We start from the raw sequence: 275,350 nt of genomic DNA, 5'->3' as shown, positions 1-275,350 counted from the left end.
TTTCATAACCCGTAAGCTCCGGCCTCCCAGCAGCTCCTTTCGGGAAGCCTTCAGCCTGCGGGACACGCTCCGCCGCAACAGCGGGCTCCCAGGGTCTCGCAGCCTCGGTGCGCCCCAAGCAGCCTCACGGCAAACACCAGCCTTCGCACCGGCCGGGTGCCGGCCAGCGACCGGGCGGCTCGCTGAGGAAGAGGTGGCGGGTCCGGGCTTTGACACCACGGGACAGGGAAGGTCCCAGGTTGCGGCATTTGGTGCCGAGGGCGCTTGCTGCTGCTGCAGGTGGGAGCAAATCACTGCTGCCCACTCCTGGGGCCAGCGCCTCTCCAGGGGCTCTGCAAACCTACACGGCTTCTCCTCCGCAGCGGGAAAGCTTCGGGGCGCTCGGAGGCGAGCTTTGCCCTCCCTCCCGCCCTGGCATGCGCATCCCGCTGAGCTTTTCCAGATGGGTGAGACAGTTTTCTCGAGGTGGGAATGGACCCCAGAAACCTCAGTTCCTTAAATGCCCGAGGGAGAGGAGGGAGCAACCGCCAGCCCCTTCCGTGCCGGATGGGCCACATTATCCGGGCATCGCTTGCCGTCAACTCGATCATCTCTGGATATTTGGGGACCCCTGTGCGGTGGGGAACGGGTTAGGGCTGCTGCGTTGCCCCGCGCCGGCCGCGGGGGCTCAGCCCCGGCCACGGGGGTTTGCTCCTCTCCTCTCTGGCCCCGGTGCGAGCCCTCGCTGGGGACAGCTGCCCGTTGCAGCCGAATGCAACGCGGAGCAGGGCTAGAGCCGGCAAACTCGCACCAAAGCGACCTCAACGGTCGCAACCAAACAGCAACAACAGCTTCGCGCAGCTCAGCCCTGCCGCTGCTTTTGCTCACAGCGCCAGCAAGAGTCCTGGTGGGCTCCGAGCTGGAGCCCCAGAGATTCGGGAGGGAGCCCCAGCCGGCAGGCAGCTCCTTGAGCACTCGGCCGCCAGGATAGCACGTATCACGGCCGCTCCACCGAAAAGCCCCGTGCTATCACTCGACGCATGCTGCCATGGTGCATGCCTCATCCCCAGCACGGAAAACCCCGGCGCAGCATCCGTGCAAGGAGATTTATAGCAGAGAGCTCTCTCCCAAAGCAACGCACCGGCGCCCGGACTCCCTGGCTGCTCTGCAAGCGCAGTGCTGCAAGCCAGGCGCTTTCCCTTAGCCCTGAAGCCCTAAGGACAGGACTTACCGGTCAGGAAGGTCCAGGACTACCATGTCCCCTGGTGCAAGGAGCAGGAACCACCGCAACTAGCCCAGGGGCCGGCAGCTTTGCCACTGCTGCCTGGGCATCGTTAGCTGAGCACCCGCAGCTGCGCCGGCCCCATCCCGGCGTGGGAGCAATCACACCTGCAGCGAGCCCAGCTGCGTCCGACCTCGCCGAGCACCTGGGGAGGTTCAGCCATGCCGGTGACCCCTCTTTCCCCAAGAAGCTGGGGAGCTTTAGGCCCCTCGCTGCTGCCACTTGCTGCTTTCCAGCGTGGCTCTGTAAAATAAAACCTTTTCTCCCTCCGTCTCCCTTTTCGGGCTGGTTTTGGTCTCTGGGCCAAACGCAGCGAGCCCGGACACAGGCAGCATGACCAAAAAAATCCCCATTTCTGCTGCCTCGTGGAAGTCACCCTCCACCCAGACATCTCAGCCCTACTGTGGTGGTGTTTTTTGGGTGGAAGCTCCCTCCTTTTCATATAAATCTCTTGCTGCGGAAGGCAGCGCCCAGGCTGGGCAGGGTTGGGGCCGGGCCCCTGGGGGATCGCGGCTGAGGGTTTAATCTATAGCTGAGACCTTGCTGCAACCAAGTGCAAACTGCCCTCGCCCAGAGCTGGTTCCTGAGCAGGACAAGGAAGAAAAGTGCAGTTATATGGGGAAAAAAAAAAAAAAAAGACTCTTGAAACGGTGGCCCCCACGTAAGGGCTGGTGACTCGCATTGTTCATCGCACTGAGCTGGTGCCTAAATAATTCTGAGATTGAGTCGCTATATAACAGCTTAGCTGTGGCCAAGCGTGACGCCCGGTTAGACCCCAGGGCAGCGCGGCAAAGAAACCCAGCTCGGCGCTGAAAGCCATTTGCACGGTCCGGCAAAGGGGGTTGCCGACATCTGAGCTGTTTTGTGGCAAGCCTCTCCCTCCCCAAAGGCTCCCGTCCTGTTGAAGGCTCCGGCTGTACCTGCCCTGGGCAATAGAGCGTGCAGCAGATATTGTTCCTATTTGGAAGACGAGCTCGAAATTCAAAGGAAAAAGGGGGGAAAAAAAATCAAAAATGAAATGAAACATGCCAAGTTGCCAAAGGGAAGAAATGTTGTGGAAAACACTGACTTTTCTCAAATCAGTGCAGAGCACTTCTGCTTCTTGTGGACTTTTTAATCTGAGTTTCCCCAGCGATGGTGCCAAGTGCTGTTATTAATGAGGGGCGAGCTGTGGGCTGCCGAAAGCCAGGCAAGCAGCACAAACGACTCCAACGCTGTCCCGGCCTCCGTGCCCTGGCTGCTGTCTCACGGCTTTTCCTGAACTGCTGCTCGCGCGTGATGGTCTTGCCCCACGCCAACATCTACCAGCGCTGGAGAGGCTCCCACCCCTGCACGGGGCAACATCTGCGATAGGGCTGCTGGGAAGAGTTGGGCTAAGATATGTTTTTGCTGGAATATGCTGTTTCGAAGCCAAAATGTTCTGCAGGGATGTTTTGGCCCCCCCCAAAAAAGATGTTGTCCCCAAGGTTTCCAAGGTCTGGGATTTGGTGCTTGCTTCAGACTGGGGAGTGAGGAGAAATGGGAAGCAAAAGCGCTGCTTCAAGCAGAGACCGGCCATGCAACCCCGGTGCTGCACCACCACCGGCTTTGGCAGGGAAAGAGCAGAAACGCAGCGTAACCTGCAGTGCCACAGTTTGAAGCCTCCCAAGCCGGTCGGTGCAGAGCAAACGGATGGGATTTGCTTTAAAAAGGGAGAGTGTTTTGGCGAGCGAACGGGTCAAACTCTGAGGCCGCGGCTCCAGCAAAGCTCTGGCAGGTTCGGCGGGAGGAAGCCCTGCCGAAGGGCAGCATCCAGCCCACGAGGAGCCAGCACCGTCGTTCATTTAGAAGCTAAATTTAAAGGTTCAATTATTTAAACGTGCCCCTGCTGTATCGTATTTGGCACATCATAAGCTTTTTTAGGAGCACTCTGGGATACAGTAAGTCCTGTGCTCCCACAACACCGCTGTGATAAAAGGGGAGAGCGCTCCTCTCTGTTTTAAGATGTTTCTCATTTGGCAGCACGTCGAAGCGCAACCCAAGCCTAGGGCCATGAGATGTTCTTGGGAGTCCCATGGGGCATCTACCCCACCCGTCACGTCCCCGCGAAGGGCTCCCATGGGCCTCACTGCGGTGGCGAGATGCTCTTCACCCTGGGAAACTGAGGCGCAGAGGGTTGACGGGGGCCACCCTGTGTTGTGACCCAGGTTCTGGGGTGCTTCAGCCACCGGGGACATCGCAGGGACACTTCAGCGGGGAACGGGGCTGAGCTGGTGGTCGTGGGTGTGCAAAGGACTGAAGCGGTGGACAGAGTGCACGAAGGCAGGACTAAGAGGGACTTTGGCAACATGGCTGTTACCCGAGAGCGAGGACTTGGGAAAGGCACAAATTGTCCCTCTGCTGTGCATTGCACAGCTGCGAGCCTGGTTCTCCTCCCTCCTTCCTCCGGGGTAAATAAGGACAGGGCCAAAGCTCTGTGAAAGGATTTGGAAAGAAACCAGAGCAAAATTTCTTGTTTGCAAAAAAAAAAAAAAAAAAATCAGGCAGCAGACGCTTCCCCTCTCTCGGCTGCTTGGCATGGAGCTGTTGCTGGAGATCGGACCCCAGCTCACTCCTGGAGTGCGCCGCAGCCTCGGCACCTCCTCCCCGGCTGGCGCGGTGGGTGTGAACGTCATCCAGGCACCAACCTCGGGCTGGGGCCTCCCTCATCTCGGCCATCGGCTGGCAATGAATCAGCCCATGATGCTCATCGCCATGATGCCCAAGTGCCTCATGCTCTCCAAAGCATCTTCACACAACACACCCTGAGCATCCCAGGGGACCACCTTCTCCCAGGCACCTTGCTGGAGGATACCAAGAGACGTGTCCTGCTCCGGGTTCTTCTGTAATGACCCACGGGGACACTGGCCCTCACAAGCCAGTGGTGGCCACGTTGTTCAGCCTAAGCCCGAAGGATGCTGTGGGGAAGAGCAGGAATGAAACCTGAGTCCCTTCCGCTCCAGTGGGTCCATGGCCACAGCAATCCTCCTGCCTCTGCCGATCGATAGGATGAATCGGATGTGAGTCCCATCATCCCCACAGAGACGGGGGATCCCCGCGCAGCTCTGCTCCTTTGCTCTCGGTTGCTTTCCAAGATCACAGCCCTGAGCTCTCGGCACCATCCTCTGAACTCAGCTCGCCTTTGAAAGCCAAACTCCGACGTGACTCTTGAAAATGCTCCCTGCATTTGCAAAAGGCAAATCCAAGCCCGGGAGCTGTGCCTGCCGTCTCCCTGCCTGGGGAGTGCCTGGCACCTTCACCCACCAGCGGGAACTTCTCTCTTTTTCATTTTCTTCACATTTTTCCTACTACAGAGGCATCCGTGGGCATGTCTCTCTCCATGGGTTGCTTTTCCTGAGAGCAGAGGTGCCAGACAGGAGACGGGGAGAGAATAAAGCAGGCGAGCAGCAGCAGCGGTGGCAGGGACAACGTCCATGCGCAGACCTGGGACACGCTTGTGCGGGGAGGAAGCCTGGTTATTTAGGCTGGCTGTGAAGTTTTTAACTAGTTAAAGTAAAGGAGGGTTTTGATATGGTGCTATTTTAGCTCCAGGGACCACCTCAGCCCTGAAACGAAGCCTGGGAGAGACTGTTCTGTGCAAATCTCAGGGCAGGCATCTGCAAGCGCAGCCTTGTCCTGAGCATCTCCAGCTCCGTGGCCAAAGGAACCAGTTAATGAGAGGGCACTTAACGGGGCACAGGCAAAACCAGCACCCGCCGACACTCAGCCCCTTCCCCGCTGCCCATCGCACCCTTCCTCCACCTATTTGTGTCCTTCATCCTAGCAGCAAATAGCACAAATAAATATTGAGCCACAAAGGTGCTCGACCCTGAGAGGAAAGGCCAGCTGGAGACTGGCCAGGCCACGGCATCACCCATGAAAGTTTAGCAGACACATGGGAAAGAGAATGGAAGTGAAAAGCTGGGGCTGGACTTCAGGGCCAGGTGCAGGTCTTCACCCCATCTCCTGGGGTGTCGGGAGACCCGCTGCACCCCAGACACCCACCGCTGCTGGCTGAACATTGCATCCACCTGGAGAACGCAACGGTGGGCGGCAGCACGTGTCTCAGTGACAGGCTACCTGGAGCTCCCCGGCCAGCTGCGGAGCAGGACAGGTGCCAAGGCCACATGCCCACCTGTGTCTCCACAGCAAGAACAAGCCTTGAGCTTCTCGTCTGCTCTTGCAAGTGTGCGGAGTGCGGTTATATAGTGCTCTTACACATTGCCTAATCTTCACAAGCAGCTCTAGCTCTCTCCGGAAAGAGCTGAGACCTCTAGGTTATCTTCCCAACCTGAGCCTGGAAGGAGGCAGCCAGGCCTTGGAGAGCTACAAAAACTAGGGATCTGGTTCAGGTTCTGCTTAGCTGAACTGCTGGGAAGAGGATGAAAAGGGAAAGGGTGAAGGCTGCGGAGCGTGTGAACCAAGCCGACGGCCAGCGAGCAGGGTAAAACCAGCTGCGCCCACGTGTTACCAGCCTGGTGCTGGTGGGAGCAGCTGTAGTTGGATCTCTCCTTAAATAATGAAGCTTTAAGAACAAATGATGTGTCCTGCTGAACGTCACCATCCCAGGCACCACCAGTCTCTGTCCTTCCCTGGGGAACAGGCGCTAGAAGATGGCAAGTGTCACTTTACCTATGGAAAACACTCACACCCCAAACTGTGCTCTCAAAAAAAGTCTGTTTTTTTTTTTGGAAATGTCATCCACACTGACCCTCTTGCTTTCTGTATTGCTGCCCATGCAAGAGAGACTTTTCTAGGCACAGCAGCTTTGTAAACTAGTGGTAAGACAGGTTTGAAGCTGGGTTTGAGGCCAATATAGACATTTCAAGGAGAAGAGAGATTTTCAAAGGTTGGAAATTGGTCATAATTAAATCATGGCTTTTCTCCAGGAAAAATTCTCCCCATCCATCTTTCAGGCACGCATTTCCATGTGCCTCTGGGCTAAATTCAGAGCCGGCATTCACTGGGTGACGCTCCAGCGAGTCAATGCAAGCAGAGACATTGCGCTGGCGTCCTTGCGTCACACTGGGCTTGGGGAACGTGTCTGACCACAGTGAACGGAGACCTCGCTGGTTTCCCACTGACCCTGTTCCTGGGTTCCCACCACTCTGACAATGGCAGCAAATTGACCACCAGAAAAGTGACTTTCTGGTGGCAACATGTATGGAAAGCAGTCGCTCTTCGCAGAGCCACAGTCCCCACCCCAAGCATCCTTAAGGCAAGACTACGAGTCGAGTCGGTACCTCACGGCATCGAGATAAGATTTAATAGCCCCATCAGGCTTACGTGCTCTCGTCAAGCAAATTTCCCAGTGGGCTGGGCGAGAGGGCCCACCCCAAACCTCCCCACCACCCACCCTGGCCCCGCTGAAATAAAGTGCCATGGGGGCTGCCAGGGCATCCCTCGCCCTGAGTCCCCATCTCAGCTTGGGTTCAGGTTCAAGTGAGGCTTCCTCCGCAAAAGCCACCGGGAGAAGGGCTTGTAAGGCAAGGCCAAGGGCATCCACTGGGAACCCGGTCGAGGAACGGGGAGCAGCTGCCCCTGGGGAGAAGAGGACGTCCCCCCTCGCATGGAGTCTTGCCCAAGGAGCAGCAGGTCGGGGCCTCGTTCGCTGGCAAAGGGACCTCCCTCCAGCACTGCGGCGTCCACTTGAACGAAGAGCAATCCAAAACCCATGCCCGGCAGCCCCCAAAGGGACACGGTGAAGAGACCAAGAGGGCTGGGAGAGGCGGGGCGGGAGGAGAACAGCATCGGTGCTTGGCCGGAGTCAGACCTGCGAGCCCTGCTCGACCCTCACCTCCCACGAGCTGGGCCTGGCCTCGTCCCTGCTCTGCTGCTCTGTTTGGTCCAGCAGCCGATCGGAGGACTCGCCCGTGCTTTCCAGTTTGGCATAACCTACCAGGCTGAGGTGGTCGAGCCGAGGCCAGCTCCGGTTTTTGCGGTCTTTGATGGGAGCCACCAGCAGCACCCCGGGTCTGCCCAGGTCCAGGGACTTGGAGTGTCCTGGGTTGTGGAGCTGCAAGTCCAAGCTGAGCTCCTTCTCAGCGTGCTCGGAGGGCAGGGGCGTCTCCGCAGTGGGGGTGACTAGGCAGCCGCCGTCTACATTGATGACAACGTGGCTGCCCTGGTGGTCCTGTCCTCTTGGGGAGATGCCACTGCTGTGGGACAGAAGAGCCCGAGAAGGTCTCCGCATTTCCTCGGTGGGCTCGGCAGGGCTCCCCTCCGCCTTCTCGCCAGCCCCCGTGGACACAACCGTGGTGTCCAGCAGGCAGTTGTTCAGCTTGATCACGGGAAGCGCCAGGGCGTTGAAGGCAGAAGAAATGAGGGATTCGGCTCCAGGGTTGAAGGAAAGGTTGAGGTTTCCCTCTGCGGAGTTGCCAGAGCCCGAGTGGACACTGAGGAGGGAAACGGAGGGGGACACCCCTTTGTGGTGGAGGAGCTGGGCTGTGGTCTGCAGCCGGTTGGGTCCGTAGCAGTCAGCCCACTTGTTCCCGGGGCTGGGGCACAACTGGAAGACACCGGAGGTGAGATCCACCTCATAGCAGCCCTCCACGCACTCAGCATTGGCCTTCAGCGTGGGCCGGCTGGCCTTCCTCTGGCAGTACTTGTCCTCAGCGCCAGCCTCCTCGGGGAGGCCCGCGGTCATGGCGTAGAGGCCCTTCTGCATCAGCAGGCGGGTCTCCATGTCCCTGTTCTCGTAGAGCATGGTGTTGGCGCAGATGAAGATGAAGAGCCCGATGCCCATGATGACGGGGCCGATGAGCTTGAGCTTCTCACTGTGAGGGAAGTGGCGAGCGTGAGCCACCTCCTTCCTCACGTCCCCCGGGCTGCTGACGTTCCCAGCCCCAGCCCCAGCCCCAGCCCCGGCCCGGTGAGGCCAGTAGCCCACCACGGCGATGGTCATGCCCACCAAGATGACGGAGATGCCCACCATGACGAAGACCCCCGACGGCGAGCGCATGCGGAGCTGCCCTTTCACGGCCACCTCCGGCGGTGGCTTGCGCCTCCGCCGGCGTCCACGGCGCCGTGATGGGGCGGCTGGAGCCGGCGGCTTTTTCTCCGCGGTGTCCTGGCTCCTCATGGGGCCGTTGGCTTCAGTGCTCTTGGCAGTCATCGCCTCCGTTTCACCGGCTCTTCCTGCAGCGTGGGGAGGAGGGAGAAGGGGGAGGAGAGAAAGATGAAGAAGAGGCATCACTAGCAGGTCTGGAGGTCCATGTCCTGGGACAGTGCTGGTGTCAGGGGAGCAAACCAAAGGGACCAACATGACAAAATGGGTCACCAAGACTTAGGACACATGCAGAAGGGCTGGCCAGGATCTGACCATGCAAAGACCCTAAGCTCACCCCGCGTGTGTCCCAGCTCGAGGAGCCCCAAATGCCGGCCAGCTTGGCGGGACACCCCTAGGGAAGGTGCTGTTTATTATCCCACCTCATTTACACCTGGGAAACTGAGGCACGGAGACAGGCAGCCACAGAGTGACGGTGATCATCACGCCCACCAAGACAACGGAGATGCCCACCACGACGAAGGCCCCCGACGGCGAGTGCATACCAACAGCAAAGCGAGCGAGCTGAAAAACGCTGGGAACAACATCACCCACCGCGTCACGGAGTGGAAAACACCGTAAAAACATAATATCCCAACCGCAGCCTCCCAGGGCTGCAACGGGGGTCGTTATTTCACAGCCTGGGCAGGAAAGACCTGCCCACCTGGACTGGTCCCAAGCCCCGCACGGGGTGATGGTCAGACGGGAGAACTGCAGCGTGGACACGGGCCAAAGCAGGCTACGTGAGGGGCATCACGGTACCGCTAAATCGCAAACGGTGAAGCAAGCGCGTTTTGTGAAAGCAGCCCACCGGCGCCGCGATTCACTGATTAAAAGCTAGAAAACCAGATCTGATTAGAAACCAAACGGCGTGCAAGGCAGACGAGGAAGGGGGCCAGTGACCAGTCTAATTTCACGCCCCAAGATGAATGAAGAGCCAAGAGCCAGCAAACAGCATCACCAATGGGAGGAAAATGAGATACCAAGTTTTTTTTCCCCCCAGTCTTAATCATCTTAAGGTGTTATTAGCATCACAGGGAAGGAATTAAAGATATGAGTTTCAGGATGACAGCGTGTTCCTGGCACAAGGCTGTCAAGCTGTGACAATCTGAATGAGGGAGATGATTAAAAAAAAAAAAAACACCAACCAACCCCCAAACAAAAAACCCGAACCCACAGCACACCGCTGGGTGCGGTTGCAAACGTTTCTTCGGAAGAAGGCGATAATCCTGCACTGCAAGGGGAGGCCGCAAGAAACACCGCTATGGAAGCTACCTCACGCGATGGTCACCCTTGAGTTAAAAACTGAGTTTTGTTTTGTTTTGCAAAACATTTTGCTACTAAGGGAAACAACCGGGCGATCTAACGCTTCCCAAAGGCTGTATTTCTTTCCCCTCCAAATACCCTTATTTAGATGATGTTCCCAGCTTTCCTTAATTACCATCTTAGATTCAACCTAGATGTTATATTAAACCCTTTCAATGCCACGCTGGCAACTTAGGTACTAAAAAATAATAAGAATCCCTAAACCCCAGGAGCTTTGCAAAGGCTCTTTGATGCCAACTGAGGCTGCCAGGGGGGCGAAGGTATAAACCCCTCCGGGGCGCCCGGCCCCTTCCCCAAAGCTGTTATGAACGCACGCAACGCACAGGTCCTATTTTTGGCGACAAGCCTCGATGGTGCCTCTTTAAACCTAATTCCATGCCTATCTATCTCGTTTAGCCTCCCCTAAGCCCCCTCCACTCCCCCCGCGGAGCCGGCACGGCCGGCCAGCTGCTTTCCGAAGCAATTGCCTCTAGTAACGTGGAGCGTCACTGCCGCTCGCGCCCCCGCAGGGCTGCCCGTCGGGTCCGGCCCGCCGGTCACCTGGCTCGTGCCATGCCTGGCCGTTATTCCCACGCTCCGTGGGAATATGTGGTTTTCCATGAGGTCAAGAGCGCTGCTTTGGGAAACGGGGGTTATTAAAAAACCCGCCGTGGCAGAAGGGAAGGAGGGAGCGCGCTGCGGATGCAGCGGATGCTGCAGATGCTGAGGATGCTGCGCACGGATGCTGCCCATTCCCTGACCTCCCAACCCGGACCATGTGCTGGCACACGTGGTCCAGACTCCGCAGGCTGAGCCCAAAACAACCTCATTTCCCCCCTCCGGGCAGCGGGATCCTCTTTCCCCTGGCCATTTGCCAGCACGGGTTGGGAAGGGAGGCTGAGGATGAGGAAGGGCAGGCAGAGGACAGCTAATCCCCCCCAAAGGCTGGCTGAGCCTTCGGCCTCGCCAGCCTCGGGGATGCCCGTTCAGAAACCCTTCGTGCAAGCAGGGAATCCCCTTCAGCCTCTCCTGCCGCCCCCAAACCCCGGGGACAAGCCCGCTGCGCCTCCCAGCCCTCTGCCGCTGCTCCTGCCCCCAGCGCCTCTCCCCTTATCTCCGGCAGCCTGAGAGCTGCGCGCTTGCAGAAGTTGGAGCGTTTAATTGCTCATCGCTGGAGACGGTTGTTCCCAGAGTTCAAAACCATTATTTTTATTAATAGAATCCCCAAGGTTATATAAGCGCTTTAAAAAAAAAAAAAAAGAAGAAAGAAAATCCAACGTCGCTGTCAAACTCTCAAACTCGCCGACACCGACGCTCACGCGAATTGATTGACGCGATATTTTTCGCGGCATCACTAAACGGGGAGGCAGGGCCCGGGGTCCCGCCGGGGCAGGAGCGCCCCGCCGCCGCCGCCACCGCCAGCCCGCGACCCCGGCGGCGTCCCTGCTCCCCCCGCGCGTCACCGCGACCCAACGCCTCCGGCTCGCCCGGCGCGCGGGGAGAAGCGGCAGCACAGCGATGCAAATGTCATTAGCATCAGCGAGCGATGACGGCTCAGCTGCCAGCCTGCCAGTTTCGACGTTAAGCTTCCAATCCCCGCAATAAGCCTGTCATTAAAATCAACGCAGATATTCCCCTAATCCCCCCTCCTCTTCACGAAGGCGTATTGCTGGCCCCATCCTCTCCCGCCTCCCTCCGCGGGCAGACTTGCCTAAAACGTGACGCTGAACCCCAAAGCACCTGACGCAGCCGGATCTGGGGCGCGACGGCCTCGGGGAAGGGTCCCCCCCGCTGGGTCCCCGCAGCGCCGGCACGTCCGGGCTCCGCGCTGGCTGCTCCGGTTTGCAAAGCGGCCGCGGTCTGAGCGGCGGTGCGTTCGCCCCGATGACCTTCCCGGGGCCGAACACCGGCTCCGCAGCCCGGATGCACGCGGGGCGCTTTGCCGCTGGTTTTTGCAGAAATCCCACCCCGCAGAGGCACCGGAGAAGACGTGGGAAAACGCCTTGCAAAGGGGCAAGCGCTTGCAAGGTCAGGGCCGTTCCCTTCCTCTTCGTCCACCTCGCGAGCCGGCGGTGCCTGCGATGGGCTGATAAAACGGCTTTCGGGAGCGAGGGAAACGCCTTTGGTAGGGTGAAGGGCTCCGGCACACCAGCAGCGATTAAAACGGAGGCTCCGGGCAGGGGGATCCCATATGTTGCTCCGCTCCGGAGGTCACGGGGGAGATGCTGAGTTACGCTGTGCTCAGGGCACCATCCCAGCGCTCCCCGGTCGGGATGTATCCCCCCTCCCTTTGCAACAACTGCAAAGGGAAAGGCGCGATCTACAGGTTTGCAGGAAATCCCAGACGACCTGCTGGTCCTTTTCCGGGGCGCTTTCGGAGATGCCCCTTCCGCGCCTCCCGTCACGCTCCTGCAGCGGCAGAGCCGGAACCCAAAGGGCGCCCGTATTTGCTGACTCCCTTCACTGCCGTGGCGAGATCCGGCCCTCGCTTGCATCCGTACCACTGGCCTGCTCTGCCCGGAGCAGCAGGGAAGCTCTCCATCCCCAGGCCACCTGCCCGAGCTGGAAGAAAGGCTTGGGAAGAGAATGGGGAAAGCAGCCTGTAGCACACCCAACCCAACCACACGCTGGAAAAATCCAGGATTTTAGGTCACTTTTAAACTCTCGCCATCCCAGCGCCCACCCGCAGCTGAGTCCCAAAACCTTCACTCGGCAGGAAGAGGGACCGAACATCCCGGGTGCCCTCGGGCGCGAGGATGCACCATGCCGAGCTGCGCTGCGACAACCCTCGCTGGCTCCACCACCCACCGGCGGAGCTAGAGGGAACGGCACTGACAGTCCGCTGGCTAAAAATACCTCCCTTGCGGCGTCACCTCCAACGCCGCCCCCGGCACAGGGGCACAGAGGGAATCTCCGGGAGCGGGAACGGCGCCGGCACGCAGGATCGCTGCTCCCTCCACCGCCAGGCCAGGGGAGGTCCGCGCGGTTCCCGCGGTCCCTGCGAATCCGCCACGGCCCCGCCGGGATGCGGAGCGAGCGGTGCCGTGCGGCGCGGCACGACGGGCTTTGCGCCCTGGCACGTCTCGCCGTCCCCTCCCTTCTCCTTCCTTATTATTCTAGTCCACTGCAAAATTTCCCCCGCTGGCTACGGATTAAAGGTGTCCGGACAGGAGGAAAAAAGAGGAAGCAGACGGGCATCTTCTTTCAGGGTGTCTCTGAGCAAAAGAAAAACTTGTTTAACTGCTCAGCACCCATCGGCAGCTCTCAGCCCCTAGAGGCAAAGCCCCGTCCGGGCTCGGTCCCTGCACACAAACCTGCGCCACGACCACGGTGATATCAGCACGTTCCCTGACGCACTGACAAAATCCGTCTTTCTGGCGTCGGCTTTTGCCGAGGACACCCGTTAATCGATCATGATTAATTTGGTGGCCTCACGCAAACGCGGTACGTCAGCAGTTAGCACAGCTCAGGAAGGATCATCCCCCTCGACAGCGGGAACCATCAGCACCTCGTGGTCCCAGGCTGAGGGTCTTGCGCCAGCTCCTCCCAACCGAGGTTTGAAAATGTTTTTACCCCAGGTTTTGCTGCAGAACGAGTGACTCGGGGTGCGCCCGCTTCTTCTCTGCCAGTGGCCAAGCAGCGATGGCTCATCAGTTTGAAACATCCCTAGTTTCTCTCCCTTCTTCTCTAGGGCTTGCAGCAGCTGAGACCTCAGTTTCTCCCAGAGAAGAGGACGGGATGATGAGACATTTATACCCGGGCTAATCTGTTGTGACAGTGTAACAGCACATGGGGCTCCGGAGACAACCATCCCTTCCACCTCCACGGCCACCAGCTGTCGCTGACTGAGACTTCGCTCCATGCCAAGCCAAACCGTGGAGAAGCCACTTGCTGGCTGTACCTATTTAGATCACACGTCCCAGCCAGCGGCCAGGAGCCACCAGGCCCACCACTGTGGCTTGGAAATGTAGTAAGGGCCAGCAGCCTACAGGAGAAATGTGATGATTTCGGGGCGAGATACAGGTCTACTGCTTGGGGCAAGCCCTTTGCTTTCTGCCCAGCTCTCCTGTTGATCCACGCAGGGCCTGGAGGAGAGTTGGGCTCCCCCAGCAATGACCTCTCAGCTAGGATGAGGCCTGCAGGCAGGGCAAAACTAGAGCAAACATGGAGCGATGGGCAGGTTAGACCCAGCTGGCAGAGCGACCTAGAGGAGCAGAGCAGAAGGTCCTGGTGGGCAAAGCGGCTTCCCACGCCAGCAACGCGCTTGGCTGAGGGCGAGCCAGCAGTCCCGAGAGCAACCTCATCCCCGCTGCTGCGAGACGGCTCCCTGCACCCCGTTCACCTTGACTTCTCCAAAGTCTTCTCCAAATCGGGGCCACCCGCTAAATTCCTTTCTACCCCGCAGGCAAAGAAAGCGTGTGGAAACATCCAACTGATTACTAATTACAGAGCTTGCCTTACCCAGATTTGCTCTGCTAATTAGACTAATCTCTACGGCTGGGAAATGAGCTCCGGTCACCCATAGCTAGGAGATCAAGCAAGTTAGATGGTCACTTAACTCATGTCAGGCCCCTTAAAAGCGGTTTGCATTTCCTCATCGCTTGTGATGGTCCATTGTTTGAGGAGACAATAGAAACGCAGGCTAATTTTATGTTTCTCCTCCAAGCTGATTCTGAAACCAGGACATCTGCATTGCTCAACTTTTTGATATGAACCAGATGCAAATAATTAATAAATCCAAATTCGAGATAACGCAGGCATCTAAATTTAAACCGAGAATGGATTTCTAATGCCAGCTTCGTTCCTTCCTTGAAGGGGAAGGAAGAGTGGGGAGCACAGAGGGGTTTCCTAGGAAAATTCCTACCCCTGGGAAGCTGCGCAGGGCAACAGAGGTACCCGGGGATGCAGGCTGCACCCCAGCACCTAACTAGCAAATCACCATGGCTAAGAAAGAGTTAAAAAAAAACAAAACGCAGGATGGGTTTTCCAGGGAATTAGGACAAAACTCTTTCTGAATTTGGCATCTTCCCGTCTGCTCCTTGGAAAATCCCTGCCAGGGTGAAGGAAGGGAGCCGACTCCAGGGGGCTGCCAAGTGCTCAGTGCTCCCAGGCATGGACCAACTTAGCTGGCGGGTACAAATATGTGCGATCCACCTCCTCCCGCCGAGGGATTTACACCCGGCTCCGCACGGCACGGCTAGGGGAGAGGGGTTCCCTGACGTACCCCCAGCCAGGCTTCCTCCTGCCTCCGGCATTTTAAGCCGCCCATCTCCCATACTCTTCGACCTTGCTTTACCCCCGGCGGCCGCGCACACAGAGCCCCGGCTCTGTCACGTCCCCAAGCCTTGGCGTCGGGCCCGGCGCTGACCCTCACCCTGGGACCCATCGGGTGCTGGCAGAATCCTGGACCTGAGCAGCCACCAAGCACCTCCGGGTGCCGGCATGCACCCACTGGCCCCCGCATGCCCGCCGTTTCATAGGGAGCCCTCCGAGTTTCGGGAAAAGGATGCAAAGCAACCGAACCCACCTCGAAGGCGCCCCGCCGGCACCGTGGCTCTCGCCGCAGTCCAGCTCCCCCCCGGCAAGGCACAACCGGCAGCGGCGAGCCATGTCGGCACTCGTGCGCGGCGAAAGGCCCTCCCGCTCCCAAACTCCCGGAGCTCCCGGGGTAATTCCCACCCCCTTCTGCTCCTCGCGTACCCCAACCAAACCCCGCGCCGGGATTAGTGGCCCTCGCCGAAACCCTCTGCGAGGAGGCGCCGGGAAGGGCAAAAAGTGCTGGAAGCCATCGTGGCAGTGACACACGCTCTGCCGGCTCCCGGGGTCCGGCGTGCGAGTGTGTGCGGCTGTGTGCCTGTGCGTGAGTGTGTGCGCGCGTGCCTGTGCACGTGAGCGAGTGTGTGCGTGTGTGCTTGTGTCGGCTGGCTCTCGTTCTGCGCGCCCGCGGCCGCTCGTGCGTGTGTAGCCACGTCCGTAGTGTCCGTGTGTCTGCGTGTGTGTCCGGTGTCCATATGTCTCTGTGTGTGTGCTCAGTGCCCGTGTGCCCAGGTTGTGTGTGTGTGTGTGTGTGTGTGTGTGTGCACGCCCGGGGCTGTGCTGCGTGCCCGGGGTTGGGGAGCGTGTGTGCACCCCCAGTGCCGTGTGCCCGCGCTCGCCGTGCGTGTGTGCTCCGTGCCTGCGTGCCCGGTGCGTGTGCCCGAGCTCCGCGCGTGTGCGTGTGAGTGTGCGCGCCCCCCTCCCGCCCCAGCCCCGCTTACCGGCGGCCGCCGAGCCGTGCGCCTCCCGCCGGGGCCGGGACCGGGACCGGGACCGGGGCCGGGGCCGGGACCGGAGCGGCGCCGCCTCCGCCGGGGCCGGCGGGCGCTGGGGGCCGCCGCCGCCGCGCGGGCCATGGAGAGCGGCGGCTCCGAGCGGCGGCTCCGAGCGCCCGGGACAGCGCGCGGGGCGGGCGGGAGGCGGCGGCGGGGCCGCCCCGGTCCGGCCCTTCCCTTCCCTTCGCTTCCCTCCGCTTCCCTTCCCCGCCCCGCCGCCCCCCGCCGGGCAGCGGCGAGAGGAGCCGGCGGCGCTCGGAAGCGCCGGGGGGGGGGGGGGTCGCGCCGCGGTGCTGCCGGCTCCTTGCTCCCCCCCCGCGCCCCACCGGGAGGCAAAGGGGGAGAGAAGGGAGCAGCGCGGCCGCGGGCGAGGAGCCGCTTCCCCCCCCCCTCCCCCCCGTGGGAAAGTTGCCATCGCTTCCTGCAATATCGATTTTATTATTGCCGCTTCCCCGGGGCATTTCCCTGCCTCTGGCTGCGCTGAAACCCGGCCCGGCCCCGGGGACCGGCAGCGAGAAGGGCTGCGGGTTAATGCACCGAGCGAGGCTTTCGCTCCCCGCTCTGCCCTTTGCGACAGGGACCCCCCGCTTCCAGGAGCAGGACGAGACCTGCCACTAAAGCAAATGCAGGGAGGCTGGTGAAGGGTGAGCGCTCGGGGGACGGGGACGGGACCCCTTCTTCCCATCCCGGGAGGAGGGAGCCGCTTGCGAGAGCTCCCAGCCGCACGGCCTACGATGGGCCGTCGGATGCATTTCTTGCAGCCAGGGCAGCCTGCACAGGGACTGCGACCGTACTAGCGACACCCTTTACTTTCCCTCTTCCAGCTCCGAAGTTTCAGGAGAGTTTAGCACTTGGAATAAACGCGCGATACCAAAGTTAACTTTTGCAGCCAAGCCGTTTGCTAGCCGTCGCCTGCAGGCAGCGTTTAAAGCAGGTTGCAAAGGCGCTTTCCCCTCCGGTCGGGTACAAAGAAAAGAGCTTCTGAGCAAAGAGGGCTTTGACCGTGCTGGTTTATCAGGCCTTTAGTTAAAGAGGTCCTAGGCTTGGATTCCTCCTCTTAACCATAGTTGTGGTGGATCTAAAAGCATCAAACCAGATCCCTGCTCTCCTAGGAGAGCCGCCAGCCCCAACTCTCAGTGCTGCCGGACTGGAGAGGTGCCCGGCTCATCGCAGTGATCCAGGAGAGCTAGAACAAGACTTTGCAGGGAGGAATTATATTTGACTTTGGCCTTTTACGCTATTCAGCAACACATTCAGGTCTCCCTTTGCTACTGCTGGAGACCATCTGGGCTCTCCACAATCCAGGAGAAATTAATGCTTTGGAGAAAGATCTGATTTCTATTCAGGGGCTGTACCTGTGCCAGATGTAGCCAGCCAACGATCCAGAGATGGAAGTGGCAAGAGCTCAGCGCCACCAGCCGCGGGAGGGAGCATTTGTCAGCCTGCGTCCCCGCAGCAGGACAGGGGAGGGATTCTCGCGGTCCAAACGCAGCCGGCCAAAGGGCTGTTGCACTGGCACCATCACTGCTTATTCACTCCAGAGGAACGTGCTCAAGAGCAGGTCACCAATTCTGAGTCACCGGGAGCCAGAGTTGGGCAGGACACCCCGAGGGCGTCAGTCTACCCATGGGTCTACCATTAACACGATAAAGAGTCGGGGACATGGGAACTGGAGTCTGCCTGGAGGCAGGCATGGAGGAGAGGACCCTCTGCTATTCGTTGCCTACAAGGTCCTGCAGAGGAGGAGGAGCTCCACATGGTTCTTCCACCGTTCCTGCAATACCCAGACCACCAAGGGGGGAAGAGGATGTCGCAATTGCCCCCTTGCCTCCTGCTTTTACTCTTTGCACAATGTAGGATAAGCCCAGGATACAGAGAGGATAAAATAACCCCCTGGGGGCAGAAGTGCTGCAGGGAGGAAGAAGCAGGGATGAAGAAGGACAAGGGCAGAGAGGAGGCTCTGGAGTTCGTTGCAGGACAGGAGATGCGTAGGACCATGGGCTCAGGTCACTTCCCAGTGCTTCGGGAGAGGGCGGGCAGTGTTCACTCTGGTACAGACACATCCCGGAGAGGGAGGAACAGCAAAAGACAGCGTGGAATAAAAAAAAATCCACGTCACTGGCTCTCTTTTTAAAGAGAGAAACAAAAACCCTCCTGGTCCTGGTCACCTCCCTCTTGATTTGGGGGAGGGAGAGGAATCCGAACGGGCCTTTTCTAAGCTCTTGCGGCTGGCGATCCTGGCAAAGCCTTCTCCGCTCTCTGCTGCCTCTTTTGGGGCTTGAGCCTGGATAGCAGGAACCCTGCGGAACGAGGCGGGAGAAGGAGACAGCGGCTGACGGCAGCCAGGATCTTGGATCGCAGAGCAGGAATGTTGTTGTGGAGCGGCTGAACGCTCGGCGCGGGGATGACTCACGCCGGAGAACATACAGCTGCCGGAGCTCGGACTTGGCAGCGGCTTGCTGAAGCTGCAGAAACCTTCTCCGTTAGCAGAGGCGGGAGAGAGGAGCCGCCGCGCGCCGGGGCCGGGCCCGGGGAGGTGTTTGGGGTAGCGGGAGGGCAAAGCAACGCGTCCCCCTGCCCAGCTTCCCGCGTGTGTTAAGACCGAGGCGTCGTGCTAGCAGGGTCCCTCTCGGAGCAGGGACTCGCACCCCTAGTTTTAGGGCTCTTCTGCTCCCAGCGAGGCTCAGCTGCGTCCTATTGCCCCAGCTCCGGTGCGTCTCCCACGGCGGAGACCCAGGCTAGAGCCCCGGAACGGAGGGCTGGGCACGAAGTGGCACAAGGTACGAAGCGGACATGCAAGGATCTTCCCTAGTGCCGGGGAAACTGAGGCACGGAGCGGAGACATGACTTGCCCCCGGCCACCCCGCCAGTGAGCTGCAGGGGTAAAAGGAGGCTCCCACTGGCCTTTGCCCGCCCACGCTCCACGGTCCGGGGAAGGCGCAGGAGCGTTTGGTGGCTGGAAGCAAGCTCGGGATGGGTCGGACCGCTGCACGTCTCCCGGGAGTTGATGTCTGTAGGGTGCAAGTGCTTTAATCTCTTTTTTTGTCCATGGACCCCTAGGAGAACAGAGATGGGAAGGGTGACGGCCATTATCCGGGCGGTGTTCCTAGCGGTGGGGATAGGAGAAGGCGGGAAGCGAGCCGAGCAGCCTCCCTCTCTGCAGGGACCGGAAAGGACGGATGCTGCACTAGGCCAGTGTCTTCCCAAAGTCCCTCGCAGCCGCATTTTCCGGTGCCGTGCGTGGCCGGAGCCACAGCATGCCCGTCTCCTCCTGCAGCTGGCCCGTCCCGCTTCCGAGGTGGCTCCGTTTCGGTGGCGAGCTCTGTAAAGGCTTATGCAGCCGAAGGGCCGGGTTAGGACGAAATCCGCATCGGAGCTGGTTTTAATCTCGCTCTTTAAAGCGGAGCGTGTCCAGTCTGGTATGGACGGGAGAGGAAGCTGGAATAGGGAAGGGCCGGAGCTCGGCCCCGTCGAGTAGGTACCCACCTCCTTTGGGGCTGGCTCCGCGTGGGGATTCGTGTCCGACTTCTAAGCAGCCGGCGGTGTTCAACGGAGGGGTTTGTGCACGGGAATAGATACGTCCGGCTGCACGGACCTGCCTGTTACCTACAAGAGTCGATGAAGAGCGGGCGATACTCTAGAAAGAATCAGCCTAAAATACGCCCGAATGGATGTCCTCCTAGCACTTTTTCCAGATTTCGTGCAGGCTCTTGCCGTGTTCAGCATGACTCCGGATGCACGAACGCACGGGCAGACGCCCCGGCTTTCTCAAAAAAACTCCGAGAAGAGCAACCGTAGGGTTTCTCAAAGGCACCGTCAAACTTTTCAGCACAAACTCATCCAAATGTTCAGGTTACGTTCAAAATTACTAAGCATTAGTACGCGCTGGTGTTAAAGGAACCAAAATAAAAGCCGAAGCGAAGCACCTCAGTGGAAGCTGGGGTGGGATCTTGCGTGGAGGTGCAATATTCGGCGATTGCCTTTTCATTTAGAAATGAGCCATAACATTTCCGACTCCACCTGTGCCTTGTAGGAGGGAAATTCTTCTTTTCGATTCTTCTTTTCAACCGTTTCTCTCAGACCAAGCAGCCAGAGCAGCAGGGCGAAACGCCGGACGGGCTCCGTTCTCGCCGGAGGCAGAGAGCTGCCGCCGAGCTCTGCAAAATCGCGGCGGTGCGGGCGAGAGATCGGGCAACGCGTCTTCGTTACGGCTCATCGTACAGGAGAAACCCGGGGGGAAACGCTCAGGCACCAAGTTTAACGCACGCAGAGGAAAAACAACGCGTTTGCGGACCGCGCTTAATTAAATCGCGGACCCCGCCGCCGTCGGAGATCACAGCGAGCCCGGCAGGCTCGAAAGGCGATCGCTCGCGTTGCCGGAGAATTGCTTCAGCGGCAGCTAGTGAACGCGACAAGTCAGACGAAGCCCAGCGAAGCCTTTAAAGCACCGATCGAACGGGCAGAGCGCACTGGAAAGGGATCGCCCTCTCCGTTCCCGATTCCCGCACCCTCTCCGACGTGCCTGCAGCCCCAGTCCCCGACTGAGAGCATCCTGGATTCACCCCCAGGGCACGTTTGCATCCACGGAAAGCCGGAGCAGAGCTTTTGGGGGTTTTTTTTGGCTTCTTTGGGGCCATATGGCACGGCCCGACAGTGTCGCAGCCGGGAGGAAGTCAAACCAGTTCTTAAAAATTTCATCTTTGCAATTTCTTCTGTTGAGGGAGGAGATCGAAAGGAAGACGACACTAGCGAGGGGAGGCTCGCTGGCATCATTTTCCTTCCCTGTTTGAAAGGCCGGACAGGAAGGATGGGACTCCGGCATTCCGATAATTTCCAGGAAATTATTATTCGGGCTACAGCATCTCACTTTGCTTGACCTGACAAGCAACGGCCGGGAAGGGACAGGAGCGCGCTCTCTAGAAAGACGGAGGAGAGCAAGGAGAAGCTATTAAAGCTAATGGGCGGGAAGTGGCCATGAATAAATCAGAAGCGACTCTCCAGCCATCAAAGCGGCATGATCCCGAAACCCTCCAGCTGGGAGCAGCAGGGCCTGGAAGCGGAGGGGATTTCAAGACGATGCACGTTCATTTTATGATAGGGCCAATTTGCTGCCTTTACCTACAAGCGCAGAAGTCGGGTCCCCGGGGACCCCTGTGCTCTGCAGCAGCAGCGGCCGTTTGCTGGCTGTTTGCTGGCTCAGGAGAGAGCGAACAGCGAGCAGGACTAATCCTCGTTAGCACTGCTGGATTAATTAAGCCAAAGGGGCAGGTTGGCAGGGCTGGGTGCTCTTTTCCGCACCGGCTTTGGCGCCGCGCGGCCGCCCTGTGCCTCCGCCGCTGCAGGAACGAAGGGCAGGAGCCGCCGCGGCTCGGCTCGGCTCTGCCCGGAGCAGGGAGACGAGACGCGGGGCAGGACGGCCGCTTACAACCTCCCTTCCAGAAAATAAATTGGTCTGCCACAAACCGTCCAGGCTGGCCTCCGTAATCCCAAATCCTTCGGCATTAGGCATTTAATCTCGCATTTTATCAAGCACCCTCTTGCCAGGGGTCTTAAATTAAAAGGGAAGGAGGGAAGGCGGAAGAGTCGAGCCGCTGCATTTCGAATCAGTTCTGGCGGGTAAAAAGTCTCTTTCCCGCTCCAAAACGCAGCCCCGACGTGGCTTTGCTCCGCTTGCATTTACGGCAGCCCCGGGCCCGCGGTCCGTGCCGTGTCCCGTGGTCCTGCGCCACCGGGGAGCCCTGGGGGCACCGGCACCGCGGCCGGCCCTTGGCCTGTGAACCTGCATCCCTCTCCCCATCCGAGTGTTTCCAGGGGAGCTGTAATAAATTCGGGGAGAGGGGAAGAGCTACCGCATCCGGGGAGGGAGGGGAAAAGCACCCAGGCCCGGCCGGAGGAGAGCTCTGCGTTGTTTCTCGGGCGCGAGCGACGGCCGAGCGGCTCGGTGGCGCCGTGCCAGGGACCTTGGCCGGAGGCTCGCGACCGTTTTTTCCATGATGCAGCCGGGGTGGGGGAGAGAGGCCGAGCCGGGACAAGGGGGCAGCCGGGAGGGCGCACCGGGAAACGCTACCCCCGGATTCTGCAAAATCTCGCTACTGCCAGCTCTCCAAATCCGCTACCGACCTGATATCTTAGTGAAAGCCCGACGGATTCACTGCTGAAGCACGCGGCTCCCCTGCCGGCTGCATCAGGATTTGCCCCAGACCGTGCTTTGGGAATCAGTGACCCGCAGGAAGCGGATTGACTTTGACGCTTGTCTCCCTCTCTCGACGCCCTAGTTAGCGATGGACATCCCGTGGGACAACCCGCGCTGGCACCCGATGGCCAACAAGGTGAGGACACAGCAGGTACTGCCAAGCCAAAGAACCACAAGCCAGAAGGAGCCGTTCCCTCCGGAAAGGGGATTTATGGGACGGAGCTGCAGGTGGGGGAAGGAACAGCTCCAAGGATGAAGAGTTGCCTGGAGAGAGTTAGGAGCAGCCATCGGATACCCACCTGCATGCCAGGGTTATCCCGACCGCCGGGAGCACCTGCCCCCTTTGCTCCCTCACCAGCTGCCTTTCTGGCCAGCGCAGCCAGCGGGAACTCGCTCTGCTATGTGTCATCCCGAAGAGGATGAATTTTGGAAGAACCTCATGCACTTAAAAATAATGCAACCCGCCAGCCACTTAACGTAGGCCAGATAAATGAAGCCGACAGTTGGAGCTCACCCAGGTGAAACTGCCGGAGCAAGGTGGCTCCAGGGACAGGTGATTAGCTTATGAATAAAGTAGGACAGTTTAGGACCTGCAAGGTCTTTCCCTGTGCAGGCAGGGAAGGTTTTGCTCAGGAGCGTGGGCAAGACAGGCAGGTCGGACGTCTCTTTTCACAGCCCGCTGTGCTAATGCCCTTGTGAGCCGCTTGCATTTGTGCAACCACCTTCTCCCACCTTCTGCCTGCCTTGCTGCCATTCAAGAGAGCAATCGCAAGGATAAGTGGATGATAAATGATCCAGAAATATGCAATTTCAGGCCACCGGAGTGGCAAATCATTCCCCTGGCAGTGAGCCTGCTACCCTGGAGTACCTCCTCGCTAAAGACTGCAATTAAGATTAAAGTCAGGATTTTTACGGTGAACAATTTTTCTCCTTAAAAATAAGAAAGAAAGAAAGAAAGGAAGGAAAAGGAGCGTGATGGATTAACCCAGCTCTTTCTCCTTTTTCCTAGCGAGCTCCCTCAGCCTTGCATCTCCTCTCGTGCCAACCCCAGCATCTCCTATAGTCTCTAAGTCAGGAGCTGGTGCCTCTCCAGACACTTCTTTCAGGGCAGTTAATAAATATCCTCCCCATGGCAGAGCTCAAACCGAAGCAGATTGCTCAGAAATGAAAGGAATGAGAGCGGCTGGTGCCGGGGGGGTAACGAAAACCAGCACGCGTACGAGGGAGGGGAGTCCGGAGCACGGCCCTGCCCTGCGCTGGTGCGGCCCCACCGGCCGCGGGCTTCCCGCGCGGGCGCCCAGCTGCCTCGCCGGTGCGATTTAGACGAGGGCTGTGCCTCACCCTGGGTTTGCCACCGGCGGGTGGACAAAACTCCCTTCCCCTCCTCCTGGAGATGGGGTTGGACATCCCCGAAGCGGCAGCTCTGCATGTGTTCCCGGGCCCACACGCGGGAATATTTTATGGCTCAAACCCATCGCGAGGATTAGGCTCTGCCCGTTCCCGGCAAGCCAAGTCTTCCGCAGACGTACTGCTCCATATGGCAGTCATTACTGCTTGCGGCAACCGGAATAGTTTGCACCGCGCACGCACACGCACGCTCTTTCTCCACCCCTGCCAGCCTCCTGCCCTTCTTTGTGCATAACGAACTACATATGCAGAAGCTAACGAGCAGGCTGGCGAGGCAAACCTGCCTCCTCCTGCAGCGAGCGTTTGCACGGAGCTCTTCCTAACCCAACACAAACACGGCCTCAGCATTTCCCTCAAAAAGAGCTGCAAAAAACACAGGAATAAATGACACGACAAATGCCGGAGGTGAGGCACTCTTCCAGCCGGCAGCCTGCCGTAAGTCATCGCTGCTCCCAGGGAGCAGCTGTGCTGGAGCCCGCGGGACCTGGGTCTGCGCCCAGCCCGGCGCGCGGCCCCGAGAGCATCCCGCGAGGGCACCCGCTCGGGGGCAGCAGCACCCTGCAGCGAGTGGTGGGGAACCGGAGCAGGAGGTCTCAGCTCGGTCCCTGGAGGGTTTGCTGCACAGCTCCCGTTCCCCAAAGCAGCAGAACGCACTGGGTACTTTGGTTCTCCACCACGGCAAAGGGATAACGGCCAAAACTCCTTCTCCGGCTGCGGAGAGCAGTCGCTGTGAGCTCCTGGGTGCTTGGGATGGGTTTGAACGCTCTGCTGGCGGAGCTGGACGGAGAGCCCATGCAATCGTGGCAGCGCAGGGTTCAGTTTTGCAAGCAGTGGAGATGTGAGCAAAGCCAGTAACGCTGTTTGCAATTAAAATTGTCCGACCCTTTCAACTACAACTTCTTGTCACTGGACTTCGGTAAGCTTCAAAGTCCTTGGCTGAAGTTTCTTGGCTTCAGGCAAGTTTTTCCCCCTCTTCACCGACAGCCTCACTAGAAGTGACTTGGCTACTCAGGCCAACGAGACAAGAGCAGAGGTGAAGAAAGCATACGCAAATGCACACACACGCGGAAAATCAGGAGGCGAAATAACCCAAGTTACTGTGTTTTGCTGAGAAGTTTTAGCTTCTTTGCATAGGGCCTCCCCCCTCCATAAGCTTCCCAAATTCTGGCATGGGAGCAGGGGTGGGGTGGGAACCTTGGCGTGGGGTGGAAACCTCAGTGTGTGCAGGACCTGCAGGTCCTCCTTGGACGGACCTGTCTCTTCTTGTGGGGAGAATGCCCACTCCAGCCCTGGCTATGGCACTGGAAAACCCAGCAGGGAGCTTGAACCACATCCCATGGCCCAGGAGCAGCTGGTTGAGGCTGCATGGGAGCCCCCAACAGCGGCATCACCACTTGCAAGGTGCTCACACGCACGGACTCTTACACTTGTTCAGTGAGCATCAGGTGACTCCTTTCCCACCGCTTCCCATAGGTATTAGACCAAACAACTTGAATTTTGCACATCAGCTCTTTCTGCTCTACAGGCCAGAGGACACTGAGCAAAGCCCATCGCAATCCTGGCGTGAACGGGCAATCTATGAGCATGGAAGATCCTTGCACACGTGGCACCACCACCTGACTCATTCGCTGCGAACACCGCCAGGGAGGCTCGCAGCCCAATGGCCTTCAGCTTCTTCAGCGTGAAGGCAATGACAACCATGAAAAATGCTGGCAATAACCCCCCCGGAGAGGATTAAGCTGAGCTGATTTCAGAAATGAAGATGTTTTATGGTTATCTAACAGCTGAGCAGTGGAGAAAACAACACCAAAGAAACCCAGGATCGGTGGACCTACTGATTAGAAACAGTAAGAAACTACATGGGCAGGATGACAGCACCGGGGCGCTTCGGGCTGGCAGGGGGAAAAGGCTGCCTAAAGAAAGGCCTTGAAAAGAAAAAACAAAGCATCCAGCAGAAAGCATTTCCCAGATCTTCCTGGACAGTTTCGTTGAGGCAACCTGACACTGTTCTCCCCAGCAAGTTTTCAATTATATAATGGCTAATGGAAAATCCTGTAATAATTATGTCAGCGTTGTAGTGTTATGGAAAAAATACTGTAATGAGATTAGCTATGCGTTGCATTCCTCTGGAAAAGAGCCTAACAAAGTGCACACGCTGCCCGCAGGTCGCCGGCTCCTCCTCCTGCCTCTCCTGCTCTTGGGGAAGTGGTTGGGGCTTAGGAGCCCTCACGCCGTCTGAAACACTGTCAGGTTTTGGGTAAGCGCTTTGGGTTCCTCCCACCTTAAGCATGGACTGGAGGGAATTAAATCAAGGCCCTAGTCACCCTAGACTCCTTCCATGGTCGATGGAGAGGGACAGGCTCCTTGGGGCTCCGTTACCTGCTGGACTTTGCTTCCCTACTCTCTCCCACTGAGCAGCCTTGTCCGCCCAACTCCAGCCTTCCCAGAATCCCGCACCACAGCTGTCCTCACGCTGTCCGTGATGGCATGACTCTTGTATCTCTTTTCCTTTTTCCTCTTTTAAAGTTTGCCTCCTGTCACCAACAGACAGAAGCCCTCAAACAAGCCCTCAGTTCTCCTCACTTTTCCGTATGGCTCTTTGGTGTCCCCAGCCCCTCGATCCTCTCTAAACACTCAGTACCTCAAGTCCCTGCTCATGGAGGAGGTTCTCTGAACTCTCATCATTTTCAGCTTCATAATCTCCATCAGTGATTTTTCCGGGAGATATTTATGGCTCATCCCTTGTTGATTTCCATGTCCCACTGAATATTGCATGTGCTAGTGCTCCCTGAGGACCGATAGTCTGAAGAAAGCTGATTCTTTGCAGGCTTTTCTAGAGCTGCTAAATGGCACCTCTTCTCTTCCCTGGCGTTATTACGTCTGTGCATTTACCACTGATTATGTTTGCAGGCAGAGCGGAGCGCGATTATTAGCTGAAGCCTGTCAAGGAGTCAATCGCAGTTGTAAGTGCATCTCTGGGAGCTGCAATTGGAAACACAAAAGCAGCATCTTTCCTTCCTACTGTGGCACACGTTGGAGCCCAGCAGAGCTGAATGGTCACAGCTCAGAGATGATCCACTCCAGGAGACGCCTGACCCACAGGAACCATTTGTTCCTGCTCCCTTGGAAGGGCAGTTGTCCGGAGAGCAAGACCTGGACGCAGATAGCTGGGCCTAGGAGATACAGCCAAGCTAGGACTAGATGCCAAAACCAGAGAAGAAACAGAGGACAGGAGACAATGTACAATGAGATGAGGGCAGAGACAGAGGCAAGGACCACAGGGCAGGCAGGGTCAGGCTTCTGGGAAGGTCGCTGAGCGAGGGAGGGGATTTCCTAACAAACCTACCAGATGCGGTTGCCAGCTCAGCTCCCAGGGCAAACCTTAGTCTTCTTGGACCATGCAGGAGCTCGAAGGCCTAGCTTTGAAGGTCTGCTTGGCTGTGGCATAATTTGCATTGCGAGGGGGCCATGGAGCAGCCGAGATCTTTATCATTAATTCATGTAAATCCAGATTTGCACTCCAGCAGTGAGGAAGAAGGACTCAGGAACTAATTAAGTAGCAACTGAAGAGCAGCTCCAGCAGCCTGGGCCTCAGCTCTAGCCCTGAGCAAGTAAGTACAAAGATCTGGATCACAGATGGACAAATTTCCTGGACTGAAACATGCTTTAAGGAAGCTAATGAGGGTAGCAATTCCTAGGAAGAAATGATCCAGTACTGAGAGGGAACTCCAGCTGTCAGAGTGTTACTTTCTTCAATGTGCTGTTTAGACTTTCTAGAGATAATTTGAAATTTGTGATGATTTTCTGGATAAGAAATAAATGAAGAGACTTACAGACACTGGAGTTCTACCAAGGCAACTGTGCAAACTCTTTTGGCGTTGGAATGGTATAAAATGGGTTCCTTCTCACTCCTGAACAGTCCAGGGTAAAGGGACCATCTGATTAGCAATGAGCTTTGACACCACATTAAATAGAAAACTTGGATCAGATCTCCAAATGACCGTATCTAGATGAAAAACAGGGAAGGGAGGAGGTGCCATTTGGGAGAACAATTCACTAACCCTGCTAACAGATGTTAGAGCAATTACGCATGCAGTTCTAATAGGCCTGAAAATAATTAACACTGCCAAGGGCTCACGTAGTCGCTTTATGAGTTCTGCTGAACCTAAGCTCCCATAGGGGTGTCAGTGGTTTTTCTTTCTTTCTTTCGGGACTCTTTCTTGATCTCACATGCAACTATTGATTTTTTCCATCTAGTGGTTCATGCTAAGCTGATCTGAGCAGCAGAGAACTAGATGGCCCTGAAAGGCAACTGTCCCCAACGCGCAGAACAGGACGGGACGCACCTCACCTGCCCGGGACATCCTGAGTCTCATGGCTGCATCTCCCCCTAAAATTAATCACCACTTGCTGAACCCTGGAAGAGCCTTTCTAGGTTAATTACACTCCGATATCCTGTGCAGCCAGCCAGAAGGAAAAGGGAGAGTGGAGAAAAATCCTGCCATGTGATTATAAGAACACATGCAATAATATTGAAAGCAGCCCATACATCCATCTCCTCTCCTGAGGGAACTCATTGCATCTGACCTCAGTCACCTGAAAGTCAGATGTCTAAACCATCCTCTGGGCTCTCCCTAGAGTTAACGGGAAAGTCAGTGGCTCCGTGCACCCTATCCTGAGACAGCTGGGTACAAGAACAGGATTAATTAATTCCTGCAGATGCTGGGCTCTCTTCCATTGACCAGCGCAGGAGCCGGGATGACTCAGATGAGACGTTTAACTTTTAGAGGGCTGATGCTAGCTGCAATGAATGCATTTACTTTTGACACCGGCCTGTACATCTCTGGACCACACTAGATCACAGAAAATCTGTCCTATCGCACCTCCCTCTGTCCTTCATGGTTCAGGGTGAAGGGATGACAGCAGACAGCACACGCGTTCAGTCAAAACGTGCTCAACATGGAGCTCTTGTCCTTATTTGCCCTTGAACGGGGCAGTTGATACTCTGGCGTTACAGCTACCAGCAGACAGGTCTCCACCTCAATGAACCTGGATGATGAAGATCTCCCGTACCACTCCCATCTTAATGGAGCACTAACACAACGGCGTCACCTCTCTGCTTCGCTACCCTGCTGAATCCTGACCCTGACTCTCTCCCCGCAGACGCAAGGTGACCAGATCAGTGTGTCCGACACTGCCGCACTGTCATCTGAATTGTTGTTCTACCTCTTGAAACTGGGGAAAAGCAGTACAAGATGGTCCTTTGCAGGCCAAAGCCAAAGTTTGGCTGTTGCCTGAGAGAACAACAGCGTGAAGAGGGTAACGGGAGGTAAAATCATCCATTATATCTGGAGGTAGGTTTGGAGAACATCCCTGTCATTGCAGGTTTTATATTGCAGGATCAATGGAAGACTGTTTTTTTTATCCCCTCCAGTAATTCATCTATTTTATTGCTAAACAACGGTGCCTCTTTGAAGGGGAAGTCTCCTGTTTTAAATTCTGTTTCAGAGCAAAGGGTAGATGATCTTAACCAGACGTGTCTTCTTAAAGGGATGCAGATGCTACTGCTCTGGCTGAAAACTCTGAAAGATGAAAGGGTGCTCTGGGAACTTGCTTCACTACATCTTGTTCCTCTGAGAAGACACTGTTAGCTGATTTACGCAGACCATACATATATCCAGCTTTTCCCCCTGACAAAGCATATAGAGAAACGTAACGTCCACCTCACCTGTGGACTAAGAAGCTCTGAAGAAGGATGCGGGCAGTAGCAAATACCAGAAGCTCCATCTTCTCACCATGAAAGCAGTGATTCCCCCATCTCTTGGTGTCAGTTAAGCACATGCGGGATAAAGGGCAAGGCTTGGCGCTGGCTGCTTCTGCCATGCTGAGAGCCTCCAGCCAAGGCGGATATTTGTCACTTAGGGTATCGGCATGTTATACTCCTCCAAGCTACTGGTATAAGCTCTTTGCAGACTCAGGTGGACAAGACCACTTTAGATGCCTTCTGTGCTCATGTCCAAGACTTTCTTTACAATTATAAGGGCAAAACTGTGCTTTTATCCCATCTGGAAGAGAGTCCTTGGCTTCATGAGCAGGCAGCTCCAGGTCCAAGTTTATAAAGGTTTTCTGTTCGACTGTGGCAGCCGTGCAGTACGCTGGCTGTACCGAGATGGAAATATGGCAGTAACATGAAACAGTGCTATCCATCGCATCTCTTTGGGTGTTTAATGTAATTTGATTGTAAATAGACATAAACAAGCACTGGCTTCAGGGCAAGAGAAAAGCTTCAGTGACTCTGTCTGGGAGATAACCCTGTGCAACGTCAAAAAATAGTTTGCTTCCTGCTTCCTGTCCTGGTTACATAATGTCCTCATGCACATTTTATAAGAGACATTGCCTGGGTATAAAAAAAATGACTCACCATGAAACTGATAACATTGAACTTAACTCTGTTTTGATCCAAAGCCAAAATGTTTTATTTATTTGAAGTGTAAATTATTCCTTTATCTATTGCTCGGTTCACAAGGAGTTTAGGGCAGTTTGCTTCTAAATGAGTCTCTAATCACAGGGTTTTGCAAAATGCTGTGGAATTTGAGAAAGTGGCTTGGAAGAACTTGAAACCCCTCCTGGTCGATTTATGGAGGCGATGTTTTGAAACCAGCCTCCCCGTCCCTCCAGCGCCGTCGTCCCTGGAGAGTTATTGCTAAGGCTGCTGCAACGGTTAGAGCCGAGGAATGCAGCCCGCGCCACGGCTGCCAAGATTTCTCTCCTGCTAGCACCAACTGCAGCTCCAGCAAGCATTTCTCCTTCTGGCCTAGCCTGCAGTCTCTAATTGGGGGTCACTGTAGGTGCACAAACATCCCAAGTGTCAGGAGATGAGTCCTTGCCTTTGAGCGACGGGGAACCAGCACTCGTTTTGGCACTGCCCTGGCTTGGCATTGCTCCTGCCCGCAGCGGCCGGGCGCCTAGGTCTTGCTCATGCCAGCAGCCTGGTCTCTTCTCAGGCTGGAGAGACTTGTTTGCTCCTATTTATTCTTTGCTTTCTGTGCTGCAGCAACCTGCCAGAGCTGGAAGATGGGCAGCTGCTGGTGCTGGAAGTGCTGCTGTCTGAGAGCATCCTCATCCTGTTTTGCAAAGGGATTTGGAGGAGGCGGTGGGGAAGCCACCAGGTGTCGGATGCTCCCTTTCACTACAGTCCAACTCCGTGCAATGCTTTCTCTTCCCTTTTTTCTTGCAAGTCCTCTACCTGCTGCGGCCCTCTAAGCACAGGCCGGCTATTGCTCGGATGATGGGGAAAGGAGGGATGGGTATAAAGAGAAGGGGAAGCCAATGGGTTCATGCATGTGTGCGCAGCTTCCACAAATGGGGAGGGAAGAAAATTGATTTTTGGAGAGCAGCAGAATTAACTGATCACATGAAGAACTGATTGGCGGGGAAACAAGTTTCCCAGGGAAGCTGAGCTGAACTTTGGTGGCAAGAAAATGGGGAGCAGGCAGGAAAAAAAAACAAAACACAGAGGAGGAAGGAGACCAAGGGAGAAGAAAAATAACCCAGACAGAAAGGGGAGAAAAATGGAGAAGATTCACACAGGAGACTCCCAGGAGAGAGGCAGGAAAATAATCCCTCGGGCTCAGAGAGCAAAGATGCAAAACAACTACTGCAGTGGATCACGGTAGAGTTGGTCTAGTCCCAGGGTCACAAAGCTGTTCAAAAGGGTTGAAAAGCAACGGAGAAGGCCTGGTCATTCGAAGAAAGCAGGAGATGCTGCCAAGTCACTTGAGGAGTATCTTGGTTCCCGCAGGAGTGGGGACAAGGAAGCGGCTGCAGTTAGGGGATGCAAGCACTGTGCCAGCCGGGGAAGAGCTAAGCACCTTTCGCTGCCGGCACCCAGCTGCTCCCACGCTGGCATTTCTGCCGGCTGCTGGCGCCGCAGCCTTCCCCAGCCCCAACAAACTGAGCCGGCCACCGACCAGCATCCAGCATGCTGGATCTCAGCCAAGCCTGGGTTTAAACCAGGACAGATAGAATGAAACAGCACCAGGACTGATGAGCCAAAGGGGAATTATATTTTGAAAAACCTGAAGAGCGGGTCTGGTCCATGGGCCAGTCTTCTGGTCTTTTTCAATTCCACCCATAAGAGAGACAAGTTCAAGATGGTTGCAAAAAACCATCTAGACAGACTCATTGAATAGTTGTGTGGTCCTCCTTATTAACACGGAGACATACCACGGCTTCCCAGCACTTGCCTTCTGCCAGAGATAACAAAACCCAGAGCTACATGCCACAAGTACCTGGAGACCAAAGCGGAAAAGCTTTACTCGAGTTTTTGGCCGGTGCTTGAACGGAGGGCATCTGGCAGCCCCAATCCTTAGGGCTGGAGGGTCCCAGCTCTGCACCGCAGGTCGTTGCCTGTGCGACTGTCACAACACAACCACAGCTCACACCATGAGCTGAGCCACGCAAACGATCCGAGTTTGAAACAACTTTTTTTTGGTTGGGAGAAGCATTTTTTATAATTTGGGTAACTTGAGTCAACTCACAAACACTTGGACAACTGAAAAGGAGAGTGAATAGAAGTATACAACAAATACTTGGGGGAACTGCTTAAATCATATTTGCTGGAAAAGCTGCTTTTAGGTCCCCAAAGTGCCCACCACGGAGCATTCATGGGAATACCACTCACCACTGACCCTGCCGAAACACAAAGTGGCTCTTGAGAACAAACTGTACTCACAACTCAACGCTTGAGTGATTGAGGACACCAGTGAATCACTCTTAGATAGGATTTGGTCAGTCTTCACAGAAATAAGTTTGTCAGAGGAATTTCAAAGCTCCCCATGCCAGGATCTCTCATGGCTGTGGAATTAATACACTGTTTGCAGAACTCTTCAATGTGTTTCTCTGAGAAATGGCTGGAAATATTCCAGTAGTAAATGTATCCGTCTCCGAAAGGGGGAAAAAAAATATCTTGCTTACATTAACAGTGCCTGCATGGTGAAGAACGCAGAGACAAGAAAGCATCACGGGGCAATTAATAAACCAAGGCTGCGCTTGGTGGCAAGGATGTAAGGAAATATTAGGGAATGTGACATGCAAGACCAATAAATAGCGGAGCGAGGGCATTATTTGGGGAAGGGACCTGCAGTGCTGCTGATGACGGGGGGGCAACGAACACAGCTGGAATTTGTGCATCGGCTCACACGACGGGCCAACGGGTTGGTGCATGGAGAGGACACGTTTCCCCCTTCCCTCCCCGCATCCTTTCTCCCACCTGGGCTCGGACTATGAGGTTACTGCCGTGACGTTCACTTTTACGGCTCCCGCTCCTGGCGAAGCTGCTGGGGCTTGAACGTTTAAAGAGGCCAGATGAGATCTCTGCGTGGGAATCAACCCCAGAGATGGTGCCGGGGCCACGGGAGTCCCCAGAGGGGTCGAGCCCTGCGCGCACATAGGAGCAGTTAAGAGCTCGCACATCCCTGTGCACAGCCCCTTTTATGCCTATCAGTAATAGCGGGTTAAGTGAGCACTGATAAAATACTAATTAAGAGCTGAGCATTGCTGCTAAGTCACAGTGAAAACCAGTGTTTTTAAAAGCACGCAGAAGGCGAACGGCGTTGACTTCTTTTTCACTTAACGAGAGACGCTCAGCAACTTTCCCGCACCCGCGCTAAGGCTTGCGGACGTGAGGACACCAGACACTCGCCGCAGCCCCCAGCCTTTCCCCCTCGAGCCCTTTGCTCCAGCAGTAACGGCCACATCAGGCCCTTCGAGCACAGTCCTGACCAAACCGCGCGCAACTTTGCTTCGGGTTCCCCAAGTTCGGTGCAATCGCTCCCGAGCGGCGGCGGCAGCCCGCTCACAGCGGCGCAACCCAGCGGCTGCAGAGCTCGGACCAGCGAGCTCAGAGCTCCGCGCGAGCAAGGACATCACGCGGTTCCCCCCTGCGCGAGGCCGGCTCGCGAGAAAATGGCATGTTTCCAGCAAAAAAAAAAAGGCACCAGGCAGATGTTTCGGCCCATAACTCACCACGAAGCTCTGCACCGCCGTCCTCCTGGTAGAGCCGCTGCGAGGGAGGGAGATGGCTCCGGGAGACGCCGGCCGAGAGGGTTAGGTACCTGCTCAGCCACCTGGGAAGCGGACTGCGTGAAAACGCAAGGCATTAACTCACAGCAGACGAAGCTCAGCGTAATTACAGTGGTTTGACGAGCGTTTGGGACAGAATTCAGCATTTTTGTTCCAGCTAGGCTGGGCTTAACCGATGAATGATACGACCAAGATTAGTGGTTTGCATTCCTGCAGCAACCGGCACTGAGCTCAAAAAGGGAGCGATGTTAGGCAAAAGGATGATGAAAAATGCCGTGACACATCCCTTACACCACTCCTTTGTGCTCAGCTTAAAACCAACAGAGCCCCCAAAACCTGGGGTTCAAACTCTGCCAGAACAGCGTGCAAAGGCCTCAGCAAAAATGAAAAATTGCTCCCCAGTAGCTGGTCGGAGCTGAGCAGGGGGTAACTTGAGCATTTAGCAGGCAAAAAATAAATGACAGGTCTTGCCTGCCTAAGGAGCAGTATGGAGCAAGAAGTCCCGCATCTCCTTGAACGGAATAATCTGCAAATATAAGCAGCCAGTTTGGTATTTAATGTACCCCTCTGCATTAAAACCTCGCTGTCAAAATCTTGGTTTAAAAAAAAGAAAAAGAAAAAAAAAAAGGCTTTCAGCATCTATAGAGAAATCCAGATATTAAAAGAGCGACGAGGCAGGCAAGCACACATCCCAACAAACCCCCAAGGGAACCAACAGAGAAAGCAGAAGCAAAACTCGACGTTTCTAAGCAGGCAACAAGCATCCAAGCGAACCAGACCGGGACTCGGATCGCTGTAACGAAAGCAAACAAGCCGGGGTTTAAATAGAAGCAAAAACCTTGGGAGGGAAAAACCAACGCAAGCGACTGTTTACCCTGATGATGGGATAGTTTAGAAATTATGGCCGGACGCCAACTCTCCAATATTTTTAGTTTCAGAAGGTCTAATCTCAAGTTAAAAAGTAAGTGCATCTGTATCTGCAGCCCCTTCTGGCTTTACATAGGGTGATGCATTACCGGTTCGGCATTTGGGCTGTATCAGAAACACCTGTTTAAAGGACAAAAGCTTCAGCCACCTGATTTTGGGGGGAAACCAATTGACAGCATATTGCACAGCGTTTTGCAATTTATCAGATAAATGCCATCTGAACAGAAACAAAAGCCCAGGTCATTTAATTAGAATGATTATACGAGGCACATGTTCAGCAGGGAGCAAGCCCAAAAGGAGAGCACAAATACACAGCTTTGCTCTGCCTGATAAAGAGCTAAAAGATAAAAAACGCTCCCTGCATTTTGCTAATCGGGTTTACGGGGGGGAAAATGAGGGAGAACCCCCCCCAGGGACCTCTGCAAGGACCAACTCACCCCGATCCCGTCAGGGCAACGAGCCGCAGCAGCTTCCTTGCAAACGCGTGCCGGCGTCGCACCGAAACGCGGAAAGAAATGAGTCAGGTTCAAACTTATATTAATTTTATTCACATTTCCAGAAGCAAGCATTGGTGGAGCGCAACATTGTGGCTAGCATCAAAAAGCTCAAGTCTTCGTTTGGTTTCAACCAGGCAAACATTTCAAACCCTGAAACAAGCCAGCGGATGCACGCTCCTTGCCCCTGCACACGTTTCCAGTTCAAGTAATAGGAATTTCAAGAATAAGTGAGTCCATCACATGATGGGGAGACCGTCAAAACCTTTAAAGCTCTCTGTGGTATAAGTCCCTAAGCAGGGCATGAAAATAGCAGGCAGGAAATCTTCTACAGCTGAACTAGCTTATCCCCTGGCTGATTTTTTTTAAATTTTTTCTCTCTTTGGTTGTAAAATGTGGCTATTGGTGCTGCCAAATGCTTCCGCCCAGCTCTAATGCGATTCGTTACCCAGAGCAGAAATTTGCTGCTGCAGGATGACGAGGCTGATCATTCGTGCTGGCACGGGAAAATTTTAGCAGGACTGTCTACTAAGGAGGAAAGAGAAAAGGAGGAAAAAAAAAATGACCATTTTGGATTTGAGGGACGCATACAGGAATAAGACACATTTTAATGTGGAACTGAGACTTCTCAATTGCACTGATTGGCCACGGGAAGTTTTCACAATTCTGCCTTGCTTTTAAGTGATATATTTGTTTTCTAAGCGATTGTTGGGTTCAGCTGAGCCCACAGCTGGCGTATGCTGATATTTAGGCAATTACGAAAACCTCCTAACCCAAGTGGCATTAACCAGTTTCGGCTTTGTACAATACGCAGCCACAACTTCGGGCTTTCTGCTTCGAAGCGTGTGCTTCGAATCAGACAACAAGGCATTAAACAAACAAAGGCATCTGCAGACCCCTTGCTCAGATACAGCCCTTGATCAGGGCTGGAAAAAAAGGCAAATTTTGGTAAAGTCTGGAGAGAAGAAAGTCACCGAGCCACACGTGAAAGCGGGGCTCGCCGGTGCAAGCAAAACAGCACCAGCACCCAGTGAATTCCTAAGTCATGGGGCAAAGTTGGGGCTAAAACATGAGTTTTTTTTTTTTTCTTGGAAACATTAGGAAATTTTAAACCTGTCCAGTTTTTTGCCCTTGCATTACTTTAAAGTTGCTTCATTTTATTAAAATATAGCTATATTTGGCAGAAGAGTTGCTAATAGATCTGTGCCCACTCTTGCTCGCTCTGGGAAGACAATCGTCAGATTAGCAGAAAGGCACAAGAAGCAGAGTCTTGCTTCTTCCGTCCCTAAGAGGTTTCCTCCCTTCCTCCTTGCCACTGCTGTAACTGAATAAACTCCAAGTACACATTTTCTTCTTTGATCCAGCTGGCTTGGAAGCCCCTAGGATTAAAGATCTCTCTGCTGTTTGAATAATTTCAGTGACTGGAATTTCACTGCTTGTTTCACCAATTCTCTTCATCCTCTGTCTATATATAGTAAAAAAAAAAGAAAGACGAAATAATATTATATTTTGTTTTTTTTCCCCGCTGGAGGCAACCTGCTGTCCCCACCTCAGTCTCCCAAAGGAAGGAGGTAAAATAGAAAATTCAGCAGGACCTGCCAGCTGGAAACAAGAACAAAGTGAAATTGCACTTGAACGTCAGCCGCCAGCTGCCGAAGACCTCAAAGCCCCTGCACCGGGCGGGGGGTCGCAGATGGGGAAACTGGAGCAAAGAAGGGCCGGGGGTTATTTAGCAAGTGAGCGGAGAGCCCCCAACGGAGCGGTGCGGCTACCGATCCTCTGCTCCAGCTGTCAAGACCTGCTCCTGCTTTGCCTAGAAGGTGAACTGTCTCAGCTCCCAGGTCGTGCCGCTTGCAATTCATCTTTACACAGACTTGGGACCCTCTGAGCAGGATAAAGGAATGTGACTCTTTGGCAAATATCCTTGTTATCACACTAGAAATATATTTTAATAAATTAAATTCATCTCTTGTCTAGCCTGCATTTAATTGCTAAACTCTCCTGCAGCTATGCGGTGAGCTGTCTGTTATTTAATATTTTGGATATTAAATATCCCACCATCCTTACGTCTTCTCCGTGGAAGGCTTAAACTCCTTAACTTCTCATACAAAAATAGAAAGCATGGAGACAAATTGCTCCGTATGTTAATCCAGGACTGAATGGATTCAGCAGCTCGGATTCTGCTCTATTGACAACTTTAAGGAACTTATTACTTTAAGAAGGTCACAAGGACCTTCTCAGAAGCTGAAAGGTTGGGCAAAGGACATGGAGCGATGAAGGAAGGAAGACGAAGCGTGTTCCTTGCGTCATCCCACCATCGTGTAGAGTGTGTTCATTCTCAGTTCGCTACAACTGCTGCAGTAGCTGCAGGACTGGGACTAAGGCAACAATGTCAGGGATAAAGATGTCACGGACAGGAGGGAGTCTGAGGCATCTGTGGATGGATGGATGACACCTGAATCATGCAACACCCTGAGAAATTCACACAACCTGGGCTGGATTCGGACAGCACACCCGTCTTCGGCAATGCTGCAGAAGCAAGCCCACGGCACGCAGAAGGGTTCACTCGTTCACGCGCAGAGGTTTCGCCTCGGCAGCTTTGCACAAAGCGGTGGAAAGGCATACCTAGCTAAGATGACTCCAGCTGAACCCCAGAACAGCCAAATATCTAACAAGGAGAAGGGCCAGAGACAGAGTCGCAGCCTCGCGTGCTGCCAGGCACAAAAGGAAACATTAAACAGAGCTCCTAAAGTGCTAAGCACTTCCCCCAGTGCTTCCAGGGCAGGAGGACGACTCTGGGAGCAATGGGGGAGAAGTCCCTCACCCGGGACAGCCTAGTCCTAGATGCATGCTCATAAAACCATGCTCTGACTTCCAGAGGAGCAGGAAATACTAGTGCTCTCCTACTGCCAGCAAAGCGCACAGATTGCTACCTACACGCAGGGCAGAGCCACAAGCTTTGCTTCCTCCTGGGTACAGACAGATTCGCTCTCTCGTTTAAGAATCATTTGTACCTCATTTTGCTGTCTGTTCAAACCCTGATCCCCCTCTGGTCAGCCTTTCTTTCATGTTCTGCCTGACTCGCCACTAGAGACGCGGAGGACCTGGTGCTCTGCTGTTAAAGCACGCGGTCTCATCAGCAGAACAGACCAGAGTCCACCTGGAGGCCATAAAGGCCGAAGCACTAACTGTTCATAGGTTTCAAATAGTAGGAAATCAAAGCAAATTGTTTGGGACATCTGTTTGCATCTGTACGCACATGCTGGCCATGGCCGAGTTTTCAACTTGGACTGTTCCTAGCAACTGGCTGATGGGTGAGGAGAGTCTGGATGAACCCAGCAAATTCCCAAGTGCGCCTGATCGTCTCATTTTGCCGTAAGGTGTTGATGGTCTAAACAGCAATGGCCCCAAAGCACTGATGGGAGAGCTAGAGCTAGGAATGTTTTTCTTTGCCTCTTTGCGGGAGATACATTTATGAGATCTCTCTGCCTACCCCAAGCCCATCCAAGGACAGGGCTCTCTCCTCCAACCGTCTGGTGGCATGAATGAGAAAGTCTTACTTGTTACCAGAAATAATGTAAGCCATCACTGATGAAACGCTTTGCCCGTGGTACCCTTCTGTTGTGGTGCAAGCAGTCCATTAGCCAAGATCAGTAAGGAGAAAGTAAGTAGTAAGATCAGCAGGAGAAACTGGAATTTAAAAATCAGTCTTGAAAATGTCAGCGCAGGTCACAGCTCTGAAGGATACAGGTGAGTTGCTCTGAAGTGCATATTTTTCCTATTTTCTCACTTTCCTTTCTCAGAGTTTTTATATATACATATGTACATACACATATATTAAACATGCTGGTGATAATTCAGTCTCTCTTTCAGGCACTGTCATGGGACACAGCAGTCATTTTACTCATAGCTTTTTCTCGCTGTTTCAGCTCCACCAATGTTACCCTGGATTTCCCCTTATAACTGGAGGTTTCTTCTAGATCTCAAAAAGAGATGGATGTATCAAAACCAAATGCAATTACAAAATATAATAATCTCTTCTTCTTGGAAGTGAAGCTGCCCCATATTCCAGATTGTGGCAGGATTTTTATGTCCTCAAAATAGTTTTAACAAGTTCTACTTAAAATATGTCCGAGCCCCAATCTGCCTGTTCGGCACGTTGTAACGCTGAAGATGTTCCCTGTAAATCCTTCTTGGGCTCTGGCAAAGGACTCTTCTCAGTGCTCTTCTGCGGACTTGAGCATGAGGATGGCATTGTAGATTTTCAGGGCAGGACCCAGCTTGATATTGAGTATTTTAACTAAGTCGGTCTGGTTCAGGAGTAGAAAGGCCTCTCCATCTATTTGCTAGAGGTTGGAAACACAACAGAAGATAAGAGATTATTATCTAGAAATGGACAGGTTTCTTCTCACTTCTAGTCTTTCCAATTAAACAATGTACTTAGAGCTGAGGAACAAAAGCACAAACACAGCCTTGAAGACTGCAACCTTATATTTCTCCCTAGTTCCCACACTGGTATCGGCGCGAGCTCCCAGGCATGCTGCCCCTTTCAGAGGTCTCGGGCCTCATCTAGAAGCTGGCTTTCTCCAAACAGAGAAGCCAGAGCATGGTCAAGGCTTATGGAGAAATCACGAGGAGGACGCCTGATCATTAATTAGACTTTATGTTCAGTATAAGGATAACTACTCTGAAATCCAACAACTGTCAAAAATCCTAGAGCTTATTCACAATCTGCGGCCAGAATTTTGATGAGGAAATATGGAACACAAGTCTTCAGCAGGCAGCTATCCCAGAAGTAATATATTACGCTGATCTACAACGATCAGCAATACAGAATCACCATTTCCTACTGTGTTCGTTACACGCTGTCACTGGAGATTTCTGGGCTCCTGTTAAGCTGTTCAGGGTAAAACTTAAAGCTGAATGCCCTCTGTGCTGACGTTTTGGTCAGCTTTGCTAAAAACCTTCCAGATGAGAAAAATTCCTGAGATGTGAACATCTGGCTGTTCTCAAATCTAATAAGCCCACAAACGACAAGTCTCCATTTAAAGGAGAAACAGAAGGCTATTGCAAAACCATTTTCAATGGCAGCAAATGGGCTTGTTTAGCCCAAGGTAAAAGAGACGATGCCCTGTATAAAACAAGGCCTAGTAAAGAGACATAAGCTGTCTGGACTTGCACATACACTCTCATAATACAACAGCAAGGAGACATCCTATGAGACTCCAAGTAAGCAATCTAAAAACTATGCTACTTTGTGAAAATATAGGACGTTCTAGGTACCAGTGAGTGAAATCATAATTTTTTTTATTTTTTATTTTTAAAAAAAGAAGATTAGAGATTTACTTGAGTTCACAAGAACATCTGCAGTTACCCAGAGATGACAAAGATATAATTAATACAAATTCCAAATGCTTCAGGGAAGAAGCCAAGGATTAATGGACAGAGACAGGGAATGTGCATCTCCCCAAGATACATTACTCCATTAACATCCATTTACAGCGACCAACAGCATCTCATCCTCTTCTTTGATGATCACCAGTTACAGTGGATGACATGGGACATTCATCTGATCCAGAGCAGCAACTCTCCTACCCTTGTAGCTCTCCCAACTAGAACTTCCTTGCATTTCAACAACCGGTAGAAGCGGCTACATTTAATTAACTCGGACAAACATATAATTAAAGCAAAGAGCTGGGAGCCAGGAGATTTGATTTCCCCTTTTCTGCTCTAACCACATGGGAGACCGTTGGCAAGTTACTTAACCTGCAGGTAGCTACACTGGAAACGACAGCAGTGCTCCCAGTCCACAGCTCGCTTCACCGATTCGCGTTTGCAAGCTGCCTAGAGTCTGCATTGCTGCAGCGAACATGCTAAAAATACCTTGAAATAAACGGATCACTGCTTCACTTAGAGTCAAGAGTAGACTAAACTGCTGGAAAACAGTCCTAGGTTTCAAAATGCTTTTGAGTCTAATATTACTATGCTTCGCTTTCACTGTGTTGCCTCTAAGATGCCTTATTTTAAACAGACCTGCCCTGGACACAAACACAATACACTGCCTGTGGTTTACTATGTGTTTCTTTGCTCCATCTTATTTGAGTGGTTTTTAAAATTCTGCGCACAATTTGTTCTCTTTGTTCCTAATGTAAGCAGCAGCTCAGGCCTCTTCCCCCCGCCAACAGAAGTCTGCAAGGGATTTATTTATCCTAAACAGAGAGCACTCGAAGGCCTGATTACCGCTAATGGACAATTCTGGTGGAGTTCAGCAGCGCTGCCACTCACACATGAATTCTGGCCAAAGCCAAACTGCTAAGAGGGTTTTAATTTCAAACTGGCGATTTAGTTTGAGCATAAACCTGAAAAAAAAAACCCAAGCCCCTCTCGCTTGACAAAGGGAACGATACTCTGAGGCTGCAGAAAGTAAGATACTAAAACAGAGCAGGGCTACACCTCTCTCTAAAATAGAAAACAGCCACTGGAACTGTGGTTAGGACCACTGAACTTACGACTGCAAGAAAATAATAAATTGTGAATGGTCAGATTAGAAGACTGGCTAGCTACACCTCACTTACCAAGCCCTAATCGCTGAATACGTCTTCCCTAGGATTTAGGATGCATCTTTTACGCTCAGCTATACTGACAGACTGGTTCATTTGGATAAATTCCATTATTCCCACCATGTTCAAATAAGCAGTATCCTCCTGTATTGTTGCTTTGCAAATAGCTCAGGAAGAGGCAGACAGAACTACCGGACAGCGCGTGCGGGAGATGCTCCGGTTCCCCAAACAACTGCTCGTTCGAGGAACGGTTCCTCCATTGCGCTCATCTCAGGCCACGGGAGCGGCCAGCGATTCCTAAGAAACTCCGCTTTTGCCAGCCTCGCCAAGAGGAGCAGGCATATGTTCCCATTGGAGGGAGCAGATGAGCTCCTCATTGCACCATTCCAACAGGACATCTTTATAACGGTGCCAAAACCACTACACAATAGTCCAAGACAGGATGTTAAGCATAAGCTAAGTGACTGGAATTGCAGGGGAAATTTAAAGCAGCAGAATGCAATTAACCGTGCTGCAATTCAGCTCGATGCTGAAGCTGCCTCCTAAATGCCAGAGGCTCTTTAATGACAACTCTGAGCATGTCTAAGCCATCAGCACCGTAACTCCGGAATAACACGGGCACAAAAGCGCCTAGCTGCCGTCGGACCCTCCAGTGTCTCAGCACAGGATCTGGGCAGATTTTACTTACCTCTTCCTTGAACACAGCTGCTTGTTCTTTGCAGCCGGGCAAACGCTGGATAAAGCTTGCCACCTGTGATTAAATGTGGGAAAAGAGAAACACGGACAATTAAAATGGGACATCATCAACTAAAAAGATCTTATTCCTGTATGCGAGTTTTATATGCAAAAATTTTTTCATACTTTAATACTTTTAGCTCTCCCATTAATGAAGGAAACCCAAGAAAAACAGCACTGGGGTGTTCCAACACAGCCCTGCAAAGTGTCTTCTGGTTACCAGTAATGCTCTCTGCATTGTCACTTAACTGATTCTGCAAGCGTCCAGTTTCTCTGTTGCTCAAGAGGGTCCTTATAAAATACCATCATTATTTTTACAAATTAAAATCTGTATATGGCTACACTATTCTAAACTCACCTACAAGGTTCATTTTCTGTGTGGTTTTGTCAGAAAGCGAAATCAAAAAGAAAAAGGATTTAGACAACTTCACATGACAACATCTCTTTGAGAGACAAGATTGAAAACTGGACTCCAATATACGGATGACAATAAGCGCTATGAAGGAAAGGAGTTTTGCTTTTCTTTAATCTGTGGTGGTTTGATGGTCGGGATCCATGGAATCAATAGGATTAAAAGAATATAAGTGAACTTGACATTTAATATTAGGGAAAACATTTCTAAGGGGGAATCTGTTAACATTTGGAATAATCGCCCCAGAGATGCAAGCAAGCAACCCATGGATTATATCGTATAAATGATGTACGGAGCATTCCTGAACTCAGTGGAGGATGACTTAATATGTATTGTCTTTTCCATCTGCAGCTCCACCGGTTCGCGAAAGATTTGTATCGGAGGCACAACAAGAACAAACATCTCACGCTAATTGGATGGGCCCTTGCAGGAACAGCTCTATTTCGTGAGGCATATTCATTTGAGTTATTACAGATGTGACATTGCTCCCACGAATACGAACAGACAAACGGTCGAGAAGGGTCGCTGTCGCATACTAGCTTCCCTTTAACTCCCGATTGTCAGTCTCTCCTAAATCATTTCAGCGCGTCTGCGGCTGATCCCTTCCTCCACTCCAGACTATGCAGGAACGCGACTATCAAAGCGCCCTCTGGGTTCGCGCTATCCTGGCAGAAGCTGATTTTTGGTGAAGAGCTCCGACTCCCGTGGTTTCTGTTATGTAATCTGAAAAGTCAAGCATCTCTCCCACTGGGTACGATGCTTTGCTATTATTTGGTGCTAGCAGGGAGGGCTCCGTTTTTAGGGGAACCCCCTAAAAATCAAGAGCTTCATCATTCAATGACTCCAGATTTCGTAATGCAGATGTGCAAACTCCTACTATGAGCAAATAACAAAATGCTGCTTTCTCTGTATTTCCTTTTGAAACCTCCCCCATAGAATTAAAACGCAAACCTGTCTGCTGGGTCAGTCTGACCTTTGAGCAGTCTGACCTTTGAGGGGAGGTGATAAAACCCTTAAGGGTCGATGGTATTTAGAGGCTGGTAGATGTCTCAGGGGAATAGCATACGCTTGCACTGCACCTCTGTCCTTCCCGGACAACTGCAGCTGGCCACTGTCACAGACACTGGGAGCAACGGGCCTTCGATCTGTCCCCAAAGAGCCACCTGGCTCCCTGGTTGAGGGACAAGGGAGGCTTAGGGGCACAAGGCCAAGACACAGGAGCACCAAGGGGTAGAGGAAACTCGTCTGCCCCACGACGATGGCCGTGGGACCTTTAACCAAGGGGAAGGGCGAGGCTGGGAGGGATTCAAGTGGGGAGAGAGAGAGGTGTTGGACCCAGGAGGGAGCTGGAGGTCTGTGGGATGGTCAGGAGTGCAGGAAAACTTGTTCGGGGATCTTCTGGTTCCTTGACACCATCAGGAGACGGCAGAGCTACCTGTGCACCTCAGGGCTTTTGCTCCGAGAAGGTGAACTCCTGCCCACCCTTCTGGCTGGCAATGACTTGTAAGGCAATGCTAACGGAGCTCTCTGGTGGAAGTGTCTTCCACTATGACTTCTCATATTGAGAGGGCAGGGAGAGGGAGGAAAAGAGGTGAGATTTACTTGCAGAGTTTTACGTGATTTTGAGAGCACCTTAAAATTCCTTGCAACCCACAAGGAAGGCGCTCATGAGATCCCAAATGTGTGCGGCATATTGAAAGCAGTACAAAATCGCTGTATGCGTTTGGTAAACTTTGAAGGTAGCCTGACACAGCACCCCTTTAATATCGAGCTATAGCAGGACTGACAGTGCCTGGTGAAAACATGCAGATAGGAGCTGGCATTAACTTGGATTTAGTAATCCACAAGCAATTAGCACAAGGACGCTTCCCCCCGCAACGTAGTAGCATCTCATGCAGGATTAACTAATGAGCAATTCAACTGTGTGACCTATCAGTGTTCTTCTGCGATTCAATATCCTTCACTGACTGTGCTTTGAAAACATGTAAGGAAGCTTTCAATAAATAACAAGGCTGCATTAAAATAACTACTCCTGTTGATTGTTCAGCGTTACTGAGAGTCTCTTAGTTTGAGGGACTTTAAATACTGCTGCTGCTCTGCCAGTTCAGCTTTTCTCAACCAACAGAGAATTAAAGAAAGACTTTTTTTTTCCCCCTTAATGTGGGTTTTATAAAATGAAAACAGTTCTTCATCTGAAACCAAAGGAGAATTTTACGCTCCCTTTGCTCATGTTTCAGACCAGCAGAATGGTCTCCTTTGTGCCAGAGTTCAAAGCGCAACTCATAAGCAAATCTTTGCCCTGTAGGAAGATTTTAGGAACCCAAGCGCCAGCAGATCAGATCTACTTTGGACTCACTAAAACCCAGAAAGTCCTGCTTGCTCTCCTCTTCACAGACCTGCGGCTACATTTAATTGCACATGCTGATCTTGCAAGCGCTCGTACAGAGGCCAAATTGATTCCTATGGGAATTTGCGATGAGCATAATTTGCAAAATCAGATCCATTTTATTGAAATTCGAGACAAAACCTGCAATGATTTTAGCTGGTCCGCTGCGATGCTGCAACTCATCTTGTTAATGCGCCATTCACTCTCGCTGGTGGCCACTTCACCTGTTTTTTCAGACTGCAGCACAGTTCAGAGTATTCTGGGTTTTGAACCACCATGTCCAAAGCGCCTTCATTCATTCACTGCTTACGCTCATCTGTTACCTAACTAATACCCCAGTTAAATTTACCCTGCAGTTGCTTTAAAGGTCAACTGCAAAGGAAAAATTTTATTTGGCTTGTGTCCTGACTCTGCTTTTCCATGAAACGACCTCCATGTTTTATCCAAAAGAAAGGTATTCTGCTTGTTTTTATGTCAGAGGATTAACTGCTCCTGCCCTCATTGATTTACTATAAGACCTTTTGGAAAAATCCGTGCAAGCTTTGAGAAAGGATATGAACAGCAAATCTCTCACAGAGAGATTTTTTTTCCTCCATATGTTTGCTACAAATTCAATTCAAGCACATTTTCATTAAAACCCAAAACAAAACAAAACAGGACCGAGTTTTAAACAGTCACACTAATTGCTCTAGCCCCGTCCCAACTGCTCTGGTTCCCGTCTCCTGCGATACTGCAATCCAGTACCAGACTCAAAGTAGTCCTGCAGCATGAAGAGCAAAGTCAAGACTGGATTTATCTGATGTAAGAGGCACTTAAGGAAAACGCGCTTTCTAAAAGTCTCTGAAGACCCTCGATGCTTCGTAAAAAAACGGCACCTTTTCCCTGCTTTGCGGATTAGCTACTTCCTTGCAAACGTGACATTACACCGTGTTTCTCCTGATTTAAATGGCCTATGATTAAGCGCCAGGATCCAAATTGCCACCGCCTCCCGAGCGGAGGTACAAATATTATTTATGCCCAAGGCACCGAGGCAAAAACATCTACTCAGCACACAAAAGATACTAGCTTTGTTACAGGCCACCTAATTACAGGAGACATCTCAAGAGCTAGGGCTGCTGAGACACATCCCCGGGCTGCACAGCTACCTCGGCCAGAAACCAGGTCAGGCTGTGGGCAGTCTCGTTGCAGGGGAAGCAGGCGGGGAGACGGAGGAGGAGGGGGCAGGCACAGTGCGGTCTGGAAGTATCTGCAGTGTAAAAGTGAATCAGCAGCCAAAGGCCGGGAGAAGGGGAGGGAGATCAGAGAGAAGCAAAATCCGCTGTCGGAATCATGTTTCGGGCCTGAGGACTCCAAGATCAAGGAGTAAATAAACAAATGCAAAAAAGAATCCTATTCAGGGAAATACCCCATGGAGAGCAGAGGGTTAATAAGGATCCTTCCCCTCCCTTTTAAGGGGACTTGGGTCTAACTTCTGAGTCAGTAATTTATTGCATATGCCATAGCTGTAAAGCAAACCGAAAGGCATTGCCTGGGAAGGGAAAGGGAATAAAGACGTCTCCCGAGGAGCTCTAGGAGCGCCTGGCTTCCCCTCAGGCCCCGAGGGCACGGAGCGGGGGACTCACCTCTTCCACGGTCCATTTGGCCACGTGCTTGGCTGTGAGGCCCGAGACCTCGGGCAAGAGCTTGCAGTGCTGCTCCCAGCAGAGGTGGAGGCGGTGGCTCGGGTTAGAGGCCAGGGAAGGCATGAAGATGGACTGGTGGAGGGCCTGCTGGAGATCGAAGTCAGAGTCTGGAAAAGGAAAGGAGACAAGTCAGAGCGAGTTTCGAGAGCAATTACAACAAAGCAGGGTCACACTCTGGAGGGCGAAGCGGAGCAGGGCACGCGAACACAGCCATGCGCTGCCGGTACATGGCACGCGGCGATTCGGGGCCTTCTCCCCAGCCTCCCGAGACAGGGAAAGAAAAAGGCAGACAAGATTGCCAGGGCGGAGGCTTTATCGTTAGCTTCTTCTCAGCCAAACGATGTCACGCTGCTCACACGGAAGATGTTTGCAGCGTTTTATTGACAAGGTGGAGGAGTTCTGGTAACAGCATCTTCAGCTGGAAACGAATGGCATCGTTCCAGCTCACAGCTGTAGCCAGCCTGCTAAGAGCCCTACACACGCCAGCCGATGGCCCGGGCTCGCTGCCTCCCCAGGAGAACCCCAGGCCAGCAGCGCTGCAGGTTACCTCCAGACATCAATGCCATCCTCACACGTCAAACGATGGAGGCTTTTAAAAAAAAAAAAAGGGAAGAAAAAGAAAAAAAAAACATCACCCCTCCCCAATGAGATCACTTGGGTAGTGCAGAGTCATGGTCCTACAAGGATTTGGCCGCTTATCCAACAGGAAGCGGAGCAGAGGCTGGAAACAACGTGCACCGCGTTCCTGCGGTTCGCAGCGGTCGCGGGCCCTGTCCCCTCGCCTCCCCCCGCACCGCTGCCCAGCCTCGCACCGCTTCGCCCGCGCTGCGCCAGCTTCCAGGCGCCATCGCGCGGCACCGGCACGAAACACCCGGTTTCCGACTGTATTAACAGTCATCCACAGCACCGAGAGTGCCGGGTCTAGCACAAGGTTACTGCCCTGCTCCCAGGGGTGCCACCTGACCTCATCTCCGTTCCCTAAAAGATCTGGGACAGCATCAAATACAGGTCTCTGTTTTTAATAAGGAGACCAAAGGAGGAAGATTAACCTGATTAAGAACCGCTCGTCACGTAAGACTGCACTTTAAGCAGGCAGCAACCTGAAATGGGGATGATGTACGAAGGTGCATCTGGGGTTAGGGAGCATCCTCTCAAAGCGGGGCACATACAAGGGATTAGGTCTTTAGCAGGTCAACAGAGCCTGAGGGAGCACAGGCTGGTCCAGCCGGTGGCCTACAGGCTCCATCAGCTCTGCGTATACTCCCGCTTCTTCAGAGAGATGGCCTTAGCCCCACCGCTCCGGGGCTGGAGCTCCTGCCTGCGCCCAGCGCCGCTGCGTAAGCATCGCTTCCATCAGCAATCAGCTCCCCATCACTTTACACCCTCCTCATCCTCATGTCTTCTGCCCACATTCTTCTATTCCCACCCTGATCATCACCATTAATCCTTCCAAACTTCGGTCATACTGATAGACCTGCAGGTAACAACGAACAAAAAGCATGTCTGCTCCAAAGCGGGCACGCGAAGGGTGACAGGCACCTGGAGGGACAGGGAGGCTCACGGTACTACTAACTGCAGTACCTTTTTCTTCACTGAACCCAAATCCTGGCGGGGAAACGTCCAAACTACCATCTGAAGAAATTATTTTCTTTTTGAGAAGGAAGCAGGGTTCAGATAGTTTAAATATAGGTGGGCTGAAAGCTTTGGGCAATTGAGAGATTACAGGTCAGTGGATTATTGGAGAGTTTCCCTCCCCTGATTTGTGCCGTTCCGTTTAAGGTGAATGTGAAGGGAAAGGAGACAGCTTTGCCTGCCAACCGCAAGCGCAGCTCAGAGCTGGCAGACTTCTCTAGCTCTGACTGCAGAAGTCAGCACTAGCTAAAAATGAAGAGAAGAAAAGCTAGGCACCTGTCCCAGTTTGTGCCTGCTTAGCTATTTTTTGATTGGAGACTTATTATCATGTTAAATCCTCCTAAAAGCCTGGTCAGCTTGGTTCTCTGATACGGCTTTTTATAGCAAATCTGAAAGTTAAAACATATGGTTTGCTAAAGTGACAGCAGAAAGCTTCTCTTAAAACTTAACCTGTCACATACCAGAAAAAAAATGATATTGTTTTTCCATTTGATTTTTTTAATTTCTGTTTCATTCTCAGGAGAATTTTAAAAGAGTCACTGCCCAAAATATCTGAACATGTTTCTGAGAGTCCAAGGGGCTCCACAGAGAGAAGTCAACGAAACTTGGTCAAAGCCTGGCAGACAGATGTTAAATTTAACTTGTCACCTCTCAGCAGAACTGTCTGCAAACGTTTCCGGGTGACTTCGTAGCTACATTCTTCAGCAGCTCAATAAATACTGTGCCTGGCACAGACTGCCTGGGGAATGAAACAGAAGAGTACGCAGTGGTACAAAAATTGAGGCAAGCTTGTCTTCTCGATTAATAAATAGGAGGCTTCACCCTACAAAGTATTCAATCTTATATCACTAAGGGATTTTACCCTTCCTCCTCTTTTTAAAGGAAGCAAGGGGGAAGAGAGTTAAGACTACTGTGACAGCATCCCCTCGCACGTGCATTTTCTCTTGGCTGTGGAATCAAAGACAAAAAAAACGTAAAGCTTTAAGCGGTCCTTGTGGTTTTTGTATTTAACACATACACGCGCGCACACAAAAAAAAAATCAACCAACCTTTTCCGTCGTCTTCCTCTTTCACCAGCTGTAACTTTATATAGGCATGTGAGCAGCCACGCCTGAAAGCATCAATCACAAAACATTTCAGAAGATGCACAAATTGAGATAACTACTCCTTTTTACAAAGATCAATGGGACTTTTAGAAACTAAGACCTTTTCCCTCTTAAAATTGGCAGTTGCGCCACACTGCCCCAATCTCTCTCTCTGTCTCCACGAGAAGGACTGTGCTATTAAATTCATGGCCAGAACTCAGACACAAGTTTACAGCAGGAAAAAGAGCCCGCAAAATAATGGGAGGAAGGGAGGGGATTTAAAGTTAACATGTCATTCTAAAACCCTATGCTACAAATCTCTGATCAAAGTGGGCTGTTCGAAGCCAGTGATTTACACCTGTATTTCAGATAGAGCAGCACCATCAAGAAACACAACTGTTAATACATGAAAACACATTGCAAAAATCTTATTTACTTTTTCGGTTTGGTTTGGATGGCTGCAGAGGATTCCTCTTCTACACAGTCTCTCTCTTGACTGTTTTCAGACTGTTCCGACAGACTGGGAAGGCTGCTTTGGCATGATTTTTCACTGCCTTGTGCAGATTTTCTGTAGAAACAGATAATTGACACTAGCTAGGCCAGCACGCTCTGTTCCCCCTTTTCCCAGGGGAGAGCAAAGCTGGCTGTTTCTTGCAAGTGGAAGCACCAACCACCATCTAGTGGTGGAAGCCTCCCTCTCTCCCAGGATAATTACTGGTGCAGCACAAAGTGCTTTTTTACTCTTTAGCACCAATTCAGAGAGATTATGGGAAATACATTTTCCCCTGTGGACCGGGGATCTGATCCCAGCAGCTACAAGAAATCCATGGAAACATGCATTCTGGTGAAATCAAGAGATTTAAGATTTTTGAATCTTGATAGCTCTGGAAAACATTTAAGAGAGTTTCCATGACTGAGTTTGATGCATAAATGGAGCTACACAGTTGTCCAAGGAAGGGACAAGCAGTAGGGTGTTATAAGATTTGCATAGTGAATTCAAACCTCCCACTATCAGGAAATGAAATATTTAGAATAGAAATATATTACAGTTTTAAAATGCCTTTCTCCTGGGAGGATCCTGAAGCTCTGAGAAAACTTTATGGCAACAGTGCTATTGAAATGCAGTCAATTCTGGGGTTGAAGCTAGCAAATGGAGAGCCCTGCATGCTACTGGGATGAGGGAAGGGAAACTTTGGCCATGTATACCTAGGGGGAGAGAAGTATTCCTTTTGTTTTACCAAATACAGCTTGAAAATGTTAAAAATCTAAGGCACACAGACTTTAAAACATGTGAGAGTCCTCATCTTCTACAAAGACCAAAAGTATCGCTGGAGATCGTCCCAGTGAGACTGGATTCCTACAGGCTAAGGGTGACAACAGTTAAAGCCTTCATGTCCAAGTCTGTCCAGTGACACATTTTAACTGCCTCCTGCTGTCAAAAAACTAATACACAGATAATACGTACATTATTTCACAATACTCAAGTTTAAGATTTTCATATAAGACAATAAAATATCTGAAGGAGCTCAACTTGATTGCCAAGTGATACACATACAGTCATTACACCAACCAGCGTAATGTAGCCGGCTCTGGGGTGGAATGCAGTTACAGTTTAATAGTGCAAAATAATCTTGCTTGACAGTTTTAGGACAGGAAATGAAAGAAAAGAATATATATTAAATTGAAACAGCAAGGAAAAATTTACGGAGAAAGAATGCAATTTCCTTTGTTGGAATGTGACCAGAGCAGCAGGATTAAGGACTCAAGAAACCTATTAAAGCATGTGAGGGTACAGAAGTGCACTGTTCTGTGTTAAGGCTGTCTGGGGCATGGGTCAATATTACAGACAGATTAACTCAATGCTTTACTGCTTCTCTGTCGATTCCTGTGTTTTTCAGCCCTGTAAAACAGTTTTGCTCCCTGGTTATCTGCAAAGGAAAAGGGCTGAGCTCACCTGGAGTGTGGAGAGTCCTCCTGAGAAGGCTCTCCTGCTCCCCCCAGAAATGGAGCAGCCATATCTGGCATCTTGTTTTTCTGAATGCTCTGGCTAGGGAAGAGTCTCTCCCCGCTCAGACGGTCCTGTAACAAGTTCTCTCTGTTGAGATTTACATCAGAATATGGGCAGCCAACTAACCTGCGTTACCAAAAAAAGAGAGAGAAAGAGAGATTATGATGCATGTTTTTAGGTCATCTAGTCACACCAGCCTCAGGCAGACACATTCATCAACAAACACAGGAAAACAACAATTCTGGGGATGCTGCATAAATCTTTAGTGGAGCAGACTGTAGGCTTAATAGCTACAGGTGGTCCTGGGTGGCACAGAGCAAGAGAGTAGCAGTGGGCCAGGAAAGCAGATGGAGATGTTGCTTCATGCTGTGCTGGCAACTTAAATGGATGAGCATCAATATAAGCAAGAGAAAAATTAATCCTAGGGTCCAGAGCAGAGGATGGTAGGGAGAGAAGGAGAATAGCAAGCTGAAAGAGTTTTAAGGCGGGGGGTTGTCAGAAAAAGGAGCACAATGCTGCAAAGTTAATGGCATGAAGATGTTTCAAACACACAAGACAGGTTCTTTTGAGAGAATGAATGGGAGCATTAGGGGGAGCTGATCTGACATCGAAACTGAAATGACATTATCAAAACACAGGCAGGTGAACTTCTTCAAAAGCAGTGTTTCATGTATTCTACCACAGCGCATGACTCCACTACTGCTCAGAAGGACACAGCCTTACAGAAACAAAAGAACTGAGGCCAAAAACACTTCTGAAAAAGAGATGCTATTACCAAGTTTTGGGCATGGGAAACCAGAGGACTGCATGCAGAATTAGAAACCAAAGGCACCTAATTCATGTTTTTAAAGTCAGCCTAGTCAGAGAACAACAGCGCTCTTCCTCTCTAGCCTGTTTGTTTGAGCAATATTTCATGAAACAAAAATCAGTCCTGCAAATTTCACTCTGAAAACTTCAAAGCCCTTACCACGTTATGTGATACTGGATTTTCAAAACTCCTCCTATCTGAGAATGTTTTTGTACTCTGTAAGATGATTTAACCAAGAAAAATCCTCCTTTTCCAAGAACACATAAGAAATTGGAGGCAGAGCACAAAACAAGAGCTAGCTCTCCCCACACCTATGCTATAATAATTTATCCACACTTTCTCTCCTTTTAACCACCTGCTGGCATGCTGCTCTTGGATATGTTATTTTACAAAAAAGAAATTCCTTCGCTGATTCTGGGAAGTAGAAACTGAACTGAATTAACCTGTACTATTGCAGTTGCAATGATTCTACTGGTGTAAACTGAACTGACAGTGGAATAACACATTTAGACACAAGAGGGAGCTACAGTTACAGTTATAACTATCTCCGGAATAACCACCCTGTGATAATTTCAGTGTAGTGCAGGAGCTTGCTGCTGCATTATTCCTACGGACAGCAACCAGAATCGGAGAGGCAGAGCACATATAAGAAGACCTCACACACGTACGTATAATGTGTTCCATATCGTGGTCCTTTGACATGACCGATACCGAGACAGCCTGGAGTAGGACATGTTTGTCCTGCTGTTCCCACTGGACCAACAGCACCTGATAATGAAAAGAAAGTTAAACAGATTTGTAAAAGCTTCCCGCATTTGAAGAGCAAGTTGCACTTAAGAAAATGTACAACATGACAATATGATGCCATCTACTTTACCTAGTGGCACTTGCAAAGCATGTCCAGTTTTTGCACACCAGCCAACTGGGTGAATGTCAGGGCTGTCCACATCGATCCAGAAATCGTAATTATAGTCCCAACCATCAAAATGTATCTAAAAGAAGCACATAGCACACGGCCTCAGTGAGGGATACAGTTAAGTATACGACTGAGCTTTTATTTTAACTTCTCCCTTTGTTTCACCTTGCCCAACTTGGGCTGACTCATTTGATTCTTTAAGTCGTGCACAATCATCCTTTTTATGCTCAGTGTAACTATTTGTTTTCCTGACCCCTGCAGTTATGTTTTACAGAACAAAGAGGTTCTGGTGACACGGTCAAATCACAGGGCTACAAGAAAGCAGAGTATGGGTTTCCCCATCAAAATCTATACTTCTGACTAAATATCTGCAAAAAGAATTGCAGATTTTTTTTTTTCTTCTGAGAATCCAAAAAACACCATAAAAGCCAATGAGTTTGGCCAGTTTTGCAGTGAACAGATTAGAATTTTCTACCGGATGAAGGGACTAGTAACAAGATTTGAAACACTTCGCATTGTTGGTTCAGCTCCAGGTCAGGCTGACAGAGACTAAAGATCACTGCTGTTTAAAGGCTGCTGGGTTGTTTATGTTGTAGCGTTGCAGCCAAATGTGTGGCCGCACTGCAAATCATGCTACTATATTTGGCAAAACTTGACTTTTTCCTTGCAATCACAGTGATAAGACTGAGAATCAAATGGCCAGTGGGGAGTAGACTCCACTCCTGCCCATGTGTCATCCTTCAGGAAGGAGGTCTGTTGCCGAAGAGCCTCCATCAACACAGCCTTCATTTTCTAAGTTGTACCTTGATACGACGGTCGTCTTTGTCAACTATTGTTGCCACTCTTATCAAGACGGGATTTCTTCTGTCCACAGCCTCTAGCTTCATACTAACTTGGAATCCATGAGCAGGACGCTGGAAAAGAGAATTGTGAGTAGAATGTAAAATGCAGGTGAGGTTAGGAGAGCCCAGAACACCCCACTGTTGAGCATCGCTCTTCACTACCTATTACGTGATGTGGAAGATCTTGTTTCGGTCACTGTGGACATTGTTCATGCCCCACAAGCCCCCACTTTAATGGTTAGCAAATGGTTAAGGGCACTGTAAGCTCCTGAGCACATGTGAAGAGTTTAGTGGTACAGGAACCGCATCATCTCTTAATAGGAAAAGGACTTCAAGTTAGGGGCTGAATTACATCGAGGCACCTCCTGAGCAGCCTGTCTTGCCGCCACTTGTCCTCTTTTCTTTGCAGGGAAAAGCACAGCGAGCCATCATCTGATGATCTCAATCCCACCAATTCTACCAGCTTGAAAATCACTTAACCATCTGAAGATATCTGAGTAATGTATCCTTCTTGGCATCAGATGCAGCAATCTCTGCCTAAGTCTTTGGATACTACTGGGAGTCACATTCTCCTCAGCCTGCATTTGGCAGGTGGGCTGGAAAATGCAATTGGTTTCGCTTCACTGCAGTGCGAAGTTTTTCTCTTGTACAAACATTTTGTCATACCTGTAACTTCACACTGAGGACACCCCCTTTCCTTCCCAGCATGAGAAGAACTCATAGTGGGAAAAATCCCTGTTACCAAGACAACTAGAGGTATTTCAGATCTTTGCTTTGAGCCTGGGCTTAGACCTGCTTCAGGAAGAGCTCTCCAGAACAGTATCCAAAGCTAAAGAATATCAAGCTAAATACAGGTTTAAAAAGTGCTATTCAACTCAACTTACTTGCAGCAGAGCACTGACATCAAATGTAGGGAATGCAAGGATATTCTTCCCTTTCAAAGTACTTAGTGGACAAGCAATAGGTGGAGGGTGAAAAAAAGGCTATACAGCACTGGGGGAAGGGCAGAAAAGTCAGTCCTAGGAAACTAGGAATTACATTAAGGAACTCGTTGGCATCGCAGGCACCAAGCTATGGAGCTGATCTGAGCTCAGTAGACAACGTAACCAAGGGGACACACTCCAATCGGAAGTGTGGCTGGTGAGGGACGACAGCGGAGGGCCAGGGACTGAGCCGAGAGGTCAGGATGGAAACTAGCATCTAGTCTAATAACTAGCATCTACTTGTTGCCAACTGCTGAAATGACAGCGCTGGGGAACAGCGCTGGGAATCCTGAGCGGTTCCAACTGGAGGAGTCTCACATCTGCAGTTGTCAACTTACCCTTTCCCAAACCACTTCCCTCAAACTCTAGTGTCTTTAAACTATTTTGTAAAAACACCAGAATGTCCTTTGATCTGACACATCCCTTTGCAACACCCACAGATGTAAACCTCCAAATAACAGGCAGCATTTACGATTTTTTCCATTTATCTTTAAATTCCTCCTCTGAACTCCTTAGCTGGGGGTTATGGAGCACCGGATACTCGTTCAAGATGTGTCCTCCTTCACTTGTGCACGCAAAGGTCAGGATTTTAGGCAGAGATGACAGTTATTTCTAACTCATGTGTCTGAACAAGACCAGAAGGTTAATGAAAAGATGATTATAATCACTCTTTTCCTCAATCTTCCTCACCTTTTTTACTGTCAGCAGCTAGGGGGAGGGAAGGAAGTCCACTTCCGAGATAAGGGGATTACAGACTCCAAATCTAAAGTTCCTCTCTGTTTTTTTCACATGGATGCAGACATTTATCCATAGGCTTCCAGCCACGTGACACACCAGAACCTGGACAACCTAAACCCCTTTTAGTTTTAAGAGCGTCTGGCTGACCTTGTCTGTCTGTCTTGGGGAAGAAGTCTGAGTGTTAGAGAACAAAGTTCTGCCCAGATGATGAGCAAGGCTACCTGTTTAAGCATTGCTGGCATTTTGGGCATTGGCTTCTGAATACTTCTGAATTTACAGCCCATGACAATGGACTGAAACAGTGACAGAAGTACTGACAATGAAGCTGTCTCCTCCTGTGTTTTGGGTGGTGAAGTCCAGATATAGGATCTGCTATTTGTGCTGATGATCAGCTTCTCCAGACTACATATGATAGCTCTCGAAAACTGTTAAAAATTAATTCAGTGAGAAATGCCAGTTCTGGCTCTCAACCCATATTTTTATGTACTGATTTGCTGTAATTGCTAGCTGTAATAATAATAATAATAATAATAAAATCAATAACTGTGCCATGTATTTGCACTGGAGACCAACCAGGCCAGAAACGAAATGAAATTTGATCTTGGAAGAGTTCTATTAACCGTTAATGAATCAAATGCCATTTTTTCTGTCTCATTTTTTGAAACAGAGTCTTGAATACTAATTTATAGTCTGGAGTTTCATGAGAGCCATAATCAGCCCTCCCTACTGCTCTCTCAAAGCTAGATTTTTGAAGGAGCAAAGCAACGGCTGCAGAGATAATGGTAATACGGGCTAAAAATTCAGACAAGGCAGGTGCATCCCCCTTGGAAAGACACTGCATTTTAGAAGAATACAAAACGGGGAGTAGCCAGTACTGAACAGGCTCCCTGTCCCGAGGGAAGCGCTCGTATCTTTGGGTGTCATTTCTCATCGTGTTTTCAGAAAGTTCTCTTTCATATTCTGAAAATTTGAGGGAACAGCATCGCAGTGATAGATTACTGAGGATTTAAGACTGGGAATTTTAAACGGGTCGTATTTCACCGTTTCTCGTTGTGTCTTAAAGAATTTTATCACCCTTCCAGAATATTTTGTATTTATAAAAAATTAGTCCTATCGTTCCTGCGTAGAGCAATTACTGCATTTTTTCCTCTCTTGATATATGGAAGGTTCCCATTTTCCAGCACGGCTGGGATTTTATCAGCACGGCTCAGAAAAAGGCTGAGCCTACACCAGGGGCAACAGATGAGTCCTGCTGACAAGCTTCATTGATTATCCAGTGCCCCAGCTCTGAGGTGGTTCATGTGCTGCACTTATGATTGAAGACGTCGTCTGTGGAAAACCTTAATCCAAAGGATGCTTTGGAATTTCACTTTCCTGCAGAAGACTCCAGCTAGGGCCTTCCCATTCTAGAGAGGCAAGATCGGCCTCTTCCTACTCTGCAATACCCCCTTGCAGCCTACGAATGGACACCTGCTGAAATCTAGCAATTATCAGTCTTGTCTGGCCAGATTTTTACCTTCCTTATCTGAAGCCTCCCTGATTGCTTTTCCCTCCTCACTCCCAAAGAGCTTACCAACAAAATATACTGGAGGGCAGCAGGTATTAACCTGCAAGTCTAACTTCATCGAGCGCAACCCAGACAGGTGTCGCAATTGCACAGTTTTCATACATACTGCCAAGTTTAGTGAGGTGAGCCATCAGCCTGGAAGAAGCCTGGAAAAATCAGCATTAAAGTATGGGGGTTTTAAACCAAAAAAGCCTTGAAAGTAACTTGTTTTTGCTCACAGCGAGCTTCCATCCAAATAAATGCACTGAACTCCTCTACAAGAAACTGAAGCCCACGTTCCCAAGGTTGAAAGAACTATCTTCAGATTCAGTCTGAAGGATGGTCTCGCACCATCTAGGAGTCTGGCAGAAATGCTCTATCATCTGGTATGCTTATTACTGTGGAGGGCACAATGGGCTTCTCCTCAGAAGAATTTCAATCTATTTGATAAGTAAGCCCTTGACAGGAAATTTTCACTCTATCGTATTTCAGCCTCACCAACCAGGGGAAGAAGGATCTGCACAATTTGCAAGGTGAAAGTATTTTAGAAGAGTTTCTTGAAAAGACAATTTCAGGCAGTAACATACACCAGTTCCTGATCGACCCCAGGGGGAAGTGGACCAGATCACCCTACCCACAATACCAAAAGAGAAGCAGGCAGGCACAGATCCTTTCTTAAGCTCCTCAAGGAAACTACAGCCGGTTTCGACTTCCTTTGGGATCACCAGAAGGCAGGCAGACACTGACAAGGTCCATTTCCCAAAGAGGATCTGAGTGTCAGCTACTAAATTCAAGGTGGAGAAAGACCATACAGAACCACTGGGTACCATGGAGACTGTGGGACCCAGCAGCTACAGCATAGCAGATATGCAGGATGTGAGAAGGAAAAGATGCTTTGTTGTCTCCTCATTTATTTCAGGGCAGACTTTCCCTATAGCTTATCTGGCAACTAGAATTACATCCCCCAAGTTACTACAGAGAGATTTTCTCTTCCCCCAGAGTTAGGCAGCTCCACTGAAGTGTTCTTGCTTGTTCAGCAAACTGCAGAAAGAAGGTATTGCATCAAGACCCCATCCCTTTCCATTTCTCTGAAGTGCCTCCAGTCCCCGTTCCCCAGTACTGCCCCACGCCTGCAAACTACTCGCTGGGCGAGACGCAGCACACGTGTCACCTAGCCAAGCTCAGCTGACACCTCCGTGCTTGCAGTGCTGCCTTTCCCTCTCTATCATCTCTCACGCATGCATCAATATTCAGAAGATCTGTCAGGAAACATCTTTGAGCCCACTAATTCCCACCAATTACAGGCATATTTGAGGAACAGGTTATCTAGGGGAGAGGGGGGACATCTGACGGAGGAATTATAAATATCTTGTTCTCCCCCAAACACCCACCCACACACCTCCTCCTCCCCATCCCTGAAAAATGTCCCCAGTTCCAGGCCAGTGACATCCTCTTCTGATCCCAGTGGAGAGAGAATCTGGAAAGTCTGCTCAACCAGTGTGAGCCCTGCTCAGATGTCACCTGGGAGGTCCCCTTTGCCCACCCAGTTGGAACATGAGCAGAACACCAGCTCTTTCTCCTCTCCGTGCCTTCTCTGAAGTGTGGCACTGTCCCTCACGCATTCCTCCAAAAGCTACAATTATCTGTATGCATTGGAGGTTTTTCCCTTAAATCTGCTAATGGAGGAACTGAAGACATTTAGTCAAAAATCCTTTTAAAGACAGCTTTTCGCTGTGTTTTTTTTAAAGTCTCATAGACTGCTCTTGTGCTTTCTTTTAGCAGCAGAGAGGGATGATCTTAAACTCAGGCTCAAAGCAAAAAAAACACAGTTTTACCCATTTGGCACAGACATGGTGAACCACTGTCACATAAAAGATCTAGCAAGAAAGGGTAAAGAGCAGCACAGTTTCCTCTACTCTCCTGACTTAAGAAAATCAAAGAGATTCACCAACCAGTTTGAATGCTCTTGCTGGGGCTGCCTGAGAATTAGTTTCTTCCAAATACTTCTCCCATGAGAAGGCTTTGGAATCCTTGTATCCTGGAGGAGGGGGGGGGAAAAAAAAAAAGGAAAGATTAACATTTAAGAAAAATCTGCAGTTATTTGTTACAAACAACAGAGAGGAAGCTATGTAGCACATGGCTATTACGTTAATTTAGCACTTATAAAGGACGGCACTGGAAAGCGGTCCGTTTATTCAGACACACCACGTACAGCACGCACAAGAGCGCTGCAGATTTCCACAGCTTCTACACAGGGCTTTAACCCTGACGGGAAGAACTTGAACAGTTTATTTCTGCACAACTTAATCAATTCTTGTTCTCTAGAGAAAGCTGCCAATTAAAAGCTAGTCAGAGGATTTTGTGATGTGGAATGGCACCACCAAATTAATTTCTTGTTTTATTAACTATTCTGTGTGAGTGGCTGTCAGATTGTAGAAACTTCTCATCACCTCCTACCTACTCACCCATAGCTGGGTAAAATTAGCAGCCTGGAGATAAAAGACTCCATCACCATTACCATAATTTCAGGGACCTACATGGTTTGCTGCTGTAACAACCATGGAACGTTTCTCTCTGGCAGCAACTCCTAAGCTACATTTAAGAAACGTTTCTGCTTTATTTTCCTTGTTATTTCAGTATTTTTGTAGCTTCCGTGTTCTCTTTTGGCAGGAGGGCCCATCACAAAATGCATAGGACAGCGTGCAAATTACTCTGCGTATGAATCTCTCAGCAGAGAAACCAGAATTGGCTGCAGATCCTGCTAGGGGCATAGGCAATTCTGATTTTAGCCGAGGAGCTGCTCGCCATAGCCTTGTCGCATGCTGCAGGAGAGGGAACGGATGGGGTGCTGCTGAAGAGTACGAGTTTATAACCCCTTTAGCATCTGCAGCAAAGTCACAAAGGCTAATCCTTCACTCTTGAGGGAGCTTGTATTGCCACCCACTCTACTAAATTTGATAATCGGTAATTACAGAACTTCTTGCTCCAGGGCTGTCAATCTAGCAAACAGCAGACTTTTTATTTTTTATTTTTTAAGGTGAATGAGAGCTCTCAAGGCCTGAAAACAACATTGATTATCCTGTAGGCTCTGTCCTTTCTCATTCGCCACCATTCCTTTTCATTTACTGAATGCTAGTGCAGCAGCAAAAAAATGTGGCTTCAGTTAATCCTTCATTTCCAAAAATTCCATCTTACCATCGACAAAATCGTGATACCGATTCCTTTTTCTTCCAGCTCACCTTAGAGGAAATATTGAAAATACTTCAAAACTCTCTTTCCCTTCCGAAATCAAATTCAACTGCAAATTACCAAACCTCATTCTACTGCTTGAAAGAGCTATAAAACAAAATAAGCTACAGCAGCAACAAGTACGAACAATAACATTGTTCAGTCAGTAGAGAAAAAGAGAACTGAATGGAACCTGTAACTTGCAAATACATAGTTAAATGGAAGATGGAGCTTGCAGGTTTTTTAAGGTTTTGAGGCAGGAAATAAGTCTCACTTTCAACATACCAGGTGGTGTTGTCAGTGGGGTTCCAGTTTCTTGGCAAAAACCAACAGGACGAATATACGGGCTGCTAGCTTCGCACCTGAATCAAAGAGAAAAAAATTGGCACCAGCCAATTTCAAAGCAAGAAGAAACACAGCAATTCAAATGCTGCCTGCTATGCCTTTGCTGGGGTAACAGATGCTTTCAGTGGGTGTGATCACAGTGTAAAAGACAAGCATTACCTTCTAAGAATTGATAAAGTTAAATTTTCAAGGCATTCAAGCTGCCCCAAAAGATAGGCAAACACAAAGAAGCCTTAGAATATGTTTGGTGCTTAAAAAAAAAAAAGTGAAAGCTGCATGTTTTTTAATAAAACATGGACCATACAGACCACCATTCAGCCTGGACACAGATTGTCAAAGTTAAAACAAATATGAACCAAAACACTCACCCCCAACAGAAATACTATTAATTTGGCAGAAGGGGCAATGACTTTTAAGGCCTTAGCTTAGAAATGCATGTTAGCCATTAATTATAGTTGAAGACTAGTGGTATTTGTCTTGGCTCCTAATTTTATTGCATGTTTTGATCTTCTGAGTCCCTGAAGAAGATGGGCCAATTTGAAATAGCTCCTTTAGTCGCATCTGCTCTGAGGAAGCGACCACAGCAGTCTTTCAGATCTGGGAAAAGCCTGTGTGGTGTCAGCCAAACTATACTTTGAAGCTTTGTTTGCTTGTATTTTGCATTGCAGTTTTCAAATTCAAAGCAAAACATGGCATGGAAACAAAGCTTCACAGACCAAAATAGTCAAGGAATGAGATCTAAAGTCCTGTAAATTCAAACACCGGTATTACAAAGCTCTGGGTGATGTATCTAAGGCAAAGAAAGAAAAGATCAACTAGCCACCAAGCAGGTGCCTATTCTGAGGAGCGAGCAATACAGGGCACCCCCTTTTGTTTTTTATAGACAAATTCAAAGAAAATGTCTCATTTCCTGTGGGCTGGAAAACATGGACCATAGAGGGAAAACATTTCCTTTATTAATACTCCACCTGGCCCCAGAACGAGGGCAGGAGATCAAGATTCTCAGGTGTGAAACAACTGAAGTGCAGGTCAGGACTTAAAAGCCTAAATGTTGGCAACCATTTTTACTTCAAAGGTACCTTTTCTAAACTCCACTGAAACAAATGGAAAGATTTTTATTGACTCCAGTACTGCCTGCTTCCAAATACAACCTGCAGAGAGGCATGCCATCACCTGCTGCTAGTTCTGGAGGAGAGGATGCCACCACTTCCAGGTGTCTGTCACTATTGAGCAGAGCTTACCCTTCCTTCAGCTCTGCCAGAGCAACAGATAATGTGAATGCTCCTTAATTTTCTTATATATATATTTGAGCGCTGATTCAAGATCCCAACTTTAGTGACTACGTTTAAAATATTAGCTAATACCACTAGCGAAAAGGTGAAATAAACCACAGTCTATTTGCAGATATATTTTAAAAATACATTTCTTTTACCAGTAGTCAAAACTCTCATCCCAGTTATCAAAGTGAATCAGCAGGCGGTTATCCAATATGTCAGTGATGGTTGCGACGCACATCAGCAACGGATTCTTCTTGTCCACTGCCTCTAGTTTCATTCCCAGACGAAAACCAGATGGCGTGACAGGCTAAGGAACAGGACACCAGGAAAGGGAACATCAGCCACGCTGTAGATTAGGCCGTTTAAATCACTGTTATAAATGCATTTGTTGCAGGTTTTAACTCCGAAATGCACAGATCAAAATACACTACAGTTACTAGTCTGACGGTGCATCTGGCAAGGGAGCTACAGACAAGATTTCCATGTGTTCTGACAATAATTGTTACCATTTCTAATAAAGGCCTGAACAACCGGATCTCCAGGTACACAACAACACTGCAGACTCCAAGGAGGAGATGAACGCAGTCTTCTGGTGATGAGGGTCAGTGGGAGCATTGCAGGCCCTGCCTTATTAGTGGAGAAGTTAAAGAATCTTCAAGGTAAAAAGGTGAATCGGTCAGAAGCAGAGCTACGTGGTCAGGCCCTGATCCTACCGAAGCCAACGCTCAATCCACCTGCAGCGTCAATCCACTGTGTTGTGGATTTTGTGTCATGTGAGTGACATAAAACGGGAATGAGTGCTATACAAGAACTGAAGCCAACAGCTAAGAGAAGAACAGTGCTGCGTGAAGGATGAAAAATGATCAAGCTCCGTAACCTGATGATGGATCCCATGGTGCACATGAGCATGCTGCTGGAAAGCAGAAATTATTTTGAAAATTATTAAAATAGAGGAAAATAACACAAATATTTTGACTGTGGGGACACAGCAAAACAGATTGTTGTAATATATTTAACAAATGGCCATGTAAATCTTTTCCTCCAGTATTAAGGAGAAGGGGAAACAAATTCTCCGTCTGGAAAGCCAGTGACTGAGGGAAGGAAGAAAAATAGCACTAGTTTCCCGTCTTACAAATAAATCACAGCAGGAAATAGCTTGCATCTGATTGCACGCCACAGTTGTACCTCTGGCATGAATGTATTAGAAAACCATGTAAATATTCCGGTCAAAACTTGCTTCACATCAGACCTATTTGAAAACATATTGTATTCAATACCACCACTTACTGCGCTGAGGGTCTTGAAAAGGCTTTTTGGAGCAGCTTGAGCTTTGCAATTCTTCAAATATGAAGTCCAATTAAATTCTCCTTCCTTGAAACCTAGAAAGAGAGGTAAAAGATTGTTTTACATAGCCCCATTACATTCAGATTGGTTTTTCAGAAATGGAAATTACCTGGGAAGAATTTGAACTTAGCATAACTGCCCTTGCACAATCTCCAAGGGTTATGCATTTTTGTTAAAACACTTCTCTCTTTTTCACTGCACTTTTCAATGCCTAATCATTAATCTGAAACTGCACAAGTTTCTAGGAAATGGAAGGCAGGAAAGAAGGAAGAGCTGTGTACCCCAAAGAGATTCCCTGATTTACACACTCATCCAATAAATAGTTTCTAATTTGACTAACAACCTCAATCTTCAGGAATACTGAAAGGAAGCTGTTTTGCTCTTCTGTGATTCACTGCCTTAATTACGCCTCTGCCCTCTAAACAACTCAGATTGAGCTCGTCAACAAAATCTTATTAAAAATGAAACATGGATAGCCAGGACAACTAGTTCTTAGCAGAAGTTATGGCTTCTTGTATACCACTATTGTTTGCATACCTTTAGGAGGGAGCAGCTTACGACTTGTTTTTTCACACCAGCCGACAGGACGGATGTCTGAGGAATCAGCATTAACCCAGAAGTCATAGCACTCCTGATAGCCATCAAAATGCAGTCGCATTCTATACCCTTGTACCTATAAGCAGGGGAGCTCTTATTATCACAGAAATTCACAAAGAAGTTAAATAAAAATATTAACGAAACCCTCCTTCCACATTTGGATTTATAAGTAAAAGTAAATTTAAGATCCGATTTATTTTTTTAAAGCCTAATTTTATTTTTCCTCATTTACATCTCCTAGTTTCCATGCTCCTCTTTCCTCTTTTCAAACAGTAGAAAAGAAAATTGGCCAGTGTAACTTCCTTGGCCTCATATTCCACATTCCTGCGCTGTAACATCTGGAGTACAAACACAGCAGGAGAACATTTATGTCTATACCAAATCAATGCAGATTTCACAGAACTGAAGCAGCTTAAAAGCTTTTCAACTTGTTTTATATTTACTAAGTCTTAGAGTCTAATTTCATCATTCTTCTTCATATTCATTCACTGCATGGAATAAATAGGTGCATTTTTTCTGAATTACAATTGCAAAAAATTTGACAGTAGGTTTTCAAGTATAGATCCTTAACCACATAACACTATTCCTTTAACGTCACCTTGAACTTCTCCTAATCATTTAATTTATTCGAATGTTATTCTTTTTGTGTTTCTAATTTTTTTATAAGACAAAAAAACCCCCCAAAACAAAAACATAAACTTAAATGAAATCTTTGGAATCAGAGACAGGAAGAACAACTACCTCAGCCACAGTAAGGACACAAAATCGAGATGGGTGTTCAGGATCCAGCCCTTCTAATTTCATTCCGACTTTAAATCCATTTCGGCCTTGTGGGAACGATTGATACTGCGAGACAAGGGGAAAAAAGGGGGGAGGATGGGAGGAAAAATTTGTTTTTAATTCCTGAAGACAAAAGACTATTGTAGAGCAGCCATCAAGTATACTTAAAGCTTTAGATTTTCAATTCACAGAAGAAAAACCTATCACTAAACGACTGCTACTTTAATAGACAAGCACAGGTAGAGAGATCGATAAAGGCACAATCACCGTATTTCAGATTTACTTGATGTAACATTCTAAACACTCTACGAAAAAAGTTGGTTTCAAAGAATTCCCTGGGAGGTGAACTTTTACTTTGGGCTGATGCAGTGAAGTGCTGAAGCAGCTTCACCAAACCTAAATTCGTTCTCTCTCAACTTAAAGGTATTAGACCACGAATGAACGCGACTTCCACCCTCCCCTGTAACAACTGCTTCTCGTTGAGATAGTCCATAACAACCCAGCATTCAAAGAGCAAACTGACTGTCAGTTTTCGACATAGGAAGGCTGGAAGGGGCATCGTACAACCCCAAAACAAGTACAGGACATAAAAGAGACATTAAAATGTCCCCCTCTATGTTACTTAGTGATTGGCTTACAGCTGATTTATTCAGAGCTACCCAAAGCAGACTGAAACAGTCTTTGTTTATTTGTGAGGGACGTTTGATTGGCTTTTTTGCGGGGCTTTCACTGCCTGCTTACGCCAAAACAACTAGTAAAGATAACTGCCGGTCTGATGGCAGTCTCCAGTTCTACTTCCGTGAAATTCTGTAATTCTGTGATGTTGCCCGAGAAAAACGTAGGGAAAGAGTTCAAAAAGCTGCCAACCTCTCTGAACAGTTTTAGGGGAGCAGCTGGCATCCGTTCCTCTTCTAAGTAGGAAACCCAGTTCCACACCTTCTTTTTCGCAGGAAGAGCTAAGTAAGCAAAAACGGAAGGAAGAATGAATGTTTCTCTCGGACACCTCCCGTTCTGCCCTCTCTTCTCTTTCGCCTCCCATTTCTGCAAACTATTTATAGTAACACCCAGATCCAAACACAGGCACTGCTCTCTCCGATCAGGTAGAAGGATATTTATAGAGCAAGGAGCAAGAGCAGTAGAGGACCTCAGAGTTCACCTCGCAGGCCACATACGCGCCACGGCTGTTATTCCCTTGTACCCCCCAAAGCAGGCAGCGGTAACCAGCTTTTGAGGAAAAATATGAAGTCCAGCAGTAGGACAACTGTGTTCCTTTCGCATTAAAAAAAAATTTATTACATCATAGGTCAAACAAATCGCGGCACCCAGACCATTGGCAAGCTGCCGACGGAAAGCTGCCACTGCAAAGTTTGGACATGATATAGGAATTCTGGAAAACAACTCCTTCTCCTGATATTTCACAGAGGAGTAAGGGGTTAGACATGAACTAAAAGACAGCACAGAGAGGCATACAATTGCAGCTGAAATAAACCTAAAACAAAACAAATGAAAAACCAAGTGAATTTTTGGTCAGTTCACAAGATTACGTATATATTTATAACCTGCTAATACCATGATGTATCTACCAGAAAGGCAGCTACCAGTACAGAGATGAAGACAACAACTTGGCAGGTGTTTGGATTCAGTCTAGCAGGACCACACTCATACACACAGTAAATTCTATTTTAAACGCATGTTAAAAATCTCTCCCCAATTTACATAAACCAACTCCCTGAAGGTATATAGTAAATCTAACTCAAAGTCTATAAGCAATCACATGTTGTTTACAGCTCATTTTCTATTTAGAATTTGCAGTCTGTGGCTTTGAAGCTCTCTAAAGTCAACGGACAAGAGATTCGTACCGGCTCCAGGGAGCTTTGGACCAGGCTGTCTCCTTCCACATCCTCTGTGCCGTGCCCATCATGCAGGCAAGTCTAGCATATTCTAGCTAGCACATTTCAGAAGACTGACTGCGGTAAGAGGGTTATGTACCTAATAAGTCATAAGCTATTCTGAATGTGAAATGAGCTCCACTGTCCTTTCCTCTTCTGTTTACTACTGCTCATTTTATAATAGCTACTTAAAAAATCTATAAACATTAAAGAAAAGAGACCATGAGCTTAGCTCACCTTGTTTTATTGGTTTAGTGTTTCTGCGGCCTTTCTTATTATTTGATTTATTCTTCTCCTAGACACAGATATGTTAAAAAAAAGTTTAGCAATGTTGTTGTTTCCTCCCTCTTTGATCATCTCACAATGCAGGTACAATAAGGACGTAACATGTAACTAAAATAAATATTAGCTATCATTATTTCTTTCTAAGCAACCCTGCAAGAGCTTTAGTAGACTATGTTACATATATAATTTTCACCCTGCAGCATCCCACAGTGCTTTACAAGTTATTCAATGTAAGTTACTAAAGTTCATTTAAACTTGGCCACTGAAGAGCAGCACAGGACCAGAATCTCCGTTATGATACACAGGATTTGCTCTCTGCACTGCAGGATTTACGGCTCGCATAAGCAACCTTACTGCAATGCTCCATTTTCCCTTCAGATTTTCTTATGTTCATCTATGCCAGAGAACTGATAGAGAGAAAAATTATTTACGAAGCCCTGAAGGAAGCAGAAGCTTCAAGTAACTACTGTCATAGAAGAACACCCCAGAAAATTTGGTCTCCCTATGTCACACATGGTGTCAGATTGCTATTCACATTTCTTCCGTGTGGTTTTCATACTCATGTTAATTCACCCAGGGCTGTCATTTCTCAAAGCAGACCAAGAAGGGCAAAATCTGAAATGCAAAGCTGCCTGCCAAAACACGTCCCAAGAGAGACAGTGGGGCAGTTTCAGATGAGGAGTAGAAGTGGGAGGAGACGGAAGGGAAGCGTGTCTGAAGTCACACGTACTTCAAAACATCTTACACCCATCACGGAGAAAAGCTGAGCAACAAGATGAGTTGAACTGTTCATGACATCAGAAATTTCAGCTTGCATAGCCAACAAGCAGCTATGCCAGCAGCTCGGAGCCCAGGTGAGGCCTGGGATGCTACGCGCACAGCGGCGGAGTGCAGACTTGCAAGAAGAAGGGTCCTACATGGACTAAGATGCCTGATTAAAGTTAAGAAAAGACCTAGTGTCTGGACTGAGGTACTTCTCTTCAGTCGTCATTAATATGGGTTTCTAGCAGCGTACGTGCAAGTACAGGTACTAACAAAGCAGTCAAATTCTGCTGTCTGCCACTCATCTTCAGCTCCACATAGCAGTTCGTGACTGTAGTTAGACATGGTATTTTTGGGGACACGAACCTCACTGAATGTATTTTTATGACTGTGAAACATACTCGGGGCACAGGCCTGTAACTTATATCTATACTAAGTTGTAGTCTGAATTCTGACTTTGACTCCATGTGAGCTATTCACCAATGTCTCCTCCTTACTGATGTGAATCAGGATCAGACCCAGACCCTTCCCTCCTGGGCACAGAACAACCTCTATCGGCTCCGTTTTCTTTGCATAGTGAAATTTCAGCCACAGAATTGATTTTGCTCTTTACACTTCTCTTTAAAGAAAATGCATGCAACCTCATTTACCTCATCCTCATCTGCATTTTCCTGCTCCTCCTCAGATGCCAGAAGCAGTCTTCTCTTCCTTCGGAGACGTTTGACAGGTCTGCCAGCCTCATTCACCTGACAGCCATTGCTGACATTAAGATTTCTACTATTTCCCCTGTTTCTGCAATCATCTGGAATGTCTCTGGTATCACTAAACACCCAAAATTGAGAACAAAATCAAATTAAAAGCCCAACAATACTCTTGCAGTTTCCCCAGTATCTCTGTACCTCTTTGGCAGAATGAGGATGGTTGGGCTGAGAACCTACCAAGTGAATCCTATTTGCAGGATTTTTCCATTTATTTATGTATTTATTTTAAAGCACCCCAAAGCACCTGTATAGCTCTCACTACCACAGCAGCTCAAGCGGGTTTTTAATGTTGCTTTTTTACAACTTTACGGAAAGTAAGACATCATCCTTATCTGTAGAGATGGGGAGCGGACGCATCAAGCACACAACTGGAGTTTATGCAGACTGGGAAGAGAAGTTAGGATTGAGCTCAGAGAGAGGATGCTTTCCTCTGTCTGGCACGGGAAGCACCGAGAGTAGGAGGAAGGTCATCAGCAGAGCTTTGCAGGCGGCTCTGCTTCTGCCGTGCCATTTTAACACTTGCTCTGCAGTTTTCGTTACTGTCACAGCAAAACTTTTCTCGAACGCTACACTCTCCTTGAACATTTTTAAATACAGAAGAAGAAGAATCTGGGGTTTACTTACCTGCCCCTGTACTGCTGAGAGCATGTTTGAGCACCAAACCTTCCATGCTCAAAGCCATCCATTTGCCCACAGGCTTGGAAATCAGAACGGGGCACTGCAGAAGCAAAGAAAAAGAAAAGTATTAAATTTAAATATTAAAACTTTGTACTTTTTAACACCCTTCATGCAAGGAGTTCTGTCAAAGCCCCTTACAAACTTTAAGTGAATCTCACTACCCCATTGTGAGGCAAGTAATTATCTGTGCTTTGGCATATAAAAATATGTACCATCTCATTAAAGAAAACCACATATAACTGTAATATTTTAATTTCAGAGAAACCTTGCCCTCTGCAAAAATGTTAAAGAAGGATATAATCTCAAGGCTGTAACCAGGATACAATTAGAAACCTTTTTATTTTTTTATTCCTAGCAACCCTCTAACTTGAAAGACAAATATCAAACAAGTCCACCTTTTTTGCATGCTTATAATACAAAGTCGGTTAAGTTTTAAAACTTCAGCCTTTTCATACACTTTGGACTTTCATATGCAGCCTCTAAAAATATCAACATTAACAGGAAAATAAAAAAAAATAATAAAAAAAAATTATCCTTATGTTTAGCAAGAGAAACATCTGAATGAAAACACAGTGATGTAAGGAATAACCCCAATGTACCACTTAGGTTTACTTTCTGAAACGGTCTGAGTTCTTCCTAACGCAAATTAAACTCTGTATGTTAAATATGTTATGTTTCCACGTTATCAGGAAACCGCACTAGCTTGATGCATGCTTCATTTAGGTAATCTTATGCACAAATTATGCACGTGGGCTCCTATGCATACATCATCATTCCTCTTCTGGATTTAGTGGCACAGTTTGCATGCACTGGTTTGATCAACCCAGTTTTGAATGCACCCTTTAACAGTTTTAAAAAGCACAATCCAAAACACTGAGATATCAGTTAGTTTGCTTTTGTTTAAAACCATTTTCCTAGTATTCTTACCAGTATTTGTACTTACTCTGTTAACATGACTGAAATTTTTCATTTAGATTTGATTGTTCCCAATAGCCCAATGCGGATGTCAGATGGTCCTGGCTGGAACTGGGCTGACAAACTGCTTACAAATAGAGTGCATGCATGCCTGGTTCTGCTACAACTTAAAACCTCTCCATATGTCACTGGGGACCAATGATTCCGGTCATGGAGAAGATAAAACAGGGAAAACTTGCAAGACCAATGGTGCCTGAAGAGCTTTGCTCAATTAAAAGTCACGCTGATATATGGAACAACCTTGGATTAAAAGGGAGAGGAAAAACTCTCTGTGCTGTGGTGACCATCTAAGAACTAACTCTTTGCCTGATGGATTGATATTTCCGCAACTGTCTCACACGAGGAGGAGAGCTATCCTCAATCAGTGCAAGTATAAGCCAACGCCTGGAAGCATAAGTGAATCTGTAGAGCTTACAGTGAATCCTGAGATGAGAAAAGCCAGCAGGGAGACAGGTACAAAGCTTTCCTACCAGAAGCAGAACTTTCCTTCAAAATCCCAGGGAAAGCCAACTGGCAGATGCTTGTCCAGGCAAGCAACAAGAGGAGAGAGGTTGTTCTCTTCCCAAACCAGAAATTCCCTCCTCAGGCATGTATGATGTGAGTGACGCAGTCCTGCCTTGACTAGCAATCCAGCATTGCTAACAGAAACCTTATATAAAGAGTTAACGTCCTTTCAGTTACCGTACCAGGATACATTGGTGGTGCCTAGGAGAACAAGACACTGAAGATGGGCTCCAGCTGTGGTCTTGTGGTGCACCTGTGTGCCAAGCTAATTCTTATGCCTCATCACATCCCAGTAGAACAAGATTCATTTCCTTACAAGGAGGCAGGCAAACACGTCCAGGGCTCCCTATGCCCTGATTCATCCTGAACCAGGAATCCCAGCACTATGCTATCCATTCATGCTCCGCACACATAAGGCATGCGACCAGAGAAAGAAATACACTGGAAGCATCCATCGCTCCCAGGAGCGATCCACTAAGGCACATCGAGCAGTGCCAGGTCCTGCAACTCAACTATGTGCATCTTTAGCACAGCCCATGGGCCACTCCTGGCCTAGGCCACCTAGCGCTATCCCAAACAATTCCCGAGCACAGTTCAGGATTCAGCAGGGACAAAGAACTCTTCCCGGTGGATGTGACCATTCTTTTTTGGAGGCTGAGAGAGTTTAATATGGTATATAAGGTCACACTGTCCTGGTCTCAAGGCCCAAAAACAGACCTTGGCACAGTTTAAGTTAACACAGATGTGGCCCCAGTGGCTACTGTGACAAATAAATCAATCATCTTAAGGAGAAACAACAATGTCATTCCTGATGCACTACTCTGGAAAGAACAGGCTCCAACTTCCCCGTGTCACCAGTTAAGGAGACTCTCAGTATGCAAGTTAAAACACTTGACGTGAGAGGGGTGTTCAACTAAACCCAAAAATCTAACCCAAAGAGTTTACATAATCCCACTTACCTTCCGGAAAGCAGAGCACAATACCTGAGCCAGGTACTGTTATGACTCTGCGATAATGAAGTTCTCCCTAAATACTTCTAAAATATTCAAAATAGACAGTGACTCACCACAGAGTCTGTGCCAGGGAGCACTGTGCTACTGAAAGCAACATTTTGGTCAGACCTGCTTCTGGAAGCTTTTCCATAAAACAGTATATTCTGTTGCGCAGCAAAAAGCTCACCTGTCAGACCAGTGCTAGAGGTAGCGGGAGCGTTGACAGCAGCAGAACTTCTGGCAAGGCTGGCACTTGCTTTTAAGGCTGAAAGAGTTTTTATGGCTTCTACTTCGGCTTCAGGAATGATTTCTAGCACCCCAAACTCATTGACGTAGAACTGCAGGCAACAGGAAAAAAGGCAGGCAAATAAGCAACAGTAAACTGGCTAGAAAGGGGGGCAGGAGGGAAGAGGATTCCTTGAGAAACAAGTAGGTACGAGACATACAAAAGCTGTACATACAAAAGCATTAAAAAAAAAAAAAACACACATCCCCAACACAGCTCTCCCTCAAAATGCCAGAAATGGGCCTAAAAAACCCAAGATGCATTTTGTTGCCAAAGAAGGAAAATGATGCTTATTCCACCTGTTTGGACGTGTTCCCCTTACACATCCCAGCCCTCCGACTGTGCAGAAGCATAGCAGAACGTGCACCCTCGCAACAGAGCTTTGCTTAAATTGCTTTTCTGAGGGTCATCCACACTCATCCACCAAAACACAATCACATTGATTGCAATTATCAGATACAGCAACTTCCCTAGAGTCTTAGGGCAAGCAGAAATCACTCAGCTGTTGACACACAGGCCACGTTACAGTAACTAGCTTTTTGGAAACTTTGACCGTTAAGTCCTCCCGGCTGGTGCTGGCTGAGCTTTAAAGACCTCGAAGCACAGCGACAGCTGGGAGCGCACAAACACCGCGTGCGTCTGGAGCTGGAGTTTAAGAGGCCAAGCAGTTCCCAACCTTCCTGCAAGTCCCCTTGCCAGCCCTTTGGGAATGAACTCCCCAGGAGGGCAGAGGAATGGGGGAAGACGCAGAGGCAAAACTGCTGCAGAGCTGTAGATGCCGAGCAATAACTAGCCTTATTTTTGCTCCCTGCACAATATCACTTACAGTTTGGTTACTCAAGTCCATATCTACAGCTCAGAATGACCTAGAAATAGCCCTAAAGTTACAGTGAAGATGCCGCGGGCAGCGCAGGCAAGCTGTGCCCAGGAGTCACAATGCCCGAGAGAAGCAGCAGCTCCCAGTCCCGCCGCCCCGAGTTTTGACTTGTTGCTGACCCTCTGCCTTGCACACAGGTAGGAAACCATCCGTCAGCCGATGGGGTGACCCTGCCCTACCCGAGGCAGGATTGTGCACGGAGATTTTGTTAGCACACAGCTTCTCTGCCCCGACGCAGCGCCTGCTTACCAGTCCTGCACACGCACCATCTACCCTACTGCAGCCCAAGCGTAAACTTGGATGCAGAGCAAGAAAACCCCTCTAGACACACAGCAAAGCAGTCGCACTGCGGGGTAATTATGGAAAACGAATGATATGCGGCAACCTTCAGAGACTCTTAGCACTTCAGCTTAAAAAAAAATTCTTGCCTTGTGAGGGAACACTTCATTGGTCCCCATGAAATATTATTAAAGTGTGCCAAATAGTATAAATGTGCATCTCTTAGTAGTGCCCATGTGCAAAGGCAACTGCACACCAAAAGTCACCATTCTGATGAGCAAAGAGCTCTAAGGATTCGTCGCTTCCTTGATCTTTTTTACTGGCTGCAATACAGAGCTACCGACTCCAGAATGAAAGACACAAGTCAACAGCGGCTCGCGTTTGCAAGCCTCGCTCCAAAGCTTTTATTCACAGCAGTTTATTAGTTTGAGATCTTTTCTCAGCCATACGCTCTTTGCTCAAACCTGGTAAACCCAGTTTAAAAGCATCTGCTGCACCTCTGAGACCAGCACGTCACCGCGTTGAGAGAAGCACTCTTCTGCATGCTTCCTGCTCTCGGCTCCATATCAAAGCCTTACCCCAAATGTTCTCCCCCCCTCCCTCTCTTTTTGATCTGAAGCCTGTACTTAAGGCTTCAAAGATGCTGGACTTGTGTCTAAAAAGCTCACTTCTTCCTTTGGAGCTCAAAAGTAACAGAGCATCATTTTTATTTCAGCGAGAGCAGAAATAATGCATTTGAAAGAAATGCCAATTCTACGCGGGATCAAGCTTCCTCTAGGAGATGGACTAGTTTAGAGAAGAAACCTCTCGCTTTCCCGAGAGGGCAGTGCAGCAGGCTGGGATCTCAGGAGCTCCTTGCCATCAGAAATGGGGACAGCTCCCCACCAGGGACACGAGGCCAGCACAGCTAGGTATTACGTTCCACCTAAACACTTTTACCACACTCACCAACTGTGGTATTCAATGCTCTTAATACCTGATAATCTAATATAAAATAATATAGTGTTATTTGGTGTCTTTCAGTCTAATAACACGGTGCTTTGTTGCCTCTACTGTTATGAGGAATTGATAGATGTGACGCTGTGTCTGTAAAGGAACATTATTGCTGTTTAAGAAGAAACCTGGGGTGAATCACTGTCAGGCTTCTTTTAGGAAGCAAGGTATAATGGCTTCAATTATAGGTACAGGGCAGAAGTCAGGCCACTGCAAAATATACATCCAAACGACCTCCTAGAAAGTCGGTGGACCCAATTCTGAGCCAGTTTTATGAGAGTGTAAACCACCGATTTCCAAATACTCCAAGCATACAAATTATCCATGTTCTCTCGATGTTTATGGACAAGCATTTTCCCCATAGGCTAAGCCAGGTTTGACAGCCCCCAGAAGCAGACTTTTCTAGAGAGGGGAGGAATAAGGGGGGAAGATGGTCGATATTTTCAGAAAATGGGAGGGGATCCTAATTTTGAATGCCTGACGCGATACCAACAATCTGATTTTTCAGTGCTCTCATGTCCCTTCAGCTCCAATTTATTTCATTTGAAATTGATTTTTCTTTTCCCCTTAAAGATTCAGGACTCGCACAGTCTCGAGGACAACGTGATGTATTCACTCTCAACCATCAGAAGCGCAATCAAACTGAAACAGCAGTGGAAGGGAACTGGGGAAACAGTCGACCAACACTCTGCCTCCTCCACCACAGTACACCGCACTCACGGCCATTGTATCGTGGTTCCCACTTACTTACGAGTTGTCTTCGAGTCCCTATCATGAACACGTAAGCTAGATACAGACAGCCCTCAAAAGCTGCAAAAATAACAACTGGCGTGAAAAGAACCTGAAGGCCCAACCCTACAAATATTCACTCACGAGCAAACGTCTCTCTCATGCTGGGCTGAACTTAATGGGATCTCCTGCCTGAGAAAGCTGTATTGACACGGCTGAGAGCTGGGAAGATCAGGCCCTAAACGTCTCTTCTGCCATATAGATTTTTTTAAAGAATAACTGCCTACCTTTAGAAATTCTAAATCAGTTGAGGGAAAAAATAAGGGGGGGGGGGGGAGAAGAAGACTATCACCAGGCTTTCAGAAACATTACTAAAATGTCACCACTTGCCTGGGAACTCCAACCCAGATGTTTAAATCAAAGTTTTTTCCATACACCTAGAGAATATTTGCAAGTGTAGTGTGCTGCCAGCGGCACGGTGGCCACTCATTTTTTGTGTTCCTTGGTTTCTTACATTTATGTTGCTACCAGGCAAGGTACCAATGCCGTCTTTCCACTCTAAGGCACTCATTACATCGAAGCCTGTTGTCAGGGCGATGGTGAGTCTCTCCAGGATGTTCTGATCCATCTTTCCGCCTAGACTTTAGGCTCTTTATTTAATTTTAAGAAAGAAAATTAGTGTTTGAAAACAAAACAAAACAAACAGAGGCACAGAGTAAAATATTGCTTACATTTCATGAAGGGTTTTTAGAGTGATACTAGTTTCAGGAGATGGGAGAAAAATCATCACACTTGCATTTTGCCCAAGACACTTAATAAAAAGTTAAGAGTGTTAAGCATATATGCAGTTTGAGCAGAAAAAGGTAAATAAGATGCAACAGTTGCTTGGTACTTATGACGTTAACGCCCGTTTCAGTTCACAGGCAAAATCCTGGGTTCTCTGTATTCAACAGGACCTTTGCTCTGGATCTTACTAGTATCAATTTATAATTACAGACTCACACAGAGGCAGGTGCATGCACAAACTTAAATACACTGTAACAAGTTTGAACAACTTGGATACTGAAGAGCAGCAGCACCTAAGAACTGTTGCCAGACCGCTCCATACTGCGATAACGCTTAAGCTCTTAAAACACCTAAGCTCTACCCACGGCTGCGTTGTCACAGCAGATGAACTAACGGCCTCCATTAGAGCAATCGACTAAAAGCCATACCGCTGTATGGACCCCCCCGTACCCAGTTACTCAGCTATTATTGTGGTAGACACCAAAAAACTACTGACTATAAGTTAACTGTATGTTATTGTCCTTCAAATGTAACCTGAACATTTTCAGCTTATGAATGTAGCTGCTTGTTAAAAATATATATATATATATAATAATATTCACAACCTTCCCTTGAACTGGCAGCTCTATTAATTTTTCCAGTGCCTTCTCACTCACTTGGTTGCCCAAGTTAGGCTTTGGGCTCTACGCAATGGCAAGACCTGGCATCATCCAAGATGACAACCTGTGAGAGGCAGGTCAGGTAAATTCTTCTTCGACATCAGAAAGTGCCTTGCCGTGAGGTGGCCAGAGGTAAGTTTTTAAATGCTGGGTGCTTAGAATAGGGCAGGGGAAATGGTTGACATGTTAAATCATCTACAGGTTGAGAGTGCAAGTTAACTGCAGTCAAAGGCAAAACCACAGATCCGTGGTAGGACAATTCATGGTGTCTGAGCACCCCTGCAGCTCTAATTCAAGCATCACAAGCTCGTTATGGTTATCTTAATTAGGTCAGTAGCAAGACAGGCATCTGGAGGCTGCACTGGCAAGTATCTGGGTATCACAGCCTAGTCCCTGGAGGAAGCCTTCTCCCTTCTCCTCTTTTTTCCCTCCCCAAGTGTAAAAATCCAACTACTTACAATCCCGCACAATTGCGGAGACCAGCCGCATACAGGACAAGTCAAAATAAGGTCGAAAACAGGAATCGGCTAACCGGAGCAGCGATCAAACTGCGGGCACCAGTTCAGCTCATGCTGAACTAACAGAAATTCTGAAGGCTGGAGCTCGGAACCCGGTGTCCGCAGTTACGTACGCAAAGGGAGATCCGTGGCAACCGCGAGATCACAACCGATGTTTGCGGTTCGAACTGGAGTTTTTGTTTGAATCAGACTAAATAAGCCAGTTTTAAAGTGAGAAAGGCTCACCATGCAGGAGCGTATTTATAGCCTGTATTTTGATGGCAGTTCCCACAAAGACAAGCAAATATCACTTTTGAGTTGTTATTCTTTGAATTTGGGCTTTAAAAACAAAGAAGTTCGAGCACCAAAACTACTTGTAGAGCTCCCTCTAGAGAAAGGGGTTTTGAAGATACTCGGACAGGACTCTGAAGTAGTTAAGCTAGGGAATTTATTTAAAACTGGACCAGGAAAACCATCAAAAAAGCACAGTGTATAAAAATAATATTGTACTAACCAGAAAAGACCCGATAAAATAGTGGGTCTTTTTCATCTCCATTTTACAAATCTATTAAAAACCCCTAGAAAAATGTAATAAAGAAATTACTACTTTTATAATGCTCCCTATCAGTACAATGTACAATAAAACCAAGATAGCCCAATAAAGGGAAGCGAACTATGCTATTAAAAAGACAGCAAAACCTAACTTGAAAACTTTTAAAAAGCCATAGTCACGCACAAATGTTTCCCATTTGTCCCCCTTTGTGATTGCTTTTCATCTTTAAGATTTTAAGACTCAGAAACATTAATATAAAAGAAGATAGAGCAAAACTCAGATGAGACACTGGGCCCCAAGTTGCAGATTCTGATTTGTAAAATGATAAGCGACCACCACGTCTGCAGTGATAACGGTTCGTAGTTAATACGCTACCAGCCAGACCTCTGTGCTTTATCTCTAGAAGCAGGGAATAGTCCCTAGAAAGAAGAAATCAGAAATACTCAGGTTTTGACCTTGTTGCTGCCACTGAACCACTGTGCGGCCTCGGAAAACTATTTTGTGATTACTGTAGGAAACCCAGTTTGGCTTTTAACATCCATTTTGCCTTAGCTGAAAAAAAGGCAAAAGTTCATGCAAGCAAATAAAAGCATTAAAGGCTAAATGGGTTGATTGGGCTCACTGTATCTCTCTATAAGCTAATCAGACCTAATGGGAAGAAAATCATTTCAACAGAAATTCCATTTTGCAGGCTACCAACTTGATTTCCAATGACACGAGGATTTCAGGTCTTTATACCAGCGTAAGAGTTGAGAAATGCAATGGCAAAATAAACCCCAAAATTTTAAATCAAGCAGCAACAATGTGAAGTTATCAGCCCTTCTGGCTAAGCCTCTACGTAACAGGCAGCAAAATTCCATTCAAGAAACTACTGGCACTGTGAAAACCATCCGATACTGTGCTGTTCTGGGAATAGCTGATGTATAAGTCTCCTTTCTTCCCCAAAACAGAATGGGAAACTAGGAAAGCTGGTCATTTCATTTAGAGTAATACACATGCATGAAGAAAAAGTCGAAATTCAGAGCTGCCTCCATCCTCAAGCTTCTTGTAATGTTTGGTTAAGGTATCTAACAAACATGTTAAACTAAACGCCTGCCAGGCACTCTTATAAAGCCAGTGGAGAACTGAGCTGCAATTTAAACAGAAGCAAAAAACTTCTAAGACTTCTAGCAGGGCACAATTACTCTGGTCTCAAAAAACTGCCGGGAAGGTTGAAAAAATCCACAATATTTTTTTTCACCTAAAATTACAGAATCCCAGCCTCCATCTGTTGCATTTCCCTCTATTTTGGGGTTCTCAAGAAAGGAGAGAAAAATTATCACTAGAAAAGAATGGAAACATTAGTCTGGAAGACTAGGGGAAAAGGATGGTCTAGGATAGGAGAGAGATGCCCCAGGCTTACAGCACTAGGCAAGAGCTGAGAAGAAACATGTGTTTTGTCTTAGCTCTGCCATAGGAACTCTTATGATAAACTGCTTTGGTTTTCCCCCGTTTGCAATGTTCATTTGTACAATACGGACCTTCCATGGTCCTTGCAAGTACCCATTAATGGATGGATGATGCTCATGCGTTATGGCACCGGGAGACAGATAAACAGGTACCAGGGCTATGTGATTTTAACCAATTTATAAGATCAGACAGTAATACTGTGAGTTCACTCTAAACCTAAAAGTTGATCCTAGTGCTAAGTCCAAACCAGCACAGTAGCTATCTCTTGGTTTCTTGACATGGTTGCATCAAAAAATTCATACACACACACACACACACGTCTGCTCAAGCTTTGGTTAAGCTTCCTCCACGTACAATCATACTCATTTTGCTACCTTTAAGTTCATGTGACAACTGGAAGCGAGCAGGAAAGCAGCCTTTTCCCTGTCCTTTTTGTCGCCGAAGCTGAACGAGGCATTCGGTGCCACGCTGAAGATGATTTCAGTCTATTCCCACCAGAAGGGGAGGGAAACAAAAGAAGTCGCAAAACATACTTTCACATCCACAGAACTCATGCTTTCCTCTTCGTTTATTGAAAGTGAGGAACAGAAGCACAGTCTTAACTTCGTTTTTATGGCTTTCATTAAAATCATTCACTGTTGAGCCTCATTTCCCTAGCTCTTCATCTCCTCTCTGCTTCACTCTCGTGCCCTAATTTAAGGGCTCTGTTGATACTTTATTGCTCTTGGAAAAACCAGCAGTCCTGGGGAAGGAAGTCACCTGCTCAGCCACAGCCATAGCACAGTGCAAACAGTAATACTCCAAACTTGTTCTGCCAGGAGACCTAGAGAGGTGTCCGTGACCACATACATCCTAATGGATTGCACTCAATGCCACATAGGAAATACACACCTGAATATGTGTCAAGTTCATAAGAACTTCTGAAAAAGTGACCTAAAATAGTCCTTATTGAGAGGCGATAGCTTTGGACATTTCTACATCTGACCTTATTTCTACAACGGCAGATGCAAGGGACAAATACTTTCCATCATCCTTAAGCAGAAATGTTTTCACTCAAAAGTTAATAACCTGTAAGTAAGCTGTAAGATTTGTGATTTAAAATAAAGTCAGTTTGGTGACATAAAAATTGTAGTGCTGGGGGGGAAAAGCGATTCTTTAAATGGACAGCTAAAAACGTAGTCACATCACTTAAGTTTAACTACGATACAAAGAAGGAGTTTTGCAATGAGACATGCTCTTAAAGTAGTTAATGAAAACAACTAAGAGGATCGTGCCACCACCCATAACACTCTGGTGTTCTTAAACATTTTTGATGTCCAAAACTATCACATATTGGATGTAGACTCCCAAACAGAAATTTCAAAGGGATGCCAAAGCTCTGTGCTAGTTCTTCTGTTTGCTTCTGTTCTGAAGCTGCCTTATCACATTGCACTTTTCTCAATATTTATCTCATGCTTCTTTGGGGAAATATATAATTAAGGTTGGCTACCTAAACTCCAAATGACTGATGTTAAGGAGAGTGATAGTTCTAGAGGTTAGCAGTAATAACTACTCCAAAACAGTTCTTAAATGTATTATACAGACTTCAGTAGCAATTGCTCCAGACTGAATAATTCACATTTAGGTCAAGTATTCCAAAAGAAAAAAAAAACACCACAGAATTGACATAGTAAGCTTAAGAAATATATATATACAAACAAGTGGAGGCTTGTGATTCAGATGCATTTGATGTTGAAGTCAGTAGGCAGCACCAGCCAGAGTGTCCATACCACCCTATGTACATAGTTGTGCAACAAAAATTGCAAAACAGAATTTTTTTTCTGGTACTTGTTTTCTAAATGGCTTGGAACTAGTATGCAACAGAAGCGTTATTTGCAGATTTAGCATTACTAAAGAATGAAGGAATTAAAGTAAAACCTGGCACAGATGGCCATATAAAAATATCCCAAGCGTCCTTCAATTAGCTGTATGTATGGGAAAAAAAAAAAGAAAAGAAATGAACAACAAGAAAAAAAACAGCAGCAATTAAGCATCACATGCCTTGCCTGTGCTAAATGCAATGGAGAGTTACAAAAAACGATTGTCCCTGTTGCAAAAAAAGGTTAGATCAGACGTGAATCTTCTAAGAAAGTCATGTAAATCTGAGAAGTGAAGTGTTCAGTCAAGGAACTAATTAAACAAACCTAGAAAAGTACTTTTTCAGATAATATGAAATAATACAGTTTATACACCTACACGCATAAACCATTTTCCATCCCACCTTTCCCATCAGAAGTATAGAAATTTGTATATTATTGTGTATTTAGTATAGTGTTAATATTATAGTTATGAAGGGTAGGCAGAAGAAAAATATTTGCAAATTTAATCAGCAATATTGCTATTATCTAAGGCCCATTCCAACAGTGCACTTAAGTATATGCTTAGACCTATTTGATATCGTAGAGGATTCTCTGTATGCTTAAAGCCATACGTGTGCTTCACCGACAGCATCTACTCAAGTGTCCGGAAGGTCATGCTTTCTTTACAGACTGCACAACCTAACTTTCTGATTAAAAAGGTGTAATGCAAATTCCCAGAAAATTCTTAAAAACAAAGTCTCACACCCACACAGAAGCACCAGCATTTTCCAGATGTGATTTATAAACTTTGTGATTTATAAAACAAGGAGAAACAAAAGATACTTTGGGTCCCGAGATCCCTCCTTCAGCTTGAGTATAACAAGAGTTATAAGTCAGAGTTATGATGATGTTTTCCTCAAAAAACCCAATACTCTGCCCCCGATCTTGCCAGTTCTGCTCTCTCAGCTGAGCGAGCAGGGGCAGCAGTAGGCTCTCTCTTTTAATGCAACTGCATGACACCGGGGGAAGGACAGCTGACCAGGCAAGGGCCTCTTGCTCTTCAAAAGATAACGGAGTACATCTAATGGGATTGGCCCGTTTCCTACGTATTTGCTTTTTGGTTTTTTTAAAACCACTTCAGTGTTCCAGTCCTACATTACCTCAGTTGAAAAGTCACATTACGCTGAACTTAAATATCTTCTCTCCTGGGAGCTCCAGCACCGATGGGGAAAAGGGAGCCGAGCCTCCTGCCCTTCATCCCATCATGCCCATGAGCTTCCCGGACTCTTGTTCTCCGCAAACCCCGTTGCAAAGGGGCAAATGAGTCGCACGACATTTAACGGCAGGGACCAGCTGTTTCTGTACCTGGGATCATCTCCTCTGCCAACAGGACCTCAGCTCCGCACTTCCCTGCTACCGGCCGAACGTGCAGAAGAGCTTGGATCTCACTCACACTGTTCACGAATGAACTCTGCTGCCGATTTAAGCGAGACACCTGGACATAAGCAAGTACTTTGTTTTGTTTAAAAGCTAAAGCATAAATAGCCTTATCGAATCCTGTACACTTCATGAATACAGCTTCTGCCTCCATTTGCTTAGATATACCTTGCTTTTATTCCACCATTTACTCTGCTTCAATCAAAAATGAATAAAAAACACACAAGACGAGCCAAAAGATGCTAAACCTAGAAATAAAGCATGCATTCTAAGGAGGTAAAGTATTTTGCCGATAAATTGAACTCTCCTCTGGAAAGTAATCTGCCAAATTTAGAAACTACACTGCAAGAGAGAAGGAATTAAACTTGAAAGACAAATCTAACCATCATGATGGCAGGACAACTTCTGCAATAACGAACATACAGTCTGGCCAGAAGATACAACAGATCTGCCAAAAACGCAACCATCACGTCCTTTCCACCCAAAAGGATGCTCAACCCAGGGATTTACCAGTCTCCCCATCAAACCGTTCCCAGTATCTTTCTGTAAGAAGAGAGAGGTATATCTGCAATATCCCTCACCCACAGGGCAGTTAGTGCCACTAGTTAGGAAAGACGGGGTTTGGTAGGATTTCTCTTCGTTTCTACTGCTGATCGGTTCCAAGCATCAATGTTTTGTTTTCAGTAGCCATCGTTCATTGGTGAGTACACATTTGGTCATTTTTTCCCCCCAGTCTCTGATCTCATTCTTCAGTCCCCGACGCTACCTTCTTCCATCTCCTCCACCTCAGGACGGCAGCCAGCACCAAGACACATTGCTGGAGGGTCTAAAATAATGGATGTTATGCTTCAGCTTGGTTTTGACCCAATTTAACTATGTTCTCTTGATATTCAAATCTTTCAATTCTAGTAAGGGAACTTAGTTCCCCCCAAACCCTTTCCATCGCCCTCCTGCACGGGGGCTAGGCATGGTCTCACGCAGGAGTGGACACAAACGCGCTGAGAACACCCTACGTGGAGCCGCTGTGTCCATCACTGCCCGGCGAGAATCTGCTGTTATTACCTATCTCCAAGGGTCAGACTTGCAGCCTGCTGCGCTTTGCACCTCTCCAAGAACATCGCTGCCCATACGGACGGGGAGAAGGGGATTACACCGAGGCTTTCACCCCAAATTCATTCGCTATTCCCATCACACCTAAAGCGTTTAGGCTTAGAGCTCTGCACGAAGACGTAAGAGAGGCACGAGGGAGAGCTAGCCCTTCTCCTGCAGGAGGAGCAACACTTCAAGCCAAGCACCGAAAGTAAAATCATAGATGCTGTCGTAAATAAATTCTAGGTGCTAACTTTAAATAATCTGCCTAAAGACTAACTCTCCCACCATCACCCTAAATTCCCAGGATATAAAGCAGCGGCATTAAAAGGTACCGACAAGCAAGGCCTGACAAACGGCACGGTTGAGGCAAGGAAAATACAGCCGCAGGTCACGAGAAGCCGGTCGGTCAGGGATCAACCGCAGAGCGCATCCGCTCGCAGCCACTCATCCCATCGCAGCTCATGTACTACGGCCACAAAAACGCCACGAGCAAGATAAATTAACCCGGGCCGCGACAAGTTGCTCCGCACAACCTGCCTGATTTTTGTACTGGGCTTCTATCAGGCGACTCGAATGTGGAGCTCAGTTTTCGCATCCACGCTCAGGGTGAATTACTAGTTGTTTCACCCACGTTCGAGCTTAATGGGATTACGTGCAGAGCAACGTGCAATCAATTTTAGGCCAAAACTGGACCACAGAGGACACAAGCATCCTCTGTTTTAATTGCATCAGTGATTACTTTATAAGACTACAATCCAGCAAATCACCTTGGGGACTATATATTAATTATTATTACAACGTATCTTACAACTCCAACCACAAACGCTCGCCAAGATCACTTAGGAAAAGACTGTCCCACCCTAAAAAGATTGTTTTATCTAGATAAAACAAGGAAAAGCGGAGCAGCAAAACAGTGACATTCATGAGAACTTGCAAGTGCTCCAAGTAGTTCATGTAAGAAGAGTTTGCAGCATCGAGCACCAGTTTTCTCTCTTTTATACTTCTGTCTCATTACATAAAGACACGTTCCAGAGATGCTTTACACAGTTTGGCATGAAAGATCGGAGCTCCTTATCCCTTAATCCCAAGTACAGACCAATGCGCATGAGTTTTTTTTAAAAAAACATATCTAGTCAGTATTTGAATAAATTACAGTAAATGTTTTCATATTAAAAAAAAAAGAATCTAATTCAATTCCTTTCAGCACCAAACGCCAATAAAACCGCCCTAATCCCCTTCTCCAGGGCACCAGACATCATTAACGCTGTCCCACGCTAATCCTCACCCGGGGCACGGATCGATATTTTTGAAGTATTAAAGTTCTCCGGCACCGGCCTTCTCCCCGCTCTTGTCATCTCGGTATTATCAGCTCCGGTCTTTTCTCCCGGAGAATTTGTTTCAGGAAAGCTCGGTATTTCCCCCCCCCCTCCCCGGCCCGTGTGAAGTGTCCCCCGTCCCCCCGCGCTGTCACCCGCCGCCCCGCCGCGTTCCCCTCTCGCTCCGGCGACTTTCTGCGCTCAAGTTTTCACACCCGCGGGAAGTTTCGCCGGCAGCTCTGCCCGGGCCCGGCGAACCCCCGCTCCGCCGGGAACAACCCCGCTTTTCTCTCAGAACAACCCCGCTTTTCTGGAATTACCTCCCGCCGCGGCGGCAGCGGTGGCGGCCGCCAGGGCCGAGCGGCGCGGTGCCGGCAGCGCGGCCCGGCCCGCCAAGGGCCCCGCGGCACCGGCGACCGGGAGGTGCCGCGGCGGCCCGCGAGGGCAGCGCCGAGCGGGACCGGCCGCGGCTACCCGGCGCCTCGGGGGCTGCCGCCGCCCCCGCCTCGGCGCGGCCCGGCGCGGCCGCCGCTCCGCTCTGCCCCGCAGCCCCCCACAAGATGGCGGCGCGCGGCCCCCCGCGGTGGGGCGGAGCGGCTCCGCGCTGCTGCCGCTCCGCCGCCGTCCCGCGCCGCCACTCACCGCCGCCGCCCCGCGCCGCCGCCGCCCGCCGCTCGGGCGCTTTTCTCCTCGACTCCGGCAACAATTTGCTCCCCCAGCGGCCCCGCGGGCGGCCAGGGCGCATGCGCGGCCGCCCCGGCCCCGGCCCCGCTCCCGGCCCCGGCCCCGGCCCCGGCTCCGGCTCCGCTGGGGGCAAGGCGGGGCCGCGCCGCGCCGGGCCCGGGTGAGGCAGGGCCGCGCCGGGCAGGGCCGGGGTGGGGAGCCGGGGTGGGGCCGGGCCGGGGAACCGGCGCTGGGAGCCGAGGCCTCGGCACTAGGATGGGGCTGGAGTGCCGGGGCCTGGGGTGAGGAACTGGGATGGGAACGGGGTACTGGGATGGGGAACTGGGATGGGGATGAGGTACTGGCGTGGGAAACTGGGGTGGGGATGGGGTACTACGATGGGGAACTGGGATGGGGAACTGGCACCGGGATGTGTCTGGGTCTGGGCACTGGGGTGGAATGGGATGGAGTACTGGGATGGGAATGGAACTGGGCCTGGGCACTGGGATGGGTTGGGTTGGGTGCCAGGCCTGGACACAGGCTGGTCTGGCACCCACGATTGACGGCGCCTCGGTCCGGGGCAGCGGGACCCCACAGCGGGGGCGCGAGCGGCGGCAGACCTGGCGCCAGGCCGGGCGCTGAGGCGGGGACGGGTCTGGTGCCAGGCAGGGGACCGAGGGCGGGTTGCGGAGCCGAGGACGCGGCCCAGAGGAGCGGGAGCGAGGACGGAGGGGGCAGGATGCGGGGAGCGGGGGTCCGGGAGGGAACAGGACCTGCGGTCCCCAAAGGTAGCGAGAGGGCGCCACAGAAAACGGGCAAGATCCAGCCCTTCTGCGGGAACGGGATCTGGGATAGGGGCACGGGGGGCCGCACGGCTGAGGAGGGCATCAGAGAGGCGAGGATGAGTCTGTCTTTTTGAGGAATCCTCTTCTTCTGGCCACTTGAGAAGAGGAAACAGCAGGCGGATTCTGGAGACGTTGATTTATTTGCAAGGAAAGCAGCCCTCGCACGCCCTTTCTGCTAAGCTAAACACTTCTCCTTTGCAGTTAAAGTGCGTCGTAGGGGGAGCAAGGTTGGGGATTTACTTAGGATATTAAGGCACATTAATGTCTGAAATGGAGATTTAGGGAATAGCGATTTAAGTAGATGTTGCCGCCAGGATCCAACAGATTGTGACTGAGACAGACTGCTGTATTTTGCCGACTCCCCCATCGATTATTAACGTAAAATATTTTACCCTGTTCTCTGCATCTGTTAAACTTGTTTTTCTTCTTATCTGCAAATGTTATTTTCATTTGTATTTGAATTTTGAAACAATAAAAGAAGTGGTGGTGTTTTTTTAATGGCACTTCTTTCTCTTTGGTAAGGCAGAAAAAAAAGCATGAGCAGGCCTCAAGCTGTGACAACTTAAATGGAATGAGATTTCAGAAAAAATAATAAATGAGATTTGAAATGGCTCATTTGAAATACACATCACAATATTCTTCATCCCTAGAGTGAGGCACATAAAAAAACCCACCACCCTGTCTTTAAAATTCGTCAGAAAACCAATGCATTTCTCACCTCATCTGCATCAGCAATTGCTGTCTAAAACCCTAATTCTGCAAACACTCCTGGCCAGTGTTAAATCATGGGCACGGCCCAGATTTATAGGGACATTCAGGAATATAAATCTTATTAGAGCCACGAGGGCTAACAACCCTGCAGTCCGGAAATGAGAGGTAGACACTGAAATACCTTTGGGAACCTGGGTTGCAAGTGGTGGGTTGCTTCGGAGATTGGGTGAAGCCATTGCTCATCCCCAGGCTGTGGGACGAGCAGGGTCCAGGCCCAGAGGCTCCGAGCACCGTTTGCAGCAGGGAGTCCCGGCAATCCGCCTCCTCCAGGAGTTAGGGCCTCTCTGCTTTAAATTGCCTTAAAAAGAAAGACATCGAGCTCGAAATTATTCTCATACTGTCTTTAAATGAGTCCATTGATTTACACTTATCATCAGTCAGGAACAGTTAGTTAAAACACACGTTCTTGGAGACTAGGAACCTGTTAGGGCCTTTATAATTCTCATCCAGCATCCAGCACAACCCATGGCTGACTGCAGATGTTATTTTAACATTGATGCGTAGGTGTATCAACAGACCTTTGATCCTTACCGGTTTGTCAGTATTAATCTAACAATACAGTAAATAATAATAAGAATTTTGACTGTAATATAGCTTTTGGTCAAAACAAAGTAACTCAAGAGTTTACAAATAACTGTGATTCATGTTTATTCAGACTCTTATTTTTGTTTAATTCCAGTAAGGACACTTTTGGTTGAGAAGTCCCCATCTCCAGCAAACAGACCTTGTGAAAAACGGCTCTGGAGAAGAAGTCGAGACCTTGACAGACAAAAGTTCTTCTGAGTATAATAGTGACAAGAAAGGAAATTTGCTTTTCTAGGAAATCCACCCTGGCTCACGCAATGTGGGCATGGTGGTGACGCTCAGCAGAAGGACTGGGACCATCAGCCTTCAGGATTGCTGGCTCGGTCCTGGTCAGCAACACCAGCTTCACCGTACTCCCCACCAAATCCATCCTGAAACAATTTCAGATCTCTCACTTCTAGCTCACCATTTGGACTGGTCATTTTAAGAGAGAAGCTGCCCCCTGCCTGCGATACTAATTCACGCTTTCCATACTCAGGACTGTCCTGTAGTTTGCACTTCCCGGCAAGACAGGTCTCCCAGCCCTAATGCAGGGCGTTGGGCTCTTTTTCCATGCATCCGCGTAGACATCTCCATCCTAAAGCTGGCTGCTCTCTTGTTCCGGATTGGTTTTTAATTCCTCAGGAAGACACGTTATTTCGGGAGCCGATATTCCCCTGATTCTTCCTCTCCAGCCAGGCCCACGTTATTTTTGTTATTGCACTTTGTCGTTGCCGGTCCTTAAGTCCCTGCAATTGTACAAGGCCGTTGTGCGGCGCCGTGGTCGCAGCAGGGGAAACTCCAGGCTGAGAAACGCCGAGTGCCAGCACCAGTGAGCCGCCGCAAGCCAGGGGGGCGAACGCAGGAGCTACGCTTTCATGCAGCATTAGGCGTGGGGGGGACTCGCTCAGTGACATCCAGACAGCCATGCAACGCAATTGCACGTTAAATTACACTGTAAAGACTGGGCTAAGGTACCTGGCCGTCATTAAGCCATTGCATGGATGCAGAGGTGAGCAGTCTTCACGTGTCAGCAGCTGGCAGGGAGGGAGCCCTCGTTGCTCTGGTGGCAAAGCCCTGCCGAGCCTGGTGGCCCTGGCAGCTTTGGCGCAGGGAACGGGTGAAATCACCGCCACGCTCTGGTTTGCAGGCATGGCGCTCTAGGCCAGTTATGGGGAAGAGCATGTCCCCAAATCTCCTTACCTTGCAAATTCCCAGGCTACGCGTCCAGTGCGGGAAGGGTAACCGAACTGAAAATCGCGGCGTTTGCTGAGGAAGTTTCCACCGGGGAGGATCAGCACACTAAGGTGGCGGTTGCACCTCCCTGAGCCTTTCTTGCGTGATCTAACTAGGCTTCACGCAGCTCCTGCGGGGTGGGACGGCTTCGGTGGGGTAAGCGATGAAGCCCTTCGAGGAGATGGACCGGCTGCACTATCTCCATCCTACAAGTCGAGAAACGGAGGCACGCTGCGCCTAGGCGGCTGGCTCAAGACTGCCAGAGAAAAGACCTCTAAGGCCCAATCCTTACAACACCGTGGTCTGAACTTTCAAGATTTACCTTTTTGCCATCTCTGAACGCGGCTGTTTCTATTCCTGGAACCTGCACGTTTCACATCACGCAGCCAGGGGACTGCTGGGACTTCACTTCGTCCCTGTCCCTCTAAGTCACCCCGGATCAGGCTGCAAAAAGAGCAGGCGAGGTGAAAATGTCCACGTTCTTGTTTTTATTGCTTTCCAGTTATGCTTCAAATAGTTTCCCTTTTCTCTTGGACAAAACATTGAGCAAGAGTGGAAATAGGAAGGAAAAAAAGAGAGCAAGGCAGAGACCCCCTACGCGCTCTAATCCAGCACTGTCCTACCAGATGCCACCTTCCAAGGCTGCTGAATTCAGATAAGAATTTAGCAGAAAGCACCCAAAATGATTGGCAAAGTGGCTCCTCTCACCTCAATTACAGCAGCACGTTTGCTTCCTGCAGAGGCCAGCTCGGCGTGAACCACAGCGTCGCGGGGAAAACCCCGGCTTTAAAACAGCTCTGCTGTTTTGCCATTTTTAAATGCTGATTTCCGCGGCGGTGGAAATGCCAACAGGTCGGTGTCACGTTTGCAACCAAACGCTTTGCGCCTGGCCAGACATCATCGCGGGAGGTGAATCAGTTCGCGCTGATTTTTTTTCCCCTCCCTCTGCGTTTCAGAACTACGCCGAGCTCTTGCGGAAATATTTGCTTTCGTGCTCCATCGGAGCAGCACTTCTGAGCTTTTCTAGCCAAGCAGGCACGTCTACTCTCCAGCAATGTTTTCAAACAGGGATTTTGAACCCGAGAGATAAGGCATCTTCTCGAGAGCTTTCCTCATTAGCTAAATGCTTATTGCAGACCCCGCGCAGCCTGGGGCTTTGGAGACTACGAGCGGAGCGTGCCAGCCCCCAGGCTCGAGGGGAGCAGCCGGTCGCTCCGGATGCACGAGCTGGCTTCACGTCCGTGAGGGCTTCTGCAACCCAAAGAGGTTCTCCCAGGCGGGGAAGGGGGCAAACGTGCAGGGTGGGATGCTGGTGAATGGCACAGTGCTGCGCTCGCCGGGAGCTTTGCCGCTGCGTGCCAGCCCGGCCCCCAGGGAGACAGCCCTGGTGCTGCATGGCACAGCCGCCCGGGAGCCTCCCATCCAAGGTGTCCTCTTCTGGGGGCTTCAGGTTCCAGCACCGGCTCCGCATCCACATGAAGCTTTGGTTCCCAGAGCAGAAATAGTGGTTTTGTGCCATTTGGCCTCAAAGCTCAGTCCTGTGATGAATCCTAGCCTAAGCCATCCAGCTCCTGGACCAGTTCTGAAGCATCGGCTTTATCTGACCTTCATTGGTCTTCCAGGAGAGAAAGCCTCGGAGCAGAGGAGCAGCCAGGCACGGTGGAGCAGCAGCTGCCTTGAATGCAGGCCCAACTGGCTGCGTCTTCCCCTTGCCAGGGCTGATAAGGGAGCAGGGTGAGATGGTCAAGGGTGGTTGTGGCAGCTTCCTTCTGGCGACGGCTGCATGACACCAGCCCTGCTCCAAACTTGTCCATGGAAGGGTCTCTTGCACAGAGGCAGGAGACAGAAAATAATGCCTTTTTTTTGTTGTTTTCTTTCTTTTAAGTCACAAACTTCTGTAGCTTCTGTAAACAGTGGAAAACAACCCCTTTTGTGTGTGAAATGCTGCTTTAGAGATTGCATTGCTAAAGCCTTCCTCTGCTGTGAGCCTTCACGGAGGAGGAAGAAAGCAGCCAACTGACAGGCACAGAGGGAACAGGGTGCGGGAAGCTTTGAAACCACTTCGTTCGGCACTTCAGAGCATCTCAAAGAGCTCTTGCCTCCCCCGCCACATCCTGTGGTCCTGCGCTTGGCCCTGCTTGTGGTCGCTGGTAGCAACTACAGTGTAAAGGTTTCATTTTCACCTTTCCTTTGGTGAAGCTGATCAAATCTGCTCTTCAGGAAGATGCTCTCCCCCTTGGATCAGCCTTGCTGCCCTTCCTTCTCTCCTTGCCAGCTCCACCACATCCTTTCCAGGCTGGTGCCATCAGGGTCACACAACATGAAGCACAGAAATGTCACGTGTTCATGGCAGCGCAATCACATCTCTGCTCACATGAAGTCACAAACTAAACTAGCCAGAGAGATGGCAACCTCAAACCATCCAAACAGGGGCTAAACAGGCTGAAAACCAGCTTACACCCAGGATCCAGGCGATGCTGCTGTTCATGTCCCTCCACCACCACCTCTGCATGTGGCCCTCAGGTCCTGTGTGTGTTTATGGGTAAACCAAAGCACAGGAGGATGCAGGCCCTAATCACAGCAAGCATGAGAAGACTCCCAGTCATCCCATGGGTTTACTCATGTGTTTAAAATGAGTCAAACTGGATTAAAGCCTCAGAGTAAGGCTTAAGGTAGCGGGAGCCTGAAGCACAGCTAAGCAACCCAGGGCTTGGCAGAAGACCTTCTTCTTGATAGGTGGCCAAACACTTCTTGAAATCCAGGAGTGCTTCCAAATAGCTCCGAGGTGCATCTTCAGACACTCAAGTGATTTTTAAGAGCTGCCTCCATAAGGAGGAGCCAGAGGGCCCTGCAGACACAAAGGCATACGGAGACCTTGGGGCAACCAAGTGCAGATCCAGGTCGCCCAGCTCTCTAGCACCTCTTTAATAAAAGCTGCCTTTTTTTACCCATTGATTGTCTGTCTATGACCATCCGTCACCTGATTTGAAAATGGAAGGAGCTAAGGCAGGGAACTCACAGCAACGAATTACATCCAACCCTACAAACTATAGCATATATAGAAACTCTTAAGGGCACTCTTAAATGCTGAGTGGGCACAGGCTCTCTATCCACCTTCAGCATTACCCTCGGTGCTCGCATATGCAACCTTAAAGTTTTTGTTTTTTGTTTTTTGTTTTTTTTTGGCCTTTCCTAGTGTAGCAAACATTTCTTACCAGATACAACCAAAATTTACATCATAGCTGGAAATTTTCCACGTACCTCCATCTTCAAACACATGTCTCGAGGTATCTGGGGAAGAAATGTTTCTCCCAAAGTGCTAAGCATCTTCACTAAAAACGTATGTACTTCATTAGGAGCAGCCTTGGCAGTGAGGCAGCCAAAGCCAGAGTCACTTTTTAAAGTCTTGGCCTAGCCTTTGTCATTTGTGATTTTGTTAAAGATATTTTTAAGCTAATTATCTCCTATTAGCAAACATCTTCCATAGTCTGGCTTGTTTCTGTGCATAGACTATGAAGGAGAAGGGATTGGAGATCTTATGATAGCCCAAGCTGTTAAAGCACTAAGTATATAGCTGAGAAAGCCTCTCCTTACTTCTAAAGAAATTAAATATCACTTCCCCAGAGCTTTCTCATGTTGCTGTAGTAATGTAATATTTGATAAAGCCTGAGAAACTCCACAAGCCCTGACCCCACTTAAACTCTATGGAAATATTTTGTGTTGAAAGATATTCTTATCATTTAGCACCCTTTCATGTTTTAAATAGGGTGATACAAATTTCAAATGATCAAATTATACAAACTTACTTACTGCTATGAAGTGGGCATCTAGTTGTAAAAACCACCATCATAAATGCTGTTAGTGATTTGAAAACAGCAACAGGAAAGTATTTGATAAAGCAATACCCAACCTTTCTTTCCGGACTAAAATAAGAACTAAACGAAGGCAAGGCATATACTGTTTGCAGCATTGCTGCTGGGTAAAACAGGGTACTGAGAAGGTCACAAGATCTTCCACCTAAGCCAAACCACTGGTGAAACATAGGGGCTTGTGGAAGGCTCAGTTTCAGCAACTTGCTGATGATCCAAGTGTGGGATTGGAATATTATTCAGGAACATCTAGAAAGCTTTCTAGAGGCTGCTCTCCTTTCCCTCAAGTCTAGAGGGATTTTAGGGATACGTCAGGAGAACAGCCTGTCCATCAAATTCCCAGCGTTTCAAAGTCCACTGCTCTTCAGAAGCATATCCTGCACTTTTTTCTTTTATTTTTAAAAAAAGCCCAGCATTACACAAGCCCCAGCACGAGGAACAGACACACTTTAGACGGGAAGACTGCTGCAGCCATTTGAAACACTGACAACTCTATGCGACAACCAGAGACAGCTCAGCTCAACTGCAAGTGGGAGATGCTGCAGTGGTTGACACCCCCGCTCCAGCCCAGCGACCCAAACAACCCCATATAACCCCTGCAAGCAGCCAGAATCTCCCTCTCAAGCACAGATGCTTTATTAGGAGGAGGAACTCCACCACGTCTTCTCTCAGCATGTTTTCCTGAAGCTCTAACCTCAACTCCGGGTTGCTCTGTGTGTAACTAAGCAAGACGGATTCAGCTATTCTGGGAAATTAAGTGCTGGAGAGCTTCAGTTAGATCACAGAGGCTCTTTTGGCCACTGCTAATTCAGCACGGACAGAATTTCTATTCAGCAGCCCATTGCAGGAAAATCCTGTGTACTAACTGACCTTTCAATAAACGATCAGAAGTCTCCAAGCTACAACTCTCCCCTCATTTTGGGGGGCTAGAAGGCAAAAGGGCTGAAACTGGCTGCTGTGCAGTGCCCAAAACACACGGTACTTCACATCATGAAAGTCCATAATGTGCTCGTCCCACCTGGTTCAGACTAACACCTTCTCATTTATAAAGTCATGGACCACAATAGAAAGCCCACTCACCATCAGGGATCATGAAATCAAAGAACAACTAGAAGTAAACAGCTGGAACAGCTTTGTGCGCTCCTGCTGAGTGTGTTAAGACTAGGAAAACAACTGTGAAAGTATCATGTTTTCCTCCTTCATTTCTCAAAGCCTTCATAGGAAGAGCCAACTGTGCAAAAGAAGAAATAATTGAACCGATGATCTACAAAATAAAGCAAAAAGTAGAAGAGATGCTTTCCACGTCAACCTGACTTACCTTCAGTGTTACCCGTATCAAGAATAAAATGTTTTTGGACAAACAATGATTTCACAGTTGACTTGAGTCTAGTGAGTTGAGCGAGTGAAACATTTTCTTCCTTGTATTATGGAAGCTGAAGCTCAGTACATTTAATTTATATAGACAATGGAAAATAGGTTTCTCACCTTCATTATTGTTTCTGGTTCATTCTCCTTTAGTCTCTTCCCTATTGCAGTGTTAGAACTCCAAACACAGAAAGCATTTCTAGATAAACACTTTTTTTAAAACTGGATTGTCTTTGAGCGTCACGATCACATTTAAGATCAAGTCATTTTCTAAATGAAGAACCCATTCTTTGTGACTAACTGTTCTTTATATTCAACTTTACAGCAATAAAAATAAAACAGTGACAGTCACAACACAACTTCATGTAACCACCACCAAATGTCGTCAAGCAAAAATAGTCTTTATTCAAATTTCATGGAAACAGGTATCACTGTACTTTGCAAGACGGGGAAAAATAAAATAAAAAAATTTAATATAAAACAAGGATATTGTCACAATACCAGAATATGGAACTCTACTTCTTTGTCCCTATGGATTACTGCAAGTATCTATTTCTTTTTCTTTTGACAGTGCTATTCACAACTCTGTAAGTCCAAAAATATGAAACAAAAGTAGTATGAAACTTAAGACTTTGCACTTCCACTAAATGGCATACATCAAAGGGCATCAATTCAAGGGCAAAGATCATCGAAGCCATCATACCTACCTATCAGTCATCATTCCAATCTTCTAAACCCAAAGTGCAGTGCTCGCTCTCTGTAAGGCTGCTCTTGGAAAACAGGACAATTTCAGTGCTCTAGGAAGAATTATATTTAAAGAGAACCTTTCTATAAGATAGCAAAGGAGCTGAATAGCCTTGCACCAGAGAGCATCACAGGGAGCGAGCGCTGCAGTTAACAGTGGTAGACACGCCATCAGGGTTGTTAAAAATATACAGCATTGACATGTGTTCTACTTCAATCACTTGTGCTACAACTACCAAACATGTACAAAAGACTCTTCAGATAGTTCCAAGTGTGGTTGCAGCAAGGTTAGGATTTGGAGCGAGACCTTGACTGTGATCGGGAGCGGGATCTAGAGGCAGACCTAGATCTAGACTTAGACCGGGACCTAGGTTTTGAAACCGATTTTGACCTGGAACGAGAATCCGATTTGACATTTGGTTTTGACTTGGAATTTGATCTAGATCTGGAGCGAGACACCTGATGCACATCTGTATCCTCACCCTCAGCTTTTGCCTCCTTCTTGTCAGGCTCTGATTTTAGATGCTCCTTTTCTTTGGAGACTGACCTGGACCGCTCATGACTGTCCTTCCTTTTCTTCTTGCTACTTGGTTTGCTGTCTCGCTTGCTGCGCCTCTTGTTTTTCTCACTCTTGCTTCGGCTGCGGCTCCTGCTTCTACTTCTGCTGTCATCCCTACTTCTCTTCCTACTTTTCCTTTTGTCTTTACTGTGGCTCCTGCTCCTACTCTCATCCCTGCTCTTGCTCCTGCTTCTAGCCTTACTAATGCTCTTCTCCCTGTCTTTGCTTCTACTCTTCTCCTTGCTCCTACTCCTCATGCTCTCCCTCTCCTCTCCCCTGTCTTTACTCCCACTTCTGCTCCTGCTCTTACTCTTTTCCTTGCTGCGGCTCCTGCTCTTTGCTTTCTCATCACTGTTATGGAGAGCGCCCTCAGATTTGTCTTTACTTTTGTTCCGTGATTTTTCTGCACTCCTGCTGCGGCTCCTACTTTTATCCTCTTTACTTGGAGTCCTGCTTTTCTCTTTTTGGCCTCTGCTATGGCTCTTGCTTCGACTACGGCTCTTGCTTCTGGAACGGGACACAGACCTGAGAGCGCAAAAACAAAAAGAATGATTCCACTGTAGCACAGCTTAGATTTGACTAGCACTTAAACACTGTACGTGAGGTAGGGAAAAGAAAAACAGTTTTCCTATCGCAAATCTAGGATGATGCCTCTCATTTAAGTGGGTAACCCCCATTGCTTCCGCCACAAAGACATACCTGGATCTTGATCTACTCTTGGAGCGACTGCTACTGGCACTGCGGCTCCTGCTCTTATGAGAATGTCTGCTTCGAGAGCGAGACCTGAAACAACAGCTCCATGTTAGGATGTGCCTACACACAGCTTGCGATCTCCTGGTCCCACATGAATAAGAAGTTATAGCATCAAAGCACCTTTCAAGTAGCAGAGTTGCAGAGTACTTTACACAACACAGTTACAGATTCAGAGTACCCTTCTCCACAGTGCTCATCCCCTGCTGCTACGCCTGGAAGCGAGCAGGGCTGCCAGTCTGAAATAATACACAGCCTTATTATTTAAGATAAGGAAGTGAGAATCGCTTTCCAAACAAAGTCAAAGTTTTGAATACAGTGAACTGTTCAGATAAAGCAGTGTCAGAACAAGGTGTTCTCTGCTGTTCAAGCTGTTGGTTGAGGCCCAGAGGTGCTGGGTCTAATGGAGCTTCCACTTTCAGCCCCTCAGAAGAACAACCTGTCTGTCCATGACCTTCCAAGAAACTCCAGGTATTACTTGCAAGTTAAAGGATACTGTTTTCTTACCTGGCTCTATAACTGGGAGAGATGCAATGAGGCTGTCAGTCCCATAAAATCTTCCCACCCTGTTAACTTTCAAGCACGTAGGCCATTTTCAATGATATTTCACAAAGGTCTCAAACATATGAAGTCTCTAGAACTTTTGAGAAAAACCTGGAATCCCCAGAAAAGAGGGACAACACACCAACGTTCCCCTAGCTAATGGCTGGGATAAGTCCACTTCACCTGGCAGCTTATACTGGGGGGGCCTCCAGATCACTTATTGTTATGAATCAGCAACAGAGCTGTTATCTCCTAACCAGCACACTGCCCAGGGGAGGGGAGGAGTAGAAGTAGTAGAAGCTTGCCTGAATTTTCTTAATACAAAAAGAGCGGATCCAAGACATCCAAGAGTGGATGGGGAAAATATTTGTGTGTTATTGTGTGCTGAAGCATTTTCCTTTGTCCTACCAAGAAGGCTGCAAATCTCTAAGAAATAGGAAATGGGTGGGGTCTCCAAGCTGAGAAGTAACTGTTGGTCCCGGTGCTTACAGCAGAACACAATGTTCAGAATTGAAGTGTTACACAGGTACCTTCTGTTTCCTTTTGGATGCACAGCTCCACCTACCATGCAGTGCTCTGCTGCAAAATAGCAAGGACTATGGATTTGATATAGCTGCGGAAGAACAGTAGCATACAGTGATGTTCAGGCATCAGATGCGCATGTTCAGTATGGACAACAACTGAGAGGAGGCTTTGTTTTTCCTTGGTTACTTGCAAATAACTAATAAATTCTCAAAAGCTAAATTGAGAACTCAGAGCACTTCCAAGGCATTTTGGAATCTGCTACATATTCATGTTACTGCAGTTAGATTCAACTCTAGCTACATATGAAGAGACATACCTTGAATGGCTTCGGCTTCTGGAATAAGAGCGGCGCCGTCTTGATCCAGGTCTGTCTTCCACTAATCTAATCTTTCTGCCATTTACTTCTGTCCCGTCCAGCTTTTCAAGGGCTCTTTTCATGTCAGAATAGGATTTGAACTCAATCACACCTTCATTTTTCCTTCCTTTGTGTGCATCTGCATATGTCACTTCCCCTGCCTGACGCATATAATCCTAGAGGAAGAGGACAGAATGACCATCGCCTCAAATCCAGAGTCAGGCTTTCAAGCTGATTCTGCTCATTTCTGCAGTGATGCTCACTTAGCCTTTTCTATGTACACCGATGTCAGCAAGGGTTTTAACCAAACAGCATTTGCAGAACTAAAGCCAAGGTTTCTGAGCAAGCCAAATAACGCACTACAATTTCAGAGATGCTGTGTGATTAGAGCTAAGGCTGTGTTGACAGTTTTGATCTAAACCATAATTTAAGGTCTCACATCTGAAGTCTAACATCAAATATGCTCTGGACTGTGATAAGTTTCAACTGACAGAAGCGATCAAAGGAAAAATGCTTGATCTCTACATCACGTGTTCAAAGGTAGCTTAGGAAAGGTGAAAAACTGAAAGATCTAATATGAAAAAAGGCCTCAAACAGGTAACAGGAGTGCAGGCTTCCCTTCGTCCTACACCTAGGTAACATACCTCATGTTCTGCTGGAAGAAATCCCACAGCAATAAAAGCTAAGTTCAGTTTCCCACTTCATGCTACCTGGCTGCTGTTTCATTCACTAAACACATCTGTTTATCAGGAACTGACATTCCGCCCTGCTTCAAGCAAGCTGCCAGACAGGGCTGTCTTTCGGCTGCTGTGGACTTAGGCTGCACAGAATTTTGGTTCAGTCTATTCTCGACCCACCTACTCCCATTTTACGTACACTGAAATTAAAGCTGTTCAAAAAAGCAACGCATCCAGTAGAGGATTAATCATGCCATGCTCTACTTACAATTTTTAATACCAGAAGCAAAGACAAGCTACTGATGGTGTGAAGCATTAACAACAAAAGACATTTGAAGAATCTCAGTACGTACCTGAACTAGAGTTACATATTCAATTACAGACCAGTTTCTAATACGTCAAAGTTTGTTTAGAACAAATTTTACACATCCTTAAAAGAGAGCCATAAAAGAAAGCGTTCCTGTAAGAACAAGTGTTTTTAACCATTTCTGCTATTTTTGATAAGGAAACACTACCTTTTACAACTACTATTGGAACTCTGCTCCCTGTCCTGTCCCCTCCAACCCATGATGCAGATAAATATGAATCAACATTTCACCTACACATGTACTGCAGTCTGCGCAGTGTGCTAGCCAGTGTTTCTGCTGCCGAGAACCACTCCATTCCTTCAGACTTGGACAAAGTCTTAGCTTTTAGCAGAGATTTTGCACGATTGCTTGTAGTCTGGAAGCACCCTTTTCCTGAAACTGTCTCTAAAACAGTTTCTTGGTGTGGAAATTCTTAACAGAGGTTGTACAAGAATGATGCCATCTTTTCAAATAGCTCTAGCACCTTAGAAGTTGATGAGTAAAATCCAAAGTGACAAGGACAAACTTCTGTGACTCTAGTGAGTCCTACCACTGGCCTGATTAGAGTCTGATTTGACAGGGCTTAAAGACAAGACTGAAAATATCTGTACGTGATGTCGGTTTATTTTGAGCAAAAAAGGTATTCTCCTACTGTCCAATAACATGCAAATCCGTGCAGATGTAACTCCCAATGTAGTATGTAACAAATAATGACTGCATATATTCAAACATACTTCAATTTTGACTTAATGTATTACTTAAAACCACCCTCCTCGTATGCATACGAGCACACAGACTTATTTTAACAAATTGGAGTGAGGAATACAGGTCTGTACAAGTTTTTCTTGATGAAACTGAAGCTAACTTGTTTACCCTTTGTGCTCTTTAACAGAGAGAGGGTAAAGAAAGGGGCCCCATACCTTAAGATCCTGCCAACTGCAGCGGCTTGACAAATTTTCCACAATCAATCTGTATTCTGTACGGGTAGGAGGACCGTACTTATCTCTTCCGCTTCTTCTATAACCATATCCACCTTTAGGAGGTGACAAGCAGACAGCAGTACTTCAACTAGGGAAATGGCGTGCTCGCTCTACACCCCGGCCAAAAGCTATTCTGCCCCGCACGTTTGCAAATACATTAAGACTTCTCCCACCCTCTAGTCTAAATTAGATCCCCATTGTATAAAATGTTAAAAAGATGCAAAGCATTAAAAAAGTCATTACTGCAATACCGACACATAATTAAAACAATGCACATCATTATAATTACAGTTAAAATTAACATGCAATTAAATTTAAGTTATTTTTAAAAATTTGAAAGAAGAAACCAAGTCATTTAAGGCAGTTTACTAGTGTTACTTACATTGCTTAAAGGTTTTCTGAATATCTGATAGGAATAAAGATTTTCAGGCACCTATTTCAGATTAATCTCATCTGTCTCTAACCCTTGGGGTCCTCACCACCCAGGTCTAATAGGAAAAGGTTGCGGTCGTCACATGGCTTCCTTTTTTGGTCAGCCAAGGGCCACAAAGGTCAAAGAGCCACTCATGGAAAGGTAACCCAAGGTCAGCAAATGGAACAGGCAGTCATCTTAGCCTCAAAGGACTCTTTCAATTAAAACATTGAGGTCTTTGTTAAATCTATGTTAAACAATCACATTACAAATAAACCATTAAAATAGTTAAATAAAATGATAATAATAAAAATGGTACAAGAAGTTGTGTTTATTAATTTATCAATTAAAATAGTTTAATACAATAAACAAGTTAATAAATATTCAGATTGACAGTTACATTTACAGTTACAGAACACTATTCACAATTTCATATCATTTCCTTTTAAAGTTATTTTTAAAAAAATGAGTAAAAAATATTTTATTTAAAATAAGCCACTGATACAAATGCATTTTGGTGCTTACTGCGTCCAGAACCGTAACTGCTGTCACGCCGTGGACCTCTGGCATGCTCGACGATCACTCTCTCCCCACAGAGATCTTTACCGTTTAGCTCATAAACGGCATCATCCGCATCTCGCAGATCATCAAACTCCACAAAGCCATACCTGGAGAGAGAGAGACAGAGAAGACAACTGCTCAGAAAGAACCGCCACCGAGGTATCTAGAGTCAAGAACAACCCACATCCCAGAGCAGGTTTCTGCAGCTCTCCAAGGAGGAACCTCTGTGCTGTCCTTTCGGCGAACATCAGCTGTGACCTCCTGAAGGTTGGCTAAGGGTTCGAGCCCACTGAGCACCATACCCTACTCACTAACCTGCTAAAGATGGTGCTGTGCTGCTTTGTTCACTAAGTTTGCTTCACTGCGGTGAGGCTGAAGTAGCATTTGACAGATATTACAGCATATATGCTCACGGGATTAGGATTTATCCTGATTTTTGAAAAGCCCTGCTTTCCATTCTCAGTTGTGTTAAGACTACTTAAGTTAGGAAGCCACCTTAGTTCCTACACTTTAAATGGAATATGCATATGCAAGTGCCCTGCACGCCCTGCTTGGAAGGTCTCGCAGAGAAAATATTCAGACAGGTCAGGAAAGGGCTTTTGTTTGTTTTAATCAGAGACTCATTTTATTCTTGACTGTAGACAGCATTGATGATTTGGATAAGAAAAGCAGCTACATTCAGCAAGACAGATCTTATCTTGAGATATCTGCTGCTTCCCATACACTGCTGAGAGAGCTTTATGTCCACTAGACTCCTAAAATCTCAGCATTTCAGAGACCGTGGCAAGTCCAAACCTTCATTTACTGGACACAAGAAAATCCAGCAGCCATAACCAGGAACAAGTTCCCAGGGTAAATGAATAGTCCATCCAAGGCCGAGAGGCCTTGCCTGGAAGCACAGGTCCAAAGAAGATCAGGCGAAGCCTTTGCCTGCATTTTAAAACTAAGTTGCACTAGCCTTGCTTCAAGACTTTGGAAACATAGGCAGATGAAGAGCAAGATGAAGGACACATTCAAAAAATATAAAGCTTATTTTTAACATTCAAATGGATGTTTTGGAATCAGTTTCCTACTACCAAATGAAGAAAAGAGACATACACAAGCTTGCAGACCACTGCTTGCCCGAAAAGTTAAAGCCAGCATTTCTCACTTAATCATCAGAGGTGTCACAGACATCAGGGAAGGGGTCAGGCTGCTGCAAGGACCTAACCTCTGCAGACTAGAGAGCTCAAAAGACCGAACACAGGTTTTTAAGTAATGTCTTACAACTGGTGCTCAGGGACGAACTGGTGACTTGCCTACAGTTGCCGAGCAAATCTACAGTGGCGCTGAAACAAAACTCAAGCCTGCCAATTTCTGAACTGCCAGAGTGAAATACCTGTTTTAAAAATAAAGTTGTGTAAATGCCCATTATCCAAATAGGCCACTGAAAAGGAGGACAGAGAACATCAAAGTGCTGCTAATCGGAGTTCAGACTGAGTTTATCTGTAGTTGACATCCATTTGTCCTTCACTCACCTGCCAAGACCCAAATTCAGGCTTCAGAGTCTCCCATGCAATAACTGCTGATATCGCAGCCCTGGACAGTATTGGGAGCCTCTTTTCATCTGACTGCAACATCTCCGGTTGTGCAAACACAATCCTGGACTCAGGTCTTCACAAGCAAGTAGGGGAGGAACAATTTTGTGAGTATTGGTGTTTTAAGTGATCCATAAAAGCAAATGCATTATACAAGAATGCTTACCTCTGTTTTTAGGACACTTCTTTTTTAAGCATTTTCACTACCTCAGCAATCACTTGCTCTGTAATTTATTAACTAAGAACAGATCCAAACACTACAAATAAGGTAGCTGCTTTCTCATGCAAGTGCTGTAGTTTCGTGAAAGAAACAAGCTGACTGACTAATAACAACTGAAACTATCACGGTCATTATAAAACTGTTCAATAGGAATTTTTCCTCCTCCCTTCACTCCCCAAAACAGAGCAAACATCCTCTTACATTAAACGGGATCTCACCGTGGAGGTAATTACTTACAAGGTGAAGCATCTGGTATTGCACCAGCCACCCATTTGCAAGAAAATAAAGTGTATTACAGACGAAGAGGTGAAGCCAGCCTAACAGAGGAGTATCTAAATTTGACCAGAGCACAGCATTAAACTCTGTTTGTATTATACACCAGAGAAAACAGGGCACCTGCAGCAGCACATCACTGACCAAGCGGTAGGTTAGGTACTGCTCCAGAGCTGTCTCGAAGCAAAACACCCATATATTCATGCATCTGGCCTCTGATAGGAGTTTTCCATGAAACTCTCCCAAGAGGCCCTAGACAGACTGGATTTAGTCTGATTAAACCTTGATGGATGGTGTTAGCTTTGTCTTCTTCTCTCCACTTGCTCCAAAAGGGAATACTTAACATTTATCCTACACTGTTAATCCCTTTCATTCGGGAATACACAGAACACAAGTTCTAGAATAAGATATCACTCTGACAGAAAAGGAAAAAGGAAAAGTTACAAGAAACTTCAGGTGTTTGTCAAAATACCCCTAACAAGCTTATACAAACCTTGAAGGAAGAGTATGTGCTTTTAAATAATAAAAAAACCCCCAAACATACCCTACACAGCCCAGAAATGAATGCAATAGTGACCTACCTCTGTTAAATACATATAATATTGCACCACATGATCTAGAAACAGGAATCAAGAATGTTTAGAAGCATAGTTTGACACCACAGAAAGCCACAGTTGCTGACACAGCCTTAACTACAGCAATCTGAACCTGCTGTTATGGTAGCGCAAGTAAATCTTCTTTTAAAAGTCTACTATTACTACTTCATATGTGGCATAAAATTACTTACTAAAATGTCAATGCAATTGGAGATAATGTGAAGCTGCAACATTTTCTGTTCACGTATCGAGAAAGTGATAAAAAACCCACAAGAGCATACACCCTTATTCTAAGCAATTCTAGTAGATCAAACCTCCTGAAAGGTGTTTTTCTTTTTAAAATCAGAAATGAAGGGAAAAATGTAATTTTCTAAAATTGCATGATGTCCCAAATGAAAGGAAAAAAGTCATTTTTCCCCTCCTTTTAGCTGCTCCCCCACGTACAAAGGTTTAAGGCCGCAGGGTTCTTCCTCGCTGGCTCTGCACACTCCTCTCCGCGCCGGCGTGCCAAGAGCAGCACAAAGTCCTTTTCCATGGCATTCACGAGGTGCCAAAGTTTTTCCAATACTTATGAATGGCTGGTGCTGGAGAACTGGTGGAGTCCTAAAGCATGAAGCCCATGCACTCAAAACCATCATCCCTTCACCAACATATGCTAAATATCCATGAAATCCAGAGGAGCGGTGGCAGTTCACAGCCTGGCTGAGCCAGGCCAGCGACTTAACTGTTATTTTGCACGTTCTTAGAATAAGAGATCTGTCTAAAGTATTGACCCGCTTTCTTCTCAAGAAAGCGCAAGCTTGACAGCTCTCTCAGTTCTGTTTTACAGAACTGCTTGATATGGAGAGATGCTACGAAAATGAACTCAGCTCTCCGCGCCTCCTCCTCCCTCCAGCACCTCTGGAGGGAGGGAGATCAGGTGGCAGCACCCACCAACACAAGCAGCCACCGAAGAGCAAACACGTGCAGGCTTGATTGCTGGCTTCAGTCTCTTTTGGAATAGGGAATGCAATGCTTCCAGCCCTACAAGTGCTCCGAAGGTAAACAGTGAACTCCTCGCGAGGCGTTCGGTCCGAGGAAGGCTGCCCCTCGAGCTGTCCTCGCCTGCGCTGTAATCGGAAAGGTGAGCTTATCGAGGAAAAGCATCTTCAGGACGCTTGAAACTTAACGCTCGTTTAAACGCATTGCTGAAGTTACCACTTCAGAATATATTTAAGATGCGGTCATGATTTTTTCGGTAGTAATATTTAAGTTTCCGTAGTGACAACAAACACCTGAGAATCTCTTTGGTCTTCTAGCAAAACCGAATGCTCTGTTTAAGGCAAAACAGATGAAAATTTCACCTTATTCACTGTAATATTAGTAAAGCAAGAAAATCCACAAATCCACTGGAATTACTAAAGAAAAAAATCATTGGAAAGCCACCTTACTCTCATTTAGGTATACTGGGTATCACTACGTTATAACTCCAGTTTGATTTTCAAAGGCACTTAATACCAACCGCTCTCAGTGAAGTTAATGGGAGTAAATATCTGGGGGGTAAGGAGGGGAAAATATATATATATATATATATATATATATCAAACTACTTCCCCTTAAGCAACAAGCACAGATTTTGAACCTAACTAGAGGAAAGAATTGAAGTTTGAAGCTTTTAGTTTTGATCCTTGTTCCTCAGTCTGATGGAGAAGGTACATCCCTCCATCTTGCAAAGGTTTTATGAGGATGAAGCTGCAAATTCTTGAGAGTCGGTTAGAGCGATGGAGGGCAGATAAATACACAGGTAAAAATATTTTTTTAAGCTGCTGAGACTGCAAATTGGTTTCACCATAAACAAAAGCTTCCAGCTCTTAGAATTATTACTCTCAGCTTCTAGAATGTTTTTAGAAGATAAAAAAAGTAGGCTGAAGTGTCCAATTCTGTGGTCACCTAATACATATATCACTGCCACACATGGCTCCAGCTGTCAATACAGTTCCGAGCAGGAACAAGCAAAATTTGAAAAACTAAGAGCACGCAACTAGAAGTTGCAATTGAAATGGAGAATATGACAAAAACTGGATTTTTATTTTCCCATCCTTTTCTCAGGTAAACTTTGCTTTAAGACTTTGAATTGCAAGCTGTAATTATAATTACCAGCAATCGAGACCCAAGCTAGGCTTTTAGGACTCTGACGTATCACATTCCACTTTCATTCTCCTCAAGCTCAAGCTTTTCAGCTTAACATCACCAGCTGCTAAAATACTGAACGGCTAATCTCCTTCAGGCTGAACATTTAAGATAACCCACACTTTCTAGAAGAAACTGAAAGAATCTCTGAAGTCACGCACTGTGCAGTAATTTTTAATCATTTGCTAAGCACTGCTAAAAATAAGTCGTGGAGAAAGGATCAGAGAGCAAACAAAGCAAACTGTAAAGCATCCCGACAAAAGCGCAGTGCAAGATTATCCCAAGCAGAGAGACATAAAATCTGATAGGTTAAGTAGATTTTTGTCAAACTGGAACTTTAAATACAAACCAACAATAGCTCGTTGAGAGCATTTTAGAATATACAACTCAAAAGGCACTAAATTTTTGAGTTAATCCAAGAAATGTACATTAAGCTCCATCTAACCCACAGCCGAGGCAATTCACTATAAAAGCAGCAAACAGCAAGGTGAATGACAACTCAATGCTATAACTCTAAGTTTCCTATGTTCCTGTGGTTATCTATAACTTCTGAACTCTGTCTCCCCCAAGTGAGGTTATGCTTTGTTTCAGAGCTGAAGTCATTTCCACCTCAGGTTCAGAGCACTCGGGTTTTAGATACAGGTGATCTGCGTCCTCCTCCTCCGCTCCAACACGTCTCAGGTGCAATTCATACTTAAGATCCTAGGAGTCCGATGCTCCAAGTTTGGGCCAGTCTCAAGCACACGCACAAGCTGCCTCCTGCATCCACAACACATCCCCATGAACAACGACTTTAAATGCTGAGCTTGGAGTGTAGGGCTGGTCAATAATAGATAATTTTCAATAAAGCAGGAAAACAAGTCCATTAACTGCATTGGTCACGTCATTTAGCTGTTCTACAGCTGCTAATAAAGTTTGTTTTTTAAACAACTGTCTGTGAAGTATTTCTCTTCCATTTGGCATTTTCATACCACAAGTATAAAAAAACCTGCCTGCACAGAACACCCTCACAGGCTCAGACCAGGACTGGAAAACAGAACCCTCAATATTTCACTTAGAGGCAATCTTCAACCCTACCTGAAGCTCTGTTGGTTAAAACACTGACACGTGCACATCTGTTTGTTTTAAGAATGACTTTTATTCACCTTATAAACTTGATATACATCAACCTACCAGTAAAAACAGTGTTAAAACAAAAGGAGCCCTTTTCTGCACTAAAGAACTAACTCTTGTAAGAGATTCCTCTTCTCCACTTCTAAAGCGAAAGTAGTAATTGGCTGTTCTGGCTAGTAATAAAATCCGTATTCCACTCAGTCTCCCTAAAGCAAGACTTCAAGTTGGGTTTCTGGCAAAGTAAAAAATGCCAACACTTGTTAGGCTGGTGGTTTAAGTGTTGGAAAAAAAAAAATCACAATTTGTTTTCTCTTGAAAATGCATACTTGAATGTCTTGGGCAAGTCCTGGTGGAGCAGGATCCAAAACCATCTAGGTACAGCAAGACATCAGTCACTAGAACGGCACACACGTATAAGCACACGTTATATTAAGACTTCAGCATGACTTTGGGGGAAGTTCACCCACACCCGTTGCTACGGACCCATCCCACATGCCCCACTCCCACTTACAGACACCCTCGAGGGCTGCTACTCTCCGAACTCAACACTAACGAGCACCTGCTAACAAAGCTAGGCAGGTACTTGTGCACAGGCCTCCATGAGTGCAACAACACCTGCAAATGACCCTGCAAGCATGTGTCTCAGCACCTACAGCTGGGCTCACCCCTGGGTGCCCACTCCTGGGTGCAGAGCAAGGAGGGGCTGGGCTGGGGTGCAGGGCAGGACAGCAGGGGAACCACCACAGGAGACACCATCTCCCTCAAAAATCAGGTGGGGACCCAGGCATTCTGCCCATCCTTCCCCAAACGCAGCTAAAGACCCTGGGGACCTGACTTCCCCCCTGCCCCCCCCAGAGGACCCCAGCACCCTGTCCCCCTGCCCCCAGCGAGGTGGGGACCCAAGTATCCTGCCCCCCTCAACCCCAAGGGGACCCAGACATCCTGTCCCCCCCCCACACACATTCCCATGGAGAGCGAGGCATTCTGCACCCCCCCCCATCGCCAAGGGGGCCCAGGCATCCTGTCGTCCCCTCCAACCCCAAGGGGACCCAGGCGTCCTGTCATCCCCCCCCAAACATTCCCATGGAGACCTAGACGTTCGCCCCCCCCCCCGGGACCCAGGTGTCCTGCCCCCCTCAACCCCAAGGGGACCTAGGCGTCCTGTCGTCCCCCCCAACCCCCATAGGACCCAGGTGTCCTGCCCCCCTCAACCCCAAGGGGACCCAGGCGTCCTGTCCCCCCCCCCCAACACTCCCATGAAGACCTAGCCGTTCTGTCCCCCCTCCCCCATCGCCAAGGGGGGCCCAGACATCCTGCCCCCCGCCCGAACACTGAAGCAGGGGCTCAGGCGCCCTGCCTCCTCCCCCCCAAACACCGCCACGGAGACCCAGACGTCCCCCCCACCAAGGGGACCCAGGCGTCCTGTCCCCCTCCGTTCCCCCCCCCCACAAGGGGACCCAGGCGTCCTCCCCCCCCCCACCCCCCCGCCCGCTCCCGTCAGCGGCCGGCGCCTGCGCAGCGGGGCCGGGCCGCGCTCCGCCGGGAGGCGGGCGGGCGGGCCGGGGGCGGTGGGCGGGCGGGCCGCGCTCACCCGTTCTTGAGGTCCACCTCGAGGATCTTGCCGTAGCCCTTGAAGAAGCGCTCCACGTCGCGCTCGCGCGCCTGGTAGCTGAGGCGGCCGATGTAGACCCGCGGCATGGCGCCCGGCGGCGGGCGGGCGCGCGGGGGCGGGGCGGGGCTGCGCCGCGCCGGGGGGGCGGGGCGCCGGGCGCGACGTCACAGCGCCGCGCGGGGAGAGGCGGGAGAAGAAGCGAGCGGGCGGGGAGGGAACAGCACATCGCGGCGAAGCCCCGCCCACGACCCCGCCTCCCTGCCCGGCCTCCCGCCTCTTAAAGCGGCCGCGCCGCTGGTGGGCCCCCCCTGCATGCAGGGCCCTGACGGGCTCCCCGTGTGCTGGGGCTTGTGGCCTTCCCCACCCCCTTCCCCACACGTAAGGCGCTCACATGTGCCGGGGTGCTTATGGGGTGCGGGGAGCTTGGGGGGTCCCCCTTCCCCATATGGGGGCATTACAAGGTATTAATGGGAGTCCCCTCCCCATATGGGGGCACTGATGGGGTCCCCTTCCACATATACAGGGTATGAATGGGGATCCACCCTTCCCAAATGCAGGGCACTTATGGGGCTCCCCTTCCCCACAGCGGGCACTTATGGGCCCCCCTTTCCATATGCGGGGCACTGTGGAGGTCCCCCATGTGCTGAGGTGCTCATGAGGTCCCTCATATTGCAGGGGACTTATGGGGTCCCTCTTCTCCCTGTGCAGGGTATTAATGGGGTCCTCTTTCCCCTGGGGGGGGACTTATGGGCCCCCCTCCCCAAATGTAGGGTGCTAATGGGGGTCCCACATGTGCCGGGCCCCCCCCCCAAATAGCAGGGGGCTTGTAGGGTCCCCCTTCCCCATATGGGGGGGGGGACATGGGGTAACACTTCTTCTGGGAACCGCTTAAATTTCTGTAGATAAATCCTGTGGGATTCAGGCCGGAGCCAAAGGCCCCTAACGCGAGTAGAAAAACTCTGTTCGACTTCATTTTTTTGGGGGTTTATATCAAGCCGAGTGCTACTCTTGAAGGTCCCCGACTCCTTTTCTCCTCATACTTTTCCGCCATTTGTCCGTGCGGGCGGCGAGGCCGCAGCTCTCCTCGCGCCGGGGCCGCCCGGCCGTCGCTGCTGCGCTTTGCTCCGTGTCGCTTTGCCACGGGGGTAGCCGAGAGCAAGGCTTTGGGGTGGATTAATAGTGCTGGGAGACTGTGGAGCAATGTGCCGGCATTTATTATCAATATTTGATAACGGTGTCAGCGAAAGCTGGTGTCGTAACGTTGCTTCAGTGAGCGCCGAGCACTGTGCACGAGCCGTAGAAAAATTCAGTTTATCAGCGGCGTGGGTTCCCCTTAGGAGGCTTCTTCGTTTGCTCTTTTCTCGGGTAAAAAGCCCAAGGTCTCGCTGCCGGGTTTTTACGCTCCCGGGTGAGATGTGACATTGGCCCTGGAGCGGCGCCCGCTTCCCGGGGACGCGCCAGAGGTGCCAGCGCACGCTCCGTCTACGGGATGAGACACCAACGTTTTACCGTTTTACTCTTGGAATGACCTGAAATGCTCAGGATAAGTCTGAAAAAGTTCACCAGAAATGTTTAAATAAAGTAAATAGAGTCCAAACTTACTGTTTCTGCTTACCGCGGCCTTCAGGATTTAGAACTGGGAGAGCTAAACTTCCTGATTTTCTTCCTCATTTCGAAAAAAAAGCAAATAAGCTTTCCTGCCTTTTCAGCTTTTAATCATTTTCTTTGTTTCAAAGAGGAATTTGTGGGATGAGACTCATTAATCCAAATTAATCAAAAAAAAAAAGGAAAAAATCTGTGTTTTGGCAGGCTGTTTTTGTGTGGTTAAAATGGCTTTAATACAATCTAGCAAGTTTAGCTCCTAACACAGGCTGCTAATTTTAGTTTTAAAGGGGTTTATTTTTCAAAAGAAAATGCACGTAGTTTTAAAGAATCCATCCTAAGCCTTAAAAATGACTCTAAGCAATCACTGACTTCTCTTCCCCCGCTCCGCAAACCGGCACAGGCAAGTAAATGAAGACGCAATTTTTAACTCTCACTTTTCACATCCCAAACCCAATTTAGCATCGACTTTCCTCTGTGTTATAACCCGAAGCGGGGACCACGTATCGACATGCAGCAGGGTGCTGAATCTATCTCCTGTAAATTCAGCATCCTCTTAGCATAAATCCAGAGATGAAGTTGCGTATTATGTGCCAGCCTGCGACGCTAAAGCTGGAAGAGCAGAACAAGACAGCCCAAGACTTGCCTGGGTAACCGTAATGACAGTGATTTTACATATCAAGTGTTGACTACTGCTAGTCACCCTCTAGAGAGGTAAATGTGCTTCTTGCAGCTATTGCAGAAATCTGCCTATCCATCAGCAAAATGCAACTATCTCCCAGGTGGAACAGAGCCGTCTTTTACTGTCGATGTTCCAAAACTCCCCGTGGGAAAGCAAGAACAAGTATTTCATTGACTCAGGAACTGCAGGATGCGCCGTTCGAGAACTGGGTGGAATCACCCCGAGAAAGGGGAGGAATTTCCTTGAGAAAGGAGTCCGATAAGGCGACTTGGGAAGACTTGGATCGGATTGGCTGGGCGGAGGCCGCATTGTGGCTCTGATGTCTCCCCTTGCAGAAAATAGGAAAAAAAAAGTTATTTACAGCAGCTGTGCAGAGGAGGTTGCCCAGAGCAGAGGACTCCTAAGGGGACACTGGGTGTCGAGCGAGCGGCTGAGGACTGGGTGCTTTTAGGTAGAAGAGCAAATTATTATTTCTGTTTTTCCAGTGAGGAAACCAGGCTCTAGCTCGTTGTTGCAGCCAGTGTCGCGGCCTCAAATCTTGGCACGCAGTGCAGGCTCGGGTCGCCCGCGGACGGCAGCCTGGCTCGCTCATGACCCGCCAGGGCAGCCGGGGGACGAGCGTCAAGGTAAGGGGCGACAGGGCTTCGCTGCGTCGGAGATGGCCCAGCGCGGCCGGTTTTGTGGGTCAGCGCCGGCCCGCGGGCCTGAGCCGGTCGCAGGGGGGTAACACGGCTCGGGGAAGGAAATGCAGGGCACGGAGGTGTCGCCGGCACAGGGGGAGGCAGTGCCAGCGAGGGCAGTGGCGGCTCGTTTTGCCCATCACCGTGGCTAATTCTGCCTGGCCATCTGGCGAGGCCGTGGGGAGCTGGGGATAATCCGCCCCCGGCTGCTCCCTCTCGCCCTCTTGGAGAAAAAGGGCACTGAGCCAGGGCGAGGGCCGTTCCCGGCTCCGGGAGTGAGGACAACCCGCGGCCCCAACTGCAAACTGGCCGGGACCAGGGCTCCCACGGGCTGCAAGGCAGCCGGCATCCTTGGGCCACGCTCGCGGCCCCACGCGCCATGCCAGAAGGATTAAAAACATATTTTTTTGTTGATAACAACCTGTTCTTGGTCACGATGCCCTTTGCAATGGCTGATGCGCCCCTTCCGCAGCTCGGTCCTGTTACTCACCACTGCTGCCGCTTGCAAACTTTTGCCTTTTATTTTCCAACTTTGACCGATTTAGACATCGAAGTGAACAAATGAAGAAGATAATCTCCCTGCAGGCCTGCAAAGGAGACTCCTGCTGGCTCCCCCAAAGCTGATTTAGCCCTTTAAGCCAACCCTGATACCGACTGCTTAGCCAGCAAGTTTCTCCAGTTGAAGCACTCCAGCTTGCTTGAAAACTTGGGCAGCAATCAGGGGCTGCTCCAACAATGTTCACATTGAAGTGAAAATTTCTCTTTGCTAAGGCTTAAATGCACCAGGGCATGTTAGATCCTTGAACCTTCACGCTTTAACCCTTCTAGGGGCCTGTTTTTGAAAAGTGAAACCTGCTCCGCTTGCAGATCCTCCTCCTGCACCTGCTGCTGTGCCTGGGCATCTTCTACACTGTCTACTACGTGATGGGCAGCATCTGCCATGGGGCTCTCAGGTGAGGCGGAGGGGGTCAGCGAGACCTCAGCCGGCACCCAGGCGGCCCAAGACGCCTGCGTGACGGCAGGTTTAAAACAAGTTGGTTTAGGTCCGTGGGATTTTTAAATCTGCAGGGTTTTTTAATCTGTGGGGTGCACAAACTCTTCCTTAGGAAAGGAGGCTGAGAAGGAGTACTGGGTGGCATGGGAGGCTGCAGGGGTATCTGAAGGGGTCATGGCTAGGAGGGAAACCTTGTTTTAGAAGTCTCTAAATGTCTCACTCCACTGTAAAAGAAACAATATTTGGTTTTAAGAGGGGAGAGTGGCTGGAGCCTGTGCTTCCCTGGAGCTGTTGGATGAACCGGGCTGATACAGGGCATCTGCGGTGCCGAGGCCGGTTGGGCGACGTGGACACGTGGTGGCATTCGCGCCTGGCCAGGCAGAGGGACATAGGGATGGGGGGGTCTGGCTGTCCCATAACCGCCTGGCCCGCAGGCTTCCCACAAGCGTCCTTTCCCTCCCCGCAGGCTCGACACTTTTGACGGCCTCATCCTCTTCGAGTTCAGGACCAAACCGTCCCTTTCCAACCCCAAATATCTGGGTAAGCTGACGGGCAAGGGGGCAGCTGGGAAATGAAGCCGTGAGTCTCCCTGGCAGTGAGGGGCGTGCTTCACCCTGGGAGGGAACGGGATGCACGGGGACGGGAAGGCACTTGCCGCTGTAGAGCACACCCATAGCATTTAGACGGGGAAGACACCGGCCTCGCGGTGGGCTCGCGGGGCTCCTCTCGCCTCCGGGGGGGCTGCTGGCCATGGAGCTGACCTACTTCACCAGCAGCATCCTCTTCGCCGCGCTGCTGAAGTGCTGGGTCTGGGGCCATGCCCTGACCGTCACGCTGCTCCACGTGCTGCTGACCTGCCTTGGTGAGCGCACGGCTGGGGTGAAAATTTGGGGAGAGGGACACCACTTTTTGTGCCCTGCTGGTGCTAATGGAGCAGAGACAGCGCCATCACCCCTGCGGTAGCCTTGAGACACTTGCCCAAGGACCACGGCCTGCCTTCTCCTGCGCTTTTAAATATTAAATATTGGCTCGTGCACGAAATACCTGTGATTTAGCAAGAGGAAAGGGCTGCACAGCTCTGTAGCTTCGCTCATTAGATTTGCCATGGGATGCCCTGCACACCAGCTTGATCCCCATGTCTGGGGGAATCAACGGCAGCAGTGCTGGCCAGGCCACGGTACCTGGCCTGCTCCTGGGCCAAAAAGACAGATGGGGAAGGGTAACAGAAGTAAATTAAGGGATGATGGATGAATCACACAAGGAACAGCTGAGCAGATGAGGGTTTCCTATAGCAGAAGGGCAGCTGCACGAATATCCTGCTTCAGCAAATTCAGCAGGTTAGCTACCCCGGTCCTCATTCGAAGCCTAGTGACACTAATGGGAATTTTTGCATGGCTGCAGGTGGGTTTGAGGTCTGTACTGGGTTTGAGATCTTAACCATGCTTGCCAGGGGGAGCAACACTTACAGTCTGCCTAGGCAAGTTGCACTGCAGCACTTCACACTTTGATCACAGAAAAATTTATTGGCAGCATCTTAAAAAAAAAATAAACATTGATTTCAAAGAGATTTCTCTGCAAATCTCACACTCATAGTGCCAGTGGTTTAGTAACAGCAGCAAAAGTTAATTCAAGTCAAGGTACTGCAAAAAGCCACCCCTTTCCTACACGCATTTGAGACTCCAGACAAGGGCAATGCAGGCAGCTGGTCTCCTGCCGAAGCCTTGGACCCAGCACCCAGGGCCAAGGCACTGGGGAAATTCAGCTGCAGGCCAGGAGAGTCCCATCCCTGGCTCAAATGTGGGGCCACGAGTCAGGGTGCTCCCTGAGACGTCTGCTCTGTCTTGCAGTGACGGGACAGTTCCCGCTGGTGTGGCAGTGGTGTCTGGCGCTCGGTAAGTCTTCGTTTCTGCCTGTTTTTCTGCCACTTTTCCAGCCTTTTCCTCTGGGCAAAGCCCTCCAGACCCGAATCTGCCCAGGGTAGTCTGGGTCAGCCGACCTGGCTCTTGGCCCCCTGGTAATGCCACGAGGGTCATGGATGGCAAATGCTTGCTCGGCCTTACATGCACCTTCCTCTCTTCCAGGGAGCGGGTTCATCCTCATGGTTTGCACTGGACACTTCCTGACCTGCTCCATTTGTCCCCGCTCCGGCTGGTCCACCTTGGAGAGTGACACCACGGGCTTAGAGCTGTCTGTCCCATTGCACCCCAGCCTGTCCTCCCCGCAATGCTTCCAAGAGGAGTGTGCATCTCCCTGGCATCCATCCGGCTCAGCAGTTCAACGCTGAGGCTGGCAAAGATGGAGCCACTGCTCCTGGTGGAGGCGGCTGAGGAAACGCACGTGGAAGAGCGTGCGGTTCACGCGTGTGAGCTGAGAGGGGCTGCGTTAGCAGAGCAGCCTGCTGGCACTGGGTGACCCTGTAATCCTCCGCCAGCGCTTTAAAGTTCATGTTTGCCTCCGACCCTCTGTCTCGTTGCATTTAATCCGCGACGACTCGATCAAAGCAATACGCAGGCATGTATCGCTGCCACCTCAATACCATCCCGCTCGTGCCAGTGGTGCCCGTCCCTATGGTAGGTCCCAACCAGCAGCTGATGCCTGGGAAGAGTCTCATGTTGCTCCGCCTGGGCGAGCACTGCCTCCTCGGAGCGAGCGTGGAGCCAGACACTGGTTGGGGCTGCGGCATGGCCGAGCAGCCACCCAATATCAGAGCGGGGATGGGAGTCTCCAGTCCCACTCTGCTGGATGCTGCCGGGCCTCTGCGGGTTGAGGGGTGGCTGAGAGCAAGAGTGCCTTTAGCAGCAGCAGATGTGGCTGTGCCGGTGCTGGCTCAGAGGTAGGCAGCGACCAGCCACACGCTTTCCTGCAAAGCGACCTGAGAACAGCCTGAATCACCTGGAGGTGACGGCAATACAAACAGCAGAACGAAGGTTCGAGCTAGTGAATGAGGCAGAAGGCAGCGATCAGCCATCCTAGGTGGCAGAACAAACCCCCGCTGTGCAAATGCGCCCGACCGGGAACTTCTGCTCTTCGCGGCCTTGGCTGCCCAATCGCCTGTCGTCACCCCAATCTGCGATTCCTGCAACAGCCGCCTCAACACCCTGAGCTTTCCATTGCAATGAAACTAATCTAAGCTAAAGCGAGGTTGGAATCTCTCTCCAAAAGCAATAACTTGCTCTCATAGTGCCATTTATGCAAAGTTGCAGAGGCTTTTAAAACTTTAAGTGGGCAAAAAATGGATGGATCTATTTTTTTTCCCCTTAGTACCTTCCCCTGCAGACAACACGGCAAAGGGAATGTTTGCAAGCCGGCTGGGATCCAGCTGCAGGGTCCAGCAAGATGGGAAGCACCTGCAGTTCAGCCTGCTGCTACACCCGAGCCCTCCCTGGGCTCGGGGAGTCACAGGATGAGTATCTGTTTAGACGATGTGAACGGCTTCATGGAGGCCTCCAGGGCCGTCCTGTAGTCCTCGAGCGGGACCTCCGTGCATGCTGGCGCGGTGAGCTGCCCTTTCCGAACGAGCTCACACAAGCTCTCTACCATGCTCTTCAGGCTGTCCTTGTCTGCAAGGGAAGGAGACAGCTTGCAATAAGCCAGAGCCACCAAGCAATTCCCGGGCAAAATACCTGCCAAAACCCACACCGGAGCGGGTCCTGGTGGCACAGGCTCTGCAGCCAACACAACCCTGGGGTGCAAAGCGCATGCACCGTGCTCCCAGCTCAGGCATTTGGGATAGGGCAAGTGCCCCAGGTACGTGAGCACCAGCCCTGCTTGCTCACTTGCTCAGCAGCAGCTGGCACCCATGGGGCAGCGCAGGGCAGGGACTGCACATGGGTGTCACCTTCAGCAGGAATGTCCCCCCCAGTCCCTGTACGACCTGCACTGCCCCGAAGAGGGGCTCCCTCAGCTTCCCGAACTGCCCTGGGGTGTGTGGCCACAGGTCGCTGCCCGGTGCACACCTCTGCTCCCGTACCCATCGCCGGCCACTCTCGGGGACGCAGCATGGAGGGGGCAGCAGCTTTCGCAGCTCTGGCTCAGTGAGCCAGATGCTCTAGTTTGCCTGTCCCAGCAAAGCTGGGCCAGTGCTTTAGGTCCCTTCTGGGACATGGCCTGGGGAAAGATGAGCCAATCCAACGTGCTGCCTCAACTGGACTTCCAAGGGGTTGTAGAAATGGCTCTTGGACCAAGTGTGAAGCTGCCCAAAGCTGGTGGCAAACAGGACCATGGGCCAAATTCACACCTGGTGCGCAGGTGGCTCTTCCCACCCACCCCCAGTGAAGTCAATGGACTTGGCTCCATGTGCTCCAGCAAGGCTTGTCGACTTTGCAGCTGTTTTACCCACGCCAAGTGTGACAAAACAAGGGGAACAGTAGGAGGTATGAAGAACACCAGGAGGCATCTTCTTTCCAAGCTAGTGCTGCAGCCTCCCGGGCTGCACTTCAGCAGGTCTGAGAACTACCAAACTCACGACTGAAGTAAGAGCAAACAGGGAGGGTATCCCAGCATGGGAGTGACAGGTCAGCCATGAACATGTTGACCCACCACTTCAGTGACATCCTTTGGCATCTGTCCACATCTGCGATGGCAACTGCCAACTTACTGTGCATTTGGTCTTTCTTCCACTGGGTCATCCAGAATCCACGGAGCTTCACGTCCTTGAAGATGAACGCGCTCTGCAGAAACAGGGAGACGCTCACCACTATGCATTTCCATTCTGCACATGCCAGAAGGCGAGATCTCCCCCCAGTATATTTCTAAGCTCTTGTAAGTTTGACAGCGGTTGAAAGGTGGCAATGAGGATCTTCACTCTTCTGTTAGAGCTTTAATTTGTGACAAATTCACTTTAGCAAGTTCACATTAATGAAACACCTCGCATTATCCCAGGGTCTCCATGGCACCACAGCTCTGAGCTGCTACAGGTCCAAGGTTAGAGGGGCTCCACCTTGCCAGAATAAAACGAGATTGCAGTCAGAGCATAGAGGGATACAGAGATGTGACTCTGATATGCAAGATCAGCTTGTTTCAGGGAGCGCTTGTTACTCAGTGTCTGCTGAGCAACTTCCCAGGCTGGGAGTTCACACCAGCCAGTTCCTTCATACATAATGCAAGAGACCTGCGCCAGAGGTGCAAACCAGCTCATCTTGCAACAGCCCCAGTCAGTTTAAAAAAAAAAAAAAAAGTTTGGAGGCTCTGAATTTGATGTTCAAACAACAGATGGTGGCAGATGCACCCTCCTACTGAAGGAAGGCAAGAGCTGAGCTCATGTGGTCCTTCCAGCAAGGGCAGTGGTGCTGAGCAGGAGCTGAGAGGATGACGGGCAAGCAGCAGCTACAGAGGTGTGAACACCTCAGAGCACCTGCACATTGGCAGCGTGGCAAAGTGGACAGCCTGTAGCAAGAAGGCTATTCAATACCGCGGCAGGTCAAGAGCATCTCAAATACTCACCACAGGGACCATCACAGGCTGCTTTGCCATTCCTCCATAGGTGACCATGGTCCCTTTGGGCCTGGAAGAGAACTGGGTATTCGGGTAACTGCGATCTCCAACACAAGTCTTTGACCTCACTTGTTACCTCTCCCTCTGTTATGCCCAAACCCATCGCTGTGCAGATGGGGCTATCCTTGCACTAAAGGCTCCTCCAAATATCCACTGAACTCTGCCTTCTAGATTTCCCCTTTTCCTTGCATGCAGCAGTAGCTGGATTTGCTGTCAGATGCACCAGCCAGCCCTTGAACCTGGCCAGGGCCAGAAGGACATTCATAACTCAGATTTCAGACATCTTTTGCCTCATGCCACTGGCAGAGAGGTTTGAGAAAAGTGAGAGATGGGGTGATGATGGGTTAAGTTATTATTTCCCAAGACTTCTCCCTTTGCGCTCCTTTTCCCTCACCAAAATCCCAATGAGGACCAACATCAACTAATAACATCTGCAGTCCCCAGCTGAGCTCAGAGCACTCTGGAGCAGGCCCACCCTGGTGCTGACCCGAAACCTGCAGAGAAGCCACACCTCAACAGCCAAGGCAAAGAGCCAAACTTACTGCAAGTGCCGCAGCATCTCAGTAGTGCTTTTCCCTCCGACGCAGTTCAGGGCAAGCCGGGGCTTCGGGATGCTCTGAAAGAGTCGTGGTTTCAGCGACAGCAGTGGGGAGCAGTGCACAGAAAGAGAAGTTTATTAAGAAGGTCCCCAAATTTTAGGGCTCTCTTGAGCGTGAGACCACAGCTCCTGAGGGAGCAGCTGCCTTAACCCCAGTGTTTACTTGGAGACAGCTAAGAATCACAACCAGAGCCAAAAATCAACAGGCTGAGCCTCACAGCAGCAGGGAAATCCCCCAGCCCTGCAGGGCTAAATCCCGATCCAGAGAAAGCTCAAGTGAAACCACTCCAAGGGGAGCAGGAAAACCCATGCCCAGGAGGATATTCCCCATCAGAGACATTTACCGCACCTCTGCGAGGAAAGGACATTCCCTGCAGTACGTCAAGGTGCAGCACTTCACTGCAGTGCCTCTACCTCCAGCGTGGTCCCCTCAGAGACCTTTTTGCTGATTTAACCGTGAAAGCTGCTCCTGGTGCAGCCAGCTAGATGCCAAACACACCGCTCAGCTTGGAGAAGGGATGAGAGGTAACAAGGTAATCGGAGCGGCGGAGATGAATACGTCCTAGTTTATCGCCAGTAAGGCGACACTTTGCGAAAGGCACTTTGAGACCAGGAGTTTGGCAGATTGAGCGCGTATTTCTATTAGCAGATGGGCACATTCAGTTACACGAGAGGATAATACACACGGTAACTAGTGACTTAGAGGGAAAAAAAGCGCAAGAACACTATTCATTAGCTTTATATCCATCCCTAATGATTTACAGCCTGAACACGATGGTTGCCTGCCTAGAGATTAGGAAGAGCTTATTTCATATCTGTCCTTTCCAGCATCCTTGCACCGTTGCTCAAAGTACTGAGCTACAGGGACAACCTTGGACTTTCTCTCTGGAGGGATCAACAGCAAGTACCTTAAATAGGTCTTTCATGTCTGGCTTTCTCAGCATCTCTTCTGTGATGACGTGGTCTGCACCGAGGGACATCAGTCTCTCCACCAGCTTTGGGAGATCAGGTCTGGAGGGGAAAAAAAAAAAGACAGAGGAGACCTGATGAGCCAGAAAGGAAAGAGCAAAGAGCGTCACCTTGATCTTCCTCTTGCTCAGATGTAGATTAGGGAGGAGACGTGGTAGAGCAGAGGCTGGGAGACATCTTCCAGCCCCTCTCTGCCGCAGGAGCCTGCCCCAACCCCAGCTGCTGCCGACAGGGGTCTCCTCCCATCTCACCAGTGTTGTTGGTGCTGTGGCAGCCCCAGCTATTCCTGTACATGGCTTCCTGCTGGAAAAGGCTTCCACGGCCCCGTGCAGGGATGTGACCAGCTCCTGCTCCCCCACACACTGGTCTTTCCAGCCTCAAGTTATTTCTATCCCTGCTTTGGACTGCAAGCGCAACAGGCCAAGACCAAATCCCACCCCCACACTCGCCCATCTCCCTCCAGCCCCATTTGCCGGTAGGGCTACGTGTTCCCGAGGTCCCTCTCAGAGCGACCAGGATGAGAAGCTGGTGTTGGGGGACGCAGGGCAGCTCTGCCTTCGAAGGGTGGCTGCATTTCAGCCATCTCTGCTCACCATCCTTTCCTGCCCCTTGGAAACCTCCTCCCTTCCCAGGAGGAGTCTCTGGCTGTCCACGCCACGCTCACCTGTCTCGGACCACGTTGATGGTCCTGATGCCGAAGGCTTTCGCGATCTGGATCACAGCCTGGCCCACGCCACTGTTGGCAGCATTCTGGATGACGGAGTCACCTGCGGAGCGGTGCAGAAACTGGCTCAGCTTGGCCTTTGAGCTCTCCTGCGGGACCGGTGGCCTCCCACCCGCAAGCTGAGACCCAGCCAGCGCAACGCTGAGCCCCACGCTGTCCCTTCTCCCTCGGGGAGGGGAAGGCGACTGCTCTGCCTCCACCTCTGCCTGGGCAGCCAACGGGGAGGCTGCTTGGGTCAAGGTTTTGGGGCAGAAATGACCGAAAGACCTACCAAAACTCGTTTCCTCCATGGTCCCGCATGCAATGCAGCCTTTCAGCCACCCCTGAGCACGAGGTCTAGTAGCTTTTGGCAAGGGAACCGCAAGCGACCGTCCCTCTCCTCTCTGGCCACCCCGACTCCCCTCCTTGCGGTGCGGGATGTTTGCCAAGACTGGCCGCAGTGACGGCAAGTCACGCGTCTGCTCCCCCATCTTCACGAGACGGGCCGCAGCAACGCCACGTAACGCTGATGAGACCCTCGGGTCCCCGCAGCCCCGCACGTACCCGGCCGCAGGGTCTCGAAGTCGGCCAGCATCCTGTACGCCGTGCAGGGGTTGACGCTCAGGGTGGCGGCGCAGAGCACGGGGATGTCACCGGGCACTCGCAGCAGGGTCTCTTCGGGGAACACCGCTTCCGTCCGCCACGTCCCTAGGGCAGAGGCAACGTTTCACCAAAACGGAGAAACCCACCAACGGCCGGTGCCCAAAGCAATTCACGGGCCGCAGGTGAGGTTTCGCTGCAGCTTCATGCATTTCTTGCTAAGAAAGATGCAAAAACGCCGTAGGAGCTCAGTCTGCATATAGGTTTGAAGAGCATTTTTGCAAACGTCGCGTACGCTTGGCTGTCAGCGCACGATCCGCAAAGTCCTGCCTCCCCTCCCCGCGGCACGGCACAGCGACCACGGGTTGCTTGGTGGCCTCCATCGGGCTCGTGCGTCAGCAAAGACGCTGGGGCCACGGGGAGCTCCCACAGCAGGTATCCGCACCCTGCCCCGTGCCGCTGGCAAAGCGGCTCTGCTTTTGCTTCCCGGGATTTGCCGCTCCGGGGGCTGTCGCGTCCCGCACGCCAGCGCCTTTGGTGCGAAACGCGCCCAGCATCCCGGGGTGGGAGAGGTTTCCCCCAGTCCGTACAAGCACGGAAGCACTGGGATGCCGTTTCCGGGGTTTCTAAGCAAAACGCTATCGTACACCTCGCGGCACACGCTGCCTTTGCCTCGTCAGGACACCTGCGGGAGACAGGAGACGAATCCCCGGCTGCCCAGGGACAAGAGAGATTTAATACCCAGAAAAGTCTACTCATTTCCTAGACGCGTAATAGGACTGGGGCTCCTTGAGCGCAGGGAGCGCGCAGAGCTAATGGCAATACTCCATATCCTACAGATGAGCCCATATATTCAAAGCCAATTTACTCAGATTGAGTGACTCTACATTTATATCCGATTTAACCCCCTATCACCCATTTACCTTTTTCATGTTTAAAAATATCACGTTTGGATCTCGACTAGATAGCTTTCCTCCTCCCATTAAGTGGAAAAGCCTTTTGAAAAGAAATAGGCAAGGAACAAGCTCTTACGCTAAACCAGAACCGGCAATTTTTCCTGGCCATTGGCATTTTGGAGTAGCACGAGACACATTTGTTTAAAAATGAATTCCCATGCTTTCCGCATCAAAGCGCTATTAAGGAGGGAACTGTAATGAGATATAACTATGACCTTGCGCAGGTTAAATGCTTTATCCCGCGTCTGCGAAGAAGCCATAAGGAGATGTGACAAAACACAGTTGTTCCCAGAGAACAGCAGATTGCTATAATGTTTTATAATGGTTCAGAAAGCCCGTAATGGCTCTACGCTGCAGAAAACCAAATTATTTCTGAATTCAAGTTTAGCGCAAGCAACGGCACCGCCACTGCTCCTCTCGAAAGCGCGCTGGGTTCTCGCGTTACGGCGAGCGACGGCGATGAGCGGGCACGTCCCACGCGAGCTCCTGCGCCGGCGGTGCCGATGCCAGGGAGCACCGGGGTGACAGCAAGGCGCAGGGACCTACATGGTCCAAGGCACCGAGCTTTTTTTTTTTGCACCCCGCATTTCCCCGGGGCTCTGCCATTCCTGCGGAGGAAGGGCGATTGCAGCAGCGAACGCCGGAGCGATTGCAGCCTGATTCACCGGGGCTGGGTACCGGCTACTGAGCTCACTTAAAAAAAAAAAAATAACGCGTTCAAAAACAAGTGGCAGAAAGAATAATGCTTAAAACTGCATATAAACAGGTAAGAAATTAAGAGGCCTTTGTACAGCTCCGCAGCTATCCAGATGCTTCTCGTCTGGGACAATACAACCCATTATATTTATGATTAGGCTAATATGGCACTAAATGGATTCCAACTGCTGCTTTCCTCGCCTGGAACAGTCTCTAATGGAGTTTTTTTTCTTTTTAAGTCACATCCGATTAGATGGAATTGCTGTAACTGGGAGGTACATGTGATTATGGCCATGCTAAGCAAATACAGCCCTTCGGAGAGGAAGGATTTTGCTCCAGAACAGCACTAGGGCAGACAAACTCCTAATCTCTTGAGCCAAATCTGAAAGCACTGGTTCACAAGGGAGGAAAAAGTCTGCAGGAGCGTTGGGGAGAAGCTGGGGACAGGAGCCTTGTGCTTTACTCAGGGCATGGGTTTGCTCTCAGCTCCACTGTAACCTTCCTGCATGGGCTTGAACTGCCACCAGTTGTGTCAAGCACCCCGAGAAGCCCCTGGGATGAGGTGCTACGGGAGAAGGCAGCACCCAGGAGGACCTTGCTGGTGACCACGGATAATGCGGTGTCTAGATAGCTCCAGGGAGGATGGGAGCAACCAGCTGCTCCAGACGTGACCTCTGAAATACCTGCAGCACCCTTTTATTTTGGGAAAGCCATCTTCTGCTCCACCAAACGCTGGTCCCTGGTAGCCAGCTTAGCAGAGATGTTCGTGCAAGTCTAAGCGCTGGCACCATCCCCACAGCTCTGCCCGTCACCGCACATCAGTGCGTTTCCTACTTGATAAAGCACAGGCAGGTGCCAGAAACCCCATGTCCGTTCCCCACCGAATGCCGCTCTGCAGCGTGCTGGGGAGGTCACTACTGCCCCAGGTCTCAGCAAGTATCTTCCTTGTCGAGACCTGGGGTGAGCTGTGCCCTGTGCTGGCCACGGGCCGAGGTCTGCAGTGGACGAGGCCAACCAAGAGCCATCGGGCAGCTCGTGTCATCGTCCCCATCTGCGCAGCCAACAGAGCTGCTGCTCTCGTGCCCTGGACCTGTCCCCAAGAGTTTGGGTAGGAGCTCACCGAGTCCAGCATCCGCTGGGATCACCCAGTCGCCAGGTTTCATGGATGTCACGCAACTGCCGACCTTCACCACTTGGCCAACGCCTTCGTTGCCTCCGACCGCCGGCAGCTCGGAGAGGATGGCGTACGTCCCTGCAAGGAAGCCAGACCGTGAGGAGCAGATTGCTTCGCACCAAGCCTGTGGTGAATCACAAGCTTCTCCTCTTGGAGCGCTAAGGGCTAGTCCCAGGAACGGGGCTCTGAACCCTTCGAGACCATGCTGGGCACGTCACAGGTGGTCTAGCAGCCCATTGCGTGCCCGACGGCACGGTGCCCATCGAGGGGAACGAAAACTAAGCTGCTTGGCAGCAAAGAGCCAGTGCAACTGCAGAAGCCGGGTTACCTTGGATCATGTTGATGTCCGCTGGATTGATAGGGGCTGCTAACATCTTGATGTGAACATCAGAATCCCCCAGCTTGGCCACCTCTAGGTCTTTTAGTCTGAACAGGGACACACAAAGAAGTGCATTAATATGTGCTCAGCTGATGTCTTCTGCATGTGGTAGAACTGAAAAGAGATTCCCCTATTTTGTCTAAAACAGCCCTATTTTCCCCACACCTTTTGTTTTGCCACCACCTCGGCCTGGTCTCCTTTAGCAAAAAAACCCCCACATCCCACCTAAGACAACTGTATCCAGACTCCACTGCTCCCCAAACCCAGTCCCCTCCGCTTGGGGACCTGTCCTCGCCATGCCTTCTTCCCAGGGAGCCGCGGGCGCTTGTGCCGGGGGTTAGGAACGAACCCAAAATACTTCTTGCATGGAGAAGAGCCCCTCCAAGGCGGGAGACCTCTCCAACCCCTTTGCCACAAGGCTGTTTTAAATCAGACGGAGATGCTCTTATGCTGGAAGAAGAGCAGGGTGAGCGGAGTTGTTTAACTTAGCTTATCTCCCTCGGAAAGAAGGGATGGACCCCCACAAACCCTCTTTCCTCCTGGAGCACACGGCCGTAGGGAGAACAGCAACATAACACTAGGGAGCTGCTAAAACTTTTGGGACGCTTTGGACCTTGCAACCACGTAACTCCGAGCACCCAGCAGTTCTGTATCGTTGTAGGAAGCAAAGGAAGAAAGACGGAGAGCAGCAAGAGGTCAGACCACTCACGAATGGAGAAGAGTCCCGTTACCGTCTGTCCTACCTCCCGTCCAGGGCAAATCCATGGAGACTTGCCCGTTTGCAAGACGAGGGCAATTTTAACTACATTTGAGCGAGCTACTGGCTCGGGTGAAGGAGGTGCTGCGGACCCTGCACGGCCACCAATTTTAAGAACCGTTATTTGCTGCAATTACCTCCTGCTAAGTACGTGCCATCAGGAGCAGCATACGCAATTCTTTTCACAGCTTGTCCTGTGCCGGCAAAGCGTTGTCCCCCTCTTCCCCCCGTGAAGCCGCACGGCTGATTGCTAGACAAATCTGAGCTCCGAATCAAACAGCACGATGCACTTGTCGGGAGGCTTTTAGCACGCGGGAATTTGCATCCTCTCATCAGGCTTTTAAAGACCCCCCCAAAACTGTATCGAGAGTCTCATGGGGAACCGAGCCAAACAGCACGTCAGGGCACCGACCCCAGGCGGGACGGGGCGAGACGACCACGCTCGCCGGCAGCTCCGGGTGCTTGCAAGCGGGACGCGGCTCCGCGGCTGACGGGTACAAGCAGGAGTCCCGATTTCCGTGCACTTTGCTCAAAACCGGGAGTTTTTGGCAAGGTGGCCTTCACCCGTGAATGAAGAAGTTGCTTCCATATAACATCTCGGCAAAAAGCATCAGCAGCTGCTGCTTAAACCACCTGCCAGAATTAGCAGAATAAAGTGGGTTTCTTGCAAAACTACCTCAAAGTGAATTCAAAGAGCATTGCTAAGGTTTCTCCAGGAAAACACCGTAACTCCACTCAAAGCCTGAAGATCTCCACGGCTTAAAAATTAACATTACAGATGCATCAGCTCATTAGAGGCATTACTGGCTGCACTTCTGAAGGGCAGCTGGAGTCCGGTACGGTACTGCGCCATCCTCCGAGGAGTTTCCCAGCTGATCCCCTCTCCAAACCTGCTCCTCAGCCATGCGAGGCTGATGGGCTTCCGACATCCACCGCTCGCGGCGAAACCCTGCCAGGCTGTCCCCCCCCCGCGTCCCTGGGAGCGCCAGCAACGCGGTTTCCACACCGTGCATTTTTTTGCTGCCTCATTAGGCAGCGAATTGCAACATTTGAGGCTTTCCCAGACTTTGCGCATCCGAGTGACTCAAGTCCCTTCTGCTCCTTAGTGCACGGAGCTGCAGACAGGCAACGTTGCAGCAGGTGCTTGCTGGACCGCGGAGCCAGACTCTGGCCGTAGCCAGCGTTTTCGAGGAGTGATCCGGGGAGACCTGTGTCCCCCTTCTCCTCCCATTAAATTATGGGGAAAACAGCCTATATTGAGATTACAATTAATTCTATCCAGCACCTTGGGCTGTCAACCTAACGGCGAGATTTTCACTGCAGCATCCAACATCGCGCCTCAGTTCCTGGCGCTGATATTTCGGCACGAAGAAAGAGTTTCTAAGCTTAGAGGCCTCTTGAAAAATATTGCTTTTACAATAGAAACACCGGCAGATTTGGGATTGACACCGCTATAATCGAACCCACCGACCTGGCTAACAAAACGCATCGTGCCGTTAAGCAAAGTAACAGTCAATAACCTTAATAAAACCAGCAAATGCTGCAAGAATCTCTTGGTTCAACGTGCTCGGCGCTGGCCGTGCCCCTCACGGCTCGCAGCACCCTGCTTTAGCGTTAGGGGGAAGTTGGATCCCGAACGGCGTTTTCGGAAAGCGGCAAGAGCTTCTGAGAAACGGCACGAGGAAGAGTCACGGGGCAGGAGGCGCCTTGCGCAAGAAGCCGGGCTCCGCACCCGGCACTGCCGCCGCGGCCGAGGGCCCCCGGCAAATCGCGCCGACGAGCGCCGTTACACACGGACGCGGCCAAAAGAAAAAGCGAACCTCCCTCCCAAAATACCAGGGGTTTGGCATCCGGATAGGCAAGTCCTCGACATTTCCTCCCATGAAAAAGAGCATAAAGTCCGCTAAAAGGTCATTTTCCTTTTGCAAGGCTTTTCTGCTGTTTTAGATGCAAAAAACCCTGCATCAGCACCCCCAAAAGAAACGTTATTCTCACGGCAGTCTGAGGGCTTCTAGTTTTAAAACACGGCAGGGGCTAACGTCTCTTTTTCGATCCCACCCAAAACATATCCTTGCTCCCATTTCTTTCGTTGGAGCCGCTTCCCGCGGTCGCTCCCCGTCCGGGTCCCCGAAGGGCTTTAGCGGGCAGACCTTTCCTGCGCTATACTTCGGAGGCGGGATGCTCCGTGTCCGTTTGCCCGGCGAGCGGAGGCGAACAGCGATGGCCCCGGGGGAAAAAAACCCTGCAGAGAGCAGCCGCCCTGCAGGAGAGGATGAAGGAGAAGGGGAGAGCTTAACTCCAGGGAGGAAGAGTCGCGGCAGGGCAAAGCAATTCCCTTCCCGGCTCTGGGAAATGACGGAGGGGTCTAAGAACCAGGAGACGGCGTCGAGGCATGGGAAGAGTCAGGATGCTCTGCAGACACGATCCGTCCCCGCGTGGTTTTTGCCCTCCCCGGCTGGGTTAACACAAGGCATGAGAACTGCAGCAGTCATAGCACATGTGGCCAGTGGCACCACGGAGGCGCCGACTGTTTCGCAAGGCCGCGCGGGGGCCGGGGCCGAGCCACCACTTCCCTCCAGCGGGCAAAACCCACCGCTCTCGTTTCAGCATCTTTCCCCAGCGATTTGAGCCGCCGCCCGGGAAAATCCGTGCGGGCGGCGCCGGCTGACGCGTCTTCTGTCTCAACGCCTCGGCGTCCAAGCCCAGTTTGGCAGCAAGATGCAAAAGGCTCCCGAGCAAAAAAGCGGAGGCCACTTTTTTTAAAAAAAAAGCAAATCGAACGAGCCACCAACACGCAACTTATCACAGCGCAGGGATAACGCGGCGCACGTAGGAAGTTAAAGGCACGCGAGTACGTCGCATAAAGCAAAGTCGCCAGCATCCCCGTGGGTGCCTCCAAGCCCTACGCCCCCTCTCCCCTCCTTCTCTCCCCAGACGAGTTTGCAAAGCACTTGGGAAACTTTCTTCCCTCTCTCTTAGGTCTTTGGTATTGATAATGCATCAACCAAAGTTCAGGCTCTTTGCTCGCTGCAGACCCCTCTTCATGCAAACTCTGCTAGGATATTCCGGACTTTGCAAAAACAATCATAACTATAAGATAAAGCAACTTTTAAAAGTCTTCTTTTAAAGTCTGGCTCTCCTCTCTCCCCCTCCTACGGGGAGCTGCACACCCGCTTCCTGCCTGGCTGCCCCCAGGCTAAGCCAAGCACAGACGCCCCCCAAAATGCACCCCCAAAGGAGCCTGCCAGCACCCCCAGCACCACCCTTTCCACACCAGCCAGGTCCCCCCCACTGCAGCCCCTACTGCAATGCACCCTCAGCCAGGTGCGGCCCCAGCGCAATGCACCCATCCTTGCCCCCACCCCACACCTGCACCCCCCCACTGCAATGCACCCACCCTACACTCACAACCCCAACTGCAATGCACCCCACCTTGCCCCCAACCCACGCTTGCACCCCCCCCATTGCAATGCACCCCTGCCCTACAAGCCCCCCATTGGTGCACCCAGCCTTGCCCCCACCTCAAACCTGCACCCCCCCCATTGCAATGCACCCCCAGCCTTGCCCCCACTCCTGCACCCCCCATTGCAATGCCCCCCACTCCCCACCTGCACCCCCCCATTGCAATGCAGCCTGACACACATCTGCACCCCCCAATGCAATGCCCCCCACCTGCCCCCTATCGCAGTGCCTCCAGCCTTACCCCCCACCCCCCCACCCTCACCTGTCCCCCATTGCAATGCCCCCCCCCATTGCAATGCACCCCCACCCCGCCGGCCCTTACTGCAGCACGGCCGCCGGCTCCCCGTGCCGCCCGTAGAGCAGCCCCCGCGGCGGGGCCCGGGCCGCGGCCGAGCGCGCCCACCCCGGGGGGACCCGCGCCCGCCCCGGGGGGACCCGCGCGCCGCGCAGCGCCCGCACCGCCGCCGCCGCCGCCCGCTGCATCCCGCCTCTGCCCGGCCCGGCCGCGCCGCGCCGCGAGCGACGTCACGGGGAAGCCCCGCCCCCGCCCGGGTCAGCCCCGCCCCCGCCCGGCCTTAAGGAGGCGCCGGGGCGCGGCGGTGCCCGCGGGTATCCTGGCCCCGCCCCCGCCCGCCGCGGCTGCCTGCGATGAGCTGCGTCGGTGCTCTGCAGGCAGCCGGCGCGCGGGAGGCGCCGCGCTTGGCGGCTTCTTCGGAGACCTGGTGCCTGAGCGCAGCGTCCGTGGCCTGGGGGTCCCCCAGCCCCGCGGGGCAGGACGTGTGTGCTCAGCGCCTCTGAAAATGAGAAATGAGACCGGTGCACTGCGGTTCGTGCTGGAAAGCCGGAGCCACGGGGCCCCGAGGCAGGAGCCGCGGTGCTGCTGGAGCGGGGTGGCAGGCTCGGGTTGCAGTCGGCACCACCCGCCAAAACCTCTGATTTATACATTTCCTGGCTCGTTGTAGAAACAAAACATAATATTTGCATTAATGAAAATGCCTGAACACCAGCCGTTTGCACAACGCTCCTAGATCGCCTCCGTGTTGCACCAAACCTCGTCGTGGGGCCGGGTCTCGGGAGGCAGCCGGCCGGGCCGGGTCCCCAGGCGGCGGATTGCAGCCGGCGAGCGAGGGTCTGCGAGAGCCTTTCGGTGGGCCAGAAACACTCCCTGGCTTTACGGCTGGAGGGAGCGTTTCGGAAAGGGTCCGTCGGATGCTGGAGGACCTGGCGCCACGGGATGCCCAGAGCATCCTTTGGAGCCCGCCGGCAGGAGGGTGTTGCAGAGCGATTTGTGCAATTTGGGGATTTTTGTGCATTTAAGTAGACATCCCGGCGCAGACATCAGCACGGTCCTTTCCCTCCTCTATACGTGTTGGTGTCTTTCAGCTAACAACATATATGCTTATTATATACAAAACAAGCTGCACCGAAAATGTTAATCAGATGCTTACTTAAAAGAACAGACGCCTGATGCTGATGGCAAGGAGAAAAAAAAAACCCTAACAGTAATTTAATTCAACGTTTCGTATAATTATCTTGAGGGAAAGGTCTCATTTATTGTTGCAATTAAAACTAATTATATCAGAGGGGGGAAAAAAAACAAAAGCGACAAGAAAAAACCCCGGCGACAAAGATGTCTTGTTTACTGATCGACTTGCGGCAGCAGAGCAAACGGCATTTTTTAAAAGCAATTTCTTCTTTCGTGGAGGGATCCGGCTTCAGGATCCCCTCGCTTCCGTCGGCAGTTTTGCTTTGGCGGTTATTGGTGCCGTTGGTAAATTGGGCCAGTTTTATTCGCCCTTTTCCAATTCCCGTTCCCGAGTGCCTGGTGTTTCACTCCCGGAGCGATGCTTTGCGAGCTGGCGACTGCCGGGCGAGGAGCTGCTCAAATCTCCCGTCGGAAGGCGATTCCCATCCCTCCGCTTTCCTCCACCCTCCCCAAACCGCCGCGGCCCCGTCGGCCCATGCGACCCCAGGAACCGCAACCCCCCCTTTTCCCACTCAACCTGGCGGCGGCTCCTTTCATCCGGAGCAACTCGTGGCGGAGGGGCCGGATTTGCACCCGGCGCCGGCAGTTCGCCCGCACGGGGCTCTCGGTGGCAGCGCGGAGGCTGCGCGGGAGCGAGCGAGTGCACCGCTGTGATTGCGGTTTTTCCCGCGCCGCGGCGCCGCTTGCTCCGGCCGGACGGTGCCGACATCGGGCCCGGGCAAAACTGGGCAATTCTGGGGCAATTCGGTCACTCCGCGTGTCAGCCTGCGGCAGCCGGGGTTTCCCGCAAACTGGCTCCAGGCACCGGGGCCGGCGCGGCGGGTGATACGGGGCGAAGGGTTAGCGACTAATTACGGGGGCCAAATGAGCTTCCTTCGCGCGCTGCCGGAGACGTATGCGCCGGCAAATCGGGGCTGGCAGACAATTTATGATTATTTTGTTAATGTTTCTCCCGGAGCAAGCGCAATTTCCCGTGATTAATGGCTGCTTCGTCTCTCGAAATTGCATTTTAAAAGAAAAAGCAAAAAAAAAAAAAACCCCGTGCGTGGAAAGGCGCTTGGCGTTCGAGGGGTTTTGCAGCGGGTGGGGAGAGGGCGGAAGGCGACCCGAAATGGCTCCCGCGGCCGGATCCCGCTCGGTGCCGGGCGAGCGCTCCAGGCCGTTGGCTCCCGTCTGCCTCGGCCCGTTAATAACCATTACGCTTAATTAGGAAGCAATGATTTCGCGCGGCCCATGATTGATTCGAGCGCTTGCTTCTCCCTCGATCCCAGGCGGAAAGCGAAAGCGCTGCCGCAACGAGGTAGGTTTCTTTTTCCGACACATCCATCGAGCAACGCTGCCGCAGCCCCCGGGCTCCCTCCGCGGCGCCGGATTCAGCACCGATGCCGTGCCAAGATGCCTCCTGCTCCGGCTCCCCATTATTTTCCCGTCCGCTCCGAACCGGCAGCGCCGGCAGGGCGCCGGCGAGACGAGCCTCGGCGATGGATCGATTCCCCTTTTCTTGCATTGCACGAAGCTTCAAATGAAAGAGCGCAGCGGGTTTTCCGAGCCGCTTTACCTAATCCTTGGCTTAATTCCCCAATCCCTTCTTTAACACCTCTTGCGGTGCCGGACAATCCTCTAAATTCTATTGAATTGCCCCTAAACGCACTTTTGCTTGACGCCTCCCGCTCGGCGCGGTGGCGGCGGCGGGCAGACGGCCGCCCGGGGTGCTTTTATTTTCCGAGCGTGCCGAGGGATGCTTTCTGTGCCTCCCGCACAGCCTCTGATTATTATTATTATTATTATTTCCCCCCCCTTCCTTTGAATTATTTCTTTGTCAGATAATAATAAAAAAAAAAAGCCAGCAAGCAACCCCGCGGCGGGCGGCTAACGGCGAATGGATGAGTTTTGATCCTTTGCCAACGGGAGCAAAAAGGCGGCTTCGTTCGGCCGCGTAAATCCGACGGAGCGAGGGGCTGACAGAGGTTCCAGCTGTGCTGTCACCTGCTAACTCTGCCTGTTGCAACACCCGCCGCCAACAGTGTGACCCCCGAAAGATGTCACCCCCCCAGGCCTGTTGGAGGAAGGGAGCGGCATCAGCACCGTTCCCGTGGGGCCTGGCTGTGCTGGAGTGCACACACATGCACACGCACACATGCATAATACACATGCACATGCATAATGCACACGTGCACACACATATATAATGCACACACACATGCCTAATGCACATATGCACATGCCCATATGCACATGCATAGGCATAATGCACACACACATGCATAATGCACACATGTGCATGCACATATGCATAATGCACACATGCACACACACATGCACGATGTACATACACACTCATGCACATGCACACATGCATAATGCACATGCACATGCACAATGCACACATGTGCACACACTCATGCACATGCACACAGGCACACGTGCACACATGCATAATGCACACGCACATGCACAATGCACACATGTGCACACACTCATGCACATGCACACAGGTGCACACGTGCACATGCACGATGCACACATGCATAATGCACACACACACACACGTGCACAATGTACACACACATGCACATGCACACATGTATAATGCACACACACATGCATAATGCACACACATGCACACGCATACACATGCATACACACACACACACGTGCACGCACACGCACGCATGCACACATGCACTCGTAGCCCTGGGCGTCTGAGTGCCCGCTGTCTCCCCGTCTGTATTTGCAGCAACCACCGGCCTTGCAGTCACGAAAATCTCAGGATTTCCGCAGATCGAATGTTTTATGGTGGAACAAACCGGAAAAATCACGTTGCGGAAAAGCAACTAGAAAACACTTTTAAGTCAATAGATTTCTTCAGAGCTTGGGGCATTAAAAGCCACCAAAGGGAATTCGCCGAATAAAGGGTTTCTCTCTTGTTCCGCCCTTGCTGTTGCTTTTCCCCCCCCCGTCCCTGCTCTTTCCTCTGCCGCTCGCATTGGGCTTGTGCAGGACCCGGCCACCCGCGTGGGCCTGGACTCTCCGCAGCGATTAATGCAAAATTCATCGCGTTCGGGCACGTGGCCGGGCGGTGCAGAGCCGCTCCCGGGCCTGCGTTTCGGGGGGTTGCTGCTGCAATGCCCGCGTGCCGCCGTGCAAACGCCCCTCGCTGCCGTCGCCTCCCCGGAGCAGGAGCGCCGCCGCCGCGGGGGCTTTAACTGCCTTTTAGTTTCTTCTTTCCAAACTCTTTTCCCTTCTTCCTTCCTGCTGCGCTCTAGGTGCGGAGCGGCTTCATCCCGCCGCCCCTGGCCCGGAGGCCTCTGCTCAACTGCAGAACCGAAATGTTTTGGGCATCGCGGGAAACCACCAGCGCGAAGCCGATTATCCGGGAAGGGAATTGATTTTCCTTTGGGTTTTGCAAGTTAAAAGGCTGGTTGCTTTTGTCCATTGCTGTTTAACTCGAGCGCCTGAGCAGCTCTTTGGATTGGGAACTGCACAGCGCGTCCTTTGGCCAGTGCCACTTGGAAAAGCACCGAGCTGGAGCTGGCAGCGCTCGGAGGAGGACAAACAGGGAGGAGGAGAGCGGACGCTCCCACCGCACCGAAACTCCGATCAAATAAAACAAGCTGTAAAAACAGCATCTCCCCAAACGTACGGGGGGAAAAAAATAAAATAAAATAAAAAAAGCCGGCTGCGATGTCGTTCCCTCCTCCGGCTCCGGTTCAATTCCAGGCGCTGCGCGACGGCTGATTTCGCAGCCCGGCAGCGCCCGGCAGCGATGCTGCGGGATGTGAGCAATATGCAAAGCCGGGTCTGAAAATAAACCGCTCTTGCGGTTTCGGATGCGAGCGGAGCCCGAAAGCGTAGAGGCGGATTTACATCCAGGGATTTATATCCATTTCCTCTTCCCCGCTCAGACTGAATCCGCCTCCTCCCTTCCCCCAAAAAAGCCCCCAAGGCAAAGCAGAAGGAGAGACCGAACTGCGAGTTTTGGCTCCAGACGAGCTTGTTTGGATGCCTTTAGTCTTTCCCATCAAAGCTGTCTCCTTACGGGATTTAGGGATGGGCAAAGCCGGGCCGCTGAGATTGCAGCGGGGCGGGAGGACTGTGCTAGACGCCTCCTGGACAGACAGACGCTGCTCTGGGAAATTTGGGGCTTCAAACCGGTCCAGGGATGTGAGACCCCGTCCCGGGTAACTCGATGGGACTTTTTCCAGGACAATGTAGGTGGATGCTGGGTTTTGGGAAGTGCAATGTTATTTTCCCTGCTGCATCCTACCTGTGACATCCAGCAGGTATTTCCAGGGCAAAGTAAAAAAGGCAGAAAGTCTTTCGGAGACAAAAATGTCCCAAAGGGAGATAAATAAGCTGGCAAGAGGTCGGGATAAACCACAAAAGGCTCTTTGGTGACGCTCGGTGCAACACGGCGCGGAGAAGCGGCGGTGCACAGCCCGTCCGCAGGGAATTTTGGCTGGGCCTGGAATTGCAAGCGCTGAATTGCAAACTAATTGCAAATGCCCTAATTGCATCGGCCGGGACTGGGAGCGTCGCTCCTGTGCTGGGAGCATCTTGGAGATGGTGGCGCTGGTGCTGGTCCCCGAGGGATTCACGGCAGCATCTCCCTAGGATATATCTCCCTGGGATATCTGGCCTCGCTCTTCCCAATGCCCTGCCGGGAAACGCTGGGGAAGCGGGAACAGGCATCAGCGCGGGTCCGGATAGCGTCGTGCCGGCTCGTTCCTCCGGGAACGCCGGCTCATTCGTTGCATGGAGCAGGAGGCCGGGTGGCTCCAGCGGTTTATTCGGACCAAGGCACCGAAGTCGTTTCATCCTTTCGGGCTGCGATAACTCATCTAACAGCTCTATTAGAGCTGGCGGCCGCGCCGGAGCAGGTGCCGGCGGAGAGGCGGCCGCGGAGAGAGCGGCTGGATGAGCTAATCCCGCGCGTCCGTTAAGGAAGAAAAGGGGTCGGGGGCATTAGCGAAAGGCAGGCGATTTGAGAAAATAGCGGAGCCTTATTAGAGATAAAGAACTGGCCGGTGGCGAAATAGGGACAAATATAGGAAAAGAAAGAGGGAGAAGAGGGAAAGAAAGAGACTGGCATAAAGGGAATGGGGGGAAAAAAAGCAGAAGGTAAAAACGTAGGGTCGCAAATTGCTTAAATTCCTCTCTAGCGACGCAGATTGCCGACCCACCTTCGCCTTGTCCTTGGAGGGGAAATATTGTCAAAATGACCTAAAATCTGGTTTTTTGGAGGGGGTTATTTTGCGGGACTGGGGCCAGGCTGAGGCTGCGGCACGGCACAGGGCGCCGGGAGCATCCCGGGATCGGGTCCCCGGCTGCGGCGCCGCCGCTCGTGCCTCAGTTTCCCCCCTGCCCCGGCTTGGCTGCGCGGCTCCCGGCGTGCCGGCTGACTTCGTTACCGTGCCGGTTAATTAAAGCGTTCATCCGGACAGTCCGCCGAGGGGGGGAAACAAATTAACCCCCCCAGCGCTTCATTAACCTGGATGTGGGCAGCGCTTGGCGGGTGGGAGCTGCACGCGCCGCGCCGGGGCCCCAAAACGGGTCCATCCAGAGCCATGTGGTCGCCCATCCTGCACATCCCGCCCTGGAGGAACCTGCCCGAGCAAAGCTGCCCCCTTCGGCACCAAGGCCAGCCCGGGTCAGCTCCCCGCTGGGTCCCTGGGCGCCAGGAGGGGGGTCGTGGTGGGTCCAGGGTGAGTTCATGGTGGGTCCACGGTGGGTCTTTGTTGGGTCCATGGTGAGTTCATGGTGGGTCCATGGTGGGTCTTTGTCAGGTCCGTGGTGAGTTTATGGTGGGTCCATGGTGGGTCTTTGTCAGGTCCATGGTGAGTTCATGGTCGGTCCATGGTGGGTCTTTGTCAGGTCCGTGGTGAGTTCATGGTGGGTCCATGGTGGGTCTTTATCGGGTCCGTGGTGAGTTCATGGTGGGTCCGCAGTGGGTCTTTGTCAGGTCCATGGTGAGTTCATGGTGGGTCTGTGGCAGTTCCGTGGTGGGTCTGTGGTGAGTCTGTGGTGGGTCTGTGGTGAGTCCATGGCAGGTCCGTGGCAGATGCGCGGCAGGTCCATGGCAGGTCCATGGCAAGTCCATGTTGGGTCTACAGTTGGTCCATGGCAGGTCTGTGGCAGGTCTGTGGCAGGTCTACAGTGGGTCCACGGTGGTCCATGACAGGTCCATGACAGTTTTGTGGAAGGTCTACAGTGGGTCCACGGTGGTCCATGGCAGGTCCATGACAGTTTTGTGGCAGGTCTGCAGCAGGTCCATGGTGGTCCGTGGCTGGTCCATGGCAGGTCCGTGGTGGTGGTACAGGGCTCCCCATCCCCTGCCTGCCGCGAGTGCATGACGCGGCCCCGGCGCTAGGGCTGCTCGTGAACATCGCGTGGGAAATCCAGCTCGTTTCATCCCGCGCTCCGTGCCGGGAGCTCAATCACCGGCTGCAGCTGGTGCAATCGGGATTTTTTCCCCCCGTGACTAGCAAACTCACGGGCAGGTGATCCGGGAGCGGAGGCTGCGCAAGCCGGCGAAGGCTTGGGCGGTTTCTCTTCCCCCTTTGAGGCGCGGGAAGTTTGTAGGAGAGCCAAAAGCCTCAGAAACCCCATCCTGACCTCTTCCCTTAGGGATGGGAGAGAAACACCCGGAGCTGGACATCCTGCAGCTTTGCAGGACCGGCAGCAGCCCTGCGCCCCGACGGCATGTTCCTATTCCCTCCGGATAAAGGATGCGTAGGGACTTGCATGGTGGCGGGATCCTGGAAAGCCGGGAGCAAACCGGAGCGATCGCGTCCCTTCCGGCGCCGAGCGGCCGTTCGCTGCTCCAGCTGCGCCTCCTCCTGCCCCTGCGGGACCCGAGCTACCGGAGGAGGCCGAGAGCGGCGAATCCCCCTGGCATCGCCCTTCTCCGGGTCTGACATCCGTGGCGGAGCCGTCTGGCTCCCGTGGGGTCTTGGGCTCCGGTTGCACCGGTTTTGGGCAGGGAAATGCTCCCAGGCCGCCGGCTGCTTCGTGCTCGGGGCGCCGGCAAATTCAACACGCCGGCGCCGTGACGAAGACCCCGGCGGCGAAGGGCCTTTCTCCACGGATCTGGGCGCCACCGGCCCATCCCAGGGGCAAAACACGGTGCCGGCAGGGATGGGCAGCAAATTTCCCGCAGCCCCGGACCCCCACCTGGATAAAGCAAAGAAACGAGCCTGATTTGCACAAGTGGCGGAGCGCTGGCTTTTATTTCGGGAGGGGGAGCGGATGGAAATTGGATGAAGCTTTTTTGGCAGCTGCAGGCGATGCGGAGCAATGCCAGGGTGGCGGCGAGCGTCTCCGGGCTTTTCCTCGGGGCTTTGCGGAGCCGGATTGCACCCATCTATTAGCCGGCTGATGCCGCAATCCGTCACGCTTGGGCTTGGGCGCCTTCTCCCGCATCCTGCGCGTCCGGGCATCGGCACGGGCGGGTGAGTGCTGTCGCCACCTGCCCTCGGACAGTTTTATCCTTCCTTAGAGGATTTTTCCACCCCGTTTGCCGCAAGAGCCCCACCGCAGATTGTGCTGGCGCCGCGGAGCAAACTGCCTCTCCCCTCATCCGAACCTTTGGAAAAACGTTTTCCTCCGTGAACGGGGCCGGAGAGGATGTTGGCGAACAAGGAGGCTTTCATACCCCTTGGCAGCCGTGCCCAGCGCTGCGCCGTGCCCGCGCTCCCTCCGGAGACCCGGCCGCGCTGGGTGCTTTCGCCCTCGCCCTGTGTTTTTCCAACCCCCCCGTGTCCCCCCTCCCCGTCTGAGGGATTTTCCTCCTTTTCCCCCCCTTTGTGTTTTTTCCACGCTTGCTCCGGGCGTTCGTTGCCCCCTCGAGCCTCTTCCGTCGCCCCCCTGCTCCTCTCCCCCCCCGGCCTAGGGATAAGGGAGATGCTCCCGGTGTTCCCAATGTCCAAGGCAACTGCGGGGGGCCCTGCAGCTGGGGACCCCCCCCCCCCGCGGCCATGCATGCCCTTCAAGCAGGGATCCCCCCGCCTTGCAAACGGGGACCTTCATGCACCCCCCTGCAAGCAGGAACCCACGCTGCAGCCGGGGACCGCCCCCCTCCCCGTGCAGCCATGCACCCCCTTGCAACGAGGGGCTCCCCTGCAAGCGGGGATCCCTCTGCAACGTGGGACCCCCCCCCCGGCAACCGGGGACCCCCCTGAGGCCATGCACCTCTCTGCAACGCGGGACCCCCCTGCAACCGGGGACCCCTGTGCAGCCGGGAACCCCCCTGCAACCGGAGTCCCTCGTGCAACCGGGGGCCCCTGTGCAACGCGGGACCCTCCTGAAACGAGGGACCCCCGTGCAACCGGGGACCCCCGCGCAACACGAGCCCCCCGTGCAACCGGGGACCCTTGTGCAACGCGGGACCCCCCTGCAGCCGGAGTGGCCCGTGCAACCGGGGACCCCTCTGCAACACGGGACCCCCCTGCAAACGGGGACCCCTGTGCAGCCGGGAACCCCCCTGCAACCGGAGTCCCTCGTGCAACCGGGGACCCCTGTGCAACGCGGGACCCTCCTGAAACGAGGCACCCCCGTGCAACCGGGGACCCTCGCGCAACACGAGCCCCCCGTGCAGCCGGGGGCAGCGGCCCCGCCCCCCCGCGGCGGTGCCCGGGGCGCGGCGGCGGCGGCGGCGGGGGGGGGGCGGCGGGGGGGGCTGCGGTGGCGCGCGGCGGCCGGCAGGGGGCGGCGCCGGCCTGCCCGAGGCGCGCGGCGGCGGCGGCGGCGGCGGCGGCGGCTCGCGCGGCGCTGACGTCAGGCGGAGCCGGTCGCCGCCGCGCGGCCGCCGCTATTTGAGGCGCGGGGCGGGCGCGCGTGCCCCGCTGCGCCGCCGCGCCGGATCCGCGGGCCCGCAGGCGGCGGCGGCGGCGGCCCCGCGCCCCCGCGCGCCCCCGCGGGCTGCACCATGCGAAGCGCCCGGGCGCTGCTGCTCGCCCTCGCCCTGCGGGTCTGCGCGCTGGACACCGAGACGCCCGCCGGTGAGGGGGGCACCGCGGCGGGGGGGGGGGGGGGCAGCGCGGCGGCGGCGGCGGCCCCGGCGGCCCCGGCACTGCGAGTTCGCCGCCGGCGGGACGAGCCCGGCCCCGTCGGGGCTGGCGGGGACCCGCCGGGGTGCGGGCGGGCGGGGCTCGGCGGGGGGTGGGGGGGTGTTTTGGGGCAGCGGACGGGCACCCGGCTGGGCGCTGCGGGCGGCGGCGCAGCGGGGCGAGAGCGGGTCCCCGAGGGCTGGGGCGCCCCTGCGTGCGTGCACGCGTGTGCGCTCGCCTGCTTGCACACGCGTGTGCGGTTGCACGTTTGCATGCGTGCGCTTCGGTGGCTGCTTGCGTGTTTCCCCGTGCATGGGTGTGCTTGCGTGTGCGTGCGCTTGCATGCTTGTGCCTGTGTGCCTGCTTGCACGCGTGTGTGCGTGCACTTGCGTGTGCGTCCTTGCACACCCACACCTTCTCCGGGCCGTCGGGGAAGAGGGGCTCGGAGCCCCCCCCTGCCCTGCGCACCTCGGGAGCCTGCGCCCGCCCTGCCCTCGCTGCCCGTCTCGGCCGCCGGAGAAGCTTTGCAACTGCGATTTATCCCAGAGCCAGCGGCAAGTTTTGCTGCCGGCGCTGGGAGCGGAGGCTGGCGGCTCGGCCGGGGCAGGTTTTGGGGATCTGGCTGCTCCGCATCCGGAGCGCTGCGAGCGGCGTCCAGCGGCGACACCCCGAGTCCCCTTCTCCGGTGTTTGTTGGGAGCGGAGCGAAGAGCCGGGAGAGAGGGACTCCCTCTGCTCTCCCGACAGGAGCGGAGTTCAGTCTGCTCGTGTGCATGCAGAAATACAAACGCACATGCACCGGCCTTTGCTCTCTTCTGCAACTCCCTTCTCCCCTCGCTTTTTCCAGCTGCTGTTTTGCAGCTCCGTAACTCGCCTTCGGCTGCATCGGCCGCGTCCGGGTGCCTCCCTGCCTGGGATAATCCCTCGCTCCGCGATGCCTCCTGCTCCTAAACCCCCGTAGCAAGCGCTGCTGGGGGTGCAGGGCTGCCGCTGAGCCTGGGGGGAAGCGATGCATTGGGTCGCTTGTCCCCCCCCCCCCCAACCCCAGGAAATGCAAGGAAAAGCCGTATTCCCGCAATGCTCCCGGTTGCAAGGGACAAACCCACTTTATTTAGCGAGCCGGGACAGGGACCGGCGTCCCTGTGCAGCCGCCTTGCTGCAATAGCTAAAGCGCCGCCGTCGTCCGGGCGAGCGCGACATCGGCAGCGACATCGGCATCGGCCTGTCCGCGCGTCCCTCCGTCCCGGCTGCCTCCGCTCGCTCCCAGCTCCGGCTCTTGCCCTGAACAGCTCCGTGCCTGCGATCCCTCCCTCTTCCTCCTTTCCCGCAGCGCAACCAGGAAATAAAACTTTATTCCAGCAGTGGCGGTGGGGCGGGGGGGGGGTGTTTGTGGGAATGGGGGGGGAAAGGGGGAACCTTGCCAAACGGGAATAGCTCGTGGGCCGGGGTGCCCGGCCACGTTCCCGCGAGCCGCCGGAGCGCGGCGGGGCCTCGGCTCTTAAGCGGTGGCGTAAATCTTTCCAAGGCCGTGTTGCGCAGCCCTTCCCGGGAAAGAGCTCCGGACGAGGAGCAACTCTGATTTATTATTATTACTATTTTTATGTCTTGCAAGTGTCTTTTTCGCTCGTGGGAGCGAGCTGTGGGGTCCCGGGCTTGCCCAGCTCCCTGCTTGCGTGCCGGTGCCGGATTTGGGAAAAACAGGTGGCGTCCGAGGCTGCGCCGCGGCCTGTCCGCGGGAAGCGTCTCCCTCTCCGGAAGGGCTCTCCGGTTACAGCGGCGTAGGCAGCCTCCTCGGCTGCGTGCTTTTGCTTTTGCTTTATTTTTTTTATTATTATTTTACTGAGATATAATTAGAGTTTCGCTAAAGCGTGATCGATTTTTTTCGCCCTCCCTCGAGCACGTTGGCACTGAGAAAAGCTGCTCTCCTGCTTCCTCTCGCCTTTTCCCTAGGGAAAGGGTGTAAGCCACCCCCTAAGGGAAGGGATAAAGAGGGGGGCGAGCCGGAGGGGGGCCCGGGAAAGCGGGAGCGAGGCCGAGCCGTGAATATTCATGGGGTCAGCGAAGCCTTGCAAGCGCAGCCGGAGCCCTGGGGGCTCTAATTAGGATTTCCGTAGGGATTTCGTGTATTAACGATGACCCGCCGGGATGGCCGCTGGCTTGAACCGGCGGCGCCGAAGGATCTGGGTGGAAAAGGGGCTTTTTGCGGTGCGAGCAGGGTGCCGGCGCCTTCGTGCCTCGGTTTCCCCCCCCCCCCCCCGTGCGGAGTCGGGCGAGCGCCGCTTGCAGGGCGCGAGCTTTGCTGTTGCCTTGCGCTTGGGGAAACTGAGGCACGGCGGGGGGGGGGGGCCGCACACGGCACCCTGCGGCTCCGGCTCCTCCGTGGCGCTCGGTGCAGTAAGGCTTTCCTGTTTTTTTTTTTTTTTCCCCTCTTTTTATTTTCCTTTAGCTTAAAAACGAAGCAGCTCACCTGCATGCGGAGCCGCTGCTGGTGCATTGATTTTTTTTTTTTGCTTTTTTTTTTTTTGCTTTTTTTCCCTTTTTTCCGGTGGAGGCATCTAGCCACGAAATTAAAAACAGTGACGCCCATCAGCGGTGAAATAAATATGTCTGACCCGTAGGACGGAGGGCTGAAATATGAAGTAGTGGGGACTCCCAGCGGCCGCTGCCGAGGAGGAGGAGGAGGAGAGGGAACGGGGCCGACTTCTGCCGGGGCACCCGAAGGGAGGCCGGGGGTGGGTGTGTGTGTGCGGGGGGGGTCCAAGCACCCCCCGGTGCGATGGTTAAGTGGAGATTAACGGTAGCGTTGCAGGGGCTCCCGCTGAGCCGGCAGCCTTGCGGTGCGCTGGGGCGGAGAGAGGACGCGCTGGGGAAACTGAGGCACGGGGCGCTGCGTGGCCCCGGCGCTGGGCTCCGTTGCAGGATGGTGCTCTGGCCCCCTGGGGGGGGGGGGGTCATTCCAGACCACTGTGCTGCTTATGAGGAGGAATAGCTGCTCCTAAGCATCAAATGGGTCTTTAAGTCGGGTTTTTTGGGATTGGCTTAGCCTATGGTATGGATGCAATAAGCGCCCAGCCCGGGAGGGAGCGGGGAAGCGACAGGGACCAGCACCCCTGGATGCAGCTGTGGCCCTGCTGCTGCCTGACCCCCTTAAATGGGGAAACTGAGGCACAGAGCGCCAGCATCCCGGCTGCGGCTCCCCCGCTGCTCCGGCCCCCTGGGCTGACACTCTCTGCCCCTTCCCAGAGCCTGTTTTACCGCTTGGATTTGGAGAAGCGGCTCAGTTTTTCCCTCCGCTGAAGGCTGCCGGTGGCATCGGCTTGCTCGCGGGGCACCCGCTGCTCCGGGGCAGTGGGTTTTGCAGCCCCGGCTCTGTCTTCCTCCACCTCCCTGTTTTTTTTGTCATATATATATATTTTTTTGCGGGATCATATATATATTTTTGTCATATTATAGCAAATCTCCGCTGCGTTGCATTGATGCAGCCCGGAAAACTTCGGCGCTCGCCGCGTGCGGAGTCTTTCCCGGCGCCTGCGCGCTCGCCGTGGCAGGGGCTGCGGGGTCTCGTCCCCGTCCGCTCCGGCTCCCGTGAGCCGCGTCTGGGAGGATTAGCCCCTTGCCGGGGGTCAGGTGTGGGGGGGGTCGGGAAGAGGTGGTGGCACCAGTGCAACGGGCCCCCCCAGCCGTGTCCTGCCGCTGCCCCGTCTCGCCGGAGCACGCGGGAAAAGCCAAGTGACCGCGTTCCCTTTTGTCAGCTCGGGGCTGGTGCTGGGCTGAATCCGCGTGGCTTCCCGATGCCCCTTTCCGGCCCTGAACCGCGGCGTCTTCGGCAGCGTGGCGGGGGGGGCCGCGGGCAGAGCCGGGGCAGGCAGGGATGCTCAGGACCCTGCATCCGCGCGCCCCTGCTCCGGGGGCCGGGTGCCGCTTGCAGCGCTCCCTGCTTCCACCCAGGCTTGGAGTGGGCTTGCCTGCACCTTGCCTGCACCTTGCCTGCACCTTGCCTGCACCTTGCCTGCACCTTGCCTGCACCTTGCCTGCACCTTGCCTGCACCTTGCCTGCACCTTGCCTGCACCTTGCCTGCACCTTGCACCCCTCTCCGACCGGGACCAGGGTGTTTTCCGCTCCCTCGTCTGGTGCCTGGGGAAATCCTGCTTGCACCCACGTGCCTGAGCCCACCCAGGCCTCCGCTGTTCCCGCGCTCCCCTTTTCCCGGCTCTCGGGAGTCCTGGCGCTGCAGCGCGGTGGCCCTGGCGGGGAGGCGAGCGTTAGGGATGCTCCGGGTGGTGTTGAAGCTCCTCCATGGATCTGTCCCTGGAGCTGCTGGTGGCTCCGGGCCACCTCTGCTGGCCATGCCGGGGTGTCCCAGCTGCCACCTCTGCCCCTAAAACCTCCCTAATGCCCCTCGGCGGGGACGTTACCGTGTCCCCCCCCGGGCTGGGCGGGAGATTTCCAGGCTCGGCGCGGCAGGTGAATCCCTTCCCGCGCCCTCGGAGCCGGCTCTGGAGAACCTTGTCGACGCAGCCCTGCCATCTGCCTGCTTAAACCCCCATAAATAAGCTCTTTAATAATCTATTATTAACATGCACTATAATTGTCTTATTAAGCTTGTCTGGGAACCTTTAGTTATTGCTTGATTAAATGTCAGATTCCCAAACCTCCCTGACGGCAGCCCGGGAAGGCTCCGCGGCGCTCTTCCGTGCCCGTTCCCGTTTTCCCGTGGGGGGGGGGCCCTTCGGCGTGCAAACCCGTGCCGCCGGCATCGCTCCTCGGGGACCCCCCCAGTCCAGCCTGGGGAAGCTTCGCCCGGGCGTCTCCCATCAGCCGACGACGGAGCAGAGGATTCCCGGCAAATTTCCCCGGCGCTAATTGCCTCCTCGTTGGCAGCCTTAAAATAAATAGGGCCCGGAGACGGCGCTTGCTCTTTCCGCTGCAGATGGCCTCTTCAAACCCCGCGTCGGGGCTGCCTGGCAGCAGCCGCGGTTGTTTTTCCCCTTCTCTAGGGATGCATCCGGCTGGGGGCGAGGATAAGGTGCCAGCCGGGCGCCCTTCCCGGCCGGCGCGGCTCGGAGGTGGCGGGGGGGTTGTTGCAGGACCTGCTTCCCCTTGCCGGGTTTTTGCACAGTGGTGGGAGCAGCCACCTGAGTGCCGGGTGCTGCCGTCTTCGGAGCCGGTGGGTTTTGCCCGCGGGTTGCTCCGAAGCCGTGGTGGCTTCCCGGCGTTGTGCCTGGGGCTGGTGGGCTTCCCTCCTGCCAGCGCACGAGATCTCCCGCTGTTTCAAGGCGCTTGGAGAAGTGGCCTGCTGTGTTGTGCCCGTGTCCCACCTGGAGATGAAGCCCAGCGCTGATGGCAGAGGACACGGCTGGTGCGTGGTCCCTGGTTGTCCCCATCGCCACGTTCCTCCACCCAACCCCAAACCTAGGTGCTGGTGCTGGTTCGTAGGTCCTGGGTTTTGCTCCCTGCCTGGCTGCAACTACTTCTGGGACCTCTCCCGGCATGACGGCGGGGAGCAACGAGCCAAGGTGTGATCTTGCCAGGCGTATTGGGTGGCAGGAGAAAGTGGGAAGACCATGATGTCTCCTGCAGGTGGTTGTATGGAGGGCTGTGCCCGCCGCCCTGGGCTGTGTCCCTCCCGGTGACGGATGGGCTGGTGTCCTGCAGTAGCCAGGAGGGCTCCGATCTCCCTGCGTCCAACTAATCATAATATTTGTCTCGGTGGACATCTGTGGAGCGCAGAACTGCTGCGTCCTGCTGGCCAAGAGCTGCGGAGGAGGACGTTGGCGATGGCCTCCTTGCTGGGACGTCTCTGGAGGAGCTCACGGGTGCCGCTCGGCCACCTGCCCCGAGCCTGGTCCTTGCACGCTGGCAGGGAGGGGACGCCCAGCTGTGGCCAGCTTGCAGCAATGGCGCACATCTGGATGGTGTCTCCTGCCTGCGCCTTGCCGAAAACCGGGAGTTTCCTGACCTTCCCGGCTTGCGCGTTGTGCGTGGAGCCAGCACGTGGAGACTTTGAGATGTTGGGGACGCCGGAGCCCGGTGGGGAGCTCGCACCCTGCTCTCCCTGTCCTCAGGCTGGGCCGTCCCGTCCCCTGCGGGTGCTGGGGCTGTGTCCCGCCGCGGTGGCCCTGCCTGCGGCGTGGAGGAGGGGACCGTGCCGTGCTGTCACCTTGCCGCCAGAGGGAGCGGGGACACGGCAGCCGCAGCGCCCGGCGGGCTCCGGCTGTCCTTCTCGGAGGCGGGGGGCTGCCGGGGGGGCAGCAGGAGCCTCCCGGCATCCTCCAGGTCGGACGTGCGTCCCCGAATCCCTAGGTTTGGGCAAGGATTTGGGTCCAAACAGAGCCTTGATTGATGCTCTCGGTCTCGCGGCACGCTGTGTCCCAGCACTGTTTGGGGCAGGTCTCCCCACGGACCCTTCTGCTCCCTCGTGTCCCGCACTGCCCGGAGCCGGCACCCCCGCCCGGCAGCGATCCCAGCCTCCGAGTCCCCAGGAGCTGGTGCATCTCGGGGTTGACGTTGCGATGGGACAGACATGTCATTTGTCCTGCGCCCTCCGTGGAGGGGGTTGCAGCCACGTTCCTGCTGGAGGATGCAAATGCATCGCAGCGAGAGCCGCTCCAAACTTCTGGGTTGTTTTTTTTGGTGGTTTGGCTTGGAAAAATGTTGGGGAATCTCCTATAACGTGACTAGTGGCACCGGCCTGCTGCCGGGTGCTGTGCCGGCTGGAGGGCTCTGGTCCCCGTCTTGTGGGGCGTCCTCGTCGGCGCTGCTGGTTCACCGCAGCCTTGATGCTCGCAGCCAACGTGCTCCACGTGGGTTTGCAAGATGTAGGGCGGGGGGGGGAAGCGCTTGCCTCCTTCCCGTCTAATTATCCTTCGTTAGGATGTGGAGAGAGCATTGCCGTGGCCCCGGGGACTCGTTGCTGCCTCCTCCCCAAGGACAGCCAAGCTGAGATGTTTCTCCAGGTGGATGAGGGGAGCGTGGGGTGATGGATGCACCTGGGCCAGGCCAGGTGCTCTCGGAAACGGGGATACCCTGCGCTCCCGGAGGCAGCGTGGGGAGGAAGGGATGCCCCATGGAGGATGACCTCTCTGCACAACCCAGCCGGGAACCTGCTCCGTTTCTCCCTGACCTTGCAGGCGACTCCTCCATGGGGCTTGGCCGGCTCTGCTCCGGGGTCCTGCCTGCCGTTTCGCTTGCCCACGTTCCCGTTCCTGCCGTTCTCCGCTCTGCTTTCTCAGCTGAACCGTCACGCTGCGTTTGCATGTGATAACCGGACACCGTGCTCCGCTGCGGAAGATTTAGGGATGGGCAGAGCACATCCTGTTGAAAAAGTTAGCAAACCGCTTTGATTTCCCGGAGGAAAGCCCACGTGGATGAAACCTTTCTTGATGTTATCAACTTAATAAGGGCCGCACCGGCGATGCAATGGGCAACTTGCTTTAGATGCCATCCGAATTTTCCTGCGACAGGGCAAGGAGACGGGGGGAATCTCATGACCTGATGCGTCTTAATGAGGCCGCTGTCCCCGCGGCGGCTCTCGGTGCAGGCTGGTGCCTGCAGCGCGGATTAAAGAGCGTGCGGATGAGCTGCAGCAGCTCCGGGTGTCTTCTGAGCCTTGCGTGCTCCTTCGTGCTCCGTGCATCCAGCCCAGTTAGCCCGGCCAGCCGAGGAGCGAAATGCCAGGCAATTCCAGCGCGTTTCACCCAGTAATCGGAGCATCAGCCGCCTGTCGGGGCAGCGGCAGCCGGAGGGCGGCGAGATCAGAGCCACCTCCGATCTCGGAGAGGGGATGCAATGCTCTCTTGGAGCCCGGCGGTTCCCCTGCTCCTCTTCAGGCCGCTGCCGGGCAGGTTTCAAATTGTCCGATGGAAAACGTGGAAGTGGTTTTTCCTCCGACGGGTCGAAGGGGATCGGCTGTGACCACCTGAGCAGGGCAAGGTGGAGGACCTGGGGACAAATTGCATTTCTTGGAAGGGATTTATGAGATGAGGCTTGGGAGATGCTCTGCGGAAGCGGGGCAGGACGCTTCGGGGCGCGGGTCCCCCTCCATCCTTGCCAGCCGTCGTGGTCCCCTCTTGGGGCAGGGTGTCTCCGGGCATTGGAAGGCTTCCAAACTCCTGGTGTGCTCCTAGGCAGAACTGATGGTCTGAGGGATTTTGGGATTGCTGAGGAGTTGGAAGCTTTCCCTTTCGGCAGCGAGAAGCAGCCCAAATCCCTATGGAAAAGGGATGAGAAGCAAATTCTTGCACAGCTGGCCTTTTGCAGCTGGGGTGTAAAAAACCCCCCCAGGTCTGGTGAGGACAGTCCCGCTGCGGAGCGGGGAGGGTGGCCTGGGGGTCTTGCAAGGCGAGGGCCGACGTTTTGGCCGGGGGGCTGCCGGCCGGACCCGCTCGCCCTGCGGGATCCGTGCCTGCTGCGGAGGGGTTTTAACGTGCTGCGTAATTAGCCGAGCAAAACGCTCTTCCCGTGATCACTAGGTGCGACTCGCTGAGCCGGGTGCTGCTGTTCGGATAATTAAATTGGCAAAGGTGGGAGGATCTCTGCTAATTTTTCCCCCCCACCCCAACCTTGCAATCCCCGTTGGGATGTCTGTTTTTAGATGGGAGCTGCAGCCAATGCACCCACGCGTTCCTCGGACTTTGCCCTGCGGCGTGTCCCGCTTTGTCGGTCGCTCGCACGTCTGACCGTTGTCCCGTCGCAGGTGGAGCCGTGGGTAAACGCCGGTGACGCGTGCGAGGAGGAGCCGGCCCGGCGACGGGGAGGGTTTGCAACCACCTTGAACGTCATCATCCCGTGCCTCGAATGGGAGGTGCGGAAAATGGCCTTTGCAGAGAGCGCGATGGAAGTGCTGGGCTTAAAGTGCGGCAAGAGAGAGTTAGATTAGACATTAGGAAGGTTTTTCTAGCTCCTAGAGTTGTTGAGTTGGGATACAGGTCCCCTGGGAGCCAGCTTGTGCCCCGAACGGGAGCTCTGGGGGCGGATGGAGGTGGTTTCTTCCATGCCCTACGTGCTCCATGGTCGCTGCTGGACACATAAAGCGTGTTAGGCTGATGCAGCTACCTCCTCCCGAGGGAAGGGACCTACCAGGGTCGTACCCTGCTCTCAGCTGGAGGCCTGCGTAAGACTCAAATAACCTGTTTTTATTTGATCTGCTTCCCATAGTCCCTGGTTGCACGCAGGTGGGGTTGTCCCCTCGCTCCTCTGCTTCCCGAGGCTTCCAGAGCTCTGCCTCTGAAGCTGTCCCAGTCGGCCTCTGTCTCTCCATGGAGACATCACACTGACCAACGTGGTCTTCTGGTGTGCTCCTTCTGCTGTCCTTACCCGTTCTCTCCTGCTTGAGCCGTATGCTTTGCACATGGTGCTTTGCACGTGGGAGCCTGGCTGGTGGCCCGCGGTCCTCAGCGTTGCTGCAGCGCGCGACGGAGACGTGAACGCTGGAGGTGGTGACGCTGTCGGACGCGTGCGAGATGTTGCTCCTTAGGCCTGGGTCTGCACTGTGCATCTCGTGTTAGCTGAGGCCTCCTGGAGGTGTTGGGAGGTGTTTGGGGATCCAGCTGGAGGGATTTGTTCCTCTTCCTCCTCCGTGCATCATCTGCAGCACATCCTTTCCCATCAGCTCTTCCCACTCTGCTTCTAACACCTTTACTAAGGTCTCGAGCAAACTGAGAGCGAACCCTAGGTGTGGTAGCCTTCAAGCTGTCTTTGGGCGGAAAAGCGTTTCCCAGCTGCAGCTGGTTTGGAGGTGGCATCAAGCTTGGAGCACCCAAAGGTCCCCATGGCCTCGGTGGTCGCTGCTGCTCCACGGCCGCAACTCGGAGGAGTTCAATGCCGGCAGGAGCATGGGAGGCCGAGTGGATGCAGGAGGCTTTCCAGCTTATTTTGGAGGGGGGGAAGGAGGTGGCCGTGGGCTTGTGGCTGGCCGGCTGGTTTGCCCTTCCAAGGACTCTCCGGTGCTGCTCGTTCCCGGCTGCATTTCCGTGGGTGGGAAGGAGGGAAGGGTTTTGCTGCCACGGTGGGTGCGGGAAGCCCTTCTCCGTACGAGCGGCCCCCGTGGGCTTTCCCATCTGGGGGCAGAGCCGAGGTTGTGCCGGCGATGGGACTGTGCTCGGCGCCACGGTGCACGGTGCTGCACGCGCCTGCAGCCGCGCTCGGCTCTGGACGCCCACGTGCCCTCACCGAGGGGCCAAATACAAAAAAAACCCTTCTATATATATATATTTTTCCCCCTGCTCCTTCCTCTCGAGGGAAAGGGCTCTGTTCCTTGGATCGGAGCGGAGAGGGGGAGCCGCAACGGGAGGAATCCCTCTGCGCCGCGGCTCCAGCGCTCGCCCGCCCTGCCGGAGGCGAAGGGAGACCTCGAGCGAGGAGGCTTGACGCCGTGGTCCGTGTTCTCCGGCTGTGGCTCCGGGCGCTGCCGAGTCACAAGCGGCACGAGTTTGCCAGTCTCTGCACTGGAGGGAATCGTAGGGAGCGTGTCGGAGCGGAAGAGCCAGCGGTCGGGAAGAGACGGCGGGTCCAAGCCGTGGGGAAAGCGGGGAGCCGGGTGGACCGGCGGCCGCTCCGGGCCCTCCGTGGCGAGGGGTGGGAGATGCCCTGGCCGGGATGAGGCGAGGACGCCCCCGTCCGCCGCCGCTCGCGGGGGGGCTGTGGCTTTGTACCCCCTTTGCAGAAACAAGAGCGGGGGGAGAAAAATAACAGCTTGGAAAGGAGCTAAAGCAAGCGGCTGCTGCGGAGGAGCGAACCCGGAAAGGCTGGAATTGCAGAGCGGCAAAAGCGGCAGGAGAAGGGAGAATTTGCCCAAAATCCCAGCCTGGGGGGGGGTCTCCCGGCTTTGCAGGGAGGGTGATGCCTTACCCTGCCTGGGCGCCCCGGAGCCGGCATGACGCCGCCTTTTCCCGTGGGCGGCCGCTTTGTTTTGATCCCGTTCCCGCCGGAGAGGCGGCTTTCGGAGCAGCAGCTCTCCTTGCCCGCTGGTGCTTGCTGATGGCTTCCATCAGCTAACAGCTTGTTTTCCAGCTCCACGTTCTTATTTTCCAAACCTCCTTCCAGTCGAGCAGAAACTGAAACCTGCAGGTGCCGGGACCGATCCGGCAGCGCGGGAAAGCCGGGGGACGTAGGACGTCGGTGCCTGCGTGGATCAGCCCTACGCGCGTGGTGGTGGCGGCGGCGGGGGGGAAGAAAGCCGGAGAGATGCAACAGATGGAGGAGAAAAGGAGGAGAACGAAGTTCTGGAACGTTGCGGTGCAAAACAAACCTGCCGCCCGATGGAGCGGCGACGCTTTTGGCACCGGGAATGAATCATTTCTCCGCCTGGGCTCCGTCTTGGGGGTTTTTTACCGTAGCCGGAGCTCGCGGTCTGCATTTCTGCAGGGCGCTGGGCGCTCTCGCCTGCGGGCTGAGCCCTTCCCGGGCCGGCTGATGAAGGAGAAGACGGAGCCGGTCTTGCTCGTAGGGTATCGGTGCAAGTGTAGCAAGGCCGTGCAATGAGTTGGCAGGGTCTCAGCCCCTTTCCCGGTGCTGGTGCCGCGACATTTGCGTGCGGTGGGTGAATTCGGACCGCGGAGATGAGCTCGTTGGAGGAAACTCATTTAAAAACGTCCCTCTTGGGGCTCTTGAGCCCGTTTAGTCTTATTTTTTCCCCCCTTTCTTAGGGCGGATGCACCCGTGCGTGCATCGAGCTGTGGAGTTTTTAGGGAACCTGTGGAAGCAGCAAAGTGGGGCGAGCTCCCGGCGGCAGTGCGGGAACCTTCCCAAGAGCCCCTTCGTCCGCCGGAGAAAAGGGGGGGTTGGAAACTCGATTTGTTGTTTTTAACAAATGACCCAAGCAGCTTTGCGAGCGGCGCTGGGAGCGACGGAAGAGGGGGAGTATTAAAAGCAATAAATAAGGCTTTGGAGGAAATTCGGCCTCTCCGAATTTACGACGGGCCCTTCCCGCGCCGTGGCTGCACGGGCGCTGCCCCCCCCCCCCCCTCCCCGGGGACCCGGAGAAATCATCCGCCGGTTTAAAGCGGTGCCGTTGCAAGCAGAGACGGGTTTTTTTCCGCCCTATTTACCCGGTAGCAAAGATAACGTTGCCGAATGGCTGCGGAGAAGGGAATTTGGCCCCGGTGCGCGGGTGTCCGAGCCCACGGGGGGGGGGGGGATGCGCCGGGCAAAATGCCCCTTGCTTCGTGTCCCGTCCCGCCGAAGCGCCCCGTGTCCCCAGGCCGCGGAGAAACGCAGCCGGCCGCAGCCTGTCGCTCGCCTCCGGCGGAGTTTTATCCGGTGATTTATCGATGCAGGGAAATTGCTGCGGGAGGCTGAGCTGGGCGATGCAAAGCCGGGCGCCTCCACCCCAAATCCCAGGGATACAGGGTCCGGCGGGGGGTCCCCGATGCCCGGGGTGGTGACCCCACGGGCACGTGGCTTCTCTTCATCCCCTCCCACCCCAGGGGCTTTTTAAAATAATAATTATTATTATTATTTTAATTTTTACGGCTTGCCTCGTGCAACCGCCGCAGCCGGGGAGGGAGACGCCGATGGGGAGGTTTTGCTCCTCCGCTCCCGTCCCGACCTTCCTCCCGCCTCTTCCTCCCCTGCTTTCGTTTGGGGCGCTGGGCTCCCAGGGAATGCAAGTGGCTCCCTTTTATTTTTATTATTATATATATATATATATTATATATATTTTTTATGTTGAAAGGCCATAAATAACGTGGCTGAGCTGCCTGGCGGCTCCAGCACGTGCTCCACCGCGAGATGCTTCACCCCGCGTGCCAGCTTCGACGGCACCTCGCGGCGGATCCGTCGCTGCTGCGCCGTATTCCCGGAGCGCCGGCATCTCCGCTCGGGAAGGCAAAGGGCTTCCCTGCCCCCTTATCCCCTGCCAAAGGGGGGAATCGTTCCTTTGACTGCAGTGAAGGAGCCGGGCGGAGGAAAGGGGCCTCGTCCCTTCTGGATCCCCCCGAGGACCAGGCGGCCGTAAGCGCGTTGGAAGCGATTGCTCGCTGCAGGACGGAGTTTTCCGAAGGCTGGTTCGTTTTGCTGTTTGTTTTTCATTTCCTTTTTTTTTTTCCCCCTTGGAGTAGATGTGGGAGCCCTGAGTGTTAATTAAATGAAGGTTAATTATTAAGCGCTTGCATTGCAGGTCGGCAGCTTTGCATCGCAGGTCGGCGGCTTTGCAAGCCCGGTGTGCGGCCAGGCTTGTCCGGGTTTCTCCGGGGAGTTTCTGCGCTCCGGGATCTCGCTCCGGGCACTTGATACCGATAACAAAACCACCGCAGACCCTTCCCGCGGGGACAGCGGCGGGCTGGGGGCTGGGTGCTAAACACACGCGTCCCCCTCGCTGGTGGGACCTGCGGCATCCCGAGACGCTGCAAACCCTTTGGAGCTGCATCCTCAAGGCTCGGAGACGCCTGCAAGGACTCCGGAACTCCTGGAAACGCTCCCTTGCAACGACGGGAGGTGGAGGGGATCCATTACTGCGGGTGATTCCGGCGGGTCCAGGCTGGGCGCTCGCTGCGGGAAAGCCAACGGCTCAGCGGGATTCGGGAACGGGGACACCCAGTGAAAACCATGAGCCTTCGGCAGGCAAAGAAGGGGGTTTCTGCGTCCGTAGTCGCCGATATTCCGATATTGTTCCTCCCAGCGTCGCGCTTTGCAAACGCTGGGGTTTTTGGGCATAAGTGACTTGTTATGCAAATCCTCCCTCTTAATATCTGGCTCCTCTCTCCCCGGAATTGCGGTGGCTAAACCCCGTGCATTACTGGAGCCGCTAACGTTGATGCGTTAGCTGCTTTGGCTAATACACGAGGCTTCGAGTTGCAAATTGATGGTTCTTACAGCCGAGCGGCTTGTTTTTCTATTAAACGCGATATTTAGGATGAGTGGGAAAAGCCAAACAAACTCCTGGCGAGGATTTTAACGTAGCCGCTTTCCGTGTTCTTCTGCTCAGCTTATAATGGGGCCAAGAAGTCGGCGATTTTTATTTTTTTTAAGCGTTTCTATTTTGCAAAAGCGGGGAAAAGAAGAGAAGCAAAGGGAAGTGCTCGTCGCGATACGTGTTGCGTGCATAACGTACAGAATAATTTGGGGCAAATCGCATTTTGGGGTTTGGAGCTGCTGAGACTGGCGCCTTCGCGGTAGCTCAGCTCCGGCGCGGACCTCGGGGTTAGCGAGCGCCCGGGGCGCTTTTAGCACCCTGCTGCTGGAGGCGAATTCCCCTCCGAGCAAGCCGGCGGCTCCGGAGGCTCCTCCAGAGCCCGTCCCCGCTGCTCGCTTTTAATAAACTCCTGGCGCCGCTCTTACCGCCGCCGGGGAGCCGGCTCCGGGTCCCGAATTGCTGCCGTTATTCCTGCGTTTAGAGCCGCCGCTTCCCACCTGCATGTAGGAAAACGTCCTCCCTTCCGGGGGATATTCCCCCTGCGGAGGGCGTCGCGGGAGGGGAGAGGGAAGGCCGGATTCCCACGCCGAGATGGAGCTGGGGATCCCTCCGTTTGCTCCGGGCCACGCGGCCGATTTCCTTGCCGGAGCCACCGCGCGAGCTGCGACGGGAACCGGCCTTTAACGGAGCCCGGAAGGCGGCGGATCCGAGCGGTGCCGCTTAATAACCGGGGCGAGGAAGCTGCAATGCAACGCGCGGGAGTTAAGTAATAATTGCCTCTAATTTTAGAGGAATTGCAGCTCCCACTCCCGTCTCCCCCGCGTTCACTGGCGCCCGGAGGAAAGCCGTTCTCGCCGCCTCCTCCCCGTCGAGGCCGACCCGCTCGGTGCCGCCGCGCTATTTTCGTTCGCTCCCGGCCCCCGCCGGGAGAGCGCTATGCCAGGCCCTCTCCTTCCCAATGGATCGCCCGGTGCCGCTTTGCATCCTGCCGCGGAGCTTTGCTCCTGTTCCCGCGGCCCGTTTTGCTCCCGGCGCTGAGGTTCGCCGGGTTTTCTCCCGTCCGTTGGCTTCGCCGCCTCCTAGGAGCGGGCCCAGGAGTCCTGGGCACCTTTTCCTTCTCCCCCTCCAGAGTTTTGCGGCTCCGGAGCGTCTGCGCTCGCTGCAATTCGGGCGCAACTCGGAAGCGAGCGGCCTGGGCGCTAAGCGGATCGCCAAGCGCCGGGCGGGCGGATGGGCTGCCGGCGGCCGTGCACCGTCCTCGGTGGCTGGGGACATTTAATTAAAACTGTTAATTATAGTGGGTCGCTGGGTCTTTAATTACTTATTTTTTCTTCCTCTCTCCATAAATCCTTCGTTTCTCCTGCTGCTCCGCTCCGGTCCTGGCTGCCTCCTTCCTGCTCGCCGCCTTGGCAGCATCTGAGCTTTTCCTGACGCCGGAAAGCCCGTCGCCATCCGTAGCCGTTACGCGTTTCTGCTCCGTCCCTTTTGCTCCCCTCGGGGGGGGGGGGGGGGCTCTGGGTCTCCTTCCCCTGCGTTTTGGGGCAGTTTGTGCCAATATCGGAGACATCCGGGCTTCCTCGGCTGCGTCGAGCCCTGCGGGGACCAGACAGTCGCACCTTGCACGGTATTTTTATCTGCTCTTGCAGTTAGCATCGCACCTCCTCCACCATATACTGCATTTATCCCGGCACACGGAGCGCTCTATTTATTTAGTTTAATTTAATTTTGTTTTCTTTCATCCTGGCTTTGAACCACCGCGCGGTTTGTGCCGCTTCTCCGATCCCCCCAGGGCAGCGGTGCCTCCGGGCTGCGGCGTTTCCCGGCGCCTTCGGCCCCTCCGGCCCTGGCACCGCGGGGACGGGAGACGGTTTCGGTCCCCGGCGCCGGGTTTCCGGCTCGCTCGCTCCCGTTATCACCCTGCCGCTTCCCTTCCTGCCTTTTCTCGCCTCCTGCCCACTCGCCGCGTTTTCCCCGGCGTGGGCCCGGCTCGTTCCGGCGCATCTCGGCCCGTCGCGAACGGGACTGACGGGACCCGTCTGGTGGCCCGCGACGTAGCGGGATATAATTATCCCCGCGGCGGCACGCGGTTATTTTGGCTCGCGGCGAGGGCTGCGGGGATGGGAAGGGGCCCAAGGAGTCCTGGCCGTCCTCGTTGCCAGCTCGCTGCCGAAACCTCGCCGTTCGGAGCCTTTCGCCTTGCTGGAGCTGCTGCGGGGCAGCTCTTAAATAAGAGTCCAAAGGGCTTTATGGGGCCGTCAGGATTTCGTTGCTCGAGCGTTAATTTTTACGCTGCCGCCGGTTTTGCAGCTGGGAGAGGGAAAAGGCCCGGAGACAGAGCCTGGTTTCCCTTTCGGGCAGAGTCGCCTTGGCTGTATCCTCCCGGGCTCCAGCGACGCTTTCCGACGCTTGCGGGCACGTGGCGTGGGTGAAATGCGGACGTTGGTAGGGCTTAACGGTGGCTCGTGCCGGTTGTACTCTTGAACCTACTGACAATGGGACGTGTGCGGTGGGTCGCCGCTCTGCAGGCAGTTTGGGCAGCGGCAGGCAGCCCCGAAAGGGGCTAGATCCAGCAGGGGCATAAAGGTGATATATCCCTCGCTATGTCTGATGGGGAAGTGCTCTATAAGGCTTTTTATTTTATATATACATATATATATAAAATATATATATAAACTCAATTTGCAGACAAATTTGTCGGCGAGGTAGAGCGCCCCGCCGAGCCGCTTTTCCTTCCGAGCTATAGATCGGGTGAGCGGAAGGGAGGAAAAGGCCCCGCGCAGAAAAAGCAATAACCATAAACCCGTCCGAGGAGGCGAGATGGATCGGCTCGAACAGCCGCACGGTTGCCAGCGAAATATCTATTGCGCCTAATTGCGTTTTAAGCTTCCGCCGGTCACTAGCAAAAAAAAAAAAAAACCCAAAAAACAAAAAAACTTTGAAATCACTTAAGAAGCTCCTGACATTTTACTCTATTTATTTGTTTCCTTCATGGAGAATTTTAACAGGTCCTCGCTTTTCTCCCCCCGCCCCTTATTCGGAAGCGAAGCCAAATTTCAGGCTCTTAAAATCCGTCGCCGAACGGGTCGCTTGTCCTGAGCCTGGTTCTCGCGCCGAGCCCGGGCGGGAGATGCCGTCCCCGTTCTTCTGAAGTTGCCAGCTCTTTTGCTTCTTATCCCGGGTCCTGCGGTATTTTAGGAAAACTGGGAGGCCTCCGTTCCTTGAGTCATATGAATAGGAGAGAACTTGCTTTTGGTCTTAAAAAAACTAAAATATATATATATATATATATAATCTCTATATTTATAGTTATTCTTGTGGTACTAGACTAAAGCTGGAAGCTGTAACTCGAGTGCACCCTGCTGATTAAAAACCTGAGCGTAAAGCGGGGGGAAAAGCCTCAAATCTGTTAATGCACATGCAAATATTGGGAATTGTGCTTTTACGTGCACCTTATATTCTTGCGGGATGTTTCCCAGCCTTCGGGCTCGGCGATGGGGACCCTTGGGGGACGCTGGCAGCCCGGGGAAGGATCCCCGGCGCGGGAAGAGCCTGGGTTTCCCACCGTGCCGGGGGGAGCTTTGGGCTGCGCTGGCCCCGTTGCCCCCAAATCCCCCGCGGGGAGCAATTCCCAGCGCGGGCGGCATCTCCGAGCCGCCTCCGAGCATCCCGCTGCATGGCGGGGAGGGAGGCGAAACCCGGTGGCGAAGCCGTCGACCGCCCCGGTGCCAATCCCTGAGCGGCGGAGTTTGGAGGGGAGACCGAACCCGTGCAATTTTGGGGAGAAAATATGAAAAAGGAAAAGAAAGAAGCCCCCAGCCCGGGCTCTGCTTCCACTTTGCTACCCAGCCTGCCCGGCTTCGCCGCGGTTATCCGTGCTCGGTCGTCGCTCCGTGGCCCGGGGAGGTGCCGCGACGGGACTCGGGGCTTCCAGCTGGGAGCCGCCAGCCCGCGAGGCGACGGGTGCCATCGGCGCGTCGGTGGGGGGGGGGCGACTGCTGCTAGCAGCGCGCTTGGCTGAGGCCTGGCGCTGTCGTGACATGCAATGCACGGCGCTAACGCGCGGCGGGGCAGGCGAAGCGCCGCCGCCTCCCCTCGAAAGGGGCCGTTGTGCAGAGGGCGAGGAGCGCTGGGCACGGACCTCCCGGGGTTTTCCAGGTCCGGATGCAGGCTGGTGTGAGCGGTTCGGCCGCGGGAGAGCCGGACTCTCGGGGAGCGAGGCCAACGGCTCCGGGCTCGGTGCGCATTCGCTCCCAGCGGCTCGGTTTTCCGCAGGGAATGACGCCTTCTCCCTCCGTCCCGCAGCAGGCTGCACCTTCGAGGAGGACGGCGACTTAAACCAGTGCGAGTACAGCCAGGGCGAGGACGATGACTTCGGCTGGGAGCTCGTCCGGAGCTACGCGATGCCCCACTTGACCGCGGACCTTCCTCACGGTGAGTCCCGTCCTCCCGCTCGCTCCCCTCGGGACGCAGCGGTGCTTCCCGAAAACCATCGCGCTGTTCCCGAGGCGGCTGCGGCCATCCCCGAGACCCCGCTCCGGCGCTCGCTGGTCGCTCCGGCTCTTTTCCTTCGTCCCTTTTGAGGCTGGTTTTCCCCTTCTTGGGTGGGTTCGTGTTTGTGTTCCAGCCCTTAGAGCTGTTTCGCTCCGAGGCTCGGCTGCAGCGTGGCGGGTCCGGAAGAGGTGGGAAAAGGCTCGCGTTAGCGGTGATGCTCTGAGCTTTGGGATCCTCCTTGCTGCTTCCTTACACCCCAGACCCACGATCGCCAGCCGCTCCGGTCGGAGGGAGGAGAAGGGATTTAATGGAGCTGGGAGGGAGAGCGATAACCGCCTGCTCCCGGCGTCTCCGACCCCGCTGCACGGATGCGCCGGCTTTGCACCGTGCAACCCGCCCTGGGTTTCGGGGTGCAAAGCAAAGCTTTCCGGCTCCGCTCTGCCTGCACCCGACTTCCTCTGCTGCGGGGAGGACATTCCCCGAGGCCGGGCGCCCGGGATCTCGGCTGCCGGGGTGGGATGCGGCAACTCGCCCGGCTTTCCCGCGGGCCCCGGCAGCGACGCAGGCCAGAGCGAGCGGCTTGCCAAATTCCCCATCTGTCGCAGAGCGATGCATCTGCAGCGACTGCCCCGGCTTGCCAAACGGGGAGAACCGAAAAAACCCTTTTTTTTTTCTCCCTTTTTTTTTTTTTTAAGGGATGCCTTCGGAATGGTTATTCCCGTCGAAGGTTTTGGCACCGGCCGCTTGCTCTTTTCTCGCTTGCGCGTCGGTTGTTGTAGCGTCATCGGCTGGGGCTGATTTTGCCCGGAGCTCGGTGTTTGGTGGTTTGTGTGTAATTCCCGTCTCCTGGAGTCGCGTGAAAAGGAAAAGGGAGTTTCTGGCTCTCGCACGCGTGGAGGAAGGCTCGGGGCTGTGAACGAGAGGCATCCCCAAAGCCGTAAGAATGAGAAAACGCAGAGCGGCTTTCTTCTAATTTTTTATATCTCATAGCTTTTAAGCCAGTTTTCATTGTTTCCTGGATCCAGCTCGTCACTCCGATTGCCAAGTTGCGTCCAGGCTGTTTTTCCAGCCCTCGGATCGGAGAGAAGAGTTAGCCTAGGTCCCGCGGGGAGCTCCCTCTCCCTCGTGACGACGGTGCGGGCAGCGGGTCCGGGTGGGATTCGGCGGTGCTGCTCGTTCCCCAGCTCCGGTCCTCGTCACCGTGCCGTGTCGCTCCTCGGCACGCGTCCGGCTTCGCGGGGTCCCTCGTTTCCAGCGCCGCTGGATCCTGCTGCGCTGCCTGGTCCGGGCGCTCCAAGCTCCTCCTGCCCGGCTTGGAGGTCGTGTCCGACACTGAAGAGTGAAAAGCTGGTTTATAGCTTGACAGTAAGAAAGGTTTTTTTATTTATTTATCTTTTTTATTAGAGCATTAACTGCTTTATGGAAAGCTCTTTACTGCTCCATCAATCTGCCTCTAGGTGTTTATCTCGCTGCCGTGTGCTCGTGCCGCTGCTTGATTTGGCCTTCCCCTCCGCTCATCTCCTCTTCCTTTATCTTCTCCTCTTCCCAAGGCCTTTTGCCTTCCTGCCCGGAGAAGGGCTTTCTTCCGGGGTCCGCGGAGCACATCCCCGAAGGCAGCAGCCTTTGGGTGCAGGGAGATTTGCCCCCCAGGAGCAGCCCTGCTCTCCCAAGCCCGGGAACCGCGCGGGTGCAGCCTGCCCCTAAATAAATACCCGCCCGAGAGCCAGGTGTGGAGACGGCCAAGACGATGGAGCGGAAGAGAAGCTGCTCCCGTGCCCCCGGGTTCGGAGGCGACCGCTCTCCATCATCCCAGGAGGCCGGCGGGGAGTCCAGCGGTGGGAGCAGGTCCGTGTGGGCCAGAGGGAGGATGAGCCGTGCCGAAAGTGGAGGGGCTCTTCTTTCAGGTCTGGGTGGTCGGAGGCCACCGCTGTGTCCAGGTCCCTGTTGTCCCCGGGATGGCCCATGCGTGCACTGTGGGGTGACAGCAGGGAAGGTGGATGGGGATGGGGACCTTGGAGGGGAGCAGGTTGCAGAGGACACCGTGTCTCTCTACAGCCTTCTCCTGCGTGTGCATGGAAGGAAGAAGTCCTCCTGGAGCTCGCTGGTGTGGTGCAGCTCTGCTGAGGGTCCCACCACACCGGGGGATTCATGTCTCTAGGAGACACCTTGGCTCTGGAGCGTTGCCTGCGGGTTGCCGGCAGCCCAGCCATGGCAGGGTGTTCGCAGTGGGAGTTTTAGCCTGGATTTGGCTCCCGCTCTGTTCCCTTGGGCAACCAAACTTCTCTGGTGGGCGCCGATGGCCGTGTGTCTCCTGCAGAGCCGATAGGGGGATTTTGGGGGGCTGCATGCGGAGGGCAACTTGTAAGAAAATTGGGAACTTCCAAAACAAGGAGGAACCGGCATCTCCAGATGCAGCTGAGGGGTTTGCCCGTGCAAGCTGTCCCCCGCGAAGGTCGTGCTCTGTCCTTGGAGCAAACGCGCCGCCCTTGGGAAAAGCTTCCCGCCACCGCGGGCACGTTCGGCATCTCTGGCCGCGCAGGAGCCTTCGGAGCGGCAATTAAATGTATTAATCAGCAGCGGTCTGACATGCTGGAGGCCGAGATCAGAGCCAGGAAAAGCTGGCACTAAATAGGGCTCGTCAGAAAATCAGACGGCTCCTTCCTAGTTGATTAATCATGGAAATTGTATTATTATTGTTGTTTTTTCCTTTGGAGGTAAGAATTGCAGCGGCTCCGGGCTGGAGCGCGGTGGGATTGAGGTCTGGGGGCTCCTCTGCCACCCCCGTTTCAGCCCAGCTTGACTCCCCGGGCTCAGGGAGAGATGTGACAGTGCGGTGGGAACTTGTCACCAGGCAAAAGAGCCCTGAGCCACCTGCCTGGCCTTGGGGGGCTGCTGACAAATCACCACTCCTCAGCTGATGGTTTTCCAAATAATTGCTTTAAAATGAACTAACCTAATTTGAGTCTTTCTCGAGGAGGAGGAAAAGGGAGAGAGGGTTTTCCAAGAACAGCGTGCTGAGAGGGGCAGGATGGAGGATCAGAGCTGGTGAGGGGCTGCTGGGGACCGGGGCGTCTCATGACGCAGGGTCTTCAAATCCGTAATTAGTTGGGTTTTCTGCTCGGTTTTCAGCTGTAATTAAAGACCTGCAATGAAATGCCCATCTCGGAAGCCCGCTGTCCCCGGGGGTTTGCAAGGGATTGAGGGGTCAGGCTGGGAGTGGGGAGATGCCACCACCACCACCAAGCCAGGCTCCCGGGAGCATGCAGAAACCCCGTTTGGACACAAAAGTGGGGCTGCTCTTTCCACTCGAGGAAACACACTGGCTTAGCAAGAGGTCTTAAGTGAGCGTATTTACCGGCAGGCGCTGGGGCAGCAGGAGGGCAGGCAGATGCAGGATGAACGGACCTAATTTTGATGTGGTTTCACACCGATGCGGGGAGGGAGGGCAGGGAAGCCAGCGCGCGCGGCTCCTCCAGCCTTATCGCACCTCTCCGGTCCACTCCAGCTGCTCGGTAGATGAATAATATTTCACATCACTGGTCTCTCCTGGGAGCACTTTACAATGGAGTCTCGTGGTCTTAGATTAAAATGAGTTTTTATTGGAGACCAGCCAATTTCAAGGAGCGTGGAATTTATTTGAGCAGATGCTGGCTGCTGGCCACCCACCTCTACCTTTTCTTCCCTCTTTCTTTTTGTTTTCGTTTTTTGTTTGTTCTTTTTTTTTCCCCCCCCGTCTTGACTTGTCTCCCTCTTTCAAATAAAGAAGATGGATGGGTCTCTTCCATGTTGCAGTCTTGCTTTTTCAACTCTTTATTGCTGTTCTTTAAAGGGACGGTTGCGGCGAGCTGGGCAATGCAGGAACGAGACTGCACAGCTATTCCGCTTGCGCTAAAATTGCTCTCCCTGGATGCGTCAGATGGTTTCGTGTGTGCCCCTCGCCCAGATATTACCTGCACACGCGGCCTAGTCCGTGCTTGCCTTCATGTTCATCCAGGGCATCCTGGCTGGGGTGGAAACACAGCGCTGGGTGCAGTGGTGGAGGACAACTTGGTGCTGGAGGTGAAGGAGATGGTCTAGCCGACATGGACAGGGCAGGTGGCTCGGCAGGAGTTAAATCGGGCTGATTTATGGAGCGCTTGAGGCGAAATACGAGTTGGAGTTACTTAATGGATGTCAAAATGGGAGAGGGCGTTTGGGTGAAGCCCTGCGTGAGCTTGTTGGCTGGGCCATGGGCCTGGGTGGAGCAGGTCTGTGCTGGTGATGGGACAGAGCCAGGGGACAACTGTAAGGAAGTGTTTTTTGCCGTCGCTGTTTGAAATTGCCCAGTTTGTCAGGTGGAAACTTCTTAATGGAGATGAGCTGGGTTGGGAGAAACTCTGGAAAAAATCCCTTCTTGGAGCCTGCTTGCTTTCCCGCATCTCACCCAGCCTCTTGGCAAGCTGTGTTAGAAGGCGTCCTGGGACACCAGGTTGGCTGGAGCACCTGGACTCCTCTGCCTTGTGGAGCTGTATTCAAAATATATAAAAATGGCTTTTTTCTAGGTCTGCGTTGCAAACCTGGCCTCCCCGAGCCCATCGCGGTGGGCAGGGGAGCCGGGATGCTGACTGGTCCCAGCCCGGCTGCTGGGATGGGTGAAACCTCTTCCTTGGGCTGGCGGGTGATGCTTTCATTCACCCCGTTCTCAGCAGGTGGTTGGAGTTTGTGGGTGTTGCCTTGTCCTGGGGATCTGGTGGTAAAATGAGATGATTATTATTATTATTATTAAAAAAAAAGGGGGGTGAGGATGCTTTTTTTGTGCAGTTCTCTGTTGAGGCCTCCTGGCACGGCTCTAGTTTGCAGCACCCCAGGAAAGGCTGGGTCAGGTCCATCCCCTGTAGCCACGTTTGGACTTCAAAACCCCTCCGTGGTAGCATCACCCAAGAGCAAAGCTTGTCTAACGGGTGCCACAGCTCAGCGCGGGCGGTCAGAACTGACGGATGGCTCCCGTGCCGAGCGTGATGCGGTTAAAAGAAGAACTGGCAAACGAGGCAACGTTGGGCTCGATCCTTCAAAGAGGTTTCCTGGAGGAAGAGGCACGCGGCAGATGTGGAGCAAGGACAGGCAAATCCAGCATGAGCAATGCTGGCAACTGCTCCCTTTGCATTTGCCTGCCTGCAGAGCGTAAAATAGAGATGCGCTAGCTCTTCGGAGGCGAGCGATACCCGGATTTGCTGCATCCCCGTGCAAGGTTGCTCCTGGGAGCGTCGAAGAGGAGCTTGCTAAAATGCCCCCGCCACCTTGGAGGGGAAGGGGACACCACTTCCCGGCCCCTCCGGATCCTTTCCCTTTCGGGTCGCCATTTAAATCATCTGTGGGGAGGGCACAGCGGCAGCTCGCACGTGGCCGCTGCCGCCTGACAAACCGGCACCTTCCCGACCCCTCGGCGCCGCTCGCTCGGCTTGGATTCAAACCTCCCCGATTCCAGCCGAAGAGCTGGAGGAAGCCCAAGGAAACACTCGCGGAGCGGAAGCGCCGGGCTGCATCGGCGGCTGGATGCCCCGGGTGCAACGGGGCGTTTCGGAGAGCACGGCACCTTCTCCCCCACCGCCAGACGGGGTCAACCCCAAAGTGAATATTGAGCGAAAGAGATTTTTGTTGCTCTTTTTCCAAGGCTTTGGTATTCTCTGGTGGATCCTTAGAGCCGCTCAAACGCAGTCCGGGATAATCCGTCTTGGCATGCTCAAGGTTTCACTCTAAAGCTGGGCGGTTTTTGGGAACGCTTTGCTTTGCTCTGCTGCTCAAGGTCAAGGATTTCAGAGGTGCCAGGTTATTCTTGGAGACCTAATCTGACTCCATGGAAGGGTTGATCCCCCACTAATCAGAAAATTAGGCTAGAGACCTTGCACAGGGACTTCGCTCTGGCAGGCTCAAGGTTTTCTGCATGCGGCCAGAGCCGATTTTCCGGCTTGAACTTCGGATGAGCCTTGCAATCAACTTCTGCATAGCAAATTGATGCCTTTCCCCTAGGAAACATAGCCAGAAACTTCTGTTTTCATTTGTTTTACTCGAACGCTGTCCAGCTTTTTGCAGTTTCCGCATTGAGCAGTTGGACTCTTCCCCAAAAGCCCACCTCCAAATTAAATATACTGCTGATCTCATCTCGGTTGCTCCCGAGCCAAGCAAAGGGGAGAGAGGGTCCGTCCAACGGATGGCACCGGGAGCGAGCCTGGCTGCTTATTCGCAGCGACGAAGCGGCGTGACGGCACGCTGGGCCGCCATGTCAATTAAAACCGACCTTAACTTGGATTGAACACCAGAGGAAGGAATTAACAGATGAAGCGCGGTATTGATTGATCTGTCCGCGCTAATGGACTCTCCTTGGCCGGAGAAAGCGGTGGCGTCTGTGTGGAGGGGGCAGAGCGGACGGAGGGATGTTCCTCTCCTCTTCTGCAGCGACTTGGGTCAGGGGGACGATTCCTCCATGGACTCTGAAGCTTGCGGCAATCTTTGGACCAAACCAAGCTGAAGTTTGGGCAAAACCTCTGGTTATGCCCCAGACCGGTCTGTTTTGCGATGCTCACGGGGTTGTTTTTTGTTCAAGGTCTGGAGAACCTCTCCCGTGGCGTCTTCCGCCCTTAACCCTGCTGTGTCCTTCTCTACATCCCTTCTGCGCGGGGGAGCCTGCGAAAGGAGATGTGTTTCTCAGGAATGAGCCCTTTTTGCAGCTGCTGGGGAGGCGTTTGCTCCCGCGGGCTGACGCCGGCTTTGCCTTGGGCCAGGTCGGGCTCCATCTCGCACCGTGGTGGTGCTGTGAAGGTCTGCGCTTTGCCTCAAGGCTGAACCACGAAAGTCCGAGGGGGCCGTTTTTGCCTCTGCTCCTCCGATTCTTCAAGGCTGACGGAGATTTTAGGGGTGGCTGTTGCTTAAGAGCATAGTGTGTCCAGATCCCATCCTTTTTCTTTGAAATCTCAACCGAGAGTGGCCCAGCAGCTGATTCAGTGGTCACTGAAGAGCTGCTGCAGGGTGGATTCGGAAATGATTTCCCTGATTTTTGGGAGCAGATTTTAATGTTCATGTCAACATATGGACAGGACTTAAAGAAACAGCTGTGCTGATTAGTTGCAATGTCGCATCAACCCCCCGGCTGCCACAAAATGTCCTGTGTGTCCCCCCGGGCTCTGCCGCGCCGGTCTGGGACCTCGGTGGGTCGCAGTGCTGGGAAGCGGCAGCTCCGGACGCCCAGCTGAGCGGGGCAGGGAGGCAGCCTCCCTCGCCTTGCCGTCTCCCGCTCTGTGTGCGGGAATCGAGACAAGCTCTAAAAACCTGAATTTGGCAGCTTGCAGAGCTCTCGCTCCGGCTCTGCTCTCGCCCCAGGTGGGAAGGCTGGGTGATCTTCGTGGACGCTATCGCTAGCAAGAGGCTGAACGCATGGTGGGACGGATGCTTTCCCATGGGAAGAGTTCCCGGGGGGGGCCTCGGCAGCGGTTGTGGATTAACGGGGAACAAATCCAAGGGGTCTGGAGTCACTTGTCCCCTTTGCGTTGCCTCGCGGTGTGCTCTGGGCCACGCGTGGGAGATGCTGTGATGAGCCTTCCCGTTGCATTGGGGCCGCACATTGCGCCGGAGCGGAGCGCTAGACGGCTTAATGGATTTATCGCGGTTCTTATTATGGAGCGCTATTGATTTACCCCAACGTAAGTGTGATCTTCCTGCTGTTCAAAGAAACAGGGAGCGAATTCCCGTATGAGGCTAACAAACGATCTCCCGTGGTTTGGAGAGCCCCTGCTTTCCCGGGGCGGTCAGCAAGCAGCGGAGACTGTGCCTTTCCGCTTGCCTCCTAATTATTCCCATTATGGACCTGGAGGATTGCAGTATCCAGGGCTTTGGGAACATCCCAGCGGAGCTTCGTGGCATTGCCTTGGCTGCAGCGAGAGCCTGGGGAGGAGCGGGGGGGTGCCTGGCGGGACTCTCCATCCAGGTGGGTGAGCGGTCACAGTGTACGTGCCGGCTGTCACCCTGTTGTCACCTGTGACCCGTGTGCTGCTGTCCTGCTGCCTTCTTGGGCCTCTGTACGGTGTTACTGCCTCTCGGGAGCGCCCCGTCATGCTGCCTTTCTTATCAGGGTGCATTAAAAAAAAAAACAACCAGAAAGACCCCGCAAATATCATCAGATGAACCTTCAGACTGGCTTTCGGGAAGCTTTGCCGCCTGCCCTGCACTGTGGGCTTGTTGCAGGGTATTTGGCTGCGTCCTTGGCCGGAGATGGGGGCGCGGAGACTGCCGAAGCCTTGTCGGGGCTGGAGCACGTTCCCCATCCACCCCGTCTAGCTCGGCCGGGCTCTGTTGCTTTTCAGTGGGAAGAAGCTGTGCTTTACCCTCTGGGTGCTGAGCTGCCTCCCGGCGTGCTGCTAGCTTGCAATCCTCTTTTTTGCTCGGAGAGCAATCCTAACCCTTGCGCTTTCAATAATTCCCTGGGGCCGCAGGATGCGTCACTTTGGCCAGAGCCCCGTATGCCTCTGCGATAACCAGGCCTAATTAGCAGGCTCAAATCCGGATGGGCGTTTCACTTCGGCACGCCGTGGCCTGAGGATGCCGCCTGGAGCAGGATGACGCTTGACACCTGCTTGGAGCTGGTTTGCTAGGAGCACACCAATCCTTTCAGTCTCTCCATCCATTTTAAGTGATTAAATGCTCCTGCAGAAGGGTGCTTCCTTAATTGCCTCGTTAGCAGGCGATAACCCAGGGACGCCCTGGAGCAGAGCCTGTCCTGCACCTGCAGGCAGTCGCCTGGCAGCCAAAATGCCCGGCCCTGATTAACCTTTCGGAGATTAAAGATCGGATGTTGGCTCAAGGGATGCTCGCGTACCCCGAGGAAGGGCAGACTGTCGCGTCCGAGTGCGCGTTCCCGTTGCCGGCTGAGCTTGGCTGTTGTCTTTGGGGTTCAATAGCGAGCTCCCTGTCGGGGGTGATGGTCTGGGTCGTATTTGACAGCGCTGTGGACTGTAGCGCTTGTTCTTGCCTGGGGAATTTTTTTCCTTGTTATTTTTTTATTTTCTTTATTTTTTTATTTTTTAAAAAACCCAGCCTCTACCCCAAGGCTTAAGGTGAGGATGAGGCTGGGAGTTAGCAGCAGTAATTTGCGGGGAAAAACACATTGCAGGGATGACATAATTACTGCAAAACCGAGCAGCACGAGCCCGGTTTCTCAGTTACGGCAACGCTGGGAAGAAAATACTTAAGAGGAAAAATACCGAGCGCGGGAGCTCTTGCCAGCTCGGCTCTGCTGTGACGCCGCACGAGTAACCGTAGCGTTACATTAAGACCAGTTAGCGTTTGCCGTCGCAGCCGAGCCAACGGACGTTCTCGGTTATTTTAAAACAGCTTTCCCTCGGCGGCGTCATCCTGAAGACGAGCATGGTTTTCCCGTGTTTTCCAGCGTCTCAGGACCGCTCTCCATGCTGGGACCCCCCCCGGCAGCCGTGGGGTCTGGTCCGGGAGAGGGGACGCCCACATCCCTGTGCTCCGGCACATCGCCTCTTTGGGGGCTGCTCAGTGGTTTAATTTTAATCTCTTTTTTTTTTTTTTCCGGCTTTTTTTTTTTTAATGGGAAAGGGAGGAAGAAGGGCCTCCATTTATTAACGGCAGCCCGGAAGATGGGATGGGCGGCGCTGGCTTTCGGAGGACGGCCCTCCGCCGCGGTGCGCCGGCTCTGGCGATGCCCAGCCCGAACGGAGCCCATCTCCTTAGTGCAGACATAATTTTGCCGGGAAGGAAGGGGGGGAAAAAACGAGAGAGAGAGAGAAGAAATATCCCCGTACTAACTTCCCCTCCCTTTCTTGGAGCAAATAAATCGTTGTTGTGTTTTTTTAACCTTAAAAGCAGCCTGAGTGGGGGCGGGAAACTAAGCTGGCAGGCAGTGGGGATCGGCGAGCAGGGCGAAAACCCCGTTTTTGGAGACTTCGCTGCCCTTCTCCCTCGCTTTGCCCGGAGCGAGGATGCGCCGGCGGGCAGGACGCGGCCCCGCTCGCTCCCGCTCTCCCGGGGCGTTTGCCGACGGGGCTGCGGGAAGGGAAGCGCGCGGACACCTTCGGATGAAGCGGGAGCGGTTCATAGCTAAAGGGCTGCTGCTGCCGGGGAAACGGCAGTGGGATTTTACAGCTCCTGCCGTGATGACGAGGGAAGGGATGTCAAATCCCGCCAGCTCCGGGCTCGGCCCTTCGGGGGCCGTTCGACAGGGCCGAGGTTGCGGCAGGCCGGCTCTGCTCCGGGGGCCTAAACCGCTGTCCCGAGCGGATGCGGGCGCCCTGCCGCGGGGACGGCGGGATCAGGGCCGGGGGGGGGGGGGATAGGTGGGGGGAGGCGGTTTTCACGCTCTCCTGCCTCCGGGCCGCAGGTTCCTACCTGGTGGTCAACGCCTCGCAGCACGCCCCGGGCCAGCGAGCGCAGCTGCTCTTCCAGACGCTGAGCGAGAATGACACCCACTGCCTCCAGTTCAGCTACTTCCTGTACAGCCGCGACGGCCGCAGCCCCGGCGCCCTCCGCGCCTACGTGAAGGTGAATGGCGGCCCGCTGGGCCGCGCCGTCTGGAACGCCTCCGGCTCCCACGGCCGCCAGTGGCACCAGGCCGAGCTGGCCGTCAGCATGTTCTGGCCCAACGAGTACCAGGTGAGCACGGCGCTCCGCCTCGGCCCGCCCGGGGAACGGCTGGCGGCACGAACGCCATCCCGAAATCCGGCTCCCTTCGGAGGGGCCTCGGCGTCCCTCTCGGCCGCGCGCGTGTGACCGGCGCCTGCTTGCCGCCCCAGGTGCTGTTCGAGGCGGTGGTCTCCAGCGAGCGCAGAGGCTACCTCGGCTTGGACGACATCTTGCTCCTGAATTATCCCTGCTGTGAGTGCGGCGGAGCCGGGAGCCGAGCGCGGGCGCCGGCCGGGCGGAGGGTTTGGGAGCTGGTGGGTCTAAAGCCGGGCGGCGGCTGCGGCTGGTTCCTCCCCCCGTCGCCCGGAGGAGCGGGACACGGCCGGCCGTCGCCCGGCTGAGGGGTCCAGACCCTGCTCCGCTGCGTTTTGGGCTCGGACGTGGAGGTGGCAGCTGGGCGCCCTGTTGTCAGACGGGGTTGCGAAGCTCCGGTCTCCTTGCGTGACCTCCAGGGCTCCGATTTGGGAGCTCCTTCTTCTCCCCGTCACCAACAGCTCCGAGGGATGCGTCGTTCCCCTTGGAAAAGCCTCTTCCTCCACTCGATGCAAAGCCCCGACGCTGCTTCGGCCCCTGCTCAGTTAATATATAAGCTTGGATGAGTGCAGGGCCCAAAAATGCCCTTTGAGAGGGGCAACCCTGGCGGGTCGGGATGGGACCTCCTGAAATCCCCGCTGGGAATGGGGAGCTTGTGTCCGGATGGATGGACCGACTGCAGTGTCCTGCCTGGAGCTCAGCTCTAGCCCCAGCGCCTAGGTCCCAGCGGTGGCTTTTCTGGCCGCGGTGGGGTTTGAGGTGGGAGCGCTAGGATGCGGACGCGGGTCCTTGGCGACCCTCGGTTGCCCGGTGACTATCCGTTTCCGCCTCTCCCGGCAGCGAAAGCGCCTCATTTCTCCCGCCTGGGCGACGTGGAGGTGAACGCGGGACAGAACGCCACCTTCCAGTGCGTGGCCGCCGGGAAGGCCTCTGAGGCGGAGAGGTTCCTCATGCAGGTAAGCGGATGGATGGGCTGGTGCCCTCTGGCCGGGGATGAGACCCCACCAGCTCCACCGCTAACCTTCTGCATCCCTTCTGCCATTCCTTTAGACCCCTTCCCATGGGAGAGGATAAGGAAAGAAGGGGGAATCTCCCTCCTCCAACCAGATGTCCTTCGGAGCCCCGTTTTGTGGCTCTGGAGGTCACGTCGTGCCTCCCTCTAATGTCTTTTCTCTCTCCCCGGCGGGCAGCGGCAGAACGGAGAGGTGGTGCCGGCCGCTTCGGTGAAGCACATCAGCCACCGGCGCTTCCTGGCCACGTTCCAGCTGGACGAGGTGTCCAAGAGGGAGCAGGACATGTACCGCTGTGTTACCCAGTCCGTCCGGGGCTCGGGCGTCTCGAACTTCGCCGAGCTCATCGTGAAAGGTGAGCGAGGTGCTGTCATCCGTGCGGTTTCGCAGCCGGCCGGGGTGCTGGGCTGCCCTCCGTGGTCCTTGTGAACAGCCAGGGAAACTGAGGCCCAGCGGCAGGAAACAACTTGCCAGGAGGCTGCAAGGGCAGAGCCCTGGGCTGGGATTAGGGGGTCGTTGCTGTGTTTAATTCTGGTGGCGGTTGGTACCTTCAGGAAATCGTTTCCCCTGTATGGGCCTCCGTTTCCTGAAATTTAAAATGTGGATAATTTCCTCCTGGTGCTCCGTAGCTCGCGTCTGGGTCACGTCTGGGGCACGAACTTGGTTGCATGAGCTGTTTCTGCTATCCCGTTTGCAGAGGAGGAGGATGACGTTTTCCTTAAGGCAGGGGATCGCACTTATTCACCGTGACCAGTGTGTATGAGTCAGTAAACACAGACAGTTTAACGTAAAGCAAGAAAACTACCTTTCCCAGCAGCCTTTTCTCGTTTATTTTTGATTGTAGTAGCTGGGAATTAATAATTACGATGAAACCTTGCAGTACCTTAGTGAATGCTGTGCAGCGTATCGTATAGAAATAATTAAGGTTTGATCAGATGAAACTGAATTGCTGCCTGGGTTATTAGCCCTCACTAAAAATGATGTGTGCAGGGACTTATCTCACAGGCTAAAATTTAAGGACGGGGTTGGGCTCTCAGATACTTCAGCGCACATCTTGGTTTCAGTTGCACTCTGTGCATGAGATCAGAGTTTGTTCTGTGCCCTGAGGTGCAAAGGTGATCAGTTTGTACGAGAAGAGAGACTGTGAACGTCTTGACTGTAGCCAGAGGAAAAGATTGTTTCCAGTGGTGGAAATCCAAATGAAGTGAAGGAGGCTCCTCTGGTTGAGAGAGACCATATCTGACTTGGTGTTAGCAAGGCTCAGATAGACAAGGAAGAGAGGAGTCTGAGTATTAGTTGATTCTGGGATTTCAGGCCCTTGCACCGCAGATGCGCAGCAAAAGGTGCTTCTGCCCCAGAAATGGTGTAGAAGTTGCAGGGGTGGGGTTGGCACAGGGGGTCATCTAGGGAGATAACCCTGCTTGTGCAGGGTGTCTTGGCTTGGCTTCCTAGTCCTTGGGCCCTGCAGCAGCGGGGGTGCTGGTGGAGCCATCTCCATAAGGGGATGCTCCATGCGCTGCGTCTTCCCTCTCTTCCAGAGCCCCCGACACCCATCGCTCCCCCGCAGCTGCTCCGCGCGGGCTCCACCTACCTGATCATCCAGCTCAACACCAACTCCATCATTGGTGACGGCCCCATCGTGCGCAAGGAGATCGAGTACCGCATGACCTCGGGGCCCTGGTCGGAGGTGCATGCGGTCAACATGCAGACCTACAAACTCTGGCACCTGGATCCTGACACGGAGTATGAGATCAGCGTGTTGCTCACTCGCCCCGGGGAAGGAGGCACAGGCAAGCCGGGGCCGCCTCTCATCAGCAGGACCAAGTGTGCAGGTAGGCGCCGCACTCGCCTCCCTCTGCCCCACGCTGACGGCTACGCTTGGCACGGGGTTGCATTGGCTGAGGTTGGCAGAGTCCCTGGTGGCTTGGACGGAGCTCACTTGGCGTCTCAAGGGGCAACTGCAGGACATTGGAGTGGGGAGGTTGTGGGAAGACTGGAAGCGGGCTTGTTTCAGACCTACAATTCCAGTGATTACAAGCTGATGCTTAAAGCTCATGTCTTGCTTTCCTAGTCTGTGTGTTGGATGGGAGAAGGGACTAGGACCTTCTGGAGAAATGCATGTTGCCAGAGTGTTGGGTGCCTGGGATTTTGTTGTTATGCCCAGCTCTGCATCTTGTAAGGACTTGGAGCATCTGCCCTCCTGGTGAGGGGTCATAGGATGGGACTGAGCGAGGAGCAGAACTGTGAGCTTGGTCTTACTGTTTGGACAGGGCCAGGGATGACGTGCTGCTTCTGATATGGCCCCTGGGGACTTCCTCCAGGCTGCTTTTATATTAGGTCTATCTAGCCTGAGGTCTGTCTGGGGAGGCTGGCGGCAGAGGGAGAACACTGCAGTGGGGAAATTGGGATGGAGGAGAGCTGGGCAGCTCTGCTGTGTCATGACCTTCCCTTGTCCTTACTCTGTCGGGAACTGGAGATGAAGAGCTCGTGGGTCTGGACCCAGCAAAAGCAGCTTTTGCTTCTAGAAGACCCTGGTGTAAGAGGCGTCACAGGTGCCAAGAGTGTTCAGTGCCTCTTGGGAGGATGTTTTATGGGTGGGAGACTCCTCGCAGGAATGTAAGAAGACTTAGCTGGGTCCTGACAAGCCCCTGGGATGGTGGTGGCTTTCCCACCCCGCTTGGGGGGCACTCAGTGTCCTGTCAGCCACAGAGGACTGAGGGGACAGAGGACTGGGGAGGTGGCATGATACATTACAGGGACTCTCCTGATGGTGGCTGAGACTCAAATGCAGTAGCTCTTAGTCCTTGTCTGGTGTCTGGTGTCTTTGTCTGAGTCCATCCTTCTCATGAAGGTTTCCAGCTTCTGCAGACGGGGACAGCCAGCGCTTTACCGAGCTGTCCGTCAGCGAGCTCCTGCTGGGAGCATCCTCAGCCAGGAGGAAGAACCCGAAGCAGGGGAAGTCCAGGGACCTTTGGCTGCATGCAATAGCTTGGCTCGAAACATTGCTGCCTCCGACCACAGCAGATGATAGACACATGGATCTGCCTTTAATTGCCTTTTTAGCAGCAGCTTTCTGCAGTGTTCACCCTGTTCTGCTGTTCCTCAACCGAGAGTCTTTCGGGGGGGCTGTCAGGGCTGGAGGAGCCCAGTGGAGGAGCATGGAGTCAGTGCCTCTGGAGGCTGGACCATAATTAGCTAGACTGTAAGAACAGCAGCCTGGCCTGAAGCCATGCCGGTGAGCGCAGCCTCCAGGTTGGGATTCCCTCTCCCCTCTCCGAGCTTGGCAGAGCCGTGTCTTCGTTAGCCATCCCCTCTCTGCCCGACTGCTCTGTTGCCTTGCTCCGTGAAGAGGCGTGGAGCTGAGCAGCCCAATTTAGCAGCTGTGCGCTACATCTCAGGAGGGAGCTCTAATTAAACCAACATTGTGATCAGGCTGGTTGGAGGGTAGCAGGGTGTGCTGGCGAGAGCTGAGTCTTGAGCCAACGCAAGCAGCGTGCACGGAGGGGCTGCCTATCCACCCGGCCTGAAAATGCCAGCTCGAGTCCAGGAGCTCTGATTGACAGCGGTTTTTTGCTAATCAGAGTCAACAGTTGCCAGACAAAGTAGCATGACCTTGATGCAGAAACGCACAGCAACGTGATGCACAAATTTATCAGCTGCATCTGCTGCTAGTTTCAGTCCCTGGTGATGGGAGAAGGCCAGGAGGAGGGCAGGAGACACAGCTGCTAACCCTCCGGGCTGGGCCTGGACCACAAGTCCTGGGCCTGATCTAGCTCAGGACATCTCTAAAGCCCAGGGCTGCTGGGAGGACTGGTGTCCCTGACTGCAGTCCCTCTCTTTTCGGGGTCTGCGTGCTCTCGGAGGATGTGGCTGGTGGGGTGCAGTGGTACACGGGCTGCTCTGCCCCGGCTGTGCCTCTAGCCTGGAGGGAAGGACTGGCCTGGGGATACAGCTCTATTTTAACACTGAAATACCCTCACAGCTAGGTGAGTGGGGTGGTAGGGGAAACAGCTGCAAGACACCTTGAAGTGTCCCCTGCTCCATTGACAAATGATGCTCTGGAGTTGGCATAAAGACGTATTTGAGGGCACTCCCTGTGCCCCTGTGGTCCTGCAGAGGCAGGGGAACTGGTGGGTGTGCAGTTAACTAACATCTTGTGGACATTGCGAGTGTGGGCTCCTACCCTGACTGAGGCTGCTTCCAAATGGTGGAGACATCCCTGGGGATCAGGGGACGCCCCAGGTCCCGCTGTGGCAGAGCCAGGAATGTCTTCCCAAGCGCCGTGTTGGGCTGGGAGCAGCGTTCTGGGTGATGTTTGCTAATTCGGGGCATCCCCTGTCCCTGCCAAGTCTCCTCGCTGTCGTCCCTGAGGACGGCTGGTGAGAAAGGAGCGAGCTGGGGTTTCTTCCTTCTGGCACGTCTGGAGCCGGCTGCTGCCGAAAGCGCCCTAGCAGAGCCTGCGGTGCGACTTAGCGCGGCGCATCTGGTGTCCCCGCTACTAGATGATGGCAGTAATATTTCTTCAGTGACGTGGGTCTGCTGGCGAACCCATTTCTCCCTTGGAAGTTTGCCCTCAGGCCCTTCCCTGTGGCAGCCTCGGAGGGGTGGCCCGGGTTCGAGGACATCCTCTGCTCCGGTTGCCTTGACAATAGGTTGCACAAGGTCTTGAGATGACAGGAGGCGTCCTGATGCTGGAGCTTCAGACACGCCATGGCAACCGCCTTCCTTGATGTGCCGGGGGTTTAACTGCTCGGTAATTGAACAAAGTCAAAGGGAACAAGGAGATATTAAGGATGGACATGATTGTTGTGCTCCTCAGCCCTTTGCAGGAGCAGTTTTTATGACAAGACCCTTAACCGCCGTCAGCTGGGCAGTGATTGCAGCCAAAATGACAGGCCAGGATTGCGTTCTTCGGTTTCTCCTCCTACTTCAGCCCTAGGCTCTGCTGGTGATTTTAACTGAGACCTATAAATTAAGTACACAAAAAACTGGAAGTCCTTGTGCTTTGGAAGCAGTGGAAGTGCTTAGTCTTTCTGGGAATGAGCTTATTTTTTGTTTTTAACTGGCAAAGCCTGATTGCTGTTTCTGGAGAGATGAGAGCTTCCCTGTGCCGTTCCTGGGGGCACAAGCATGGAGAGGAGGCTCCATCACTGGAGTTATGGGGCTGCGTCACAACAACTCATTTGGAGATGGCTGCAGAAAGGCCAGTACTCAGTTTCACCCAGAGCTTCGCTCCTGCTGACCAGAAGCTCAGATGATCCTTGTGGCCCATGGGTGTGTCCTCCTTAGACTGGGGCTCCAGCAAGTCTCGTGAGCTGGGCAAGATAAATCCAAGTCTGGAGGGCCCTGGGCCGTCCTGGGCTGGAAGGCAGTAATTCTGGCCGTTTCGCTGGGGAGTCTGAGCAGGTCGCCCTTTGCATGGTGTCCACTCGTCCCTGCGGGCGTAACCAAGAGTTTTGCAGCTGCTCCAGAGATGCATGTTCAAATCTTGCTCTGTGTTGGTCCCAAAGACTGTCTTCACTCGACTTGGCTCTCACAGGGTGGCCGGGGAGCCCGAGGGGGCCAGGCCACCTCTGTTGTTCCTCCCTTGGTGACACTGGCTGCAGACACTGAGGCACTTGGTGTGCGAGGAGAGCGGTCAGCGTGGGCTCAGGAGCGGGTTGGGAGACATAAACGCTGACCCAGAAGTTGCGGCAAGGTGCTAGCGAGAGCTTTTCTCCCAGAGTAACTTTCATAGGCATTGCTATAAAGCTGAGATCTTCTTTTTGCCTTCAAGCCAATGACAGGCACTGTTTGAAACTGTCAGCGTCCCCATATTTCATTTCATAGTTACTCGTGTTCAGCAGCCTGCAGTCCCTGTCTTCTTCCTGTGCTATATAATAACATCTTTCACTCTGTGTCCTGAGCTGGTGCGCAGTGGTATTGCGGCTGATGAAGCTATTGCTGTTCTGCCACCCAAAACATGGCTGCATTTTGGTCCCCAGCCCTGATTTCTTTGCAAAATGCCGTCTCTCCTAAACACCAGCACCTCTCTGCAGCATCGCTATTGCTGGATCAGCCCGTGATGGCAACAGGTTCTCCAGGATCCAGCCCTAGATACTACCTGGAAGGAGCTGCCAAATAGACACGTGTGTGCAGCATCCCGCACCCGAGGCGGCCCTGGAGCCAGGGGAGATTCCCGACACTGCTGGGCGCCGTCGGCTGTGATTGACGCCGCTTGTAGAGGCGCGTCTGTGTGTAATACAGCTGTATTAGCAACTGTAAGCACAGGCGGCTCGGCACTGGCCCTAATTGCATGGATATATTCAGCGATATTAATGCCTGCAGACATCCTTGTTAGCTGATCTCTTGCTGAACCGCTCTGCGAATCTGCTTGTGCTGGCCTGGGGGTGCCAGGCTGTCTGTTTCCCATTGATCATTTAAATACATCGGAATGAGAAGGAGACGGGAAGCTCAGAGCCTGGCTCGGTACCAGCACCGCGTGCGGCACTTCCCCTGGGACGCTGGTGGAGGCTGTGCAGGCGCAGGGGATACGCGGGCAGGGAGGTGCTGCGTGCCCAAGAAGATCCCCTTTGCAGCCCAACACGAAGGACGCCTGTGGGCATCGGGGCTGAGATTTGTCACCCGCTGCTGCTCTGTGGTCGAACGTGCCATCTTGCCACTGCGCTGCTTTTCAGGCACCTCTGGGTGCGTATCACAGACAGCAGTTTTGCACCGAGGAGTGAGTCGGTCAGAGAGAAAGGCATGCAAACACAGCAGAAATACAGTCGCTTCCTAAAATGAGCTGTGCTATGGTGGCAGCAAAGGTGCCTCCAGGATCTCGTTGCCTTCGTGCACAGTTAGGTGGAAACGCTGATCGGGGTCAACCCCTTGTGATTTGAAGACGGGCAGCCGATGAGCGATATCCTCCTTTCGCAGTGATGGGATGCATCTCATCTAGCTTGAAACCGCTCCATCTGCGCTGGACATCCAGGATTTTATCCTGTGGTCCCCAGGGCGAGGAAGACGGTGTCTTGTTGGCCGAAGAGTGGCAGCTCTCAGTGGCAGCCGGCATTTGCTGGCTGGGGCCGGGGTGCTGCCGATGAGTCACAGCCCTTGTGGGTGATCGTGGTGAAAATCTTCTCCTATTAACGACAATGCCGGGAGCTGACTCACTGTGTTCCACCCAGGAAGGTTTCCAAATGCTCGTCTGCGTGTCTGGCTCCAACATGCCATATAGACAACCCTCGTCTCTTCCTTGCCGTGTTTTCCCTTCTCCAGGTCTCATTAAAACCCGGGGCCGGCGGGCGCTGGGCAAGGAGCAAATGCTAGGGCTGGGATGCATGGGGCTGCGTGGAGGTGCTGAGGACCTGGAGACCTTGACCGTGCCCGACCTAGTCTGTGGCAGGACTTGGCTCTCGTGCTCGTCCCTGGTGAGCAGTGACTTCTGGTGCTGGCCGGGGATGGGAGCAGCGTCCCTTGGCCAGCTGAAGCCCAGCGCCTGCAGTTATGCTCGGAAACATCCCTTGCAACCCTGACCTGTGCAAACTCCTCCGCGGTGCGAATCCGATGGGAATCTGGCAGCCATCTGGGGACTCCTCGAGGATCTGCTCTAAGGATGGGGCAGGCAAGGGGTCTCCCGTCTGTCCGCAGCCCCTTCGTTTTAAAATTTCTGCCTTTCTCCTGAGTCAGCTGTGCGGGATGGTGAAGGGGGGTCAGATACCCCATGGAGGGCCACGTCTGGTGGCTATTGATGTGGATGCTCAGTTCACACGTACGGGCCCTTTTTGTGGGGTGCAGTGCATCCTTGAAGCAAAGGGGCTGCCTTGAAATACCCATTAGGAGTGATATTTGGGGGAGGTGATTTGGCCAGGGACCCTTTTGGCCCCACAGGGTTGTCGGGGTCCTGGTGAGTGTGTCACCAAGCTACAGCAGAGCGTCACTTGGGCTCTGGACTGCTGAGTCCCGTTGTGGGGCTTGTCCGGCGAGGGCAGCCTTGGCCTCCTGGGCATCCTTCCCACTGCCGTTGGATAGCTAAAGGACTTTACTGCTGCTCATACAAACCACCTCTGTGTGCGCTGTTGGCAAAGGAGCTCGGCTGCTCATTAAATCAGACTTCTATTGATGCCAATTATGCTAACTAATTAAACTTCTTCCCAACGACTGCACTCTGTCTCTGTCCTTTTGAGAGCCTGGCGTGAGCTCGATGAAAAGGTGAGCGCTCCCATCACGCAGGCCTATTATGTTAGTGGTTGGAGCCTGCCCGCAGAGCCCCGTCGGGGTGCTGTGCATCGCTGAGCACTCCCGGGCCCCGCCGCCAGCTGCGCGCCGGGAAGACAGAGCGCTCCTGAAACGGCCACGGTCGCCTTACGGGTTGGGTGCAGCGTATGGTTTGCAAGCAGGTTGAGCCCTCGTGGTGGTTCGTGGAGCGGGGCTGGTGTCCAGTTTCAGGTTGGTGGGGGGAAGTGAGCCTACGGGGGCTGCTGGGTCTGGCAATTTTAGCTGCCGTGAGAGCCGGTGATGTGCGTAGCCTTGTTTTGCAGGGTGACAAGTCATCTCGCGCCTGGGACTAGTCCCGGTTCTAGGTCAGGGTTGCTCTCTGGACATGCCTATCTCGCTCCCGCCCTATAAAGGAGCGTTAGCTGACAACACGTGCAATTTAGGTGGGATGAATGTGGCCTCAGTTTAAACAAGGATTGAGCTCTGGGCTCTGTGGCATCAGCTGACATGAGATGTTGTTCCCTCTTGAGCAGCTGTGCTGTTCCTCATCTCAGCTTTGGGTGGGAATGAGATGGGGACACCAAACTGGGATCCCTGGTGGTCCTTCCTAGCTTTGTCATCCATCCTGTTGGGTATTTTTTGATGTATTGCTCATCTCTCCCCATCTCTCTTTCCTTGGCAGAGCCCATGAGGGCCCCTAAAGGCCTCGCTTTCTCCGAGATCCAGTCCAGGCAGCTGACGCTGCAGTGGGAACCACTGGGTTACAACCTGACCCGGTGTCACACCTACACGGTCTCGCTGTGCTACCGCTACTTTGTGGGCACCAGCCACAACCAGACCTTCCGGGAGTGCATGAAGATGGAGCGCAACGTGAACCGCTACACCATCAAAAACCTGCTGCCCTACAAAAACATCCACGTCAAGCTCATCCTCTCCAACCCTGAGGGCCGCAAGGAGGGCAAAGAGATGATATTCCAGACGGACGAGGATGGTGAGTCCATGCAGCTTGTTCTGTGCACGAGCCGTCCTGGGAGGCAGTGGGATAGCTCCCGCGCCAGCCTCAAAATGTTACTGCGTAGGCTGGAGTAGGCGCTGCGAGGGCAAGCGGGGTGTTTACCTTGCCACATTTGCCGTGATGCAAGTCAGCAACTTTCATCCCGGTGAGTGATGGGAAGATCTCCGGTGGCGACTGGTGCTAACAGGGGTGGGGAAAGGCTGTTGCAAACCCAGGGGGTTGCAAGGGGGGGCACGAGTGAAGGCAGCAATGCCAGCAGCAGGGGAGGAGAAGAACCGGGGATAGCTTGGGAGGACGAGGGAATAGACTATGCTACGGTGCCTGTGCCTACAGCTGTGCTGGAAGTGATGGACAGGTATTGGGGACTGTGTGGGGACAAACAGCTAGAAAGCATCCATGATGCAAGGACAACGTATGGAAAGAGGAGTGAGAGAAGGGACAGAGGAAGAGGAGACCTAAGGAGCCTGAGGGCAGTCCTCGAAACACCTCGGAGGTGCCCCCTCCACCCCATCGCTTCATGGGAAGAGCTTGATGGGGCAACGCTGCTGGCGTAGGAGGAACGTCCTACGTAACCTCAGAAACGCTGCCCTTGTCCTTACAGCAGAGCTTTTTAGCTATGCCCTGTCTGATGAAGGGCGCAGGAGCTGGCCGCGCGGGGTCTGGGGCTGTGACTTCCCTGGCCTGAGTTGTGCCGAGCGGTGGTTTTGGCCCGTATTTGCGAGGGAGCCTCCCTGCCTGCTGCTGGGTGGTGAGGTCAGGCTGGGTTGCCCTGCCGCATCCCCTCGTCGCGGTGCTCCCCTGCTGCCGACACAGCGTGTCCCAGCACGGGAAGGTCCTCGTTCATCTGGTACTGCAGAATCAAAGCCTAAAATAATGATTAAAACAATTAATGGCTTGCATTTAGGTAACATCTTTCAACTGCGGAGCTCGGTCTCTGATTAATTAAGCTTTGTGCTGTTCCTCTAAGCGTGTTGTTAGCCAGAGGTCAACATGCCTCCGATAGCGGCTTAGTTCAGCTTCCCTGACATTTTTGCCCCAGTTAAGTGTGCGCTCGGGCGGGTTGGGGTTGTACAAATGAGCTCTCTGGATGAGCGTGCGTGTTGAGGAGCGGCCTGCCCAGGTTGTTCACTAGCAATATTGCTCCTAGACTGAGCAATACGGTTTCTCTTCTCTCCTTCCCGGCTGTGCTGAAGGACAGGCGCGACCCCAGAGTTTCCATCCTTGGAGACATTCAAAAGCCGTCTGGACATGGTCCTGGGCAACGTGCTCTAGGTGACCCTGCTTGAGCAGGGGGGTTGGACTAGATGATCTCCAGAGGTCCCGTCCAACCTCAACCATCCTGTGATTCTGTGATTCCTGCTGCTGGGTCCCAGCACCCATCACAGCTGGGACCTCCAGAAGGGGGGCAACTCTCTTGATGGAGGCCACCAGAGCAGGCGGTGTTGGCCACGGGCTGCTGTGCATTTCCCTTTTCCCGCGTGCCGCGCCGGGTGGGGATTCACTAAGTGCTCCAGCCTCCGGCTGGTGACTTTGAGCTCCGAAGATCCGGATGACGTGCCGTGAGATACAAGACCGCCTGGCATCCTAATGGGGTGAAACTGGTTCGATATTTCAGGTGCCAGCCGGGAGAGACGTGCCGCGTCCCCGGAGAGCCTGGGCGAGATAACTTCCGCTAATGACTTGTTAGGCGTCTAATATCCCAACTCCCTCTTTGCCACCCAATTAGCGTCTCCCCCTCGCGCCGCAACGACTCGGCTGCCTTCAAGGACCGATCGACCGGGTCCGCTGGCAGCACGGCTCCGGCTCCGGCTGGGCTTGATCCTGCCTGCCAATGGGCCGGGCAGTTAGTGGGGGACTTGCTTCGCGTGCGGTGGGATGTCGGTGCATCCCGGGAGACGAAACGGCCAAGGTGACTTTGTTTTCTGTGGCAACGCGAGGTTTTTCTTGGCGGGGTTTTCCGTGGGGGGAAAAAACGCGGGTTCAGTGCAACTTGTATTGGAGCAAATGCAGCGCCATTCCTGGCACTTTGTGGCACCCATCTCCCCAAAAATTTTGGGGGAAAACCCAGAAAACTCTGTATTTTGACCTGTGCAAAACTGAATGTTTTTGATGCAAAAGAAGAATAATCCCTGGCAGGCAGCGGCTGCGTCGCCGCTCGCCTTTTCCACGTCGGAAATGCAAACCCGGAGAAGTGGAGCGAGCCCGGCAGGCCGCGGCGGAGCGGGAAACTCCACCTGGGGGCTTTCGGGTGCTGCTTTCATCCCTTAAAGCTAAAGCCAGTGGGTTTGCTCTGCGCGTGCCCGTGGCACGGTGCTTTCCGTGTCCCCGAGCCTGCCCGACCGCGGCGCACCCAGCTCCGCGCTCCCGGCGGTTTATTTTTCAGCTCTAATTGCCCCAGCTGGTCTTACTGCGCTGTTTGTGCTCCAGCTGCCTTCTCGTTCTATGCTCGTACAGTAGCTGCAGATGTTTTTTTTTGCTATACTGTAATCACTCCAGCTGTTTTCCCCACTATATGTTGATTAACTCGGGCTTTTTGCTTCCCGGCTTGGATTGAACTCGATACAGCGCACGCTTTCCGTCTCTGGAGGAATCAATAAATCTCTCTGTGCGTGGATATATCATAAACGTTGCGTGTGGCTCTGGCTCAAGTTGCCTGTATGTTCAATTCATCTAAATTAGCTAATGATTGCGCGCGACGCTCCCTTCGTCTTGCTGTAACAACTCGCCCGGCGCGTTCATTACTGCATCTAAATTTTGGTGGAATTATAATATCTGTTAATACCTTTTTAATCAGTGCCATTGCAGGAGTGTATCTCACGTGGCGATGCCTCCGGCTTCTCCTTGGCTTTCTCTGGGGGTTAAAAGATGCCCGAATTTTGGATGTGACTGTGGTTGCGCACCCCGGGAACGCGTTGGCCCCAGCGGGGCTGGGGAGCATCTCAAAGCCTCCACGTCACTCAGGGACGGTCCCTTCACTCCCGAAGGAAGGGACGTGATTTTTTACTCGAGGTTTTGGCTCCATCTGGGAGCTTCGAGGGATGGTGGCAGCCTCTTTCCCCGAAATGCTGCTAATTAGCAGGCCGAATAACCATAAAAAAAAGTGCATCGGATCCGGAGGGGGCTGCGGCGTAATGAACACCAGGGCCCGCAGCGCGTCAGAAAACGGCAATTTTAAGCAACGCAAAGTGGTGGGAATTGGTTTAATTGCCTCTCTCGCTACCTGCCCGGCCCTCGGCGGCCGAGACCTGCGTAACCCTCTGATTAAAGCTCCCGCAACGTCGTGACGAGCAGCCGCCCGTGCAATTAGGGAAGGTGAGGAAGCTCCGTTAAGAGCGGGGCCCTCGATTGCCTTTCGTTTGGCTTTTTTTGACACGAGCTGCGTTTGCATCGGCCGGTCGTGCAGCGCGGGGCGTTTCTTGGGGAGTCGTCGGAGAAGAAATCCGTGTCCAGACCCAGGCAGGGCTCAGTGGTTGCATTCCCCTCCGTTCTCGGCTAAAACCCCCCGTCCTCAGTGCTTTAATGGGCAAATTTAAGGGGTGGATTTGCTTTCCGAGCGCCCCCCAGGAGCTGCATTTCTTGTGCACGCGGACGTGCTGCAGGCAGGGGCGTCCAAGCTCTCCCTTGCAGGCAGAGTGCCTGCAATACAAGTTAAATATACATATAGATGTGTGTAAATATATGCACACGCATATGCGTATATCTATATTTGCATGGCAGAGGGGCTCACCGCAGGCGCGCCGCCGGCACGCGCCCGTCCCCGGGGCGGGTGTGAGTCACAGCACGTGGAGCGTTTCCCAAATGCTAAATTACTTGGTGGCGCCCATCGTTGCGGGCTTAAAAACGGGCAAAATGGTCACGGTCGGGAGTCTCTTCTCCAGCCTGGTTGGAGGGCAAGAGGCGCAGCAGAAGCACGACTCCCCGCTCTGTTTTGGCAGGGTGGCGTCCTCGTAAATAGTCGGCAGAGGGGTAAAACTCCTTTTTCCCCCTTTTCCTCCCACCGTTTGTCCCGCGGACGCTTTCTCGGCGCTCCAAAGCGCCGCTCCTGCTCCCTCCCGGGAAATCACCGCAGCTCACTCGTGCTGCGCAGGGGTTTCTATGAATATCAGCGGCGGTAACAGCACGTGGGGCTACGTCAGTGCTCGAGCCGCTGGGCACAACCGAGAGCTTTTTAGCTCCGGAGATGAGTTCAAGCTCAGGACGCAGGTCACCCAGGAAGAACGTGGGCTGGGTGTGTGGGAACAGGGAAGGAAAAGAGGTTTTGGGGGAGATGCCGGCTGCCGTGCTCCGGCCCGTTTGCAGCCCGCGTGCCGGTGTCCCAGGCACGCTCGAGAAAGACGCAGTGAGAAATATATATATATATATACGTGTGTACCCACGCTGCTGCCCTAAAGGTTTCTGTAATTCTCCATGAATTTAATAAGTGTCTCGTGTACACGTGTAGGACATGGTGTCTCCGATTAAATTAGCTTGTAAATCAAGTGGAAATTGTGTATTTGCACGGTGGGAAGAGCGCGGAAGGCGATCGCTCTCCCTTGGCCGTAATATGAGATCTGAACGAAAGCTGCACGAAACCCCCCGTATCGGCAGCGTCCCTCCTGCTCGCCTGCGCCTCTCCCCACCGGGGTGACGTGGCTCAAACCCCTCTGGCCCCAAACCACAGAGCTTAGAGCTCTGCCAAGTATCAACCAGCTCACAGTGTCCTAAAGGGAGCCTGCGTTGCGCGTACCGCCCCAAGGGCTCTTTCCAAGCAGGCAGTTTCGGGAGGGCCAGCTAATGGCTGTTAATACTGTCCTTAATCCCTGCTGTTGCTTCATCCTCTTGCTCCTGCTATGTAGTATCTTGGTTTTTATTTTTATTTATTTATTTATTTTTGAAGTGGGTTAATTGCTCCCTCTGCTTCAGCCGAGAGGGGGCATTTCTGCGGCGCTACGGCCCGCGGCAGACGCTGTGGCTCGTGAGCGGTGATCTTTGCAGAGCGCTCGCCTCTTCTCTCCTCCTTGACGGCCCCCTTGGGTTGGAGGGAGCGGCGTGGAGGGGAACGGAAAAGGAAATCCGTGGGGAGGCAGCGACTATCGATCCCAGCGTCTTCCAACGCCGTTATTGTTTGCGGTTATTATTGCCGCGGCTGTTTAATTAGAGGGGACGGCTGGGGCCGGTCGAAGCTGCCGGATCGTTGGCGGATTAGGTTTTACGCGAGGTTTTTGTTGCTTGTGTCGGTGCCCGGCTCTGTCTCCCAGCCTGGATGGATTAAGGGACGTGTCGCTTTGGGTGGTCCCCGTGTACCCCGAGCGCCCGGTGGTCCCCGCGTCCGCCCCGGCGCTGAGCAAGCAGAGCTGTCGCTCCAGCTCGGCTGATGCCCCTGGTCCTGCTTCCAGCGCCTGCGCGGCCCGGTGGCCCCGCCGGTCCTCGGGGACTGTGACCGCAGCGCTCAGCCCTGCCACCCCATCCCCGCAACCTGCTCCTCTGGCATAAATTCCCCTTTGGCCGAGTTGACGTGAGCCTTCGCCGACCTTCCTCCTCTCCCCGTCTCCTGGCGTTTCGGTCTCAGCTGCGTGATGATGGCTGGTATTCGAGCCACGTGGGTCTACGTATGTTCTTCTGGCTTGTTTTTAACACGTGCAAGAGCAGCAAGAGCTTTCGATGGAGCTCGGAGGCTTCTCGTCCCTCTGCTAACTGCTCTCATTCTCTCTTTCCAAGTCCCTGGAGGCATCGCTTCGGAGTCTCTCACGTTCACCCCCCTGGAGGACATGATATTTCTGAAATGGGAGGAACCGGTGGAGCCCAATGGCCTCATCACGCAGTACGAGGTATGTCCCGAGTCCGGCCCGGCGTGGTGCTGGCGACCGCAGGATGGAGCCACCAGTAATGCACGCACAAGGTTCCCTGCCTGGGTCGGACTGTGTTGCTGCGGATCTCGGCTCCTTGGCCGGGATAAGCTGCCCCGCTATCCTACGGAGAGCTTTGTGTGTGCTGCATACGAGAATACCTGGGATCAATGTTGGTATATGAAAGTGGTGGTTATTGGTGGTGGCTCTTGCATGTCCAGAAGGGTTTTAAGCTGTCCCTCCAGCCAGCCCACTGCTTGGCTTTGGTTGAGGCATTTAGGACAGGCTCTAAGAGGAGCTCAGGCAGGGATATCTGGCTTTTTTGGATGTGGTAGGTGAGGTGGGTCCCACCTCTCCATCCAGAACGTCAGAAGCAGCAAGTCATCAGGTGCCCCAGTTTTGGCCTTCAGCATTAGATCCTAGACCTGGTTTCTGAACGCCCAATCACCTCCTCCTGGCAGGAGCTTTGCTGGAGCTGAGCACGTCCGAGATGAGACCGGAGTCCCTCCGGGAAGCTGGGCGTGCAGAAAGGACCCCAAACCATGCCCAAAAACGTGCCCGTGCACCTCTTGCCGCATGTTTCCCCTTCCCTTGGAGCGCGCAGAGCACGGCGCGTTGGTCCTCCGGCCACCGCTGTCCCCAGCACTGGCCTCCCCGGGTGATGAACACCCCGTGCCGGTCCGGCACCGCGGAGGCGGCTGGTGGCCGGCCCTTATCAGCGGGGCGTTGAGGAGGGACCTGCTGTGCGTGTCTCCGCAGAGCGCCGGGCCCGGGCGTGCAGGCGCGCGCGGCGGGGAGCACGTCTCTCCGAGAGCAGCCAGGCAAGACTCGCCCTTATCTCCGCGCGCTTTTTCCTGCTCGTGCTCTGGCCTCTTCAGCATCAACAAAATTATTAGAGCACAGAAAGAGACAAATGAAAAGCTGATTCCTATCTCCGCTCCCGGCGCTGCTGCCCGCATGGCATCTTTGGGGAACGGTGATGGCGGCTCAGCTTTCATTCAAGAACCGCTGCTTTCAATCGCCGAGATTAAGGGCAACTGTAGTGTTATTGCTACCCCCGAGCCCTTCGTTTGGAGCGCGGATCCAGCCTGCTTTTTATCCGCTTTGCAGCGGGGTCTGTCTCTCCTTGTGAGTCCTTCTTTCAGTGTCACTGTAATTATCCGGCAATGGCTTTTCAGACGAGCCTCTGCTTTTGATTTATCCTAAAAGGCACAACACGGGCATGTACCCCCGGCCTTTGCGACTGCTCCAGTGACTGCTCCGCTCCTATGAATTCATCCCTTTCCCTGCCCGTTACGTTAATTCCTTTTCTGCATCTCGTCTGTGGTCTTGGACCTCGTCTCTCTCCTCCGCTCGTGCGGCCGCCGCGTGACGCTCTCCCCTGTCCTTCTAGATTAGCTACCAGAGCATCGAGTCCTCCGACCCGGCTGTCAACGTGCCTGGCCCGCGGCGCACCGTCTCCAAGCTGCGCAACGAGACCTACCACGTCTTCTCCAACCTGCACCCCGGCACCACCTACCTCTTCTCGGTGCGGGCCCGCACGGGCAAGGGCTTTGGCCAGACAGCGCTCACCGAGATCACCACCAACATATCCGGTAGGTCCAAAGGGCTCCGTTTTCTCCTGGGAGGGGAAGAGAAGCAGGGGAGGAGGCTGCTTTTTTTTCTTGTTTCCTGCTGCTCTGAGGAACAGCCCTACAATGCCAGCTTGGCATCAGCCCTTCCCCGAAACGGATGCTCCGTGCCCTGGAGACCCCCTCCGCGGAGGCAGGACTCGAACGGCCGCAGTCTGCGCTGCGTTTCCGGCTCTGCCGGGGAGCCTGGGTGCGCGGCAGCCTCCGAGCTGCCCTGTTTGCATCGCGGCGAGCCTGGGCACGAGCTGGTGCAACGCGTTTCCTAGCTCGCTGGAGCGGCCTGGGTACGATCCATTAGCGGGTGGGCTGAGGAAGGCGAGACTGAACGCTGCCGGCCTTGCAGCTTCCCTGAAATGGCCTTGGAGAAATGGGATTATTTGCACGAGTGAGAAATGGCGTCTGACGTGGGACAGATGAGATACAGTCCTTTCCAGCTCAGATTTGGTGCACGGTGCGAGGTGGTCCCTGCTCTCCCCTGGAGCACCGAGGAGCTTTCTCGGTCTGGGGGCACATGGGGACGGGTAAGATGGAGAGGTTGGTACCCTGCTGTCGACCCTGCGGGCTGAGGAGGTGCTGGAGGATGAAACGTGCAGCAGTGCTGTGCTGTTCTCCTCTGCCTGCCTCCATCACCCGGCAGCTCCGCTCCCTTGGCCGAGCCTGCGGGTCAGACCCTGCTCTGAGTCCTCCTAGCATGAACCCTCGGCTTCTAGGAGAAAAGTCCCTTAAGTCTCTGTGAGCTTTATGCATTTGGAAAGTGAAGCTAGACTGGAAGAAGACATCCCCGTCCCAGGAAAGGCTGTGCCACCTGGCCTTGGCCAGGGACCTCCCCTGCGTTTTAAATTCACCCCTTTCTTTAATCTCAAGGGAGCTGAGCAGGGAGTCCGGCCAGCTCGGGGACACCTGGTGAGATGGGAGTCAGAGCTGGATCTGCTGAGGGTAAAGGGAAGCCCAAGACCTTTGTGCCAAGTGGAAAATACAGTTGCAGTGTCCACGGTCCCAGAAGAAAAACCGCAGCATCGCTATGGGATGGGAAGGGCTCAACTGGCACAGACTCCCCCGGCCGCTTGCACCACATGTCCAAAATGCCCTTCGGAAGCGCAGATCTGCCTGCTGCTCCCTCTCCGTCACCCTGGTGTTGCGACAGCTCCTACACCTTCAGTAAAAGGCCTGATTTGCAGCGGTGCTCGCGGTGCGCTGCAGACCAGGAGGTTCCTCCGGCACCGTGCCGCTCGGGTCGGCGTCCCCGCTTGGCATTTCCAGCCCTCCTGCGCTGTGCTCTCGGGGTTGGCATGCAGCCATCGACGGGCTGGATTTTAGCGGGCACCTTCTGAGCAGATTCCCGGGGCCGGAGCTGCTCCAGCTTTGTCGCTGGAGCCGAAGGATGAACCTGTCGGAAGATGAACCTCCGTCTTCAGAATGGTCCCGGCACATGACAGTGGTCTCGCTGGGGGCATTACAGCAGTGCAACAGCCTGAGACTTAAATGTGCAAATGAGGGATTAATTGGGCTTCGTTAACAAGCCGCACTACTTACGGCTGTTTGCTGATGTCCGTGGTGTAGCTATTAACAGCACCAAATGGGCTGAGATGTTTCCTCATGGGGGCACAGAAATTGCCGAGCGGCGCCAGCCGGGCCCCAGCGACCCCTAATTAATCGGGGGCTGCAGGCGCGGGCGGGAGGGCAGGGCCCTGCACCGCGGTGGGGGACGTTCCTGGTGTCACTCGGAGGATGCTTTGGGCCCCTGTGCTTCTCGAGGCCGGAGCGTTTGGGTCCTGCCTAGGACAGATCTCGTGCTCCTCCTTGCCCGTCTGCCGCCCTCCGTTCGAAAGCGCAGTCCACCGTGTATTGGAGGTCCGAGTCCTTTCCTAAGTGACCCTCCAGCTGGATGCAGAACAGCCACGGGACACAACACGCCGAGGGCATGCGAGAGGATTGCAGGGGGGCTCCAGCAAGGAGGATTCGGGCCGGGGGGGCTCGATCGTTGGGTCCAGCACCAGTAAAAGCACTGGAATCCATCCCCGGTGCAAGACGAGGGTCCAAATGGCGGGACCCGGCGTGCCTGCGGGCCGCCTTGGTGTGGCCATGGCCGAGAGCGCTTGTGCCTCAGTTTCCCATCCCCGGGGCCCTGTGCTCACTCCTGCCCGCTGTCTTCTGCTCCCTCCGCAGCTCCCACCTTCGACTACGGGGACATGCCGTCGCCGCTGAGCGAGTCGGAGAGCACCATCACGGTGCTGCTGAGGCCGGCGCAGGGCAGGGGGGCTCCCATCAGGTAGGCACCGAGGACGGGCTCGCCGGGAAGACCCTTGGTGGCCGGGAGGGCAAATAGCTCCCCCCTCTCCGTGTATGAGCTCTTGGTGGCCTTGGGCCGTGTGTCCCTCTCTGGGAGAACCTGCTCTGGGCTCCGAGTCCTCCACAACGTCCGTTGTTGCTGACGTGCTCACGGACTGGAGGCGAGGGGACGCGGGAAGCAATAACCTCTTCCGGAGACGGCTCCTCTAAATACAGCCCAGCAAATCCCTTCCTGCAGAAGGAGGATTTGGAGCCGTGGGGGCTGGATTGAAAGGAGAACCTCCGCTGGGGTTTTCCTCGGGCTGCTTTAGCAAGGGCTGCGAGCGTGTCTGCACCAAGGACCCAAAGCTGGTCCCTGCCAGGGTGCAGGGTGGATGTTACGGCCCGGTCCAGCCCAGCTAGGAGATCTCCCTGCGATGGCCTGACCCATCTCCCACATCCCTCTCCTGGCACCGAGGGGAAACCAGCCCTGGCAGACCCGACGTCACCTCTGGGCACCTCCCTGAGAGCCCAGTGGTGGATTTGGACAGTTCCCTGGGGTGGGATGGGGATGTTAGAGCATGATGTGGCTGGGAGAAGGTGAGGACCCCCAGGCAGGCCAGATACCTCCAGGAACTGCAGCAGGAGGTTTTATTTCTGCCTCCTTTGCTTGCCTGTGCCCCCATCAGCAAAGGGACGTTGCATCTAGCCACCTCGTCCTGTCCCGGTGCAGGGGTGCTGGGGCTGGATATGGGGAGAGGAGGAATGGACCGGCTCGAGCATGGAGGAAGGGCAGGACAGTCCCTTTTGGTAAAGCTAATGCGCATCTCCGCCCTGCCCAGCACCTACCAGGTCATCGTGGAAGAAGACAGGCCCAAGAAGATCAAGCGGGAGCTGGGCGGGCAGGAGTGCTTCCCGGTGCCGCTGACGTTCGATGACGCCGTGTCCCGGGGCTCCGTGCACTACTTTGGGGCCGAGCTGCCTGCCAGCAGCCTCACCGAAGCCAAACCCTTCACCGTGGGGGACAACCAGACCTACAGCGGCTACTGGAACCCGCCGCTGGAGCCCAAGAAGGCCTATCTCATCTACTTCCAGGCCATGAGCAACCTGAAAGGGGTGAGTTGCTGGGCAGCTCGCTCCGACCCCGGTCCGTCTCTCGGGGTGTCGGGAAGTGGGAGTGATGAGACCAGATGAGGCTTTTGAAGGGTATCTAGCTCTGCCCATGTACCCGGTGATGAGAGTTTGCAGGGCCCAAGTCTAGGTGTTGCCCTTCGCAGCTGCTTTGAGAAGTTTTTCTGCCCAGGGAAACGCTGAATATCCAGGCTGGTTTCCGACAGGCAGCCTGCAACCCTGCGAGAGTTTTGCCGTCAGCTGTGGCGGGGCCGGCATCAGTCCCCAAGCCGATCTGTGCGTCTCCTCCGGCAGGACACAGCGGAGGGCTGCGCAGGTGGCAAATATCCAGCCCCGATGTTGGGACCCCCCCAGCACCCCTGGGCTGCGTCCACTGCAGGCAAAACCTCGTGCCTGGGAGCCAGCGTCCCCACCTTCCCTTTAGCGTGTGGTGGGATGCCGGGGAAATGTGAGCAAACAGGATTTGCTCTAGATGGTCCTGTTGGCTGCTCGCCCTGGGACCCCTCCTCTGGCCAGCACCCTGCTGGCCCCATGGCAGCGTCCTGCCCGGGAGGGAGCTGTCGTTCAGGGTCACCCGTACGACGCTTCGGAAAAGAAGCCGGGTATTTCCCTTCCTCCCTGCTCGGCTGCAGCAGCTCCAGGGCACCGAAGGATGGAGCCGCGCGGTGTTTGCGGTGGCTCTCACCTCCTGGTGTGGCTTTCACGGCTCTTGTGAGCTCCCATCTCAAGTGTGCCTTGGTCGCGGAGAGCCTGGGACGGGTGCTGCTCCGCCGGTGATGGAGAAGGAGGACCAGGTAGCATTGCACGGTGGCTGCAGGTGGCCGTGTCCACCTCCTCGGCTCCTGGCCAGCCTCCCCGAAGACGCAACGATGTCCCCTCCCAGGAGCCCCTCCAGTCTTCTTCACGTGCTCCGGCAGCTCCCATCCTGTGGGATGGTGATGAGCTGTCAGGCACAGCCAGGCAGGACCGCGATGGCATCCCTTGCGCCATGTGCTGGCTCGCCTGTCTCGTCCGAGTGCCGGGGATGGCTGCCAGCCCCCTTTCCCGTGGGGAAGGCACCGGCTCTCGAATCCGTTCCCTCCACCACCACCCTGGGATCGCTGACACCTTCCTGGGTTGTAATTAGAGCTGAGACAGCCGGGAGCATCTTGGTTCCGGCTCGCTTGGGCCCTGCTGGACGATACCCGACGGCTGACGCTGTTTTACAGCCGTCCCGCTGGGAGACGATGGATCCGTCCTGTCTGCCGTCAGGCAGCGCGAGAACGCCTGCATCCTGGCGCGGGTTTTCCTGGACCGTCGCGTCGGAGTGGCCTTGGGAAGCGAGGGGGTCCGCTCCAGCTGGGCGTGTGGCACCAGTAGATTTCGTCAGATTTTTGTGTCACACGTTGGTGACACAAGGCTCGGCTGGGTCCTCCAGGGTCCCTCCAGGTGCTCAGTGAGGACCTTTCCTTTACGCGCTGCCGAGCTTTGCCGTCCCCTCTGAGCTGAGAGCAGTGGCCTGGGTTGAACCGAAGGGTGTTAATTTAGGGGACGCTGGGGGACAGAGAATTTACCTGCGTGTCTGGGTGCCCCCAGGAGCTCCTTTGGCTGAGCAGCAGGTTGGGTTAACACAGCTCGCGTGGAAACTCCCTGGATTTGGTTGCAGAAACCCAGATTTGGGTCCGGCTGATGGCGTGCCCGGGGCTCGCTGGACCACCCTGCCGAGCACTGACCCTCCCGCTCTCTTTTCCCCGCAGGAAACCCGCCTGAACTGCATCCGGATCGCCCGCAAAGGTGAGCGTCCCCCGGGGCCGGGGTTAGCCGCTGGCTTTTCTCCTCCGGGCTTGTCCCGCCGGGGTTGCAAGCACCGAGCTGCGTTTGCGGCCGCTCCTGGGGTCGGGGCTGCGGCGGGCGGTTGTCGGCGCATGGGGCTGCCGGAGGCCGGGATGCGCCCGATGGTTTAGTAGAGCTCGGTCCCGAGCCGGGATGTTGTTGCCAAGTTTCTTTGGCTTCTGGCTGAGTTTTCGCGGAGACTCTTGGAGGCCAGGCTCAAAGGCAGGTGTTGGTTGTGCCGAATGTTGAATCTGGAGGTGGGCAGACTTGCATTTGGCATCGCAGAAGGTGGGATGAAGGGATGGTTATCACCTCCTTTTTGTACCTCTGGAATCAAGAGATTAAGGGATTTGACCAAGGTCACAGTGCAGCGCTGAAGTCGGGTCTCCAGGTTTCCGGTCCGGTGTCCGACTGCGGCACAGAGCAGATCCCTGTAGTGTCTCCTTTGGACCAAAATGTGCGCAAAGAGCTGCGCGTCTCACAAGAGCAATACCAGGGAAAAAGGGCACGGGAGATTTTGGGCTCTTTGACCTTGGCAGCATCCTTGGAAATCGATGATCGAAACGACTCCTCTGAGCCCCGCACGTGCCTGGCGGTTCTGCCGTGCCGGGGGGCGTCAGGAGGGTAATCGTGCTGCTCGCGGGGGCCGCGCCGGGAACGGAGCGTGGCTGGGGATGGGGAGATGGGAAATCGCCAGCCTTTCCTCCTGCTCTGGGAATTTCACCCAATAACCGCCTGCCTTGGTCTTTCAGGGGGATCGAACCTCGTGGCCTTGTGTATTTAATAAAATCCCTCGCGCTTGTCTAATATATTTAGCTCCCCGTTGGATTCGGGGAAGGAGAGAGGGAAAAAAAAGTAATAAAGTGACTTTAAGTCCTGGCTCAATGGGAAATGAAAAACGGTTATAAATGCTTGTCTGAATAGCGTAGAATATTAAAAAGGGACAAAAGGGGATTTATAACCTGCTAATAGCCTGTATCGGAGACGGATGCGGAGCCGCCTGTCCAGAGGCAGCAGCGGGGAGGGAAGCGGTGGGCCGGATACGTCGGCCGTGGGAGCACGGGCCCTTCCCGCTCGCCGCGTTTGGTGCCCCACCGGCGAGACGCTGGCCAGCGCGGGAAAGCTGTGTATCAGCCCGGGGGGCCTGTTGGGTTGAAAAGAAGGGTAGAGCCCCCAGTGACCTTCGCCTGGCCAGGGAGCGGGAGAGGCATGTGCCAAATCCCATCGGAAAGCAAGTAGGTCGGAGCTGAGCGCTGACCCTCCTGCCTGCACTTTTCTCCCGGCAGCTGCCTGCAAAGAGAGCAAGCGTCCCCTGGAGGTGTCGCAGCACTCGGAGGAGATGGGCCTGATCCTGGGCATCTGCGCCGGAGGCCTCGTCGTCTTAATTATCCTCCTGGGAGCCATCATCGTCGTCATTCGGAAAGGGTAAGGAAATCCGTGGCTGGCGTTTCCCCTCCGAGCTCTGCCCTTCGCCGCCGCGCGGGGGGATCGTGGCGCTCGGCTGGCGGCGTCCGGTTTGCGGCCTTCCTGGCGGAAAGGGGGACGCTGAGAGCTCGGGGCGCCACATGGGTCGAAGACGCGTCGAGCGACCACGGCCGATTCCCCGGCGAGCCCGGGAGACGCGAGGGCCGGGTGCTCGGGCGCGACTCCTCGCGCCGGCGGGTCCTGCCTGACGCCTGGGAGCTTCTCGGCGATGGGAGCCGGTGGCGCTGAGCGCCTGCCGGCTGCGCGGGACGCGCCGCCTCCGGCCTTGCGCTCGCCCCTTTGCTCAGTCCTTCGCAGCCGGAGCCTGGCTGAGAACTGGCAAACTCGCTCCGTCCGGGGCCGGCGAACGGCAGCTCCCGGGAAGTCCCGCTGCCCGACGGGGCAGCCGAGTTGCCGTACCCCGCTGCGGTCCCTGCGCGAGGGGCGTTGGAGCAGTCTGGAGGGGGGGGATCTGGCTGTGTCGGTGTCCCCCACGGGACTTCCGAGCCGGACACGAGCCGCAGCCCTGGCTGGTGCATCCCCCCGCACCGAGCGCGAAGGTTTCCGGCGCTTCGACTTCGCTGCCGGAGGTGAATGCGCTCCGGTTCTTGGAGGTGGCTCGTTGGCGCGTGGTGGCGGAGTGGCAGGAGCCTCCGGGTGGCTCCTTTTCCTTGCACGGTGAGCCAGGACCGGCCTGCGGGCAAGCTGGGGCCTCCCCATCCTGCCGCGAGGCGCCTCCGGCGGATTTGGGGAGGAGGAAGGAGCAGAGCCAGATAAGACGTAGATGGCTTTTTGCGCACGTCTGTGAGCTGGATCTGGGACCTCCGCATAGCAGCGAGGTGGGAATGCAGCCGTGTGCCAAGCCGGGATGCAGGGTGGCGGGAGCCAAGGTCGGACCCGCTCCTCGCTGGTCCCCGGGGCCGCAGGCTGCTCCGGCCTCAGGGCCTGCAATCATGGAGCTTTGTTCCGCCGTCGACCTCCCCTGCGTTTTGCAGCCTTCTGCCTGAAACGACCTTCTCCTCCTTCTCCTCCTCCTCCTCCTCCTCGGCTTTCTGCTGCTCCATCCGTCTCCTCCCCATCCTTTGTGGTTGGGCAGGTGCCCCCTTTCCCTCTCATCTCAGCTAAGCCGTATTCATCCGAGCTGCTTGGAAATCTCCTTGCCTCTCCTCCCTCCTCGCCCTCCCGACTCCGTCGCCTTTCTCGCGGTCGCCTTTGCTCCGCGCGCATCTTCCTGCCGCCGTGGGGATGCGGCGAGCTGGCTGAAGAGGAGCGCTCGCCTTCGAGAAAGACGGGATCGCACGGGCGCCTGCGCTCGCCTGCGCCCGCGTTTATCGATCTGAAGGAAAACGCGTTAAGGAAAAGAGTTGCGGGAAGCTTTACGGGGATGCCAGCCCCGTAACGTGTCTTCGGCGCGCACTCCGGCTCGCTGGCACCTTTGCTGAAGCAGAAACTGGTCTCGCCGTTTTGCCTGTCCCTGCCGTCTTCCGCCTGTCTCCGCCTGGATCTCGCTGCCTGTCCTTTATTACGGAGCAGCAGCATCAGGCCTGCGAGAGTCGTTAAGAGAATTTACCTCTCCGTAGCCGAGCCAAATCGGAATATACGGCGCTCTGCGGCAAAAACGGCTTCGTGCGTCTGTATTGATTAAAACGCTTCTGGCCGTGAAAAGCTACTCGAAGAGCAAGACGGGGCTTGGAGGGGGCCCCGGGGTCGCGTCGCGCCTCTCTCCCCGCCGGCTCCCCGTCTGCAGCTGAGCGGCGCCGGGGGCCCTCGGAGGCTGCAGCCTCGTGCCCCTCTCCTGCCCCGGCTCTAAAAGTCGACGCCGCCGAGATATCGCCTCTGGCGCGGTGGGTCTCGGCGGAAGCGATGAGATAAACCCCAGCGTGGCCTTGCCCAAACCTGCCTCGACGGGGCGGTCAGAGCAGCGGCCGGCGTCGCGGCCCGGCTCCGTCGCGCTCTGCCCGGCAGTCGGACAACCCTCTCCTCCTCCTCCTCCTCTTCCTCCCTGCTATCCCCAGCTGGCAGCCATCGAGGAGACACCGGAGCAGCCTGTTTTCCGATTCCCTTGACTCCAGGTGGGATTTTTCTCCTCTTCGTTGTTGCTCCCGTCTCCGCGGAGGTGCAGAGCAGCGGCAGCGAGGGGCGGCCGGCGCCGAGGTTGTGGCTCCCCCGGTGGGGTCCGCGCTGCCGCCCGCGAGGGCTCGTTTGGCTCCAAGCGGGGAAACCGCGTCAAGGAAGCGTTCGCGGAGAAGGGGGGATGAGAGGAGAGCGATGCTCCTTCTTGCCGTCGCTCCTGGAGCCCCCCCGCTGCCGAGGGGCAGCTCCCAGCACCTCCAAGCATGGGGCGGAATGAGAGTTTCCAGCCAGCCGGGTTGGATCCTGCTCCCCGTTACACCAGCGCCTGGATGCACCCGTGGCTCTTACTGGGGGGGAAATACCGGAGAAGCGGGGATCACCGAAATACCTGGACGGACCCTGGCTTTCGGCCCCCTGGTACGCGGGGAGGAGGGTGCTCGTGCGGGGCCGGGGGCCTTTCCCAGCCCTGCCGGCTCCCAGGGAGCAGGTGGCTGCAGGGCTCGGTGCTTTGGCTGGATGCTCCGAAATCGCAGCGCGCTTCCCTAAGGGAAGGTTTGGCTTTGGGAAGAAGCATGGGGGGGGTGCAAGCAGTGTTATCCACACGGGCAGCCGTTCGCCGAGTGCTTTTATTCGGCGAGCGAAGTGGGCTGAGAGCCCCCCGCGGGGGAGGATGGCGAGGGCTTCCCGGGACGCTCAGCACCGGGGGCCATCGGAAAGCGGCTGCCGCTCGCTGCTGCAGCGCTCCGAAAGGCGTCCGTTCGCCGCGCGGGGCCCCAGGCGGCGCTGAGCCGGAGAGGGGGGTCATTCAAAGCAGGTCTGGCGTGACGGGGACGAAAAGGCAGCAATTAAACGCTTTCCCTGTCCAGGGCTTGGGAGGGACGAGCCGAAGGGGGGAGAAAAACAGCGGGGCAGAACCGCAGCTCGTGTAAATCTGCAAATCCCCGCTGGCTTCGTGGCTTTGCTCGCCCGAAAGGAGTCGCGCTGATTTACGCCCGCTTGCAAAGCAAGGCGCTCGCGCCCCGTCAGAGCTCTGCTGCCGCACGGCGCTAAGGACGAGCTCGCGGCTCAGCGGCTGCCTCCGATAACCCCGCTGCCTGCGGTCCGCTCCGGATGGGCAGGACGCGGGGCGCTGCCTTTCCCAAGCCCGGTCCCTGCAGCGGGAGCTTGCTCGGCTTCGGCATCCCCGAACGAACCTGCCGAAGGCCGGGCCTGGGTCGCGAATCAGCTCCGGTGCTGAGCACCCCTGTTTCAGGGCTGGGGGGAAGCTGGGACTAGCTCATCAATCTCCTACGGGGCGTTTTGCTGTTGGAAAAACGCCGATATGCTGGGATCCAAATGTTCCCCTGGAATACAGTAGCCTGTAATAAACGGTGACGGCCAAGCTGGGTGCGGGGACGTGGTGGCTGCAGCTGGTGACCGGCTCCCGGGGAGATGCTCGGGCTGCCTGGGGATCTGCTAAGCCGCTACGAATTTTGGATGCATTTGCTGTTTGGGCTTTCAAATTGCAAAATCTGTCCGGCCCTGGCCCTCGGCGATGCCGGCGCAGCTGGCAGAGCGCTGCGGTGCTGCGAGAGCCACTGCTTGGGCGTGCGCCGGGATCCCCCGATTTATCCCCGGAGCCAGGTCTCCTTTCGGCGCGTTTCATTTTCGGATCACGGAGGAGGGCCGAGACTCCCCCGCCAGAGCTCGGGACTCTCTGCGGATAACCCGTAAAAATCAGGGCGCGCGTGCGCAACCTGCCGCCTGCTTCCCGCGGGCTCTCCGGGGCCGGAGACAGGAGGAAGAGCCGGCGATCGGCTTTGGCCTCGCCGTTTTGACGGCTGCGAGCACGCAGGGGCCTTTCCCACCCGGCACTCTGCTTCCCGCCTGCTCCTCTCCGGCTCCCCCCCCCGGCCTCGACCTGCTTCCCTGCACAACCTCCCATCTCCCCCGTAACCCTCCCTGTTGTTGTTATTCCGGAGAAAAGCTGCTTATGCAATTTCTGCTGTTCTTTGTTTGCACGCTTGCCAGGAGGAACTACTATTCTTATTCCTATTACCCGTAAGTAGTTGTCGTTCTCCTTCTCTTTTCCTCCCTCGCTCCCCCTCCTTGCTCTGCCGCGCTCTGCTCCGAGTCTTTTTCTCTGTCGAGTGCGGTTTAAGGGCCTCTTCGGCTCGGGAAAATGATGCTTCTGAACTAGTTAGAGCCCGACAGCGCTGTCAGCAAGAGGGGTCGGGTTCCCGCAAGAGCTCCGCTCCCGCTGGGGCAGCCGAGCAGGAGGCTCGAATTGCCGATTTGGGCAGCACCTCGCAGCATCCCGTCCCCAGCGGGGCCCGGATGCTTTGGAAGCGCAAGGACCTTCAATCCGCAGCTCTTCCTTCCTCCGGTTTCATCTCCGCCCTGGTTTCCCGGGAGCCCCGCGTCGGCTCTCGGAAACGCTCGCTGCGGTTTCTTCCCCGGCGCCTTGAGTTTTGGGCGCGAGGCTCTTCCGGCCCCGCGGAGGGACTCGGCTTCCTTCGCAGCCCTGACATCCCGGCAGGAGCTCCCGGCCTTGCCCCGGCTCCTTAGTTGGGTGCTTAAAATGCAGCCACGCTGGGAAAAAGCCTCAATCGAGGGTGCTGAGCACACGTGCAAATCTGGCCCGGCGGGTCCGATCCATCCCTGGAGGCCGGGGCGCAGCCCTCGGGCTGGATTGGACCTTCCCTGCACGTTTTGAGCGTTGCAGCCGGATGGCTCGGGGCGCCGTGCCCGCGGCGAAGGGGTCCGCGCTGCGGTGAAGCCCGGGCAGGAGGGGAAGGTGTAACACGGAGGGGGGGGGTGTCCCGGCTCCGTCGTGCCCTCGGGAGCATCGTTTCCCCCCCGTGCAGAGGCGAGGCGAAGGAAGGGGACGGATAGGTGGGATTGCAGCGGGCTGGCGCCGGCTCGGGGCACCGCGAGAGCCGTGCGGGGGCCCGGGAGAGCCGCGGGGCTCGCAGCCTCGGTCCCTTGGCCCGGCCGCGCCGCGGCAGGCGAGCGGGGAAAGGCTCGGGGCTTCACTAGCAAGTCGCCGGGCGCTTTAGCCCAAATCTGCAGCGGCGTAAGCGCCTCCTAGCTAATTTGGTGCCTGAGCCTCCGAGCAGGGGAAACCTCAGCGGACATCAAACCCGGTGCCTGACATAAACCGAGCTGGTAATTGGTCTGGGGGGGGGATCTAAAAGCAGCATCGGTTCAGCCGTGCTTACGTGCGTTCCTTCCTCCCCCCTCTGCCCCTTGCAACCCCCCCCTCCGCAGAAAGCCCGTCAACATGACCAAGGCGACGATTAACTACCGCCACGAGAAGACGCACATGATGAGCGCCATCGACAGGAGCTTCACGGACCAGAGCACGCTGCAGGAGGACGAGAGGCTCGGGCTCTCCTTCATGGATGCGCACAACTACAGCAACAGGGGTAAGGACCGGGAAATGGGGCGTCCCCGTCCCCGGCTGCTCCCATCCAGCCCGGACACGGTTTCGCTTTAATTAATTAAGAGGTTGCTCCATGCATCGTATCGCTGCAAGGCTTTCCTTGAGTGTTGCAACCCGGACGTGCGCTGCTGGGATTTGTGTCTCCCCTGGCTTGTGGATCCAACCCTTATCCCCCCCCAAGTGTCCCAGAAACTGCCGAAATGCTGATTTTTCCAAGGCTCAACCATAGATCCTTTTCCCCTTTTTCCACTTGCGGTGTGTGACGTTGCTTTTCCATGCTGCGGGGCTGAGTAGGTGCGCAGGTATATGAAAACGTATACGTCAAGGGCCTCAGTCCAACCTGCATCCGTAGTAACATCGATTATAATCCACGCTTTGCCGAAGGAAAAATACTTGTGGGCGGCTAAAGCCGGATAAACTGTCTGTGCATCTTGACCTCACTCTCGAAGCAGGGAGCTGAGCAAAGAGCGGGGCCGTTTGCAGTATTCAAACTCAGACGCTGACTCAAACGCTGGCTGCAGCCTCCGAAAGTTTGGGCGAGCCCCAGCTCCGGCAATTTAGCTTACGTTGCGGTCGAAAGCTTTATAATAGCTTTCAGGCAACGGATGCCAATAGGCGCTTATGCTATATAGTGTGACGGGCTTTCTGTTGTTCCAAAGAGCCCTGGGGTTTGAAGGGTTAAGGAGACACGGTGTGCGTATTAGAGGGAGACTGATGATTTAACACCCACTGGAGTATGCGTCTCTGCGCTGATTTAGTTGTAAAAGAACTCGTTCAATGCCCCAGTTTCAACCATATGCTAATAACATCTGTTACAGTAGCTTCAAGATGCTGCTTACACGCAGCTCTTCCGTACCGACTGCTGGATTAATATGATTCCCAGCATTGTTTCATGCATAATAGAAGCCCAGAGGGCAAACTTTTCCCCCTTTTTTTATCCGGCTGTATAGGTGTATTATTTTTTAGTTACTATCCTGTCGTGGCTTCCCGAAGTGCTCTTCGCCAGGCTGGTTTGCACGGAGGTTTTCTCCCCCGTCTCGCAGCGGGCGGCTCGGACCTGCAGCCTCCTTGCGACGGGGGCGAAGCCGCTTGTCCTGGCCGCTGCCCAGGGTGGGAGCCCGGCTGCCGGCTCCTGCCGCGCTGCCGTCCTTAACCCGCTGCGGATGCTCCCCTACCGAGCCTCGGGTTCCTTAGATGTAACCAAAGTCAATAATCCCCCTCGCTGAAACCGGGATGACGTGAGAAGATGCTCCCTGGGTGGCTGTAAAGATCTCTGCCTGCAAGGAGCTGTTGTCACATTGCAAACGCTTGCAATTAATTTTTTATTATGCTCAGCATCCAGCGTACCTCCGAGTCGTATCACGCGGTGGAGAGGCCGTCCCCCTTCCCTCCCTCCTTGTCCCGTCGGTTTGGTGACCCCTTTGCGGTCATGGAGGTTGGAGGATCGCGTACCTGGAGGCCACGATGCCTGCCGCAGGATCCGCCTCTGTGCCTGCCCCGCTGCGTCCACTGATGCTGCGCAGGAGCCTCGGGATAGAGGCCCGCGGCGAGGGGCTGCTCCTTGCCCTTGGAGCCCGGCAGCGAAGCTTTGCAAACGAGCCGGCAAGGGTGGTTTTCCAAGGGCAACAGCACCCAGAATTCGCCCTTAGAGCAAAGCTGCTCGTCAGCAGTGTGCAAACGGCCAGAGATTGGCGCCAAGGGAGAACAGCATCAGCTGGATCTCTTGGCAGCCGCAGAAAGCACCAGGTTTTGTACAAACCCGGATTTAAGGATACCGTGTGTTGGCCAGGCAGCAGCCGTGTGGGACCCTGCCAGGACAAATGCAGGTGAGGTCCCACTCTGCCTCCAACTCTGCTGTTGATTATATCGCAGAGGCATAAACCAGGTAAATTCTGCATGAATTACCCCATTAAACAGCCGCAAAGTCCATTTGTGTCAGGGCTAGAAATAAGGCACTGGTATCTAGCAGTAAGGAAAATTAACCGTTAGGCCTGGATTTGTCAGCAATGCAATCTTTGAAGTCAAGGCTTGAAGCGAAAGATATTTGTGTGCCTGGCTCTTATTGGGCTGGATGTGAGTTAAGTGCTTGAATCGATGGGAAATAAGCATGTAAACCTCTTTAAAATCTTTCCCCCCGTCTTTCTAAGAGGTCTGCTGTGATCGAGGCGGGAGATGGGCAGGAAAGACTGGTATTATCCTAAAAGGCTGTAATGGGCCTTTCTAGGTTTATATTGCAGGAATAGCTGCAGAGGCAATGCCCCAGGCCTTGCAAAGAGCACGCTGGGTCTGGCCTGCTTGCAAACCTGGTGGGATCAGCACCAGCTTCTGCCCCGGGGCGTTTCCGAGTCCCCTCTGGAGACTCCTCCGCGTGCGTGCAGAGCCGAGCAGGGACACGGTACAACCCTTCGCTCTCTCGACGGCCTCGTTTCTCCCATCCCTTCTGCAGGCGACCAGCGGAGCAGCGTGGTCAACGAGTCCAGCAGTCTGCTCGGCGGCTCCCCCCGCCGACAGTGTGGCCGCAAAGGGTCTCCGTATCACACCGGGCAGCTCCATCCCGCCGTGCGGGTGGCCGATCTCCTCCAGCATATCAACCAGATGAAGACGGCAGAGGGCTACGGCTTCAAGCAGGAGTACGAGGTGAGAGCGTTGGATGCCAGCGTCTTGGGTAGGGGGCGAAAGGTAGGAGGGACAAGTCTCCCGTGACTTGGCAAGGTGGCATGTGTGTGTAGAGGATGCTCCAGCCCTCTCCTACCTGCAGCAAATCATCCAGGCTTCTCCGCAGTGGCTGGAGATGCTTCTCCCTTTCTCAGGTCCTGCTGGGCGTCTGCACAACAACGTCAGATCCCTGCCAAGTCCTCCCTCTCTCCAGCGTGCTTGTCCTGTGATAATAGGACTCTCTTCTTCTGCAATCTGGCAGCATCCAAGACTGGGGAAACCCTGGGGAGGGGATGCAAGAGAGGGTGATCCCATCTCTTCCAGGGGAAGAGAAGTCACCTCCAAGAGTTACTGGGTGCATCATGCCCATCCCACCCTAACGGGCTGGAGCACCTGTAACAGAGCGAGGTGTTTTGCAAGGCTCTGCTGCAACGCACCCAGCAGGGTTGATTTCCTGATGCCTTGGTGTCCCACAGGTCTGGCGATTGAAATTTCCCAGTGAAATTACTGTTTAATGCTTAGTTGTTTCAAGTGCAGGAGCTTTTTTCCCCCTTTTATGTATTGGACAAACCAGGGCTGGCTATAATCATTAGTGCTCCTTGAAAAGCTGCTGTATGTTCTTGGAACTAGTCATTTGAAAGCACTCAGATATTATGGGAGGGGAGAAAACATGTAATTTCCTTCCACTTTCCTCCTCTTACGCCAATCTGTGAATGTTTCTGTTATTACACACAAACCTATTCTGTGCTGGGGAGAGAAGGGGCTCAGGAGGTAAAAAAGGAACCTGGAAAAAAACAAGCAGCATATAATTTGCTGGAAAATGGGGCATTTCGTGGATGCAACAGAAGCGTGTAGCTGACAGATGGTGCTCCGGAGCCATGGCTGGGGCTTTGGGGCAGGCAGGACCCAACTGCGAGGTGGAGGGGGGAACCGCTGGGGCAGCTGCTTTTGTCCCCGGGAAGTGGTGGGGAATGGGGCCAGGGAGACCCCCGTAGCCCTGCCCTCAGGCCACGACAGGCTTCTCTTCTTTTCAGAGCTTCTTTGAAGGCTGGGATGCTTCGAAGAAGAAAGACAAGACTAAAGGGAGACAGGATCACGTGTCAACATGTGAGTGCCTTCAGCAAAGGCTTAGAAAACCCTGAAAACCTGAAAAACCTTCTAAAGGGCTGGAGTTTTTTGGTAACTGCCAGATCTATGGCAAGAATTAACTGTGTTTGGGTTTGGTTGGTCAAGGGCAGCAGAGACCTCCTTGTTCAGCACAGGGCATCCAGGCCTGAGAGCTCCTGTTGGGCATCGGCCACCAAAACAAGTGTGAGGGCTAGAGTGCAGCCAACGCCGGCTCCTGGGGCTGGATAAGTCTTGAAGACAGCACGTCTTGGGGTGGTTTAAAAAGTGGCAATGACATTGCTGTTATACTTTGGGCAGTGCTGAAAGGCCCTAGATAACCTGGACTTTGTTTTGCTATATATACTTAAGAGAAAGTGCAGCCTGGCCCCACAGAGCTTCTGGTGTGAAAGTCCAGGCAGTGGTGGATGAGGCAGAGGGGATAAGTGAGTTTTAAGGACCCTACAAACCTCTCCAGGGTGGCAGAAACTCAACTTCCTACATCCAAACCAGGGAGCAGGTGACCTGCTTTGGATGTAGGCAACCAGGGACCTTGCTGTTGCAGCTGGGGCATCCGTTCCTCTCCTAGGCTGGTGCTCCCTGGGGCAGCCGGAGCCAGTGCGTGGCTGACCCCGTGTAGGACCTCCCGTCTCTGCTCTCCATTCCACCACTGCGAGCCCCTGTGGGCTGGGGATCCCACTGCAAATCCCACACATTTGAATTGCCAGCCTGGCTTAAAAGCCATAGTTGGGGAGCAAGGGGCTCTGACGGTGTTTTTGGTGACACATGGGTGCAGAGACCGGAGCCTGAACTTGGGGTGTGATGCACCGTCGCCATGTGCAGCCCTCCATGCTCTTACGGCACCTCCTCGGGCTTGCTTTGCAGATGACCGCCACCGAGTCAAGCTCCATCCGCTGCTGGGAGATCCCAATTCGGATTATATCAATGCCAACTACATTGACGTAAGTCGGGATGGTGCCTGCTGGGGGGCACTCAGACCTCCTGAGGCTGTGGGCGCTGGCGTGAGGTCCAGGTTGAGAGGAGCAATTCCCAAGGGAATGGGGCCTGTCCCTGAAAAATCAGCAGCATGAGGGTAACTGAGACAGCCCAGGACAGGCTGGACGGGGACTGAACCGCGCGTCCCCAGCAGACTCCTCGCCCGCTGCCTTGAAGAGCCCGTCTGGCTTATGTCCGTCAGCAATTTCTGCTTATTCCGTGTCACTGTCCCCTAGACCTCCTCCGTCTCCCTCCTTCTCTCCCGGGCTCCTCTCTGTCGCTCTCTTTTCTCATTCGCTTTGTTGTCCCCTCTTTTCCATTGTCTTTTCCTGTTCCCATGGCCCGAGGGGTCTCCGTCCTCTCTGGGCTCCCCGATCCCGGTGGCGTGGGCAAATCTGGGGCGGGCTTAGCCTGGGATCTCCTGCAGTGGACGGCTCCCAGTGGCACGCCGCGCCGGGGACCACGGTGGTGGCCTCGCTCCCAAGGGACGCTAAGAGCGAGGGAGGCTGGCATCCAGCACGGTGAGGAAGAGGAGGCTCCCTCCGATCTTCGGCGAGAAGCAGCAAATCCTGCTATTCCCTCTTGCATGGAAAATCGCCTGGCAGAGGGGACCCATTGCCACCGCGGCGGGTTGTCCCCGTCCCCACGTCTCCTTTCTGCCCTGTGGCCCGCTCCGGCCGGCGACGGTGCTCTAACCTGTCTCTTGAACTGTGCCTCACTAATGTCTCTGTCTCTGATCTTTTTCTTTCGAACCTGTGTCCGATTGGGATCGTTAAGATCCGGATTAACCGCGAAGTAAGTAGCCGGTTCACCTCTCCTCTCCTCTCTCTCTGCTCCCATTCTCCTCCCAGGCGCTGGGCCTTCGCACCAGGCAGCAAGGTGTAAAATAGCATCCAGATAAAATTTATGGAGAAGGTGGATACAGCCCAGGGAAGGGGGGATTTTTGCTCTCCGTGGCGGAGCTTTTGCAAAGCGTGGAGTCCCTGGGGCGATGGGGAATGGGGGTCTTCCTTGAGTCAGCTTCGGTCGCTTGGAAAAAGAGTCGAATTTAACCAGAGCAAATCACTTCGAACTGTGTAGAAGGACTCGCAGGGCGTAGAGGAGCCTCCATCACCTCCACCTGCAGGAGATGGTTGAGGCCGAGGCCGCTGGCCGGTACAGAGGGGCACCAGCGCCTGCCATCCCTTTGGCTCGGCATCGCCACTGTTTCTGTGGAGCAGTGGGACTGGATTTGCGCGCCCGGCGAGTGATCTTGTGCTGTCGAAAGGACTCTGCATTTTCGCATGCTTAATTTCCTTACCGATCTCCCAAACCAGCCCAGTCAAAGCGTGCTTGGGACCGCTCTTTCCCCGCGGGGAAGAAAGCCCCGTGCATGAAAATGAACGCCGCTGAAACGGCCCGTGGTGGGCGACAGCAGCTGGAGCCTCTCCTGGCCTGTTATCGGCCTGGTCAAGATGTGCTCTGGTATTCGGGCTCACGTGTCCCCGTTAAGCGTTAGTAACGTTGGCAGCAAGCGGCTGGGATGAACCAGGGGAGCGGGGCCGTTTCTCAGCAGGTGTTGCATTCCTGGGGATTTTCTCTAGGAAAAGGGATGAGGGTCGTGGGTTGCACCAGCCTTCGGTGGGATGTGACCCGTCCTTGGATGGGGCGCGCCAGGTACCTAAGGATGGTTCCCCGCAGTTCGGAGGATTCGGCCCTCTGGCCGCACGTAGCTCCGGTGTCCGCAAAGGTTTTGCCGTCTTTGTGCTGTTTTTGGAGGGCTCAGGCTGGGCAGGGACTGGTTTGAGCGGGGATCAGCTGGAAATCACGTCTAAACCTGCTCCATCCTGGGGAACGATGAGCTCCAGCTGGTGGAGCTGGTGCTGGTGGCCAGAGCCTGGCTGCAGACCGTGGTGGACCTGTGTGGTCACTGCCGTTTGGGTCACTGGGAAGCATTTCCCGTGGCAAACCGCCGTGGGGCTGGATCCTGACACCACGGCGTCCTTCCCTGGGGACTGACGTCTGTCTTTGCCTTGCAGGGTTACCACAGGTCCAACCACTTCATAGCCACCCAAGGTGAGTCACCTCCTGCCTCCTGTCAGCACCAGGGAGGGAGAAGGGGAACCTCAGCGGCATTTCGGACAAAAGCTCTTTGGGGCAGGGGGCTGCATGTTCCCCCGAGTAGCTGGGCGGCGGGGAAGCTTGGCTCCCGGCTTTGCCCTGTGTCCATCCCTGGTCTCCTTCCCTCCCTGCCCTGCAGGTCCCAAGCAGGAGATGGTGTACGATTTCTGGCGCATGGTGTGGCAGGAGCACTGCTCCAGCATCGTGATGATAACCAAGCTGGTGGAGGTGGGACGGGTAAGGCTCCGTGCGGTCCCTCTCCCTCCCGGCTCCGCGAGAAACCCCCTCCGTGCTCCTGAGATCCCGGCCTGTCTGCTTGCTTGCTGCAGGTGAAATGCTCCAAATATTGGCCGGATGACTCCGAGATGTACGGGGACATCAAGATCACCCTGGTGAAGTCGGAGGCGCTGGCGGAGTACGCCGTGCGCACGTTCACCCTGGAAAGGGTAAGCTGCCGGCTCTCCGCATCCGAGAAGCGTTATCACCGGCGTCCTAGTTATCTACCCCAGCTTTCCCCCCGGCGGAGGTGGGACCTCTGAGGTTTCCTTCGCATCTTCCACCGTGGGCAAACACCCCGAGGCCTCGTCCCTGCCCCGGGGTCTGGGCCCCCCGGTCCCTGCGCCTGGGTGCCAGCCCCGCTTTTGGTTTTTGGGGTCAGCAGCGAGCATTTAATTCCAGGGTAAGTGCCAGGTAATTGCAAAGGGGGATGAATGATGGTTTTTCTCCTCCAGTCTGGAGCGGAGGTTATGTGGCAATTACTTTCCAGCTTGGCACCTAGGGACAGCGCCGGTGTAATTTACCCCTTAATCTACAGGAACATGAAATTACTGTCTAGTTATGAGCAAAGATCCCCGCGGAACAAATCCAGTCCTCCCCGAGGCAGGCGCTGCCACCCCGGCGCCGGGGCCGGCTGCTCCTGCGCTCGTTCTTAACCCGCTCGCGGCCGGCGAGAAGACAGCTCGTCCGCGGTGCTCCTCAAACGGCTCGCCGCGGCTCGGCTGGGCGCGAACGGGGTGAAATCGGGGACCTGCCCGGGACGTCGGGGGGTCTCGGTGGCCCCGCGTGAAGCGAGTAAAGCTTTGGTAGCTTCTCGCCGCCGGGCCCTCACGCTGCTTGGCGCTTGCCTTGCAGAGGGGCTACTCGGCGCGCCACGAGGTGAAGCAGTTCCACTTCACGTCGTGGCCCGAGCACGGCGTCCCCTACCACGCCACGGGGCTGCTGGCCTTCATCCGGCGGGTGAAGGCGTCCACGCCGCCCGACGCCGGCCCCATCGTCATTCACTGCAGGTGAGAGCGGCGCGCGGGGAGGAAGAGGAGGGTGTTTGCTCGCGGCGGCCAAGGCTCTTCGTGCTGCCGTCCCTGGTCTGCTTTGAAAGCCGAGCCGAACTTTGGCAGGGTCCGGGTTATGTCCGATCCCTTCCGGGGAATTTGCCGCATCTTGGCTGTATTTCACATGGGTCCTCAAGCCTTTGGCTTGGCGCATAAAAGCTCGGAATGACACCGAAATATTTAACGGGGAAATAGGACATCTCTAAATTGGCAGGGAAGGAACCCTTGGGTTATGGCTTGAGGTTGCACATCCCTGGAAGAGCACATCAAGTTGTAAAAAGCAATCGCGCCCGGCTGGGGGGGAGCGGGAGACGGTCCCCGTGAGCCCTCTGCTCCCGCACCCTTCGCGCCCGCCGCGGTGACATTGCTGCAGCGATCCCTTGAGCGGAAGGGTACTTTTTTTGGATGGTCCCTGCCTCGCAGAGCCCATGAGAACCAGGGCCCCTCACCCTGCCCGTCCTCTTCGGGCACCCAGGGCCCCTGCCTGGGCTCAGATGGGTGGCGGGACTCTCCCAAAACGGAGGCCACCCGCCGTCCTCCCCATGGAGAGCGGGACGGAGGCATGGTTGCCCGCGGGGCACCACCGCTCGCCCTAGGAGGGCTTTCCCTATGGATTCGGGAACAGATGGGCAGAGCATTGCTGGCTCCAAATCGGAAAGAGAGCAGCGATTTGGTGTCCTCTGAGCAGGCATCGAGGTTCCTTGCGCGACGGGTTAATGGCTCTTCTTCTGCTGGGCAAACAAGGAGGAGCTGATGAACGAGCGGGATTTTCTATTTGATTTCTCCCTGTCAATCGCCTCATCAGTATTCATTCACCGGCAACAGCAAGCGTGATTAGTTCCCGTAGTCTGTAATCACTGATAATCACGGCGAGTGATTCATCAGCCCCAGAAATTAGTATTTCAGTGTAAAAGAGTCTGTAGAAAAGGAGCCTGGGTGGGAGGGGGAAGCCGTTCTGCTCCCGGTACATCCAGGGAGCTGGCAAGGCTCGGCCACGGCAGGTTTTCAGCTGGCAGAGCCACCGTGCCGGGATTCGGGATATCGCTGCCGCTGCCGCCAGTGCCCGGCCTTGCACGCGCAGCCCGAGCAGTTGCGGAGCCCCCGCGGAGCCGCCGCAGCCGTATTTTCGTGCAGACGGCGAGGAGGGTGGGTTGAGGCAGGAGCAGGCTCCGGGCTGAGGTTACGGAGGTGCACCAAGTCCTGGCCGATGCGCGAACGCGCACGTTCCTCCGGGCACGTTGCGTCAGTACGTCCCTCCCATGCGGATGTCCGCTTTCCCACGGGTGCTGTGTGCATTTGGGAAAGCGTTTGCTGTTTTTCCCCCTCCTTCGCCCCCGCCAAGTGCCGGCACGGGCAGAACGGGCTGCTACATCGTCCTGGACGTTATGTTGGACATGGCCGAGTGCGAGGGCGTCGTGGACATTTACAACTGCGTGAAGACCCTGTGCTCGCGGAGAATCAACATGATCCAGACGGAGGTGAGCAGGGAAGCGGCTCTGCCGCCCCGGACCTGTTTGCCGCGACAGCGCTTCTCCGCGCCACGGCAGCGCGTGGGAAAGACCCAGGAGTGGGCTGCGGTGGCGAAGGGATTAGTGGCCAAAATGCAAGATAGGGAAGGATAAGGGCTAGGTGTCCTAGAGGGCTTCAACCCTTGGGATTTCGTGTCCCCTCCGGGGCGGTTATGGGGTTTGGGAACGTTTGGGGCAGCGTTGCTGCTGATGCTGGCAGATGGTGGAGGACTCGCTCTCGCTCCGCCGGCCCCCTGCCAGCCTTTAAAGCCCTTGCAGCCTAGCGTATCGTATCGATCGGCATCGCCACCGCTGATGTCCCCATGGAAACCCAGGCCCCCGTCCTGCTGCTTTGGCTTGTCAGGGTGTTGCAGGACAGCTCGCCCTGCGGGGTGGCAGAAGCAGCCCTGGCCTTGCCCAGAAGAGGAGCGGGCACCGGGCTTTCCTGGGGACCACGGGGACGGCGCGAGAGGAGGGAAACCCTTCCCTCCGCGCTTCGCCGGCTCAGCCCGTTCCCTTTCCTCCTGCCAAAGGAGCAGTACGTCTTCATTCACGATGCCATCCTGGAGGCCTGCCTCTGCGGGGAGACGAGCATCCCGGCCACCGAGTTCAAACCCACCTACAAGGAGATGGTCAGGATAGAGCCGCAGAGCAACTCCTCGCAGCTGCGGGAGGAGTTTCAGGTGAGCGGCGCCCCGGCACGCTGGGCTGGGAACCAGGCTGACGGCACCCTGCTCCGGGTGGGAAGGGGAGGGTGCCGGAGGGCGCTAAGTGGAGCCGCGTGTCCCCGCAGACCCTCAACTCGGTGACTCCCCACCTGGACGTGGAGGAATGCAGCATCGCCCTGCTGCCCCGCAACCGGGAGAAGAACCGCAGCATGGATGTCCTGCCGCCGGACCGATGCCTTCCCTTCCTCATCTCCGTGGACGGAGACAGCAACAACTACATCAACGCGGCCTTAACTGATGTGAGTGCGCGCGGGGGCAAAGGGCTGGGGCTCCTTCCTGAGCTGTCACAGCACCAGAAAACCTTTCGGACACCCTTTGCCACTGGAGCCAGCTCCCCGGATGGCGCTTGTGTCCGTAAGGGAGGTTGGATGGGGAGAGCCTGAGCATCCTTGTTGGTGCAAACGCCAAGTACCTTGGCTGGGATCGCTCCGATGGGGGGATCGGGCGTTTGGAGAGGGCGTCTGGGCGAGCCGGGGTGCAATTTTGCACCCATTGGGTTGCAGGAGCGCACGGGCTGCGTTCGGTGGAGTTGTCTTAGGCTGCGAGGTGGCTTTTCAAGGCCAGACCTGGGCTCAGTTTGAATTCCCAGCCTCGTTTCCCGCAAATGCGCAAAGACGTGGACACGTGTCATCCCAAACTCGTGTGCGGGGGGGTGATGTGTCAATGGCGCTGAAGGACAAGGCAGGGGAAGGACCGACCTAGCTGGGTCCTTCACCCCTTCTTTTGTGGAGTGGCGTCTTGCTCGCCTTGAAAGCGCTTTTCATCTGCTCTCACAAGCCGCGCACAAAGAAAGGTCAGGGCATTGTCTTCATTTATTCCATAGGGAAACTACAGCGCGGAAAAGGGAGAGGAAACTCTCAGGAGAGAATTGTTAGCACCGAGCTTCCCCGCGCGCTGCCTGGCACCCTGCAGCCCGGGCTGCGTCGCGTCTTGCCCCTTCTCTAGGTGCACTGAAGCAGCCGCGCTCCCGTGCACGCGCCCCTCTGCTCCGACCGGAAAAGACGCCTGTAATGCAAGAGCTCTTTCAAACCTGCCGGCGATTGCAAACCGGAGCAGAGAGGCCGCAGCCGCTGGGAGCTCCGAGCGCGCTGCCAGTGGTGCAAAGCGAAGGGTCATTTATTGCACCTCCGTTCCTCTGCTTGCATCTGGGCACCACGTGTGCTGGCCGAGCCCGGCGCTTTTCGCCCCGTAGGCAATTCATCACGGTGCTTCTTCATGCAGCTCTCGTCTGCCTGTTAGCCGCTTCCACTCGCGGCAAAGCAAAAGCGGTTCGTAAACTGGAGGCGGCTGGTAAGAGCGGCTCTGGGGCCCCAGCCGGCTGCGTGAAGCAAGCTCAGGGCTTCGACTTGCGTGGCGTGTGAGCTTTGTTTTTAGCTTGCTCGGGGTTTGCGTATCTATTTTAGTTTTATACATCACTGAGCCTCCTTTCCTTAATCTCTGCTACAGGGACAGCCCAGGTCAGAGAAGAGAATTTGCTTTACAGACAGAAAAAGCCCTTTGGATGAAATTCTTGCTGAAGGGATAAACCCATTTTCCTCTCTGATAAAACGTCTCATTTCCTTTAAGTGCCAAAGCGGCTTGCTCGCTCCGTCCGTCTGTCTGTCATACTCGATCGGTCTCTCCTGCCCATCACTGGTGTGCTCGGAGTGCTGCGATGCCGGAGGTGGGCGGGCAGAGCCAGCGCTCGCTTTATCGCTGGCTGCACCTTCTGCTGGCATTTACGCCGGTGCAGAAGGATTGCGGGTGCTGGAGGCTGAGCCGGTAAATACCCGCGCGAGGTGAGGACGAACTTCCCCCCTGCTCCCATCGCCATCCTCGGAGGGCGGAAAGCTCTCCCGAATCCGGTCCCGTGGTGGTCACCGCTAGGGCTGGAAGTGTTCCTCCTCGCCACGCACCTTTCCTTGCTCCCCGGCGAGGAGAAGAAAGCCGCCGTGCACAGAGACGCCTTACGGAGATGCTCCCTTGCCGTAAATATGCCTGGTAAAAGAGCAGCGACGTAAGGCAGATGCTGCTGGAGACGGAGAGGTACCCTGAAAGCACACGGCGCTTTTGAAGCACGAGCAAGAATCATTTCTTTCTTTCTTTTTTTTGCTGCCTGTAGAGGGTTTTCATTCCTGTTTCCTTTCCTCCCCCAAAAGGAGGAAAAAAGAAGCTGTTTGTGTGTCGCGGTGCCGGCGCCTTCCGAGTCGCTCGTCTCTGTGCTTCTCTCGGTCCCCAGAGATGCTCGAGCGTTGCGGCGGCGGTGCCACCGTTAACGCGGGGACACGTTCGTTCGGGGCCCCGTTAGCTGGCGTGTGGCTCTCGGGGCCAGGCTGCCATCCGGTGTCTGTGGCTCATGCTTGTTCGAGGATCAAAGGTGCAATTATTTTTGTTTTTTTGTACCTAGTTAGGTGAGCCAAACGCTCTTCCTCAGGAGATCTGAGAGCCGAAAGCGTGCGCTTTCTTACCCCCGCTGGGAGAGCCAAGCGTGGAGATAAGTTAGATGGGTTTTTATAGCATCGGAAGCGCCAGGATGAGCCTTGGAGGAGGTTAAGCCCTTCTGAGGTCTCGGAGCAGGTTTGCTCTTAGTGTCGGTGGAGTTAGTGGCAATTAGAGCAGGGAAACGTGGTCGGAGTCAGGCCCTTCACCACGCTGGCAGAGCCCTGCGGGAGGCAGCCAGAGGGGCAAAACGTGTCCCCTCCGCCAGGAATTGCTGTGCCCAGTCCTTCTTCCTTCTTTTCTTCTTCCCTGAAGCTGATCTGGGAGGGGATCGGGCTGGGACGTGGGCCCCGGGCAATGTGGTGACCTCCTCAAGGTTGTCCCTTAGGGAGGACAGGGGAGGTTGGACTAGATGGTCTCCAGAGGTCCCGTCCAACCTCAACTGTTCTGTGAGTCTGTGACACTCGTGGCTGGGGGCTGCGCACCCACCCGGGGGGGGGTTGGGGTCTCCCCTTGTCCTGACTGTGCTCCTTCCCCCTCTTGCAGAGCTACACCAAGAGCGCTGCCTTCATCGTCACCCTGCACCCGCTGCAGAACACCACCATCGACTTCTGGCGGCTGGTGTATGACTACGGCTGCACCTCCATCGTCATGCTCAACCAGCTCAACCAGTCCAACTCCGCCTGGGTGAGTGCATGCCACGGCCCGGCCACCCACCCAAGCCAGGCCACCCCACTCTGTGGACATCCCTGTGGCTTTCGGTAGCATCGGTGCAACCAGAGCCCCTGGCTGGAGCTCCATCTCCTCCGGAAAAGGAGATGGGACTGGCTACGGGAGCCAGGTTTTAGCCTCCTTAAGCACAGAGTTGGCTAGTTGGAGCCCAAGATGCAGCCACCAACTGGCCTGACTTCTGTCTTGACTATCGTGACATTGTCTTGATATTACCGTACTGTAATTTTTGTGCACGCGTGGGTTAAGTCGGTGTATGCCCCAGGGAAATCTAGGGTTAACAAGACATGGGAAACCTTGGAGGTAAAGAACTGATTTTATCCTCCTCTTGCAGAGGGGAAACTGAGGCATGGGGCCCTACCCTGGTTCTTCAGACAGGTTTTGGTAAAGCTCAATGTGAAATGGAGTTCCCCTGGTTCTCGTTTCGGAGACGCACCTCCGGGACCGCGTTTCTCTAGTGAGATGAGTCCTTCCTCCTCGCTCCCTGCCGCGAAGGCTTGTACAGTCTCGCTGGGTCCTGTCACCCGGCTTCAGTGCTCTTCCCCAGAGGAGGTTGCGTTTCGGTGCCGGCTCAGCAAGCTTTGATTTTTCCAAGAGTGCCAGCGGCTTGTGAACGCCGCTTGATAAGTCAGCGTGCGGCAAAGTGGCTTTTATGGTGTGATGGGACGGGCAGATCTGCTGAGCTGGAGGGGAGATATTACCTGTCGCCCGTCCTCCAGAGAGAGGGGACAAAAACGCACCTCAGAAGGTCCCCTGGGAGCTAGAGCCGTGTTTCAGCCTTGTCCGGCTCTGCCCTCCCAGCGTACCGTTCCCCAGAGGGATTCCTGCAACTCTCCTGCTGCCGCCGGCGCAGGTTTAAGAGTCCATTACAGGTCCGTAATGTTAATTCAGTGTGGAAACGTTTTGGATTTTTACATAAAATTAACATTACGGACTCTTAATGGACGTCTGGAGAAGACTTCATTAGCTGAATTGTTTTATGAGCTGAGATCAGATACTTGAAGCCAATAAACCAAGACGGCAGTTGCACTGTTTGCCGGGAGGATGCGGCTGGATGGAGCGACGGCCCTGTGTGATGGATTCCCTCTTTTACATTGAACCAAGGGGAGGGTGGAGAGGGTTGTCCTATAAATATATGTGCTAGACAAGAACGTAGCTCTGTGTTTGCATGTAGCACGTACATATGTGGGTCCTGGGCACGTACATACGTGTTGAGCTAAAGCTATGGGCTCAAAAGGACCTTTGCATGGGGTAACGTTCAGCAGGAGCGTGGAGCAACGTCCTGGGGGGTCTCCTGCCCCGTGGAGGTTTGCCGAGGGGGAAGCGCTGTCACTGGAGCGGCTGAATGCCCGGAGCCCGGACACCAGGGAGATGCTCCTGCCCGGTCTGCACAGCTCCTGGCCTGGCCTTGAAGAGCTTCCCAGCTAGTTTGCTAGCTCAGAGGAATCTGCCGCTCTTGGAGCAGGTTAATATTCAACCGAGCAAACTGCCGGTGCACACACTGAACTGAGCAGTTGTGCATGACCAAAGGGGTTAGAGGGGCCTCTTCCAGCACCAGCATCCAGGAAAATTAGAGCAATATATTGGGAAACCCTGCACCGTGGCTCAGGTTTCGTTGGTGAGGATCAGGAGAAAGAAGGGTTCGTCTTGCCGTTGCTGTCTGTTATTTGCAGTAATACATGGCTCTTGTATAGCGCTTTTCTTCCCCAGGCCTTGAAATGCGTTACAAAGGCGGGTGAGTATCACTCTCTGCATTTTACAGATGGGGAAACTGAGGCACAGAGTGGGGGGAAGTGACTTTGGCAAAGCCACGCAGCAGGTCAGTGGCAGCGCCCAGGACAGAGCTCCGGTTCCCGGGTCCAGTCCCTCGGCCCCGGTGGCCGCCCCTGGTCTCCTCGCGGCGGGGAAGGCGCTTGGCACATTGCCGGATCGAGCCTCGGGCTGCCAGGGATGGCTGCCCCTTCCCCTGCGGGGGGGAGGAATGGTTTTGCTCCCTTGGGGATGGATCTGCCCGGCTTCCCTCTTCATGCAAAGAGGTTTTAAAGCATGGAGGGTTTGGTCTACAGATGTGGCCGTGAAGGAGAAGGATGCGATTTTTGGAGCTGCTGGTTCAGGCTCAGCCGCAGCAGGGGAGCTGATGCCCATTAATGCATCCTGCACCCAAATTCACATTCACCCTTGTGCGTACCCAGAGGTAGATGCCAGGGATGCCGTGCCCCTTCCAAAATCCAGCCCTGCAGCAGTGCCACTGTGTCACCATCTCCGCCGTGACCCTACAGCACCTAACATCTGCAGCAGCAGATGCGAACCCGGCTCCATCCTGACCGGGGCAGCGAAGGAGGGAGCAGAAACAAATGTTTTTAATTGTCTCTATCCGCTGTTTCCTTCCCTAGTTCAGAAAGGCTCTGCAGCATTGCAGGAGCTTCCCGGCTCCCTGCAGCCTATTCGGATGCTCCCCATGGAGCTCTTCTCTCCGGCTCCCCAGGGCTGGCGTGGGAGGGCAGCGCTTTGCTCTCTGCCTCGCGGCGCAGGCGCCTCTGCACCCCATTGGCTCGGTGTGCGGTGAGGTCCTGGAGCGGGCTGTCCCCTGGCACCGTCCAACGCTGCCGTATTTCTTCATTATTCAGCCCTGCTTCTCTCTGGACATCTATTCTTCAGGGATGTCTGTGTAACAATATTTAGCTGGGTCTTAAATGTTTACCAGTTTAAGACCAACAGCTAATAAATCAGCCTTTACAGCAGGCGGCTTTGAAAGGTGACTTAGAGGGTATTTCCCTCACTTGAACTATGTCTTGCCGAAGGAAGTTTTAATATCCAAATTATAGCTCGGAGTCTAGAAGGCTTAGAGATCGTGGAGATTTATAGCTCCTATTAATAACCAATTATTTCTCAAACACATTTGCCATGCAGTTAGGCCCAAGCCGTTAGACGGCCTGAAATGCTAAATGTTCTGTTAAAGTGCAATGACAAACATCATATATTTTGTATTGACGCTGGTTTCCCAGCAGTCGTGGTGTGAAAACAATCGCATCCCCAACCCTTGGATTGAGCAATCCATCAGGCCTCTGCCGGACGCGTGCGGGAAGAGCGCAGCGCGAGGCATTTGCTTTCCCAGAGCATCTGCACCTTTCCAGGGCTGCTGCTTTGCAAGTTGGGATCGGTCCCTCTTAGAGGGAGGTCCAAGGGGTGATCTTAGTGCTGAGCCGCTCTTGCGAAGCTCCTTCCAAAGTTAGGAAGAAGAACGGCCTGAGAGGCATCCTTGGGGCCAGCTGAGTCCTGCCCTGTCGTGCTGCAGGATCAGACCCGTCCTGGTCTGGGATAAGGCAGGGACCAGGACAGGCAAAGCTGGTGCTGGAAGCATCGGTGGGCACAGCTACACCCAAGCAGTTGTGTTCGTGCATGGATGTAATGGATGGTGGGACCTGAGCTTTCAGCTCTGAGCCACCGACGAGCAGAGGCCACCTCCATCCAGCAATGTGCCGTGACTCTTGTGCGAGTGATGGGAATGTGGCTCCGACACCCTGCATCTGGTACCCCCTCCCCGGCCTGGCCTCGGGGCCACCCTCAGTGCCAGAAGCCCAACCTGGTGTCCTGCCTCCTGCCTGGTGCCCGTGTCCCTGGTCCTGTGTCCGCGCCAGCCTGCTCTGTCCCACTTGGTGTTGCCTGCAGTGCATGGCACCTGCTCCCTGCATGCTGGTGCACCTTGCAGCGAGCTGTGTCTCTTCTCTCCGCAGCCCTGTTTGCAGTACTGGCCTGAACCTGGACTCCAGCAGTACGGCCCGATGGAAGTAGAATATGTTTCCGGAGCAGCTGATGAAGACCTCGTGTCTCGTGTCTTCCGAGTCCAGAACATCACACGGGTGAGGGTCTTTCTGCCAGCTCCCTGCTGGTGCAGTGGGCTCATGGGGGTTGTGTGTGAGTGTGTGTGTCCAGGTGCTCTCCTACCTCCAGGTGGTCTCCCAGGCCGTGGTGGCTGAGAGAGCTTGCCTGGAAGGACTGGATCGGTTTTGTTACCTGCTACTTTGGAGAAGGGCTGGAGCACTGACAAAGGTTTTGTTCATATAAGCAAAGACTTCCTTCAGAGGGAAGAAGGATGATGCATCTAGGGAAGCAACGCAATCCTGGAGATAAGCATCGCACAGCTGAGAAATGTATTGTATAAACTAACTGAATGGTGATATAGATGCTGGCACCTTCTTCAGCCTAATCCAGCTTCTTCCAGAGGATGCAACCCCAGCTCTCCTTCCAGCAGAGAGGAGCTTTTTGCAATCCACTTGGCTTAGTCCAACTTCTCTTGAGTTCACATCCCCTTGCAAAGAGCTCAGATAACTCCCTAGGAATACCTTTCTCCTTCTGGCCGGAGGCCAGTCCATACCCTGCCATACCTATACCTCCTGGATGGAGAATCCCCAGAACGGCTCTGTGGCATCCATGGAACTGGCAGAGCAGTTTTTCTGCCAGCCAAGAAGGTTTGCACAGGTTTTCATTTCCTTCTTGTCGCAGCATTCGCTGCACACCTGGCTTTCACGCTTGACTGGTTCTGCTTGCCCGTAAATGAAGAGAAATGTAGCTAAGTTGGGAAAGGACAGTGATTGTGATGAACAGCACGTGCGGGTGCAGAGTCGTACACAAGGGAAGAGATGGAGAAGAAAGAGCTGATTGACCAAGAAATGCCGGCCATGAAGAGGTGCTGCGGTCTGTAAATCTCCCGAGGGTTGCTGAGAAGCTGAGGCCAATGTGCTGTTGGAGGTCACTGGGCAGATGAGAATTAGGGAGCTGAGAAGGGAACAAATGGCTTGATTGACAGTCCGGCAGGGAAGAGTGTTTCGGAGTGGGGAACTGGGGTCAAGTAAGATAAATCCTGGCTGATTATCTGGAATCTAATGCAAAGAGGGTTTTGATTAGCGCTCCCCGCGGGAGCATCTGGCCTTGCCTGGGTGTCAGCAAGAAATCCCTCACCAAATGTGCTTTGCTCTCCACGTACTGAGTGCAGATTGCAGAATATACCCATTGCTAAATTAAAATGCAGTGTGAATGAAATCTCTGGATCTAGGAAGAAACTTCCCCAGGGAACAGACTGTCGGAGGAGTGCTGGCAAAATGCAAGAAGCCCAGTTCTTGCCAAGTCATCCCGGCTGGCCTCGGCTGGAGGTGGGAGTCAGGCTAGACCTTGGCATCGGGGTGGTGTCGCAAGTCCTCCTAAGAGCCAACCAAAGCCTTCATCCGAGCTTCAAAATGTATTCTGAAGCTTTTCTTCCTGGGCTGTCAGAGGAGTTTTCTTCCATTTTTTCCCTCTGCTCATTTGTTTCATCCTTCCCCTTCTGCCTTTCTGGCTTCCAGCTGGAAACCGAAGTGTCGAGGCGCTGGGACAGCAGCCCATCCCAGCCAGATTGCTGACCTAAATCAAAGCTCCTGAGAAGCTGACAGACCTTCAGAAAAGCCTCTGTGGTTTTGGTGTGCTCCTCAGCAGCCTCGTGCCAGCAGTCCCTCTATCGCTAGCGTTTCGCCAAGGCTTGAAGCGAGCCCAGACCCGATTTAGCCCCTCTGATGTGTCAGAGCCAAGCTTACCAGCCGGGCCCATTAAATCAGCCACATTTTGATTCCTCCGCTTGCCGCCCTGTATAATTAGATCAGCGCTGAAACAGCCCCCCCCACCCTCCCGCTTGCTCCTGCACTGAAACCGCGGGGGCTGGTCTTCATGGGTGTTGAGTGCTTCCAAAATACCTGCCTTGCAGCAGCCGCCCGTCTTGCAGGTACCTCCCAGAAGAGCTGCTTGCAGGTCGGGCTCAGTGGGGCTGCCCTGGGGCAAAGGGCTAGCGAGGGGGTGCTAAATACCATGAAAATCTGCTTCGGCTCCTCTCCAGAACTCGCAAGCAGCCCTGGGTGATCCAAATGGCGAGGACCGTCGGTGCGGAAAGGACTTACTTTCTCTAATCTCCTATTCTGCTATCTGTAGCTGGAAAGTTTTATCATGTATTAGACGCAGCTTAAAAACCCAACCATCCTCTCCCCACAAATGCCGTGGTCTTGGTGGCTCCCTTCAATCTCTTTTAATGCCGAGCAGGTGTCGGGGTGGTCGTGTGTCTGGCCGTGACCGTTTCTGCAGTGGGATGAACAGGGGAGCGTGCGGGTTTGGGGGTGGGATGTGGGTCATGCCAGTTGTTGAGGTTCGGTGCTTGCCCTTGCACCCACTGGGCATCGGGAAACGGGTGGACGGAGCCATCCAGAGCCGGGAATCCCCCATCTGCATTTGATCCCCCCTTTCCCCTCTTATACGTGCTCCCCACAGCACATCACACGTGTGCCGCTCGAGCCGCTATTTGCAACTCGAATGCACAGCCAGCTATTTTGTTCCATCAAAACACCCGGAATATTTCTGAGTGAGAGCCAAGCGCCACATCTGGCTAAAGCTTGGCCTCGTTTCGCTTTGTGGATGTAATCCTTCTCCTTTCGGAGCCTGCTAACCAGATTAGATTTCAAAACTAACTAGATTACCAGGGTATTAAGGTGCGCTTCCACCGCTCTCCGCCTCCGTGGATGGGAGATTCTCATCTGCTCAGCCAAGAGGTCCGAGGCTGACTTGAAGTCACCCTTAGCAGCAAATAGAGATGTACCCAAAGACTGCACAAGGCTGGGAAGCTTGCTGGGGTCTTACCATAAGCTTGGCTTTGTCCGGCGTGAGTGCTCCTGTTGTCCCCTCTTCCTCTAGCATTAATGTGTGGCAACCCCCTCCTGTTCCCCACTAAACCTCCCGTGGAGGCAAATGAAGGCAGCCCCTAGGTTCAAGCTAATGAGGTTTGGTTTTTCTTTTTTTCCTAGTTGCAAGAAGGGCACCTGATGGTCCGGCATTTCCAGTACCTACGGTGGTCAGCCTACCGAGACACCCCGGACTCCAAGAAGTCCTTCCTGCACCTTCTGGCCCAAGTGGAGAGGTGGCAGAAGGAGAGTGGTGATGGGAGGACAGTCGTGCACTGCTTGTGAGTAACTCCCATTGGCTCACTTGGCTGTAGTCCTGCCACGACAACCCCTGAAAAGCCCTCACTGGGGCAATTTCATGCCCAGATGAAAACTGAACAACTTTGAACCACCTAGTTTGGGAGAGTTTAAGCACCAAAGCTCATCTCACTTAGTGGGGTCCTCAATAGAAGTGATACCCACTTATGCCAAGCAGCATCCCCTCCTTCCACCATGGTTCCCTGTCTTTGCAACGAGCCTCCGCAGAGATCCCAGATGTGTCACCACCTCCCACGCGTGCAACGGGTGACAGCGTTGTGACAAAGGGGTGGACAGGAGCTGTGCAACCAGCCTCTTGCTTCTTGTCGAGGCTGCAGCTCTCTGCCTCCCCCTCATCCCTGTTGGCTTGCCCGCCTGCCTGGATGTGCTCACACAAACACACGTGCCCACTCTCCTCATATGGGACCTAGCACGTTCTCAAATTGGGAGAGACAGCAGGCGAGCCTTTAATCAAAAATTAATTACAGTCTCGTCCATCTTCATTAGCCGAAGGATAATTTGAGAACATGCTTTATAAAATACTGGCGTCATGTTCTCTCTTCCTCTCCCCAGTCCTCTTCGGCTGCTTGGGGAGCAAACATGGGCATGTCAGATGATTTCATTCCAAGATGGGTGGAGATATCCTGGGAGCTTCTGTGCTGGGCAAAATATGGGATGTGGCAGTTTCTTTGGTTCCTGCAGCCAGTGCTCTCCAAAGGGTTATGAGCTCTGCGAACAGAGCAGAGACACCCTGCAGATGGGGAGAGTCCCAGAGGACAAAGTGACCTGCACAAGGTCACATGAGGAACCAGTCCATGGCAGGGCTGGGAACTGAACCCATTTGTCCTGAGACCCAGCCCAGATGGTCCAAAAGGTCCTGCTCAGTTGTTCCTCTTGTGAAGCTCTGCTATGAGCAGGTACAGAAAGTGCTGGGCAGGTTGCAGATTGGAGGGCAGGATCTGGTGCAACTCCTGCTGCCACGTGGGACCTGGTTCAGGCCCCCCAGTTTGGTGCTATCCAGTCAATGTGATCGAAAGGGGCAGCTCCTCTGTGCAGCCACCTGCAGGCCAGGGCAGCATGCTGGAGAGAGGGGTAAAACCCCTTCCTCGTCTTGCTGGGAGGTCGTAGTGCAATCTGGGGACACCCCGTTGCTACCTGTGAGCTCGGTCTTTCCGTGCCTTCCCTCCCCATAATGGAACAGTGGGTAAAAGCTCTGCTCGACTTACCCAGGGTGTGAGGACAAATGCTGGGTAGGTACAAACGAGAGACGGACACTGCCAGAGACGTTAAAATCCAAACGCTTTCTAATGCTGATTCCTCTTTCCTCTCTCATGTTACATTTCTCCCACCAGGAATGGGGGTGGCCGGAGCGGCACTTTCTGTGCCTCCACCATGATCCTGGAGATGATCAAGTGTCACAACATGGTAGATGTTTTCTATGCTGCAAAGACCCTCCGCAACTACAAGCCAAATATGGTAGAGACCTTGGTAAGCGTCGGACATTGCCGGCATCCACCCTGGTCACCTGTCCCTATGCCGGTCCCTCCCTGCCCTTCCCTCCCTGGAAAAAGCACTGGGGGATGGTCACCACCCCTAACGGCTCCTGAATCCTGTCTCGCGTTTTTAGGGCATTCACCCGTAGCCTCTCTCCATCCCCTGCTGAGCAGGTCTCGGTGAGCAGACAGTGCCGTGCCCTGGCCCGTGTGGACAGGGAGATGAGTCAGGTCTTGAAAACGGCCTTGGGTTGCCTTTATCTTGCAGCACTGACATGCCCTTGGCGTCGGTGCTGGGCTCGTTGGAAATCCTGCCCCGCAATAGTAAGGCAGGTTCTCATTAATTCATGAGACGTAATTCCAGCTGTTCTGATGGCTTCTGGCATGGCCGGGAAGGCAGGAACGGCTCTGCGCATCGCTTGCCTGCTTGCAGGCTCCCGCGCTGGCCAAGCTGAGCGGGCTTGGCTTGACGTCCCCCATGGGCGAGATGCCCTATCAGAGCCCACCCGGGGCAGCATCCCTGGGTGCCTGGTGGCGGCTTCCCAACGCGATCCTTGGATGAAGGGAGAAGGGGAACAGGAGCAGGGTTTATCACTGGAGACATCAGGAGTGTGACAGATACCCTGCGCTCGGGGCTGTGCAGAGATTGTATCTAGGATGTTGCAGGGCAGGGAACGTAGAAGAGCCGTGGATGTGATTCAGGGGCCACAGAAAATGTCCCAGAGTTAAATATATGCAGCTGGATGTGCGGGCTGGCTCTGTGCTACCAGAAGGGAGCAGATGCCTGGAAGGTGAGGTCAGACAAATTCCCGTTGGCGTTACAAAAAGGAACCACATTTTGAGCAAAATTAATTGGCGGACAAGCCGATAGAGCCACGTTTCACGATGGTGAGGCTGGGGATGGCAGCGGGGTCAGGCAGGAGGGGGAAAGGCCTGTGCCTCGTTGCAGGCTCTCACTGTCAGGATGGAGGAGGGAGAAGGCATGTGTCCATCCCTGCATTTTCAGTGCTTTTTTTGGAGGAATCCAGGTGGCTTATGGTGTTTTGAAAGCAAGTCAGCCAGAAATGTTTACCCTGTTTGGATTATAAAATCCCTACGTTGAAAAATGAAATGGTTTTGAGGGGGATGTGATTTGCATGAGGAATGAAAGCAGAGGGAGAAAGTGAGGGAGGGAGACGGAGGACTAGAGGGAGAGATGCAGATAATCAAAAGATGAAATGACAAGCTTGAAGTCACCAGGCCCATTGGGCTAAATTGCAAAGGTATTAAAAAAGCAACATTTCAGATCAGCACACAATCGTCCTCCAGCCTGGAATGAACCTGAGATGTCTATTCCGGGAATCCCGATCTAATGGAGCCACAGGGGAGGCCAGATCCTCACCTGGTGTAAAGAGCTGTAGCCCAGCAGATATCAGCTAGAGCATCACTATTTCACGCTGGCCGCTCATCCAGCCCGTGCACCTTCCCCCGCTGGTTGCCCATGGGGTTTATTTTTATATTACAATAAATGGGAACAATCCCTTTTCTTAATCCGGAAGCATTATGTGCTTTTAGTATAAGCTGTCACAGCCTCCTCGCTTTGAAGTCCTTTTCCCTGGGTGCCCCCTCGCCCCTGGGGTCCCTGAAGAGCCACCCATCCTCCCGGGTGAATCCCAGTGGGATGCTCCTACCAGCCACCGAAGCTTCCCAGGCTCCAGGCGGTAGCAGCATCCTCACCGCCATCGGCACCCAGGCTGCTCCTACCTGCGGTCCCGGCGCTTGCGACGTCCCGCTTGGCGCCCGCGGGGCAGGACCTGGGTTGGGGTCCCTCTGCTCTCGGTGCGGCTGAACCCATTCGTGGTGGCAGAGGACACGCTCAGAAGTGATGGGCACTGGGTGCATTAGGGGAAAAGGCAGCCGATCCTGTCCAAAACCCCTTTTTTTGTCTTATTTTTCCCCTCTGGCTGGTTTGCTTGTTGGATGCTTGAAGGGAGAGCCATGATTTCCGAGGGTGGATGGGGATGGCCGGTTGGAGCAGAGCTTGACAGTCACAGGAGGTGCAGAGATGGGGAAAACCTTGACCCAAGCAGCAAGGCGCTCGCTTGTTCGGCATTGCATTTTCCCGCAGAACATTTGGCTTTTCAGCAAACGGAAATGAAAAATGGGGACTTTGAGAAAGGAAAGCTCCTGAGACTTTTTCTCCCCTCTTCTCCCCCTGCAAAGCGAACACCCAAATGCAGCAGTATCGCGCTGCCGGGAAGGGAAAACGGCATTTTCTTTCCACTGCAGCAATATTTGTAATGAAAATGATTCCCGGCAGCTCCGGGCAGGGGGTTTCCACAGGCAGCAATTCCCTGGTAATCCGGTCCCCGGACCGTGGATTCAGCAAAGTCAACGAACTCACGTGGGTGCAAAACCAGTTTGCAACCTCCGTCGAACTCGAAAGTAAAACTGCCACCGATTTCAGGGCCAGGATTTTACTTTGGAAACCCCCCAGGCTCTTACCCTGACCCCAACATCCCCTCCCAGCTCCGACTGTTTGGGCAGGAGCTTCCCTGGGGGGACAGGAAAGGACGAAAGCCCTTAGGGAGGGTTGAAACATTTCCCGCGGCCCTTTGCAGGATGGTCTCCGTCTCCCGCTTTGAAACGACTCTCTGTTCCCTGGGAAATGTCGAACCGTAGCGAGTGGAAAGCTGAGATTGGAGCAAAACCTTTGGATTCCAGGGGAACTGGGGCTTTTTTCCTCTGTTTAGTGGGGAGTTTGCAAATTCTTCTGTTTGTTTTTTTTTCACATTGGGCTGAAAGGAATATGAAAATGGCAAAACAAACAAAAAACCCCAGTAAACCCTGCCTTTTCCCTGCTGCCCGTTACCGATGAAGCCTGCGGGCCCACAGAGCTCGGCTCCTAAGCTTTTCCTTAGGGCCGTTGAAACTTATTTTGCCTTGAAAACGGGCAGCTTTGCGAAACGCTTTCCTTGGGCTCTTACCACCCTCTTTTCTCTTTCTGCGCAGGAACAGTATCATTTCTGCTACGACATAGCGCTGGAATACCTGGAGTCGCTGGAGACCAGATAGCACCGTGCCAGGAGAGCGAAGGCAAGCGTCGGTTGAGGGGGTTTGTGCCAAACATGCATTTTGCACTCGGACGTCGAGTTCGTGCTGAAGGGGGAAAACCAGCGAAGGACGGAACGAGAAACTAAAATCAAATGAGAAATGAAAGGCAGGACATGGGGACGTGCCGGCCATTCCCGACCTTCATCCTCTGCTCTCCATCTTCCTTTCCCTCCTCTCACCCCGAGCACACGTCGGACGCGGGTCGGATGCCAGGACTCATCCGGTCACTGCAGCGGCATCACTTTGCCAGCCAGGACTTGGGTCACGGCCGTGGATTCAGTGCGCAGGAGAAGCCGGCCAGGACACACTTGGACACCTTGAAGCTGAAGAGGAGGCCGAGGAAGAGACAGAAGGATCCCAAGCGCGTTTCCCAGCAAGGGCATGATGGATATTCGGAGATGAGACGTTGTTTTTTAGTAGTACGTGGAGTCGAAGCTGCTCTTCAGAGGAGCCCGGAAGGATGCTGGCAGGTTTTGCCCTTTGCGGGGCCAAGCTCTGAGCTGGAGTAAAGACCCTAAAAGGAGCTTTCTGAATTTCGCCCCGATCTAATCATGAGTTTGATCTTCACCCTTTTATTTCTGAGAGTTGCCCCCGCTTGGGGTATCCAGCCCTGGAGAGATGGAGGCTGTAGGACGCGAGCTTGGGCGATGGGATGAGGAGCACGGCGCTCGTCCGGGGAGTGCGGGAGGCCTGGGCACGCGCCGTCCCTCCGCGGCGTCCTTGCGGGCCTTTGGAGATGCCGCTTCCCCTTTGGCTTGGCTGATGCTCCGAATCCTTTCCCAAGCCTCCGCGGGCTCGGGATGCGTGGGGCAACCCCGGAGGCGCCGACTTGCGGGTCCGGTTTTATCCCTCCCCTTGGGAATCGCTGCACGTGAGATGCCTTCAGGGTGCGGAAAGAGAAGCCTCCGAAGCCCGGCGTCGTGGTGGGAAGTTCGGCTCCTTCCCTTACGTCTCCTGCGGGCCGTCGGGCTGCCGCTTCCCTTTTGCTGCGGGTTGCAAAGCCCCTTTTGGCACGTCGCGGCGGGGACGTGGGGACGGGGTCGGGGCTGGTGGCCGTGGGTGGCAGGGGGGTCTCCAAAGGTAGGTCCCCAGCTGGAACGTCGCCCCACCAAAATCCGTCAGTCGGGCCCTGCCTCCCACGCTCAACCGAGTTCAAATGGGAATTATTTCCTTGAAAGCCCCAGGATAAAACCGGCCGTCGGAGGTGTCGGGATTATTCCCGTGATTAGCAGGGCGCTGGGGTGAATCTGACCTCTTTAGGTGAACCCTGTCCTGACCTGGAGGAGGTCATCAGCCTTGATGGAGGGGCTGGAGCCCCTACGGATAGCGGTGCGGTGACCTGGGGCTAATCCTGGGAGCCGACGCCAGGCTAATCCTGGGAGCCGGCGCCAGGCTAATCCCGGGGACGCCGCGGAGGTGACCCAGGTGGCGTCTGGCAAGGAAGGGCAGAGGGACAAGCTGTGCCGAAACGCACTTTTTCCATCCGACATTGTAGTAATTATGGATTTTTTTGGGGGGAAAAAGCCTGGTTGCAATCGGGCTTTTGGAGCGAGCTGCCGTCGGCGTTTTCTCTCTCTGCAAACGGCCCCGCGAAGGCGCAGCTGGAGCCATGGCGTTGCAAAGCCTTGGCCGTCGGGGCGCCGGCGGGACGTCGCGGCCGTCTCGAGCACCCGGCAGCGCCCTTCGCGGGCATTTTTCCGGGGGGTTTGGAGAACGCTGCCAAATCCTGCTCTGGGCAGCGCCGTCCCACAGCGCCTCTGTCGGTCGGCTCGCTCCGTGGGCTCACGCCGGTTCTTGCTCCCGGGATGCTCTCGCCGGCTCTGCAAGGCCGTGGGATGGGCGCAGGCTCGGAGCGAAGCTCCCCGCGTGGCGCCGGGCTGGATGCTGCTCCGCTTGCCCGGCTCCGGCGGCTCGGCGACGCTTTGGGACGCCTCATCCATCCGCGCAGGCTCCGATACCTCCTTTTGCAAAGCGTGGGAAATGCAAGGGGAGGTTTCCAGCCCCGCGTGCCGGGAGATGGAAGAGCCGTTTCCCCGGGATCCATGCCGCCATTCGAAGAGGCTGGATAACCCTTTGGAGGACGGCGTCTGGCCGGCCGAATCCCGTGCCCTGCGCCCTGGCTGAGCTCCCCCAGAGCAAGTTTCCATCCGCCTCCCAAGCGGGCAGGAGCATCCCAAGATAAATCTCTTCCCTCTCTCCGTTTCGGAGGATTTATTCATATGCAACCGCTCGCGGGTTAAACGTTCGCTACTCGATACCGAGCTGGGAATAAGCTCCGGTTTCCCATTGCTCTCAGCCGGTTCCTGCTCCAGCTTTTGAGGCTGTTGAACCGGCCTGTGTCTCCGTGCATGGAGAAATCAGCCGGGATCAGCGCGTTGGGCCGAGGGTTAGTGCCAGGGTGGCCGCGAGCAGCATCCGACCTTGTGCCTTGAGTTAAGGAGCCTGGGGAAAAAAAGGCAAAAATCTCCGCGGGCGGCGATGGGGCCAGTGATGGATTTCGGTAGCGTCGATTGATTTTTTTTTTTTTATATTTTTGGCCAAATCCCTGGCTTTCCCATGTCCTCGCTGAATAATTCACGCCGGCCGACCAATAACTTATTCCAAGGGCTATAAAACACGTTTCCATTGGCTTCCTCTCCTGCCATCCCGTGCCCGGGTCGTCTCCCGGCCCTGCCGGCGCCCGCAGAGCTCCCCGGTGTGTCGTGAGAGCGGCTTGGATTAAATCGTCGCCTTTTGCCCAAATCCCCTCTTTTCCGTGGACGTGTCCGTGCCGGGCTCAGAGGCAGGAGCGCTGCAGCCGGCGTGCCAGGTCCCACGGGAGCAGCCGTGCGGGAATCCCCAGCGGAGGGGCCGGCACCTCCCTGTGTAGGTCCAGGGAGGCCCCGGGGTGCAGAATTGGGATTTTTTTTTGCTTGCGAATCGAGTGAGTTGAACGTGCGCGTTCCCTGGGGTGGGATGTCCCAGGCCACCGTTCGGACCTAGCGTTTGGGGTTGGCGGGGACGGAGCCGCTTCTTCCCGGACCTGCGCGTCCGTCGCTCGGGCCGCTTTTGCACGTGTCCGTCTGCTGATCGCAGGTAAAACGCTACCGGGAAAAAAGATAAAATTAAAAAAAAAAAAAAGGAAAATTGAAACCCCATTTAGTCCCGATGAGAAAACAGAGACTGGAGGAGTTGTATATATGTTTTAAAAGTGAGATTTCTTTCTTTCTTTTTTTTTTTTTTGGATATCTCCTTGCTGGATGTCTCTGGGTTTTCCGAGCATCTCTTCGGAAGGGCAGACTTTAAAATCAAAGCGATGCAAAGACCAACCGATCTGCAGCTCCTCCCGAGATGCTCGTGTGACATGAAGCAAGGACATCCTGTACATAGAAATATATATATAGAAATATATATATAAAAATATAAATACCGTTCTTAAGATGGATAATGTTTATTGGTATTACAGATTGGAGTGGTGCTTTTTTTTTTTTTTTCCCTTTTTAATAAAAGCAAAAACCGATTTAAAAAAAAAAAACACCCTCAAACCCAAGGAAAAAAAAACAAACAAATCGGAATGATTTTGTCTCTGCGCGGAAAAGGTGACCCCCCCCCCTTCCCCCCTCGAAAACGCTGCCGGCATCGAAGGGCCTGCTGCCGCTGGGCGTTTGCTGGCGGGAGGGCAGGGGCGGCCGCGCGGGGACCGAGGGAGGCTGGCGGAGGAGGGACGCGGCCGACGCGGGTTGTACCTACGCGCGCCGTTACGAGGATGAGTATTTCTCGCTTTCTTTTAAGAAACTCGGTTGCATAAATAAATGTTCCCCAATTCGTGATGGCCTCTGGAGTTCTTTCGCTGGCTCTCGCCCCGGGCGGCCCCGCGGAGCCCGCGCCTCCCTTCTTCCCGGAGCTTCCTCCTCCTCCTCCTCCGTTGCTCTGCCCAGTGGGAAGCTGTGATTTAGGGAGCCGCCGTGCGGATGCCGGTCCGACCACGTCGCGGTTTTACCGACGCCGTTCAGAAAGCGACGGTCTCCTTGAGCCCGTGGTGCAGGGTCCAGCCGGCGCATCCCGGTGCACGTAGCGCCCTGGCATTCCCAGAGGCTGGAACTGCTTTTCCTCCCTGCCGGGCTGCGCCTATGACCGGGATGTCCCGGCACCGGCGGGCAGATAACCCCTGCTTTTAGACTAGAGGATCGTATTGGCCATATCTTGTTTTTTCACGTTTTTGGGTGCAGGGGGGCACATCTGCAGGACGCAAATCCAGAGGTGCAAAACCTCCGCGGCAGCGGAGGGGGCGGCTGCCTTGCGCTCGCCGCTCGCTGGTGCAGCTGCGGGTCTCCAACCAGCGCGGTGAGTTGGGGCGTCCTCAGAAAGGGACCCGTAACTGTGAGAATTGCAAAAATCCCCCCAGATATCAGGACCGGGCGAAAGCCGTCGGCCGACCCGAGGAGGTTAACGCTCGTCGCTTCGTGGAGCTGAGGGAGCAGCAGCCGCGCTGCGGTAGGATCCCCTGGGCTTGCTAGGTGGTGAGAAAGCACCGGAGAGCGGCGATAGCAACGAGGGAGAGAGCCCGAGCCTTGGTTTTCCATGCGGAAAGGACGGTCCATTGCGGGAAAAGAAATACAAAGGAAGGAGAAACTCTTCCAGTGCGTTTCCCAGCTGGAAAGTCAAAACGGAGCGTAAGAAAGGGCTGCAGGAAAAGAAAGCTCCGGCATTGTCTTTAGTGATTTATTTATTACAAAGCAGCCTTCAGTTTAATGTGTTGTGATATTAAACACTTCCAGTAACACTTGAGTCTTAATTTAATGGAGACCGAGGGGGGAGGAAAAAAAAAATCTAATTGACTTGTCAGGACTGTTTTTCATCTTTAATTAAGGTTCGTGAAGGATGTGGTAATTACATTTTACCAATAAATAATAAAAAGGGGGATAACGCAAATTAAAACCAAGAGTTGCACTTAGGAAGGGCTCTGAGCGCCCGTGTCGCCTCCGGGCTGCGATCTCTGCCCTTGCGGGGGCCAAGCCGGGGGTCCTTGCTCTCGCCGGGCTGTTTGCAGCCGCAGCTCGCTGTCGCCAGCTGCTCACGATGGAAAAACATTTCCCCCTGGTTTTCCGAAAGCCCTGATTTGGTTTGTCATCCTGGAACGAGGGGATAAACGGCCGCTGCTTGCCGGCGACCTTCCTCCACCAAAAACGATGCATTTCCCCTTCTCCCGTTTAGGGAAAAAGGGAGTTTTTCTTCCTGCGGGGCGAGGGGTGGTGGCCTGTCCCTGGAGACCTCCCTGCCATTCCCGTTCCCGTTCATCTGTCGGCTTGTCCCGGCGAGGGACGTGTCGGAGCGAAGCCCCGGGGACGGGGACGGAGAGCATCACCCTGCGGAGCTGCGAGCGCCGCTGGCACGGCCGCCCGTGTCTCGCTCCGCCGCTCTCCGCTGGACACCGATGGATTAGAGCCGCTTAAAAGGAGCGCTTTGCATTTCAATGACTAATCCAGCCACGCCATCCGATTCCCAACATTTGGCCCCTGGGAATTATTCACCAACTAAACTCCTTTCTCGGGCTGTTATCTGCTGCAAACACGCCCCGGTAGGGCTGGTAATGACTTCCCCAAGCCAATGTCACGGTGTTGTCAGAGGTGACCTGGATATTCTTGTTGCAGTCACAGGCTCGTTCCCTAATCCCGGCTGACAGCAAGCGCTGGAGGTGCCAGGAGAGCCTGGCTCCCTCCCACCAGCCGGCAGGGCGGGAAGCAAGGAGCCCTGGCCCTGCTCGACGTCCAACCTCCCGCCCGGCTGGAGGACGGATGTTTCCAGCTGACTTTCTGCTTCATCCTCTGCAACCCCGCCGTGAGTGTCCTGCCGCGGGCAGAAGTCCGCTGGCTTCTCCCGTGCCATATCCGGATACGGCCCCGTGTGCCAGAGCGCCTGCACTCGCGTGCCAGGACCCAGCTGAAGTGCATGCGTGTCCGAAGACGCTGCAGCATGGAGGTGAGGTGTTGATCTCCACAGGCTGAGAACAAGTCGTGTCCCCCTCGCCGGGGTAGCAGGAATGGGGCATCCAGGGAGGCCGTGCCGGCTTTCCCGCACCACGGCTCCCGGCCTTGGAGCCGGCCGCCTGCTCCAGCCGTTCGTGGCGCCGAGGGCCGAACACGCGGAGGTTGAGCCTGCATAGATGCTGCTCGCGGAAGCCCCCCAGGGAGCTGCCGAGCACATTCGTGGCCCCCAAAGGACAAAGGCAACGAGAAATCAAAACGGAGCAAATCCACGTGTCCAAGGCTGCGGGGGAAAATGAGCTTAAGATCCTGCCTGGGAGACTTTGGTTTATGAAGGCTTGTCCAAAGGCAGAGCTGCTGGAGAGGCCGCAAGCCGAGCACGTTTGAAGGACAAGGGGAGCGTTGTTGGGATGGGACCTGGGTCTCGTCCATCCATCTCAATGTGCTCTGCGAAGGCCAGCCCTCCAGGGGCTTGAGCAAGGGCATCCAAGGAGTCGTGGGCAGATCTACGCGGCCAAGTGCTGTCCGTGGCGCAGGTATCGGACGATCATCTCCGTTCCCCTCCCTGCTCTTGCTGCAGGTTACGGGACGCATGGATCAGGGGGCGCCCTCTGCACGCCGGGCTCCTGGAGGAGGAGGAGGACGAGGAGGACGAGGGTGAGCCTATTTGCCTGGATGTTCTTCCCTGTCTGGTGTTTTTGCTGTTAATAGCTGGGCTCCCTTTAACCCTGCACGGCAGCGAGCTGGGGTTTTCCACTGGAAAAGTGTTTCATTGAAAACCCTGTGCTCACCTCCGGCGCCTCTCGCGGGCAGCTAAAAGCAGCCAGTGCTTAAAACGCAGACAAAAATCAGGAGCGTTTTGTGGTGGATTCTTCATAGCATCAGCTGCTGATAATAATCCCGCAAATTTTCCTCCTCTCGAGGCTCCCTGAAACATTTAAACTGCTCTAAAATAGAGCTGTTCACATAAAAAATGAAGACCTCAATAAGAAAATGTTAGGTATCACCAGCGCTGCTTGGTTCACTTGCTGAAGGTGTCTTCCCATCGCTGGTCGACGTGATGGAGGAGACCCTGCAGGTCCCTGGTGTTGGCTCGGTAGCCGGATAATCCCAAAACGGGATTAGCTCGTTTCCCATTGCCGGCACTGCTCCACGTGGATGCACCCATCACCTTTCCCACATCCCACACTGGAAGGGGTGAGCGGAGTCGGGCATCCATACGGCGCTGAAGGGCCCGGACAAGGGTTGTGTCAAGCTCTCCAGCAGTTGTGCCCATGTGGTGAGCACAGACAGTGCGCTTCCCTGGAGACTTCCCAGCTCTCGACTGCGGAAAATGCAGCAGGGTAATTTATTTAAGTAGCCTTAATGGTACTGTAATCTATATGCTGATAGTGTCACCTCTAAATGTTCCATCAAAAGGCTCAAAGGGAAGAATTTGTATTTCGAAATAAATATTTCCTCACGGTGTGCAAAATATCTAATCATGTATTTATCCTTAAGTACTTCCAAAAGTCAACATAATTATTCTAGTCCCATTAAGTTTAATTTGCAGTAAATTATGCATTTAGCTTTAAGTTGAGGTTGCTGGTTAGAGTCAAGATAAAACTCTTGCTATTTATAAAGCCATATTTCAGTGCAGATATAAAATACAAACGGTTGGACAAGGAAATCCTGCTCCAAAAATTTGGGGAGAATTTCAAATAGGGAGGCTAGCAAAAGCCACCGAGTGGAATAACTGCCTAATCACGGATGTGTAAGCACACTCGCATACTGCGGTCAAATCGTATCAACTCCCAAACTGCTTACAGGGGGCTTGGGCTGCCCTAAGACTTTTCCTCCAGCTGGAAAAATCTGATATTTTTCTAACAACGTGCTTTTGAAAAACAAATTAATCATGTAACTTTCCTCTTAGCCTCTTTGAGGGTTATAGGACAGGGGTGATGTTTCCACTGGAAGAAGCGGAGCAGCTTTTATCTGTGGTTTATCTGTGGTCCCCGATGTCCCTGCAGATTAATGGCAGCGTATAATTGATCCCTTCCCTCCCCGAGCAGGCTGAAGCCCATTGAATCAATAGGAAAGCTCCTAGGGACATCGATGGACATTCAGTCTTCCCTTCCACCTTAACCGCTGTTGGAGTCACGTCTGCCCATTGCGTTGCCAGACCCTCGGCGCTTTGAGGTCAGCGGCAAAGTGACATTTTTCCATGAGGTCCTGGGAGGTGAGGAAGGGCATGGGTGGGCTTCCAGCCCCACGAAGGCTGCGTTCATGGTGCTGTTGTATGGATCATCCATCTCCTTGCTTGCGAGCTGCAGGGCGGTCCCGCGGGAGCAAGAACGGAGGGCGTTTGGGGTGGCTGCTGGGTTTCGCCCGTGGTTCTTTGCGGGCTTTGAGCACATCACAAGGAGACTGTTGCTGCCCATTAGAAAGGGCTCAGCTGGGTCGTAAAGCTGCCAGATTTGTGAAGAGGAGGCACTCGGCTATGTCTGAGCTCCTGGCCCCTCTGAGAGCAGCCAAAAATGAACGGACCCAAAATGACCAGGAGCTTTGGGAAATGAGGGCCTGAAGCATTTCTACAGGGATGCACAAGGATGCTGGAGCCGAGGACACCTAGCTCAGCAATGCCGTAAAAACGGTCTCTGGGATTTAGGAAACCATGGTCTAGTGAAAGGCTGGAGATTGCTGCCGAAAAATCAGTTCAGCCCCAAGGAATTGTGCCCATGGGAATTAGATGCGCAGGTGATTTGGGGGGATCTGGGGCCTGGGTGGTTTTGCCTGCAGTGGTGCCATTTCAGCTCTGATGGAGCTGTGGGCGCCGGGGGTAGGGACGTCCCTCGTGGCAGGGACATCCCTCGCTTGCATGTGAGCCCGTCTCATCTGCCACCGCTCGAATATCCCCCATGCAGCATGTCTCCCTCCTGCTCAGTGATTTCCTCGTATTTGCACAGAGCCCGGAAACTTTTCCGCGGTCATTTCAGTGCACGTTTCCTCCTGCCGCGGAGGAGCAGCGAGCTGTTTTGCAGGGCTGGCTTTGAAGCCAGCTGCTCTTCCCCTGCGAGGCTCAGCGTGGGCTCCCTGCGTGAGCCCGGTGGCCCAGCAATAACCTCCGGTAAACTGGCACACGGGCAGCTCACACCGGCACTGCCTATCGATCGAGCTTTCCCGATTTCTAGCTGGACTGTGCTTGGAAAAGGGAAGGCAGTGCAGCTCCTCGGGACACTTAATACGGTTTGAAGAGGGACCGCTCGACTTGGCGTCTTTGGGATTTTTGTTTTTACGAAATCAAAATTCTTTAGAAATGTCTGGCTGGAAACTAGGTTTCGTAGCCCAGGGCTTTCGCCAGAATTAGCTTTAAGAAGTGGCCAGATCGTGGCACGGAGGCTGGAGTGGCTGCGACGTGCTGGCTGCGGCATGGGAGGGACCGGCCATCGCCGAGCTCAGTGATGTGCTGGGCTCTTGGGAAGGACAGGAAAGTCTTGTCACAGGCATTTCCCTAGGTAAATCTGTACCATCGTCTATCCATTCGTCAGTCCGTCCTTCCCTCTCTGCCTCCATCTTTTTTTGTACAATTGCATTTGTCCGTACGTCTGGCCACAGCAGTGTGGAGGAAGGAATCAGAGGTGGCCCTGAACACCCCCAGCTAGCGCAAATGGGATTTAAGGTTACTCTAGAAACGCAGCAGCTTCGTATGCAAACAAAGTTTGCATAGGTGAAAATTAGCAAGTGAATGGAGAGGAGCGCTGGTGTCCTGGGAGCAGGCAGCATCTCGCAATGAGCTGTCCTCCTCTCTGATTGCTTTTCCCCAGCCTGGCGAGAAGGTGTTTTCAAACTAACGTGGCACATTTGGACTTGAGATGGGTCTGCCAATCTCAACACTGATACACCGGCTTCCAGCCTAATTTGGCCTACGGAGCCTGCTTCTGATTTCAGTCACAGCGCCGTACATAGGGGATGAGGCTCCAGCACGTCACGGCGGTGTGAAACCAGGGCAAGGGAAATCAGTGACAGCTCCAGTGAAATTTTCTCTGTAGGACAAGCGCTACAGCAAGTATCTCTGCACCTGAATAGCACCAGCTATCAAATTTATTGTTGGATTTGTGAATTACGGCATGACTCACGCAATGTGCTTGGGATACCCAGCTCTGATCTCTGTCCTTGGAGCAGGGCTGGCTCGCCGGGAAGTGGTTGGTACCGCTGAGAGCAGCAGTGCTGCTGGGGATGAGAGCAGGCAGGTGACCAGAGGCCGGATCCCGTGGGATCTACTCCCGGTTTGCTTCACTGCCCTGTGTGGGACAGACACCGGTGTCTTACGGCCGTGCCGCCGAACTGGTGTCTACAGCTGTATCAAGAGATACACACCAAGCCCATGTGTTTTAGGTGACCTTCAGACCGCATGATGCCGTTGTCCAGAATCAAAGTGCCAAAGTAGGTGCTTGCTATGGAATCGTTTCCCCCTCTTTTACTTCCTCTTCCCCAAGAGCTTTTGGAGACCATAAAGAGAAACAAGAGGTGTTTGCAAGGTTAAGAGACTCAGTGTCTAAACTTACCATAAAGGTCTGCAGTAATTTACAGCTGTAGGCAGCAGGCACTCTTCGTAGGGGGAAGGGAAATGCAATTTAAGAGAACAGAAATAAATAAGAAGCCGCAGCAGCTAACACTCTCTGATTTAATCCCCAGCCCACGAGGAAGATTTATTTTGTTATCTGACAGTTTGATCACTCCAGGAATCCCATAGGTCAACCCATATCTGCTGTTATTATCTGGGCTGTTTCCACCAAGATGCACAGGGAAGATTTGTTAAAGAAATGAACCAAAGAGGGGTGCTGATAAGAGTGTAATAGATGGGACCTCCAGAGACCTTTGGCATGGAGATAACCTAAACGATACTTTCCCACAGTGGCCTATTCTGGCTGCTCTGTGCTGTGGATGGGCATGAAACCCCGTGGGGTACGAGGAAGGCGTGAACACAAATATCTGCCTGGAGAAAGGGAGGAAGAAGAGCTGTTGCTGAGGTGGTTCACAGGACAAGGGAACAGTGGACGGTGCCGAGCGGCGGAGATGTGCCAGACCTCTGCCATGGGACGGTGGCGCAGGCATCCGGCACCCATCCCAGACTCCTCCAAGGGAAGCTTCCTGCTACACCATTTTCTCTTACCGTACTGATATGATAAGGAATTTGGAAGATGTGAGTTTGGCCACTGAACACTTTCTGGGATAGGAAGGGCCAAATCCCTTAGAGAATGGGGACTGTACCCTCTACTACAGGACAGTCCTCACATGGAGCATGTCCACGGCTCCTTACTATCTCTGCGTGGTGGAGAGAGCAGGTGAGCAGGAGGGCACACTTTGCACCTTCAGGAAAGGGAAATTACGTTCACAAGCAGAGGATGAGCACAAAATACTGTGTGGAGGGACACTGTGAGATTGGCACTGGGCATCCAAAGCAACCAGAAATCCTCCTGTAAGTCCATTAGACCAGGGCAGAGCTGGTCAGCCACTCAGTACAGAGAGGGAAGCCGATGAGGAAGCTGAAGGACTGAACATGAAGGCCATTAATCTTCGTTAACAAAGACTGGCAGCGCTCAGGTGCTTCACAGGTGATAGCAATGAAGGAGGCAGGACCCCTGTGATGAGGGAAGCTTTAGGATTGGTGGAGCCTGGTGACCTTCATCCCAAGGTACTTAAAGAACTGACTGATGACTTCTGGAGGACCCAGGGAGGATGGATGAGGTGCCTGTGGAAGGTAGAAGGATGGTGTTGTGCCTAGCATGAGACTGGGAGCAGGAGGATTGTGCTCCACAGTGCAGATGCACCAAGGGCTTCCCCTCCTGAGGACATCACTGATGCTCCTGTCTTGTTTCAGTGCCTGAATGGCAGGTCTGTGAACAGTGGTGTTGAATATTCGAGTTGCCCTTCTTAGAGGCTGCAGCTTCTGGAGTCACTGCTCGGAGGATCCCCTTGGAGGATTCCACATGGAAGAACCCTGGGTGTTACTGCTGGGATACTGGCATGGGGCACAGCACTCCTGGGCCATGTGGGTGCTGTCTAGACAGGTTTGCTGCTTGTAATATGGTGCTAATATACATTTTTGTGATACATCCTCTTTCCTGAATGCAGGTATGTGCTAGGGGACTGTAAAGAGAGGCGGAAAGTGTTTTCAGAGTTGAGATCTAAGGGATTGTTGCCCTTGGTTCCTTAACTTATTAGACTGGTGTTAGTCTACTGGAGGGATCCTAATTTCTGCCCCTGGAGCGTAGTTGTTATGCTTTTCAGTCACTGCCTGTCTCTTGTTCCTCTTCGCTGGCTCCTCAACTCTTCCAGGGTATTAGCAGGAACCTGACAAGGACTTGCATGTCTTTCCTTCAAAGCCAGCAGGAAAAACTTGCACAGCTGCTTGGTTGAGTGGACTGGTTAGAAGAGATAGGTAAAACAGAGGCTTCAGCATGTTTGTCTCTCGCACACTGAGATTCAAACTCTGCCTCCTGCCCTTGGGGCCTGGACCCTGTGGATGCCTGGGCGAGTGAAAGTGTCACTTCAGACACTTCTTGATGTAGATGCCAAGAAATGGCGGGGAGGGAAATGTGCCTTTAAAAACCTGGTGAGATGTAGATTAAAAGTCTTCCAAGGGGGCACCTGTAACAGGTTTGCCTCCCCTCAGCTCTCCTGTTTGTTCTGCTTGGCTGATGGTGCCTTGTTTGCAGACCCAGCATCCCCTCCCAGATACCCCAGCTGTGCCCCTTCATGCACGGCTGGGCAGGAACCATCAGAGAAACCGAGGGGCACTTGTTCCTCACTTGGCTCCGCTCTGCGAATTAACCGTTTCTTGGTGCTTCCTCTTTTCTTCCACTGCTGTCTAATAATTTCCCGGTGCAGCCTGTGCCTTTTGCTGTTGGAACTGCCTGGGAATGGCCCCAAAAAGCCACAGGAGCTCTCCTACACAGTCGGGCACATAGCCACAGAGACATATGCAGAGGGAAACACAGCCCATACCAACAAACAGGCAGAATGCAGACACGCAAACAAACAGGCGCACACACCCCCAGTTATGCCAAAATAAATACACGCAGGCAGATGCATTAGCAAACCTGTACAGAGACACAGATATACAGAAATGCAGAGGCATGCACAGGTTTTCTCCTTCCGAACAGCTTCAGCAAGGGCATGCACGAAGGCAGACACAAATGCCTTGGAGTACACACACGTGCGTGCACAGCCCAACAGATAGGAAATTTGGCAAAGATCTCCCTCGTTCCAAGTTTCTCTAGCCAAAATGAAATGTGTTGCCAAGGTCCAAAAGCTGAAATTCTTCTCAAGCCTCTCCTTGCCCAATTTCACGGATTTTCCCCCTCTCTTGTGAGGTGCTGATTAAGGACAGCACATGAGTGGGCAGAAAACTGCTGAGCAGGGAAAGGGTGCCAGATGTGCATGTGGAAGCCTAATTAGCGATGTTGTCCTAATTGACAGGAGGAAGAGGAGGCTGGGGACTGAATTTCTATGTGGGCGAATGTTGATCCTCTCTTGTTCCAAGGTTCCTCCAGCATTGACCAAATAACTATCAACAGCCCGGCTGGCCTTTGCAAGCCATGCCAAGAGGGGAAGGGGTTTGGCTCAGCTACAGAAGCAGTGATTTTGCACAGAGGAACCTGCTAAGATCTCTGCCCTGGGATGAAATCTGTGCATGGGAGCACGGCAGCTCAGGGCACTGCCGTGCCACTTGGGAACTTGGTTCTGGTTAGAGCTGTGAGTAGTGAGGCAGGAAAACTGAGACTCCAAAACGTGGCTTTGTTTTATAGGGGAAAAACAACTGAAATGCAGGAAACTCTACTTGAATGTAAGAGGACACTTCTTTACTGTGAGGGTGGCTGAACACTGGAACAGACTGCCCGGATTGGTTGCGGAGTCTCCATCCCTGGAGATGTTCAACAGATGACTGGACACAGTCCTGGGTAACCTGCTCTAGCTGGCCCTGCTTGAGCAGGGGGGTTGGACCAGATGATCTCCAGAGGTCCCTTCCAACCCCAGCTATCCTGTGATTCTGTGAATGCTGCAAGAGTGTTGAACCCAGATGTTTTCCAGTGCCATTTTCCCAGCATTCCCCCCAGATTTCGTGAAGCTGGGAATGCATTTTCAGTGCAGCTATGATGAGCGATTTCCAGCTGCCGTGCTGGTTCTCTGCATTGCCCCACATTCAACCCCACTGTGTACAGGCCTTCTGGTTAAGTCTGTCTCTCCTTTTTTGGCAGGGCTGAGCTGAGCCTAGCACAGGAGCCCTGTCCCAGCTGCTCGGTGCTGTTGTGGTTGAAGGCGTGTTGCACATGAGATGCCCTGTGCCACTGTGCAAGCCCAGCGCAGGCAGGATGAGAGCACGGGCTGCGGCGTTGCAAGGAAGGGAGCAGCGATGGGGGGCAAGCAGGCTGGCAAGGAAATCCTTCACCCCGCAGAGCTGAGAGCCTGCAGTGCTGAGTGCCTGCCGCTCGCCTTCATCGTGTTTTTTGTTGATGTGTGTTCTGATCCGGAGCCAGCGCTGCCAGATATACCCGTTACAGCTGTGCTTGTTGTTAGGTAGCTGCTTTAGCGGCATGCGTCTCTCTGTGCAGACGCCGTGTGACACGGCGCGCAGCCAGGCCGCCAGCTTGAAGCGAGCAAAAGGGCACTAACCTCCCAAACCGAATGGGGCTGACTTTCCCCTCCTTCTGCACGCCAGGCCCCTGCTCCACAAATTGCCGAGAGCCCCTGCAGTCAGCAATTTTTTGGCACGCACCGAGGCTCACGCGCTTGCTCAGCCTGTCCCTTAGTCTGTGCCAGGACACCCAGACCTGGAGGCCAGGATGACCCGTGACGCAGTCCCGGAGAGCCCATCTGCCACGCAAGGAGATGAGCCCGGCTCCTTCGGGGTCCTGCCTCGCAGCCCTTGGCTTGCGAACCAAGTGTCAAGAGCCTCTCTTGGCTAAGAGGACGGGTGGAAGCAGTAGTGAAAAACCATTCCCGCCCTCCTTAAACTCTCTTTAACTTTTATTCCTTGGTCCAACAAATGCTGCGGGATGCCCAGGGGGTGGAGGGTGTTTAGGATACCTGGGTGAGTGATGCTGGTGGGGCAGTGTTTGCCAGCCCCTGCCTGGCATTCAGCCTGCAGGCACATGCTCGGCCACGCTGCTGTGTATTCATGAGCAGAGTACTGCAGAACTGACCTGGCCAAGCTGGCTTTAACCCGGCTAGCTCGGAGCACTCAGCTGGAGTGGAGCAAGCTTCAGGGCAAGTGAATAGCTTGGGGACCTACGTGGCATCTGGGCTGGCTTTTGCAAGCTGTGCTTCACCAGCGACTCGTCCCCCGACTGCTTAATTTAATCCTAACTCAAGTGCTTGCCTGTGCTACCTTGCAACGAGTTCTGCTATAGCTGCTCAGAATAAGGCAGGTGTGTTTATACTGGATGCTGTGTAGAGGCTCTGACAATTTAAGAGCAGTGAGCAATGTTAGGAGGTCTGGAACAGGGCAGAACTGAACTGCAGCTCTTTATCAGCTAGTTTATCATCTGCTAATCCCAAGTGATGGGGGTGGCCAGCTGTGGAGCCCGAACAAAGTCTAGGCATTGGGAGATATTAGCAGAGATGCCCTACTGGGAAGCAAAGTGCTTGTCTGATCTGGGCAATGAAACAAAAATTAAGGCAGTGCTCCAAGAGAAAGAGGACTTGAGTGCTTGCGCACAGGGCAGCAGGAGGGCTGGTTTTCTTTGTGGCCGGTGATTTTGGGTGACTCGCTCCATCTCTATTTCCCCTCTGATGTCTGCCTCCTTGCCTCTTTTGACCCTTCGGTACATGGCATCTTGCTGCCTGTAAACAGCACTTAATGCAAGGAGTCCTGGGGCACTTGTGAGTGCAGCAAAAGGGAAAGGAAAAGAAAAGGCCAAATTGTTTCAAATCAATGTTCACACAAAGTGCTCCTGCTAGCCCTCTTTCTGGCACAGCTCTCCCTGGGGCCCCTCTGCTTGGCTGCTTTTTGCACAGCGTGTCCCGGCTTGATGTTCTCGGGCTGGACGTGGCCTTGTGCCAAGGGGAGCAGGGAGCTGGCCTCTTCCCAGAGAAAGGCAGCCCAGCAACACATCCTCTCTCCATGCCATTAGCTGGCCTTCTCCTCCCTGCGGCGCGGTTTGGGTTCCCCGCAGTTCAGGTGCACTGTGATCCTCGTGCCTTATGGTGGATATGTAACCTGGTCCCCCATCAGACCTCTCGGGTATTTCTCAAGATCAGAGAGACAGGGAAGACACAGGAGCTGTTTATGGGCTGCTTCTCAGCTGGTACAGAGCAGAGCAATTTTCAAAGTAGTCAAATTTCTGCTTGGAAGAGCTGAAACAATGGAGTTCCTTTGGATTTGTTGGAACAAGTCCTGCTGGACCTGATGGCCAGGTCATTGATTCAACCGTACTCGGCAAGGCATCAGAGGACCAAAACGCCATGACAGGAGCATTGCACTGGACAGAATCAGATGGATAAAGCATGCAAGGCATCCCCCGTCTTGGGCTCCATGTTGGCACCTGGGACTTGGGTTCTCCAGAGCTTGCTTCTCTCTCTGAGCAGGAGGAGACAGCCTGTGCCTGCTTCTGTGGTGAGTGAAGGGTAAGGCTCAGACCTGGCAGTGCCTGCTGCTCCACTAGAGAGGCCTCTTTGCACTGTCAGCCATGAGCGAGGTGGTGAGTTTGGGCAGGAAAAGCCATTCGCCATGTGGGGCTTTGAAATTTGGCACGCTCTCCAGTGCCACATCCGAACACCTGTGGTACCTCTTGGCGAACAGACATCTTGGGCAATGTAATGAGTGGCGAAGCAGCAGGCCAGCCCACTGTGACGCAGAACAGGCACCTGGGCACTCACCCAGAACTTGGACTCACTGCTGAGTATTTAATTAGAGTCCAAGGAAATTAACTTATTTATTTTAAAAAATGTGTTCAGGGTGTTGGCCGTTCCCATTCAAAAGCCGTCTGCTGACGCTGAGGAACAGCTTGGCAGGGCTGGACTCATGAGTCCTGCTTTAATTCCTGCCTGCTATTACTGTCTCTGACAATGGCTGAAGAGCAAGTCAAGAGGAGAGGATAAGGGCAAGGCAAGCATGAAATGCCCTCCTTAGTGAGGGACTTGTTGAGCCAGCTGTGGCCCAGTTATCTGTCTACCCATCCCAGCACAGATCTGTTTGCTTCTGCATCCATCCTCAGACAGGCTTTCTCTCTCTGCAGAGACCACTGCTTTCTATCATGTTTCAAACACGTCATGATAATGCATCTAACCTGTCCATCACCCGTCCTAATTTCTCTCCCTGTTATTCTTGCCAGACTCTAATTAGGGTCAATGAGTTTTCTAGCCTTTTGCTACAAGCTGGGACCGTCATCAGACAATCAGGCAAACTGGTTCCCTGATTTATTGGCAATATGTCTTGTTTTTGATGTACTTCCCTATGGTCATATTGCCATTGCAAGAACCGTCCTCTCATGGAGGCCTTCAGGTGACAGCAGGGTCTGCCCACCCCACCACTGCCTAGCTCATTTGTGCTGGGTTCTGGCTATCTAAACCTTTCTAAGAAGGCTGTCTCCGGGCAGTGGTGTTAATAATACACAGGAGTCATCTTGTCTGACTTCAGATGTCTGCTCTGTTGGTGTCTGCAGCTGAGCTAGTTGCCTCCTGCTGTATCTATCTCGGTCCGAGATGCATTGCACCTTAGAAATGCCTGTTTCTCTGCAGGCGTTATGTGATCTTAGCTGGCCGGCTCTGATTTAAACGTGGGTTGACACACATACAGCTGCAGATGAAGCCACTCCTGCTGCCTGAGACTCTCAAAGCTCTTCTAAAACTGTATTCTGTGCCCTTTACAGAAGTGGCTGTCTCTGGAGACCGACCCAGAGAGAGAAGTCTGACCTCCCTGGTTTCCTCAGTCCTTCCACATGCACCAGTATCACCGGCCCAGCAGACAGCAGGAGCAGGGCAGAAATGAGGCTGGATTGGTGGCTGCATGCGATGTGTGGCTTTTTTAGCCCTGACATGGGAGCCCGGCGGTGCAGAGCGGAGGCCAGAAGGGCTTAATGATGGTTTGAAAGAAGCATCTTGTCAACTTTGGAGCGAAGAAGCAACATTTTGATTTGAACATGTTCGCTTGGCAGGGGCTGCCCAGGCCCCTGCTGCTGCTTTTACTTGTGCTAATTAGGCAGATTTCCATCCTGCTGATCACAGGGCGCTTCTTCTGGAGGCAGCTCACGAGTGAGCCGTGCATGGGTTAGCTTGAGTCAGTGCTGGGGATGGTGGAGGGGGTCAGCGTGTCCCCCCCTGCCAGTCCCCACTGCTGGCTGGAGCTGGAGGCAGAGGGCTCATGCCCAGGGGTTGCTGTGCTTGTCCTGCCTAATGCAGCCCAGGTCCTGTGCTGGCCACCTGGGATGGGGACATGGCCGAAGCTAGGGGAGTCGTCAGCCCTGGGAGCGTGTGTCTTGGTGGGACACCTAACCTTAGAGCAAAGCACTGCTGAAGTAGGGACCGGCAGGGAAATTTGGCAGCTCCCGAGCACCTGGGAGCCCTCACTCCACCCATGACTGGGCAGGCATCGTACAGAGCACCCTGGGGCTTGGCCGTGACATGGTGGGCTGGTATGGAGGAGCGCTTAAAAGCCTCTGCACGAACAGGGCTAATCTTGCTTGTGCTGGTGTTATCTCCCATGCATGAGACTTTCCCTTCCACTGCAACCATCTGCTTCTTCTGAAGCTTGATAAATATTTCCTTTCCCCTGCCGTCTCTCCCTGTCACCCCTCCTCCCAGACCGGATCCTGCAATAATCAAAACATCTGCAACAACAACCCTTCTCCCTCTCCCCAGAAAAAGAAATTTGTTTTCTTTCTTGGCACAAGATGTCTGTTTGGAGACTAGAAGGGGCAGCGAAGGAAATCTGGGCTGACCTGCCTGTGCCACTCGTACGCCAGAGTTATTGCAGCTGCATTCCCCGCTGTCTCCTCGCGCAAGCTGTGCACCGGAGATCAAATCGCTCGAATCGCCAGGGTAATCTATCTCCTTTGTTTAATGTTTGCCGGGAGACGGGTCCCTGTTAATCTATTACAGTGTCATTAAAAGGGAAAATGTTTGCTCCGTAGGGCCTCAAATGGCCTTTTTAAACTACAGTAAAAATGTAATTACCGGCTCGACTCACTGAGGAATTTAACCCTTTCTTTCATGCTAACACGCCTGGATATATTTCCACAGGAAGAGCAGCAGAACTATGGAGATGGGCCTGATTCAGAAACTGGATAGGGATAGCCTGTGTTTGGCTGCTGGTAGGTCATTTCACGTCCCTGCGACTCAGAATAAGCTACTGCTGTGATGGAGCAGTTGCGTTTTACAAAACTGCTTGGGAAACGTGGGTCAAAATGTTGGAATTTAATGCAACAATCGTCTCCTCCCACGCTTAGAGATGTCGTGGCTTCCTGAATTTGGATTCAACCCTGTCTTGAGATGCTTAGGCTGGAAATAGCTCACGGTGTGTCCCTGCCACGTGGAGAAGGCCATCCTGCCGGCTGACATGGGTTGCAGTGGGAGCCTTGGTGCTGATCCCCTTGAGCACGGCTTCCTCCTTAGTGGTGCAACTGCCTCTCTGCGTCCCATCTGCTCTCCCAGTGCTGTCATCTCGCTGTCAGGCCAGCTTGGAAAGTCCCACCGTGCTCTCGCTGAACGGGCAGATGGGATTTGGAGACAGCCTCCATCCAAGCAGCTCTTATACCTCGTGGGTGCCAGCAGCCCCAGCCATATGGGGCCTCCCGGTAGCAATCCGGATGCACGGAGATGGGCCGGAGGATGTGTTAGTTTTTGTGCTGCCTAGGCAGCTCCGGGGCACCGGCGTCATTGCCTTTGTGCCTCCGTTTGTCACGACGGTGCAGCATGTGCAGCAGCCGGGCCAACTCTCCGGGATATTTGCTCCCACAGACGCCAAGGATGCTTTGGAAATGGAGGCAACATAAGGACGTCGCCTTGATGTTCTGTTTCCACCTCAACTAATGCACCTAAAGGCAGATTGCTCTGCCTCTGTCCTGTCTAGTTAGGCTGCGAACTCTGAGCAAGGGCCCCATCCTCCTCTGCATGCTCAGCAGGCACCGCGAAGGGAGCAGGATCTCCACCGGGTCCTGCTGCGGAAACGGCGCTTTGGTGCTGAGCAGGCTCAGCTTGCCACAGCCACGCTGCTGCCAGGGGAGAAGAAACACCCTCAGCTGGTAAAAGTCAATTATTTTTATCAGGGAGAGGGGGAAAAAAAAAGAACCTTTATTCGTTCTGCAGGGGTGTGCGTGTGTGTGCGTGCGCACGTGTGTGCCTTAAATTGTAGCAGTAGCACCGTCGAGTGGAACTCAATTATCTTAACGGGAAGCCGGGATTACTTGGTGCGCCTCACAAAGAGAAGCACTTCGCACCGTGCGCTGAATATAGCCGAGGTGAGCGGTTTTCCATTAAAACCAGCACGGCCCCGGCTGCCTGCTGCCGGCCGCAGCCAGCGCGGGGAGCGGCGTGTCTGACAAGGGCAATCGGCGCCCGGCTTCAATAACAGCTCTGCAGCCGGCAGAAAGCCTTCTGCCACTGCTGCTTTTGAAAGAGGAGTTTAATGGTCCATGACAATAATGTTTCTCCCCTTTAAGGTAGTGGGGAAGAGGCTCTCGTTTGAAGGCAGGCTCATGCGCTCCCTTAAAAGCCCTTGATGGACAGGAGCTGCTCGAAGGTCCTGGTGACCAGCCACGTGGAGGAGCGGGCTTGGCCAATGCTTGCTTGTGGCTGAAGCGTCAGCTCTTCTGAGGGGTCTTCTGGATGCCAAAGGTGTGCACGGTGAAGCATGTAAACCTCGGCTTAATTTTCGATTTGTCATTAGTTTCCCTGAAGAATCTTCCCAAAGGAGAATTCACCCAGAGGCAGAATTGAGCCCCTGGACCCAAACCCTCAGCAGTGTGTAGGTACCTCCCTCCCTCTCTAGTGCCCGTGATTTTGGGGTAGTTGGGCACCTTGGAGGAGCTCAGTGTGAGCAGGTGGCTGCAGAAGGCAAGCAGGCCTCGAACTCCAGCTCCCAGCTGGGGAGTCGGCAAATCCCCAGCCTGAGCGAGGGGGACCTGGATTTGCCAACTTTGGGCATCTCTGTTCTGACTGAAGGGAACTCTTGTCCCTCTCAGGCTATCACCCCACTACTCTGCTGTCAGAAGCAGGTGAGAAACCAATTTCACAACCATCAGCTCCTGCAAAGAGCTTTTGCCATGAAGTGGTTGTTTTGCATCTTAACAGAATAGCTTGACTATGTCATTTTAGTAAAAGCAGTTGGGTTGCAACTAATTATTTTCTTCTGCATTGACCAGCACTTACCCCAAAGGGGATAATAGAGCCAACCGCCTCTGCAATCAGGATGTCTCCAAAATGTAGAGCTTGAGGCCAAGTTTCGCATTCTGGACTGAGGATTTTGGATTCCCGTTTCAGTCGGAGTCTAGAAAAAGCCTCTAGCCCAACCCAGCCTATCCAACAAACCGATCACTGTCAAGCGCTGTTAGCCAGTGCGGGGGCTAATGGATCCCGCGTGCCAGCTGGCTAATGGGATGTGCTCATTCCCCACGCTGCCTCCTGTCTTGATAGTGGCAGTTTTACTGCCTGGGCAAAGAGACCACCATTTCCCAAGGCCACTGAGCTCTCGGTATCTCTACATTATTTTTACACTCCAATTTACATGAAAAATTTAAAAACCTATTATGCAAATGAGACTACTTTTTTTTTTAGTTTTGCTCTGCTGGTTTTGTCTTTGATTCTCTCTTGGAGCTTTATTTGGTTTGCTTTTTTGTTTCAGTGCAATTAAGAATTATCCGCATGGCAATAACTCAGGCCCATCTAAACACAAGCTGAGATGTTTGAGATCCTGCCCTAGGTTCAATCAACAAGCCATGGGATCCAGTTTTGCCTGTAAATTTGGCTGCTTTATAATGCAGTGCTGAAGAAAGAGACAGCACAGCCAGAAAGAGAGAACCTCAAAGGACCAGCAAATGTTGCTGAGAAGGGAGATGGGTTCTTGGCCCTAAGGACATTGCTCTCCCTTACCTTGGTCCAAGCAACTCTTCCATAGGATACCTCTAGGTTTTGAAGCTAAATCCTTGGGTGATTCACAGCTCTTACAGCTTTGGTCTCAGGCTCTCTCCAGACTCAGGTATTTCTGGCTTGTGTTTGTACCCATGAAGTATGAAAACATAATTCATTTAATGACAGGTAAGTTCTTGCTCTCACTTTTGTCCAGAGGAGTGCAGGAGGCTCAGCCAGAGCCCTTCTGCCTCGACTCGTCTGTGCCTTTCGGTGCTTGTGCATAAACCAATGGTGATCACCTGGAGAAAGGTAGTGGAAAGCAAACCCTTCTCCTCCGCTTTTCCCCAGTGCCACGAGATGGTCTGTGGTAATGTCTGGGGACCTGCGATACGGGACAAGCAGCCGGTCCTTCTAGCCCCCAGCAGAAGAGCAGCAGTAGAAAGGAGGAGAGGAGAAAGGTAGGCTACAACCCTTGCCATTTCTCAGGGTACTCAGAGTTGCTTTTTCGTACTTCAAAGTTTGTTTCCAAATCTATATTGCTGGCTCTTTATCCAGTAGAGTTGAGACATTCTCTTCAACTCCTGCTAAACATTTCCTTTGGCGTTGCTATGAGTCAGCTCCTGGAGTTTGCCCTAACCTAGGGCCGAAGCAGGAGGGAGCATCCTGAAAATGCCTCTTCCCTCAGGGGTGTGTGACACCTACCGGAGCCTCTTTGCTCCCCCTTGCAACACAAGATTGTTTTTCTTTGCTTCAGAAAAGGTGCAACTTCTTCTCCGTCCATCCGGAGGGAGGGAGAGGGAGTTTGGATTTTTGCTAAACAGCCTATTAGCTGTCGTGCAGTTTTGTAGAAAGATGGAGTTCAATAGCTCAGCAGCCTTGTCTGGATGAAGCACCAAAGACAAATTGGATGGGTAAGGAGGGCTGCCGATCTGCCTCTGAAAGGCTAGTTTAGCTTTCGTTGCAGTCCGAGGCAGCCTTCCTGGTGGCACGAAGGGCTGCTGCGGGTGCACCACACAGAGAGCTGGAGTATTGCATGTGCTCGGCATTGCTTCAGCCAGCTCCTGCTCCGTGAGGGAAGGAGAAGACGTGGGGGGCAGGGAGTATGTTAGGAACAGCAGATCCTTTCCCCCTTGTCCTGCCCAAACCATGGAAGTGTTCATGCTATTGAAAATATTTTTCTCAGCTCTCCCTCCTGAGCACAGTCCAGGGCTTTTTTCACTCCTTAATAATGAACTTGGTCTAGCTCTGACTCTGCGTGCAAGAGTCCAGTTCTAGTTTAGTGCTTGAAGTAAGCATTCCTGAATGATACCTGTACAGGCAGCTTAATCTACCCTAAAGACCCCAAAATGCCTTGATATAGGTTGTATCTCCTCTAGTTTGATTTAAACTGGAGTTACGGAAGTAGAGATGTGGCCTTTCTGGAACAGACCAGCATCCGAGAGTGGAGTCTTGGCGCACCGCTGTTGGCTGTGAGGACACAACCAGGCCCAAATTTGCTAGCAAGAGCCATGACTTCATTATGCTGCGTTAATGCGGAAATCATTCCCAGGAGCCAAATGTGTATAAGCAAAGTATTTCAGCAGTCATGTGGACTGTCTCCATCCATAAGGAGCTGTGAAGTGTGGATGTAAGTGTACTGGTCTTGAAGACAACAAGAATGGGGCATGTCCCAGGTAGATGTAACCTCTGATTATGGATCTAGTTTTAGCATCTTGGTTTGCTCTCATTCTTGTGAACTGATAGTAGTTCTAGCTCCACCTATTGTTGCACAGTCAGACATAGCTGAAATTTTTATAAAGCTGTAAGCAGATATTTATGAAACTTCTCACATTTCTAACTATGAACACTGCATAAACATGTAGATATTGGACTTTCTAGATAACCCAGAGAGGATGAACTCTTCTGGAGGGTGAATGCTGGGTTTCCAGGAAAGCTTTTGCTCTTTGGGTTGAACTTTCATTTAAATCATCTTTTGGTTCTACCAGTTGCTTCATTCTCCTCTTAGATCCTGTTAACTAAGGGCATGCATTTCACTTCTGGTTAGTAACACTGCATGCAACAGTCTCCTCCAGCCGACCTGAGACAACGCTGCTGCTCTGGATCTGCATCAGCAGCCTTCCACCCCGCCAGCCAATGTGGGTGGCTGTAAGTACAGTCACAGGGATGTCACCTGAGTGGGCCCAGCTGAGTAGTTTTGGGTCCATCCTGCTGGGGAGCAAGGGGCTTGCTTGCAGATACCTGCTTACTCCAGCTAATGCCACTGCATTTCATGCTGTTTGCGTCGGCTCAGCCATCGCTGTCAGAAGTTGAGTGGTTGCATCCCACTGCGTTTGGGGGATAGTGCTGTTAGTCAAGCGTTGAGTCCTCCCTTGAGCCTAGCTGTTCCCCAGTAGTATTCAACCCCCCAGCCCAATTCTCACTAAGCTCCTTCAGAAACCTTTCTCTGCCTTTTATGGTGGGAAATATGACTGTGGGCAAAACGGAGGCCTGAGCCTGCCTTGCTGCCAGGGCCAGCTTCCCGCTGGTTTGTGTGAGCCCCTATCCCTGGTGCAAAGCCTGGGGTGCCTTTCCCACACCGCAACCCCAGGATCTCCCGATGACCTTCCTGGAGAGCAGACAAGCTGCACAGCAAGCGTCTCCCCTTGCCTCTCAGCTATGCAGCATCTCACAAGTATCTCACTCCCCACTGAGAGCTTTTAATTACTTTTAATTACCCCTGACTTGTTTTTAATTGTTCCCCAATAACACATCCTGATTAGGGAAGGAAAAGTATATGCTGTTACAGCTGGAGCACCCTGAACTTTTCTCCCCTGAGTTCAAAACAATTTTGCCTGCATGAAAAATTAATCTATTTGATTTGGTCTTTGTCTACCCAGCCAGTAGCTGCTAGGAACATCTCTTCAGTGCAGTCACAGCCCCTTTGGGTTGGTGGTACTTCTTCCCAGCAGTTTATGACCCAAACAGAGCCTGGGGAGGAGACATTTGGACTATCTGATATCCCGCACCAGGCTGGGGACAGCAGTGGGAGTAGAGCGGGGTCTGTCACTCCTGAGCACCATCCTGCACAGACGCCTTGGCGACCCTTGGTCTGCCCTTGGCCTGATCTTTCCTGCCCTCTCTGGCAGTCTTCTGTACAATTGTCTCCTGTTTTTTCTCAATTCCTTTCATACCTAGACATAATGGGATGAAACTAAACTGCTTCAAGTTTCAGCTGTCAGGAAGCAAAAAGAAAAAAAAAAAAAATTTTAATGATAGTCTGTTAGACCATGGAATAATCTGCCAGGGAAAATGGTGGGAACTTTATTACTTCAGTCATTTACAATGGGGTTAGACAGAAATACTAGGAAAAAAAATACTGGGGGAAAAAGCTGTAAATATGAGAGCATCTGAGGGTAAAGGGGCCCTTCCACTGGAGGATGAGCGACCTTAACTCACTACTTGTATCTCCTGAGGGGTGAGGGCTCATGCACTGCTCTGCAGCGCAAGGACGGCAAGGCTGGCAATGGGAAGTGCGGGCTGCTGTTCTTGGCTCTGCTGCCACGGAAACACTTTGAACAAAGGTCTTTTCTGTAAGAAGGAGACAAGATTTTTTTTTAGATGCTCGGGTACTGCAGTGTTTAAAGGAAAACCAAACTGCTTAGGTCTGTCAGCTTTCCTGCAAGTTAATCCTTGGTAGGATTCAGCTGTTGTTTTTACTGAAAATCAACGGTTAGAAATTGAAGCTTGTTTTCAGTTGCTGACATTTATTGCTGATATAATGTATGGTCACTCTCAGGCTCTCTCCCTCCTGAGCCTTGAAAACTCAGCTTTTGCTTTGTTGCACTTCAGTTCCCAAAGGAGCCCATCCTTTGGTGGACAGCAGCATCAGATTTAGCAGGGGCAAGAGGAGCTTCAGCCTGATGTGAGGAGCATCTAAAATCTTCATCAAGATTATGCATTTTCCCTGGGGTGTTTTTTCCTAGGTGACAGTGGCCGTGATGTGAACACTGAGATCAGCCTGAGGCAGAGCTTCCCTGAGGAGGGAAAACCGAGGGCTGTGTCAGCCTGAGGCATCAGGCTGGTCCGACCCCAGGAGCCAAGCCGGATCCGCTCCAATGAGCCAATCATTGCTGCCTTTGGTCTCCTTTCTTGGCAGCTTGCCTTCTGTTTTAAGGCACATGGTGGTAGCTGGATGAATGTCTTTTGCCCAGCTCGTGCTGCTGGCTCTCTGCAGTGATCGAGCTTTGCATTTGCAAGAAGGAAACTCTTGGACTGTCCTTCTGTGGTATTCAGGCACGCTCTCATATCGTGGTGCCTCAAGGCAGAAATCCTGAAGCTGGCTCCACAGGAGGTGCCAGAAGCAAAGTGGCCAGGCTAGTAAGATGCTCTACAGAGCCTAGTTAGCTAGATCTCCTCAGGACACTGCTCTCTGCAGTGCAGACCTGCTCAGAAAGACCTAGACTGATACCTGTGCATATATGGACACAATGAAAGAGCAGCCACCATGCACTTCTCCTTCTCCAGGTGCAGCTATTCTACTGTATTTTTCACTTCTTCACAGAAGTTTTGTGGCTCTGAGTCCATTGCTTGTAAGAGGGAAATGGCTTCCCTCAAGCAGACACTGCTTTGGACTGGTTGGGTCCCAGCCATGCAGGACCCATTTCTGGGCTGGGTGCTTGAGCCTGTTCAATGTTTTAAAGAGAGACTCCTTGTAATTGGGGTAAATAACTGCTTTTATTACTGAACAGCACCTGGCCATAGGGTTATAACAGGTAAACACCTCCCTTATTCTGGGCAGCTCTGCTGATGGCAGTGGAGACTCCTGATTTACCCCCACTGCCTGTGAGATGAACATGGCAAACCACATCTTGGTTCCTGGCAAGGTGCAGCACACTACTTAAGGATTTTCATATGAAAAGGGCCCGAAGCAGGCCACCTGCAGATTCATGTTTTTTCTCAGAGGAGCATTTTGTATTTGAAGGAGGTGACTGCGTATCTTGCTTGTCTCTGCTCTGAGACAGGCAGCAGCGACAAGGTGGGTGCTGTGCAGAGAGAAGGTCTGCTTTTCACGGAGGCTGGGTAAATAGCTTGCACAGGAGGAGGGATGCTCTGGGGGACAGAGGTGTTTGTGACCTTTTTGGAAAGGAAAAGCCCGCTCCTCCAAGCTGCAGACATACAGCGAGGAATGGGAAGAGCATGCACATATGCACAGACATTTTTACTAAGACTGCTGTGTTCTGGTACCCAGAGCCTCTCTGCATCTTCCTGACACAGTCTGCACTGGCCAGCGTCACTAATCAGTCCTCCCCTGAATTGTGGCTTGGAGCAAAAGGTATGGAGGGATCAGTGATGAGCACTTAAACGGGACAGCTATGGGGGGCAGAAAAGGTCTGGTGTTACCACACACTAAAGAGCATCCTCAGGGCAATCCTGAGCTGAGCAAGGCTGCAGAGCAGGCCAGCGGATTTTGCTGCAGTTTAAGCACCCTACTGCACTAATAATCCTATTAGTTTCCCAGATTTAGTATTTTGCATTTGACTGTTCATCAGGATTTAATGGCTACTGACTCCTTAATATTTAAACACCAGCGCATGCTGCCATTTCAGCAGTTTGCTCTCCAGAGTAGAGATGTCCTGGGACTTGCTGTTGCATCGATTCCAGGACCATAAAATACCAGGGCGACACCTGATCAGCTGGACTCAGGGCATGGCTGCTGGACATTCGGGTTTATCTGAACCGCTGGCCTCACTCATCTCTCCTGCACCTCCGTTTCCTTCTGTGCAGACTTCTGTGAAGTTGCTTCCTGTTTACACCCACGTGCTTGAGCTCAGGCTCAGACCTACCTGCCTGACCATGCTGATGTGTATCCACCACTGATCCCGAACGAAGAGCTGCTTAAACTCACAGGCATGCATGCGCTGACGGGAAACCCCCCTTGCCAGCCCGCACCAGGCCAGCGTGGAGGGAGGAGGACAGGTAACACTGGTATTCAGCAAAAGCAGTGTGAAGTCCACTTACAGGAAGGGCGATTAGTGTTAATAGAACCTGAAATCAATAGAAGAACCAACAGATCCATTTTAACAAGCTGCCCAGAGAAGGTGAATGCAAGATCCAGGGTTTAATAAAGCAGGTAAGTGCGTTCTTCAGAGAGGTGACAGCTGAAGTTGCATTAACAAGAAAGCCAGTACAGGCCAATTTAGACAGGGGAGAGTGCTTCACTGTCAAAAAAAAGGTGGTGAAACAGAGGTCAGCAAGCTTTCCAGAGACATCTAGGCTTAGGATCATAAAAAACTCATCGATATTCTTAGGAGAAAGCTTGTAGGCACTTGAGAGCTCAAGGAATGACTAAAATGTTTAGCAATGTGACGACCATAGGAGTTTTGAAAGTACATCTTATACCAGGGGTGAGTAATGTGACTTTGTCCAGCTTGACTGACATGGAGCAGATGGATTTTGGGACTTCTGCTGACACTTATCCAGGAGGAACATCTCAGTCCTGATATATATGTTGGCTTTCGTAGCACTATAATCAGTTGCTAATGTATCCTTGGTCTGACTCTTCTACTCTCCTCCAATACTGCTTGGTCTTCTACCTGCCTCTGCAAGGATTGCGTGAGGCCAGGAGAGACTGTATGGGATTAACATTTGATGACACCCCCTTCCCCTTCCCCAAAAGGAGAAAGAACCCAAACCCCTCAAAATCACAGACAGCAGGGCTGGGAGGAACCTTATTCAGTCGATCAGGATCAGCTCTTCACATGCCCTTCTGGGCAGGGGTTTCTCTGAGCAGTTTTTGTATCAAGTCCATAACCGGAAGCATCTTGTGTTACCTCTCTATGACCTCCTCAGTGCCCCATATTAGACCCTTCTGTTCCAATTCTGGGTTCCTCCAAAAGCTTTGCATATATACTTTTATGCTATTCCAGTGCCAACGAGAGTTAATCCCTATTTTCCCTCCCAGTTTACAAGGTGTAACCAGAGCAGGCAGCCTTGTCCCTACCCTTGTGGGTGTTTTGGAGTCCTGTCATCACAGCTGGTCTCCTGTTCCTGAGGACCAGCCTGTTGGTGAAGGATCTCGGTGTGTAGGAGATGATATAGATGAGAGCAGAAAGTGGAGACAAAAGCCAGGAGGCACAAACCTCTCCGGAGAAACAGTTGTTGGTTTGTGTGGTTTCAAGATAGTAAGGAAAGTCTGCTGTCAGCTCTGTGCCCTTGGGAACCCTCTGTTATCTCCATGGTTTTCATGTGTTGGTGTCATCAGGCTCATCGGGCAGACAGAGCTGATTTGATTAAGAGCCAGCTCATCTCTTAGCTTCCTCTTGGCAGTCACTGAAGAGATCAGAAGCTCAAATCAGGTTATCTTGCAGTGAGGGCACAGAATATGTTCTCCATCATAGGAGACTTCATTAGGTCTTTTATCCTTTATTTCTCTTTCCAATTTCTTTTCCTTTCTTAACACTGAGTCTCTAACTTTTCTTGGGACTGATATTTAACATGTCACTTACCTCCACCAAAGGAGAGTCAATTTTCCTTTCAACTCCATTAAAAAGCTTATAATAGAAACTGAAAAGGTTGGATGATAGGGCTAGTTACCAGCTTTAAATTAATTAGATATAGAAAGATGAGTCTAGGGGGTTTCTTAATGTAGTTTAGTTTTATGGATTGTTATTGCCAGGCTCTTCTCATTCATCAGAAAATTCAGTGGTGTGGCTCCAGAGAGACTGACACACAGGACAGTGCACTGCACTGAAGCCAGGATGCTCAGGTGCTGCTCATAACAGGTGGTGTTTTCTGGCGCTGTCTAATAAATACATGAAAGAGCAGAGCTAGTGGCTCTATGAATGTTAAAAAAAACTGCGCTATATCTTCCCTTGTGTCTGAAGGTGGCAGGTGATTAAAATGAAGTTCTTGGTACTGGAAACCAAAATAATCTAAGACTTTTGTGGGTGCAAGAGAGAGAGAGAGAGAACCAGGCTTGGGTGAAAGCTGGAAAGCAGGAAGAAAAGGAGATAACGAATCCTAGCATTTAAATGGACCTTAACCCAATAACTAAGATGATAATATGTCCTGGAAAGCTACCAGAAATGATCTAAGCAAAAGCACACAAGAAGGAAGACACGGCTTCAAAGGAGCTTTGCCAGACTTTTGCCCAGCTGAAACTGGGGTCCAACAGAGCCCCTATCGCTACAGTTATTTGCCGTGGGAGTGGATGGATCTGGCCTGCTAATATCAGCTGCCCACGCCAGTGACTGGTAGTTGCTTGAGCAACAGACAATCTTACTGGGGAAAAAGTCAAGCTGTTGCATTACATATAATCAGAAACCTGTGGATGTGCATAGTAGGAGCAAAATTGATTCTGGGCAGATTCTGCTGCTTTGACGTCGAGCTGTACCTTATTCCTCCAGCAGCTCCACGGGTTTCTTCTGATTTTCTCACAGAGCAAGGTCTACTTGTGTAAGGACAGTGACTATGTGGGAAGAGGCTAGTCCCTCCCTTGCCCCCTTGGGATGGATATGACACCATTGGGATTCGAGGTTTGGAGTCCCTCAGAGAAGGAGAAAGGAATCTGATTCCCCCCAGGACCTTCCCATCACCTTCCTTCTACCCAAGCTGCTCACCACTTCCAAAGAACTGCTCAGCAGATGATAGCAATCAACAGAGAAATGAGGCTGAGCAGTTGTGTCCCAGCGCTTCAGCTGCAAAAACAGGAATGCAGGAACTAGGACACCCTCCCTTCCTTGAACAGAGACAAAACCTTTTGTTCTGTGCTGCTGTTACAGGAGATCACAGTGAAGCTGGGAGACAAGCTCTTGTGCTGATTCCTTCTCTCGGAGAATAACAGGGCTGACTTTTTTTTTTCCCCATCTTGCAAAAATACATCCAGCTAAGCTCTTCCATCCTCCTGTGCAAGCCTACAGGTTGTCGAATAGGCTCCTCAAGCCCCAAAATGTTGAATAATTATTTAAAGTGTATATACGTAAAGAGGCACAGTCTCCAGCATGCAAAACCTTTCCTTCTGTTTTGTTGACTCAAGTCAGTCAAAGGATGGATTCAGACCAGGCTCCAGAGGGGAGATACTTGCATTGTCAGAAACAGCGACATAGCAACACGGTTTGCTAGAAGCCTTTCTCAGCAGCCTCAACATACTGGCCAAGGAAGGACGAACATTTCCTTCAGCCTTTCAAGTGGTCCCTCTAGGTCAGGGCAGAATCATGTTTGAATTCAGAGCTTTTGTCATTCCTGTGCTTGTCGGGTAGCTCTATTATTGAAGTTTTGGGCTTTCTTGGTCAGCAGTTTTAAGCAAATTTGCTTAGAAAATTAGAAAATTGCTATGTATATATCCATCCTACTTCTCTTGTCAATTCTTATTTCATGCCAGAAATCAGAGGAATATCCAGGTGAGAGCATCTAGTAGTTATCCTCCAAGATGCCCAGGTCCTGAGTGCAAACTTTAAATGAACTGGTTTTGGTAGTGAGGAGGGTGGGTTGGCAGCAGATGCTATTGAATTCGAGTTGGACTGGACACCCGGGAAAGGCACAGCAGAAAAGGAGCCAGTATCACTTTGGTATAAGTTGCCCTGGCCAGAAGAGATGCTGAATTTTGCAAAGCACCTGCGCCTTTTTTCCAGGTAGGTTGTAAAACTGGTGAGCACTTATGTTAAGACTACAGGAGTGTCAAGGTACTGTGTATTTCCAAGGTAACCGCATCTGGTAGAGGCAATAGCTCTGGGACCTTGTTTAGACCTTGTCTGACGCCCTTTGGGAATTTGCTGCAGCACCACAGGTCTCCTCTGGACCCAGAACTAGTGTCTGAAGTCTCCCAATCCCACTCACTTCATGCATGTGCCCTGAGAGCACCACTGTGCTCCTACAGGTTGTTGCAAAGGAATCTCATCGATGTTACTACTTTATGTTCAGATCACCTGAGAATTGCAAGCCCCTAAAAATAGCAGGAATCCTGAGCTTGCCCTGCCTCTGATATTCATGGTTTCCTGGTGGTTTGGCAGATGGGGAAGGTCAGTGTCATAGGGCAGAGCTGTCTCTTAAACAGTGACTCTGTCTTCACCTGTGTGGATGATTTCTGTAGGATTTTCCTCCAGGTGAAGCTTACGGCTTTTGCTCATGGGAACAAATGCAGTCACATGTGCACTCAGCCCAGGGTAACGAATGCTTGTTAAAACCCTGCTGTTGCTCTTTTGGGTGGCCCTGTATAGGGGAGACCCGAGAAGCCCCCTGTGCCCCGCTAGGCAGGAGCACCGCTGCGGCGTACTGGGGCCTGGAACTGGGACTGACTGCTCTCAGCTGCTCCTGGAAGTGGCCAGCAAGGCAACTGCTGCTCTTGGGTGGAGGAAACTGGAGAAAAACATTTGAAATATCCTTGTGCCACATTTGTTTTATTTTGAGGAGTAGGTAATAACCCTGCATCCCCATATGAAATATTGAGTTTTAAGGGAGCCGCAAACAAGTACAAATGAAAAATGTCTCTGATCATAAAGAAAGCATTTGCTAAAATTAAAATAGAATGCATTACTGTCCAGCCCAGAGACAGAAATGTCAGCAGAGCTGCAAAAGTGGAGGCTGACTACTTAGGTGACCAGATACATTTATTGTTTTCTTTCCATTAATGCCAGTGGCAGTATAAAAGAAAAAAATCCAATTGCCTGACAACACTTTAGAAGTGAATTAAGTCCAGTCCATCCAGAGGTCTCCTTAGCTTCTGTCTCAGCAGGAATGGAGACTTGAACGGATTCACATCCAGAGGGACAGGGGTGGGGTGAGGGGAATTAATTCTGCTGAAGAGAAATAATATTGATAATGTCATATTAATCATTACAAGGACAAGTGAAATTGCTCAGGCCCTTGAAGTAATCAATATGACCCATTATCCAGTTGAACTGGCATTTGATGGGAATGGCTCATTACTGTATTGGATGTGTCTGTGTTTCACATCATCTAATTCAGAGCCGGAGGTGTATTAATAATATCAGGCCACACGCATTTGCAGTTTGTGGTAGGTTTGTGTTTGGGAAAGCGTGTACATAGCTGATTTGAATGCACGCGTGTTTGAGCATCCTGTATGATTCATTTGAATGCCTTTGTGTCTGCATTGGTGGAGACTCTGACCAAACTGACCTCAGCCAGAGCCTGTTGGAGTTAATGAAAAGCATCCGATGACTCTAGTGGGCTTTGGGCCAGGGCTGATGTGTAGACAAACATACTGCTCAGTGATATAAGCACCATCTGTAGGTATGAAAATGCTCGATGTACTGTCGTTGGCCTGGGCAGATGCTCTTGTGAAAGTTCAGGCCCAGCCAGATTGCAGAAAGCTTCTTCTGGGGGAATTCCCAGCCTTGTTTTACGCCTCCACAGGGCTCAGCTGATAGTGTGGAGAAGGCTCTGAAAAGGCAGTACTTCCTGCCTGAAGGCACTGGTCCTCCAGCCCACATGGCATGAACGGGGTTCAGTGAGAAGTCAGTGGGTTTGTGGCAGACTGCTGGAGGACTTAGTTCGGGAGCTGATGGAGGAGTGCTTGTATGATCTATTCTAGCAGCAAAGCTCGCAGCATAGCCTCTGTTGGAAAGCCAGGAACAAACAGCTCAGACTGGACTTTCTTAAGCCTCTCCAGCTGGCTCTGCGATATGCAATATTGCAATAGGACTGTGACCATTACCGCAGTGTGGCACTCTTCTGTTGGCCATGAGACAGTTAATTTCTCTTTCTCTCCAAGTGGGAGAGAGCACAGAGGTTAAAAAAAAAAAAAACACCCTCAGTGATTCAGTCAATTAAACTAAAGCCTACGGGGTCTGTTGCTTTTGGATTTTTTTTTATTTATTTTATCTTATATTTTTGTAAATGAGTCTTCCAGGGTCTTGGAGCATTTGCCATGGGGAGTGACAATCACAATCCACTGCCTTGCCTCTCCCCATGCTGCCTCTCCGCGGGGGCTCAAGGAATCTTAACATCCCATCAAAAGCTAATTACATTCTGACACACCAATTGGAGACATCGAGAGACGGGGGAGAGGGAACAGCTTACATAATGGTTTTAAAATTACATAGAACATGCTGAATATTTGGTGCTATGAAGTGCCAATAGCTTGGTGTCTCAGAGGGAGAAGGATAATGGCCACGAGCTGTTATAAGGCGATTCATACTTGAAATCCACTCAAGGTTGTAGGTGCAAATCCTGATCCTGTACTCTGTCTTTTCTTTCAATCACTGCAGCCCCTTTCAAAGGGAAAGTTGCCCCCAGACTTTTCCCTTTCAGTTTCTTTCTAGCGTGGGACCAAGGCACTACTTGAGCAAAGGGGGCAGTTGTAATCTCCTTGTCCTCCGGGAACCCCCTCGAGGTCATGATAAACAGACAGCTCCTGGAGGACTCTTTCAGGAAGTATCCCAAAGTTGCCATCGTGTTCTTGTGCCCTTTCTGAGGCATTTGCTGGTGACCACTGATGGAGATAGGATGCTGGCTGTTATGGAGTGGGCGGACTTGAGTTGGAGGTGGAGGTTATGGTTCCTAGGGGAAGGAAGGTTGCCTTGCCCTGGACTGGAGAGCTCCTCTTTGGTCCACAGCACTGTGACTCTGGCCTGGGCTATTTCCATGTCAGCAGCTCTTAAGAGCCCCTGGTGTAGTGACGCTCACCAAGCAAAACTTCTGATATCAGTATTTGGCTTCTTGTCCTCAGACTAGTGGTGAATCCTCTGTTTTGGCTCTCAGGTTGCAGCCCTGGATGCCCACCCTGCTATGAGTGAGCAGTGGTGTGCAGGTAGGCAGCTCCTTACAGCGAGCAGGGAGCGGAGGTGCAGCTCGCAGGGTCCCGTTTGTGTGTGTTCAGGGGAGATGGACGTGGGGCTACAGCATTCACCCCACCTTGTTCTAGAAAAAGTCCTATTTTTGAATCAAGTGACCCAGACACAGTTTTCATCCAGCTCCCCTAGAAAGTAATTCTTTCTTAATGCTATTGGCCGGGCTCAGGAGCATGGCAGGCAGGCTGTGGCTGACCAGACAGCAAATTATCTGGAATTTCATTATCCAACAATTTATATGCTGCTTATGTTTTTTTGGCAGGAATCCTTCATTAATAGAAGAGCCCCTCTGTCCACTGGCTATTTACACTACTTGTTTCTGAGTGATCCCATGTGATGCTTCCATTTTTAGTGACCTTCACACAAGAGAGAAAAACGTTCCTCATTTCCCTTGATTTTGATGATGGATTTGGTTCCCTTTTCTTTTGCGAGGATTTGCTCCTCTGGATTTAAAACACTACAGGCTTAAATTTCCTTCCATGCTGATTTAAACTAGGATTCACTCCCCAGGATCACTTGTATTGCAAAAGCTGCTAAGCAGCCTAAACAAGATGCTGGCTGGGGCCTGTCTCTTGGGTTTGGTGGCCCCAGACCCAGGGTGCAAGTGGGTAAATGCCAGGATGTGCATGTGAATGCCAGCCAGGAGGGGGAAAAGATCAGAGGAGAAGCTGGTCTGGGACTCAGGCGTCATGACCAACATTTCAGCTTCCTGCGGAGGAGCCCATGGAGGTGCTGCAGGGTCCCATGAGCCATGGTCACTGTGTCATTGCTGTTCAGTCCCCTCTTGTTCTGGCACGTGGCCTCACCCAGAGCAATGCAAGGTGTAGCAGGATGTCACTTGCTGTGCACCATGAGGAGGGTGGTCTTTTGACAGGATCTAGCAAGGACAAATGTATCCTCATGTGCCTTTGGCATGTTGTCCCCCCCCCCCCAGGACACTGGCACACCATTTTCGCTATCAGCTGGCCTGCTAAACCCTTTTGGGGAGATGATCTGTCCTCCTGTGGGGACAGTGGCAGAAGCAGAGAGACCTGCCAGCTCCTCAGGGCACTTGAGACCAAGCTTCTTTGAGGCTTCTCTTAGCTGAAGAAAGCGAAGGCTTGTTAAATCTGTCTCTGAGCTCCTGTGATGTGGAGAGATGACATCAGTGATGTGACTCTCAAAATGCCAGCAGAAAAGCAACAGCCAGGAGGCCAGGTTGGTGCCCTGCACTGTGGGGAGAGGAGAGGAGGGAGGGGGCACCCTTGCAGCCCTTCCTGGGTGCCTGGAGGCCAGTGCTGTGGTTGGAGGGCAAATAGCTACTCCCTCCTCTGCGGTGTCCTGCTCTCACCAAAGCAGCCTGGGGAAAAGCTTTGCTGTAGGCTTGGAAATGTGGGCTGCTAGGCTGGCATGGGTCTGCCTGGAGCCTCCTGTAGTGGCCAAGGGTCTGGGAGCCCATGATGCTATCGAGTTTTCATTGTATTGTGGTCCAGGCAAGCTTGGGTTCATCTCCAGGTGCCAAAGCTACCCAGACTTGCTGCAACCCTTCCCGCACACAACGGGGATGGCACTCCCTTGCTCTGGGCCTTAGCAAGGCTTGGTTCCTCCTTTTACCCAAGGGAAATTTTTAGCCCATGCTGGAGAGGACTTCCTGACAAAAGAAGCATGCAGATTTACAGCCCCTATAGTACAGATCCTATCTCAGATACCTGCAGACAATGTCATCCAAGCCCTCTGCATCCTTATGACCCCCACGCTGGCTGCTGGCTATGTTTCCCACAGGTTGGGGTACTCCTAGGCAGGGGATAAACTTCTTGGCTGTTTCCCTGTTTAACATCTGATGGAGGTGACAGTTTTCCCTGAGTTTGGTTGGGAATTAATAAGCTGTCAGTGGTGAAGGGCGAAGCCTCCATGGAGTGACAGACGGGGACAAGCTGTTCCCCTTCCCATCCTCCCCCTCTGATTGATTTGCAGAGCAGCATTAGCAAGTTGAGTATCTCCATTTCCTAGTGCTCGAGGGCTGCAATGAAAGCCTCTCCTGGAGAGATAAGGGTGCTCCAGAGCACCACAGAATCAGCAGCGCCAACTGGCTTATGACATGGTAATGAGGGCTGGAGAGTGAGCTGAGCTATCGCAGCTGGGGTCTGCCGCAACAGTGCAGGGGCTTCGACTCACTGATGAGCCTTTTCTAGCCCTGCGCTGCCAGAAGGGCCCTCGTGGCCCCAGGAGGACCTTGCCGTTAAGGAAAGAGCGCTGCACTGTGAATCTCATCCCTATTGCACCACAGGATGCATCTCCCTGCTGCGAGCACGCGCTTTCCTTCCTTTTAATTACAGTTGAGAGGAGTGAGGGTGTAAATTGGAGAGAGGGAGGTGGAGGGAGAGGCAAAGTTTGACTCATGGTCTCGGTTTCAGAGGATGGTGGGTGGGATTTGGCACCCTGAAGGGCTGACAGGTTAAGGTCCAGGCCTGCTGGATCTTCCTGCCATTTGGACTCTTCGGAGGACGCAGTATCTGTTAGTGTTTGAACCAAAAGACGCTACAGTGGTTGATCATGTCCTCGCCATTGCATGGTTACCTGGGCACTGTCTGCACCAGCGTTGCTCCATCAGCCCAGGGCCATGCAGCACATGGTGTGATTCAGCCCCATGCTGCAGGGGTGTCCAGCACTGGCAGGGGGTGAGCCAGCCTGGTATTTACTGGGTAAAAAAAAAAAAGTAAATTACGGCTCAGCCTGGCCTTTTGAAGTAGCATGAACTGCACCCAGTAAAAAGAGGATAGAGACTTTATCTTAACTTGGGGTCAGCAATAATTAGGATCTATATTTATTAGAGTCTCATGCACTGGATGGGTCACTGACTCCATTCTGGTACGTTCTTTGTTCCTTGGCAGCACCAGTCAGTTTTAATTCTGTAACAGCAACAAAAGGAAAGGATTAAACTGAAGCTGAAACCCAGCAATGCATAAACCTACGTTTTTCTCCCAAGCAGCAAGAGAACCTGGTATGGACCTGATCAAGGGCCCTTTGATGTCTCTGAAAAGACCTCTACGAGCATCAGGCTGCCCTGGATCCTAGCCTAGGTCCTCCCTATTCAAAGCACCTTCTTTGGTGCACAGTGGGAGCTTGTGTATCAACTTCCCAGACACCAGATGAGCAAATTTTTTCAGTCCCACTCTTGCAGGTTGCTTGCCTGTGTCCTTATTGTATGCTGGAAACACTGGGGCTGGAATGATAGCTATGGGAAGAAAGAGTAGAGGGACTTCTGCAGAGTGGATAAGACAAGACAAATGCCAATTTCTTTATCTTAAAGATGTGCAGACAGACAGAAAAGGGGCTGAAGAAACAGGTAGAAGAGTGTGGAGGGGGAAGGATGGATGGGTGGTTGGAGTCATGGCCAGGAATGTGTGGGAATGGATGGGTAGGTTGATGCTGGTTGTACCAGGACACTCGTCTTCATCCTAGGGGATGATTCATCTGTGGTCCAAAAGACAGCAGTGGGGTGGTCCCTCAGCTGGGTGCAGGTAGGGCCCAGTGCTTATTGATGCCAGGGAGCTGGTGTGGGAGCTGGTTGGTATCGTCTGCTAGATGGTGCTTGCTGCTCATTAGGCACCACTGAACATGTCTGCGAACCCGCTGCTGGCAGCCTTGGTGCCAAATGTCCTTTCCATTTACTGACAGCAATCCAAGAAGCGTGCAGCACTTTTTCATGGGCTCTGCAGGAGGGGCCTGGGCACACGCCATGCTCATTTACATTTTCAGGCTAATTAAAAGAACCATGCCTGCTTTGTGGTGTGCAAAGCTCTGGAACAGCTTCAGGGCCCCCAGTCACAGGCCGCCGGCCTGGGCTGGGGCACAAAGCAAGCACAGGGTGACCAGGGGACGGGGACTAAAGGACTCTGTAAGAGCAGAGTGTGGCTGATGCCTGCAGCAGAACATAGACCCTGCAAACAACCATCTTCCTTCTCTGCTGCAGAGCAAGATTCGTTCATACTGTTGTGGCTGAGAGGCTCTCCCTACCTGTCTCTTCTCTCCCTGCCTGCTGTGTGCCTTGAATATTGATGGAGATCCATCTCTCCCTGCCGAAGGAAGCCCAGAGCCATCTTACACTAGGAGGATCTGCAAATGCATCAAGCGAGGTCAGGAGGTGCATGAGTATCTTCTGCCCCAAGCAGGTAAGATTTGTCCTCCAGAGCCCAGCGGAGAGAGAGAGAGATGTGTTTTTCTGCTTTCTCATAGCATGTTCAGCAGAAGGGCAGTAACATAGCACGTCAGACACGTGAGTCTGTTGTGCAGGTTGACTGCAAATGGTATCAGCACTGAGAGGCTCAAAGGTCAGGGAATGAGCAGGGAGTTGTGTGACTGGGTTCTGTTCTGGGTTCAGCTCCCAGCCTCAAGGTGGACTTTGATTTAGGGCCTGTCTACACTGTGCAGTGTAACCTTGTGCTGAGATGTCAGCTTTCAGTAGCAGCATGACCATGTGAGCATGGTGCTGTGCCTGGGCTAAGGAGCCCTGCATCTCCCACAAGCTTGCCTGCAGCACCCTGCTAATACTGTTATTGGCTTCTGGTTCTGGCTCTAGCTTGGGTGCCTGCACGGGGCTGCTTGAAGCAGTGCAGAGAGGCACGCTGGTTTTTGGAAGGCTTTAGCCATCCTTGATATCAGCAGGGGTTAGATGCCAAAGAAGTCTGGACTTTCTTTTGTTTTTAGGCTTTCCTCTTTCTAAAATGCGTATTTGTGCTATTGCTTTCTGAGACCCTGGATGGAAATCAGCAGTATAAAGCAGTATAAAGCAGAAACACAGCACAAACTCCTCACTCTTGCTGCGTGCTTCTCACCCTCACATCTCATTCGTCACATCACCTCTTGCAAATGAGGAAACAGAGGCACCAGGCCATAGTCATTATTTGCATTGTAAAAGAACAAGGGATAATCACCTTTGCATCAGCTATCTGCAGTTCTCCAGGCCACAGTTTGGTCCAAGATGATGCCACAACTCTGCTGTACTTCAAGCACATGACGGCAGCTGTATTAAAGAATGACATGGCTGTGGTGTCTTGGACTAAACACCATGGTTTTCATTTCATTCTTTCTTTCTCTCTCTTAGTTTTTTATTTGTTTGGCTTAAGCACAATGGACCAGATAGTGCTTGATGGTAAATTACATGATGGGGGTCCTTGAACTGGATTTGGGATTTTCCAGGACTCCAGGATTGGAAGGCAGTGGGCAGGGAAAGCAGCACCATATCAGTAATATGCCATTCTGTAGCACAGGGATGTCCCTCTTGAGTGTGGGGCAGTATGTACATAATCATGGATATGACCTGGTCCTTTGCTGAAATGTGGGATCAGGCTGATGCGCTCGTTATGTGTGTTGGCTGAGGGGTCTGCCTGCCTTCGCAGCACCAGCGTCTTCTGAAGTGAGCTTCTGCCACGTCACCGCATGGCGTTGGCATTCACCTCCTTCCCATCTGCTAGAGTTCAAGCTGAAGGCACAGGATCCCTTGTGGGACGTTTGCGTTTAGTAACAAAGCGTGCGAGGAACTCTTGCGTCTAAGGGGAATGGGTTACAAATTGTCAGCAGCATTCACGCAGCCCTACTGCAAGATGGTGGAGTGGGTGGAAGCAATACACCGAAGGAGGGATTTAAAGAGGAACACGTCTGAAGATTTCAGCTGTACAGGAAGCTCTTTTCAGCTTGCTTGGGCAATTATCTGTGGCACCACAGAACTAAACCTTGCCAGTTTGCAGTTGTATTTCCTTGGTGTGAAATTCACCTCTGTGCCGTGGGAGAGCATTTAACTAGAGAGACTTTGCAGCAAGGAAAGATCCAAATTTTTTTAGAAATCAGGATTGCATTTATGAGCTATTGTCATTTGTGACAAATTTTGACAGCTCTGTAAACATATGTCTAGGATGATGACAGGAATTAATCTAAGCCCAAATGCAGGGACTTGATGCAAAGAAAAGAGAAGCTGAGTCAGAGAAATGACCAAAGAAGTTAATACCTTGACCATGATAGAATGGGAAATACAAATCTGGCATTTATATTTTGCCACTGATCCAAAACGCTTCAAGGAAAGGAGACCCCAGATCTGCAGGTCTTTAAGATCATGAGGCACACACTGCACAACACAGGGTGATTTTTCTGAGCAGATGAAGGGGAGAACTGCGAGCAATTCTCTCCCTCTAAGTTGTGTTGCAAATTACTGACAATCAGCACAGAAAGTTTTCCAGTACAATTGATTATATTGTGAGGCTTGGAATTGGAACCCTACTGTTGATTTGGAGAGAGCTGGAAATTGCTTATGATCTCACTGTGTCAGATGCCTCATTTACAATAAATAAATACAGCAAATACACCCCAGATGATTCCTTTCAGATACCAGGACTCATCAGTTAGAAAGGTTCCTCAGAATTCAGTATTTTAGGTCAGCCAGCTTTAGCTTATTGGAGACTGCAGGCAGATAAATATCAAGGACTCTTTCTGGGGCAGAGCTGGGGTATACCAAAGACATTCGGTTGTTTGTATGGGGTTTGGGTCAGTTTGTAAATGAATAAATGAAGTGCAGAACTGAGTCAAAAGCGCTTTCAAATTTTTTCCCATGAAATTAAAAGCAAACCTTCAGTTGTTTTCTTTTACTTCCCATGAATATCAAAGACTGAGCTCTACTGGTGATGCTGGCGGTGGATTTACAGGGTCTGTGCGGCACTGCGAGGAGTGTTCCTGGAAAGGGAAGGGCTCGTTTGCAGCAGCTGAAATGGAAATGTAGAAATCCCACTTTGTTCCTGTCCGTCCTGCAGGGCTAGAGATGAACCATGCTGGCAGAGTGCTGTTAGAAGTACCGGTACAAGATATCATTGCATCTCAGCAATTTCAAACCACTGTTAATTTGTAAACATGAGTATTCACTATGGAAACCTGATTTGCAGAGCTCTGCTTGTCTAACAGAAGAGCAAACAGGACCGTCCAACCTCTGTGCTCTGACACAGCTAATCAGCACGGCTCAAAACCTACAGCCCAAATCCTTGTGATGAAAGGCTTGTGGATGGCCTGTCGCCTCTGAACCAAAGCTCCTGCTGGCATTAATTCCACTGACGTCAGCACAGACGTCCCCAGCAGAGAATTTGCTCCCCAGAATTATTCCAGGCAATTGTTTAGTGAATAATTCTGGATAATGAAAATGCGGAGGGGAGGAACTGGAAAGTTGTTCACAGCCAATTCACAAAAGAGAAGAAATGGAGGAATTTATCATGTCAATGGTTTGCCTATGAATTATTCACTCACTTTCACACACAAAAATAAAAAAAAAGAAAAGAAAAAAAGAAAAAGAAACCACAACAACCCACACAACCCACGATTAAGTTCACTGGCATTGTCATAATGTGTTTTTGATGTGCTTGTTGCTGGTAATGCCCCCTGACCAGTTCCTGTGTGTTGAATTACACATTGCACACATGATATGTGAGTCCCACTGCTTGAAGGGAGGTTGTCCCCGAAGCAGTAAGTGGAAGTAAAACAGCAGTGCTAAATCCAGGAATGATGCCAGAGAAGCTATAAACAAGTGGAAAGGCCATTAACGGCGTGTAACCTGATGGTGCTATACCAATACTGGGAGGAGACTACGCATCAGCAAGGGACATTACAGCAGTGTTTTACTGTCTCCGTGCTCCTGAGCGTTCATTTGGCAGCAGGAATGGAAATGCCATTGAAAAGGGGTCGATGGAGGGAGGTAGAAGAAATCTACTGTAGCAACGATGGAAGACAAGGGAGGGTGGGCTGAGAAAGGGCGAAGGGTTGTTCTCTGCTGCTATCTTTGCAGTGTGCATGCTCAGGCAGAAAACCCTAATCAGAGGCAGGGACAAGATGATCTGGGCCTATGAACCAGCCTCTTTGTGAAGGGGGAGGGCAGGGCCGAGCAGCAGCGCACACCTGGGTTGTACCTAGAGTAAATTATGTGCTTCTGACCTGGTCGAGATGAGAGTCTGGGGACTGTGCTCCCAAGCTGGGGCTGGGAAAATAATCTAGGGAGGGGACAAATGGTAGGGTTTGTGGTTTTGTTTAGTCTTTCCTACATGACTTTCTAAATCTGCGTTGATTTAGCTAAAGATGCGATTTATACCCCATTTGTGTTACCATAGTAAGAAATGTCCGCACAAGGGCTTTCAGGGTGCTCACTAAATTGGTTTAAAAACCTCAAGTAGAAAGTGGTATAATTTACTGGAAGAGGCAGGATCTTACTCTCATTTTCATAAAATAACAGTGCTAAAATTGAGCCAATTTCTTAAGAAGCTAAGTTTATAAAGCTAAACTGAGTTTTCACTGAAGACGCACATTTTTAGACTAAGAAATGAGACTAGGAAAACCCCCCCGAAGTGGATTATCATCTATCACTTGCATTACATTAGTATCCTCATGACTTTCTTAAGATCTTCTTATGGCTAGTCTCCCTACGGCCATGGAGTGAGATGTTGCTCTTGCCTCACAGCCCATATAGAGGAAGACTGAAGGGCTGTAAGCCCCACTGTGTTCCTAAATCCCTGAATAGTTGGACACTAGTTGAGAGATGAGAGGAAGCAAAACCATGGGATATCCACAAACCTTGTGCCTTCCAGCCAGATCCAGCCTGAGGACTCTTGACTTGACGGGACGTGTAGGACACAGGCTGGTGGTGCCCTCAGCCTCTCCATCACGCTCCATCTCACTTAGGTTGTCTCTGATCACACCATCCGTGCAGCATTGCTGCCTGCCTGGCCAGCAGAGCTGGAGTCAGTACTCAAGGTGTAGTCTTGAGATTGCTCGTATCCAGACTGCTACCTTTGTTTTCCCTGGGCAATGGGAACCCCTCCAGGAAAACCTAACCTCCACTGGAGCAGTGCCCTGCTCTACCCCTGAAAGTGAACGACCAAAGCCTAGACTTCCCAAAGTGCTCACTAGCTTTGGATACCTCCGTTTCAGATGTTTGTAGAGGGTGGGTGCCAAAAAGGGTTGAGAACTTGGAGAAATCAGAGCCCTATGGCCATGCTTCTGTTTCAGCTCTGGACGCAGGAATAATGAGGGACAAGACCAAAGATCAGCCCTGTTGATTTTTTTTACAGTGCCCAGGCTGTGGAGGAGATGCTTCACTACACGAAGAGCAGAGGGGGCTCTCATGCTGAGATTCCTCCTGCTGAGTCAGAAAAGAGAAACGCAACTGCACCCTTCATTAATTCAGAGAACAAGGGAGTGCCACATATTATGGTTCTGTAAATACAGTAGACTCTCCTACATGGTAACAAATTGTGGGAGAGGTGTTGTATTACTCCTAAGCGACTGTTGCTGGGTGGATAAAACAGTACTTAGAAAGGGAAAATGTTCCCAGGGAAGTGTTGCTTGTAAGCGGCTATTGATCTTATGAAGTGTTGCAGAAAACATGTGTCTGAAGTATCACACTCGTTTCTGATTTCTGTTTTGATATTGTCCTGAGTGCCCAGAATTCAGCTGAAGGATACTGTGTGTGAGGGAAACAGAGATGGGATGATAAGAAGGTTTCATTAGGATTTCGTCCTTGGGAAGATAATTCAGGAGACTCAGTTTGGTAGTCCCTTGCACTTTCTCAAGGCAAGACCTAAGGTGAAAGGATTAATTAAAGATGAATGTGTGGGAGCAGGGCCAGGATGTGCTGAGGGGCAGGTCCATGGAAGAGTTTACAATCAAAAACTGCAGTTAACTGGGATGAAAACAGCTTTGCAGTTTTGCCTGGGAAAGAGGAAAGGGCATTTGTTGATGCTCCTATTGCTCTGTCCTATTTAGCAGTGGTCAGATGTGAATGTTTGGAATTACTAGTCTGGAAATAAAAACACTTGTTGCCTGGTTTCCAAAATGCTTTTGCTGTGTCGCTTTACTTAACAGGTTGCTCTCAGGCCTGGGTAGGGGATGAGCCACCAGGGTAAAGCTGTGATTCAGCAGGTCAGTGCAGGATCCACAGAAATGTGTGTTCCCACCCACAGAGAAAGCAGTCAGACCCTTAAGGTGAAGGCTGCCCTCAGCAAGGACTGAGGTGGGACAAAACACAGTAACTGAGCCTACAGTGCCTTGTACTACACTTTCACAGTGTGTCTTCTCTCGGTGGGTGAGGAAAGGTCATCGTTCTCCAATTATAACTCACTTGTGAGCAGAACAAGCTTTCTTCTCGTTCCTCTTGATTCAACTTTGACACCGCAACAGAAAACAAGCAATAATAACAGGCTCAGCTCAGCCCGCCTGACACCGGTTCAGTGCACTGCTCTTTGCGGGAACTTTGACCCAGCCAAGAGCAGCTGGTGCCAAACCAGTCCCTCCCTATGTGCTAAATAGCTCCATCTTCATGGCGGAGGATCACCTTCTGCTCTCAGGTTCAACAGGGTGAATCTGGAGCAAGTCCTTTGCCAGGGGGATACCTCTTGGTTTGCACCAGAAACAATCAGAAAATGAGCAAAGAGGATCGCAGCCAGGTATTGAAATTTTCACTGGGATGAACGGTAGCTCAGGCCCATTCCTGGGAAGCCTGTGGGAATTTTATCCCTGAATCCAATTGTAGAAGACAGAATCTCAGTACATATTTTCATATAAAGATTTTCCTTCTTTTGTGAAGGTGTTGTAGAACAGCCAGAGAAACCTTTGTTTTCCCAAGAGAGTAAGAAGGGAATTGTGGAAGGAAAACAGCTTCTTTTCCCAAAACGTGACTTGTCAGTTTGCATTTCCTGCATTCCTTGCCCAAGTTTCACCGAACTATGGGCCAAGAGGAGAATGGACGAGCTGGACAGGGTGCAAATAGCAGCCTGAAAGCCACGTGTGGAGCTGCAGTATAAAACTGTGTTTCTTTATGTTTGGAAGGCCTTTGTGGGGGGTGTCACTGCTGCATATCTTAGATCTGCAACTCAAGACGGCTGTGTGTGATGGTGCATTTGCGTTTTGTATGTAAGGAAAGAGGGAGTTTTAGCTTTGTCCGTGAAATGTGCATGGAGATGTTTGCTTTGATTTCCCTGTGTTGGGAAGATTTTAGCAGGGGAGACTGGGCTTTGTGTTGGCAGATGAGTTAAAAGGAAGGTGAATTTTTGTGATTAAAATATTAAAAGTGTTTGCAGGGCTTGTGTGCAGGTATGGGCATGTGTGTTTGGAGGGATTTTACGAGGGGAGAAATAATACCACGTGTCATTAATTTGGGAATATGCTGTGGCATTTGGGGTTAAAATGTGTCAGGGTTTAGTGTGTTTGGATCATGCAGAGCAGGGATGTTGTGCCCTGGTGCTGTACGCAGGGTTGAATGGAGAGAAGTGCATGGTCGGGGATAAATGTTTGAAGCATGAGCTGATTTTCCTGGGAGCCCCCATTCTCTCCCATCATTTCATCATTGCATCCTACGCAGTCTTTTATCGGTCCCAGTAAAGGAAGCCAGTTGTCCGTGCAGGGATTGATTTTGGAGTAGCACAAAGTTAATTCATTTCCAAAATGAAAGACTCCATATACATAACCCAGACTCTGCATCTCTCCCCTCCATCCCCCCTAGGTAGGTGAGCCTGCGTATTTCGTGCCATTTCCTTATGGCTCTGGGAACCCTTACTGAGATTACAGTATAGATAGAAACTGTATTTTTTCTGCATGTAGATTCAAGGATAAAACGACAGATGTCTTTCATTAAACATCTCCGGAATGAGCTGTTCAGGAGGCAATATGTATTCAGATGCTATCAATATTTCATAAAGCTGTAATAGATGTTATCATAGATCCTCCATCCAATATTTATTGCACCATAATCACTGATACATTGCAGCAGAGCTCTCCACCCTTCCCCCCTTGCCTGTCCCCCCACAACACATGCGCCCAGGTACACAGGATTTAAATGAAGTGCAGATCTAGTGCCACAGTAAATTTGAAGGAGTTTGAAGTGGTTTGTTACTTCAGGCACTTTCAGGCCCAACGATAATGAAACAAATCTGTTTGCAGAAGGCATTTTTATGGAAGGGTTTCAAAGTGAATTGGCTCAGCGTTAATCTCTGGGTTGAGGCCATTAGAAAGCATTTAAGCTGCAGTGAGACAGCGCGCTGTATCTCCAAGTCTGTGGGTGTTGGAAAGCAAAGACCTAAAATTATCAGCTTGGAAGCTATGAGTCCTGCTGGGAGTCTGCTGTAGGTCAACACAGGTAGGAGAGACCCGAGAGCAGGAAGTGGAGAACGTCCTGGGCAGGATGGGCTTGAGTACAGCCGGAGCCAGACCCTTCCCTCCCTGACCTCACCACTGTCTTACTGAGCTTTCAGAGCAACTATGATGATTTCAGGGGAGCTGCATAGGGAATAGATTGGACCTGAAAGATTTATAGTTGGAATTTTCAAAGGAGCCTAATAGATGAAGTTTTATAGCCTGTGTCGCAGAGGAGGTCAGAACCCCTGGTTGTACTCATCCTTTCTGACCTCAAAACCCTCTAGTCTAAGGGAGGCCAGCTGTCACTGTCTTCACTTATTCTTAAGTTAGTGCAACTTCTAAAAAGTACTTGGCTTGGTATGACAGGGCATCCCAATTGTTAATGTGGAGCCATCCAAAATCGACATGGTGCACCTTAAATGGATGGGGTTTGTTAAAGGTTTCTAAAGGGAATCCTGAAAGGCAAATCCACATCGAAAAGCTTTGTTCCTCGTGGAGACCCTATAGGGCTGGTCTTGACCCTATCGCACTTAGTATCTCCAGCAATGAGTCAGGTGGAAAAAAAAAAAAAGAAAATAGTCCATTAAACCCTCATCGATAAATGTTGAAAGTGACACAAAGACCAGGGAAGAAATATGGCCCTTGCAGAGAGCCCTGGTTAATGATATAGAGCCTCAGGGTTGCTTGGCAGCCCTGCGTCCAGTAAATTCTGCATTTTGATATGATCAGCTGTCAGACCATCCATCTCACTTGACTCAGGCCATCTAAAAGTTAGTTATGTGGGGTCCCCTTCTGGTCCTAAGAAGGGTGGAGGCACCTCCAGAGCATGAGCTGTGCAGTGTAACTCAGATCTCCCTTAGGATGGGATGAACAACTTCTGGAGATGCCTATTTCTCTCTCCTGATAGTGGAGGCAAGCTAGATGAGTAGGTTAGATTTAAAACATATAACTTTTAGATGGCTAAAGCTGGGGAGGGAAGCCCACCTGTGGAACCAGGGAATGCAGACCATATTGACAGCATGGGATAACTGATGACTCAGAGAAGCCCTGGGAAGATGGTAGGTCCTTGATGAACAGCTTGTGATCCTGTGGTCAGTTCTGAGTAGGAAGTTTACTTTATTTCTGTATTTAACACTGATGTCTGCAGTTTCAAAAGGGTGCGGAAATATTTGAGGAGATTCAAAGAAGAGCCAGAGAAATGACTAATGAATACGATGCCGCACCTTTCAGAGAGCAAATCAAGGAGTGTGATTTGCTTAGTTTACCAAGGAGAAGGTTAATAGCTGGCTGATGGCACCGTTACACCTGCAGGGAAGAGAACCGTAGTACTGGAGAGCTTCACAACATGGAAAAAGCTTCACAAGAATCAGGGACTGGAAGGTGTTGCCAGGACAACCCAGCCCAGAAGTAAGGTGATGTTTTTTAACAGCGAAGGAAATGATTTGGGCAAACCGCCTTAGGCGGTGGTGGATTTCCCATCATCGGATATTTTGGAAGCAATTAACTCAAAAAGGTCTTTTGCCACGGTTATACGACACATCCTAATTTGTTTCTCCCAGGGGTTTAAACTGGGTCAGGAACTGTTAGGCAATGCCTAAGAAACACCTCCATTACTGACATTTTGTCGTCTCTTCAGGCCCATGGGGCCCTGAGGGGAAGTAAACCACAAGGAATGTGTGCAGGTGTGTGCAGCGGCGAAGGGCTGCGTTATTAGGATGTGTGAGAAATACTGGCCTAAAGGCTCACAGTGGTCTTGACATTTGGAGTGTAAATGAGATAAGAAAATGAGATTCGCTTCAAAATAAGGTGCCTGTGAACATACTAGGTGTCAAATGAGTTAGGATTCCTGGAAGAGGCTGGAGGTGTGGGAGAGGAGGAGGTCTGGGCTGCTGCTGGGGACCTGGGTAGCACTGATATCCCAGGCAAGGTGGGCCTGGGGAGGACTGGTCTTGATAGCTCACTCCATTACTTTCCTTTAAAAACAACCCCCCTAAAACCAAACATCAGCTCTATAAACGAATGGGATTTTAGCTTTGGTTCTCCATAAATCACTGCAGCCGTTCTCGCTTGGAGACCAGTGTGAGGGTTGGAGTTTAATGAGCTAGTTCATGGGGCAGCCAGGGAACATTTTCATTTGGCTCTTTCAGGCCCTGTGAGCCCCCAGGTTTGACTCTGACTTTCCGTGAAACAGAAAACATTTGCTGATGTAAGGGAGCCTGAAATAACTAAGAAAGCTTGGGGGCTGCTGACACTTGAATAAATCCAAATGTCTTGGTATTTGGTTAAACTTGAATCTGAATATTTGTGTATGTTTTTTACAACATTTACTTGCCTCAGGGAGCAATTTGTGGAGCTGAAATAATCCAAGAGGGTTTTTTTCCCCTGCCTGGTATTTCCACCTTCCCGAAAGTGAAAAGCCTTGAGAAGATTGGATCATGCATTATTTTTACCCTTGCAAATGATTCCCAGACGCACTTGAACTCAAGCTGTGAAAAACGCACAAGGCAAGCCCTCGACATGCCCCCCTTCTTGAAATGTCAATGGGGAAACCGAGACTGGACCATTCCTCTCGTGAATAAAACCTCAGTGGGTCCGCAGCCGAGACCATGTCACCTCCAAGTGTCTTGGCAGGAATACAACCCCAGTTCTCTCAAACCTCACCAGCTCTTCATCGCTTGAGTGGGAAGTTTTACACACCTTTGTTCCCCTGAACTGAATTTCAGATTCCTAAGGAAACCTGGCTTTCTGACAACTTGGCTTGATCTCTTATTATATGTAACACATAACCTCCTTAATATTACACATGGCATGTTTAACTGCTAAATTTACTTTGGGAAGTATTGCCAAGTGCACTTATTCTGTTGACATATCATTTGCATGATAAACTAGTATATTTTCAGCCACAAACAGGATGCTTCTGTGAGTGATCAGTCTACAGTTTTACAAGCTACCAGCAGTATAATATCTTAGCACCTACAGTGAGAGAATATAGCCCCACATCATGCCCAGAGAGGGAATGAAAGGTTCTTTCTTCCAGGAGGAGAGCAGAGACACAAGGCTTGTCTACACAGGCAAATCAGATGGTGCAGCTTTTCTGAAATAACTTCTTGTGTGGACGTTCTCTTTGGACTAAAAATGTTTTGGTTTTTTTTTTTCCCCTCAGAACAATTATTCTTGTTTGGATAAGACTGGAAGTGATGTTTGTTCCCTAGACAAAGGAGCTATTCTGCTCTCCCCAAGCGTGACCAAGCCTGCAGTGAAGCTCGCTGCAGGGAGCACGTGGCTAGCGGCTCCGACTTCGGCAGACCTTTGCATGCGTAAGCGCGTTGCTGTGCCAAGGCACGGACAATTTGCCCGATATCATGCAGCGAATCTGTGCCAGAGCAGCAGACTGAATCTGCCTCTCCCGGATCCCAAATCCACCCCTTTACCCCCTAGACTACTTTTTCTGGTATCATGCATCTGTGTGTCTGCCTCATCCACTCCTACCCTTTTGACTTGGCAGATGTTATTCCGGAGTATGTCAGCCGCTAACAAACACGTATCGCTCCCTCCGATGCCCTGCTCTATGGGGCAGCGTCACCTTCTAGCTTTTCGTCATATTAGGCTTGCAATCACGAAGCACCCCGTAAAGCTTCAAGGCCTTTGAAAACTGAAGGCTGACATCCTGAAGTCTAATTTGACACATTTCCAACAGGGGAAGCATTTATTACATTAGACAAGTTGATGCAGTTCTCAGGTTGGGAATTGCACTTATTTGCCATAATAATAGTGTAAAGTCCTCGTCCTTTTATTGTGTTATCTCTCTTTAATCATGCAGAGGCGCTCCCCAGTAATTTTAATCAAAGGCTCAAGCATCACTTATCTGAAGACTAATGACTCAACTCAATGAGAGGAAAAACTTTGAAGAGCTTGCAGTTGAGCTGGGAGGGGTGAAAAAAAGAGAGTTGGTTTGCAACTTTTTTTCTTTCTTTACATGTGTCATTATTTCACCTGATTTTAGCTAGAGATCCTTTGTGCATCTGGTGAGTGGGGAAAAACTGTGTCTTGCCACTTTTCCCGAACGTGCTGCATTTAACAACACAGCTGTGAGAACTAGACATATACTTTCACAAGAAAAACATTCTCATTGGGAAAAAGATGGTTTGGTCAAAACTGGTATTTTCTGTAGAGAAAATGCCAGCTCTGCACAATCTGTTTCCTTGTTTGATGAGAATATTTGAAAGACATTTGTCTTGGAATGAACCCTTTTATCTTGAAATGCCATTTCTAACAAGAAACGAAAGGATCTTTTCTTTTTTTTGACTCAAAACAGAAATTCTTGATGAAGCCCTAAAAAATTTGTAATAAAAACCCGAAAGGGGTTATAAAAGGAAGTTTTCATGTGAGGTTTATAAATACCAGCTTTCCGGTCAGTGCTAATTCCTACTATTTACACTGAAATAGCTCATTGTCTGTCTTGGAATTTAAATGTTCTGCTTTATACTTCTTTGTGAGCAAATACTGTGGTGCTCCTGACTCAGAGACCATCTCTTTCTGCATTGGCACAAAAGCATTGCTTGGAATTTGCTCTCTCCAGGTCAAGATTTTCAAAAATGAGTGCCCAGCTTGCGATAAAGTATGGCTCCAGATGCTGGGACTGGGAGCTTTCCAACAACCAGGCTTTTTTAGGTTGTCTTGGCTAAAGCAAGCAAAAGTGAATCTTCCAAAATTGCAAGTGCTGTTTGAATGACTTGCCCATGTATAATAGAGGTCTTCATAATGGCAGGTAGGCAGCACCATCCCCGCCTTCCAGCTAAGGAAATTAATGCATGGAGCCAATGAATTGTTTGAGGATTCACAGTAAAGGATCTCAATACTGGAAGGAAATCTGAGATTTCTAAGGCTCCATGCAAGCCAGCAGGAGACCTGAGCTTTCCGAGGGGCTGGTTTTGCTGCCAGGTTGTCTGTCCCTGCAAGACCTCCTTCCTGAGGCATCCAGCTCTGCCTGTGAATTTTCCCTGCGAGTTCCTTCTCCATCTTCATGTGGGTTTGTGCAGCCACAGCATGAGCAAAAGTGCTGAATCCTGAAAGGGAAGCTTCTTCTGGGGGTATGTAGGGGTTGAAGAGAAGTAGGAGTAAACATCAATCTTCTGACAGATCATTCCCCTGAGAGCTATATTTTTCAGATCTGCTGTGTTGGGATATCTGCTGAGAAAGACCTGGACTGAAATCCTGCTCATGACATGGGAGCTGAGACCAAAACTCCCAGGCCAGGATGTTACAGCTATTTCAGTTGCTTCTTCCAACAGTGTCTCATCCTGTGGGACAAGAACTGATTTACTCCTGATGAAAGAACACAGACTCATTGCTCCTCCTTCTGTCTTTGAGCTCTTGCTTTTGTCACAGGGGTGACAAAAAAAAGGGGGGGGGGACACTGAGCAAGGCCTGGCCTTCGAGAGGTTTTAGCCATTTCTACCAGGCACTTGGCATGCTCACATGTGTGCACCTGTAGATGGCCGCACTCAGTGCCGATTCAGCACGGGTCTGTTTTGGGCATGTGGCTTCCTTGCAGGGTTGCAGGATCTCTAGGCCAGCCTGCACTCTCTGGTCTTGCCAGTAGAAGAGGAAGGAATACGTTCCCCTTACCCTGCTCTTCTCCTCCTCCCTTCTCTGTATTTCTGGCTCTTCTTGCAGTGAGGCCAATAAGATCATCTAGATGTGGGGGTCTCCACAGAGGCAGGTGATATGTCTACATTATAGGATATTTTCCAGGCATTAGATACAGTCTTGGTGATAGCATCCAGTGAGGAGCTGTCTGCAGTGCAAGGACCTCATTAACGCGGTGCTGCCTGAGCCATGCAGGCGCAGGGAAAGAGGAATTCCTTTCAAAGCCAAAACCATGCAAGCACTACTTTTAAAAGCAATTGAAACTAAAATGATAAATGCTCTGAAAGCGGCTGTGCTTTTGCAGTGATGTCTCTCCTATTTCACTGTGGTTTTCTAGATTCCCCTCTCTGGGCCTCTTTGCACATTGCAGTAAGAAGCTCTCTTGCTTCATATTTTGGTGTTCCCAACTTTTGCCTGTGGGTTCCCATCTTCCTCTTCAGGAGCGGCTGCAGTTTAGAGATGATTTATGGCTGCTGGCAAGTCAAAACCAGTGGGAGCTCACGGGATGGAAACGGCTGCCTGATTTGCCATAATGA

General features: G+C 52.9%; 5 protein-coding genes across 12 annotated transcripts; 1 reads left to right on the top strand and 4 right to left on the bottom strand.

The window, feature by feature from the left end:
- Positions 1–6,522: 6,522 nt before the first annotated feature.
- Positions 6,523–15,977, bottom strand: TMEM200B (transmembrane protein 200B). 3 transcript variants are annotated; one of them, XM_067311424.1, is made up of 2 exons: positions 15,887–15,977; positions 6,523–8,416 (listed from the first exon to the last, which is right to left on the bottom strand). In XM_067311424.1, exon 2 carries the CDS (start codon positions 8,391–8,393, stop codon positions 7,047–7,049), a length of 1,347 nt encoding a protein of 448 aa, XP_067167525.1. In that variant the 5' UTR covers positions 8,394–8,416; positions 15,887–15,977; the 3' UTR covers positions 6,523–7,046. The 3 variants fall into 3 exon arrangements, with proteins under 3 accessions (XP_067167525.1, XP_067167526.1, XP_067167527.1); XM_067311425.1 differs by lacking the exon at positions 15,887–15,977 and adding an exon at positions 15,157–15,174; XM_067311426.1 differs by lacking the exon at positions 15,887–15,977 and adding an exon at positions 8,708–8,729.
- A 19,098-nt stretch (positions 15,978–35,075) lies between these two features.
- On the bottom strand, positions 35,076–75,586 carry LOC106494655 (lethal(3)malignant brain tumor-like protein 4). Its single transcript, XM_013954948.2, has 21 exons — positions 75,473–75,586; positions 71,982–72,132; positions 69,270–69,363; positions 68,535–68,706; positions 67,075–67,132; positions 65,816–65,904; positions 64,910–65,014; positions 64,109–64,244; positions 63,515–63,606; positions 62,383–62,534; positions 60,891–60,967; positions 59,330–59,415; positions 54,072–54,182; positions 53,230–53,344; positions 53,021–53,120; positions 51,491–51,670; positions 49,973–50,104; positions 49,501–49,562; positions 46,760–46,926; positions 42,293–42,355; positions 35,076–39,390 (listed from the first exon to the last, which is right to left on the bottom strand). The coding sequence occupies exons 1-21, from the start codon at positions 75,584–75,586 to the stop codon at positions 39,262–39,264; spliced, it is 2,385 nt and encodes a 794-aa protein (XP_013810402.2). The 3' UTR covers positions 35,076–39,261.
- An 18,692-nt stretch (positions 75,587–94,278) lies between these two features.
- SRSF4 (serine and arginine rich splicing factor 4) lies at positions 94,279–108,036 on the bottom strand. Of its 4 annotated transcripts, XM_067311366.1 has the most exons (7): positions 107,891–108,036; positions 106,626–106,670; positions 100,316–100,458; positions 99,319–99,431; positions 97,336–97,550; positions 95,901–95,984; positions 94,279–95,726 (listed from the first exon to the last, which is right to left on the bottom strand). In XM_067311366.1, exons 1-7 carry the CDS (start codon positions 107,995–107,997, stop codon positions 94,931–94,933), a joined length of 1,503 nt encoding a protein of 500 aa, XP_067167467.1. In that variant the 5' UTR covers positions 107,998–108,036; the 3' UTR covers positions 94,279–94,930. The 4 variants fall into 4 exon arrangements, 2 of the variants coding, with proteins under 2 accessions (XP_067167467.1, XP_067167468.1); XM_067311367.1 differs by lacking the exon at positions 106,626–106,670; XR_010886434.1 differs by lacking the exons at positions 94,279–95,726; positions 95,901–95,984; positions 97,336–97,550; positions 99,319–99,431 and having other exon boundaries at positions 100,443–100,458; positions 106,626–106,694; positions 107,891–107,975.
- Positions 108,037–113,372: 5,336 nt separating this feature from the next.
- On the bottom strand, positions 113,373–166,983 carry MECR (mitochondrial trans-2-enoyl-CoA reductase). Of its 3 annotated transcripts, none has more exons than XM_067311707.1 (10): positions 166,913–166,983; positions 123,387–123,484; positions 123,005–123,136; positions 120,197–120,340; positions 119,594–119,696; positions 118,869–118,971; positions 117,905–117,978; positions 117,312–117,372; positions 116,467–116,539; positions 113,373–115,429 (listed from the first exon to the last, which is right to left on the bottom strand). In XM_067311707.1, the coding sequence occupies exons 2-10, from the start codon at positions 123,430–123,432 to the stop codon at positions 115,266–115,268; spliced, it is 900 nt and encodes a 299-aa protein (XP_067167808.1). In that variant the 5' UTR covers positions 123,433–123,484; positions 166,913–166,983; the 3' UTR covers positions 113,373–115,265. The 3 variants fall into 3 exon arrangements, with proteins under 3 accessions (XP_067167808.1, XP_067167806.1, XP_067167807.1); XM_067311705.1 differs by lacking the exon at positions 166,913–166,983 and adding an exon at positions 127,979–128,139; XM_067311706.1 differs by lacking the exon at positions 166,913–166,983 and adding an exon at positions 124,332–124,409.
- On the top strand, positions 138,069–222,915 carry PTPRU (protein tyrosine phosphatase receptor type U). The gene is made up of 30 exons (XM_067311704.1): positions 138,069–138,141; positions 156,344–156,472; positions 166,905–167,176; positions 167,317–167,398; positions 168,080–168,195; positions 168,430–168,604; positions 169,788–170,081; positions 177,131–177,439; positions 183,161–183,270; positions 184,682–184,883; positions 187,086–187,188; positions 188,030–188,303; positions 190,055–190,091; positions 191,417–191,555; positions 196,917–197,074; positions 199,538–199,728; positions 200,781–200,853; positions 201,736–201,812; positions 203,865–203,901; positions 204,086–204,183; positions 204,276–204,392; positions 205,078–205,232; positions 206,617–206,752; positions 207,316–207,465; positions 207,576–207,749; positions 210,475–210,615; positions 214,392–214,517; positions 217,476–217,633; positions 219,002–219,137; positions 222,134–222,915. The coding sequence occupies exons 1-30, from the start codon at positions 138,069–138,071 to the stop codon at positions 222,194–222,196; spliced, it is 4,305 nt and encodes a 1,434-aa protein (XP_067167805.1). The 3' UTR covers positions 222,197–222,915.
- Positions 222,916–275,350: the final 52,435 nt, after the last annotated feature.

The sequence above is a fragment of the Apteryx mantelli genome, chromosome 27, assembly GCF_036417845.1.
Source record: "Apteryx mantelli isolate bAptMan1 chromosome 27, bAptMan1.hap1, whole genome shotgun sequence".
Lineage (NCBI taxonomy): Eukaryota > Metazoa > Chordata > Aves > Apterygiformes > Apterygidae > Apteryx > Apteryx mantelli.
The sequence above is the reverse complement of the archived record's forward strand: the minus strand, read 5'-3'. Positions and strand labels throughout refer to the sequence as shown.

Coding starts and splice junctions, on each gene's coding strand:
- MECR (XM_067311705.1), bottom strand. CDS start 128,139: ATGCAGCGGGCGGCGGCGGCGGCGGTGCGGGCGCTGCGCGGCGCGCGG. Junction 123,485..127,978: donor GAGCCGGCGGCCGTGCTGCA/GTAAGGGCCGGC, acceptor GTCCCTGTTCAG/ACTAAAAGACCTAGAGGTGG. Junction 115,430..116,466: donor GAAGAAAGACCAAATGCACA/GTAAGTTGGCAG, acceptor CTTCCCTTGCAG/ACAAGGACAGCCTGAAGAGC.
- PTPRU (XM_067311704.1), top strand. CDS start 138,069: ATGCGAAGCGCCCGGGCGCTGCTGCTCGCCCTCGCCCTGCGGGTCTGC. Junction 188,304..190,054: donor CCATGAGCAACCTGAAAGGG/GTGAGTTGCTGG, acceptor TTTTCCCCGCAG/GAAACCCGCCTGAACTGCAT. Junction 205,233..206,616: donor CCCATCGTCATTCACTGCAG/GTGAGAGCGGCG, acceptor GCCCCCGCCAAG/TGCCGGCACGGGCAGAACGG.
- LOC106494655 (XM_013954948.2), bottom strand. CDS start 75,586: ATGGATCAGAACATCCTGGAGAGACTCACCATCGCCCTGACAACAGGC. Junction 72,133..75,472: donor TGCCTGGTAGCAACATAAAT/GTAAGAAACCAA, acceptor TGTTGCCTGCAG/TTCTACGTCAATGAGTTTGG. Junction 62,535..63,514: donor TTTTCAAGACCCTCAGCGCA/GTAAGTGGTGGT, acceptor CCTGTTCCTTAG/CCTGTCACGCCATCTGGTTT.
- TMEM200B (XM_067311424.1), bottom strand. CDS start 8,393: ATGACTGCCAAGAGCACTGAAGCCAACGGCCCCATGAGGAGCCAGGAC.
- SRSF4 (XM_067311366.1), bottom strand. CDS start 107,997: ATGCCGCGGGTCTACATCGGCCGCCTCAGCTACCAGGCGCGCGAGCGC. Junction 99,432..100,315: donor CAGTTACGGTTCTGGACGCA/GTAAGCACCAAA, acceptor CACCTCCTAAAG/GTGGATATGGTTATAGAAGA. Junction 97,551..99,318: donor GCAGTTGGCAGGATCTTAAG/GTATGGGGCCCC, acceptor CTCTTCCTCTAG/GATTATATGCGTCAGGCAGG.